Source organism: Malaclemys terrapin, chromosome 6 (assembly GCF_027887155.1).
Source record: "Malaclemys terrapin pileata isolate rMalTer1 chromosome 6, rMalTer1.hap1, whole genome shotgun sequence".
NCBI lineage: Eukaryota > Metazoa > Chordata > Testudines > Emydidae > Malaclemys > Malaclemys terrapin.
In genome coordinates, this window is record NC_071510.1 from 29,818,208 (window position 1) to 30,106,565 (window position 288,358).

General features: G+C 42.6%; 2 protein-coding genes across 2 annotated transcripts in view; both read left to right on the forward strand.

Annotated features, from left to right (window-relative positions):
• CNTLN (centlein) overlaps positions 1-37,080 on the forward strand; it is a 277,422-nt gene extending 240,342 nt beyond the window's left edge. Inside the window, exons 20-26 of the mRNA XM_054033059.1 lie at positions 2,749-2,846; positions 4,645-4,771; positions 6,418-6,555; positions 6,952-7,137; positions 25,928-26,125; positions 27,673-27,750; positions 36,237-37,080. Of these exons, the coding sequence (XP_053889034.1) occupies positions 2,749-2,846; positions 4,645-4,771; positions 6,418-6,555; positions 6,952-7,137; positions 25,928-26,125; positions 27,673-27,750; positions 36,237-36,338 (927 nt within the window). The 3' untranslated portion in view covers positions 36,339-37,080. The remainder of the gene's footprint in view (positions 1-2,748; positions 2,847-4,644; positions 4,772-6,417; positions 6,556-6,951; positions 7,138-25,927; positions 26,126-27,672; positions 27,751-36,236) is intronic.
• A 33,122-nt stretch (positions 37,081-70,202) lies between these two features.
• On the forward strand, positions 70,203-225,571 carry SH3GL2 (SH3 domain containing GRB2 like 2, endophilin A1). The gene is made up of 9 exons (XM_054033096.1): positions 70,203-70,530; positions 188,823-188,891; positions 196,943-197,015; positions 210,477-210,620; positions 212,835-212,968; positions 214,498-214,656; positions 216,154-216,257; positions 221,568-221,698; positions 224,075-225,571. Exons 1-9 carry the CDS (start codon positions 70,486-70,488, stop codon positions 224,272-224,274), a joined length of 1,059 nt encoding a protein of 352 aa, XP_053889071.1. The 5' UTR covers positions 70,203-70,485; the 3' UTR covers positions 224,275-225,571.
• Positions 225,572-288,358: the final 62,787 nt, after the last annotated feature.

Here is a 288,358-nt window from a genome sequence, read left to right on the forward strand (position 1 = left end):
ACTAAATCGATGGTAGAGCGTTCTCCGGTCGACTCTGGTACTCCACCCGGAATGAAAAGAGTAAGGTAAGTCGACGGGAGAGTGTCTCCTGTCAACTCAGCATGGTGTATACACCACAGTAAGTAGGCCTAAGGTACGTCGAATCCTGCTACCTTATTCACGTAGCTGGAGTTGCGTAACTTAGATTAATTTACCATGGAAATGTAGATATAGCCATAGTCCGAGAATGTTCAGCCGATCCCTTAGGCCAGTGGTACTTGGGAATGAAATTCTCCCCTCTTTCTTACACACGCTGTCAATCCAAACCCTCTGTAAAAAAGCTTTGTTCATTCCTTCCTTCCCCTTCCAACACACCCTCTTCTGGTTTCTTTCCCCAGGAAGGGGTAATCCCCCTCTGGACGTGAGTGCTCTTATAGTTGTTTTAACAAGCTCTTCTTTGTGAGTCTTTGATTCTAAGAATGTGCAAGAGGCCCACTTCTCACATAAGCGTTCATGTTCACATGTGGTATGTAAACCCATATAACTGGGTATTATGCTTCGCTCTAATGAAGGTCAAGCTCAACACATAGGTCAGGAAACTCAGTAACATTCTGCTGCCATTTATCATTTAAAAAATGTTCTGGTGTAAACCTCACGTTTTCAGGATCAGGTGACATGCCAGATCCAGAAACTTTGGAATCCTAGGCATACTTTAACCACGTTAACATTTTTCACTTTATATAATAGATCACTGTAGCTCATTTCCATTAAGATCAATCCCACAGTCCTTACTCAGGTAAAATACCCAATGAGTTTCACTACACCACAACATTTTTTACTTACATTCATCTCATCTTAAAGGTTATAAAACTATACATAATTCTCTGTGTTTTACAGTATGTTTGTATTTACCACCCAGCACATCTTTTTTTTCTTGATTTTTTTTTTTAATTAAAAAAAAAAATCAAGTTTCAGGTTAAACTTACTGACACATTTTTCAACAGCTTTTGCTTTTAGCACCACCCTGCTTTTAATTTTTACTTTCTTTTAAGAATGTTAAACCAAAATCAATATAACCTCCTAGGATAACATTTTTAATGGCAAAAGAAAGTTCCCAGGCAGGGAAGGATAAGCAGCATTATTGAAATAAGTGACTAGCCAACATTTCCTGTTCTAATTTAACATTTTCTGTAGCACCAGAAAAGAGCCTGTACAATGTATTAAAAACAATACTTTACACCTAACTACACACACAAGAGCCTATACTCCCCTTGAGGTGCACGGTGCTATGTACAATACTCCCATTAATGTTAATGGGAGTTACAAGCCTGCACTGAGCAGGGAAATTCTCCTCAAGTATCTCTGTTTACTGCCTGTCTGATCTATTCGCTCACAGTTTTAGACTTAATGGGTAAATTCCCAAAGCCCAGCACAATGGCTGAACCTTCAAAAATGCATTGTGCACACATTTCCCACCCATGCAATTTTTGGGTATGCCACTTGCTTGGGGCTTTGAATATATAGCCCACTGTTACATACAGTAATTATACTGCTCATTTCAGCTATGGAGCTCTAATATATACATTTATTTGAACTTACAGTTAGATGGATACTTATTTAAATTCTCTTATTTCTCTTTCTGCAGACGGTGTTTAAAGCTGTGTCTACACTGCCTGGCAATTTGGACTAAAGTGCTCACCAAATGCTGCTCTGTAAATCTTCCATGTGGGTGTGAACTAAAATGTACCTAGTTTGCAATAAGATAGTCCTGTTTGAAGAAGGCTACGTTAATGCAAAATAGGTACCTTTTAGTTCGCCTCCACAGTGTCCACATGAGGGGGAGGGGTGCAGGATTTTGGTGCGTTCTGTAATTCACACCCCCAACAGTCCAAACTATAGGGCAGTGTAGACGAGCACTAAATTAATCTGCACCTGATCCTGGGCCAGATCATCCCCGGCAGATTTGCATGCAGAGGGGGCCTTCTGTGTGCAGATCTACCTCTTATTGTATAGAACAGGGGGAACGTCACCTTGATGGCACTTAACCCCCTTTGCTGCTGTCCCGAGTCAATGCTCCTTCACTGGAATTACATATGGCTCGATGTTTGGGGCTGCTACATTCCCCAACAGAGACTAGGGACTTGCATATGGAAATCTGACCAACTGGGAATGGTTGTTTCCATGTCTTCTATTTAGCAGCTGCAGTGGGCAGTGGAGCAACAGCTACTCTTGCAGCATGACTGCTTGTCTTATCATGGATGGTTGGTTTTTTTTTTTTTTGTTCTTGCAGATCCCCCCAAATCAAAAGGATTGGGAAGAACCATAGTCCCAAAAATCTCATATTCCAAACCATCCCAGCAGAGGGGTACAGTTCAAAGAAACTTCACAAGACTAACCATGTAGAGTTTTACTTCCTTCCTACTTAACCTCTCTTACTGACAATCCCATGCAAAGGAAAATCTGGTCCTGTTAGGTACAAAGTACCTATCTGTACCCTGAAGAACATATATTAATAAAGAATAATTATTGTCATGTGAAAAAAATAGCAGTTTTGAATGTATTTTCAAAGGCGAAGAGTTCTGATAAATGTGAAAATAGGAGTGTTCTTTTGTATAGATTGATAGATATGAAATGTTGATTAATAATGTTAATCAAAAAAACTTTTATACGGTAAGCCCTTTTATTTTAAACAAATTCATTATTGGGTATACCTCAGATAATATTTAATCCATACTATTTATGTTTTAATAAGTATTTTTTTCAATTTAGAATGCAAATAACGAAATCACTAAACACTCAACCACGATTAAGTCTCTGAAAAATGAAGCCCAGGAAAAAGAAGAAAGGATGCGGGAACTACAGGAAAAGTATGTTCTCTTCCTCTACCTATTGTGTTTGGTGCCACCCAGTGGCAGATATGTGATTATTCCAAAATTGATCATTTCAGATCCAGACTTTCTGAGAGAAACCTCTCTCTCTCTCTTTTTGATAAATCTTGCAAACTGTTCAGGCTTTTCAGAAAATCAGAACAGTATACGCTAAGATCACATTTTGTATAAACTGATGAGTGATTAGCTGGCTACAATTTCTGCACTGTAATAAGAATATCTAAAGTCAGAATTCAGACCCTAGAGTGGACTTAGTTATCCTTGATGTAAATCTAAATGAATGCCTCAGCAGTGCTAAAAGCAGTCTTTCAAATACAGTAATTCTTTGCCTTGGGGCTAGGAGACATGTCAAGGTTTAGATGCTTAAACTGGATTAAATATCCAGTCTTTTATTTGTAAAAAGTGCAAAAGGACAGTTGTGTTTGTTTATATTTGAATTGATTAAGATTTATTTTAACTTTGGAATTCATGTATATTGATTTTGACATATACTACTGAGATTTTTCCCCCCCTAGATTCATAGTGTAAAAGCAGCTGTACTACTGTTCTTCAGTTAAATTTAGGATATAAATAGAACCTCTTTGCACATTTATGAATTTCATGTCTGATCAGAAGTTTTTTTTTTAATAACCCAGTCCAACCATCCCCAATGTTTTATTTTAGAGAATCTGTATAATTTTCCTTATTGATACAATTTGCTCACTTCAAACAGAAAAGATTATTTAAAAACACTTTAATAGTGTTTATTTTCTAGTGGTTAATGCCTTAAGAAAAAAAATAAAGAAGCCTTCTACTGTTGTGTGTAGATTTAGATTAAAAATATTGGTACTGTTTATTATATTGTTTTTATATAACACATACTACATTTGCTTTGTCAGAGGTATTCCACCTAGTCACCCAAATAACACTAATGTGTCAATACACATGTGAAAATAGATTGAAGGAATATATTGTACTATAGTTTTATTGTGATATCAGCAATGTTTTATGTATCAACATACTGCTATCATTCATTTTGTTTTATATGGAAAAAAACAGTCTAGCTGGATGAACATATTCAGAAAATACTCAGTGTTTAGATTTAAAATATTAATTTGTACTCTAGCTGGAGAAGCATTGCATGAGGCATACATTTCTGCATCATAAAATTTCGAAGATGTCACGTGAAGTGTGAGTTTGATTTTTCAAGAGGCTTCTGTTAAAATACTGCTAAATTATTTTATGAGATTTTGCAGTTTTGTAAAAGAAATTACAGTGTGGTTTTTCAGATGCTACCCACTGATGCAATTTCCCTTTATTACAGTGTATTATTGAGTTCCAGAAATGGAAATGTTTTTCCCTTTTTAAAAAGAATTCTACCAACATAATGATTGGAAAGTATCTATCACATAATAGTAACAGTTTTTTTTTAATTCATTAAAGTTTCTAAATATTTTTCTGAACAGCTGCTTCTCTTTTATAAATATGCACTGAAGTATTATTGTTGTGCTTTCACCTTAATACAATATAATACAGTACAAACCACTGTAAACCACAATAAAGTGGAACCTTTGAATTAATAGGACTAGGACTGTTAGTTAAAAGATTAAATACACTATGCTGTGCTTCAGGAATAAAATAAATTGCAACTATTTACGCCACCATTTTTGGAAACTAATCAAAAGCTATATGAAAAATACTTAATGTACATTAATTCATTTTAATTGTTTAAAGTAACCATTTTCTAACTATATTTCTTAATAGTGTGCGTACTGTGACTTTCCCCCCTTATTTCAAGGGTTTCTCGAATGGAAAGGGACATAAATATGAAAAGACATTTGATAGAAGACTTAAGGTCTCGTCTGAAAGCAAACCAGGAAACTGAAAAAACCTTTAATGAAACATTAGAAAGTTTTGAGAAAAAGGTACCTCTTGTTTGTTGTTAATATTTATACCAAAAATAAACTGCTTTTGATTTGCAGAAGTTATTCCAACCAACTATACAAATAGCACCACAATTTTAAACATACAATACATTTCGTTAACTTATTGCAGTTCTATCTATTTGGGTTTATATGAATTTAGTACATGATGGTTGCATTGATTAATTGTATAATTCACCATAATTCAATGGATATACATAAGAAATGTAACTAAATAATGAGCATAAATAGAAAACTCAGTGTTGATATTTGCTGTATGTAGCCTTGATGGAATGTGTGACATTTTACAACATTATAAAATGCATTGGAGATCAAACAAAGATCGTTCTATACACAAAATATATTGACATATATTTTCCATCTATTTTAGTTAAATTTTTTAGTATTTTAAACAATATAAATTCCTGCTTGTAGTGCAGTATTATCAATAATTAAAAATTCAGGTTTTATCACTTCTTATGTTGTTTCTATATTAATTAAAACTTACAGGTCAGCATTCAAATTATTGTTTTTTCCTAAATAGCTAAAGGCATTTCATGTAAGTTGGAAGATCTTAGATATGATAGGACATCTTTTTATAATATCCATACAGTGCATTATCCCTGACAAAGAGAGCAGACTAGTGGGTCTCTATGAGGTTATACAATGTATGACCCCAAAATAGAAATAAACAATTTGCCGAGCAAGACATACTTTTATTCTCTTAGAAAGCGAGTGCTGGCTGCACGGCTCATACAGCAGTCTGTGCTTGCAGTCATTAAGCATTGTCAGCTCCAGAGAGAGCTGCTCTCTTACCCCCAATGCCAGAGAGAAGGTGTCATTAAGGAATCCTCAACCAGAGAGAGAGGGATAAAGTGAGGAAAGAGCAAGCTAAATACCTGGTTTTGTTTTTAGAGAAAATAGTTTAGAGTTCAGTGTAACACTTTGCTCTTATGCATTGCTCTTTGAGCATTTTCAGCATCCCATTTTTCAGCTTCAACAGGGTCAGAGCCCATATATTTCTATTGTTATTTGTAAAGGATGAAATTGAAAAATATAACATTATCTTCAATTGAAAATCAGAGAAATTCACCAATACTGTATATTATCTGTAGGACTGTTGATTAATACAATCTGCCATCAGAGTAAAGTGATTTTCTAGGAATATTCTTTTATTTCAATTTAGCCTAAATCACTACTCCCTATATATAACAGTTGTAATGAGTTATCCAGAAGACTATGCATGCTATCACATTGTAGACAATTACCATTTTCTCAACTAAGTTTTGATTTTATGCTTTTTCCCCCCTGTGATTAGAAAGATTTGAAATTATGGCTTAGCTCGTTGTATTAGTGAAACATGTCTAAAAGCTACAATCCAACAAGTAAACTTAAGAGCTTTTTTTATTCACGTATCATACCTGTCTAGACTCTCACTCTTTATGCAACCATTTTATATAAAATAATCTATGAGTGGGTCAGTAACAGCTGCTTATTAAATGCCTATTGTGATTGCTGGAAATTCTACTAAGTTTTTAGCCTAAATACCAGTTTATGCAGTAAAAACAAAAATAAGTGTGCTTGTGATTTTGGTTCATGTTTGTAGGTTTTCTGTCTAAATAATCAAATTGCCTGTGGTTTTACTTCAGGTAAAGACATTGACTGAAGACTGTTCAAACAAGAAAACATCAATTGATTCACTAAAGCAAAGGCTTAATGTAGCTACAAAAGAGAAATCACAGTATGAACAGATGTATCGCAAGGCTAAAGATGAGTTGGGGAAAAAGGTATATTAGAGTGTTGCTGGTTAACGTAGAACAATTTTATTGTCCCTTTTTCCTTGACTTTTTCATGCACAGTTTTATTTTTAAAAAATGAAAAGTTGCAAGGTTAGCAACTTAATTTTTTAAAATACTTATAGAAGAATATAAAACAGAATAATAGTAACATCTCTCTATATAAGATTGTATTTAGTTTGGCTTGAAGCTATATTACCTTATTATTACTGAAAATTCAGTCCCTATAACATGGATATAATGTACAAAGATTCCCGTGAAATTGAATTTTATGTATTGTAAATGGAATGTCCCATAATGTTAACTAATGATGTGTATTTTTTAGACTAAAATTACATCACAGCTGTCTCCCAGTACCAGTTCTATTTTCATGTTTCTGTACTTCAGGATCTCAAGCTTACCAATCTAGAAGGTAAAATGATTGAAGCTGAATGTGCCATGACTGAACTTGAGACAACTGCATCGCAGCAACTCCATGGCTTGGCAAAACAAAGTGGGCAGGCACTGGAAGTAGTGCAGAAGAAAATGCTGCTGGCCAATGACAAAGTGGAAGAATTCATAACATTTGTGAAGGTTGGAATTTTGTTTCTCTTTTGATCATTTGACCAGACACCACCACAAGCACAAGCTATGCAAGTGGTCTTTTGGGCACCATACTTTGGCGTGTCAGCAGGTCCAGAGTGGGAGGAAATCAATGACAGCCAAGTCATCAGCTCTCAGTATAAGCTCCCACTAGTTGTAAGGCCAACCTTTGTCTATGACTGCCTGTGCTGTCTATCCAAGAGAAAAAATGCCCTGGTGGTTCTATTTCAAATGGGTCTAGAATCGGGCTGTCAATTAATCACAGTTAATGCATGCAATTAATGCAAAAAAAATTAACTACATTAAAAAAATAGTTACGATTGATTTCAGTTTTAATTGCACTGTTAAACAATAACAGAATACAAGTTTAAATTTATTATTTTATTTTTGGATATATTTCCGCATTTTCAAATATATTGATTTCAAGTACAACATAGAATACAAAGTGTACCGTGCTCACTTTCTATTATTATTTTGATTACAAATGTTTGCACTGTAAAAAGATAAACAAAAAAAATAGTATTTTTCAGTTCACCTTATAAAAGTGAAAAGTATTTTTCAGTTCACTCAGTCCTACTTTTTGTTCAGCAAATCGCTAAGACAAACAAGCTTGTTTACATTTGCAGGAGATAATGCTGCCTGCTTCTTGTTTACAGTGTCACTTGAAAGTGAGAACTGGCGTTTGCATGGCACTGTTGTAGCCGGCATTGCAAGCTGATGTTGCAATGTGCCAGATATGCTAAACAGTCTCATGCCCCTTCATGTGTCGACTTGTAGGCTGTAAAGTTTTACATTGTTTTGTTTTTGAGTGCAGTTATGTAAAAAAAAAAAAAATTCTATATTTGTAAGTTGCACTTTCACGATAAAGAGATTGCACTACAGTACTTGTATGAAGTGAATTGAAAAATACCATTTCTTTTGTTTATCTTTTTTACAGTGCAAATATTTGTAATCAAAAATAATATAAAGTGAGCACTGTACACTTTGTATTCTGTGTTGTAATTGAAATCAATACATTTGAAAATGTAGCAAAACATCCAAGAATATTTATAATACATTTAAATTGGTATTCTATTATGCTTTAACACTGCAATTAAAACTGCCATTAATCACAGCTATATTTTTAATCTCATGATTAATTGTGATTATTTTTGTAATCATTTGACAGCCCTAGTCTAGAATTGTGAATTTACATCTTTCATGCATTAAAAAAAGAAGTTCACAATCTTTAGCTAGAATAAAGCACCAAGTTTGCTGCTTACGCGCACACATTTCTATGATGTTTTTTGTAAATATGAAATGAGATATCTAGAATAAATTGAACAATACTAAGTCACCAGGACCAAATGGTATTCACCCAAGAGTTCTGGCTAAAATTAAGGAACATCTATATTAGCTCTAACCTATCCATTTCTAATTTCTCTCTACGTGTATTCCAGGATATTGGAGTCTGTTTTCACTTATGGTGTAATTCTGGAGTAACTTCATTGAAGACAATGGAATTTCACTGGTATAAAACTAACGGGAGAGCAGAATCAGGCTTAAGAGCTTGTTTCATGTTCCCCTTTTCTCTATAGAACAGTAGTGGGTGGCCTGACAGGGTAATCCACTGGTGGGCTGCAAAACAGTTTGTTTACATTGACCGTTTGCAGGCACAGCCACCCACACCTCCCAGTGGCTGTGGTTCACTGTTCCTGGCCAAGGGGAGCTGCGGGAAGCGGCGCAGGCCTCAGGGACTTGCTGGTCGCTGCTTCCTGCAGCTCCCATTGGCCAGAAACGGCGAACCATGGCCATGGGAACTGCGGGAAGCCATGCCTGTGGATGGTCAATGTTAACAAACTGTCTCGCGGCCCATCAGCAGATTACCCTGATGGGCCACGTGCGGCCGAGAGGCCGCAGGTTGCCCACCACTGCTATAGAATCTCTTACATGACTCCAGTTACTTAAAAAGACTTTTATTTTCTAATCACCTTTTGCACAAGTTAATTGGGAAATAGAAATTAAATTTAATTGTAGCAAATGAAGACTAGGGTACGATTCCATCCCTCAAGAGTGAACAGTTGCTGCAAAAATAGAAGATGGGAAAGTAGAAGCTTTTCTTCTTTCGTAAGTGGCAGATTCAGGATGAGGTAGTTAACTTACTCTGTAGCAGAAAACCAGCTACTTCTATATTGTACTCACTGGTGAAGGCTGCCACTTTGTAACCACAGAGCCATGAGTATTCATTAACATTTACCTAGTTCCCTTGTAATGTAAAATAATTCAGTTTTCAAGTACATAGTCATTCAAACCTCACCTCAATAAAAGAATGTGTATTCATAGTTCAAATATTTTTTTTGCTGAATACTGTTAATCTGCTGCACCTGTCCCTTTTTGTAGATAAATTGCATGGAAATGAAGATGTGTCTGTAAGTCAAATATTGGTGAACACAGAAGACCTTGTTAGACTGCTTTAATTAGCTAGTTACTAAATATTTGTGAAAGAAAAGTCTTCTGAAACCAAATTTTATCCACAGTGCACCACAGTAAAAGGTATAGCTGAAAATCTTTCACAAGTTTCAGTGAAGTTATAGACTGTATCAGGTAAATTGTGTAAAATACCTTTTACAGTCTCGTACTGTAAGAAAATCGAGTTAGCACAATGAAGCAGAAGCAGTGCTCTCTCTCCCACACTGCCGCTTTTTTTTGAAGTTTGCACTGTCTCTTCTATTCTCTTCAGATGGCTGTCAATTTTCCCTTCTCTTCATTTTTTTACTTTGGTGTTTGGCCCACCCTCTTGTCTCAATACTTAACTCTTGTCATGGGATACTTGTCTCCGTATGAATGACTCATCCAATTGCAGTTACCTCTCGTTTCTTCAATTTAACCTCTTTGTTTGATGTCTTACTCTGGACCATCATTTTAGCGTACTAATTTGGTCACTCCTTAAAATAACTTATTTTTATTAAGGCAAACACCACACACTGTCTCTGTCATTAATCTCTTGATCTGTTTATTCCTTTTTCTCATCACCATCTTTCTCTTTCTCTCCTTTATTATTACTTACTTTCTCTTCCTGAGCCACAACACTCCTCCCATCATACGATCCTTTCAGGACCTCCAGTCCATCTGCCTATTCTCCATCTTTACATTTCAGCCACCTTATTCTTCTCCTTTTAATTTCCCCCTTTCTTCTGTTTGCTTCTTCTATTCACCCTCAGCTCTCCCCCCCGCTCTCCCCCCCACATTTGATTCATTTGCTTCTTTCTCCCTCCAACCTACAGCCTTTGTCTTCTCTTACTTGTGTTTATTCCTCCTCTCACCCTGCAAGATGCCTCTAGTAAAAGCACAATATAATACAGATTCATTCTTTCCCTTTCTTCAAGTCTATTTTCAAACATTCTAAACAATCCTACTTCTATAGCAAAATTGTGTGTGTTTACCCCTCCCTTCGTCCCCCATGTCTCTTCTATATCTTACTTTCTCTCTATAAACCCTTATTGCAAGGGCTTTGTTTCAGTTCTCATCCTTCTCAATCTGCCACTTTAACACAGTCAATCACCCTCTTCTCTGCTTATTTCTCCTACCTTTACACCTGTTCCTTGATAAATCCCTACCTGCTCTATAATGGTGTCTCCCCGGTTTTCAGTTCTCATTCTTTCTGTCTACTCCCTCCTTAGTTCTCTTTGTGAGCTTATCTTCTCTCTTAGTTTCATCTAAATCTCTTGTGTATCATATTAACACGTCTTTCCCTCTGCCCCAACTGCATCACCAAGTCCCGTTGCTTCTTCCTGCAACACATCTCTAAAACTCATCTTCTTCATCCCCACCGCTAAAATACTTGCCCCGAAGCAGTCTCCTACATAGCCTCCCTGCCTCTCATCTCACCTCCATTCAATATATGCAAAATGTCACCACAAAATAATACTCTTCATGCACTTTGACCTCACTGCCTTCTTTGAAATACCTACACTTGCTTCCTCTCATATTTTGCAACTTAAAGCTTCTTGTCTTTGCTTTTAATTCACTCTACATCTCTATACCTGCCTACATCTCTTCTCTTCCATTTCCTCTCAAGCCCATCTCTGACAATCCCATTTGTATTCCTTTTCCACTTCCATCTTCGTTTTTTGCCATGCTGCACTTTATGCTCTTTCCTTGTATGCAAATCAGCCATCTTTTCTTCTTTCATCTCCACTCATGTGAGTCATTCTTATATGAAGCCTTAATTGTGTTTTAGCCAATAGGAAAATGTTTGCATTTTTCATACTGTACCTCAGAAGCAACCTATAGCAAATTACCCAAACAGAGCTCACATAGACTTGGACCTCACTACAGTATATCCATGAAGAAAAGGTTTAACATTCCCTCGCATTTGCTTCTGAATTACCTGGCAGGAGTCTAATTAAAGGAATGGGTGGCATATTATGCACTCGTAACACCTATTGCCCATTATTTAGATGATATAAATGGCAGCACTTAAAGTTTGGACTTTCAACATATATATCACTTTATAGATACTGCATTTTCTATATTTGGTTTAGATTGTAAGCTTTTGGATCAGGGACTGTATCAAAGACTGATAACAAAGAAGTTAGGGGTGACAAGTGCATAATACACCACCCATTGCTTTAATTAGGCCCATGCCTGGTAATTCAGTAATAAATGTTATGGAATGTTAGAATAGATTCTTCATGACTATATTGTGGTGAGGTCCAAGTCTCTGTGTGCTGAGTTTTACTCATTTGCTATAGTTTTCTTCAGAGGGACAATATGAAAAATTCAAACATTTTCCTATTGACTAAAACACAGAGAAAAGCTTCCCATAAGAATGACTCACATGAGTGAAGATGAAAATGCAGAAAAGGATCTGAGATTGTAGGAATTGGGAATTAGTGACTAAGTGGCTGGTTGTATTGGGGGAGATTCCTGATATTTGGAAAATGTTCTGGGCCTATTTGGTGATCTCCCTGCCTGGGAAAAAAGCAACACACACCCACACTCCAGTTCATGGACCCTCGCACTCAGGGAACCAGTCTCCTGGAGAAGGAGAAAGAAAGATAAATCCTTGTCAGCAACACTCAAAATTCTCCAGGAGCAATGGGGGAGGAGAGAAAACTCTACACATTCTCAATGGTACCTTTCTCCTGTGATGTTTCTTTGCCTCCCAATACCCGAGGCATGGGCGACCTTGACAGTGATCCTCTTCCACTTCCTTCATTGCTGGGTCCAGGATATGAAAAGAACACAGGCCAATAATGGTTGCCTAGATATGATACAGGATGGGTACCTAGTACTGCCTGATGATATATGGCCAATATTTGTCTCATTGAACACAGCTATTCTTCATAGTATTCATCAGATTTACTGTTTGATTTGTTCATCCCAGGTAGGAGTGGACAGTTGAACTTTCCCACCAGCAAGAGGACTTGCACATTCATCAGCCATATCTGCATCAGAAGATATTAAATGCAGTGGCTAAAAATGCTTAGTATTTTAAGTTAGGAATGGACTAGCCTCCATTAAATCAGAGAACTAGAGATTACTGCACAGAAGAAATCCACATAATTTAAAAAACTGTGCTACTGTTAGTTTGTCCAAAGATCACTTTATTAGGTTACAGGGACAGCTTAGAAATGAGAATGGTTATTGTACCATTTATGTAAATGAACGCTATCAGTTTTGCTTTGAAAGTGAACACCTTGGACACGGCTGTAAGTTGATAGGAAATATGTTCCCAATTGGGAACATTTAAAAGCCAGAAGAAAACCATCTGGTCCATTAAGCATGCTCTTAATTGTCATCACTTTATCTAGAAAAAATATCCAGTGTGATTCCTTTGTATTGTGCTGTAGCAGGTGATGTAGTCTGACAATCTGTGTTCTACCTGAATCAACCAAATACGTGGTTAAAAGAAAGCAACTCAGTTTGATGAAAATCAGTATTTTCATTTGCAAAACACAGCCCTCATGGAGTTTTTTAAATGACAAATAATGCAGCAAATGCCCTGCAAGTGAGGATGTTCTACATGCAAAGCACAACTTGTCTCTCTTTAAAAAAAAAAAAAAAAACAAACACCACCTTACCATTTTAAAAATCAAATACAGATCAGTTTTCCTGCTAGGAGTGCTGGTTTCAGGAAAAAAGAGAACCACCACTTTTATAAAGAAACACCAACAGTTGATGGTTCTGAGAAGAAATTGGTGATAAATTAAGTTAATCTCCATCAGGATTACTCTGCAGCTGGGATTTAGGCAAATTGAATCAGAGGCCTGAATAGTGTCAGTGAATATCTATTAGACTGTAAACAGAATAATAGGTTCTGTGGATTTTAATGAATGAAGTGAATGGCTGAACTCCTACTGTTTAGGGATGGCATATGGTTAGTGATGCATACAGTACAACAGTATAATGTAAATGTCTTAATGGATAGAATCTTGATTAATAAAATTGAAGGATAAATAGAGAGCTTTTCCTTACTCAACATTTTCTATTATTTTTAAGCTGTAGAAAAAATGCATTTCGCTTGGGTTTTTATCTCTATAACAGATAAAGATGATATGGATGTAGATAAAACATCTAGAATATTATTTAACATTTTTTGTCTTCAGCCAGCATCACAATTTGGAAGAATTAGATTAAATGATCGATTCTATGTAACCAAATTGCAAGGTCTAACATATTTCAGCAGCTGCATGTGTAATCCTCCTGAGTAAATGTCTGTACATCTGATTCACATAACTAATGTTGAATCTTATCTCGTAGTGTTACAGAATTACAGTAATGCAACAATGTTGTCCAAGATTATAGAGCTGCTATAGTGAATATCTAAAGGAGTCTCCTTCCCCTGAGTCCTATGTAGTGACTTTTGAACAGAAATCACAAAAGGACTTTTATAGTACTTTTGGAACAAACCCATCAGAGAGTTTGACCAAACTGCAAATGAATCTCAAAAGCCAGTGGTGATCGTGTTACTGCTGCAGTGGTGGACCAATGACTGTAGTTGGAGCGACTGTTCATCCTGCAGCAGGTGAACAGGTCAGAATTTGCAAACTATGGTGACTGTGTTGCAGCGCCTGTTCTGTCAATGGTGTTCCTAGGAGAGGTATTCAGTGTTTGCAGGGGCATAATTGGTAGCTGTTTTTCTGGACACTATTAGGGTTTGGCCTAAGGAAATATCAAAGCTGGGGAGAGTGGTTGTGTGTGATGAGGGCTGGAGATTGTACCTAAAAGTCTTAATTTGGAGGTAATATCATTGCATCATCTGTAAGTGGCGAGGAGTCCTTGTAGTGGCCCCTTTATGGACTGCTTTGCATAATTATTTCAGTTGATTGGAACAGTTTAGTGGTAATGCTCAAAAGATGCTCTTCAGCCTTTATGTATGCTGTAACTTGGGAAATTTTTCTTTGATGAGTTTAGACTGGGCTATCTCTGATAAGCTGATGGTACCCAGATGTTTATAGAGTTCTTCCTGGATTCTGAAAGGGACAGAATTTGTTTGAGCACTATTTTAACAACATTTTTGTTTTGTTAATGCATAAATGAAGATAAATCCTACCTGTCCGCAAGTCATTCTGCTACCTGAGCCAGGAAAGAGCTATGAGAAGAGTAGCATTTCCGTAGTCTTCACAGTTCTTAGTGGGGGATTGCTTCAGAGGGCCACTACAATTCATATTTTGGGCACTATCCTTTACCACGGGTAAAATTAAGTGATCACATGCTAGTTATGATGAAGACAGGTTTTTACCATCTCATGAATATCACCAGACTTTGACCCCCTCTCTGGTATGTGAATCATACTGCCTTTGACACCAGTCAGATTGTTGTAATAGGTTCCATATTAGTCTATTAAAACAATCAACCTTAAACCCTCAACTTTTGTCAGTGTCTACTACTGTGAGTGGTTTATTGGGGTGTCAGAGGGGATTCTGCTTATTGTCCATGTCACTCTGTGCATTGGTGATTTTATAGTTTTGTTTTTACTATTTAAAGACCGACAGTTTTACTCTGGAAAATGACTGCAAACTTTAAGTTTAAAAATGGCACCGTGGGATTCCATGTTTACTGAATGTCATTGATTCCAAATCAGATATGCATAATATACAAGTAAAGGAGTCTGGTTTTTAACCCTGAATTGCCAACTCTGCAAACTCTACCTGGGATTGGATAGTCAAACTAAATTTTTCCTCCTCAAGCATAATCTCCAGTAATAAAAGTGCTGACGCCAAGTTATGCTCTCAGTGACATCTGTACAGCTTATTGCTGTCATGCAATTGATTTGCTTTGTAATGACATAACCCCGATGTAAAAAAAGGAATAGAATCCAACTCACTCTCCCACCTGAGTTCGCTCTATAGTGCCTAACAGGTTAAAAAAAAAAGTAATAAAAGCTCTTAATTTAATCACTAAAGTCAGCAGGTGTGACTCTGAATGCGTACAGGGAGCAGAAGGTTTTTTGACCTGGTCATTCTTTTTAGACTAACACTGTATTTTAAGACTGTAAGACATTTAATAGGCTGGCTACCAAATATCTTTCTGAGATTCTTACACAATTTTTATCAGGTCATTCACTTAGGTCTGAGAGTTATCCATATCTCCCGATTTGTGGAATGCTCCCCCTCCTGATGTGAGGATAGGCAGAATTGGCCTCTTTTAAGGTAGGTTTGAATTTAGTTTACTTTAGGTGCCTATTGGCCCTCACATGGTGAGTTTGTTTTCTATTTTTTATGTTTTGTGGATGTCTGTGCAGAGAGCCGCATGGGCTAGTGGACAGGGCACTAGTCGGGGGGTCAAGAAACCTAGGTTTTGTTTGTCTAGGTTGCTGATTTGCTGTATGATGTTGCTTCACCTCTGTCTTCCTCTATTTAGAATGTAAACTTTTTAAGGCAGGGGCTGTATCTTATTATGTGTGTGGGCCCATGATCTCAGTAGGGGGCTTTGGGCACTACTGTTTAAAAATAGATAATCATAGTAATATTTTTGTGCGACCTTTAAATGAACGTCATTATTCTAATACAATTTACACCTGTCTAAATTACTGGGGTAAATGAAGTGAGAATCAGCTCTAAAATCTATTACCGTGTTACAGTAAAGCACAATTTACAATATATAGGACTTGAAGATGATAATTACAGCTCATTTCACATAAACAGCATTTTGGGATCCTTAATATATTTTACCACCAATACTCTGTCTGATCACACTGACTATATGCATTTAAATTCAGATATTGTTCTCTAGTGCAGAGTAAGCTAATGTTTGTTTCTTCTTGCTGGGTCACAAAACATGGTGGTTGGTTTGTAGGTTTGGTGGCAGGATGACAAAGAACTATGGAGTCTTTACTGATGTTACTTAGGAAAAACATGAGCCTGAAAACGATCTGACCTATAGTCTGAATTCCTTGACCTTCTACTCCCTACTGTATATCAAGCACTAAAATGATTGTAAAGATTAAATAGCATCTGTTACCAAATACCCCTCTTGTCAAGAGGTGTCTGACCTCCTGTATTCTAGGGATGAGGTGTCCATTTGATACAACTGCAGTGGGAAGGGGCTGTGCCCACACATCTACTCTGAGTTATATTACAAGAGATACCCTGAATATATTGAACTTTTAAACTCAAGACACACGTGGTAAGGATAAAAAAGGAAATAGAAAAAACAAAGTAATTATCAACATTGGATAAGAAATCTGGCTGGGGTTATAACAGAACATTAGCAGCAAAGCAAATGATCAGATAGGAGAAAAAGACAATTGAAGAAACTCCTGTATACAATTCTTTACATAGATTCAGGTTAGACTATAACTAGCCATTCCTACCTGTTTATTTAAATCTGGTTAGTCTTAAAATTTGAAGTTGGTTACAATAAATGATTTAATTTGTATTGAACTAGTTAATCACTGAACATTTTTTAGGAAACTCAGCAAGGTGTATTTAGTGTCCTAGAACTGCTAATCTTGAAATTATTCAAAAATATTTTAAACTGCTTAATCCCTGTACTTTTCTTCACCTGTGACTGCTTGAGAGAAGTCACTTAGAGGGAAAGATAGTTAAAATGATGTACTCAAGAATAAATTATGGCTTTATAACTCTTACTCCAACTACTTGGATCTTTTTACCTTTGTATTATGGAGGAATGATATGTAGGCAATAGGGTGACCAGATGTCCCGGTTTTATAGGGACAGTCCCGATTTTGGGGTCTTTTTCTTATATAGGCTCCTGTTACCCCCCTCAACTCCTGCCCCAATTTTTCACATTCGCTAGGTCACCCTAGTAGGCAAGCAAGGTTGGATAGAAAGTGAAAAAAATTGGGGAATAATAGTCTTTTAAAAAAACTATCAACAAAAAAGGCCTGATTCTCCTCTCAATTGCCCCAGTGTGAATCAGGAATAATTCCACTAATGTCAGCACAGTTACAGCAGTGTAAAACTGATTTGAGATCAGAATTGGCCACAAAATTCCACACACTGAAATTTCTATTTTCCGTCACTACAGTCACCATTTTTCTTCTTTTTTCTGTTATAATATTAACTGACTTTTCAGGCTACATTTTTAAAAGGCAAAAAGCTGAGATCTGTGCTCCAAAACACTGAGCATGAGTACGCCTGCATTTCTTTTGTGAAAGAATGTATAACAGGTTTTTGTCAGCCTGTTTATGTGAACAAGGAAGAAGGCTCGATGGTATAGAGAGATACATGTGTACTTAGTATTTTAATTAGTATTTAAAACTATTTTTGGCAAGTATTTTTGGAGAAGCAGTTTGGTTTATGGATAGGTGCCACTGGCTTTACCACTGCCTTGGTGTGTACCTCTGCTATCCGTCCCAGCCTCTGTCTCTCTTGTCTATTTAGAATAGGTTATAAGCTCTTTGGAGCAAGGACTGTCTCTGGGTGTTTTTACAGTACCTGATCTAAGCTGGGGCCTGTAGGTGCTACTAAAATACAAATAATAATACATGATAATAGTAAAAAGCTGCATTCGTTTTTTAAGTTTAACATTCTGTTCTGCAACATTCAGATCATTTTCCTCAGTGAAAACTTCCCTCATGCTTTTATTTTCACAGGAGTCAATGATCTTCCTGTTTCATGTAAGGTTTTCTATTCCATTTCTGGTATGTGTGGTGGGACACAAAGCTTTGGATGACTGTCCACAAATAAGTGCTCATGGGTTATAAATGTAAATTGTTTAGAGGTAACCAAGGAATTTGCACTGAAATGAGATCACCATCAATATGTATTTTAATATTGTTTAAAGCTATTAGTAATGCCTTTCAACTTCCTTAGATTTTTAACTCTGTAGTAACTGTATATACATAAAGTTGAATGTTTTCTATCTATATGTCAATCGTTTTATGTTGTTCAGATTGCAAAGAAAGAAGGGAGAGAAACTTCAATGATTTTTTTTATTGACATCTGTATACTGTAATATCATAAAAAGTGATGTGTCCAAGTTGTTACTATTCTATTGAAATTTCATGGGTAAAACATTTGCAATATAGTGTTTCTGTTGTACATATGAGTCAAATCCTGCTAGGCCTTCAAGTATTGCCTTTGCATGTGTAAACGGGTTGTGTGCTGTAAGGTTATACAAGTGAAATTCTGCACAGCCTTCTGGACTGTGCATGCTAGTTGCACTTTGGCTGATCATTCTGTTTATACAAAGCCTAAATGGAAGAAAACCCTTCCACCTCTGCAGTTGGGATTTGTGGAATAGGTCTGGAAAGTGAGGAGCAAACATAAATGAGTCTGCATGGCTCCAGGAGGAGGAAGAGGAGGATAGACGTGTCTCAGGCCTAGTATTTCCCCCCCAAAAGATACATTATTTCTAGTGAGCTGGAAGGGACACGGGGGTGGTTTTATACCTTGTCATTGGAATGGGATATCTGTCCCCAGTGGATGGCCTAAAATAGAGGGGAAGAATTGGGAGGTAAGGGGGGGCTTCCCCAGACTGCCATTTGAGGAGAAACCTTTGCCTCAGAAGACTCCACATTTCTCCTTGGCTGCACTCTATAAAAAATCTGTCAGGCAGAAGGACATCTTTCTGTGCTGCTCATACTCCTTTAAACCACCTCCGTCCCCGTCATCATTGACATCACCTCCACTTCTGAGCGAGTAATACCACAAAGGACTAGGGAGTAGCCTTCGCAGTTATGCTTAATCAGGAAACTCTCATACTCTCTATTGCTCAGCAGCTGCACAGACAAATTCTCACTGAATAAAAACCTGTTGTGTATTAGTGTGAAATATACATTTATCATCAAAATAAGGAAAGAAGTGAAACCTCAGGAGTGGCAAGGCATCATATTAACCGTGGTGAGGCAAATCTCCTAGTCCTTATTCAGGACTCCTATTAAACTCCTGGCTCTGTGGATATGGCTCTGAGGATATGGGGAAAGCGATGGATGTGATATATCTTGACTTTAGCAAAGCTTTTGATACGGTCTCCCACAGTACTCTTGCCAGCAAGTTAAAAAAGTATGGATTGGATGAATAGAAAGCTGGCTAGATTGTCGGGTTCAATGGGTAGTGATCAATGTCTTGATGTCTAATTGGCAGCCGCTATCAAGCAGAGTGCTCCAGGGGTCGGTCCTGGGTCCAGTTTTCTTCAACATCTTTATTAATGATTTGGATGATGGGATTCATTGCACGCTCAACAAGTTCTCAGTTGACACTAAGCTGGGGGGAGAGGTAGATATGCTGGAGGGTAGGGATAGGGTCCACAGTGACCTAGACAAATTGGGAGGATTGGGCCAAAAGAAATCTGATGAGGACAAGTGTAGGTAGCGTCCTGCACTTAGGAAGGAAGAATCCCATGCACTGCTACAGGCTGGGGACCGACTGGCTAAGCAGCAGTTCTGCAGAAAAGGACCTGGGGATTACAGTGGACGAGAAGCTGGATATGAGTCAGCAGTGCGCCCTCGTTGCCAAGAAGGCCAATGGCATATTGGGCTGTATTAGTAGGAGCATTGCCAGCAGATCAAGGGAAGTGATTATTCCCCTCTATTCAACACTGGTGAGGCCACACCTGGACTATTGCATCCAGTTTTGGTCCCCCCACTACAGAAGAGATGTGGACAAATTGGAGAGAGTCCAGTGGAGGGCAACGAAAATGATTAGGGGGCTGGGGCACATGACTTATGAGGAGAGGCTGAGGGAACTGGGGTTATTTAATCTGCGGAAGAGAAGAGTGTGTGTGGGGGTGGGATTTGATAGCAGCCTTCAACTACCCGAAGGGGGGTTCCAAAGAGGATGGAGCTCAGCTGTTCTCAGTGGTGGCAGATGACAGAACAAGAAGCAGTGGTCTCAAGTTGCAGTACGGGAGGTCTAGGTTGGATATTAGGAAACACTATTTCACTAGGAGGGTGGTGAAGCACTGGAATGGGTTACCTAGGGAGGTGGTGGAATCTCCATCCTTAGAGGCTTTTAAGGCCCGGCTTGACAAAGTCCTGGCGGGGAATATTTAGTTGGTGTTGGTCCTGCTTTGAGCAGGGGATTGGACTAGATGACCTCCTGAGGTCTCTTCCAACCCTAATATTCTGTGATTCTATGATTCTATTCTATTGATACTAATGGGAGTACATTTTTGCCTGAGTAAATAGAATAGGATTTATACTGCCTAGTAACCAGTAGATACAGAGCACTCTATAAACAGATAATAAAACAAAATCCCTACCTGACTTAGCTCACAAACAGCAAGGGGAACAATACAGTAGCACAAAGGTGAGGATCATCCTTGGATGACTTTGCCTTGCCACCACCAGAGGAGAGGCCGTTCCAAGAGTAAAAGGGGTGGTTTGAAAAGAAGGCGAACATCTAGGAGTGGGAGGAGACATAGAAATTGCCATACCAGATCACAGCTGTGGTCCACTGTGGCCAAACTCAGGTGATTCAGAAAGTCTGTGGTGGGCCTTTATGGAGTAACCTGCCCACAGAGAGAGTTGTTTCCCAATCCCCAGGTGCCTTATATGTACTCTACATTACAGTTCCTTCCCAGGGCTGCTCCTGTCGTGACATAGCTATGTGTTGCCTCTCATGCAAGGCTGTAACCAGCATGCATTTTAAAGTCTGTATAAAGTATACAGCTTGTACAGAGTATTTATTTTTACAGGCCTTACATCAAGTGAATTTACTGTATGGACAAAAACCTTTTTAATGTCATTAAGGTTTAAATGTTAGTCACCAGAAATAAGGTAATGCAAAGTCTGAGTTACAGTTGAAATATTAACAGGGACATGTTGCACATCTTGAATGTTTTTATAGTATATATATTTTATGCCAAAAAGAATAAACTATTAAAATACATATTTAAATAGTGGGCTAGAAAACATTACATGATTTGCAACATCGTTAAGATAACACTGCATTTGGAATCTTAACTTTTGCATTTCATGACTCTGGTGATTTTTCTGGGTTGTGTTGTTTTAGAAAGCAGAGGCTCATTTATGCACTCATTGCTTGCACAGTTGTTTCCCTACATTTGTGCACGTGGTTACCTTGACTATGCATATAAATCAAGGACTCCACATGCAAGTGATTCTTCAGACAGCTATGGGGTCATTTCTGTAAGTAATCATGGTAATTACATCCATAGTTATAGGCATTGAGGCCATCATCAAGGACCATTGCAATGGTCCAAGATCAACTCATGTCAATTGTAATGTTGAGTGTTTAGCAGATTGAAACCCCCCAACCCTTTGCATGGGGAAAATCCATAGTATCTACTCCCCTACATGGGAATAATCTTTTCTGAATAGGGGGAGATGGGAAGTTTTATTATTCTCCAATCAGTGTTTGTCAGACTTGGTCATGGATTTACTTCTCAATGTGGACACTTTACCATACATGCCAGTTTTCAAAGTTACACCATTTCCAAATAATCTCTGTGTAAAAATGTGTGGCCACTTTTAAAAATAGGAAATGTAATATTTTCAGCCTTGTAGACCTCAAAAATGGCAAAAGATACATTGCTCAAACTTTTTTTTTAAAAAAAGTCACCTTCTGTAGAGACTTAAGAATGGAAAATTTTACCCCAAAAAATGAATGTTTCAGAAAGTTAGGAAAATATGGAAACAAGGTTTACAATGGAAATTAGTTTGTAATGATAACTGCAGGGGATGTTGTTGTAATACATAGTTATAAGATTTATATAACTACATGCAGCTTATAGCTAACGTGACAATTCCTACTGCTTAAAAAGGATTGGAGATTTAAACTATTGCATTATATATAGCTGGCCCAGTAGCGATTGCACTGATGTGTTGTAGAGCCATTTTCAGGAATTAATCAGGGATTCCCACTCCAGTCGGCTGGTAGAAGCTAAGTATGTCCCACAGGAATAAATCTGACAGTAACGTCTAAGCTGGGAAAATGACTTGAGCAAGAAAATATCCCCTAGATTTGAGACAAAGGAAAACAAAAAGAAAGAGCAAGTACTAACATCGCTAATACTAATAAAAGGTGTTGTCATCAAACATGAATACTACATTAAAGCCATATCCTGCATTCACTTCAGCAGGTTTGTCTATAGTGCTGTCTCTTTCAAAATATTTAAATTTGTAAAAGACGCAATGGGTAATGCTTGATTAGTTTGGAACCTCAGACCAGAGTAAATCTGAACCTTCAGTACAGTCTGTATTGGACCTTTACTGAATTAGAGAACAGTGTTGCTACTCGGTTCAACACACTTTGGTTCAACACAAACCAAACCCTGTTAGAAATTGGTTAGCTGTTTAAATCAGTTGGACAGTGGCTTCCTGTCTCAGTTCGGATAGGTCAGCACTGCATCTGCCTCAGCCTGGATCCACAGATTTGGTTTAGTGGGGCTCGTGCTAGCGTGCTAAAAATAGCCATGTAGTTGTGGCTCAGCTGGGGTTCGAGCTCTCAAGCCTGCAGGGATAGGGAGGCCTGAGAGCCTGAGCTGGAACATTAAAGCAGTGCCTACACAGCTACTTTTAATTTGGCCAGTAGAGAATAGGGCCCAGTTCCCTTAGATTCTTTTGAAAATCTCGTGCTCTGACTTTCCCCCCAGCCAGCTGGCTGGTCAGCTCTAGAAATATTATGGAAATAAATTGTCTCAAGACATTATATTGAAAATACCACAGGAGCTGGAATCCTTTTGCTATTCTTGACATTGGACAGATTGGAATACCTGTTTCACTTTCATTGTACCCACCGTACTTTGTCTACACTTATGGCAGTGTGTAGGGTACAGGCACTACACGCTGTAGTGAAAGCAGGCTGAGTCCACCCTTGTCACTGTGGGGTGCAGCTACAAGTGGCAGTGAAAGACTCTCACAGTGGGGAAAAGCTCTTGCAGTGGGGAAATGCCAGAGCTGTTCTCCATTGTCTCCCCCTGCTAGAGCCTTTCCCTAGGCTGCTGGAGCCTTTCGCTGCGGTGAGCAGGGAGGCAGCAGGCAACTACGCTGCTAAAAATAGAGATGTAAACATGGGAAGAACTACTTGGGCATGCAGAGAGCCGTGTAGGGTATATACACGAGGGTCAGGCATGTACGGCACTCTGCTCCACTCTACTCGCCTAAGCCGTCCCTCACCGTCCACTGCTGTTTATACCCGTGCTAACTGGGCATGCAGTGCCTGTACTCCACACCCCACCGTAAGAGTACATGTACCTTCAGAATCTGTGTTGGGGGAATGCAAGTTTATAATAAGGATAATTTAACTAGTTGTAGTAAAATACTAAATTGTGAAAGTAACAGGAAGATAATGAATAGATCTTGGGATCAGAGAAATCTGTTAAGATTTGTTTCAAATACATTAACAGTGTTTTGATTACACTGAAGGCTGAAGAGTACTTTACCCAAAATGCCAATAAACAGGCTTCATAATACTGCAATCAATTTTATATGAGACTAAGGTATTCAGTGCTTGTTAGCTCTGAATATGGAAAGAATTTTCAGGAATTTACCAGTGGCTGGAGAAAGATAGTTTATTAAAAATAATTCTGGATATGATGATCAAAAGAAAACCCTTATTCTCCAATCTTAAACTCACCCAGGATATTATTTGTTGACAATTACAGTCCTAATGGTTGGCTCATGGTGCCACTTGGGTACACTAGGTGGATCTTCTGACAGTGAGCTACCGTTGTTCTCTCAACTCTCTCCAGCTGGCAATTTTTAAATAACACTCATCTTTCTCTGCATCTGACAAAGTCACACTTCAAAAAAAATCACTTGTGTTGTCAGCCTGGTGGCTTAGCGGTAGTGCTCTGGGATGCTATGCCATTGAATCAGAGACGTTTAGAGATGGAAAAGATCTATTAGGGCATTGAGGCCACCTCCTGGTCACTGTAGGGTGTTTCCTACTGTACATTTTCTTGTGTTTTGTCTTGTTTTATATATTCTAAGTGATGGGGCTCACACTATGTCCACATCCCTGGGGGAGAGTATTTCAGAAATTAATACTATATATCTAGCTGTCAGGAAGCTTTCCCTGATAATCACCCCAAATTTTCCTTTTCTCAATTTTATCCCAGGATTCCTAACTAGTAACCCCCTTTAGACCACCCTAAATAGCGCCTCTTATTTTTTGCCACATACATTGAACTATCTTTACATTTTCAAAATCACATCCCACTTAGTTATCTCTCAGCCATGGCCTGGTCTTCTCTGAATTCCCTTGAATTTGTCAACAGCTTTCTGGTACATAGGAATTGAATTCCAGGATGAGCACAGTAAACCCATGCTTGGTTTGGTTTGAGTTATTTAATGCTAGCTTGTCCAGATCAGGCATCCTACTCTAGCTTAAAACTAGTTCTAAATGTTCTCCAAAGCAGAAAAGGGAGGCTAGAGCTGAATCTTCACTGATGCCCTATACTTTAAGGCTTGGATTTGGAAACTAGTCTCTTGTATAGCCTTCCTTTGGGACCTGATCCTCCTTCCACTTCAGTGGGAACAGGGGTCAGGCTGCTTATGTACATTCTGAGCTAATAGCTTTAAAGTATATACAATCAAAAAAGTGACTACTTGCTCAAACCAGCTTAGCATAGACTCTAATGGCTTGGCTAGGTCCAGATGATCAGCCAGCTGTGTATAAATCACAAATCCCAGTTTAAACCTTGACTATCAAAATGTGCAGGATGGACATCAGGTACAGCCACCAGATTGGGGGGAGGAGGGTTTCTACTCTTCACTTACATGTGCTTCAAGTATGTGGCCACTAATTAGCAGACTGATAATCACTACTTCTGGTGACTGGGGATTGGAGAAATGAACAAAGAAGGAAGGAATTCATAAACACAATTTGAGTGATGTCATTGTGGTCACATGGTGGGAAGCATAGTGCCTACTGATGGAGAAAAAGACAACTTTCTGCTACTTGATGTGACAGCCTGCAGATCAGCTTAACTGGTACCACTGCTTGAACCCAGTGGGGCAAATCCAGTCCTGGTGTAACTCCATTGAGATCAGTGAAGTTACTCTAGAGATGATTGTGTCCCATTGAATCTGAAAAGGGTTGAGAGTTAAATCAGTGGTATCTGTATCGGTCTCTTTGCTGGCTCTGTGAATATGCTTCATGTTAAGGGGAGTGATGTCAGGTAATTAGTTTTAGATACAGCTAACAAAAATATTAAACGGAATGACCAGATTAGGCTAAATTTCGTTTATTTTCTATATTGCATCTACTTCTTCATTTTTGTTTCAGACTTTACTATTTAAACAGTGACCGAAAATAACAAGGAATTCCTGTCCCCAGGAGCTTACAACCTAAAGCTTATCTTTCCTCGCATTTGCACTTTCACAAAACTACAGTAGTGTATTTATCTCTCTCATATATTCTAGGCCTTAACCAGAGAGTTACAGCGTAATGTACAGGAGATGAGAATGCGAATCAGACATGCTAAAAAAATACAAGAAGAGAAAGAATGCAACAGATATCTTTCCAAAGAGTCTGTCCACCGAGCCCAGTCCTTGGCAGCATCTATCCTTAATATTTCAAAGACTGACCTAGCGGAGATGCTAGATACAGAAGATGATGAGGTAAGCTATTTTAAGGGCTATTTTAGGATAAAAGGCATATCCTTAGCTGGTGTTAATCGATGCAGTTCCATGTAAATCAGTGGCGCTACTAGAGTTTTCATCAACAGAGGATGTGGCCCAACATTTTTTTTATTTATTATTATAACTACTGCAGTAGCACCCAAGAACTCCCAATCGTGGATCAAGGCCTCACTGTATTAGACACTGTACAAAGAGAGAACGTAAAGACAGTGCCTTCCTCAGAGAGCTCACAATCTAAGATTTAGACAAAATGTAACCGGTGAATAAAGGAACAAATAGAAGGGGCAAAGTTATAGTGGAGACATTATGCATACAGTAAAATGCGTACATTAAAAAATAAATTTACTGATTTGAACATGGGGATGCGGAGTTTTTAATAATTTCAAAATCCTTAGTAATTTCCTTTTTTCATGAGGAAATTTGATAATGTCACACACAACATTCATTTTGAAGGTGGACTTCAGTACTAATGAAGCAATTTGGAATGTATCGTGTCATACCAAAATCAGTTTACTTGTGCATGTTTTCTCTAATTTCGGTAACTATTAAAGTGATTCTGTTAAATGGGTGTTTTCTAATAAGGAGCCTGTTGTTTTTCTTTCTTGAGCCTATCCTACAGTTTTATGGCAGAATATTTGATTTGACATAATCAAAACACTCTGTGATAAATATTATGTTTTCTTAGTTGCTCAAGCTGAAATAAAGCTAGCTAGTGAGTAAAAAAGATGTAGACTGACTGTGTGTACATACAAATATAAAAAGTGTGTGTGCTGTTACTTGGAAAATGTTGACTAGTAGTGATAATACTTTCACATTGTCACAACAGATTATGACTAGTTCTGTTAGCACTCCACATTGTAGAAGCCACAAAGGGTGTGTTCCACACTTTTAAAGGAATTGCACTGTGTGTGTGTGTGAGAGAGAGAGACTGCATACACACAAATACATTATAGGTCTGATTTCTATCTCACTTAAAACCAGTTCTACGCCTCTGTAGGTTTATTGCTTTCAATGGAGTTACTCCTTATTTACCTCAGTATAACTGAGATCAGAATAGGGTCCTATATTTTTGCCATAATGTGTATTCTAAGTGTCTGTGTCTAATACACACACAAAGGAAATGTAAATGTACAGCTGATATACTTACTCTGTATGTATACATCACATGCATGTTTTATTTTATTAATCTATGTGTAGATCCCAAACTTCCAAAGTGACTTCCTCAATTGCAATTACTAAATTTGCACATATATTCATTCACACACAAGTGTATTTTAAAGAAGAACTGGGCATGCAGTTATCCAGTTGCATGTGCAAATATAGGTTATGTAAATGCAATGGAAGCCCTCAAAGATTTTGCGGATCCAATTTAGACAGCCAGTTTTCAAAGTATTGTCCCCATTTACACATACAGTTACTCAATTGGTGTGCAAAAATGCAGTTATGATTGTCTGTAACTATCCAGTATCTTCTGCGAGTATAATAGTAGCAAAATACTATGTAATTCATATTTATTCTATTTTTAGGAAACAGAAAGGGCTAAAATGGAAGTTGAAAAGGATAAGGAATGGCTGTGTTACATACAGAAACTTCTTGAAGGACAGGTACTACATTTTATTCATCCACTTAATGAATTAAAACTTCCTAATCTAACTAATTATATATCTTTACTAGTAGTCATTCATGCAGTGCAACATTATTATTTTCTGATGTTTCTTTTCTACTCCTCTTTAACTGTGAGGCATTACATGAGACAGAGAAGAAGTTAACACCATATTTGTACTAGCTAACTTAACGGATGAAAAGAATCTGGGGAAAACCAGCACAGATCTTCACAAATGTATTAATTAAATTATTGAGTCAGTCTGTATGCTTGGTAGAGTGAAAAGGATCCATTCTTTCATACCTCTTAGGAAAAAGAGATTTTTTATTATGTGCCTTTAAAGTCAGTAGTTGATATGGACACCTGAGGAGTTCATGGGTTTCAGTGACCTTTTACTATGGACCTGTTTCCAGTCAATTCATGTTTTCCTCACAGCCAGACAGCTGTTTATTACCGTGTCTTCCCGCATTCTCTACAATATTTTCTACTGAGACCTCGAGCAGCTTGTTAGTGGGAAGTAAATATTGATTTGGCATCCTGTCAATGCAGAAAGAATGAAAAAATTTCCACCAGAGGCCCCTCAAACATTTTCCTATCGACATTTTCTGTGCAGAGTGGAAGGCTGCATAGAGGATGACAAGGCTGAGACTAGTTGAAATCCCTGAGGGGTCCTCTGAGACTGCCGCTGTGACCTGTGTGATACTTTTTCTTCTCTTTCAAGTCTTTTTTTTTAATACACACACAGTCTGCTGGGATGCTCCCCTCTTGTAAGTGATCAAGGGCAGTTTATTGGCAGGTGAGAGCCCTGCTTTTCTAGTCGTAGTCAGTTGTTGTTTGGACATCACTGACAACATCCACTGGATCTTGAAACTTTTTCATTATATTTTAGTTACCTTCTGAATCGTGATTACGTGTATCTAATATCTGAAATAAAATATTTGATTTATAAATGTAAATGTATATGCAGTAGTGTGAGTGCCTATGCTGTGTACGTCATTTCTAATAAGAAAGCAGATAATTAAAAATATTTTTGAAAGCCATTTCAGAGGCTAGTCATTTCTAAACAGCAAATAATATTTAAAGAAAATAAAAAACATTTCAGTGTCAAGATTAAATCCCATAATCAGCTATTAAAATGGTAATTGTTTTTCTTCATTCATTATCAGAAGATACTACGACTGCTGCCAAGGAGATTGAAATACCCATTGAATTGCTTTGGCCTGGCCACAAGCAGTACAGCTTCATTTAAATAGTTTTAGTGCTATATGCAAAACTGAAACAAAACAGAAAAACAAATGTAGTCCCTACGTTTCCTTCAGATTTGAGAAATTCTAACCATAAACTTTAGTAAGTTGTAGGAATAAATGATGTGCTTGGTTCATACTGGGGACTATATTCTTTCTTAATTCAGATGTGATTTTTGTTTTTGCACCTGGCAGATCATAAAAGTAAACTAAATAAAAGATTTAGGGCCATATCATCCTCTCCACCACCACAAGCAGAGGGTAGTGCATTGAGGATGAGGAGAGTGGTGTTTTTGTGACCAAGTACCTCTTTCTCTTTAGGTTCCAAGGGGACTGGGAACTTCAGCTAGGGAAGGAGGAAGGGCTGCTTGCTTTCAGCACGAGCACTTTCCTCGTCTCTAACTCATGGGAATTTAGTGAGTAAGTGAATGGTGATTTGGTCATCATTAACTTACCTGCTTCCCCTCTCTGTGCTGTGAGGCATCCCTGTTCCGTTTTCCTGGCAGGGATTGTAGGGGCATGGGAGACACCTGGCAGCCCAACTGCCATAGAAAACGTTTTGGCAAGAGCCTGGAGGATACCAGGGACTGGCTGGTTTTGAGGTCAAGATCTGCTTCCTCTTCTGTGTGAGGGATTAAATCATGCCTCCTACAGATGGACGTGAAGAAAACTGATCCTACCTGGGAGTAGCCCATGGAGAAGGATATGCCCTTTACCATTTTCAAGTCAGGTCTTGTGCATTGGTGGATACTGTGTTTATTTTTAATACATGTTTCTAAAAATTCTGATCTGAAATGCTCAATTTAACAGTGGAAAAAATGGGAACTTTTTGTCAGGACTCTAATAAGAATAAAATGTAGACTTTGCACAGTGAGATACGTTTATATTCTATGTACACATACACATCTGTGATATGGCATCTCAGGCTTACTTTCTGCACTTATTGTGAGAAAATGTCCTGCAGAAAATTGCATCAGATCACTGCAGTTTGATATAGTGTCTTTTTGTGCCATTGAGCCCGGACTCTGGAACATAATTGCCCAGCAGTATTGATTTAATTGCCTAGGTTTATTTGTGGACTCCTAATTATTGACTGGAGGTAAATTTAATGGAGAAACCTTTATGAACACTGGGAAACTGCTGCTGTTGCTGTTATACATAATGAACTGCATCATATCCCTCTAGATCATTTTTCAAGCTAATTTTATTCCACTGTGACAGTACGATAACATTTAAAATGTCATAGACATTTTATTTTTATTACTGACATATGCTGTTTTACTGCTGCATTAGAAATTTTGGGGGAGACTGGGGGAAGCACTAGTTGCTTTTAATGTCATTTTATAGATTCCCCTAGAGTGTAATCATAAACGACTATAGCACACCTCTGTTTTACACTTCATCTACACTCCTATTTTCTGTACGGTTATGACCTGAAAAGGTTTGTATTTATGCTGGTTTTAGAAAAGTATTACTGTTGCTATGATTAATAAGTACATAATATAGTGTCCAGAGGCCTCAGTCAGAATCGAGGCCTCACTGTACTAGCTATTGCACGAACACATGCAAAGAACTGCCCGAACAATCTAAATAGAGAAATTTCCTTTTCAAAATATTATTCAAATAAAAATTGTATTATCTAAGGAAATAACTGAGTTGGGAATTCTACTGTGATATTTATAAACACACATTGTCTAAAGCTACATTTTGACTGGCCAATGAGGTCTTTTTGATGATCTTTGTATTCATGCATCAACTCCCAGTGCCTGGAACCTCATCACTGAAAAATTTAAAACAAACATCCTAAAAACCCCACCCCTTGTATGTAAAATAGAATGGGGTGAAAGTTAATGGGTTTCTGTGGCACAAGCGGGTGCTGTATGTGAAGAGGCGTCATAGGAGGTACACGCTCCTGCCTGGAGACTTCAGAGAGGCTATCCATAGCTAATGGGGCATGAGCAAGGCAGAGCTGGGGAATCCACCAGGGCACACAATCTCCAGTCCTTCCCTAATGGGGGAGTAGGGCACATAACAACCAGTGTAGGCCATTCTATCCATTTGACATGTCTACAGCTCCAGTGGGGCATAAAAGGAAGATTCTTTCCCCACTTCTCTCCTCACATTCCTAGTGCCTATGCTAGCTATTTGAGTCAGGCCCTGTCCACAGGTGCCGCTCCCTCAGCTCCCATTGGCTGTGGTTCCTGGCCAATGGGAGCTGCAGAGCTGGCGATTGGGGCAGGGGCAGCATGTGTAGCCCGCTGGCTGTCCCTATGCATAGGAGCTGGAGGGGAGACATGCCGCTGCTTCTGGGAGCCACGGCAGGCAGGTAACCTGCCTTAGCCCCGTTGCGCCACTGATCAGACTTTTAATGGCCTGGTCAGCCGTGCTGACCGGAGCCACCAGGGTCCCTTTTCGACCGGGCGTTCAGGTCAAAAAACGGACACCTGGCAACCCTACCTTCAAACCTCGAAGAGAGATTTTTAACAAGATACAAGTAGTCTGCCAAAATCTTTCAAGCCTTGGAGCCTGTTACAAGGTTGGCTTAACTGGTCCTTTTGTCAGGTACACAGTTGTGCCTCAGTTCCCCTTCCTCCTTGTGTGCCTCTAGGGTTATCATGCCTAATGCAACAATAACTCCATAATAAAATGTACCCTCCTTGGGGCTTCTTTGTTAATATAAAAATTGTATTCCAATGGTTGTAACAAACAGGAAAACTCCCCATCACACCTTGTCCCCAGCTTTCTACAGATCTCTCACTAGGGTCTATGGATAATCCTTCCCTTTTGTGTCAGGTCTTGCAACTGTCCTTCCACCCTTCAGCTACAAGGGTTCTCCACAACCCTCCCAGCAGGGCTTGGCTCACTCACTGGCATCTGACCACAGACCCACTCAGTTCTCATCTGGGAATGTAGCCTAACAGCCATAGATGTCCCCCTTCAGATTTCCCGGTGGGGTCAACTCCCTGCCTTCCCATGCTGTCTTGCTAGCAACAGAGCCTGTCTTTTATTTTCTCTCTTCCACAGCAGGCCTTGCTACCAGCATAGTCACATGCTTAGTCCTATGAACCCCCCCCCCCCTTACCCCATGCTACCACTGTCACCATCTACCTTCCTTTTTTAACCCAGAGACTACAGCTTCAAGAATCCTATCCTTAAAACAGCTAAGTCTCCCTAACAGACACGATGGTCTGCATCTAGAACCAGTACTTTGTGTTCTATACCTTTTAAGATCTGTGCTGGGCCATCAAGCCTAGCATCCATGTTTGTGTTGTCCTTGCAGTAATACGACAGGAACTCTGTTCTCTAGGATGGTAGTTTGGAACACTATAAATGCATGATTTTATGGGATGAGCAGTAATAATCATGCATTGCATTGTATGAAATGGGCTGAATAAAGCGAGCAGTTGGATTCATTAGCAAATGTTCCAACGTGTGCCAATAGTGGACAACAGATGTACAGATGGGAATTTGTTAGTCACATGAGTCTTCACAAATCGGTATAGCCAAGGAACAATAATAGAGTGATGAATTTTCAGATTACTACCCTACTGAGTTTTTACAACTAATTCATTTAAGTTGAAATGAACAAACACTCCAGTTTTGCCTCTGCTGAAATTAGCAGCTTCAGATGCAATTTCAGCCTGCTCTGCTCAAGTTTAATTTCCGTTGAATTTACAATTTACCTACTTCAAGATGAAGCTGCTCTGAAGTGAAAAAAAAAATCTATTTACATAAAAAAATATAAAAGGTTTTATTGCAATACTCCCCGCAATGGGCAGATTAAATGTATTTGTAATCACTGTTGTGTGCACTCCAAAAATATTAGCGAAGAATTAAACAACTTAATTTTTGTATTAATTTGTAAATCACTGTCAAGCAGAATAATACAGTCTGTGGGGTGGATGCTTTTGGTAATTGACACACTGTGAACTGGGATGTCATTCCTCATTAGAATAACAACACCACCACTTTGCATTTATATCTTTTTCCATCTAAGGATCTCCAAGCACTTTCAAAACACAAATTGCTAAAGCTTCCTAACACCCCATGGGGCAGATAAATATTATTTTCCCCATTATTACAGATGGAGAAGCTGAAAGACAGGTATTATCTTGCCCAAGGTCATAGTGACTCAAGGCTGAGAAGAGAACCTAGCACTCCTGACTCTTAGGCTTGTGCTGTAACTATTAGACCATGCTCCCTCCCAGTGGACTATGTCCCCAAGATGACCAGCTGTCTTGTTAACATCTGCACAGAATGTTCCCACTTCATCTTTATAGATTTTCCTATTACAACAGTGAAAAGTTGAAAACTTAGGCAATATAGTAAGTCTTAAAACATGTAAAGCTAGGCTGCTGTTGCTCTCTCAGATTGTCTGAATTTATACAACTCTCTTAAATTTTACTTCCCTTCAATGCTATTATAAATTACAGTTGATGGTGTCTAGTATTATTACCACCAGTTACCTTTCAGAAAACTGGTTGTGGCCCAGATTATTGGGAGCCACTTGAATGAAACCACATTCAGTACTAAAATACATAACTGACAGCTGTACTGAACATGTCTGCGCAGCTTAGGTACGGACATGAGCTAACTAAATTCACACAGTCCTGCCCCAGGCTTTGGGCAGGTTTAAAATCTGGGATGGATTCTTTAGATTGGATTTTCGTCAACTGTTCTGAAATCCTGAACAGGAACACAAATATCCCAGCGTATTTACAAAGTCATCTATAAAAGTAAATCTGACAGGCTTCTATTGAAGACGAAGACTGCAGTGATTCAGTGCAGAGTGTATGTCTATAAAGAGACTCAGATAAAAACACAAATACTTCTCCCAGACTGACACATGTGAGAGAATGCCACAATATTCAACCTTCTGCTGCTCTTGATTTAAGTGAATAATTTAGTTAGAAAGACTTCTTTAAAGATCACTTTGTTATGACATACAGCTGCAAAAATAGTGAACAGCGAGTACACTATAGAATGATAGGAACCTGAGAAAGCAGTGAGATAATACATTAATTTAAAGCAATTCATTAAGAAAAAGTATAAAATGAATCAAAAATGAATGTGGTCAAGCTAGGGAAAGAAGAACTTATGCGAGACTTTGAAGTATATGCAAACAATGAAGAGCAGTTACAGAGTGGGCACCATGCTATGGTCAGTAATTTTCCAGCACAGTAGACGGTAACTGTAACAGGATGGCTTGCCTCTTTAAGTGCCTGAGGTCTGGGGCCAGCCAGCCCTGTTTGATTATCAGACCCTGCTGGGAAGGGTCAAGTGATCCCTGTAATGGGCTGAGAGAGAGCTCAGTTGGGATGGAGTTGCAGGACGGTGATGGGTTCCTGAAGCAGGGGGATTGAAGGGAAGGGTTGTCTTCTGTTCAGCTTTGTGAGGGACAAGTGGGAAAGCCTCTGGGAGCTGTAGCCCCTGGTGGAGGAACTGCTTTGTTTAGATGTTTTGCCTAAGTTTTATGTTTGAAAAGTAAAATGGTGCCCTGGAAGAAGGGCCTGAAGTACTCTGGGCATAACAGTGAGTCCTTCCTGGGCTGGGGAGACAGGCCCGCAGATTACAGTACAGTCGGCAAAGGATTTGAGCTGAGATTGTGCTGTTGTAATACCAGTACATGCTGTGATCAATGGTTTGATCCTCACACAACAGTGTAGTAGTTCCTGAAGCTCTCAAGAGAGTGCTAGTAAGTGTGCTTGACTAGCTGAGCAATCCCACATCACAGACCGAGGGGCTATAGACTGAGCGCTGGAGGTCATGTCCAGCCAGCTAGTGCTAGCCCTGTGCACATACCGTTCTTACTCAAGAGGAGGAATACACAGCGCACCATGGCAGCTTGCCCTGTAAATGCAGTGACTGTTGGGCAGGACATAGTACTTGGCCCGCACCACTCCATCCCTCATGCACAGCCCACATGGGTAAGGTCAAGATTTTACCCTCCATCGTTTTATACAGATAATTTCTTGTAACATTTTAATTCTAAAAAATGTAAATAAAAATAGCCCTACCATTGTTCAGCTTGTTCAATGTCCTTTCACGCTAGCTTTTAGCTTCTTTTGTAGTTTGTGCCTTTTCTATAGGAAATGTGCAATAACTATATCTGGCATAAATAATATCAACCTAGATTAGTCTTTAAAGCCCAGCAGACATGATGGGAAGAGAGGAGGATATAGAAATTAAAAAAGAAATTCAGAACAGATGTGTCTCTTCCATTAGGATTCACCTCCCTGTGAAGACACCACTGCTTTAACCCAAGGCTTCTTCCAGGAGGGGCAGCTTTAAGTTGTTCCGGGGACATCCTCTGCTAGCAGAGGCTTTCCAGAAGGTGTACTGAAGCAGTGCAATATCTGAGCCTGCCGCCCCACCAGTACTGCTCACTTTTGGGGGCAATGGGTAACTGAGTGGAGTTGGTGTTACCTTGTGCCACCCTCTGATGGACTTTCCACCTCCCTGCACTCAAACACTTGGATTACACTGGCAACAGAATCTATCCAGGGCTGAATCTACACCATTTTGTACAGTATGATATACACTGAAAAAGTCCAAACTATATGCAATAAAATCTAGTATATGTTACGTCTTAAAGACATAATAGAGGACAATACACCAGTTGTTTTCCTTTAAAAAGCTGGATTTGAACGTAGCTACAAGAGTGAATCTAACTTTTCTGTAAAATATGTAAACTCAGCTTTTTGTAAAATTCCCATTATGTTTAGAGTAACAGACTTCTCTGCAACATCCTGATCAATGGAGATCTTTTTTCTGCATTTATTCACAAAAGTTTCACTATACAACTCTTGAGACATTTAGCAGCAGCACAGGGAACTGTATTGATAGTTCTGTCTCACTCTCTTGAGCGTAGTGAACATACAGTACTACTTCTATTTATATGTGCCCTAGAGATGACTGTAACCTCATATTGATCAGCTGATTGAAGATAAATGACAGAACTGCTAGTATTGTAGATTACATCATTAACATGGTCAGTAAACCATGAATTGTTCAATAAGGCGTTTATCTTTTTTCATTTTACTCTGCTCTTTTATCATTTTTATGATAAAGAACAAAGTTACACACACTAACCAGGCAGATCAGTTTTGAAAGATCAGATGTGTGCAAGTGGGTGCTAGTTGTCAGAAATAAGTGAAATGTAATGGTTTAAGGATATTTAGCATATATTTTTCAGCTGAAGGAAATATAGAGTTCAGTAATCATTTTTCTTATTTTTTTTCAGTTTCCTTTCGCTTCATATTTAATGGATGCAGTACTGGAAAAACTAAATGAGAAGAAGAAACTGGTAGAAGAGTATAGTTCTCTTGTGAAGCAAACCATATGATACTGCTGCGAATGATGTTTGGAAAGGGTTTTATACAGAGTGACTGGGAAATGTTTTGTGCTCCTGACATCTTTCCCCTTCATATAGAAAACTGTCAGTAGTCAAGTTCAATATAGAAGGAAGAAGACTCTGTGAACTAATTAATTGTTGAACAAGTGGAATTAATTACATTCTCATTTAAAGAGGAAAAGTGTAGATTTGATTGCTGAACACTAAAATTGCCACAAATCAATGCAAACTTTAAAATGATTTTCCTTCAAGTACATTAGTAGAGAAAGCCAATGCAAGCCTTGAGGAGATGAGATGTCACTGATGTGAACAGTAAGCCATAGGAACTGTACAAATCAGTGAGAGCACCGTGTATGCAAAAAACGGCCCAGACACTGGGAGGGTGGGGGTGGCGGTGGGCGCTATGTCATTCAGAACACTTTAGCTGAGATGGAGTTTTGTGTCCAAATACGTTGAATTTCAATGGGATTTGGACATCTTGCTCCTTTTGAGTCCTTTGCAGATCCCAGCCTTTATTATGTCCTCTGCATAAAATGGTATGCATTTCTTGAGTGGATTTGTTTTATGTTAAGAACATGAAATAATAAAATGGAAAAGTATTCAGTAGCCTCAGAGACCATTAGGCAAGCTGTATTTTTGGTTTCTATCTAGGAGTGTGTTGAGAGTCCAATGTATTTAATTGTATTTAAGAAATATTTCACCAAAATAAAAATGATTTCTTGTGTTTTTTTAATGAGAAGCCTCTGAAGTGTTCTGTGTGCAGAATTTTGCTCATAAACTGTAAACAAAAAAAAAAACACACACACAAAAAAACCCAACCCACACCTATTGCCTATGTCCTGAACACAGCTCTTCCTGCTGCTTTATCCCATGTGTTGCATGGCAAGCCAGGAGAGCAGCTCTGTAGCTGAGCTATGTTCAGTGAGTTGGTTTTAGCCTAGTTCTTTGGGGACAGATGTTCATATTGCAAAACCCCCAAACCGCAAGTCTCTAATTAACACCCTTGCTGTCAGACTCAAGGATTGAATGGACATGGAGACTGTACTACCCGCTTGTCTCTAGAAGAGGACTAGTTGAGGCACCTTGTTTAGGCAGTGCAGAGAATTTGCAGTGCTACTGTCTGTGTTGCATCTGTCTGTGGAAAAATTGGACTTTAATCTGTGGGTCTGACTTTTGGATACTTTTTACAAGGACTACATTCATTACCAAAATGGTTTATATAAATTATCTAAAGGTCAGTGCATGGATAGCTACTGCTTGGTTAGGTGACTTCTGAGGCGTAGATTCATGGATTTCATGAGCTAGTTTTCAAAACTAGGACGCTGCCCTATACCCATAAAAATGATAAATGCATGGGTGTGCCAACATTACTGAACCCCAAGCCTCCTCAATACAAGACATTTGAACTTTATGTAAATACCAGAGGCAATTCAGATTTTTCCATGGGGTTCTGGGATTTGGCTACAGCTCTTTTTACCCACACACCTGATTTTCCAATTATTGGCAGTATAAACAGAGTGGCAGTTCAGCTTTCCTGCCTTATACTTTGCAGTCCCAGCTGTGGCACAGCTGCAGCCCCTCACTCTGCTTAAGGAAAGGTGTCAGAGTCTGGAGAGCTTATTGGGGCCCCACGTCTGAAGAGACTCCTCAGGAGAAACCTCTGTGAGAGGGTGTCAATTCTCTTCACCACTTGGGACTTAACAGAATGGACTCTTCTCACTGATCAAGAATTCTTCCCCTGACCCAATCCACCTCAAAAGAGAAAAATTCCAGAGCACTCTTCCAGGTTCTGAAATGTGACTTATCAAGGAATCTGAGATCGTTTCTGACGCTCCTTCTTCCCAAGAGCAGTATTCATGCTCTCTCAGGAATGTACCTTTCACTTCCTCTCCAATTACGTATGAGATCAAGCACAGGGACTTGAGAGAAATACGGACACACAGTACACCCATGGGATAAGGCCTGAAAAGTAGAACAGCTAAGAAAAGAGACCAGTCTTCAAAAGGGGGCAACCATTCCCTCCCAAAAAAAGTTAAAAAAAAAAAAAAAAAAAAAAGCCAAAAGGCCAGAACTCACAGGAAAAAAGCCATTCAGCTCTCCAAGTCCTCCTCCTCCTGTGAGATCCAAGGTCCTCCCCGAAGAAGCAAACCTCCTGGTTTCAGCTCATGGTAATCTTCAGCCAAAAAAGCAGAGAGATGGTTTACCAAAAAGATGGTTGAAACCATGTGGAACACACTGGTAGTCACTGTTGAGATTCAGCCAGAGAGTGAGGATGAGCAGACTAATTCCAGAGACTTTCATTTTGTCACCTTTGTGTTTATTTATTTATTTGTTCGTTTATTTTCACTTTTCTCCCCTTTTCCAATGGAAAAAATAAAAAGGAAAAGAAATTGGAGAGGGTCATCAAATCAAAACATTTTAATGTGCATAAAATTTTTTAATTTAGCTTAATTTTAGATATTTTCATCAAAAAATGAAAGAGAAATGTCATTGAAAAATTTGAACAAGACAATTTTTTGCTGCTTTCACAAAAGTGGAATTCTATTTCCTTTTTAACTAACCTAGTAGCAGCTCCTCTCCTTCCCCCACTTCAAACTCCCGTGCCCAGTCAGCCCTAGACTCACCAGCCAAAAAGCACAGTGGCTTTGAAGCGTTTTCCCCACTGAGGAAAGGGAAAATGGTTTCTCCCTTTGTTTTTAGATGGGGAAGGGGAAGCTGCATGCCTCTTTACTTTAAGTGGAGCAAAGCATGCTAGACATCTAGTATACTTTGCTACAATGGAAATCCATTGACCTTGTCCACACCAGTGAAGCAAGCATTTTCAACACTGCTTTGTGGGAAGCATCTTTCACACCCACTGTCAAATGAAGCTTATTTTCCTAGTTCAGACAAAGCTTTATATTGGCAAAGAGTATACAGCATTCCAAATGCAGCCCATTAGCATTATGACATAAGCTGATACATGTGCTCAAGAACTATTCTGATCTATACACGTTACATGGACTAAATAATTTGCATGGAAGTTGGCATGAAACTTAGCATAAAAATATGCAAACAAATTTGGTAAAATACCACTTTTATTTGGAAGTGGATTTCAATGTAATGCTTCTAAGGTGATGCTAACAAGGCTAAGTAAATAATAATAATAATAATAATTTTTAAAGGTGATACTGTTTTTTTGACTTGACTGTGCCCCTATGAAAATCTGAAAATATATTTGTTTATTTTTGTCTCTTAATCGTGGACAGTGATTTTGTACATTGGTAATCCAAAATGGTAATCCCTCGTGTGCCTCTAGATGGCAGGCTTTCATAGAAAATGTTAGCTTCCCAGAGAGGATGATTGTAATGTGCTGTTGGGCATGCAGACTTGCCAGAATGTTTTGCTTTTGGAAACTGTTATAAACTCTCTCCTCTCTGTTTCTGAATTCATTTTCAGGAACACCTGTCATTCATACTGCTATTGCTGTTGGTCCTGGTGAGCTTCTAGTAACTCATGACATTAAATAAATCAGTAGTTACCAGACACAACATGTAGTCCCAAAAGCATGTGCTAGTTTGTTCAGATATTTCACAGGTAAGCCCAGAAGATCATTTAAAAAAAAAAAAGATTTTAAAGTTGTGCAGATCTTTTAACCCTTTGAAACATCACTATAACGTACTAAAAAATATCAAGATTTAAATCAGAGCTTCTGGCAACAACACTTCTCATGCTAAGTTGTATAGTACCATCTATCTAACACACACAAATTCTGGTTTACCTGGGAACCAAGCCGAGACATCAGTGTTGCAAAATGTCAATGCCTCATTGCAAATGTAGGCCTATCTGTACTGAAAATTCTACATCAGCTAATACACAATGCATGTCCCTTACTAGGAACCTGATTCACACCCCCTTACTCATTTATATGAATAATCCTGTTGACGTCAGGGGGGACAGCTCATATAAGTACTACATGCATGAGCAAGGGCTTACAGGATCTGTACTGGAAATGGGAATGTCAAAAACAAAGAGAAGTTTAGGGGAAAATCTAAAATATTTCAAAATTTATAAACGATACAATCTATTTGCGAGCAGTATCTCACTCTCTGTTTAAAAGGATATAATCTTCTCAAAAGACCCTGTTTTGGAGGAAGAGTCATTGCATTAGTTATAAAGCTCTGCACTCAGTGCGGTCGAACAGAGCTCAGGGACTGGGAGTCAGGAAGTCAGAGTTTTGTTCTCACCTTTCTTCCACTGGCTTCCTCATTGACCATGGACAAGTCACTTGACCTCTGTTCCTCAGTCTCCCCCCTATATAAAATAGAGATGCCAATTCTTCCCCATTACCCCCCCTTTATGTGTTTTGAGATCTACAGATGAAAAAGCCCTATTTAAATGCACAGGGTTGTTGTTATAATTAAAATGCCTGCTACAAAATTACAGAGTAGGCAACACTCACCTGACATCTGGTTTAGTCACAAACTCAAAATTAGGCCCAGGTATGGGAAAGTCTCTGATAAGCCTTATTGTTGTCTGCAGGAATAGGGACAGCGTTGGGAATCAGAAAGTCCTGAGTTCTAATCCTGGTTATGTCATTAACTCATCATGAAGCCTTGGGTAAGTCGCTTATACTTTCTGTTCCATTTGTAAAAAGGGGTTAACACTTACCCACCTCATACACAGGGATGTAGTGAGCAGTGTTTAAAACAGATCAGAGAGGGGAAGGAGAACTCACTAGTTCTGGTGGTTGTATGTCACCATAGTTGTTGGTGTCATGTGCCATAGTGACACTACATCATCTTGCATGCTGAGATATGGTCTGGTGATGAGATATAGTCGGGTGAAGATAAATGTGCACAAGGGAATAAACGAATGCAAAAGGAGTTTGTCTCCAAACATGCCTATAGCCACCCAAACAAGTCTGTGTGTGTATGTGTAGACACAGTATGGGGTTGTGTAAGGAAACAACTCTTTTACTCCCAACCACCTTCTTCACCCCAGCTGCATGTGCATATTCACTATGTCATGCCGGGACAGAGGGAGAAAACTGGGCAAACTCTGGTTAAGGGAGGAAAACCTAGCAGCAGGGTTTCCTTTTCCCTTGGGAGGATGGGCAGCTGTAGAGAGCAGGCCCTTTGCTCTTTCCCTCTCTAGAGAAGAGAGCAAGCAGATGACATATCTCCTTGTAAAAGAAAGGAGGCAGAAAACATGCCTTATAATGACAGACTCAAGTAGCTCAATCTATTTAGCACAACAAAGAGAAGGCGAAGGGGTGACTTGAGATCACAGTCTAGAAGTACCTACACGGGGAACAAATATTTAAGGATGGGCTCTTCAATGTTGCAGACATAGGTATAACATGATCCAATGGCTGGAAGTTGAAGCTAGACAAATTCAGACAGGAAATTAGAGGTATATTTTGAACAGTGAGGGTAATTAGCCATTGGATCAATTTACCAAAGGTTATGGTGGATTCTCCATCACTGACCATTTTAAAATTAAGATGGAATATTTAAAAAAAAAAATACTCTGGTTCAGACAAGAATCATTTTGGTGAAGTTCTCTGGCCTGTATTATACAGGAGATGAGACAAGACGATCACTATGGTTCCTTCTGGCTTTGGAATCTATGAAGATGGGGGATGCCCATCTTGGACCAGTCTACATACTCTATCTGGTGTTGGTGCCTGTCCATAAACCCACCAGTTCCCACCCACTTCCAATTTTCCCTCCTGATGAATCCACATTTAACCAGTCAGTGAAAGGAAGGAAGAGGGTGTGCTGAACCTCCCCTCATACACTCAAGAGAGGAAGGGCCCAGATACTAGAGATGTGCATCAATATAAGAACCTTAAGAGACAAACTGAAAACAGCTGCAAGTGAATAAAGTAATTTAAAGAAATCTACTATGTAGGGTATGTCTCAAACAATGTAAGAAATATTTATCTACTATAATCATTTCTAAAGTCAAAAGAATGCCCCAACATATGCAAGTGGCTCATTTTCGCTAAATTCAGAACACAGCTATATCAGGCCTACACTCTGTTCCTAGGTGTATGACCTTGCATTTTAGTAACAGAGTCAGTGGGAGCTGTGGGTGGTCATCACCTCTGAATATCAGGCCCTTCAGGGGTGAAGATGAACACCCAACAACTTATGCAAAATCTTTGACCTTAACCTCTCTGTCCCTTCTTGCACACAAAATGGGGATTGTATCACTGACCTCACAGGAATGCTGGGAGGATTCATTAGTTAATTGCGCTAAGTATAATTTATGGCATGCAGGTATTTTGCAGCTGCTAATGAAGCACCAATCTTTGAAAAATTGCCCATAAAAGTTTTAGCTTCCAATGAAATAGAATCATCTCAGAATGGAAGTACTGTTTGCACTGCCAACTTGTTACATACATGGGGACTCTATGGGTTTTAGGAGGTGTTAAGTTCTCCAAACAACCAGTCCCAAAGTAACTGATTCAAGGTAGACATTTACTTATTACTATTGCTTATGTTACTCATTATTTTTGAGCACCCAAAAGTTGGCTAGGCCCTTGACAGTAACACGTACGGACAGGTCTATATTAGAAGTGCTACATTGGCACACCTGCACTCCTGTAGTACATCTGGTGAAGACACTCTATGCCGACAGGAGAGTGCTCTCCTGTCAGCATAATTACTCAACCTCTGCGAGAGGCGGAAGCTATGTCAGCAGCAGAACGTCTCTTGCTTATATAGCACCGGTGTGGACAGAGCTTAGGTCACTGTAACTTGTGTCGCTTGGGGGTGGGAAGGGGTGTCTTGTCTCTCATACCTGAGCAATGCAAGTTAGATCGACTTAAGCGATAGTGTAGACCTGCCCTAAGATCTGGTCCCTTAGAGCCTACAATCAATGTTCAGATGTGACACATGAGGATAAACTAAAGGTACAAAAGGCAGGGGAGAACAGGGGTTACACAGATAAGATGATGTGGTTTCTCAGTTAAGGCATGTACACATTTTTAATGGTTCCACTGGGTTTTTTTAATAGTTAATTTTAGAAGCGACACATACTTTGTAAAAACCCAATAAAATATGAATCTCTAAACTACCGTAGCTCATTAAAAATAATATATGTATGCATTCGGTATTAAGTCTGATAGTGGCTATCCCTGAAGGGCAATAAAATGAAATGTCATTTATGTTGTAATAAATGGCAGGATCTTAAGTCAATCAATCAATGTAATTTTAATAAAAAATAGGGAAGGGCAAATGTCTTAGAGTAGTTCTTACCCACAGGAGTGCTTCATTGGGACTACTTGCCTGGCTAGGACTGAGTAAAGGGCTTGTCAATATGGCAAGTTATTGTGTGGCAACCCAGGATGCAAATCTACAGTGGATCATCTTGCCACTCAGTAATGTCCCACAGGGACATTACTACAGTGCACTGACAGTCCCAGATTGTAGCTTAGCATACTACCACTTAAAGCATAGTATGCGAAACCGTGCCCTGAGACTTTCACTGCATTTTCACTTTCACTGCAGTGTCCACATGGGACTTTGCTGCGTGGCTGTGATTTACACCTTGCCCTGCTGTGCAGTAACTTGCTGTGTAGACAATACCTAAACGTTTACAGGATCAGACCCTTGTATCGGTGGGTACTAATTATTTCTAACTGTGGTGCTAGTTTTGGCAAGCTGGTTACTTGTCCACCAGGAAAGGAACTGAGAACACTAACTCACTTCACATAGGCCACCACCCCTGCTACTCATCTGGGCAGGAATCAATCAATTATCTTTGAGTCAAATGGTTCCTTATTTCGTTACAGAATTTCCTAGATCATTCTTAGCCTCTTTTTTGCCTATTTTTATGACAATTTAAATTTCACACTTGTCACTAAGAAGGCTTACAATACAAGATCAGAAAGTGCAATAATTTATTTTGATTTATAAAAAATAATTGGATAGCCAGAGGTTAGGCAAAACATATCAATTGAATGGCAAGGCAAATCAGGAACCTAATCATTAAACAACCAGGTTTCTGTCTGAGCTAAATGACTTTGTGTCTAACACTGGATGGCACTAAAGTACATAACATGAAGCCAACGTGGGATGGAGAAATGGCTTGCTGCAACAGTAAGGCTTCCTTTCACACTGAATTAATGGATAAGGGTTTTTCCTGGTGTTAACCTCACTAAATATAGCATATGAGACTACGGTGTCACCCAAAGAGGCTTTATGAATCACTGATTCAGTGATAATCCTGGCATTATCACAGAAACTGAGCGGACACTTGCTATAGTGATGATCTAATAAAGTTTTTGACTTAAGATCTCGGCTGATTAGAAACTCTCTTCCAATATGATGCAGAATGGCCTTCCATCCACTACCATAATTATGCATTTGGCTTCCCCCTCTGGTGGAACTGGGGTGTCAAAAACGCTCTTTAAATGTGTGGGTGAGTTTAGTGCTTGTGAACGAGGGGCTGCCCAGGACTAACCTCAGCAAGGCATTTAAGCACACGTCTAACATTAAGCATGTGAGGAATTTCACTAGGGTCCAAAGTGAGGCACAAACTCAAGTGCCTTGCTGAATTGAGGCTGCCACTTATGCATTGATACCGACTAACAAAGCCATGAGCAAACGATGCAGGTACCTCAAATGAGCGCCAATAAAACCTTTATCTCCCACAATGCTTTGTGCCGTGGTAAAATAAAATTATACAAAGTATTTTAGAAGAGTTTAGATGGTTTTAAAATATTTAATTGGCACTATTTGACATGCATTAGAACGCCCTAGGCTTGTCACTTGGAGGAGCAAGAGAGGGTTAGGATCTTACTCTGCCTCACTGATTACAATTGTGGTAGCAACCCTGAGGGCTGTTATATCACAGACCATTAATAGTCATTTTCTGTTTGCTTAGACGCAGAGGACACGTAATACAGTGGCTGCTCCGAGTGTTTCTGAATTTGAGGGGAGCAGTTGTTGCTCTTTATTTGTTTTCCTTGCTAAGAGATGGGCTATTGCCATTTCACTTTGATACTAGGCACTTTGAGATGTGTTGTTACTTTTGATTTTTGCACTAACTAACTATGAGATGCTGTAATTACTTAGAGGGTGTTGAGTACCTGGGGTCTGCTCAACTCTTTCATGATTGTAACCATTTCCTCGAGCCCTAGAAGGGAGATGAGATTTATAGCATAATAATAATTTGCATGTATGTAGCAATTTTTATCTCAAAATCTCAAAGGGCTTCACAAACCTGAACTTAATTAAGCTTGCATCCCAACTCCACTGTGGGGGTGGATAATGTCCACTCTACAATGGTTTTGCAGCTTACTTCCAAACGTGTTTAGTTATGATTTAAAACTCAGATGTAACCAATGGAGGATAGCTTGTCAGAGTGTAGCCTGGGTCTAATCATGGGTTAGAGAGTGGGCTTGGAATATTACTTTAATGAAGAGTCTGACTTTGCCACCCTTAATTTTCCTGAGTAATGCCTCACCCCAAGGCTATGTCTATATTGCACACCACTGACAGTGGTATGTCGCGTATGTGTAGTTCATATACTATAGGAAAGCAGGTTGCATGCATCACCACTGTGGTGTGTAGATACACATGCCAGTGAAAGACTCTGGTGGAGGTGGGGAGGCAGCGGAGAAAGGCTCCACAGCAGGGAGCTGCCAGAGCCTTTCCCCCTCTGCCAGAGTCTTTCCTCACTTCCAGAATCTTTTTCTGCTGCGGGGAAAGGCTTCAGCAGCAGGGAGGCAGTGGGATGCTACACTGCTAAAAATAACAGAGTAGATGTGGGAGGCACAAATAAGTAGGGTACATATTTGGATAGGTACCCACAGGGTTCAGGTGTGTCCTTACTCTAGTCACGTAAGCAGTGCCTCACCATCTACATTGCTATTTATACCTGTTCTAGGGGAGGGGCATATAGTGTATGTACTCTACACACCGCCAATAGGAGTCTGCAGTATAGACATACGTCAACAATATTCCTGTTGAGATCAGTGAAATTACTTCTGTAGTAATATTCTAGCTAGAGTGAGTGTGGAAGGATCTGGTATATGCACTGTAGAGTTAGCATACAGGCTTTGAACAGAGTTTAAGCACAGTGGCTCATGTACTATACATGGGACCTGTGTGTCTGTTATCCTTCCAATTTTACAGATGCATACACTGTAGACACGGCAAAATTAAGGATCGGATTCTACCATCCTTACTGAGATTGAGTAGAAGATGAGTTTGGCCCTACCATAATTCAGCAAAGCCAGAGAATGGGTCATTCATTGTCAGAACCAGGAACAAAAGTCAGAAGTCTGGGATCCCCACCCTGTGCTGTAACCACCAGGTTATAACCTGCTAGGACCCCTGAGGAGTGTATGTTTACTCTATGATCTTGGGACTGACCCCCCATGTTGCTTGATACCCTCTCACCTTCCTTCCATGCTGTTCTGCTGAGAGATATCCTGTGGCAGTAGCTTTACTTTATAAATGCCTGTTCCGTTATAAACTGTGCACATTCACACCCATTTCATTGCAAACTCTGCAGATAGAAGAGTATTTCTGAGAAACGCTTTCTGCTAATTACATTATGTCTATTATTCATAATAAATCCTTCCAGAAAAAACAAACACATAGAATACGTGTTTTAAAAAGAAGTGTTTTGATCATGCAGCAGAGCTTTCAGTAATTCAAAGACGAAAAGCCAGTGTGACTTTAACACAGCATTTAAATTATCCAGTAATAAAATCTGACATCACTGACTCACTCCATCACTCCCTACCCCCACCAAGAAGGCTTTGTGGCATGAGAAAAATGATGACTATTCATTTTTAGCTATACAGCTTTGCAACCCCGCAAGCTGCAGAACACCAGTGACTCATCATCAGGGCATGCAGTTCCTTGCTGCGTGCTATTTGCTATGACATGCTAGCCACACGAACCAGAGAGAATGTGCCTCTGGTTCTATTCTGTAGGTTGGAACTGTAAATCCTGGGAAATTCTGAAAATACAATTACTTTCCAACGAGTGCACACAAACTGCATCACCTTTCTGGCAACGTTATTGTCCCCTGGATAAACAATTCTCTATTCAAAAGGAAGTGTAGACTGACAAATAGAGAAGGTCTTCTCTCATTGCAAGAAGATCTGTAGTATTTGCTCTAAGTAGGTTGCACAGTTAGCTATGAAAAGGGGGAGAGAAAAATAAATCAGTCATAACATGTTTCCTTAGCTTGTCCATGAAATAATTCTAATAGATGCTCATGAATTTTTAGTAGATTTTAAATTTGAAGGTACACCTGTGACCCAATATAACATGAATTCAGATATAACGCGGTAAAGCAGAGCTCGGGGAGGGAGCGGGGGGGGGGGGGGCGGGGCTGTGCACTCCGGTGGATTAAAGCAAGTTCAATATAATGCGGTTTCACCTATAACACGGTAAGATTTTTTGGCTCCCGAGGACAGTGTTATATCGGGGTAGATGTGTAGTAAATTACTTCTGAAATTACATTGCTTTACATATCATCTTTATTGGTTTAACGTATGATGAGTATGTTTATTTTTCCTTGTGTGCCTTTGACTCTTTTTGATGCACTGATTTTGTGTGACTCTCATTTATCATGACAACAACCAGATAAAGAAATGAAAAAGTAGTCAACCTAAGTGAAATTTCTCTCACCAGAAAAAACTTAAGGCCAAATTCTATCTTGGGCTGTGAACATTTGCATACCCACAACTACCTGCCCCAATTCTGGCTTTCTCTGCCAAACTCATTGAGACACCACACTTCACATGCTCTGTGAAATGAGCCCCAGCAGGAGGAGTGGACGTGGGCAGGATGCATGCAATTTGCTGATTGCCAGTAACAGGAGTAATCTGGTTAGGATAGGTTGTGGCAAGGAAAGAAGACCACCAGAACATGGACTCAGGACTTGATCCTGAATAATGCTGACCTTCACGATTCCTATGGATATCAACAGATGGTTCACAGCATCACTTAGGATCAGGTCCTTAATTTGTGGCGTTAATGTGTCCTTGTTTGGGGAGACAGTTATGCTACCCAGATGCTTAGCTCTTAAGTGTCCCTATTTCTATGTTGTAATTAATTACTTTTAGCATTCACAGGATTGACTCTTCTGCTTGTTATATTGCCATCTGAGGCTGCTATGCTAATATATTACTCATGGACTGAGTGGTGGATTGGTGAAGATAATCAAGAACTAGAGTGAATTCCTGGCTCCACTCAAGTCAGTGGCAAAACTCCCATTGATTCTGATGGGACCAGGATTTCAACCCTTAATTGAGCTCTTTGCTTCATGCAAAACTCACATCTTGACCTGCCAAGGCACAAATATGCAGGGTGAGGTAGGACAAAGCCCCAGGATGAAGGACACAGAGAATTAATAGTAACCTTTAGGAAACAATATAATTTTTAAATAATGTGGGATTATGTCCAGGATAGTCTTGTCATTAAAGTACAGGACTAAGTGAATTCAGCACAGGGTGTAAGACCTAGGGACAATGGTGATTTAATTCTGGTTCTGACTCTGTAATCCATTAGACATCGGCTGAAATGTTCACACGGGACCACGCTAATCCCAAGTCCATTGGAGTCAATGGAAAGACTCCCAATGACTTCAGTGGGTTTTAGATCAGGTCCGTAGTTATGCACCTAAAACCTGATTTCAAGAGGCATTGAATATCTGTAATTCAGTCAGAGCTGTGGGTACTCAGCACGTCTTAAAATCAAGCCACTGTTATTTAGGTGCCTAACTTTGGGGGCTCAGCTGTAAAAATGATGGATTTAGCGTTTCTGTCTTAGTTTCCTCAAATGGAAAATGTAAATAATACTTATCTATCTTATGAGGATGATGTGATAGTAATTGTTTATGGTGGGGGAGGGGGAGAAAGAGAAGTGGGATGACAAGAAAGGTAATGCTATGGAAAGAGAGCAGAGGGTGATGTGAATAGGGGAGTAAAGGGGATGGAGAACAGAAGAAGAGACACAAAAGGAAAAAGATAACATACCATGGACACGAAAGGATAGAATGAATGTGGAAGAGAATGAAATGAGAATGAAAGAAAATAGTCTGTGGTTGGTTGGAATGGGTGAGAGGCAGGAGGAAATAATCAAGGCAAGACATAACTTTTACGTTGCAAATATATCTATGATTCTCTTATTGCACTGGGGAATGGGGTTGGATGGCTAATTTGAATATTGATAAGTGTAAGTATAACATATCTGTTACGTTCTGCTACTTTAAATTCTCTAGTGAAATAATTGGAGCTAAAAATCGCAGATAACCTCAACTCCTGAGGTCTGCCCTGTTCATATGGTGTGATCACACTGGACAGGAGTGGGGAAGGTGGGTTTTTTTTGTTTTTTTTTGTAGGCTGATTGGGGTAACAATTGTTTTGTAGGCTCCCCCCCCCCCCACCAGAATGTGAGAAGTGGCTTTGCAAAGCAAAACATCACAAGGTAGCATGGAACAGAAGCAAACTGGAGATCTAAAGGAGGGACTTCTTGAAAGATAGAAGAATAAGGCTGCTGAGTCCTTAGCACTTTTCTCCACAGAACGTGCTATTCTGATTTGTGGCTGAAGATTTTATTCTGAACAATGATGTAAGCCTGTATCTTTTTTTTTCTTTTTTTTTAAAGCAGGTCCACTTGATTACATTGATGTGGAAATTTCATGCATTAACAATTGCATTAGTCCGTTCACTTTAAGGAGCTTGGGCTGAGGTATTTGTAGCCTGCTACTGCCTGAAGTCTTGGATGTTGAATGAGAAAGCAATAAGTGCTTCCCTCAAGTGTACCTTGCTGACTGTATCAGCTGCTCTCTTGGCATTCCATTAACATCTGTGAACGGTTGGTTTGTCGGTTTTGTATGCACTAAAGTAACGTTGACAGAGAACTGAAAATGACATTACTAATTATGCTCTCATGACAGCATAGAGCTGAATTACCTGCAATCCAGTGCCAATTTCCAGTATTGTTATTGAAAGTGTTGTGGAGAGCGTTAATGTGGGGGAGGTACCACCTTGAATGGTGCTATATCTGGGTACTGAGAAGGCAGAACAACAGGAGGAAAGGAGCTTCAGACATTTCTCTTCAGAAAAGGCCTAAGGGTGAATTGTATTAGTCACCACTCTAGAGAAGAGGAAAAATAAAATGTTATTTGGCTGCCCAAATGAATTATTTGAAGATCCTCCATTTTTATTTACACAAAGACCTCAGGAGCCAAATTCAATCCTGGTGTAAGCAAACTCAACTCCCTTATGGCAGGGCTGAATGTGGCCTGAGGTTTATATCTCAGTTCATGAAGCAAAGTCTGCACAAGAATGCTGGCTCCCCAGGCGGGTTTATATTATAAACTTATACATTCATTTAAAAAGCACAAACCAAAAAGCAACATTGCCAGAGTCCCACATATTCTTACAGACACTGCATTTACTCTAGAGAGTCAAGCAGGCCCAAAAACTCAGCTTTGCAGCCTGTCAAAACTGAATACACATCTATTAGAAGGTGCCTGAAATATTAATATACAGTTAACTCCCTTTTCTGCTCACACTGGCCCCAAGTCAGCTTAATTCTCATTGACTTCAGTGCAATTTATGCACACGCTTAAGTTCTCTACTGAACTAGAGCCCCAGAGACCTTCCCTTTCCCAGTACCTGCCATCCCAATCAAATCCTTCTCCCTTTCGCCTCACCAGCCTGTTCCTCCCAAAGCATCCTGGATCTCCACTCTTCCTCCCCAGACCCACCTACTTACCTCCACCAGAGATGCAGGACTCACAGGGCAAAGCTTTAAATTTATGGTCAGGGGGGAAAAAATCACTTCATTTAAAAGGAGAAATCATTAAAAAACAAATTAGTTTCTCAAGAAGTAATAGCCTTGGAGAGTAATTCAGGCTGGAATGCACTTGAAATAATTAAAATGTGAGAGGAGGAACTTAAAAGTGACTAGAATGCCAAAAATAGAATAAATTAAGTAACATAAAAATTGACCCTGTTTGTCATTATTAGTTCTTCACACTTGGTTTCTATTCTGAGATTTTAGAATTACTTCTGTAATAACCTCCTGCACCTATAGGGTGAAATTCATGCAACTGCGGAGGGCCTTACTAGGGCCTGTACACCATTTCAGCCCCACTTAAGCTGTCCACAGGCGCTTGTGCAGACCCTCTACATAGGGAATGAATTTTACTCTTAGGATTAATCAGTTAGCACTGTATATATTTGCTATTTTGAGAGCCTTCCAGGGCAAGTTTATGTGAGCGATGATTGGAGGTTTAGTCCATTTACCAGTAAGCGTATCCTATAAATCCCTTGCACCAGTATGAATGCTCATTCCTCAATAACCTGGGTGTATCTTTTCAGTTTTAAACACAGTAAGCTGCCCAAGCCCCCACCCAGGCCAAACTAACACCACTCAATCACTGCAGAGTTGGAAGGCTTACCAATAAAAAGGTAATTCCAAAATAATGCTGCATGAATCCCAGCTGAACCATTCTCCCTGGGCTAGGCTGCTCTTAGAGTTCCTTAATTGAGGGAGTCGATGTAGCTTAGGTCGACTTATTGCAGTGTCTGCACCACACTGGGTCAACGGGAGAAACTTTCCCGTCGACTTACATTATGCTTTTCGTTCCGGTGGAGTACCTGGAGTAGACGGGAGAGAGATCTGAGGTCGATTTAGTAGGTCTTCACTAGACCCACTAAATTGAACCCCGGTACATCGATTGCCGCAGCGTCGATGTCAATCCATGGTAAGTGTAGACATACCCTGAGGCCCTGGCTGTTCCAGGCTCTAGCTCCTCCCTGAGGAAGCCTCCCTCATGTGGCAGCTAATGAGCTACACCTGCCTCAGTGAGTCAGCAGTAATTAGCCTGCAGCTCCCTGCTGGGTTAAAACACATGCTAGTTGGCGTGGGGGAGGGGGAAGAGATTGTAAAACCATTGCCCCCCCACCCCGCCCCCATCCTTTGAAGTCAGGCCAAATATCAAAGGTTTTTTTAAATCTTGATTAAAAATGTATGTTTCCCTTATCAAAAGCTTATTTTGAATCTGTCTGTCTGAGGTACTTATATGGCCTCTGAGTCTCGTAGGCCTTGTGGTCTCTGACCACCTCACAACCTTTGTGTAATTATCTTCACAGTTCCCCTATTTTAGAGTCACTGCTTCCCAAAATCAAGTCCCCCATTTTGTACTTATGCAGTTAGACATATTAAAATGCATCTTTTTGCTTGTGGCCCCCTTACCTAGTGATTGCTCTTTCAGTAACCTGCCACTCCCCCAATTTTTGTGTCATCTGCAAACTTAGTGATGATTTTGTTTTCTTTCAAGATATTAATAAAAATGTTAAATAGCATTGGACCCAATAGAAATGCTCCCATTTGATGATTTCCTGTTTACCAGGGCCAGCTCCAGGCACCAGCCAGGCAAGCAGGTGCTTGTGGCGGCCGCTCCAGAGAGGGGCGGCACGTCCAGGTATTTGGCGGCAATTCGGCGGACGGTCCCTCACTCCCTCTTGGAGCGAAGGACCTCCCGCCGAATTGCCACCGCAGATTGTGATTGCCTTTTTTTTTTTGGCTGCTTGGGGCGGCCAAAACCCTGGAGCCGGCCCTGCTGTTTACAGTTACATTTCAAGACCTATCAGTTAGCCAGTTTTTAATTGAGCCCAACACATTTCACCTAGCCTATCTATGTGCTGACATCACATTCATTCTTATATGTGGGGGCAGAAAGGAAGTGGTATTTAACATAAACCTATTCTCAATAGTTGGTGTAAGGCAGCTTACATTGACCTAGTGGTGTAAGTGTCTACACTAAAACGCAGCTCCCACTGATGTAACTCACCCACGACACTGACTTAATAACTCCACCTCTGTGAGAGGCGTAGTGCTTAAGTCCATGTAGTTAGAGCGATGCAGTGTTAATGTAGACTCTGTGTTGCTTACATTGACTGCCGCTGCCTTTCTGAAGGTGTCCCACAATGCCCCGCACTGACAGTTAAATTGGTGCAAGCGCTCCAGGTGAGGATGAATACCGCCGGTACAAGGAGCATAGTGTGGACATGCAAAAGCAGCTTAATTACTGTGGTGGCTGTAAGTCGATGTAACTTAGTGTCGTGTAGATGTGCCTTTACAGGGCTAATGCTCAAATATTGCCTTATAATATGTGATACAGACGTTTTAAGTGAAATAAATGCATACAGCAACTTATAAGCATTACATACATTTTAAATACTAAAACATTCTTATAATTCTAATACCTATATTAACAATCCGAACACACTGGTATGCCAGACGGATTCCAGTGATATATTTGTCAGTACCTAACTGAAACATGGGGATCTTGGCATGAGCTGGTACCTGGTCTGCCAGCATCGCACATAGAATCAGATTTCATTATTATTTACAGTGGCAGTGATTTTTCTTTTTCTTTCCTTCCTATGGTTAACCTGTATTGTCGTTTTTAATCAATGAAACAGGACAATTTTATCTGTGATGTAACTACTTGTAGCCAGTGGAGAATTGACCGAGGTGAATTTTTCCCATTCTGTATAAACCCAACTGCAGCTTGAGTTAAATAATTACAACAGTAACAGCAAGAAGATCCCATACTCAGATGTCTGGGGCTATCTCCATTACAAAATAAATAAACATATAAAGATATTTCGCTGATGACTGAGATAAGTTTTAGTATAATTTAATCAACATTAAGAACTTATTTATAAAGTAAACACAATACTGGTGCTGAGATGCCTGTCTGCAGTCTCTGCAAATGGTTCCTGTCTCTGTATGTAAGCGTCCAGAGAAGGAAAGCGTTGCATGGTAGCAGAAAGTGTGGCCCTGCAGTTTCCTGTTGAAGTTTAGCCTTTTAAAGCAACAGCCATCCTCAACTCCATGGTCATGGAGTATGTAACACAGGGTGGGTCTTGGTCCTCCGAGGTTACCGCATTAGTCCTTTGGTTCAAGCACCAGAGGCTCATGCTTCTATGTTGTTGGTCCCTGATTCAATCCTTGCTTATGACCCATTAGAGGTGCCTAAGGGCATCCCCAGGCTTCAGAGCCCAAGTTCCAGTCCCAGCCACAATGCCCACACAGCTGTTAGCGCTCAGACAGCTTGGCTCTTAAACAGAGCCGAAGAGTCAGGGGAGGAGCAGAGCAGCTGGAGCCCGGGAGGGGAAGTGCCCGGCCGGGGGCGCAGGGTCCGGAGGCATGGGGGCTGCCCGAAGCCCGAGCGCTACCGGCTTCACGGTTTGCTGGGCAGCCTCCAGACCCTGCACCCCCGGCTTCCCCTCCCGGGCTCCAGCTGCTCTGGGGAAGCACCGGCCAGGGGCGCAGGGTCAGGAGGTTGCCCGGCAAACCGTGAAGCCGGTAGCGCTTGGGCAGCCTTTTCACGTGGCTGGGAGGGAGGGGGGGGAGTTAGGGCGGGGACTCTGCATTGTCTCCTCAGTTAGCAGAGCAATTTGAAGCTGGTATGATGGTAGGGATTGGGTATGGGGAGGAAGGTGGTCTTGGGTCTTATAAAGTGCTTTTCTAGGGGCTCCAGATTTGCTTGAAGCAGCCGCAGCTACAGGTATGTTTTTTAGATTTTAAGTGACAGGTTGAAAGACGTTTAAAGAATATCCCCAATGGAGCAACAATAAATAGAGCAATGAAACATTCACTCAGTCATAACTGGAAAAACAAGCAAAGAAAAAAGTCTGAGCAAGAGGCATCTTTAGTTTATGTTTATTTATCAGTCCATCCAGACAACTTCCATCAGTGTGAGGAAATATCAGTGCAGGTCCTTCATCTGTAATGAACACAAGGAATTGCAGTACACACACATGCATAGATGAGACAACCCATGCAGTTATCAGAAATATGTCCACTGCTTGCTGCAATGTTCTCTCCACAACAGACTCTGACACAGTACCTTGATTGTGAGACTTCCCATGGATACACAGGCTGTGGGAAACATTAGTTAATTTTAGCAAGTACAAATGGTTCTTACCTCTTTGCAGTGCTCTGACTCCTGGGATAGCGTGGAAGTGCTATCATCTGTTCTGAGCTTAGTGGCTCAGGATCTGTTGCTAACAGAGAAGCAATTGAATATAAGACATTGGGCCTGACTCTTCTGCCAGTTACACTGGGATAAATCAAGTGTAAAACTACCCAGGCCCATTGCAGTTATCGCCCCACCCTAGCCCGCTTTGCTTGAGGTGATGTGCAGTACAGCCCCCATGCACCACTTAGGCCCCAGCCGTGGAACAATGCAGAAAGGGCGTGAGCAAAGTGATCACACAAGGGGCTCTTGCATCTCTAAGTAGGGTGACCAGATGGCCCGAGCTTTTTCTTATTTAGGCACCTAGTACCTCCTCCCCTCCTGATTTTTCACACTTGCTATCCAGTCACCCTATCTCCAAGGCACCATGAAGGTGCCATAATACCAAAGGTACCTGTTCCACAAAGACCATTCAGTGCAGGGAGAGATATTGGGGTGCAGGCCAGGTGAAAGGTGGCAGGATCTGCCGCTATAGTGGGTGGGAACTGCACCATTCCTTAGGAGGATGTAGAGGGCATTCCCTTCAATGGCCGGCCAGCGTGACGGGTGGGCAGAGCATTGGCACTTCCTCTCTGCCTTCTTTGAGGTGGCTAATGTCCTTGGGGCAGCTAGCAGGGAGCAGTCAACATTCTGCCATTGTGCTTGACAGAAGTGGGGTTTGGGGAAAGGCTCCATGAAGCCTCCCCTATCTGTATACCCATAAAGCGCCAGGCACATTCTGGGCCATGTTGGTAAGTCTTCTGGTTCAGCAGTGCAGAATGGAGAAAAATTATTCTGGGAATCTCCTGACAATTTAGTCTGAGTTCCCTCTTTCACTGTTGCCACAAAATGGGGTGTGTGTGCGCGCGCATGCACAGATGCAAGCATCCCCTCTGTAGAACTTGAGTACTGCTTCCTCCCTGTTTTCTGTTTGTTGTTCATAGAGTGCTGCTTATCCATAATGCTTTAAGTTTCACTGCTGGAAGTGTGACTAGGAGGAACAGACCTAACTGACTGAGACAGAGCATCTGTATGCTACTGAGTAGCAGTATTACAAAAGTGACCTGTTTCTAAGCAGCCACTGTCTGCTTTAGACCATTTTACCTTTTACCCTGCACCGGACTGTCCTGGCTAAATTTTGGTGTCAGATCTAGCTGCCAAAGACTTGTAAGTTTTGACTACTGTTGAATCACCTATTTCAGCAATGGTCACAGGCTATTATGAGATAGAAAACACTCACTTTAAGTAGCTAGGCCAACAAATTAAGACACTAAAAATGAGTTCTGGAGCAGTGAGATTTGTATCTTGGTTAGCGGGCCAGGCTGTTTATTTAACAGGTTGGCTAGTGTACAGTGAACAAAGGATGAGAATCTCAATCCAATTATATTATTGGTGATGTTGGCCTGAAGGCAGAAAACAACACTGAAGAGAGTTCTGAATTCTGTTAACCTGTACTTCCTGCTTTATGTGTACAGAGCAGTTCAGTATACACATAAGCATACTAGCTTACTGCTCAAGTTAGACTGCATCCCTGAGCAGTAAGATTCATGGTGATATAGTCCTGGAACACTTTTTCACATATGGAGTTGGAACTGAAGAGCCCAAGAATTTTGGGAAAGAGGAACAGGAAAAGGATTCATTGTGTATGGAAAAGAGTGATACAAGTGCCTTTGAGAGGGACAACAAGCGCAGTGGGAGCCCAATGATAGAAGCCCTGTCAGACTTTCCTGACAGCAGGTTTCTATCGGCCAAAGAAAAATAAAGACTTGCTTCAAGGGTAATGCAGCAAAGTACTGATATCTCCTGTTTGCTGTTGACCCTGGTAAGAAAGAGCTTGCAGTGGTTTAATGAGCATTTGTGGAGGGAAATATTAAGGTATTGGTGTTGTGTCCAATTAAGCTTTATATACCTTTATAAAGAGAAGACCTTTATTTTGGGATACATTTGATCTGTCAACCTCCGAAGAAAGAAGATTAAAGCTGTGAAGATGAAGAATTGGATTCAGATGCTTTTGAAGGTTAAGTCTTTTGGGGATTTAATATTTATAGCATGTTCGTTACAGAAACACAGCTATTTATTTTCTCTGCCACATTGCTTGGGAGAGCAATAAAATGTCATTGGTAGGAATGACAAAGTTTACCTTGTTTTATTCTATTCTTTTTGTATGAAACAGCTCCTATAACTCACACTAGGATGTTTAAAGATATTTTTCTATCCTGCTTGTCTCAAGTTAGACTTCTCCACCTTTTCTTGTGGGGAACTTGTTGTCTGTATCTTGTCTTTATTTCTACATTAAGAGGTGGCTACCATGTTTTTTTTTTTTTTTAATGGAAGAATCAGTTGCATTATTAGAGATTTTTTTTTGTATTAAGATACTATATGGACACAATGGATGCCTCAGTTCCATCTTTCTCACCATTGTTTGAAATAAGCACAATTTTTACATAATAAGACTATCAGAATCTGATGATCTGTGTAATGTGTAATTCACTCATAATTGTTAGTGTACTGATCTAGCTGGTATGGGACTCGACTGGGACCCAGGAAATCTGGATTCAGTTTCTAGTTCAGCTACAGACTTCATTGGTGATAGTGGGAAACTAACTTAATCTATGCTGTGCCTTAATATATGGAGATATCCTATCTCCTAGAACTGGAACGGACCCCGAAAGGTCATTGAGTCCAGCCTGCTGCCTTCACTAGCAGGACCAAGTACTGATTTTGCACCAGATCTCTAAGTGGCCCCCTCAAGGATTGAACTCACAACCCTGGGTTTAGCAGGCCAATGCTTAGTTCCCATCTGTAAAATGTGTAAAATCTGTAAAAACTTCCATATCTCACAAGGGTGTTGTGAGGATAAAATCCATTAATGATTGTGAGATTTCAGATACTGCAGTGATGAGGCCCATATAAGTACTTTGATTGATACCAAGAAGAGTATCCTTCCCCAGTGAATGGAGGGTGAACAATGAATGTAATAAATAGATATCAGTGTGTGCTTCTGTGTGCACTATTGCAGATTTAGTCCCTATAATGGTCTCAGGCCTCTTCTTTGTTCGATCAATCAGTCTGAAGTGTTCAATAGTGCCTATCCCTGTAGTATCTAAATTCTGCACAGGGAATTTATATCCACCAAGCATTCTCCAGAGGGGACATACAGTGGAATCTGCTCTTGTCCACTCCCTCATTCCGGTTACCTTCTGTAATGGCTGGGAATTTATTAGGGAATATTTATTCTGTTGACAATATAATTAAAATAGAAAGAAGCTTGCTTAAGATGCATTGCTCATTGGAAATGGACGTTCATTGTATAAGCAAAGATGGGGTGAAATCCTGGCTCTCTGGAAGTCAGTAATGTTACCTTCAAGTTCAGGGGAGGCAGGATTTCACCCAGGAAAGAACTGAATATTTTGAGACTGGAGATCACATTGTGAAAGCTGGCAATCCTATGGGTAAATTCACATCGATGGTGGTTTCCTAATGGCCACACAGAGTTACACTGGTGGGTGTTCACAGCATGGAGCATCTTACCAAATAGTCAGTCGAGCACAGAGCCCTGCTACTGCCCCTCTGGACTGCACATACATCTAGTATACGGTCCTAACCCACAGACTATTTAGAGTGTAAGCTTTTTGTTATGTGTGTTTACACTACCTACCCCATTGGGGCCCTGCTCTCTGATTGGGCTCTCTAGGTGCAACTGCACTACACCTATTATATAATGATATTGAAGTCAATGAAAGGACTCATTGATTTTAGTGGTTATGGGATCAGACTGTTGCAGGGTGAGATCCCGTTACTAAGCTAAGTTTAATGCTGGTCTAATTCTCCCATTCTGAAATGAATAGGGGATTTGTTTGTTTCTCTCTTTCAGAATAGACATTTCAGGTGAAATTTTAAAAAGTATCTACGTGACTTAGGAGCCTACATCCCATTTTGAAAAATGACTTAAGCGTCCGAGAGCCTACATCCCATTAAAATCACTTCTGACTTTGCACTTTTGAAATGTTGCTTAGGCTGCTTCGTCATTTAGGCCCTTTTGACAGTTGTATCCATTCTCAAGTAACTTGCTGTGCATTTTTACAGAAATCGAATTGCATGGGTCTATGCAAATAGCAATTCCAGCAGAAACATGCTTAGCACGGCTCCTACTAGCTTGGCTGGAAGGGGAGTTTGTTTTTAGCTCCTCTGATAGAGCTGCTGCTGCCTACTGGCCCCACAGGTAGCCATATAAATCTTGATTGTGGTAATTTGTAGGATGCACACAGAGCCAGTGGTTCAGCCATCAGATGGAGAACTTAGCCTTTTGTGTTAAATTGGCTCTATTGTTTAAGGCCTGGTTTGCAGAGCCAACACACTGACAGTCACCTCAGTTAATGTGCTGTTATTGTTAATAGATCGTTAGACTGGACTGCAATAGGACATTATATAGATTTTTATCTGAGGGGAAAGGATTGTGGCTGTAAACCAGTACCCAGCAAGCCAGCCTTAGATTGTTGTTCTACTTGTCACACTGACATTGTGGAAGGAGGTGTTGCATGCTCGCTAAAAATCCCACGTGGCCTTGGTTAATCTCAAGTTTCTGGTCTGTTTTTCTGACTGTCCAAAGCAAATCAGGCCTGAAATAAATAATGTGTCTGCGGTTCCCCGCTCAGACGACTAGAGGATATTGCTCCTGATGCTGCTTTCTTGTGCTTCTCATGCTATTTTTTCACTGCTCCCCCAGTCAACTTCCCATATTCACGCTGTGTGTATCAATGCCAGGAGAACTGGAAGAGAATGAAAGAACTGGAGAATGGGGAGACTGCCAATGTGACGGTGGAGGGAGGGGAAGAGAAGGAAATGGGAACCCTTTATGAGGGTATGTGGTGGGGCGATGACTCACTTGTGCAGCACCTCCTTCTGGTCATCCAGGGAATTAGTGCTTTCCCAGCTCCAGAGCACCCTCTGCCAGCTGATGTCTCGCCTGCCGCTGGCCCCCGTGTCCCTCCCTGTCCCCGGTGCCCTTTTCCCAGGGGTTCCATCCCCCGCAGTACCCCCTCTGTCTGGGTCTCCCCTCCCAGGGGAACCCCCAACACCCTATCTCCACCTTGCCTCAGTGGCTACTGCCAGTCTCCATTTAACCCCTGCTCACTGGGGGCGGACGGCAGTCTGTAAACCACTCATCATTGGCAAGGGGGTTGGACCAGCTGCCTCTGCCTTTTCCTGAGCTGCCCCTCTGCAGCCCTAGTAACCTTTTGTGGGCCCTTAACTCGGTCTGCAGCCTGGGGCTTTGCTGGGCTGGAGCTCCCTCTGCCCTTCCCCAGCACTGCTCCACCCTACGTAACCTCCTCAGCTTCCCAGGCAGCCAGTCCTTCCTTCCCTCTCAAAAGGCGAGAGAGAGAGTGTGTTTCCAGCTTCTGGCCCACCGCCCTCTTATAAGGGCCAACTGGGCCCTGATTAAGCTGACCACAGCTGTGGCAGTTTTCCCAATCAGCCCAGCTTTCCCTGCTGCAGCCCTCTGTAGGGCTCCTTTATCCTCCTCAGGCAGGAGAATCTAGAATGTGTGAGGGAATGAAGCTAGGATCCAACAGTCAGAAAGAGCCATTGAAGATGAATATACTTATGGTAGGAGAAAGAAGAAAAAGGAAGATTCTTGAGGGGTGAAAATCCATCCCAAAGGCTGAGACATCCCAGGGAGACGTTAAGGAAGGAGGGACCTACCATACAGGGAAACATACTATATAGGGATGGAGGGAAGGAATGGAGAGACACCACAACAAGTAGAGTGTGAGAGGACAGATCACTAAAGAGAAGGGGAGGAGGGTGGATCTCAGGTTAGGAGAAGGAAAGAGAAGAGGGAAATGTCCACAGAGATGCTCTGGGAAGAAGGTTGGGGATGATAAAATTGACCCCTTTATAAAGTGCTTTGAGATCGGGGGGGAGGGATAGCTCAGTGGTTTGAGCATTGGCCCGCTAAACCCAGGGTTGTGAGTTCAATCCTTGAGGGGGCCATTTAGGGATCTGGGGAAAAATCAGTACTTGGTCCTGCTAGTGAAGGCAGGGGGCTGGACTCGATGACCTTTCAAGGTCTCTTCTAGTTCTAGGAGATGGGATTTCTCCATTAATTTTAATTTAATTTAAAATTTAATTTAATTTATCTACTAATGAAAGAGATAAAACATGAGACCTACTGATAAGACTAGATATTATTATAAATGGAAGGGTTCTTTTATTAAGTGTCCAGATAGGTGCATGTACGCTCATGTGTGGTGTTCTGCGAGTCCACACAGACCAGTAACGGGTTCTGTCACTGCCTGCCCTGTAACTTTGTGGCCTTTGTGCTTTGCAGTTATGGCTCAATTCCCTGACACCAGTAGCCTGCCCACAAGCATATGGTCTGACCCTGGTTCTCACCAGTCTACTTACTCCTCCTAGGGTGACACCAACAGTCTGCAGAAGAGAAGAGTGAAAGGGGATTTGATAGCAGCCTTCAATTACCTGAAGGGGGGTTCCAAAGAGGATGGAGCTCGGCTGTTCTCAGTGGTGGCAGATGACAGAACAGGAAGCAATGTCTCAAGTTGCAGTGCAGGGGGAGGTCAAGGTTGGATACTATGAAAAACTTTTTCACTAGGACGTTGGTGAAGCACTGGAATGGGTTACCCAAGGAGGTGATGGATCTCCATCCTTGGAGGTTTTTAAGGCCCGGCTTGACAAAGCCCTGGCTGGGATGATTTAGTTGGGGTTGGTCCTGCTTTGAGCAGGGGGTTAGACTAGATGACCTCCTGAGGTCTCTTCCAACCCTAATCTTCTATGATTCTATGAACAGCCCTTCCAATCCCGGGTCTCCCCAAATCCACCCTGCACAAGTTCTTAATTATCAGACACTCTGACTGTTCCGCTCTGGTTCATTACCCCAAAAGTCATGAAACCAGCCCCCCAGTTACCAGCTCACTTTAGCATATGCACTCCACACAATTTGTACACCAGAGACCTATTTGGCATAAAAATAAACAAAAAGTTATTTATTAGAAAAATCACATATCTAAAGATAAAATAGTAGGGGGGAAAGCAGACATATACAAGCGACACAGAAAATAAACAAAGACACAATTTCAGGCTTTATACTTTCATATTAGATAAATCCTTTTTCTAATTAGCATTAACTATTGCCTAAAAACAGTTTCCCAGCATAGCCCCTAGCTATAGCAGGGATCCAGCATTCCCAGAAGGCAGGGCAGAGAGGGGAGCTCGGCTGTTCTCATGATTTAACAATGTTTGAACTTCTGATTGGCTACACTTCTGAATCAATCACTGAAGGTTGAAATTGTACTGTTATCTCTGATGAGGACTTACTGAACTGAAATGTAGGTAACATACAGTATTTGTTTTACTACTCTTGTATAGTCCTGAACAAAACCTCTTATGATCAATGGGAAATTCCAGTAACTTCCTCTCAGGGCAAAAGTTTCTTCTCCACCAATCATCATCTCTTAGAGAAATATGAAAGGAGTGGAGTTTCGGATTCTAATATTTTAGCTTGTTTGTTTATCTGTATACATATTCATTTAAAAATAAATTAAATATGATTTCTTTTAATCATATGTAAAAAAAAAAATCCAATGGCAGAATATGGTAACCAGTTAATCATAGAGGCAAAATGTGGAAAATGTGTTAAGTTATCTAATTCATTTCCCTGACAGTTCAGCATAGCTTCCAAGGATATGTTCTTTAGTGCTTTATCCAGTGCAGTTTTAAAGTTCAGAAACAATGTTTCTTTCCATTTAACTGAGATTTACTTAAAAAAATGGAAAACAATTTCTATTCAAAGCTCTTATCTGAAGAAAGCTCAAACTGTTCCTCCCACTTTTTTTTTTGTAAGCTGCTCCTTTTACCTTTCATCCTCCTCCAGAGACTTCTGATCAAATATCTTGATGATGAGACAGGAAAAAAAATAGGGAAAGTGTTTGGAGGATGATGGGTCTCAGCTTACCCAAAACTGAGAGTCACCTTGTTAACCCTGGCCTCCAGTGAGAGGGAATCTTTCTTGTGGTACCTGGGTGTTAGCTTCCAGCAGCTCCCATTGGGCTGGAGCAGTGAGCCATAGCCACTGGGAGCCGCGATCGGCTGAACCTGCGGACGCGGCAGGTAAACAACCCGGCCTGGCCCGCCAGGGGCTTTTCCTGCACAAGCAGCGGAACAAATTTGGGAACCATTGGTTTAGTCTATTGCAGACAGGGCCGGCTCCAGGCACCAGCCCACCAAGCTTGTGCTTGGGGCAGCACCTGGAAGGGGGCGGTGCGGTGCGGTGCGGTGCTCTGGCTCTGGCCACCGGGGAGAGCGGAGCCCCGACCGGGGCTCGCCGCCCTCCCCCCAGCGCTCTGGCCGCCGGGGAGAGCGGAGCCCCGGCCCGGGGTCGCCGCCCTCCCACCGGCGCTCTGGCCGCCCTCCCCTGCTGCGCGGGGGGTGGGGGGAGCGGGGCGGCCGGCGGCTTTTTTGCCTGGGGCGGCAAAAAAGCCAGAGCCGGCCCTGATTGCAGCGCTGACTGGGTTCTCAGTAAACATCATCCAAACCATTCATGAAAGTACCCCTTCTGCAAAGGGTTTTTCTCAGTGAATGGATCAAGAATGTCTCTTGTTCCTAGTCACAACCAGGGTGAATCTCTATCTTAATGTTCCTTTTTCATTTCTAAGTGGTTTGATTGATTGATTGGTTCCTCTGATGATTTTTCCACTGATAGTTTTAGAAGGGAGCAAAGCTGGTTAACTGAGCCTTGGATTACCTCACCAGCTGATTAGGGAGGCGTGATAACTACCTCTTGCTTGGATGGGCCATCTCTGAGGTCTACACAGCTGATGTTAAAGCGCTTTAACGTGGCCGTGTAGTCGTGGTTCCAGTGCTGGGAGAGAGCTCTCCCAGCGCTGTAATAAAACCACCAGTGTGAGGGGAATAGCTACCAGTGCCGGGAGTGCAGCTCCCAGCACTGTAGCACTGTCTACGCTGCCACTTTACAGCACTGAAACTTTCAGGGGGGTGTTTTTTCAAATCCCTGAGTGAAGAAAGTTTCAGCGCTGTAAGTGGCAGTTTAGACAAGTCCTTGTCTACACTGGCAAGTTTCTGCACAGTAAAACAGCTTTCTGCGTTGTAACTCCTGAGGTGTACACACTGCCAATCCACTTAGTTTGCAAAAACTGCACAGTTGTAGCCCTGTAAAAAAAGCACCCTGACGAGAGGTGTACAGCGCCGCGGTGCCAGTGTAGACACTGTGGTAAATTACAGTGCTGCAATTGGCCTCCGGGAGGTGTCCCACAATACCTGTTCTCACCTCTCTGGTCATCGGTTTGAACTCTACTGCCCTGCCCTCAGGTGGCCAACCATCATCCCCACCCCGTAAATTCCTTGGGAATTTTGAAAGTCCCCTTCCTGTTTGCTCAGTGATGCGTGCAGTGGTCTCAGCGCAACTTTCCAGGTGACCATGCCTGCTCCACACACCAGGCGATCCCCCACTTGGAGCAATGCCAAGCTGCTTGACCTCATTAGCATTTGGGCAGAGGGGGCTGTCCAGTCCCAGCTGTGCTCTAGCTGTAGGAATTATGATACCTATGGACAGATTTCTAGATGCATGATAGAAAGGTGCCATGACCGGGACACACTGCAGTGCAGGGTCAAGATGAAGGCAGGGCTGGCTTTAAGCCAATTCCACCAATTCCCCCAAATCGGGCCCCGCGCCTAAGAGGGCCCCATGCCCAGTGGCAGCGCCGCCCAGAGTGGGGGACAAGTGGCAGAGAATCCCTTCCTTGGCTAGAGGCGCCTTTTTAATTTTTACTCACCCGGCGGTGCTCCGGGTCTTTGGCGGCACTTTGGCGGCGGGTCCTTCACTCGCTCCGGGTCTTTGGTGGCACTTTGGCGGCGGGTCCTTCAGTGCCGCCGAAGCAGAGCGATTGAAGGACCCGCTGCCAAAGACTAGGAGCGTGGCCCGGTGAGTACAAGCCCCATGTGTTGTTTTTTTTTTAACGTGGTTTTTTTTTTAGTCATCCCTCCCGGGGCCCCGTCGAAACTGTTTGAATTGGGCCCCGCACTTCCTAAAGCTGGCTCTGGGTGAAGGAGCTGCGGAACGTCTACCACAAGGTGCAGGAGACAAACTGCTGCTCCGGTGCTGTGCGTACGAGCTGTCGGTTCTGCAAAGAGCGGACTGAGCCTGGAGGAGGAAATCTTGGACGAGGATGTGGAGGGGGACCCAGAGGCAGAGGACAACTTGGAGATCAGATATGCATGCAGCCAGGAACTCTTCTCTGCCCTGGGGGAGGCTAGCTAATCAATTGGCGGGGTCCATTGCTGCACACAGGCGAGCTGCATAAGGGCCAGGGTGGGAGCCGCAGTCTTGGAGAAGACCCTTCCTTGATTCCCTGCTTACCCTCAGCAGTGAGATATTTTCCATAATGAACACAGCCTGTGGAAAATGTGGTGACAGGAATGATTATAAGGCCGCCCCTACACTGCTGGCTCTTCCCAAGAGCCACATGCCCAGTATACAGTAGGGTCCAGGAACGCTGATTTCCCCTGCCTCTGCAGTTACTCACAATTTTGGGTGTCTTGTGGCTCACGTATGCTTGCCTGGGGTCAGCCAGTTAGTGACAGGTATGTGAATAGTGGCTGTGTTTTAAATCACTGAATCAATCGTCTCTGTGTTGCAAACAATATTGCTTCTGTAAAATGTTGCATTTTGGCTTCAAAGAGATGACCTTGGGACCTCAGCCTCCCTCTTTATCACCAGCTGAATGGCTGCACAGAATTAGAAAGTGGCCATGAAGAACTAAGGAGGACTTTCTGTGTGATGTTATGATGCACTCCATGGCCAAAAACCAAGAATTGAAGGAGTGGCAGGACAGTGAGAAGAGGGACCAAAAGGAGAATGCAGCACTCCAGAACGACGCAATGGAGCAGCTCTTAAATGTTATCGTGCGCCAAGTGGACATGCTCCAGGCACTACTCGCACTGCAAACTGAGCAGTTCTGCACCCGTCCTCCCCTGCAGCTGCTGTTGCAAAACTCTTTCCCATGCACCCCCTAAGACACCGCCAACACACTCTTATCAACCTCCTGGCTCGAGTCTGTACCCGCTGCATTCCACTCCTGCCCATCACAGTCCAGCCCTACGGATTCCCACTGCACTTAACACCCATCCCTCTGCAATTTAGCCCTGCTGAAGTACAGTACCCTCTGCACTGTACTCCAAAGGAGAAGGTTGGATATGATACTAGGACAGACAAATCTTTAACTATCCTGGGACCCCACCTCTTCTTGGGACCTTCCCTTCCCACATCCCCCTCAGTGCTGATGTGTTTTTTTGTTTGTCTCTCTCCTCCGGTGGTTGTTTTTTAATAAAAGAATTGTGTTGGTTTGAAAGCAATCTTTATTCCATTAATTGAAAGCAAACAGAGCCCTGCAAAGCAATAGGCAATTTTCTTAAACCTTCTTAATGCATTATCTGCACCAATCACAATCATCTCCTAGCATTACAAACACTGCACTCCCAAGCATAGCAACAAATATTAGTGGCTTTCAGCTTCAAATTGCTGCCTCAAGGCATCCCTGATCCTTATGCCCCTGTGCTGTGCCCTTCTAATAGCCCTGGTCTCTGGCTGTTCAAATTCAGCCTCCAGGCACTGAGCCTCAGCGGTCCAGCCCTGAGTGAAGCTTTCACCCTTCTCTTCACAAATATTATGGCGCATACAGCACGCGGCTATAAGCATAGGAATATTGTCATCGACCAGGTCCAGTTTCCTGTAGAGGCAGCGCCAGCGGGTCTTTAAATGGCCAAAAGCAGACTCAACAGTCATTCTCCACTTGCTCATCCTGTTGTTGAACTGCTCCTTGCTGCTGTCTAGGTTCCCCGTGTATGGCTTCATAAGCCACAGCATTAAGGGGTAGGCAGGATCTCCCAGAATCACAATGGGCATTTCGACTTACCCTGCTGTGATAGTCTCTCTGGGAAGAAAGTCCCTGCTTGCAGCTTCCTGAAAAGGCCTGTGTTCCGAAAGATGCGTAAGTCATGCACCTTTCCGGACCAACCTGCGTTAATGTCTGTGAAATGCCCAAGGTGATCCACAAGCGCCTGGAGAACCATTGAGAAATACCCCTTCCGATTTTGTACTCATTGGCTAGGTGGTCTGGTGCCAGAATTGGAATGTGCGTGCTATCTATTGCCCCTCCACAGTTAGGGAAGCCCATTTGTGCAAAGCCATCCACAATATCATACACGTTGCCCAGAGTCATGGTCTTTCACAGCAGGATGTGATTAATGGCCCTGCACACTTCCATCAACACAAGTCCAATGGTAGACTTTCCCACTCCGAACTGGTTAGCGACTGATTGGTAGCAGTCTAGAGTAGCCAGCTTCCACAGTGCAATTGCCACACGTTTCTCCAGTGACAGGACAGCTCTCATTCTCGTGTCCTTGTGCCACAGGGCTGGGGCGCGCTCATCACACAGTCCCATGAATGTGGCTTTCCTCATCCAAAAGTTCTGCAGCCACTGCTCGTCATCCCAGACATGCATGACGATGTGATCCCACCACTCAGTGCTTATTTCCTGAGCCCAAAAGCGGTGTTCCACTGCGGTCAGCACCTCTGTGAATGCCACAAGCAATTTCGAGTCGTAGCTAGTACACGTGGTGAGATCAATGTCGCACTCCTCTTGCCTTTATAGTTTAAGGAATAACTCCACTGCCACTCGTGACATGTTAGAGCAAGCAGCATATTGGTCAACACTGTGGGATCCATTCCTGTAGACCGAAGAGGCAGAGCTCGCAGTACACAAACTGTTGAAAGATGCGCAAGGATTGCTGGGATGCGAAGCAATGAATCACAGGGCATTGGGACAGGACCCAGGATGCCCCATGACCTCCTCCACCTTCCCACAACTCTTAGCGGCAGAAGAGGAAGAGATGCTCTGTGGGATAGCTACCCAGAGTGCACTGCTCTGAATACCGCAGCACAGGGCCGGCTTTAGGCCGATTCAGCCGATTTGGCTGAATTGGGCCCTGCGCCTAAGAGGGCCCCGCAGCTGTCCACTCCGCCCCCAGCTCACTTCCCCCTCCTCCCCTCCCCTGAATGCTCTGCCCCCTGTTCCTCCCCCCTCCCCTGCTTGCCGCGAATCAGATGTTCGTGGGAAGTCTGAAAAGGGACAGGCGGCGGCAGCAACAGGTAAGCTGGGGGCCTTGGGTGGGGGCGCGAGGAGGGCTCCTGGGAGGTGCGGCGCGGCCCAGTCTGGCCCTGGCCGAGCGGCCCCGGCGGCTCTGGCTCCAGCCCGGCACGGGCCCACGGGGCACCGGCCCTGGCCGAGCGCGCTGGCCCGGCTCTGGCGCCGGCCGAGCACCCCCGGCTCTGGCCCCAGCCAAGCGGCTCTGGCTCTGGCCCGGCTCGGGCCCTGGGGCGCCAGCCCGGCCCCGGCCGAGTGGCTCTGGCTCTGGCCCGGCTCGGGCCCCGGGGCAGCGGCCCCAGTTCCGGCCGAACACCCCCAGCACGGCCCCATGGCCCTGGCCGAGCACCCCCGGCCCCGGCGGCTCTGGCTCAGACCCCGGGGCCCCGGCCCCAGCCGAGCGGTGCCGGCCCCAGCGGCTCCGGCCCGGACCCAAATCCCGCGACCACAGCCCGAGCGGGGCCCGATTCCTGGGGGCGGGGCTTGCCACCGGCAAGCCCCGCCTCCAGGAATCGGGCCCCGCTCTTGCTAAGGCCGGCCCTGCCGCTGCAAGTGTGAACATGCTATTGCGCAGGCAGCTGACAGTGTGAACACACAACAGCAGTTTCCTTCAGCGCTCTGAGTGGCGCTGTAACTCTGCCAGTGTAGACATACCCCAAGTCCATAAAGCCTACTTTCAATATAGATGCATTGCTCCTTAAATATTACCCATATGTGATGGTTGCTCTACTCACTGCTGGACAATTCTGGGGATTAGCTCAGTCAAGGCCACTGCCACTTCCAGTGGTTACACCCCATCAGTTTGTCTTCTGCAGCCTCTCTCTCACTCTCAGGAGCCGCAACTGTGCTCTTTGTGCTTCGGTCCTCCGGCCAGGTCATTGTTGTGGTTTCCCTTTCCAGGGGGAGTCCATCAAGGTTCCTGCTCTCCAGCAGTCTCAGGCAGGCTTCTCTTTCACTGCCTCATGGTGCCACTCCCGCAGTGGCTGCCAGGGGAACCCACCCTCTACACAGCAGCCAAGGTCCATTCCCTGAGCCATTTCCATACCTTCTAGCCTTCCCCATTCCTCTGGGTTTGCCACGCTTCTCATTCCCCCCTCCCTGGAGAACTTTAGTCAACTCATCTCTGCAGCCGTCCCCAAACATGCCTCCCTTCTCCTAGGGAAGCACTACAGCCTTTCCCCACCCTGCAAGCTCTTACACACGTACTCAGTTTTATGCACCTGAGCAGAAAGTTAAACATTCACATAAGCATTTGAGGGATTGTGTCCTAAAGTGGCCAGATTTTCAGAGCTACTCCTATTCACTTGAGTGCTGAGTGGAGGCCAAAGATGCTGAGCCCCTAGGAAAATTAGGTCACTTTCATTTGTCATCTTAGGAGTTCAGGGGTCTGAAAAGTATGACCTCATTCTAACAACATCTGAATTCTGCCTCCGGCACATGAACAGTTATAGAAAAAGTGCTGCAAGAACTGACCCAATGAGGTCTTGAGCCCTGCCACACAGACATGGGGGCAGAGCTCCAAAGTAGGGGGCTCAGGATTTGGAAATCTCTCTCTATACATGCATTATAAATAAAGACCTCAGTCTGTTTGATTAGTTTTTTATTTTTAATTCCATGCTCTAATTTAAACAATTCTACAGCAGAGAAATCAGGGGCTGCTCGTGTCATATTGTGAAGAACAAACGGGGAAGCGGGGCTTGAGGATTGGAGAAGGAAACGAGGACTGGGATGACAGCTTTCTCTTTAAGAGGCTGGATTCCCTCTCTTTGACGTCAGGGTTTCTGCACCAAAGACTGGCATCTGATAACCTGTTCGCTGGGTTAAAGAGGATCTGAGAGCAGCTAGCGAGCGAAATCCCCCTTTCAGCTGCAATCAGCCATCTGGTCCTCGAGTCGCTCCCATCTTCTTAGCAGCAGCAGCAGCAGCATTCCTGGGCCCGGAGCGCTTCCTTGCAGCATCCTACCATGTCTGTGGCCGGGCTGAAGAAGCAGTTCCACAAAGCCACCCAGGTACCGGAGCGGGCTTGGCGAGCCCAGTGTAGGAAGAGGTGGAATGTCTCGTGTCTCCCCGGGGCCCGCTCCGCCGGGGCGGGGAAGGAAGTTGGAGCAGAGGAGAGTGGGGAGGGGAGAGGCTCTGCTGGGGGGGGGGGGGGGGGGGGAGCGGGCTCCTACAGCCCCACACGGGTGGGGGACACCGGGGGACCCTGGAAGCTGGAGCTCTGGTGTGGAGCGCTGGGGGTGGGGGTGATGCAGTGCTCAGAGGCAATCCCTGGAGGGCGAAGCTCTCCGGGGTGGTCGGACCCAGTGATCATGGGGCGGGGGGTCCTTGGCTTGCTTTGCCTCAGGGAAGTTGTGGGGATCCTGGCTGGTGTCATTGCTTTGAAAGCGGACAGCTGCCGAGGGAAGGAGTCAGACCCCCCCCCCCACACACACCCCTCGCCTGACTTGTGCGCCCCCCTGCACCCCCAGCTGATCTGCAGTATCCAGTGCGCTGCGAGGAATTGGGGAGTACGGGGGGAGGGGGCTGCGGGGGCTGTGCGGTTGGTCCCCCCCCCCCCAGGGCCGGTGGATCGGGCGCTGCAGCAGGTACCGCATCCCCGGGGAAGGAGGAGGCGCGCGCACAGGGGTCACTGGATCCCTGACTCCAGCCCTGCTTTGCAGCCCCAGCTGCATTATTTAGCAGGTAGAGCCCAGGCTCGGATGGCAGCCGCCTCTGCTGCCGGGACCTGCGCTGCAGGCTCCTCTTTCTCGCTCCCGCCGCAGAGCGGCTTAGCAATTGAATTACTGTACTTCATGAGGCCCCGCTCTGCCTCCCTTCTCCCCCAGGATGCGCTTTGGTGCATCTGCCACAACTGCTCCCTGGGCTGCTTGGGGTATGATTTCATCGGTGAAAACTGCGCCAAGTTGTGTGGCCGCCTGTGAGATTATGTAAAGTCCTCCTCCTCCTGTGACCTTGTACTAGGAGCACTCTCTGAAATCTCCATCATATTGTACAGTGTTCTGAACTGCTATGGTTAGCTTTCTCTCTCTCCCTCCTTTACCCTCCCAAAGGATTATCTGTGTTGGTTTCACTTGTTCCTTAGCTGCATAGCCCTACTCAGACCTCTGGCAGATTGATCTACAGTTAAACTAATTTAAGGACACACTTGCTTGATCTTTGAATCCCAAAATAGGCTTTACACTAATTTAAGAATTAATTTTGTTGGATTTCAGATGTCATATACACGCTGGTTTAGAAATCTGGCCTTAGAATAGGGACTTATAACATGGTGCGTCCGACAAGCCTGGGTTTCATTTGGATTTCTTCTCATTGTTTTTGTAAATCACCAATAAACTGTAATATTCAGATTACAGCCAATATGTTGGCTGGTGATGTGGGGTATGGTAAGGAGAACCAGCTGTGTTACCCGCAAAAATCTAGGGCACCCTGCCTATGCCCTATCAAGGGGGCAAGGCGTGACCCAGTCAATTTAGACACCCACACCCTTTCCCTTCCAAGGGCTCAGGGTGCAAAGCACCTATCCTTACCCATGGGGCTCAGGAAGAAACCTGGGGAACTTAAATACCCGCCATTTCCCTCTGGGCTCAGGGCTTTCCGGGTCTGCAGAATGTTTTCCCAGTGAAAGAGCCTTAAACAGCTGTGCTCTAAACATCTATTTATTAGAAACACAGAATACATATACCAAGCAAATCTCTTATGCTCACCACTCCCAATATACAGACAAGTTTTGCCCGATGGCCCGTCAGGATCCACTCATCTGGGGGTTCCCGGCGATGCCTCTGCACGTCACGGTCGTGCAGAGGGGTCAGAGTTCCAGTAGCTTGATGTTGAACTGCAGTCCGGAAATGGTTCCCAAAGAACATTGTTTTTCATTTACATCATATAGGTAAAATGAGCTACATCCTTCAAATTTACTAAACCTATCACATTATCCCACACTCCTAAATAACAGAAATTTTAACCAATTACACACCAGCACCTATGTGTCCTCCTTCCTGCCCAAGTTTTTACATGTTATCTTTCATGCCTACATTGTAACTTAGTTGTGACCCTCTCTGTTTATGCAGATGATCAGCATAAAAACTCTGGTTAGAGCTTATTTTATCATTTATTGAGTCTCTTTCTGTATCTGTCCCAATTTCCCAGCATCTGGGTGTCTCTACTTTACAACCTTGGTGGTTATAACTCTCGTTAGGGACATTCCTGAGGTGGGGTTGCTTTAGCACTAGCAAAACATTCCTTTTTTTTTTCAATTTTAATGGTGAACTCCCTGAGGCCTTGGCTACACTTGGGAATTCAGAGCGCTGCCACGGCACCTCTCCGAGGGGAGTAGCTTGCAGCGCTGTGAGCGAGCATGCAGCGCTGCAGGGGCTGATTACACTGGTGCTTTACAGCGCTGCGCTCGCGCAGGGTGTGTGTGTGTGTGTGTGTTTTCACACCCCTGAGCGCAGCAAGTTGCAGCGCTGTACAGCGCCAGTGTAGCCAAGGCCTGAGTTTCACCCTTGGCTGATTTAATATGGAGGTGGGGGATTGATCAGGTCACAGGCCTACAGCTGCTGGAGGTGCTCTATGTTATTTTAGAGAGATCAGGATGGAAGTTTCACTTAAAATAGTACTTAAAATGCAATCTGTGGTCATAGTCTGATCTCATTTACAGTGGTGGAAATCCAGTATAGCTTCATTGAAGTCATGAAGTTACTCTGCTTTTACATTGCTGTGACTGACATTAATATTTGACTCTGTCTTCAATTCACCTATAAAATGGGTAAAAATATCAGATGTTACATATTAATCCACACTGTGGAGTGTCTTCAGGGAACAGCATAAGGCCATTGTAAATAGCCTCCAAAAGTAGGCTTGCAAAATTCAGTATGGCATAAAACCTTCTGGGAACCTATGCCTTTTCTTTTTCTCATCTCTTTTAGGTTTCTAGGGAAAATGTGCCTGCTTTTTTGATCTATTGCAACAATTCCTTAACTCCATCCAGTAGAGCACTCACCCAAATTCTGGTTATGAATATAATGGTGTATATTGGGACCTTTATCGACAGCTGTGCGTAGAGCAAAACATTGCATCTTGTCATTCATGTCATACTGAGCTGCATCGTTTGTTAAATATCCTTCACATCAACCTGTCATGTTAATGACAGATGCACAGCAGTTACAATTAAGTTCCTGGGACAACCAACCATTATTTTCCCTCTATTTCCTCCAATACATATTAGAAGCCAAAAAAATCAACATCACTGCAGTGAAATCTAGTAAAGTAAAAATTCCAAAGTAAAACCCAAAGTAAAAATTCCAGTGCAGTATTAGCCAAATCTAAGGAGAGAGTATGTTGAAGCCAACTTTGCAATGGCAAAATTTACTCAGGTTCCTTTTTATAGTACACTAAAGAGAATCTTTTCATGAACAGTAGGAGTAAATAAGAAGCATTTCTGGATGGAGCATGCTACATGGGTGCACATATACTGTGCTATCCTTCAGATGACATTCTCATACTATATCACTGATTCTGAGGATTCCTTTAAGCAGCAATACTGCCATTTATAAGTCGGAAGAGTTTGAACTAGCTGGAACCAAAATAGCAGTCTAATTCCAAATTTAGCAACCTGTCCACAGACCACCTAGGGATTTTGGAGGCCAATCCTGATTTATACAATTAATTCATACTCATGCCATGAAATGCCGGCATGAGTGAAAATTACTAATGAGTAAGAGTCACAGAATTGATCCCTTTATTTACTTGTTTTCACCCAGGCTGCTGATTGAGAAATCAAGGGCCCATCCCTGCCAACCCTACTCACATGAGAGGTCCCATTCATTAGGGTTTTCAGGATATGCACCTATATTTGCTATATGAATGAAGTCTATCAACTAAGAACAAACACCTTTTTAGTGGTTTTCACAGTTTGTAGGGAATTTACCTGGCAGGTATTACTTCCTATGGTAGCTTAATGGCAGATTCTTCATCACTGGTCATTTGTAAATCAAGACTGGTTGTTTTTCTAAAAGATTTGTTCTAGTTCAAACTGGAATTATTTTGGGGAATTTTTATAGCCTTTGTTATACAAGAGCTCAGACTAAATGATCACAATGGTCCCTTCTGGCTTTGGACTCGATGAATACCAGCTCACAAGTGACCTGTTTTGTTGCAGTGTACTCCCAAACCATACAGGGAATGTTTTAAAACTTTGGAACTTTTGATTTTGCTGTGTCCTCGCATACTCTGTTTTTATACCTGTACTTTCCACTTTTTCACTGTTTTTTCTTGAATAGTTTTTCTCTTGAAAACACAGGATTAGTTTCTAAATAGGTCAGTATGTTGCATGGACTAAATAATTTTATTTCCTAGATTTTAGCTAGGTCCTATTGTGGGAAATAGTATAGAATACATACAAGTGTCTGAATGTGCAAATTTTGCTTGAGAAATGAAATGTTTGAGATATTTACCAGCAAGATTACATTTCATTTGTTAATAGACCCCCAATTCTTGAAAATCTTTTTGTATACCATTAAGTTGTAAAGCAATTTTCTAGGCTTACTGTGTCCTTCAGGCCAGAGAAACAAACAGCATTTAATTGTTTTTGTACACTTCGACCTCTGAAGCTATTATACTCGTTCATAACATTATTCCCCTTTGTGTGTGTGTCTCTCTCTATCTCTCTCAAACACACACATACACAATTCCTGACTATAAGCACACTAATATTTCCCTGTTACAAAATATAAAGCTTTTTGGCACTACTAAAAATCATGTTAACTTCATTTTCTTCCATACAAAGGAGTTTATTGTACCGACCATAATTTCAAAATCATATGAATTAAATTTCGGTGTTTATCCAATTTCAACATTTTGTTTTTCATTCCTACTTTACTTTGTAAAATGGAAAACAAACAAAAAAAGTCTACAGAGTTTTACACACTGTGTATAAGGTATTTATTGGAATAAATTCCCTATATATTGAAGCCATTGCATCAAGAGCAGCAATAGTTAGTCAATGAAAAGTGGGGGCAAATTTAGCACTTGCTAGCAAGGAGCAGTGCAATTTTTTTTTTCCATTCTGTGGAACAGTTTCTCTTCTAGCAACAGTTTTACTGCAGTGTAACTCTGTAGACGTCAGAGGAGTTACTCAAGATTTATACCTGTATAAATAAGGGTCTTCTTTTGTATGGCTTGCGTAGGTAGCAATGATTACAAATGTATATCTAGATTTGATAGCCAGCACATTGCCACGGCAGTGAACTGATGAATGTCCTTCAGACCCTCGGCAAAAGAGCGAAGGGGACACTCAGATATGATGTGCTCCATCGTTTGTGCCTGGTAACCACAGTCACATACAAGTGTTTGCCTTTTTTTTCATTTAAAGAGGGTTTGTCCACATCTCCCATGAGATGTCCTGATGTGATGCAACCTGCATCAGTCTTTCTGACATAAATCAAAACCTGGTGGTTGAAAGACCACAACCTTCATGTGGCGCTCCTGTTAAGTGTTGGTGTTTTTTGTGCTTTGTGCAAATTCGCTAACATACCAATGTTGTCAACTGGCCACTGAACGTCGCATTACTGACCTTCCACTGAAAGTAGCAATGATATAAATGAGGGTGAGTCAGGCCCTCTGAGTGAATTTAATACAGAATTACAAAATATCTAGGCTGCTCAGTATGAAATTCATTAGTATTGTGCTCACACAGCACCTGAGGAACAAAGGTAACACCACTAAAATGTAACTTAAGCTACTATGTATCTGCTGTGAATACAATCTGCAATTGTACAGACTACTTCAAATATTTCCCCAGGAATATATAATGGGCAAATAAATGTCATTGCATCAGTTCACACTAAAGGGTCTGTTCTCCCCTAGATGCACAAGCCTAGCTTCATTAATGTTATTGGGAATTATGTTCATATCAAAGAGAGAATAGACACCCTGCGTCAGTTTAAGAAATACTAGAGTAAATTTGGTTTTTGGCTGGCATTGATTTAGATGTAGGCTTACTAGCATGTAAAAAATGGAGTTGCTTTAAAGTAACCACAGCTTTATCTTTCCATGGTAGCCTGTACTGCATTGTATGGAATAAATCTGGTGTCTCAAACACACTATCAAGACTGAGTTTTTAGAAAAGTAATAATTCCATAGTGAAAAAAATTAACAAAAACACTGGCAGCTGAGTGCATCATTCCATCCCACCTGGGCACTAGTGATGAGTTTGAAGGGAGTCAATGAAAATGAGTGACACTTAAATGGACAGAGTGAAGGGAGTCACGTTACCCCATAAGGCCTGGGATTTGGCCTATTATTTTAAACTCGGCAATGTCCCTTTAAGAGAGAAATGTGTTTGTTTTTAATGTAGACATTGAAGCAGACTTGGATATGTATTCTTGTGAAAAAATATGGTAATTACTGAAAAAACATTTGAAGAAAAATACTTCCACTTTGACTGTATCATACATGTTGCCACTTTGCCTGTAGCTCTCAGTAACTTGTTATGAAGCAGGCCTGTTGGATGGTAAGTAAAATGTTTCTCCTTAAGAAAACACCCTGTTAAAATGCTTGGTAACCATCTAAACTAAAAAACACTGGGTATATAATAAAAATCAGTTGGCATACAAATTAGGCTCTGATTCTGCAATTGCATCTACTCAAGCTGCACATAGCCCTGTAGACTTCAAAGGGATTCTGCGTGGGTTCAGTGATCTGTCTACACAGATCCAGTTGCAAGATTGGGTTCTTAGGAGTGATGGGTGTAAAGACTGAAATAATGAATGTTGTTAGGTACTGCATGTAGTGAGTGTTCTGGAAGAGAGTCGGCTCCATGGCACTGATCCAGCAAAATACTTAAGTATATGCTGAATCTTAAGCACATGAGTAGTTCCATTGAACTCTGATGAAAGTTCAGCTCATACTTCAAGGCTTGCTAGATCATGGCCCATCTGACCAAATAAAAAAAGAGATGCCAAGGTCAGAGCGTAATATTGTTTCTTCTGATGGGGAAAGGAAATCCAAGGACCGAAGCTATACCCTTCACATATTCAAAGTGCTTTGCACACCTGAATAATTCTCAAAACACCACTGTGGGGTAGGTAAGGGATTTACTATATTGTTAGCCCTCTTTTACAGATGAGGGATCTGAGTTAGAGTTAGTTACCAACATTTCTCAATGTGGGTGCCTAAATCCATATTCAGGGTCCTCAATAAAAGTGGCCTGATCCTATGAGATTCTAGTATCCAAATATCCCATTGACTCAAAGGGGAGCTGCGAGTGCTCAGCACTGTTAAAAATCAAGCTGCTTTTATTTAGGAGCCTAATTTTGGGCAACCAGGTTTAAAAATGTTGGCTCCATGACTTGTCTGAGGACACCCTGGGGCTCAATAGCAAAGCCAGGATTAGAACCTGGTTCTCTTGATTCCATTCATAACCCATACGGCCTCCTGAGTATTACATAATATAAGATATGAAGGGGAAAGGGCCTGATCCAACTCCCAGTGAAATCAACGGGAGCTGCATCTTGCCCAGAACTAGTATGTATCTTGTCCTCTTTCCTTGTGTACCCCTCCACCCAAAAAAATTACAAAAGAGTTTTTATATTTCCACAACTTGTGTGAGCCTGTACTGGAAGCTGCACAATGTAGTATTCTTTCCAATATGGCTGTTACTTTGTTTTGCTTATAACAAATCATGCCATCTTGAATAAAAGCTTCTTGATGATACCTGACATGCTAAAATTCTGACCAAGTTTCCTTGGTCTATTAAGGCATTTGCAATGTGATGCTTCACATCACACCGCGGTGGGATCTTCTACTATCATCCTAAGGCAAGTGCCAGAAGCACTGTCATTTAGAACATCTAAAATTAGACTGGACAGAGCTCTAGTAAATGTACAAAATTGGAAACAAACTCACATTGACTGGAGATAGATTAGGTGACCTAATAGGTCTTTTCCTTCTGTGATTTGTTATATGGGATAAAGTGGAAAAATTTGAGCTATACTTACTGTGACCAAGTATTTTGTGATAGGAAGATACTGAGTAAAGGTTGGAATACCTGTATAGGAACTGACAGACCATATCAAAGGGCTACATGCCGAAATCTTTGCTCAGTTCTGATTTAGTTCTTATTCAGGCACATCCCGTTGACAGAAGTGGGAATGTCTGTGTTAAGGAAGTCAAGATTGAGCCCCAAATTCTTTAGGTGGAAAATAATTGAACAGCTCTATTTGTTAATATGCATTAGCTTAAAAGCTAGGGCTTACATTTTCAAAATTGACAAGTGATTTTGGGTGCCTCAGTTTTGGGGTACTAATGAAATTTGTGGATGATACAAAGTTGGGAGTTATTGCCAATATGGAGGAGGACTAGAATATCATAACAAGTAGTGCTGTCAAGCAATTAAAAAAATTAATCATGGTTAAGCGCTCTGTTAAACAATAGAATTCCATTTATTCTAAATATTTTTGGATGTTTACTACATTTTCAAATATATTAATTTCAATTACAACACAGAATACAAAGCTCACTTTATATTTATTTTTGATTACAAATATTTGACTGTAAAAAACAAAAAAAATGTATTTTTCAATTCACCTCATACAGGTACCGTAGTGCAATTTCTTTATCATAAAAGTTGAACTTACAAAGGTAGAATTATGTACAAAAATGCATTCAAAAATAAAACAGTAAAACTTTAGAGCCTACAAGTCCACTCAGTACTACATTTTGGTCAGCCAGTCACCCAGACAATCAAGGTTGGTTGCAATTTGCAGGAGATAATGCTGCCTGCTTCTTGCTTACAATGTCACCTGAATGTGAGAACAGGCGTTCGCGTGGCACTGTTGTAGTTGGTGTTGCAAGATATTTATGGGCCCAATGCGCTAAAGATTCATATGTCCTTTCAAGATTCAACCACCATTTCAGGGGACATGCATCCATGCTGATGACGAGTTATGTTCGATAATGATACAAAGCAGGGTGGACCGATGCATGTTCATTTTCATCATCTAAGTCAGATGCCACCAGCAGAAAGTTGATTTTCTTTTTTGGTGGTTTGGGTTCTGTAGTTTCCGCATCAGAGTGTTGTTCTGTTAAGACTTCTAAAAGCATGCTCCACATCTCGTCCCTCTCAGATTTTGGATGGCATTTCAGATTCTTAAACTTTGGGTTGAGTGCTGTAGCCATTTTTAGAAATCTCACATTGGTACCTTCTTTGCGTTTTGTCAAATCTGCTGTGAAAGTGTTCTTAAAACGAACATGTGCTGGGTCATCACCCGAGACTGCTATAACATTAAATATATGCAGAATGTGCATAAAACAGAGCAGGAGACATACAATTCTCCCCCCAAAGGAGTACAGTCACAAATTTAGTGGATGCATTATTTTTTTAACGAGCATCATCAGCCTGGAAGCATGTCCTCTGGAATGGTGGCCGAAGCATGGAAGGGGCATACGAATGTTTAGCATATCTGGCATGTAAATATCTTGCAATGCTGGCTACAAAAGCGCCATGCGAATGCCTGTTCTCACTTTCAGGTGACATTGTAAAGAAGAAGCAGGCAGCAGCATCTCCCTTAAATGTAAACAAACTTGTTTGTCTTAACGATTGGCAGCATAAGAAGTCGTACTGAGTGGACTTGTAGGCACTAAAGTTTTACACTGTTTTGTTTTTAAGTGCAGTTATTTAACCAAAAAAAATAAAATAAAATCTGCATTTGTAAGTTACATGTTCATGATAAAGAGATTGCACTACAGTACTTGTATGAGGTGAATTGAAAAATACTATTTCTTTTATTTATCATTTTTACAGTGAATATATTTGTAATCAAAAATAATAATATAAAGTGAGCCTGTGCATTTTGTATTCTGTGTTGTCATTGAAATCAATATTGAAAATGTAGAAAAACATCCAAAAATATTTAATAAATTTCAATTGGTATTCTATTGTTATAAGTGTGATTAATTGCAATTAAAATTTTTAATCACAATTAATTTTTTGAGTTAATCATGTGAGTTAACTGCGATTAACAGCCCTAATAACAAGATGATTTGGATGACCTTGAAAACTGGAGTAATAGAAATTGGATGAAATTTAATAGTGTGAAGTGCAAGGTCATGCTTTTATGGACTAATAACAAGAATTTTTGGTATAAAGTGGGGATGTATTAGTTTGGCTGTATTGGTTGATCACAGGACGACTATGAGCCAACAGTGTCGTGAAACCATGAAAAAGGCTAATGCAATCCGAAAATGCATCAGGCAAGGTATTTCCAGTAGAGATAGGGAAGTGTTATTACTGTCACACAAAGTAAGATCTCATCTGGATAATCAAAGGAATGGAGAAGGGAAATTTAAGAGAGAAAACTTAAAGCTCTTGACTTGTTTATCATAATAAAATGAAGGCAGAGGGGAGATATGATTGCTCTCTATAAATACATCAGAGGGATGAACACCAGGGAGGAAGAAGAGTTATTTAAGTTAAGGGCCAATGTTGGCACAAGAACAAATGGATATAAACTGGCTATGAATACATTTAGGATTGAAATTAGGCAAAAATTTCTAGCCATCAGAGGAGTGAAGTTCTGGAACAGCCTTCCACAGGGAGCAGTATGGGCAAAAAACCTAACTTGTTTGAAGACTGAGCTTGATAAATTTATGGAGGGGATGGTATGATGAGATTCCCTACAATGTCATATGGCCCATCTGCGACTGCTATTAGCAAATATCTCCAACAACTAGAGATGAGACAGTAGATGGGGAGGGCTCCGAGTTAGTACAGATAATTGTTTCCCAACTATCTGGCAGTAGATCTTGCCCACATGCTCAGGGTCTAACTGATCACCATATTTGGGGTTGGAAGGAATTTTCCCCCAGGTCAGATTGACAGAAACTCTGGGGGATTTTCGTCGTCTTCTGCAATGTAGGGCATGGGTCCCTTGATGGTTTGAACTAGAGTAAACAATGCATTCTCTGAAACTTTAAGTCTTTAAATCAATTTTTGAGGACTTCTGTTACTAAGCCAGAGGCTATGGTCCTTTTACAGGAGTGTGTGGGTGGGAGAGGTTCTGTGGCCTGCGATGTACATGAGGTCACACTAGATGATCATGATGGTCCTGTCTGGCCTTAAAGTTTATGAGTCTATGAAAATGACACCGAGAGAACATTAAGGCCCTGATCCTGGAAGCTGTTCCATATCACTTGCCAAGTTATCTGGGTATATCTCACTTAATTATTTCCCTGCCATTGTGGGGGGCATTAGGTTTAGTGTGAGGGTTGTGTTGGTGTCCTGGGATGTATGGGAGGTCAGACTAGATGATCGGGTATTGCCTTTTGGCCTTAAACTCTATAGTTCTCTGTGGGCAGAGCCCTGTGCTTACACAGTGCCCCATTGTAGACAAGGTCATGACAACCCCCTCACTATAATGTTCAGTTGTTGTCACTCTTAATCTAGTTACTGGGGCTCTGGTGATGCCTGGGGCAAGGCTGATTTCCTGTTCTGGGGTCTGGGTGGGATTTTTTTCCATATGGCAAAACTGGTTAAACTGCTGTGTGAGTTTTTTCTTCTTCCCACTGGTGCCCAGAAGGTCTATTTTGGGGAGGTTAGGTTACAATTGTCACAACATTGGTGTGTTCCAGTGTGGTTGGTGGGTTAGCAAGTGTACAGTTGAAGGTCTGTAAACAAGTCAGCTGCTTGGGCGTAGGTCCTGGGCATGTCAATACATGGTAGTTTGTTGCACCCATATCTTATCTCTCCAGCCTTCAGTGTGCAGGAGAGATATGGGTTGGGACTCTGATTTCCAGGCGCGGAGCCTGGGGAGACCTGAGGCTATAGAGAAGGGGCATGATCTTCACACCATACTCACAACAACTGGAGCTGTTGAGATCTGCACTGGACAACCCTGCTGGGTAGTTTGGGGTGGATAATCAAGTTAAGAAATAGTTTTAAATAGAGTTGCAGACTCTGCATTTATATTATGGAATCTGTGTCTTATTGTTCCCATGTCCATTGTACTCTTCAGAATGGTTATGTCACTTGACTTCACCTTAAGCATGAACAAAGTCATCATTTTTTAAAATTAGGGCTGTTAAGTGATTAAAAAAATTAATAGCAATTAATCGTGAGATTAAAAAAATTAATCGTGATTAATCCTGCAATTAATTGCACTGTTAAACAATAATAGAATATAATTTATTTAAATATTTTTGGATGTTTTCTACATTTTCAAATATATTGATTTCAATTACAAGACAGAATACAAAGTGTACAGTGCTCGCTTTATATTTATTTTTATTACAAATATTTGTACTGTAAAAATCAAAAGAAATAGTATTTTTTAATTCACCTTGTACAAGTACAGTAGTGCAATCACTTTATCATGAAAGTTGAAGTTACAAATGTAGAATTATTTACAAAAATAACTGCACAAAAACAAAACAATGTAAAACCTTAGAGCCTACAAGTCCACTCAGTCCTACTTCTTGTTCAGCCAATCGCTCAGACAATCAAGTTTGTTTACGTTTGCAGGAGATAACCTGCCTGCTTCTTGTTCACAATGTCACCTGATATTGAGAACAGGTGTTCTCATGGCACTGTTGTAGCCAGCATCGCAAGATATTTACAGGCCAGATGTGCTGAAGAGTCATGTCTCTTCATGCTTCAACACCATTCCAGACAAATTGCCTCTCAGAATTATCATTTTGATCCAGGAATGAAAGTCATCACTGGCAGGAACAGCTCAACAATGTCTGAGGAAAGGATGAGTTCTACCAGAGGCAGGGAAATTCCTCCCATTCTGTCCACTTTGGCTTGAGTGCTGGGTACAGTATTCCCATTTGCCATCATTTCCTTGTGTAGTTTTATTGATTTTTTTAAATGAAAGGGTGAAAAATTGACCTTACTCTAAGTTGCTTTTTACTTTGATATTTTGGAAGTCTTCTGTTTTTTTTTTTTAACAATATGGGCCAAATTTGTAACCTTGCCTCCAAATCTGATTATACAAATTGCCACTGTGTGTGTAAAAAGGATAACTGTCTATCTTAGGCATTTCTAATGCACTCCTCACTGTAGTGTCTAGGCAGCAGTCTATCCAATTTGTGCATGCAATTGCCAGTTATATGCCCAGAGCCAAAGACCTGATTGGCACCCCTTTGCAAATTTTCCCCATTATCTATCCAGGCATAAAATAAAGGATGCAATGTTCAAAATATAGCCTGTGTCAGAGTCTTATTTTATATCTCATCTGTCATCAGGTCCTTCCAGAGTACTGCATAGCAAGATGAAATAAAGCAGGACTGCTGCTGGTCAGTAGTGCACAAGTGTGTCTTTGAGAGATTTAACTCACCTCCCATCCCTGAGACTTGTATGTTAATAGTATTCATAAAAAGTGCTGAAGCACCATTAACCAATCCAGAGACTTTGCAGAGGTTACCGTCTGGAAGGTACTGTAGCTTGTCAAGGCTCCCAAATGGAAATATGACAGAGGTTCTGGAGTGGTCTTTCTCCTTTATGGGGAAGAAGGCAAAAGGATCTTGAAGATCAATAACAACAACCCAACAGCTTACTGACGGAGGTCCCCAGCATGGAAAGTCCACCAAGGAAGGAGGCAGTTGCAGTGGAAAACAGTTTGACAGGACATAGGGGTCCAGTGGACTCCTGAAGTAGCTGCAGTTGACTAGAAAGGGGATGGGACCAGAATGACTAGGAAGAACAATGATCCATCACAGCCCCCTAGCTATCCTCTCCTAGTGCAGCTCCTGTGGAACCCTCAACAGGAATAAAAGCTGCTTCCCCTACTGAACCCTTCTAGAGCAAAAAGCCTTTAATTTACACCTCCCTGTGCTATCTTCTGTGAATATGGCTCATCATTTTCTCTTTACCTTGCACCTCCTATTGGAGAATGGTGATGCTGGGCCCATCTTAAATGTGCAGAGACCAGCATAGGAAGGAAAACTGCACTAGTACCGAGTATTTTTATCACTCTCTTTGCCACAAACAGAATTACTTAACCTCACATTGCTTACCTAATCCTGTACTTAATCTTGGAACAGAAATAGTAGCTTTTTAAAAAAACCTGATGTTGTGGCAGATGTCTCAGAAACCTATCCAACATGCCACAAAACTGAAAGCACTTTAATATAGTTTCTCTGCAAAATGAAGAACAGGAGTACTTGTGGCACCTTAGAGACTAACAAATTTATTAGAGCATAAGCTTTCGTGGACTACAGCCCACTTCTTCGGATGCATCCGAAGAAGTGGGCTGTAGTCCACGAAAGCTTATGCTCTAATAAATTTGTTAGTCTCTAAGGTGCCACAAGTACTCCTGTTCTTCTTTTTGCGGATACAGACTAACACGGCTGTTACTCTGAAATCTGCAAAATGAATTACTCTGAACCAAAGAATGAAATTCTCACTCACTATATTTTTCCCATCAGTTTCCATCAGATTATATTTTAAAGAGAACTCACCCTTATTTGAGCAGCAATAGGATTTTATGTACTTTCTTCCTGAGATGAGTCATATCAGAAGATCTTTGCTGGTGAAGAAGATATGGCGATACACATACCAGTTACCTGCACTATTTTCAGCAAACCCTCTAGGTTTCAACTAGGATGGTGGTTTGATACTCCCATGATGAGGGACATATAAGTAGTTGGATAAATAGATGGCCAATGGTGGTCGTTTTTACAAGTCGCTGGTCTAACCAGGCTGACAAGCTCCTTGTACTCTGTCCTCTGGAGCTAAGGATATTACTATAGTATTACCACTATGCACTAATTGGTTCTCATCAAAGGATCTCTATCTCCAGTGGATGCCAGCATTCACACAGAGCTAAGATCAACATGCTGTGGCTTATTAGAGTAAAACTATGAAATGTTGGGGCCGGAGGGGCTGTATATTCATGTATATGATTAGTATTCCTTAAAACAAATGGGAATGGCTTTAGCACTTATCCAGGCAACTGAATCCTGCCAGAAGCTGGGAATGGACGACAAGAGGATGGATCACTCGATAATTTCCCTGTTCTGTTCATTCCCTCTCAAGCATCTGGCAACGGCCACTGTCGGAAGACAGGATACTAGGCTAGATGGACCATTGGTCTGATGCAGCCTGGCTGTTCTTGTGTTCTTCACTGAGGCCTCAGTTGTGGCTTTAAAGCACAGCACTGCTTTTGGTGTAGTGCAGACCTGGCCCACCCAGAAAGAGTTCCAGATGCCACCTGGAGCTCTGTGGGACACGGACAATGCACCTGCTGCTACATGCTTTTATAGGCTGCAGCATAGTCTCCACAACATGTACTGATCCCACTCGGTTGGCCAGTGCAGAGAGATATAAAGACCATGCCCCTGCCTCTTCCTCACACCTGGGAGGATGCAGTTTGCCTCTGTGCTGTTTGAAAGGTGCTGCCGTTGAGCCCCTCCAGGCTCCTGGCTTGCATTTGTGCCTGGATTTATATGGGTGTCACAGGTGGTAGGGAGGTTAGGGTTTAGCTGCCTTCCCCAACTTCCCCCTCCATTGCATCCATATGAGGGTCAGCCATTATTTGGCCTTGGAAAAGGTACAGCTGAGGAAGTAGCCCATGTAGCCTTTCCGACACTGACTTGTCTAGGTAACTTCTTCCTGTCCTGGAGCAACCACTCATAAGCGTGAAAGGCCTGTCTGCTGGTACTGCTAACAATGCTGCCAACATGTAATAATTAGTTGATGGGTTTGCGATGTGGATTTCTACTCACTAAGAAACGGACAGAGACCGCCAGTTTCACTGGTCACCGAACAGCCATCATTTGATGGGGGTAACTTCCATTGGGTTTTTATTTTCTCTTTCACAATTTTCTTGAATTTGTAAGCACTCTGAAATTAAGCTATTATGCTGAGTGCTTTATGAGCAGATGTTTTAAAATAGAGTGAATTGCTTCCTTTATTCCCTTTTCTTCTCTGATGTCAAAAAAGCTATTTACACCAGACACTGTTAAAATGTTTTCACCCTCTTCTGCCCCTTTTTGATTTTAGTCTGTAATAGGATTGTTTAAATTCCAGTCATTGTTACCAGCTTTAAATTAAAAAGTTGTTTAGCTTAGCACTTTGCTATACTTCATTCCAGTAATGCTTTGCCTTACTTTTGTACACTATTGAGCGCTACTATGTGTATATTATAGGAACCAGGGGACACCCCAGCTAATCACTATATTAAAAAAGACTCAGGTGCCAGACATGACTTGCTTGCTCCTACTCCTGAAAAAATATATATTTGACACATGAAAGCAAACACATATGCCAACAGAGTTAAAATAAAATATTCCTCCAAGGATTTTTCCCTGAAAGGAATTCCCCCCCCGGAATTGTTCTTCACATGCTCTTCTTTTATAACCTTTACTGAGCAGGACCTGATCCTTTTGATTATCTGATACATCCAGACTTATGACTTAATGTTACTAAAGTATTGCTTTTCTAGCCCTTGTAATATAATTCATATTTCTCTGGGTGTTGGCTAATGTGACAGAGTATCCCTCCTGCATAAGCCCTGAGCAGGTTAATATAGGCCAGAAAGGGTACAATTAACCTTATATACTGCACCTGGAGGGAAGCCAGCTGTGATAAAGCCTAATTACAGCTGAAGCCCTGCTGGGAGAAGTGTTGGGTTAGGATTATAAAACAGAAAGTGTGAGCAAGAAGAAGTTGTAAAATGGAGGAGGTCTGTAGTTGCATCCTAGAAGGAAAGGGAGTTGCCAGGGACTAGCAGGTGATCAAGGGGAAGAATAAGCCCTAGGTTCTTTCCCTGGACTAGATAGCCTTACAAGAGGCCTAGAGAGGTGAAGTAGCCATGGGGAGCAGAAAAATCACCCCTGATAATCCCAGAGTCAGGCAAGGACCTAGACAGTGGGTTTAGGAAGGAGCTCAGGGAAACAGAAGCAGGGTCTGAGGCTGAGCAGATGTAGTTTTAGGGTTCCTGGGCTAGAACCCAGAATAGCAGGTGGGTTCAGGTTCTCCTACCAGGCATTGGGAAAGTGGCACTGGACCTAAACTTGGAATGGAAGATTGTTTGAGTCTGTGTACAGAGAGTTTGTCTGGCGGGATTGTTACCTCTGAAGTGGTGGGGACTACACAGTGACCCGGTTAGTGGGCAGAGTCATGAAGGAGGGGCATCCCGAGTCATGGAGAGAAAGGGGCTACTGCATGAGCAACCAACAGAAGGAGGTTCTAGATGGGGTGAGAGCTAATTTTCAGACTCACTCATAAAGAGGTGCATCTGTGGTGAGTAGAACCCGTTTACAGTCAAAATTCTCTTCACTCCTAAACCAATCTGGAGGCACCAAACACCAATAAGCAATTAATAAAATATATGTGTCAAAAATAGCTTTGATTCTTCAGGTCAGTCACTTAGGACTTGTCTATATGGAAAAGTTACACCATCATAACCTAGGGTATGTCTTCACTACCCGCCAAATCGGCGGGCAGCGATCGATCCAGTGGGGATCGACGTATCTAGTCTAGACGCGATAAATCGACCCCCAAGCACTCTCCTGTCAACTCCTGTACTCCAGCTCCATGAAAGGTGCAGGCAGAGTCTACGGGGAAGCAGCAGCAGTCAACTCACCATGGTGAAGACACCAAGGTAAGTCGATCTAAGTACGTCAACTTCAGCTACGTGAATAACGTAGCGGAAGTAGCGTAACTTAGATCGATTCCCCCTCCCCCCCCGCCTCCCTCCCAGTGTAGACCAGGGCCTAAGGTCTGATGTTAAACCACTACAGTTGTACTGCTATAGTTTTTATTCTGGTGTAAGAGAGGCTTTTTTTTTTTTAATTTATATTGCTTGGGAAGCCACTCTTAGGATGGAAAAAGTATATTCAATATAACTGGTAAAACTTTCTCATGTTAACAATGCCTTAGATGTCACCACTAGTTTGTTTTCTTAAAGCCCTTTACCAAGCTGAACCTGCATTCCTTTAGTTATGCTATAGCTGGCATACAAATGGCATTTTAAGACCTGGTCTTGTGCCTATTGAAGTGGATGAGTGTTTATTATCTTTAGTGTTCTTGACTTTCTAAAAATGAGTGTGTGTTTCAAAAACTGTTACTGTGTTGTTCTGGGGCTCCAGAGGGGATTTGCTTCACTTTCTATGAAAGTACTGAGAACCATACGACTACATGCAAGTCAAATCCATTGCAGTCACAAGTGGGTGTGACTCTATTGCAGGGTGTGACTCTATTGCAGGCAATGGGCTTGCACCCACTTTTGCTAGCAAAGCATCTGGTTTCATCATTGTAACTAGACAGGGTGTGCGGGGGAGAGGATGGTGTCACATTCTACGGTGCAATCCAGACCAGTGAGGGATTCCATCATTGCTTGCCCTGTAACCCTGGATGCCTCAAAATTCTCTGCTGCTGGAGCTTTCTTGATGGGATACTTCTAGCCAGCAGACGAACAAGCAATGAGTCTGTGTTAAGCCTCCGCCTGTCTTGGTTACACCTGGCAAGATAACCCCAACACACTCCAGTCCCACACTTTCCCAAACTACATGCTCTTCAATGTCCAGCCCTCTCCTGGAGCACTGAGAGATTCATCTCTAGTTTCTTTAAAGATACTATATCCAGTAGCACGCTACATTAACTAGAGTTAACATTCACTTTAAATCAGACATCACCCTGGATTGGTTTAGATTACAAGTAAAACAAATTTATTTAGCAAAAGGAAATAGGATTTTAAGTGAGCTCAAATACAAAGAATAGTGTTAGAAATGGCAACAAGCAAATTCAGTGGAAAAACACTGGTTAGAGGCTAAGGCTTAACAAAACAAACTACAGGGTTTGTCCAAGGTAGTATCCTTGCCAGTCTACCTTTCAGTAAGATGGCTGTCCCTTCCCCTGTCCCCAACCTCTACCTCCATCTTGTCAGGATCTCCCACAAAGTCTATAGTGCTTGGTTACTTTGTGGTCTTAGGTGAAAGGTAGCTGGGGTTCTTTGCCCCTTTCTTTTCATAGGCCAGTCAACCTTTGAAATAGATCCTTCTGAAGGTTACCCCTCAAAATAAAGTTCATTCAAGCTGTGAGGAAGCTTTGATTATGAAAGGAGATTTCTTCCCCTGCTGGTGTTTGCCAGAAACAGATCAATTTGCATTTTAGCAATCTCCTTCCTCTGCCATGATGCTGAGTGATTATCTCCTCATCTTGTTGGCTTGATGGTCCTGTTTACCTTCTCTGTAGATTGCATTCCTATTGTATTTCCAAGGTATATTGAGAAACATTCCAGGTGGCAGACCCACATTCCTTCATCTAGGGTGGTGTAATTTTAGCCCTGCCTGGCAGACACCCTTTGAAAACATAATTCCCAATACACTGGTAATCTTGAATTTGTTTTCTGTACACACACCACACAATAATATTAATGATCAATATGTTAGCTTTTATTGATATCTTGCATGACACAATGGAAAACATAATCCCAATTGTACATACAAAATGATGGCATCTAAATTAGCTATTGGAGTCATTGTGGGTAGTTGTCAGAAAACATCTGCTCAACATGCTGCAGCAGTCAAAAAAGCGAACAGATGGTAGAAATGGTTACAAAAGGGATAAATAAAACAGAAAATATTATAAGGCATATATATAATGCCGCTATATAAGTCAATGGTATGCCCACACCTTGAATGCTGCATGCAGTGCTGGTCACCCCATCTCAAAAAAGATGTATTAGAATTGGAAAAAGTATGGAGGGGCCACACAGATTATTAGGGTTATGGAAAAACTTTCATAAGAAGAGAGATTAAAAAGACTGACTGTTTATCTTCAAAAAGAGCTGGGGGCGGTAGTCTATAAAATCATGAAAAGTGTGGAGAAAGTGATTAAGTGTTGTTTATCCTTTCACATAGCACAAGAACCCAGACTCACCAGAAGAAATTAATAGGAGGTATGTCTTTGCACAATCAACCTGTGGAACTTGTTGCCCAAGGATGTTGTGAAGGCTAAAATTGTAATTGGGTTCAAAATGGAATTAGATAGCTTGATCAATGGTTATTAGTCAAGATGGTCAGGGATGCAACCCCGTGCTCTGGGTTTCCCGAAAACCTCTTCCAGAAGCGAGAGTGGATGACAGGGGCTAGACCATTCTGTTCATTCTTCCTGAAGCATCTGGCACCAGTCACTGTCACAAGACAAGAGACTGGCTTAGATGGACCGTTGGTCTGACCCAATATGGCCATTCTTTTGTGTTCCAGATACATGTTATGACATAGTGAGTTGGGGTACATTGAATTGTTCAGGCCAGCTGAAACTTACTACTAGATCTTAGTGAACTCTTGCATTGGGATGCTGTTAAGGTCATAGATGGCTTAAATGCCGAAGGAATGTGCAAGCATAGGCACTTCTGCAGTAGAGAATTTTCCATCTAACTTTTTTCTGCAGCGATGTCACCTTCCTCCATCCCCACTGTAGACTGCACACTGCAGACTAAAAACCCATCCTCATCACTCAAAGCTAGATGCCTGTTTCCATGTGAACTTTAAATGGGCATTTGTGTGTGTGTGTTTTTGTGTGGGTTTTTTTGTTTTTATTTTTTTAAACCCCAACCCCCTGGACCTGATGGTAAAGGTTTTGTTTTACTGTTTTAACTTAAGGGCTGAATAGACTTTTTTCTTTATTTGTGCTTTTAACAACAAAATGCCTTGACAAAGATCTGGAGTATCAAGTGTCAAAATGGATGAATTTTTATGGCCTAGTGATAACCCGTGAAAATTTGAAATGGAATTGGGCTGCACTGCTATAAATCAGAGTTCTTAGTGCTCATTCTCTTTTCTAATTTAACTGTAGAGTTGGCACCTGAGGGATTATATTAAATTACTTGGAATGAAAATGACTAGACATGTCCTCATCAGGTGGAGCCTGAAATAAAATCATCCTCTGAGTGTGAAGAGCTCCCATTACCATTCATGGGGATCACATGCACCAATAGGAAGCCACCATGTAGCATTTCCTGCCATTTATCATTGGTTATTTGTATTACCATAATATCTGGGAGCCCTGCTCATGGACCAGGACTCCGATGTGCTAGGCAAGTGGTTGTAAAAACACAGAACAAAAAGATTATTCTTGTGCCAAAGAGCTTACAGTCTAAGTAACACCCAACACATGGTTTCAAGAGTCAGCATGGAACTTCCATGCTTTATGGGTAAAAATGCCTTGTAGTGAAGGCAAGAGGGGATAGCTGTAGGGAACAGGTGAGCCTAAAATGATGCGGAAGGGGAGATCTTGTTGTCTTCCTCAGACTCTGACCCATCTGTTCCAAACATTGTCTCAAGGAAACTAGACCCACCTCCCTGAATCACCATGAAAAACAGAGGAGGAGGAAGGAATTGCTTTATTTCACTTCTTTAGACACTATTGTGTAATTATTAAAAAAAAAACATTTAATCAGCATCCCAACACAGGTTTGTTGGGCAGACTTGTGCTAGCCTTCTGCCCAGTAGTGGAACTTGCCATTCGACTTTGTATCTGAACAATTCAGTCTCCAGCCACCCAGTACTGAGGGGACCTTCTTAATGCCACACATGCACCAGTAACACTTTTAACTACCTTGGTTTAAAGCACGTGTGAGCTCTTTGGGGCAGGGACAGTCACTTCTGTGTTTGTAGAGCACGTAGCACAATGGGGTCTGGTTGACTATTGGGATCCCTGTGCACTACTGAAATACCAATACTGAATAAATGACTTATTCTACATTCTCATTTATTGTTAATTGGCTTTCTACTCTGAAAATATTTGGCAGGGTGCAGGAGAGAGAATTTGACTAGAGGGGTCAAAGGAGAAAATAACCAAACAAAGGACATGATCTCCTTTCACTTACACTGATGTAACTCTATGGGCTTCAGTGGAGTTATACCTGGTGCTAGTATTCTTGAGATCAGAAGCAGTCCCATAGTTGTACATTTAAATCAAGTGGCAAGTGAGATTGGCAGCAACTTGTATAAAAAGCAAACTGTTTCCAAAGCAGACTCAGAAGGCTCTTGAGACATGGTGAGTTGTGCTGCTATCTCTTTCATTCTCAGTCTGTGGAGGTTTCTTTCTTGTTGAGAGTATCAGAGCAAGAGAGGCTTGAAAATTTAATGAAGCTGCAATAAAGTGGACTATTTTAATTCTATATCTTTCTCATTTGCTTTTTGGAGATTTATTGCACATGTGTCAAATGAAATTTCTCATGCATTTTACAAACTTGCATAAATTCATTTTCTGCAGAGTCCTCCAAATAGTTCTTCAAATCTCTATCAAAAATTGTCACTGGGAATAGTGTTTCTGGGAAATTATTTATTCACTTCCTCACAGTTAAATTAAACATGGGAATACACATTTGGCAGCTAGGAGAGAAGTAACATATCTTCATTAGATGATGAAGGCTAGTGTGCTTTAAAGGTACAGTCCTGTGATGGAGAGGGCTCCACTATAAGGGAAGCTACAGGACAAATTCTGTCTGAGTCCTTGAGCTTCTGGGAGCACATGCTGAAGCAGCAGCTCTGGCTGGGCTGGGCCTATGGGCCCTGCCTTCCCCCTTTTGAGGTGATTCTCAGCACAATTAAGGAGCCTTCCTCGTGTGCTCAAGAATGTAGTGGAGTCACGGCTCCACTATAGTGCTTTCTCTTCTCTCCCTGTTGTGCCACCATGTGGACGTAGCCATAGCAGGGTAGACAACTGTAGAAGCATCTCTGTATTAATCAAGCAAAGAACACTTCAGCAGAGGTGGCCATTCTGAGGCTATCAAGGCTCAGAAGTGTGGCCCTCGAAGGTGACTGTGTTGAGAAGAAAATGTCTATTTGATTCTGAATTGAAAACATGCTCCCTGAGCCATGTCTGCAATTTTTAAAGTGAAGTGTTTGAATCAATCCCTTTGCTACAGGGAGGAGGTAGGAGATATCCTTGCCACTTACCCTGCAGCTCTAGGAAGTGAGCTGGGATCACCTTATTCCAGTAGGTTCAGCAGCTTCCCTCTTGGCTGTCTGCTGCCCTGCAGGGGAGGGAGGACAGTATCTCTGGCAGCCCCATTGCTCTCTTCAAAAAAGAACTAGATGAAGTTCATGGAGGATAGGTCCACAAATGGCTATTAGCCAGGATGGGCAGGGATGGTGTCCCTAGCCTCTGTTTGCCAGAAGCTGTGAGTGGGTGACAGGGGATGGATCACTTGATGATTACCTGTTCTGTTCATTCCCTCTGGGGCAGCTGGCATTGGCCACCGTCGGAAGACAGGATACTAGGCTAGATGGACCTTTAGTCTGACCCAGTATGGCTGTTATGTTCCCTGTGAGTCTCAGTGAAAGCAGGATAGGAGCTCAACTGGTTCCTCCTGCTTTCAGGGGAGCACCTCACAAAGGATAGCTCCTCTCCATGACTTGGCAGTCCAGGAAAGGGGGAAAGTGGAGAAGCTGAGCATCAACAACCAGCTCCTGATTCTCTACCCCAGCCTGACAGCTATTCTTATGCCAGCAGGCTACAGCTCCTTTGGGACCATCTACCAACGGTGGATAGCTGGAGCACACCATGTTCCAGCTACTACTCCCTCCCTGCACTGACATACCGTATTTTCCGGCGTATAAGACGACTGGGCGTATAAGACGACCCCCAACTTTTCCAGTTAAAATATAGAGTTTGGGATATACTCGCCGTATAAGACTACCCCTCTTCCAACGCACACCAAAAAAAATTAAAAAAACATCAGATTTGATTTCAATATGGTAATTTTAATTCAAATGCTTATGACATGCAGGTACTTAGCAGGAAAACTGTCACTTATAAACATAAGGCTGTTTGTCATCAAACATGTAAACATAAAACAGTGCAAGTGGATTAAACTTTTCCTAATTCACTCTAAAGCTGAAAGGAAGGATAAGACAATAAACCCATGGGAGCTGCCATGCTGTTTGTTTTCTAAGCGGTCAACCAAACTGGAACTGATGATGATAGGAGGAAGATAACAAACAAGAGAGAGAGAGCAAGTGCCGGGCAAGTCCCTGGCGAGTTAGCAACGCCCATCATAACTGCAAGCTACGGTATTTTTACAGGTTTTGCTGGCGTGACAGTTTCCCTTTAAAAGCCTTCAAAATCCTCCTGTTCGTCATCTGATATCATAAGTACATCAATGACATCTTGTGATACATTTGTAAGGCAGTCATCGTATGGATAGAATTCCGTATCAGATGGTGTGGTCTCAGCTTCGGCTTCCTCTTCATCTTGCCACAAGTAGTCGTCCCCCATACCATCTAATGAATTTGATATGCCACACTTCTTGAAAGACTTGATTACTGTTTCCGCATCAATATCATTCCAGGCTTTTATGACAAACTTGCACAAAACATCCAACTGTGGAGCACGGATGTTTCCTCCTTTTGTGAATGACTTTTCGCCGCTAACCATCCATTCATTCCACTGTTCTTGAATGCGATCTTTAAATGGCTTGTTTAGGCACACATCCAGTGGCTGTACCAACGATGTCAATCCTGCAGGAATAACTGCCGCATCTGTGTTTAGTCTTGCAAGTATTTGCTTGGTGCTGGGAGTTAAATGAGCCCTGAACATATCCCACACCAGTAGACTACATTTTTGAATAAGTCCACCTGGTCGCCTGCTCCATACATTATCAAGCCATAGCTTTACCCCTTCTTCATCCATCCAGCCTTTTTCATTCACATGTACAAAACAACCAACAGGGAACTTGAATTTCGGCATTGTTTTTCTTTTAAAAATAATCATTGGTCTCAGTTTGGCGCCATCAGCTGTGCATCCTAGTACCACTGTAAAACTGGACTTCTCATGTCCTGTTGTTTTAATTAAAATTGTTTTTTCACCTTTTTGATGGACAGTTTTATTTCCAACCATATCAAAATTCATTGGAGTTTCATCCATATTTCCAATACTACTTAACGCATAGCCATGTTTAGTGCGCTGTTGTATTACGTATCGATGGAAACTATTTACTTTGCTATCAAGATCTGCAGGTAATTTTGGGGCAATTTTCATCTTTTGCCTCAGTACCATATTATGCCTTCCCATGAATCTAGTACACCAGGATACAGTGGCCTTAAATCTGTTGCTGTGATCTGGGTTAGATTTGGCCCACTGAAGTGCAAACAAATGTATTTTATTTCGTGTCACTACATAACCGTTTTGGCGATGCTCATTCACCATGTCTGCTACATGTTTTTCGAGTTCTGGCCAATGTGGAGTGCCTCTTCTTAATGCACACTTACCCCTTGGCATACTCTTTAATGCTTTTTCATTTGCTTTCCAGTCCCGAACCATCTTTTCTGTTACTCCATATTGTCTTGCAGCAGCGCAGTTATTATGTTCCATGGCAAAGTTTACAACTTTAAGTTTGAAACTGGCTTCATATTTCTTTCTTCTTGCTGGTGGAGCCATGATGGGGTTTTGACTGTTGGACATTTGTATACTGTACTGTATGTACTGGTGCTATACTGTATGAACAGGTACAGATACTGGTGCTGTACTGTATGTGGTACCCAGTATACAACAACCAGCCAATCACGGCAAGCGATTGGCTGGTTGTTGTATACAAAGCCTGCTTGGATTGGTCAGCTCTCCCTGCCTGCCCAGCCCTCCCTGTCTCCAAGACTATCAGAGCGGTAGCGCAAACACGCCTCTTTCACCCGTCTGGCCCGCCCTTGTATCCTATTACCTCCTTCTCTGCCTCTCAGATCTCGCACATGCGCGCCTGCGCCGCTTCACTGCAGTCCTCAGGAGCGAGATCTGAGAGGCAGAGAAGGAGGTACGGTAATAGGATACAAGGGCGGGCCAGACAGGTGAAAGAGGCGTGTTTTTCTGGGCACAGCGCCGCTCTAGCTCTTTTTTCCATACCCCGGGCGTCCCGGACGCCTGCAGCTTGCTCCGCCCTTCACTTACACCTTCCCGGTGAGGCGCCCCCTCACCTCGTCATCGGGCGGGGATGCGGCCGCGGCCGTTTTTGAGCTCCCACCACCATATGCGGCGACCGCAGATTTTCCAGTCTGGCTCGGAAGTTTCAGCACCCGCCCTATAAGACGACATCCGGCGTATAAGACGACCCCCGACTTTTGAGAAGATTTTCCTGGGTTAAAAAGTAGTCTTATACGCCAGAAAATACAGTACCTCTGTGCCAGATGCTGCAAGGGGATAAAGACATAGGCCATAGCTACGCTGGCTTTAGGGCCACTGGGGATTCCCACACCCCAGAAGGGGACTTGGGGCTGGTTTTCACTCCCTTTGCACCACCTGCATCCCCTGGATGGGGTGGAATGAATTGAGAAGAAATGAGTGTGTTCCCTTGACTTTACTGAAATAATATGTTACACTGTACTGCAGTTCAACCTAGAAGTGAATGTTAAATGGCAAGTGGTCAGGTAAAAATATACCTTATGTAAATATAACTTCCCTGAATTATATAACAGCAACACATGGATCTTAATTGTAAAGCAACATGATTTAAAACCAAAAAGTGACAATATAATGGTGAAGGGTCTGGGAGTAAGCCATCAAAAGCCAAGACATTCAAAGCTGTTACCAGAATTTTGTTTTTTCCTGAGACTGTTGTGCACAGATAATGCAGGTGCCCCAGCTGATGGGAGACTTTGCCTGCCATATGTGCTACAACAGCATGGCAGTGGGAGAACAGTGTGTTAGCCTAAACTCTGCAGATTTTGCTGCCTTTTTTTTTTTTTTAATTGTCATCTTGAGTCAGACCTTTTGTATTGTTTGAACTATGTGCTTTTGCAGTATTGCCAATCCCAGGCATTCAGAAATTATAAATCAGGCCCCCAGTTCATGAGATTTTTGGTTCTTTTTATTTGCCTTCTGATTTTTGAGCTTTTAAGGTTCATGTTCTCAACTTTTTTAAAAAACGTGAAAGCTGATTTTCTTATATAATCTCAACATTGGGAGTTGGAGTTTTAAGAAAAACACCATATATCCTGAGACTTCTGATAATATCACAGAAAGTTGGTAAAACATTGTTATTTTGTCTCAACAAACTGCCTTTCTAAAGTTCCATTAGGAGCTGTGTCTGTTTGCAAATACATGACAACTCTTCGATTGGTGGATGTACATTCCTCTCCCCCCTCGAGTTACTGAAATTCTTTTGGTCATGTAATGGGCTAAGTGTCTTGCAAATGGAATTTCTTACTCTAAAGCCATTTTTGATCTAGATGTCTACCAAAAAATGGAACTTGAAACCCATAAGCCCCTCTTTAATTTATTTCCATTACCTGGAAATGGTAAAGCCAATTACTTTGTAAAATTTGAATAAAATGATCTGAGGGATTTTCTGTGCCAGGTGGATGTTTGTGGCCTAGTTCTTACAAAGCTCTGAGAAATGGTCTGTTCTGTTGAAGTGTCGACTAATCTTTAAATATAGCAAGTCTCGTGATTGCCACTAACTCCCTTTGTGCAGAGGAATGCAGATAACTAAAAGAAGAGAAGCTGACATAACTCAGAGAAATCACATGAATTGGTGGGGGGAGGGGGCGGGGGAAAGGAAAAGATCCTGTATTTTAGGAGTAAGGCAGGAGTAGACTATAAATGGAAAAAGGGGAAGGAGTGTTGAACAGCTGGAAGTCTATAAAACAAGTTCCTTTATTTCTTCTATCTATACTTTAAAGGACTAGATTGTGCCATTTAGGCACAGTGCTGAACTGGGAGTAGTGCAGAGGCACTCAGCCTCATGGAGGTAGCATATCTCCCTGGGCTCCCCAGTGCTCAGAATGAAACGCTGGCATTGCTACATTTCTATTAAGGGGTAAGGAATAGTTTATCTTCAGTGGGGCTAGTCAGCCCAACTCATCAAAATACTGAGGGAGGGACCGGGGCTCTCCTGCCTCTCCACCCCTCCTTGCAGCCTTTGGGGCACTACACACTGTTGGGGACTAGTTAGGGAGCAGTTTCCATGCTCTCTTCTGTGTGGGGATTGCAGTTTTGCCTGGGGGAAGGTGGAGGAATGGCTCCTTTTTGCTCCCCCTCACTGTACATCCAAGTAGGAGCTGGGCAGTATCTCTACACAGCAAAGAAAAACCTGTGGTTGGCCTGTACCAGCTGACTCTGCTCACAGGGCTTGGGTTGCAGAGCTATTTCATGGCTGTGTAGACTTCTGGGCTGGGGCTGTGGGACCCTGCACGGTGGGAGGGTCCCAGAGCTCAGCCCCCAGCCCAAGTTCAGAAGTCTACACAGCAATGAAACAGCCCCGCAGCCCAAGCCCCGCAAGCCTGAATTGGCTGGCATGGGCCAGCTGCGGGTGTCTAGTTGCTGTGTAGACATACACTAAGTGATGTTAGTGCTCATGAAAGGTGCCAGATGGATAGCCCTGGTGCTAAAATATTCTGTTCATCTACTGTGTGGAAACTGGCAGTGCTAACTTCTCTGCAGGCCCATTGTCTCTCCAATGTGCAGAGCCCTGGCATGGAAAGACCATCTGTAAGGTTGTGAGAGGGAGTCTCTCTGCATGTTTAGCAGCACTTGCACTGGTGGTCTTTGAGATGTGGCTGCCAGGCTATTATGATTGATGTTTTGTCAGTGTTGCATTTTTTGATAGTGTCTCTTTAATCATTCTTGATGGGATTCAGAACTCTTTTATGCCATTAGAACATGTGCTGCACCGGCTTCTTTGATCTTATGTTTGGATCTCCTGCTGAAGAATTTTGCTTCCCAATTTCAGGTTTTGTAGGAGGCTCTCCCTGACACAGCACATTGAATGTACAATGTCATTGAAAGGAGCTACTTTTTGTGGAAGATTTTTCTGGTCAGTGATTGATGTGTACAATTATTTAAAAGTATTTTTTCCAGTAGACACTGGGCCCAGTCCTTCTCCCCATGATGTCAATGGAAGTTTTGCCTTAGTCATCAAGGCCAATGTTCTATTAGAAGACCTGACTAATTAAATCCCTCTTGAATCATGTAGGGCTTTTTATAGGGATAGGAGCACAGGAGAGGACCTGCAGGCCAGTGGGATGGGTGTCAGGAGACCAGGTCAGAGGTGGTTGGGCCTCGTGGTTAGAATGGGAGTCAGGCCTACTGTTTGGAGTGCAAATGCCAGAGCCAGGAGTTGAGACAAGTCCAGAACCATGAAGCAGGACCGAGGGTCATAAATAGTAAGATGGCAAATGGAAAAGCTGAGGGTCAAGATAAAGACAGAAATCCAAGCTGAGTAAGAACTGGATTACCAGGAGTCAGGGAAGGCAGGAGCAGGGTTAGTTCCAAGGCAAGAGCAAGGCTGGAACAGGATGGGAACAAGGCTGGGTGCAGGGCAGGATCTGGACTGGAACTGTGGAGGAGCAGAGCAGGTGCAGTGCTTGGTGAGAGACAAGCACAAGGAGATAGTCCATAGGCAGGCACATTGAGCAGCCAGCAAGCTTGAGAACTGGCCTGCTGGCTTCCTTAGACAATCAGGCTTGGCAGTCCATCAGGTAGCATAGCTGGCTTGTTAGAGTGTCAGGAGTACACAGCAGGTGTACCTGAGGGCCTTACTCCTGATAATGGGTGTATGAGGCCCAAAAGCTCCATCTTTTAAAAATATATCAAAAGAGCTGCTGTGAATTAGTGATCTGTGCACCAGGATGCCTGTTCCTGGCCTCCTCGGGCGTAATTCTACACCCAGCCTCCTCAAGCAGAATACTTTCCAATGCTGCTGCTCTGGCAGTGCGTGCTCATTTGCTACCCCAGCGTGACTCTCCCACTTAATTTCTAGCCTCAATATGGCCCTTAAGCTATTTAGCTGTATGTGCAAGAGTGGCAAGGACACCCTCTACAATACACCTGCTATTTATGGGACTTGCATTTAATCCCTCAAAAGAGATGAGGATTTGGATGAAAAGAGATTATTTGGAGATGAAAAATCTCCTGCATCGAGACCCAGCTGATCTTAATTTGCCAACTTTTAAAATTCCTGGCTGCATTTTACCAGGGACCTCATACAAGACTGGTGGATTGTAATAAACTCTACTTCTCCTAAATAAGTTTTTTTTATCCACCGTGAAATTTGTAACTCTTTCAATATATATTTTGAAAACAATTCCCTGTTTAGAGAGGACAGTAACAGACTGATTGCTGTAGAGCGGTAAAGCAGGATGATTTTCCACCTCTGATTTTTGGGGGAGGTGTGTATATTTTGGAGGGGGAGGGAGGGTTCTATGCCTTTTCCACACTGACAATCACCCTGACTTGTATAGATGTTTTATCTTCATTTTTTTTGGGGGGGGGGAAGGAGGTTGTTACACACTTTTGGGGGTAAATCCCGTCCTGAGCTGCATGGATGTGGTTGGAGGGATGCAAAAAGAGAGATTCTAGAGCACCTTTAGCATACCCATGTAATAGTAACACAGCATACCTTCTTTATCTAGCACTCCAAAGCAGGTCTCAGTTATTGTACCTGTTGATGCTCCACCACCCCTTCAGGATGTGGCCTGCCAGCAATGGGGCACAGTGAAGCCCCCAGCACTCTTGCTGTCATGTGCTAGACAGAAAGTAAAAATAGTTTGTGCTCCATGTTTCACCTAGCCTGAGACATCTTGCCTTGTACCATCACAAAGATTCTGGTAATCTCCACAACGGCACTGCCATTTCTTTCTTCACTCAGCCTCTACTGCAGCATCAATGGAGAAGAGCAGGATTTAGCCCCCTCGTTGGCTCCATTACCACTCCACCTTTCACAGCACCTTTTAGCCTTTCCTACCCCCACTGTAATACATGTGTGTCTAAAAGAACCTAGTGGGTTCAGTAGCATGAGTAGCTACTGTGTGAGTTACAGATTTAGAGTACAACTTCTCTGTACATTTGTGGCTTGGAAGTGTGTGTGCACAGAAGATCAACGTTCTCTGTTTACTCCAGTCTGAGGACAGCTAAGGCCAGTTGGCAAGAGCTCCAAAGTGGCTACATGTTAAACCAATGGGTATAAGAACCTACACAGATTTTGAAATGTGTCCTTCTTCATTCTATTCCTCAAGGACAGACTGCAATCAGGGAGATGGATTATTGATTCTCAACCAAACCAGACAGGTATAAACACTTTTTATTAAAACACTGAATTTGGAAATGGTGGCTATTACCTGATGGGATAATTGTTGTATACAATGTAGTTGTAGCTGTGTTGGTCCCAGGATATTAGAGACAAGGTGGGTAAATAAAATATCTTTTATTGGACCAACTTCAGTTGGTGAGAGAGACAGACGAAGCCGTGTGTGGCTCAAAAGCTTGTCTCTCTCACCAACAGAAGTTTGTCCAATAAGGGATAACTATTGTCAGGAACCTCTGAAGAGAGACAAATGAGGGGTGTGCTGGGCTAGGCACAGAGTCACAGCAAAACCCTTTGAGAAGATGTGTTTCAGGGAAGCTGGTTGTGGTCTGAGAGAGGCCAGGGATTGTTCAAAATCCCAGGAGGAGTGTGACTATAGGCATGATTACAAATAGCAAATGGAACAGTTAGAGAGGGGACTGGTGTTCTGCCATATTTATACCAAAATGACACAGCTGTCTGAGTTTGTCACATCAAAATCCAGCCCTTAAGGGTTGGCAGAAGTACAATCTTGGACTTAAAAATTGGCAAATTTAGAATATTATGTGCAATTCTAATCTGCATAATTAAAACCCAGATTTTAAAAAATGGTCACCCTTTTGCAGGTGGAAATCATTGTAAGTACAACTTATATAATGTTTCTAACTACCTGAAAAGGCACAGTCGGGTAGTTGGGTGTCTAAAGACTTGATCCAATGTTTACATAAATTGATGGAAAGCAGTCCATTGGTTTCATTGGGCTTTGCATGAAGCCCTAAAGCCATGTCAGTACTGGAGAACAGAGTTCCTCCTTACTGAACCAGTAAGGCTGCAAGGGTTTTTAAGTACAAATGGTTCACTGTGTCCTCACTGGTCGTGGTGTTCATGTTTGGAGTAGTTTCAGCATTGCCCCATATCTACTCTAGCATTATATAGTTTCAGTTGCAATGCTCTCTATGCATCTATCCCACAGTTCCCAGCACAGCTCCCTGATCAGAAGCAGTGAATTCTGGGAGATCTCAAAAGGCCACTGTTGGACTGTAGCAATAGGCACTTCTGAACTATTTCAGTTTCATGCACGCTGGACACACAGTTTTTGGTGTGGATGTGTGTTTATCAACCTGTTAGAATTAGGATTACAGAATGACTGTTAGAATGGGAAATTCCTTTAATGGAGACAAGGCCTAAATGCAGATAATTATGGTAGCAAAAAGGCTCATTCGACTCCAGGTTGAAATTCAGGAGTATTATTTGCTTTTAAGTACTGTCTTTTGTAAGAGTTCAGTTATCAACCATGCTGGAGAGGCTTGAGGAAAGAGGCCAAAGAATCACGAAGTAAGAAAAAATACACTTAAAAGATTTATAAAAGGAAACAAAAACCCTACCAACAAACAATTAACCTGGATAATGTCAGAACAACACAGCTGGTCTTGATGCGTTTTCTTTTTCAGTTAGATTCTTCAGACACACATTTAAATATTAATCATGTGGCTTTCCTGCTCACTGTAGGCAAGGGGAATGGAACAGTACAATGGTGCCAACAAGATGCATTAAAAGTGAATATTTTCATCCTAGAACAATTAGATGTCTCATTGTTTGTTTTAGCCTGTAATTATTGTGGGTGGTACTGACTCCCAGAACTCAACCACTGTTTGGAGCACCAATATTAATGTGGTACACTGATAAATGAAGTGAGAAAATTGTTAACAAGCTGTAAAGAGGGGAGGTTGGAATGTTATGGTGTCTTTTCCCTTCTGTTTCGTGTAACCTGTTTCAGGGCATTTGTATCTGTATATACAACAGATGGGTTTGGTGCTGCCAATTGTAGCAGGTACACCCTAGAAAATTAAGTCTTTAACTATTTGCCCCTTTAGACCTAGGAAGTCCTTGCAATCTACTCCTTCCATGATCTGTAAACAGACATAATTGTCCCTGAATCTAAACTCCAAGGCTTTGCAGGTATATTCATACAGTACTTTCTCATGATGCAGTGTAGAAATGTAAACTGGACAGTTTTTTAAACTGTTTCTAACAGTTAATCAAAGGTCATCTCTGTGATGTGTTACTTAGAATCCTATCCGTATATTTCATTCAGTTGACCGTAATTTATTGAACATGCCGTAGAAGGGATGCTAATCTGAATTCATGCACACATCCTTCCCCAGAGCTTGCTCCCTCCTGTTTGTTCATGTTTCCTGGACTCTGTACTGTCTTTTTTTGGTGGTCGTGCAATACATCAGCTGTGCTAAGGGTTTGTGTCAGTTTTCTATACTCTATATTCCCTAAATCTGAAAGGTTCTTGCCTGCTCAAGCAGTGATACAAGCTGTCTTTTGTTCTTTAGTATAAACTGGTCATTTGCAGAGTTGGCAGAGTGGAACAATGAATGCTGTGCTTAACATTTGGAGGCCAGATACTGAGATGCAGCCGATCTGCACAGAGCATAGGTCAGAGACGTATCACACCTTGGCACCCACCTGATGTTGATGCAGCCTTGTGTAGGGCTGAATTAGAGCAGTTCTCAGGCTGCTCTCCATTATGCAGGCTGCAAATGGCTGCAAGGATTAGTGTAACACAGGGACATCCCAACCACACCTAATTTCCTCCAGCCATGCCCCATTCACCCTGCTAGTGGCAGAGGAAAGGGAATGGTAGGAGAGCCACTCTCTAGTGGTCTCTTTTATGCAGTGTTTAGATCCTCACTGGTCTGGTTAAAATGGCTACACAGCCAGGTTCCACTTGTGATGTGGCATAAAGTGGCTGAGCTGGAGAATCTTGATACTTGGAGGATATTTTTTAGATGCATTGGCAGTGTGCTCCTCTCGAGGTGAAGGAATGTGTGGTAATTACTAGCCCATAATTCCTCTTCTGGCTTGTAAGTTGTGCAGTTGTTACACTACTCTTATTTGTGTTTTTTCATTACAAATCTGGTTGCTTAAGGGCAGTGGTTATTTCCACCACTCCACCTACAACTCTTTGAAACATCTCCATGGCTAATCTCATGGCTTTGATTTCCATCACCACGTGCACCCTTTCCCCAGGCATTTGGAGAAAGAGAATTTAAATTCTGGAATCTAATAAGAGTCCCTGTCGGGAGACAGTCCTTTCTCATTCCCAGTTCTTCCTTTATACATGCCCTACATGTTACAAGGAATGGACTCGTGTTGCCACTGCTCAGTATATGATTATTTAGTAAGCACGCACAGCAAGCAATATGAGTCTATTGTACTCAGACAATGCGATTGTGTATTTTAACGTCTCATTTTCCAAATGCCGGGATGGCAGACTTGCAGGCATCCCCATCACAGTTCTGGGAATCTAACACCTTTGGGGGAAAATTTAGAACAAGGTTGTGGAGAGGGGAAAACATCAAGTTCATCTCTGGGCAATATGAACTAATGGATGTTTCTGGTTCTAGGGCCAGATTTGCTAGTAAACTCTAACTGCTTTATGCTGCTTCAGTGACATAAAGCAACTGTATGCCTGGTTGGCACAGAACAGCTAGTGCATGTTGGTGCAGCTGGTCTTCGACATTTAGGCATTGTCAAAAGAGTAATACACTATAACCTCAGTTACAAACACATCAGGAATGGTGGTTGTTCTTAACTCTGAACAAAATGTTCTGGTTGTTCTTTCAAAAGTTTACAACTGAACATTGACTTAATACAGCTTTAAAGCTTTATTATGCAGGAGAAAAATGCTTTCCCTTTTTTTAGTAGTTTACATTTAACACAGTATTGAACTGTATTTGTGGGTTTTTTGTCTCTGCTGCTGCTTGATGGTGTACTTCTGGTTCCAAATGTGCGGTTGACTGATCAGTTTGTAACTCTGGTGCTTATAACTCTGAGGTTCTACTGTATGCCTATATGTTAAAGGACTTGCTGCTATTATCTCACTATGATGGATTTCAGACGATCTCTTTGAGCCAACTTGTCTCTGAATCTTCACTAGAGGTTTATACACATTTTTGTCTATTGGCCCTTAACATTTTACATGTACATGACAGTTTCCATCCTGAAGGACCCCAAAGCATGCGGAAAATTGTGCTATATACACAGATCCATTGATATGCCATTTGCCAGCCCATGGCATATTGCACAACATTATGAGGAGGAGACTTTTGAGGAAACTGACCCTCTAACAAAAAGTGTTGCAGGATCTTATCTGGAAGACCTACATGTGGTCAGATGAAGGGTATTTGAGTAATCTACCTCTCATAGCTTGAGATGGGCTGGTCACTTGTCTAAATGCCATTCGGCTTGTACCTCTGGGCTTATGATCTTATGCAGTTTCTTTCAACTCATGTTTTTAAGAGTGGAAGTTCCATGGTGGTTTGTGTCCAGGTTGCCCGTTGTAGTTAAATACAGTAAGATTGTGTACTATGCATGTAATTTGGATAGCTTAACAGAATAAGGTTTGAACACACATTCTATCATTCTTGAATATGGTGATTACTCGGGGGTGGAGAGGGGAAAAATAGTGGTTGCTAGTTTAACAGAACTTGACAAGGCAGAACCACTGCTATGTATTAAGAGATGTAATTGGCTTTTGAAGTATTGATTAATTTTTACACACACACTGTAAAGTACGCTTGTTTTGCAGGACAAGAAATACTAGTTTTCAGTCACTGAGCAGTATTGCCAACCACAAATATTTAATAATCATGAGCTAGTCCCCCTACATATCATGAGATTGGGTTAAAATTACAATATTTAAAAAATATATATACACGTGCATTATTTTTATTTGCCTTCTTTTTGAGATTTTTAGGGTTCATGTTTTCAAGTCTTTTCCCACCATTATGAAGGCTAGAAACTCACTTCTTTAAAAAAAAAAAAAGAAAAGAAAAAAGAAAGCTGAGATTCTCCCCAAATTACCAGGATCTTTGAGCTTTAAGAAAAGACCAAATATCATGAGACTTATGATAAAATCACAAGAATTGGCTGCATCGAAAGTTTGTAGACTTTATTTTCAGGATTAACTGTGTCCTCCTATCATTCATCAGGGGCAATGTCTCATTCATTTCCCTTTCTTTGTCAGGGATAGCACTATATCCAATATTCTTCCAGGCAGATTAATTTGGTAAATGCAGGCTTTAATCAATTATTGTACATTTCTTTATTTTATTATATCAGGGTTTTCCCATTTTTAAAAAAAACAGCAGAAGGGGAAACACCTTTTGAATGTTCTTGAAATTAACAAGGTACAGTATGCCACCAAGAATATTCTTCTCAGATCTCCTGTAAAGTGTGTGGTGGTTTTTGTTTTGTTTTGTTTTTTGTTTTAATCCTCCTCCCTATAATCCTCTATGCTGTCCGACATATAGTGATAAATTGGTCTCTGCAGTTCTATATAACATGGAAAATCAGGACCCCTCTTGGGACCACAAGGCCAGAAACACAACAGCATTGCAGTAGTTCTGCTGCACTGGGCAGGGGCAGCAGGCTACACATGCCAAGCATCCTGTAGAAAGCTGTTCCATGGCCGTGGGGGTTAGAGTGATATGTGGGTAGAGGCAAGGGCAAAGAAGATAGTCATGAATCATGCAGATCCAAAGTGGTGGTTTTTATTTATTTATTTATTTATTTTTAAGGTGTTGTGGGCTCAGGCAGGTAATACAGCCTTTGCCGATACAAGCAGCAGCTGTAGAGTGACTGCACAGGTGTATCATGATTTGCCCCACACTGCACAGATCACATATGGAAAACGTGTTAATGGGGCCTTGTGCAGGTAATGAGAAGTTCATCCTTCCTGCACAATTATGTTACATTTGCTCTTTATTTAAAAAAAAAAAAAGACTGAGTTTCCATTCAAGACTGGGAAGGGGGAATTAGATATTTTGGAAGTTAACAGGAGTTGGTGAGTTGTGTTTTAAGCTGGCACAGGCAACATCTACTGAAGTCAGTGTAGGTAATTTTTTGAATTCCTTACAGTACTTCATTGCAACTATAGGAGTCTTTTTTGTTTTTGTTTCTTTGTTTGTTTTTAAAGGTCTCTGAGCTCTTAATCTTAATTATTACTAATGTAATCTATTGTGCTCCATCATGGAAGTACTATACTCATTTTGGGAAGGAAAATGGAAGATTTATTTTTCTACTTCACATATTCTGTACAAAGATTTTCTTTGAACTTTTTATATCATTGAATTCGCAAATATATTTTCTCATTTGACCTAGTAATGATATGAACTATTTGGAGGGGAAGTTTACCAAGTGATTATAGGATAGCAGGATAGTCTATTTCTAGCTTTAGGACACAAGAAGATCTAAGTTAAGGGGTCACAGCAGTCTCATTTCAGCAGCAGTGCGGTGCAATTTTTCTGCATCAGTGGTAGCTAATGCCTATAGCTTTCCAAAAGGTTAGTAGGTTCAGTTTGGGGTATACAGTTTATTTAAAACTGCTGTTGATCTTTACATGAAAATGATTTTTCACCTGATGTGCTCAATATAAGTAAATCAAATGTGTACATTTCCTTATACCTTTCAATACTATTACCCCCCTTTTTGACCCAAGCAGCTTGCTACAATTTGGGGTCATGTAGGTTGTTCCAACTGGGAGGAGAAATTGATGGAGTCTGATACCTTTTTGATGCAATTCTGTTGATTTACAAAGAATGTACAAAGTCTTATTTCCCTGAACACCGGATGAACCACACAACAGGAGACCATTTCATGCCTCAAACCTCTTTCATCCAGCATCACCCAAAAACTCTCTCTAGGCTTTCCTTAGAGCTTTTTCAGGTTGTGTCTCACTTTCTGTTCCTTCTGTCTCCCTCCATCTCTGTGTGTCTCTCCTGTTGTACTGACTTTCTCTTTCTCATACACCCCCTTAGCCAGAATCAATATCCAGTAGCAAAGCCTCTTTGCCCAGATGGTCCAAATTCCTGAGAGGACATTCCTTTGTTTTGGACAATACCAAGTGCTTAATTGCCTTTTACAGCTATCTTAAATAAAGAGCAGCAGTAAAACTTACCACAATACTCTGTTTCTTGGTGCCTTTAGTGTGGCACATTCAGAATGTTGTGTTTCTTCTCCCCTTTGGCCCCTCTCTTGTGTGTCGGGGAGCAACAGCTTGAGTCACATGGAAATGGTCTGTGGGGGCTTTGCCAATCGGAAAGGTGGTCACATTGTAGGATTCCTTCCTGCTGGCAGCCCCTCTGCGTGCAGCAGGGATATAGTCTAATGGGGGGTCAGACTCTAGGTGCAACTACTCTGTGGTATGCTTCTCCCAGAAACTAGCAAATTGCCACAAATTCATTAATGGCTGATAGCCAGCAGTAAAATCCACCCTGGGGTAGGATGATATGGAGAGGAAATCTGGCCTTGTGGTTGAGGCACTGGCTTGGGGTACAGGAGATCTGGGCTGTGTTCCCAGCTTTACCTCAGACTCTCTGTATACTCTTAGGTACGTCTCTCTCTCTCTCTCTCTCTCTCTTTCATGTTCCTTCATCTGTAAAATGGAAATAATGCCTCCCTAGAGCACAGGAGTGGTATGAAAATACATTCATTAATGTTTGTGAGGCACTTGCATGCTACAGTGATGAGTGCCCCAGACAAGCTTAAAATAAATGAAAACAGTAATTCCATCTCCTTCATTTCATCCCTGCAACAGGCAGTTCTAGGGCTTTGCAATACAACAACACTGAGAAGAATCTGGGATGTACTTGATTGTATGTGTCCCTTATTTCCCTTTGCTAAAGGCATAAATGAAAGCAAAGCCATTGACCTGGAGGCCAGAGCTAAGCATGTCTATAGAGGAAAATCCCAATTTAGGAACTGTTCTGGGATTCTTTAACAGCCCAATAGAGGCTAGCTTCCCAGGGGGGAGAAACCTGCCCCATTCACTAGCATTAGTTAGGCCTGGGAGCATGACTACAGCAGCTGTTGAGGATGAGGCTTACCTGTTTTCATTAGCTATGACTTCAGTCACTGGGGCATTTTGCGTGAGGTGGCTCTTCAGAGTGTCAGGTGGGGGGCATGAAATCCGAGTGGGGTAAAAATGTAGGTCCTTTCATAGGAAGGGATGAATAATAGTTGGGAGGAAGGGGGACACAACATCCTCCCCCTACTTCCCTTCACACTGACTACCCCACATCCCATGCTGCTGTGGCGGAGCTGTTCAACCTTGTGGCAGACTCGTGGTCATGGGTGTGGCAGGGTAAAGGAAAAAGCCCAAGCTGTCTGAGGAACTGCATTGATGGGCAGCTGTTCCTGTTAAAGCAGCTTTAAGTATGTAGAGTGGAAAAGATCATTGAGAAATACAGGGCTCTGACAGCTAGAAACAAAGCCCCAGTGTAATCACTGTCCGTGAGCCTGTAGCAATGCAAACCACCCCCCAAAGCCTGACTGTGGGCCAGTGCGGTGTGATACTGTAAGACAGAGGGAGCTGCTATCAAATGCAGTATGTGTCCAAAGACTAGCCTCCTCCTTCACTTCTTTTCATGTCAGCATTAAGGACCACATCCTATCCCTTACCCCTTCTTTGAGGCCCTGAGCCTGCCCCACTGAAGTCGGTGACCTATTTACTTTAATTGGGTAGGATTGGATTCTGAGTGTGAAAGATGTCATGGTGGTTCTGCTGTGCAGAACAGAGAGGCCTCTGGAAGGCTGCACTGGGAACCCTGAACACCTGCAGTGAAGCTGTAGCACATGGGTAGGATGGTGGTGTGGCAGTAGATCTGCAATGGCATAGATATACTGAACAAAACCCCATGGCTTTGTGAAGAGTAACATAAAGCTGCAACTACAGGTCAAGTGGTACTCCGTGCCCATAGAGAGGATTCAGTATTGTCATGGTAATCTCCTGTGAAAGGCTCACTCACTCTGGCTTTGTGCAGGGATATAGCAATTTTGGCTTTGATTTTCCCTGTTTAGGGATCTTAAATGAGAACTTTCCATTCAAAAAGGAATGTCAGTACGAACAGTTTCCCCAGGTTTGGTTCCTTAGGGCTGTCAAGTGATTAAAAATAATTGCAATTAATCATGCAATTAAATTAAAACAATCATGCTGTTAAACAATAATAGAATACTATTTATTTAAATATTTTTGGATGTTTTCTACATTTTCAAAAATATTGATTTCAATTACAACACAATACAAAGTGTACAGTGCTCACTTTATATTTATTACAAATTTGCACTGTAAAAAAATAGTATTTTGCAGTTCACCTAATACAGGTACTGTAGTGCAATTTCTTTATCAAAAAGTGCAACTTACAAATGTAGATTTATTTATTTATTTATTTACATAACTGCATTTCAAAACCAAAACAATGCAAAACTTTAGTGTCTACAAGTCCACTCAGTCCTACTTCTTGTTTAGCCAATTGCTCAGACAAACAAGTTTGTTTACATTTGTAGGAGATAATGCTGTCCACTTGTTCACAATGTCTCTTGAAAGTGAATACAGGCGTTCACATGACGCTGTTGTAGCCGGCGTCACAAGATATTTACATGCTAGATGCGCTAAACATTCATATATCCCTTCATGCTTCAACCACCATTCCAGAGGACATGCGTCCATGCTAATAACAGGTTCTGCTTGATAAAACTCCAAAGCAGTGCAGAATGACTCATGTTCATTTTCATCATCTGAGTCCGATTGATTTTCTTGTTTGGGTTCTGTAGTTTCTGCATCACACTGTTGCTTGTTTAAGACTTCTGAAAGCATGCTCCACACCTCATCCCTCTCAGATTTTGGAAGGCATGTCAGATTCTTAAACCTTGGGTCAAGTGCTGTACCTATCTTTAGAAATCTCACATTCATACCTTTGCGTTTTGTCAAATCTGCAGTGAAAGTGTTCTTAAAATGAACAACATGTACTGAGTCATCATCTGAGACTACTATAACATGAAACATATGGCAGAATGTGGGTAAAACAGAACCACAGACATACAATTCTCCGCCAAGGAGTTCAGTCACAAATTTAACTTTAAAAAATGCATTAATGAGCCTCATCAGCATGGAAGCATGTCCTCTGGAATGGTGGCAGAAGCATGAAGGGGCATGTGAATGTTTAGCATGTTTGGCATGTAAATACCTTGCAATGCTGGCTACAAAAGTCCCATGCAAACACCTGTTCTGACTTTCTGGTGACGTTGTAAATAAGAAGTGGGCAGCGTTATATCCAGTAAATGTAAACAAACTTGTTTGAGTTAGCAACTGGCTGAACAAGAATTAGGACTGAGTGGACTTGTAGGCTCTAAAGATTTGCATTGTTTTGTTTTTTGAGTGCAGTAATGTAACAAAACTACATTTGTAAATTGCACTTTCATGATAAAGACATTGCACTACAGTACTTGTATTAGATGAACTGAAAAATACTATTCTCATTTTTACAGTGCAAATTTGTAATAAAAAATATAAAGTGAGTACTGTACACTTTGTATTCTGTGTTGTAATAGAAATCAGTATATTTTAAAATGTAGAAAAACAGAAAAATATTTAATACATTTCAATTGGTATTGTTTAGCAGTGCTATTAAAACTGCAATGAATCATGATTAATTTTTAATCATGGCTTTTTGAGTTAATTGTATGAGTTAAATGTGATTGATCCACAGCCCTAATTCCTATCATAAGCACCTGAACTCGTTCAGTAGACAGTCCTGCAAAACATTTTGAGAAAGTGGTAAAAATCAGACTACAGTGTGTGGGTTTTTTTTTTTAAAGTGACAATTTTAAAGAAACAAATTTGATTGTCCCATCCAGACAACGCCAACAGTTGTTTTCTCTTCTTTCTAATGAGAGCGGGAGGATTTGTCAAATATGAAAACTAATGATGCTTTAACACCATTTGATTGGCTGGGAGGTTTTATAAGTTGCCTTCTCACTACCAAGCCTACACAAAGGGTTGCATAAAGATATTAAAGAAATCATGTCTAGATAATAGTGTTCTGAAAGGACAATATACCAGATTTATGTAGAAAATGAGTCCCACAATATTTTTGACCTACAGTAGAGCTATTGAAATATTTATAACATTTAACATTTCTGTAGAAATGGCCATGTTCAAAACACTTTAAACATTATGTCCAAAATGCTCAAATGTGGGTACATAGCCCACACATATTAAGTTTAAAAATATGAATTGTAACTTCCAGAATGCTAAGCAACTGCAGCTCTTATTGACTTAATGAGGCTGCAAGTGCTCAACACAGACTCACCCATTTACATTTATATGCCTTAATTTTGATTTTGGTGATTAACTTGAGGCACCTACATTTCAAACTTTGGCCCATAATAATTACTTCAAATGCCCCTGTGAGGGAGGTGAATTCATTCCTGTTTTACAGATGGAGAAACCTGAGATGGAGAAGTTAAACTACTTGGTCAAGCTGTAAAGGGAATGAGAGCCAGGACTAATCTTCAGGCGTTCTTGATTTCTAATTCTCTGCTGAAATGAAAAGAAATTGATGAAACATCTTTTTATATAGCAGAAATGTATTTTACTAAAAGAATTAGGGCCAAATTCCAGGCCCTGTTAAAGTTTCTGTTTACCACTCTTTTTGGTAAGCTTTTTGAATATCTGAAAGTTTTTGGTTTCTTGATGTGCCTCAGTAACCTACTAAAGCACACCATGGTTTGACTTAGTGTGACAATAGTTTTGCAAATAAGCCGAGTATTGAAGCCTGCACAGAAGAGAGATTGAGTTGCATGGGGCTAAATAAGGGCAGGTATGGGCCCAAAGGAACAGACAACATGAACATTTTGTGAAGGGGTTGGGATAGGGTTGCCAATTATGTAATCTCACAAACCCAAACACCCTTGCCTTGCCCCCACTTCCTCCCTCCATTGCTCGCTCTCCCCCATCCTCACTCACATTCACTGGGCTGGGGCAAGGGGTTGGGATGCAGGAGGGGGTACAGGCTCTGGGCTGGGGGGTGGCGATGAGGGGTTTCAAGTGTGGGAGGGGGCTCCAGACTGAGCCTGGGGCAGGGGGTTGGGTTCACAAGGGGGGGTGCAGGCTCTGGGAGGAGTTTAGGTGTGGGAGGGGGCTCAGGGCTGGAGCAGGGGGCTGGGGTGTGGGAGAGGGTTCAGGGCACAGGCTCTGGCCAGGTGGCACTTGCCTCCTGTAGCTCCCAGAAAAGGCATGTCCGGCAGCGGGTAGCTAGGCAGTTCTGCCCCCGCAGCTCCCATTGGCCATGGTTCCCTGTTCCTGGCCAATGGGGGCTGCTGTGTCAGCACTTGGAGCATGTGCAGAGACTCCCTGGCCACGCTTCTGCCTAGGAGCTGCTGCCGGACATGCTGGTGGCTTCCGGGAGCGGCGTGGAACCAGGGCAGGTAGAGAGCCTGCCTTAGCCCTGCTGCGCCACCGGACTTTTAGCAGCCTAAAATCTCCTGGACTGGCTTCAGTAGCCTCTGGGAGATCGAGCCCAATTCCGGGAGACTCATGGCCAACCAGGGAGGGTTGGCAATCCTAGGTTGGGAATTCCGTTTTATGCTTAATTCAAATCACTTTGCTTGTTAGACATTCAAATAAATAGATTTTTGGCAGGGTTTTAACTAGCTCTGGAGGAAGCTGCAAGCTACTTGAAACTGCATTCAGAGAATGTGTATTTTGAAATTCAGAGCTTTGAAGAATGTCCCCAATCTTTCCAGGCCAGCCTTTGCTTTGCCCCATACACACATTCTCATTTTGCAAGAGGTGTGTTTTAGGAATAATTTCTATTATGGAATTGCTCCCTATCACATGCTGCCTTTTAAAATAAACTCTCTTAAAGAGAACATTTTAAAAGAATCTAAGTTGTAACACCCTTCTTTTGTATTAAGGGCAAATAAAAGAGGAATTTTAAAAGATTTTATTTCTTCAGTACAATTCAACAGCTCTCATTTCTTTATCTATATATAAATGTGGGAGGCTTGTTTCTTTACGTGGGAAGCCAGAAAAGACTATGATGTGTATCTAAATTATCAACATTAGGTTACTGCATTTTTTTAACTAGCCTGAGGGAAGAATGAAAGAATTTTGTTTTTCCAAAAAAATTGATTTTTTTCAGTAAGCTTCCTCCAATCTGCAAATTATTGCCAAGGAAGTGAAGATAAACTGCTTCTAAAAAGGAAAAGATGGTTAAATGTCTGGAGTCTGAAAAGCCACCAGAACAAAAAGTGTAATCCAGATCCTGTGAAGGGCAGGGAGTTGTGAAAACTATACTAATAAAAAAAAATATCCCTTCCATCAAGAAAAAAACTAGTAATCGTATCTCCATAGGTCAGGAAGAGACTTGAACTATGTCATAAATCCAATTTCTCAAAAAAGGTAACTTCCACTTAAAATTCGGTATGAGGCCTGTGGGCTCCAAACTATTTCTTTTTCACACCAGTTTGAGATGATGCATGTAAGGTCCATTTGAAATAAGATTCACGGGTGGGAGATGGGAGGTGCTAATAGGGCTGTTGGAAAATGTTTTATTAAAACTGATTTTCATCAGAAAATTGGGTTTTTGACAAATTAATATTTCCATGAAAAGTGTCAGCTTTCTACAGAAAATTTTGACTTTATCAAACACATGGAAATCATTTTTTTCAATATTCAGTTGAAAACCATTTTTTGCATCCCCCTCCCCCCCCAGAAATTGTGATTGGAAAATGCCCCTTTGGTGCCTCATGGAAGTTATAGTTTGTGTACCTCCTACCCCCATTCCCCTCTAAGGGTAGGACTCCTCAGCTGAGCTACATCTCCCATAATACACCATGGCAGCTTGGCAAGAGGGGAGAACATGGTGTACCACGTGAAATATCTGGCAAGAGAGACAGGGTGCTACTGCAGCTTTTCTGATTCTCAAGTGTTGGTCTTTGGCCAAAATTTTCATTTCAGTTTTTCAGTAAACTTAAAATTCCAGGGGTGTGGGTGAGGGGAACACATTTTTTTGACCAGTTTTAGGTATTAACCATATTTTGGGGGGGAAAAACTCAAAGGCTTTTTTGTTGTTGTTTGGACAGCTATTATCACACAAATAGCCTGTACTGGAAATGTCTGATGGGGGTTCTTTGCAAGGAATACACAGTGGTGCAAGTAGAAATCATTTCTTGCTGGTACTGCACTCATAGGAGGGACACAAGGGGGGGGCACTGACTTCCCCACGTGATCCTCCATGTGACTCCTCCCCGCCCTGTCTCAGCCCCATGCTCTCCCCATCCCCTCTAACACCCCCCTTTCTATATACAAACTTCAACATGCTTAACTATTAACTTCCCCCCCCCCCCAAAATATGTAGTATTCAGTCTGCTTATATAGGAGTTGGCTGAGGAGCCATTTCAGCATATGTATGACTTTATCCTAAACTGCTTTACGGTATTGAATCCCCCATTGAAATGCAATGTTTGGGACAACTTCCTTTATAGGAACAGACTCCCGAAACTTTTACCAGCCCACAAAAGTGGTCCATAGTCATGCAAATAGTCCCATTGTTTTCAATGGGATTGATCAAATGATTAAGGGTTTACAGGATTAGGTTCCAAGTTTGTAATTTGTTCTGGGTGAAACTGACAATGCCTGAGCTGTCAGATCAGAAGGAGTGTCATTCGAATAAAGGTGGGCAAATGTGTGATAAGTCTTAGCTCCGTTATGTCTCTCATCGTATTTTCAGCAAAGTTCTTGGCAGATTCCTGAGGCAGCTGGTTTAAGGCCGTCAGTGTCGGGATTATAATCTTTACTTTTAGTTCTCTAACCCATAAAACTGGACAATGAGGCATTTGTTTTCTTGGTTTTTGCTGCTTCCAGTTAACAAAATGCATGTTAGACTAGTTTGGCTGCAAAGAAAAATTCTAGGTACACTGGGGACAACACCTGATTCCCATCAGGCTGCAGAACTGGGCTGACATCAGAATCCAAACATCCGAGGTCAGTGGAAGCAGAGGCATTCCTCTAATGATTTGGACTTGATGTGATGCAGTATCGATGTCATGGATAATTCAGACCAATGGGGAGAAACAGAATAAAAAAAACTGTTTAAACACTTTCTGCCCCCCATTCCTCCCCTGACCAATGTAACAGCACAATACATATGCAAACAAACTTAACTTTAAAAAGGCTTTGTTTAAGTTTGTTTGCATATGTATTGTGCTGTTAAAGCCCTATAAAGAATGAATGTCCTCCCTAGAAGCATTCTGCTCTGGAGGGGTTGGGGAGCTAACCCAAGTCTTTCCAATACCCAATACCCACTAAAAATCTCTTGCTGGTACTGCATACTGGCGGGTACCACCCTACTTGCACCCTTGGGTGTACTGGACAGTACCAATATGGAGACAGGGAAAGGCATATTTGGGAATGTCCACTGGTGAGTTAGGAGCATCAGAATGGAGCTTCATTCCTTCCAGGATCAAAACAGGTACTGGGACTTCCAATTCTCCTGGCCTTGGTGACTACTGCAGCCCTAAGGGGATTCTAACTAAGTTCTCTAATGATCTCCCATACCATCACCTCAGACTGCCTTGCAGAGCCACTGAAGCCCCCAGGCTTCCCTTGTCCCTGAAACATCCTGCAACCTTTTGGCTCTCCATTTCCAAAGCCAGCTTCCCTGAATCGTTTCACCCTATTCCAAGCTCCCTCTGGTCCCCTGGGTTCAGTGCATTCTTTCCTGCTTTCACTCCTAAACTTGCCTCCCTTAAGACTTCTTAAAGTGTGTGCAGGAGCTGCTGTGGAGCTGAGTTTGTCTTGATCCCATGATTCCTGAGGACCTATTAAAGTTGCTGGCAGGTTTTTCAACTACAGGGGGGCTACATGGAGGCAAACATGGGATGGGGACATAGGAAGCAGGGGCGTCTGAAGGAAGTTGACTTGGTGGTGGACTGGGGAAAATGCTGGCAAAGAGAAGATGTAGCATGAAAGCACTCTTGTTTTACTCCTCTAGAGTAGCTTTTCCAAATATAAGCAGTCCACACTGCAAGGTTTGAATTGTGCTTGAATTCAGGGTCTGCCAGTTGGTGTGGAGCAGCAGCTTTCTGCAGCATACTTCCCAGCAGATATCAGTGCTGAAATGCAAACAAACAGGAGTTAAAACCACTACAATCTGTAGGCATGGGGGCTGCCCGAAGCTGGTAGCGCTCGGGCAGCCCGGCTCTTAAACAGAGCCGAAGAGTCAGGGGAGGAGCAGACCCGCTGCAGTCGGAGGCTCTGCTCTGACTCTTCGGGTCTGTTTAAGAGCCGAGCTGCCCCTGTGCTACCGGCTTTGGGCAGCCCCCATGCCTCCGGACTCTGCGCCCCTGGCCGGGCACTTCCCCTCCCGGGCTCCGGCCGCGCAGGGTCCGGAGGCATGGGGGCTGCCCAAAGCCCGTAGCGCTCGGCTCTTAAACAGAGCCGAAGAGTCGGGGAGGAGCAGAGCCGCCGCGGCTGGAGGCTCTGCTCCTCCCCTGACTCTTCGGCTCTGTTTAAGAGCCGGGCTGCCCGAGTGCTACCGGCTTCGGGCAGCCCCCATGCCTCCGGACCCTGCGCTGCCGGAGTCTAGGAGGGGAAGTGCCCGGCCGGCGGCTGGGGTCCGGAGGCAAGGGGGCTGCCTGAAGCCCATAGCGCTCTGGCAGCTCGGCGCTTAAACAGAGGCGAAGAGTCAGGGGAGGAGCAGAGCCGCCGCGGGAGGGGAAGTGCCTGGCCGGCATTTTCCTGGACATGTTCGGCTTTTTGGCAATTCCCCCCGGACGGGGGTTTGAGTGCCGAAAAGCCGGATATGTCCGGGAAACCCGGACGTATGGTAACCCTATGTAACACTTGCCTTGCTTGCAACAACAAAAACTTCCCAGTCATTTTCCTGGTTGAAGTTGCTGAAGAGCATGTTTGAATAAACAGTGACTCCATTTCAGAGGGGTGGGAAGCCATTCCTACCGAATGCTCTGTTCCTTGGTTCTACAGATCCAGAAACTTCTCCCCGAAGAAAGGTGGTTTGTGGTCTCCCCGCTCCCCCCCACCCCCCGAGGTTTATTAAGCAAATTACAACACCCTATTTTATCCCAGTCAGTAGCTGCAAAACCTTTTTGGGGGCATCTATCACCCTAGGAAATTTTCAAACTGCTAAACCCCCCCCCTTTTTTAAATGGTTGGTTAAAATAAATGCCGTTTATGTTTAAACTTTGGCAGTTCAAGAAGCACAACATGAGAGGAGTAGATGATCAGCTCCTGAGAGATCCTAGCACTGACCTTAAATTCACTGCAGTGCTTTAGTCACTGCTGTGCTGCAAGGTCACTCTGAAATACTTCCTCTAGGTTTCCCAAAAGTGCTGGAAAATAATTCACCCACTTTCCTGCCCTCCCCTGCTTGTCTGACTAAAGATTGGTGACACTGAAGTAGTGATGTCTCATTGGGCTGAGAGTGCTATCAATCAAACTCATGGGTTTGAGCACATAACACAGTAGCTTCCCAAAGCATATTGCACCACTGTAACACATTTTTTTTTTAAAGGAAATCCACCTGTGTTCTGGGGATTTTCCTTCACTACCTAAGGAAGGGCCCAATGAGGGAAATGTTAACTTATCTTCATGGTTTACCCGTATATTTCTTCCAGCAAGTCTCTCTTTATGTTAGATCCCTTTTCTAGTCAGAATTATTGCTTTATACTTGGACTAAAGCAGATGATTCTTGCAATGAAGAAAAACACCATTCTCTCTCTCCTTTGCTTTATGCGGCTCTCTTTCAGATGCAGATACATTGTCAGCCTTTCAAAAGGGAAAAATTTAACAAAGCATCAACAGCAGTTAGGGGAGATAAAATAATTAAGGGTTTGACCATGTTGCGGTAAGGTGGCAGAGTAAAAATCTGGTTCTGTTCATGTACTTGGTTTTGTGTAGCATCACAACAGGAGGCAGGTGTCTAATGTGGGGGGCATGGAGAAAGAGGTTTATGTAAATGGCTACGCAACACACCATTTGCTTTTTTCCTTTTCCCTGAAAAGTCTAGCAGCTGTCTTAGTGAAACAAGTTCTGGTATAATAACATAAGTATTTAAAAATAATTCTTGACCTTATTGAAAAATCCTACAGAATGTAACGAAGTATGAGGTCCTTTCTATGGAATGAATCTAAAAAACCGATGGAAAGGGCATTATTCCCCATTCAATTATAGGTTTTTAGAGTCATTTCTGTGGAACCCAGTTGGTTTAAATTTTGTAAGATTTTAATGGTGGCTAAATTCTTTAAGTAAACAGAGGAATTGCTTATTTTTAGCAACAAAAGAGATTGATGCAATTCATTGATAATATTGTACCAAAAAATAAGTATCAGAGGGGTAGCCGTGTTAGTCTGAATCTGTAAAAAGCAACAGAGGGTCCTGTGGCACCTTTAAGACTAACAGAAGTATTGGGAGCATAAGCTTTCGTGGGTAAGAACCTCACGCAAGTCATCTTGCATCTGAAGAAGTGAGGTTCTTACCCACGAAAGCTTATGCTCCCAATACTTCTGTTAGTCTTAAAGGTGCCACAGGACCCTCTGTTACCAAAAGACAGTCAACCTTTTATACAGAAAATAACAAATCATGTTGCTTGATGAGATGGGGACAGATTGGACAGCATGTTACACATCCTGTATGTCCCCATATAAATAATTAAAGATAAAACCAAACCACTGAAGGATATAAATAAAACAAAGTGACACTGTATGTAATCTGTTACTCACTGTGCTTCAGTTGACCCATTTTCCTCAAAGATGACAGAGGCTCATTTCAGAAAGGAAATCCAATGACAGAGCTTCAACTAATTGATTGTGGTTTGGTTTATTTATGTTAAATAAAAAGAGGAAAATGTTGAAGCAGAAATTTGCTACCATATTTGCATATGCCTTGTTTTCTTCTTGTACTAGATTACTGGTTTTCAACCTTTTTTCATTTGTGGACCCCTAAAAAATTTCAAATAAAGATGCAGATCCCTTTGGAAATCTTAGACATAGGCTGTGGACCCCCATTTGAAAACCACTGTGTTGGATTATATGCTAGGAGACCTCGATAATGAGAATAGCATTGTAGTACACCTCTACCTCGATATAATGCTGTTCTCGGGAGCCAAAAAATCTTACCGCGTTATATTGAACTCTCTTTGATCCACCAGAGTGCGCAGCCCCGCCCCCCCAAGCACTGCTTTACCGCTTTATATCCAAATTCGTGTTATATCAGATCACGTTATATCGAGGTAGCGGTGTAATTGGATCCTAACAGTAAACAAGTTATGTCAACAGCAATAGTAACAATGCAGTAGTAGTTTTAGCATATACCTAGAAAAAGGCATTTACTAGAAGTGAGTTGAATTGCAGCCTTTTAAATTTGATTAAGATTAAGGACAAATGCCTATGTTGCAGATATCTGCCTGCTTCAAGTATTCAGATGGTAAAGTAGAAAACTGCTGGCAGCCTACAAGAGGGTGAAGATGTTGCAAAGCTTTGTTTTCTATGTTGGATGGAGAGATTGTATAGCTAATGTGTAACTAACTAACTTGCGATGTGCTGCATGGTTGGCCTAGGAATCCCTTGTCTGAAAATCTGCCATCAGCTCAAGCCCTCTGATAGGTGAGCCACTGTCCTTCCGGATATTGCTAAAGCCTCTCAGACCAAGGTGACTTATCACTGAATCTTGTACAGTATTTCTGTAGAGCAAATTTTGTGCTGCTGAAATGGATCTCCGCCCAGGTGGAGGTGGGAGTGGTAGGAAGTAACAAAAGTGAATTTCTTGCTCGTGGATGGTTCAAGTCCTCTATCTACAGAACAAGTACTGTATATATATGTTTCACTCTATATGCATCCGAAGAAGTGGGTTGTAGCCCACGAAAGCTTATGCTCTAATAAATTTGTTAGTCTCTAAGGTGCCACAAGTACTCCTGTTCTTTTTGTATATAGAATGTCACTGCCTAGCTTTCTTCTACAGCCACATGGACCCTGTTGTTGTTTACAGTGTAATTGCGTATGACAGGGTAATTCAGACCTCCTACGCAGCTGAGGCTTGCCCAAGTATCTGTTGTGGTTTGAAAATTGTTTTGTAACAAACAATATTTTTGAATTGGAGCTTTATTGCTTTAAACCAAGAGAGACCTCATTATTCTGTATCCTCTTTGCTGAATAAACAGTGATGTGAGTGGAGATTCCCCAGTGAACTGCAGCAGACTAACTCTCTCTTCTAACATTACTTTCTACTTGCCTCTCATATCTGAGCAGAGGAATGAAAATATTTATTCTAGTCCTTTCCCTGTGTATGATATAATATTTCTTGAATGCTGGAAGGTGCACTCAATGTCTTTTGCACTCCCTCCTCCACACCCAAGTGGGAGCCTGTCGTCTGTTCTGCTTTTGTGCTTGCCAGCACTTTGCAGACAGAAATAATGACCGTCTCCTGCAAGCATGTCCCAGGTGGAAAGGGGCTCTCTCTACTCACTCTGCCTTTCATTGCACTAAAGCAGGACCAGTCATAGTCTATCTGTAAGTAAATGAGCTGCACAGTCAAGATAACATCACAAAATTGAAGGCTCACTTTTGCAGAATGTAGGTGATTTCATATTTTTCTTTATAAAAGAGAGACATAGAAATCCTAAACAAAAATCAGAGTGAACAAGATGGCTGCTGAACTCTGATCACTCAGTCCCTTTGGTTCTCATGGTGTAGTGTAGAACCAGGGCCGGCTCCAGGGTTTTGGCTGCCCCAAGCAGCCAAAAAAAAAAAAAAAAAAAAAAGCCGCGATCGCAATCTGCGGCGGCAATTCGGCGGGAGGTCCTTTGCTCCCAGCGGGAGTGAGGGACCGTCCGCCGAATTGCCGCCGAATACCTGGACATGCCGCCCCTCTCCGGAGCCGCCACCCCAAGCACCTACTTGCCAGGCTGGTGCCTGGAGCCGGCCCTGTGTAGAACACTGGTGAATGTGCTTTACATGTCCCCTTCTGTGCTGATCCATAGTGGATTTGAGTGTGTTGCATGTTACAGTCTCTGCTTGAGAGTCTGGGCCCTGGCCCTTTGCTTGCCAACTTTGGTTGGATGAATTCCTGGAGACTTCATCACATGGCATAATCTTTAATTGCTGGAGACTCCAGGACAATCATGGAGGGTTGGCAGCCCTATAGCTAATGTCGGGGCCAACACACCAAGCACTGAATGGAGGACCTCCAGGCCCAATAGGCGCAAGCTGCTATAGCTTGAGCTAAAATTATCTAATTGAGGGGATAATAGATTCATATCCTCTGTGGATTGGGCACAGAAGGTGCCCTACACACCAGTAAGAGATAGATGTCTAATTCTATCAATCCCTTGTCTGTAAAAGACCTCATACTCTTTTTTTTGGGGGGGGGAGCTCAAATGGGTGCAATCCCTAGAACAATGACAGGCGGCACAAGTTCTTTAAACCAGTCATGGCTTTTTGTTTCTATTACAGTGCATTTTGAGTGTTGGCTCCTGGGGTAGAAAGCTCACAGTATAAGGCTAGAAGTGACAGCCAGATCCTCATCAGTCTCTCCCGTACATTGCAGGCTGCCAACACGACCCAGCACTCTTACATGAAACCCCACAGCCAAAATTAGACCAAACTATTGAATGTGAAAGAATGCTCCAGTGCCACCTCCGAGTACTGGCCCACCTCATCCAGTGTCCCATCTCCAACTGTAGCCATCTCTGATGCTTCACAGGAAGGAGACCAAAAATAAGCCACTATACTTGAAGGGAAAACATTCGTTCTGGACCCTTGCTGGTGACTGGCCGAAGCCCTGAAGCATCAATTTTAGTAATCTAAGACTATCCTCAAGGCTGCTGCCCAGTGCCCCCGCACCATCACAAGCAACCCCGTCATACAACCCCTCTCATAAACTTCTCCAGCTCTCTGTTAAAACCAATTAAGTTGTTTTCCCCCACAACTCCTGTGGGAGGCTGTTCCAGAATGTCACTCCTCTGATGGTTAGAAACCTTTTTGTTTTCAGCCTGAATTTGTTCATGGCCAGTTTATATCCATTTGTTCTTGTCTAGTCATCATGGTTGTCTCCAAATTGCCTAATGCCCTGTTGGGCTTGTATCGATAATATTAGTTATCAAATTCTCCCTTATCACCATTGAAAGCACTTTGTTGATCTCTTTGCCATTTAAACTCATTCACCACGGAATACTGTTAGTTGTTTGCAGAGGTCTTTTTCAGAGTGTTGAATAATATGAATAAAGGTTCAGTTCCAGCAGTTAATTGTTGGAAAGGTAATGAATACCTGATTTAAATGCTGGCATAGTGTCCTATGACTGCATTGTGGTTTGTAAATCTGAGCACACACGCTCTCCCTGCATGTGTTTGACTGCTCGTATTGAGCCATTGCAAATGCCACCAGAGAATCAATACATTTCGATCACACTAATGCAACAATGGACTAATCGTTGATTTCCCTTTCTGAAAAGCATGTAGTGTGAAAGCATTTGGGGTCTGATCCAAGGCCCAGTGAACACAATGAGAAGTCTCCCACTGGCTTCAATGGGCTGGGGATCAGACCCTTTCTGACACAGTCTAGTTATAGCTAGTTATAAAACGGAGGGAAGGGAGGAATAAAGGTAACTATATTACCCACAGCCTGGCCTCTTCCAGTTGATTTAAGAGCATTACAGTACTTACATAACACCCATTATTGCAATCTCCCAAGAGACAGATGCAGACCTGAGATCAACTGATAGAGAAATTACAGCTTAATTAGCAATTGTGGGACAATCTTTTTTTCCCCTTTAAACTGATTTATTACCAGATGTGGTGGCACAATTTGTTTTTTGATTCTCTTTTTTTGGTTTATGTGAGGGAAGGCTTTGTTTAGTCAAGGTCTTGGATAAACTGTATATGACTTACATATCGGTTACATAATACCTACAGACACTCAGCCTCAGAAACATTTGCTGGGAGCTCAGTATTTCTTGGGCTATTTTTCTGACAAATATCCTAGAAGCATTTTCTGTAGCATCACTGTCATGACTCAGAAGTCCCCATTTACTTAAAAGCTAGACATTCCAGTTCTTGTGACCTTTTCTCGGGGTTGTCAGGCACAACTCTTCATATGATGAGAAAGGGCTTAGGGGCCAGATTCTTTTTCATTTGTACCAGTGCGTACATGAATTGTGTCTCCATTGACTTCAGTGGCATTACAATGATGATAAAAAGCTCACCATTTGCCATAAGTTTGTCTCCTCTGTGCTTCCATACTTAAATATAAGAGGGAAATCCTGAGTCCTTTGATGTCAACTCCCACTGACTTCACTGAGCCAGGATTTCACTTGAGATGCCTCTGGTAACATTTGCCAAATGTTTAATGGCTTCTATTGTAATCAAAGGGTAACTGAGAACAGAGAGGTGTCCAGAGGCTAACTTAAATTAATCCAGCATGCAACACTTGCTTGGCATTCTTAGATGTTTTACTTCAAACATTATTTTAAAATGTTAACCTACAAAGGAATAGTTTGTTTTTAATAGGGTTTATGGAGATGCTTGTGTGGTAATGGCTGTGGGTTTTTTTGTTTTTGCTTAATTCTTTTAAAGATACAGAAGCCCAAACACTTAATTCTGTAGGTATTGATGCACTGTGCAGGTCTTTAGGATCCATGCTGCCCACTTTCCTTTTATGTATCATTTTTCAGAAGGGACCAATTCTAATTTAATAGTGGATTATTTTTTTCAAAAACTACATATGAAAACCTTACCTCTCAGTGAAACAAATGAGAGTGGTGGCACTTGAAAGGACAGTCACTGAGAATTCCTCTCTCTAGAAAGTTTGTAATTGAAATCTTTCTTGATTTTTTTTCTCTCCATACTTTATGTGCACTGGCTTATGACGATTTGCAAAAGAGACTTTCTAATGTGTGGTTACCCTATAAACAGCATTAAAGCATCTGGTATGACAAAACTCTATATACAGTAAATAAACATGGACTTTGCAAAGAGGTCCGATTTTAATTTCATCAGCCTTGAGACTGTCCCTTTAAATTTGTGGACTCTTCCTACACACTTTAGTCATATTTTCCTGTTCCTAATCTAAAGCAACAGATGTTTCAAAGATTGATTAGAATGCTGTGGTGAATGCTTTGAAATACTGACAAAGGAACCTGAAGTCGATATAGTATGCAGCAGTATAACCAATTACAAATAGTTAGTAACAAATATTATATCCACCATAGACTTTCTACAAGGCTATTCCCATTTAGTTTATAAACAAGATGGAGAGCTGTTGCCCCTCCATAAACATTAAAAGATCTCAAAGGCTTTCAGATTTAATAGAAACACAATGAATTACATTTTGACAAGTGAAATTTTGATTGTAGTAGCACTAATATACACCAGGTCAAAGAGGTTTTTGTTAAGGAGGAGTCACTAAATGAAATTGATATGGGCTTAAGGCCATGGTAATAATGATGTAATTCCTGTCACATAACAAAAGAAATTCTTGAACTAAAATAAGAACACATCTAAAGATCAACAGAACAGGAATTAGCTACTGATCTTTCCTCCATATGTGAACACAGGTTGCAGGGGAATCAGAAGATGTGGACAACTTGCAAGAGATCATGGTTAGTATCATGGGAGAGGACATTTCTCCTTTGTAATTTAATAATAATCTAGTTTTGCTAATTATGATAGCTATCTTTAGTAGGTAATAAAAGATACCTTTACTTAGTAAAACTAGGTAGGTTTTGCTAAGTTCAAAGGATATGGGAGCAAAAGATCCCATGAAAAATTTTATGTAAGTGTGAAATTTCTTAGGACATCAAAGCTGTTCTGTGGTTTAAGGTATAAATGAAGCATTTAAATCTCTTGAGTAAATTAACGCACAGTGCCTTAGGATGACTAAGAAAACCACTGAGAAAAAAAAAAGAATGTAAAAGAGAACTTGCTTTCATTTGCCTGTCTCCACATGTGGGCAGATAGAGATTTCTACACATTCTCGCTGGTCAAATTGTTCTGTTGAAGTATTTGAATGCTGTAGTGTGGGCCAAATCCTGAAGTGTTTACTCAGGGTATACCTACACCACTATCTTGAGGTGTGATTTGGAGCACCAGTCATTTCAGTCCTTAGTCTTGACACAGCAAACTCTGTTATACTCATCGGAAATAGAAATGGAAACAGAACCCTATGGTTTTGATTTAACTGATGAGGGGTACAGGATATTCTTCTTAATGTGGAGGAATTTGTCAATTGGTGTTTATGTAACTAACTCCTAGCACACTGAGATGGGAATATATTCCATCGCTTGCAAATGCACTTTACTGAAGCCAGAATATTCTGAGAGAGTGCAGTGCTGGTTTTAAAAATTGTATATATATATATATTAGAATTCCAGTGGTTTAAATCCTGCTGATATGGTACACTTCACACACAATAGATATCTCATCACATTACAAGCTGTATACCACAATGAAGTGCAGATAATGAAGAGAGAGTTTTGTCTAATGCTTAGAGCAGGGAAATGAGAATCTATTACTGGCTGTGCAACTGATTTATGATATGGCCCATGACAATTCATTTACCCTCTTTTGTTCTTCAGTTTCCCTATCTGCACAATAAGTCTACTGCAGCTTATTTATTTTACTGGGGTGTTGTATGAAGTCTGCTGTTTGTGCTCTGCTTTGAGATCTCTGAATCTTTTCCCTCATGCCTAGGCTGCTACTTTATGCAGTAGAAACAGGCCTGCTGCCAACCTTATATCCCTACCCAAAGGAACTGTTTTATGACGTTTCTTACTGTATAATGTGATACAACTGTAACGTGATACTGTGAAACCATTAGGGCAGAGGCAGTAAATAGTGCACATTTTGATGTCATTTTGGTTGACTAATTATCCCTACTAAATATGGTCAAACCCAGCTCCAAAGTCCTTCCCATAAACTGGAGGAGAGTCTTTATTTCGGTACAAAATAAAAATCTCTTTTGGGAAGAGATCTAGTTATTTTTTTAAGAGACCCAGAATAGATTGAACTTCCTTCATAAAGACCCTCTACTCCTCTGGCTTTTTATTCAAACAAAATTCATAATGCAAAATAAGCAAGGCAATAGTACATATATGTTAGTCTGTCAGGGAATACAGACTTGCTTTCTCCTGCAGCAACTTTCTTAGGAGACCATCATCTCTGTATATGTAGCTTTCCGTGCCTTCTTCCTTTGAGCTTCTGAGGGAACTCTTCTGGGGTCCTAGCTTCCCACTCTCTCAAGGGCTTGTCTCAACTTGAAGTTATTTCGTAGAATAAAAGTGTCTATACAGGAAGTTATTCTGGTTAATTTCACCATATAGACAAGCCCTTAATGGATATTGCCTCCCATCATCAGGGAAACTAAAGGAGCTGCCATGACAAGGGCTCCTTTTTTACCCAAGCCTGTACATTGCATGTCATTCCCAGGTTCATTGAATTTCCTGTTGCTTAGGATGAAGTGCCAACCTGAGACCTCTTTTAAATACATAAAGCTTTATTAACCAAAATAAAATTTAAAGATAAATGAGAAGCTATAGAATGTGAAATAAAGGTGTTTACATCACTGTTCACAATATTTAAATAAATGTGATGTAAAAAATATAGCAAGAAGTCATTAAATCACAATAAATCAATTTCTTTTCTCAGGGTGGTAAACTTAGTTTAATTCTGTCTGTTGCCTGCTTGCTTCAAGCAGTTAACAAGCATTGTTATTAATTTCCTAATCACACAATTTTATTGGGCTTATGTTAGAGACTTTAACTTTAATTTAGTTTATCATCTGAAATAAATGTTTCGCTTGGTCTTTGCTGTACATGACAAGGCTTGGTTTGTTATATGCATTCATTAATCAACTTTTCTTATTTAAATATGTATTATGACACTTTGTGATTATGGCCTTGTAGCAACAGAACTTCTTGTACTGATCCTTGTCATCTCAAGAAAGGTCTTTCTCTGGAGGCATAAGCTTGAAAGGTCTTTTTGAACAAATTTTTATAATGAATGCAGAATCTTATTCAAGTTCCCAAATTCAAATCAAAATCTTCATTTATATATTTATGCAGCATCCTACATCAAAGGATCTCAAAATGCTTTACACCCAGTGTAATCTGAGATGGTACAGAACATACCACATAACATAGTACTGAAAGAATGTGAAATTCTGCTTTAAAGAATGAGAATAGAAAACCTATATTACAGTTATTGGGATAACTGCTCCTCTCACCCCACCAGGTCTCTTAAGTACACGACTTGGGCCTGGAGCCATCACCTCTCTCTTGTTCTCTCTTGCTCTCAGAGCAGGCCTTGGGCTGCAGTCCCCTGGTACTAATAGTGATTACTTCAGCAGGCTTGATTTATCTTCAGCACTTGCAGTGCCCTCCTCCCCTCTCCAGAAGCAATGACTGAGGTAACCAGTGACGAAACAGCCTTCTCAAAGCAAGGTATTTATTTAGAACAAATGCATTTCAGAGAAAACAGATCTTGAAACAATAATCAGTCGACCCCACCTACCTTACTTTCCCCAAAACTTACTATTCCCTGAATCTAGGAAAAGATCCAAGTCTTTCAAATTCCTCTGCAGAGATACTGTGTCGACCTGTCACCTTAAAATTGACCCCTTCCTTTCACTCCTGAGAGATTTTCAACTGTTTATAACCCCTTTGATCTATTAATTCCTAGCTTGGCAAAACAGCAGTGTCACTTTAGCTTAGAGCGCTGAAGTATGCCATTGTCTTGTAATTGTTCCCCATGTTTGCTGGGAGGTTTGCAGTTGTGTTGCTCTCCTGTTTGCTTTCCCCACAGCTCCTTATTAAGCTGGAACAATGTTTCATCCAGGGAAGTCTTATAGCCCAATATACGATAACATCACCTCTCTGACCAACACACATACAGTGTTCATAAAAATTATTACAGTTCAGTATTCTTAGGCTATTTCTACACTACCACTTATGTCGGTGAAATTTGCATTGCTCGGGGGTGTGAATATTCCACACCCCTCCCCAAGCAACATAAGTTATGCCAGCGTAAGCACTAGTGTGCACTGCGCTATGTTGGCGGGGAGCTTCTCCTGCTGACATAGCTACTGCCGCTCATTGGTAGCGGATTATTTAGAGCTCTGTCCCGTTGGCATAGAGCAGCTACACTCTAGTGTAGCCAGTGTAAGAGATCTTAAATTGGTGCAGCTGCATCAGTATAGCTGTGCCATTGTAAGCTTTCTAGTATAGACTATTACTTAGTAATTCCATGTTGGTCACAATATATAGTTACAGTACAATGGTCCTTGATCCTTTAAAGTGCAGTTCTACTCTGCAAAATGGCTGCAGATATGACCGCGTGGGATTCCATGTCTGTTGTATCTCAATAATTTCCATATCACATGTGCTTAGTTTGAGTAAAATTGTGTTTAACTGTCAGCCCTTCAAATGTAACCTGGGGCCTGTAAATCAAGCTGGATTCTCTCCTTTTCCTGCAAGGTTCCATGGGCTAAATTGTTCACGTAGTTTAGGCTTGAAATTAGACGAAGGTTTCTAATCATCAGAGGGGTGAAATTTTGGAACAGCCTTCCGAGGGAAACAGTGGGGGCGAAAGACCTCTCTGGCTTTAAGATTAAGCTTGATAAGTTTATGGAGGGAATGGTTTGATGAGATAATGTGATTTTAGTCAATCAATCAACAGCGTGCCATCGCGGGTAAATAGTATCAATGGTCAATGAGGGTCTGGCTGGAGAATCTTGCCTGCATGCTCGGGGTTCTACTGATCGCCATATTTGGGGTCAGGAAGGAATCTTCCTCCAGGGTAGATTGGCAGAGGCCCTGGAGGTTTTTCGCCTTCCTCCGCAGCATGGGGCGGGGGTCGCTAGCTGGAGGATTCTCTGCGACATGAAGTCCTTAAATCACAGGATTTGGGGACTTCAACAGCTGAGTCAAGGGAAAGGGGGTGGGTCAGCTTTTGTGGCTTGCATCATGCGGGAGGTCAGACTAGATGATCATACTGGTCCCTTCTGACCTTAGTCTATGAGTCTACGTAGCAGTACCAGTGTAACTCTATTGCTATTGCTGGGTTTGCATAGGTGTAAATGATTGTCTTTGTACTTGGGAGACGGTAGAGAATTCTGTTGATGTTGCAGAAGGCACAAAATCTTGCTTACTCTCAGTCCTGCAAGGCCAGCACTGCAATCCAGGAGTAAATGGGGATAAATACTTATTTTGTCACTAGTTTAAGCAAATATGACTTGTTGGACCCAGGGAGTGAAATCCTGGCCCCATTGAAATCAATGGGAGTTTTGCCATTGACTCCAGTAGAGCCAGGTTTTCATAGAAGGAGCAGAACTGTGGAGTCAAAAGTTGTGCTGTTTTTACATTGTCACTTGTCAGAGCAAAACTGTACTTCAACTACTTAAATGGTGTCAGAGCCAGTATGTGATGTTAGGGTCAGTCTCTTCAGTAATGGGCAGTTTTTTAATTTATATAGAGTTGTCAGTTTTACTCTACTACAGCTGAGAAATGGGGAGAAGGAGGCACTCAGACTAAAAGCAAACTAGATGAGAGCCTTATTTTGTAAAAATTGCTTTCTGGCCCTTTAATTTCTTCTGCATCTAAAGCATAGAAAATGATAGGATCTTTTCTCAGTGGAGACAAATGATTCAGCCCTTTCACTGAGGTAATAAATCAAGATGTCTTCACCTGATGTTCCTACTTTCACTGGATTTGGGACATTTTTAGGAATTCTACAGTTGATGATACACGGTTTTCAAATTAATGTTTTAATTCTTTACAATCTGCAAGGAGAATAAAATCCTTTGAGAGTAATCAAAGGCATTTGAAACAGAAAACATTACATTTAGTTAGTACTTCTGAAAGGGGCAGGATTGATAACCAGGGGATTTGAAGACCTCTGTCCAAAGAATATGTACGGGAAAAGCAAGTTCGTAATGCTGCTCTGTTAATGTGCATCAAGCACAACCTGAATAGACCTTTAGGTGGAGGGTAGTGCAGTCTCCATATTCATCCAAGGCCTTGGCTGCCCTGCAAAAGGCTGTCATGGTGGTGGTTGCTTTTATGTTGTGGACATCACTAGGAACAGGACTGAAATCAGCAGCTTGTTCAAACATAGTTCACCAAAGAGCTATCAGATGGTAACCAGCACCAACATGAATCCTAATCACAAGAGTTGAACTTTCTGAATGTGAGTACCTGTAGTTCCATTGAGCTGTGTCATCTAGTCCTCAGCATTCAATGGGGGTATTCCAATCTCTTTGCCACAGGAACCCCCTCCCCTTTTTTTAATTTAATTTAAAAATCTTTCCCCGGATAACAGCAGAGAGCTGCATCACATCATTTTGCAGTTGTAACCCAGCCTAATTTAACACTCACTAAGGCCTTCTAGAATTCTTTAAAGTTACCGTCCTTATGAGGAGCTAAATGAATATCAAGAAAAGTGCAAGGTACCAAAACTACTTTTCTTTCCCCTCTCTCTGAGGGCTGCAGCATTGCTAATGGAGCGGAACTCTGGTTGTAAATGGAAAGTGAAATATGTGAAGAAAAAATAAATAAGACTGAAAATTTGAGCTCACTCTGGTAGGTATGTGTTAATGGAACTTGGATGCTATTAGAGTAAATTGTCCCCAGATGAGGGGACCCGGTGCATTTATCTCTTTACAAAAGCATCATTAATGTTCAGTCCACAGGACACTGGAACCTGCTGGCAGCCTGTAGCAGGGTGGACACCTGCTCCGGCCTGGAAGGGCCTGAGATAGCCCAGGTAGCATGAAGGCTGAGCTGATTGAGGGAAGTGGCTGCAGCTGGGGCCCTGCCCCAATCAGGCTTCAGCTGGCCTATATAAGAGGCTAGGAGCCTGGAGGTCAGTAGAGTCTCTCTCTGCCTTCAGGGAGCTAGCCAGGGGACCTGACCTGAGCGGAGCAGGGCTGGGGAAAGGCTGGGGAAAGGCTGAGGAGCTGGGGAGCTCCAGCCTGGATAGCCCCAGGCTGTGCCCTAGTATGGGGCCAAGGGGTACTGGGGGTTGCAGAGGGCAGCCCAGGGCTAGGCCAAGGCAGCGGGTCCAACCCCCCCTTGCCAGTGATGAGTGGCCTATACTGCAGTCTGCCCCAGGCAGTGGGGGCTAGTTGGTGACTGGCAGTGGCCTAGTGCTGAGGCAAGGTGGGGATAGTGGGGGGCACCAGGGTCCTGGGAGGGACACAGGAGCCTGAGGTAGAGGACAGGCGGATCACTGGCCTGCAGAGGGCGCTCCAGAGGCTGGTGAGCTAATTCCCTGGACAACCAGCAGGAGGCGCTGCAGGGGTGAGTCTGGACGTCTTTACACAGCCCTAGGAAGAATACATATTTTTAGCAAGAACCGGAGTGAAGAATTTAAAGTATAATGTTTTGGTTTCCTTGCAGCTACCCAAATGACTGATGTGTGCTGTGCCAGATCCTCAGCTGGTGTAAATTGGGTTGGATGTGGTCCTGTGAGTTTAGAGCAAATAAATCCGCTCAAACAGATTTAGTAGACACCTGTTGCAGCACAGAGGGAGTTGGAGGAGGGAGATCAGTTTAAATTATGACAAGTTTGTAGCAAAATCTGATTTACCTTATCCAGATACTGCTACCAACGAGAGATCCTGACTGTTTTTCTTAGATAGTCCAGAAGCAAAACCTGTATATCTTTGTCACGCTGTCTGGAGAGGCTCAAGACCGCGAGTGCCTGCCTCAGGGCCGACACCTTGAACTGGGGATATGTTCTCTAGTTAGATTTTTACCAAGCCAGTAACAAATGTGAACTCTTGGATCACTCTAACAGTCTTACTATGGAGTCCCCTTAGACTCTCCAGTCTATCATGCCACCCCGGCAAACTAGACTAAGTGATAATTGGTCACTTATTCCAAAAATCACACAACATTTAGGTTGCTTCCAGTCCCAAGACACCAGTAATTTACCCCAGATTAATTGGTACCCTAGATCTTTGGCTACAGACACTGTTTTTAGTATATCTTGTAATGAATTATCTAAAGGTTTATTAACTAGGAAAGAGGAATAAGAGTTATTTAAAGGCTAAAGCAAGCAAACATGCACAAATGAGTTGCAGTCTAAATCCTGAGTGACAGAGTTGTAGTGATCTGTCAATTCAAAGTGTCTTTCAGGGAGGACCCAGAAAGCAGCCCCTGGCAATCTCTGGCTTCAGATTGGTGTCTCTGGCCCTGTGAGAGTTCAGACAGCAAAGAGATGAAAAATCTTCACATCAACTACTTTTTTTTCCCCTCCTCCAGCATTCAAAGGGAGGGGACGAGGCCGTCTGCACATACTTCTCCATGGTTGGATGGGGCAATTAACAAAGCTTTTTTTTCTTTGGCCCACTGAAATTTTGATAGTCCTCCTGGATGAGTGGGTGCAGGGACAATTCCTGTGCCTAGGCTCACAAATTCAGAGCAAACATTTTGAAAATTATAAAGCAAAATGTACATATTTTCTTAGCACGAAATACAGACATTACAAGTGAGATTAATACGTGCAGCAACTTGCAAGCATTTCATAGAGTCTAAATACTAAATACATTCTTATATGGCTGTGATAGGTTTCACCCCCACTCTGGGGACCTGCATGTGAACCCCTAAACTGAATTACCAGTTTAGATCTGGTTTTGCTGCCACCACTCCCAAGTTTTAACTCCTTTCCCTGGGTAGCCTTGAGAGATTTCTTGACCAATTTCCTGGTGAACACCGATCCAAACCCTTGGATCTTAACACAAGGAGAATTTAACCATCCGCCCTCCTTTCCCCCACCAATTCCTGGTGAGTTGAGATCCAATCCCCTTGGATCTTAACACAAGGAAAAATCAATTAGGTTTTTAAAATAAAGGCTTTTAATTAAAGAAAAGAAAGGTAAAAGAAACCCTCTGGGAGATAACATACAAGCTGATTTCACAAACAACAGATTCAAAACACAGAGGATGTTCCCCTGGGCAAAAACTTAGTTACACAAAAAATACCCAATTTGATTATTCCCTAATGCCCAAGACAAGTTACAAAGAAATAAACATAAACCTATTTATTTCCTTCACTAATACTCACTACTTGATATGAGGCTGAATTTTGGAGCTTTTCCACTCCGGTTAAAACTGAAACTGAAACTAAACTCTAAACAAAGGAAACTTCCCTCCTTCCTTTTGAACCATCTTATGCCCCCATTGGTTCCTCTGGTCAGGTATCAGCTAGGCTAGGTGAACTTCTTAACCCTTTACAGGTAAAAGAGGCATTAACCCTTAATTATCTGTTTATGACAATGGCTAATACCTATTTTGAGCAAAACTAGCATAAAGGTGAACTGGTCTGGTCTCCAGCTATGAGTTTGTCAGTTCTTAGCTAATGCCTGCATTTTGAGCAGGATCTGGCATCTGGCTTGCCAGCATCACAATCTTATCCCCCAGTTTCCACTATCCATGTTCCACAAAGCTGAACTTAGCAATTGCTTCATCTTTTATGATGAAGGAGGCTGGTGGCATAGCATCTGTTGCTCTGAATTGCTTTTAATCTCACTCATTTGGCTTCAGATGGAATTGTCGGTGCTCAACAATTGAAATCTGACCTGTTGGCCATATTATGCCCTCCTGTGGTAAAATATGCAGGGGACAAAGGCCTCAAGAAATTCTTCGGTGTTCACCTAGCTAAATACTCACTTACACAGTAATAACACTTTATTTACAGTGCCTTTCACTGCTTAATCTCAATGTGCTTTACAGTAATGGATACCATATCTGTATTTTACAGATAGGGAAATTGAGGCAGGGATGAAGTAACTTGCCCAAACTCACATAACAAGACCATCTCACTCTTTCTTGGTACCTGCATCTGCTTCAGCTAAAGTCACAGGGAGTTTTGCCATTGACTTCAGAGTTCATCCAAGATTTGAACCCAGTTTTACACATGTTAGTAGCACACAAAGGAGACACATGATCATAGACCAAAATAAGGCACTGTCAGGTCTGCTAGGCCCAAACGTAGATGTTCCCTGCTTCTTTTTGTGTTGAAGACAATAGAGAAAAGGACTTTTTTATAAATTTCAAAACCCTGACTCCTCAGAATAATGGAGCCGCCAAGCACAGTAATGACAGGGAATGCCATACAAGTTAATATTGGATAAAATTCAACATCCTGGACTTGTTCTAGTACAGTAGCTGTCCAGCAGAAAAAATAACGTTTTAATAATGTTTCATTCCTTACTTTTCCAGAACCAAAAACCATATTTTGGAGGAAAAAACTGTTAACTACTGAGCTTGTTCAAATGTTGAATTAGTCAGCCTGGACACTATCCCTTCAAACACATTGATATTTCCTAGATACATGGCTCTTGTTCATTTCTTGTCCTTTCTAGTATTTAACAATAGGCAGGATCATTCTTGCAACATTTTTATTTAAAGACTGGTGTTGACATAACCTCTATTTGCAGAGGAATGGAGACAAGATGTGACTATAAAGGCAGAGGTGTAATGATCTTACAACTATTAATATCTGTGCTAGTCAAAAATCCTCTGTAAACTATCCAAATAAGACTGCTCCTCTTCCAAATAGAACGTGAGCTTAAGAAAAGAACATCATGCTGCTAATTAAAAGCTGCATTCCTTTTCTTTTCACATTTATTTCTTTTATCAGCTGAGCAGTATAATCCCTCATAAGTACTTTGCAAGACAATGTATATATTTTTTATAAACGCACAAGCCAATGACTGACTGTAACAGTGAATGCAGTGTAGTTGTAGCTATGTCGGTTCCAGGATACTAGAGAGACAAGGTGGGTGAGGTAATACCTTTTATTGGACCGACTGCTGTTGGTGAGGGAGTTTAAATTCATTACTCTGGTAGACACTAAAAAACATGGGATTTATGGCTTATTACAACAATCTGTAACCACTAACCCCGTCTTTTTGTCCTATGATTGCAGAGTTGTTAACAGGCCACTCTACCTTGAATGGTCCCTTACATATATACTCGCTACTTATGCTAAATAATCTGTTCCACTTTACATTTTGCTGTTATGCTGCCAGTACCTTTCCCAGACCTGAAGAAGAGCTCCGTGTGACTTGAAACCTTGTCTCTCTCACCAACAGAAGTTGGTCCAATAAAAGATATTACCTCACCCACCTTGTCTCTCTAGTAACAGTGAATCACTATTGGCATTACCTCGCTAGTGCTGGGGTTATTAATAATCTACAGGTACTTAGCCTTAGATTTAATTATCCATATGTCACCCAGTACGAAAGGAAGTAATAAATCAGTGACAGCCCTTAACGACCTTTATAGCCTCTTAATAGGGCAGTTTCATATCCTGAAACTTTCTAAGAATAATCATTCAACAAGTATCACAGGGACATTCTGGCCCAGATTCTCAGAGGTATTTAGGTGTTTAAATACCTTTGAGAATCTGGGTCTCTGTCTCTTTTTTTGTCTTAGTTATTCCTTCCCATGACCTATCTACTGTAGAGGTTAATTTGGAATCAGCTGTTGTCACGTCAGACTAAGAAAGCAGACTCTTGTAAAGTGGAAATGATTGTTTTTCCTCCCAGGGTACTTCATCTTGTGGAGTTATACACAGCAGCAACATATCATAATCATACAATATGCTTCCCCAGAGTCAACTGGTGGGGTGCAATTAAATACCGTGCCTGGGAGTATTCAAAGGAGCCAAAGTGAGTTAGGTATCCAGCTAACATGAGCAGCAGTAAGTGTATTTCTTGAATCTGATTTTTCAATGTTGAAACAGACTGAACATTCCAAAAGTTGCTGCACAGTAAGTTTATCAAATGTAATGTCACGGGGACTCGAGCAAGATCTTGTAATTCCTTTTGGAAGTGTCTTTGAAAGATAATTGGCATCCATTTTAGTTCAGAAATAAAATAAAAATGCATCTTCTGAAACAAATCAGAAGACACTAGCTGGTGTTCTTTTCTCACCTCCTCCTACTTTGATATGCATCCCTGGAGATGCTTGTTCTTTCTTTAGTGCAGCATGTTATGATTATAGTTACTTCATTTGAATGGGAGCAAGGTGTACTTTTCCCCCTTTAAATTTAAATGTCAGCGCTTGCAGAGTGAGTAAACAGGTACAGAAAGAACATCTGCCATTATGTTATACACACAGCTTTGTTTGTGTGTAGGACAGAGATTAAGTGCTGTATTTTTATTGTGCCTAATTTTGTCACCCCCACACACCAAATTGGAGTAGGGCGCATATTCCCTGTTATATAACTTTTCTGGCAGGTTATATTTGGAGTACAAATTACTTGACTCCACAGGTGCTGTTAATAGTCATATTTGCATATAGACATGCATGAGGTTAGCACATTGTATAGATATAAATATAAATTCAGAATGTGAGGGGGAGAAAAGCCAGGGCATGCCCACTCAGAGGTAACTTTTTCATGCAGTACCATATTTTAAAAATTCTTCTCTCCACCTATGGAAAGGAGGAAAAGCAATACTGATCTGAGTTGTTTTCTCTATTTCTTCTAACAGACATCCTTTTCCTACTGGGTTGTGTTTTGTAAATGGTTCTGGTTCTGACCGCTTTCGCCTTTTCTCCCATTCACAGCAGTGATGGCAGACATCAGTGTCTTGACTGTCAATTGCCCTATGCAATGAGGGAGTCAGTGCTGATCTAATGAATCCAGCCCATCAGCCAAGGGAAACAAACCTTTCCAGCAGGATGCAGAATGAATATCCCTGACACTTTCAGAAAGATGCAAATGGCTTACATAGATTGTCATGCACCTTTTTAAGAAATATTTCAGATGGCTGACTAAGTGAAAACTAAGCTGGGCAAATCCGAACAGTAGCTGGCCTCCTTTAACTGACTCTATAGCTAATTTGTAAGCCACCCTCCCCTGTCCTTTTCCCCACTCTGTTAGTTGCTAGGCAACCTTGAATATCAACTGCCTCAGTATCTGTGTGGTTTTTTTATGAGGAAAATGACCAGGCCCAGAAATACCATTTTTCTGACAGTGTAAGTTGCATCCTTAATGCAAAGTATGATCGTGTATAGAGTGCATATATGCATCTTATACACAAAACGCATCTTCCTAAAAAGATTAGGGACCCAGTTCAGATCTGGTGTAATGTCATTGGGGTTACAGCAGAAATGAGCCTGACATGTTACTGAATAATTATTTTTTTTATTTTAAATGCTAGTATTTTCTCTTCAGAGTCTTTATGGCTAATTAACATCTATGTTCTCTACTCTGCATTTTTTATGAATTATTTTAGAACTTGTGATAGGCTGCAAAAGGGTTACCCATTCCAGTACTGCATCTTAAGTTATGTAATATTCATTTGCTTGGCATTAGGGGTGGGGATTCTGGTGAAATCAGTGTAATATGTATATTAGATGTATATCTGGGGTATGTATACAATACCCATCACTTACAATGCAACGTCACCATATAATGGTTCACCTTAAAAAGTATTGATTTTACCTTAAATAAAGTTATTTCAGTTTCTTGCTCTTGTACATCTCTATACTCACTGTAGTGAATACCTGGAATTACACAAACACTTAACTTTTTTCACTGTCTAAAGCAATTGGCAAAGTTAAGATAAGATGCATCTCTCTGTTATGAGCTAGAATTAAAGAAAAGAACTGAACTAAAAAGCAAATTGAATCAAGTATCAATTTCTGTTCTCACTATCACTGTGAACCATACCTTAGCGGCATAGAGTTAAATTTTAATTGATTGCTTTTAAAATTCTTCTTCTTAATGTGTATTATTTGTATTGTAGCACCTAGAAGCTCCCCTCTTTAAAAACATTCCTCTCCTGATTCCCTAGTCCACTTTCATTATCCCAGGGTTGGTATGCCATTTGGTTACATCACAAATACTGGCTCCAATTCTGCCATCCTTATTCATGAGGTACAATGTAACGTGGGCTAGGCTTGTCTTTGCTGCAAAGTTAACTCGAGTTCTTACTCGGGTGTTGCTCCTAACCTGAGTCCCATTCTCTCACATAGATCTCGAGTGTGGGGGTGCTCTGTACCTAATCTAGCTGGTTCTTCCAGAGGTATAGGTTAAAAGCATGAATGCTGTTGACACTTTAGCTGGTAACCTGACAACTCTGCTGTGTGGATGCAGGCCCAAGTGCTGAAAGACCAACTCCTTCCTACAATTCACCCTGGGCTATATTTTCTAGCCATCTTCATAGAGTGGCTTGGAGTGGTGCCTTGCAAGGTGCTGTGGGATATGACCTCAGAAGGCTAGCGCCTTGCATGATTGACCAAAGCACTAGTGTGGAGTATGACATTGCAGGTGGCTGCTCTTGCCTGAGCTAAGCCAATTTAAGTGCTCACACACATGTGCTGATCACTCCTGTTAATTCTGCAGTGAAGATATACCCTAAGGGCAGAAGGTTGGGCCCATCGTCCATGAATTACAATGAGATTTCTGGGGCTTGTTTCTTTACTATCTTTTCACTCTGTTTTGATCTAAGATGGGGGAACAAATTCCAAAGTTGAGGTGTCCTCACAGAGAATCCCCTGGCACTAACTCCCTCCCTTTAAAAACAAGTATGGGGTTGGGGAAGGGTGACAGTCTTTCAAGTAGGCAAGTTCCCAATCATTTAGGTCTATATAGGTCACAGCTAACACCTTAAACTCACCTGGAAGCCACTAGGCAGTCAATGAAGATCTCTCAGAGCGTTGGTGTACTGCACTTAAGGTGAGATTCCCCACTTAACAAGTTTTAGCATGGCAAACTAAAACCTCGGCAAACTCCTCTTCTTTGGTGGGCCAACATTGCTTCTCAGTAACATGCAAGATATAAAAATATGTATCTCATTGGCTTGTTTGCTCCTTTATCTGCCCATGGGTCACTGGAGTGAAGCAAGAAGTACTCTACGCCAATCTTCACCATCTTGGCGAGGTAATGTGTTTCCTAAAAAGAAGCCCACCAACTTTGAGTCAATATTCATTGTGTTACCAGTTGGTCACAGTCTTAGCTCATCGGGTGTCTCCTTTGAATGTTGTTTTTCTGTGTCTTAATATAAGAATGAGACAACGTAAAAGGCAAAGATTGGGGGAAGGGAAGTTATTACCAGAGACAACTTTAAACTTTCCAACTCACAGAAAAACTTTAATGCTCTCACCTCAGCTATATTAATCTCCTTAGAAACCATCTAGTTTCTCTTCATGTTCTCTATTGTGCAGCACTCTTTTTTTTTTCCCCTCCAGAGAAAAAACACCAATTTCTAGGACACCCTGGGACATAAATTAAGGAAAAATATCATCTTCAATTATATATTGAGGTTCAAGTGGTCTCACAAATATGCTTGTCCCATTGTTGCTGTTCAGCTCAAGGCTCTTTCAGTACAACAGTAAAATGTAGTGAGTTGTCTTTCTTTTTCTTTTTGGGCCAAGTTTCTTGAGGAGTGAGAACTTTTCCCCCTACATCTCTAAAAAGATTGTATTGAGACCTTACAGAGGTACTGGAGGTCAAAATGTGCCTCTCTTTGTGCCATTTGCCACTACACTAAAGCCACAGGTTGTAAATCAGGGTAGAATTTAGCCCTGTGGAGCCTCCTCTCCCATCAAAGTGAGGAACATTTACAAGGGCAGCTCACATTAATACTAATCAATGAGGAACTAGACACCATTGACATTTTGCTCTTATGACCGTCTCAATAACTGTCTAGCCCTGTTCAAAAATAAAACCATACATATAAAATCATAACTCAGAGGTGTGTATATATATATATTGAAAAAAACAAATCACCCAGCCCTCTAGTTAAGCAATCTAAATGCAAAAAACATTAATTATCATATTTATGGAACCATATATCTTCTGTGCTTAAGGGAAGCTTTCTCTAAAACTGAAATCACAGGGTAACATATTTCCCCTGATTAGAAAGGAAGCATATTGATACTGAGTGTACAAAACAGCCTCCAGCACTTCTTGCTTAACAATGCAACTGGCACAAATAATCTAAAAAACATTTTCGATCATCTGCTTGCAACATTCCATATTCAGAAGTATATCTTTGAATGTTTTCCACTCTGAACTCACATGGTTCAGGTAGAGTCTATCAGTTATAGACAACAAATATGGACTCAAGTGATTTAAGCTATAATGGGGAAAGTGCTTACGCATGTGCTGAAGTGTTTTTCTCAATGAGAATGCTTTCTTGCCAATGCTAATGCCACTTCTTTGAGTGATGGCCCCTATATATATATTTCAAACGATGGGGCATGTATGTGCTATGTGCCGGAGCTAGAAGTTTTCAGCAGCACTGTCTGTTGCCTCGCATGTGTGTCTTACATTGCTTCGTGCTCCAGGTGAGCTTATGAGAGGCCGTGCAGAGCAACGCGCCCTCAGTTCCCTTTTATTGCTGCATGGTCAGAGTTGGAATCTTCTCTCCCCATGCTCGTAGTCTCTACAAGAACAATTGTCCGTTGTATATTGTTAGTTCAGTTATTTTCTTAGTTGAGTACATAGCTTGTAGTTAGTTGCCCCATTTGGGGTCCACCCTGACTTTGTTGGGGAACTGTGCGCCATGTCCCGGGATTGAAGAACTGTGCCTCATGCCCTCACTCTTTCTCGGTGAGCAATGAGCACAGCTGATGCCTCTATTGTCTGGGGGAAGCACATCTTGTAGCATGCTGTGATGTCTGCAGGTCCTATCTGCCAGCGAGGCTCACTTCTTTTGCCTCCACAAATTCCTCATGGAGGAAGCACTTGAGGCCCAGTGTGGTATCCAATCCCAGACTGGTGGAGCCGGTGGAGCACTGCCCTTCACTGGCAGTGAGCACCCCACCCTTTACTTCCCACCTGGATCCGGCAACACTGCCAAAGCATGACAAGGCCAAGGAGAGCTGCAAGTGCTCCCATGGATATCACAGCAGGTCTCTATCATGGGCTGCTGCAACGCACAGCATTGCCTCTCTGAGCCGGCACCCCCTTTGATGCTACGCATGGAGGGGGAAGGCCAAGAGGGAAGGAGGCAGCACCAGTACCATCGGCTCCTGTGCTGGTCATGCACCACAACAACTCTCCAAGGCATGTTCCAGGGCTGCCCAAAGGATTCAGGGGGCCTGGGGCAAAGCAATTTCGGGGGCCCTTCCATAAAAAAGTTGCAATACTATATTCTCATGGGGGCCTCTGTGGGACCCGGGGCCTGGGGCAAATTGCCCCACTTGCCTCCCCCTCTGGGCGGCCCTGGCATGTTCCTCCATCTCAACAGGAGTCCCCATGCTCTGCTCCACGCACCCTCCCCCCACTTCAGCAGTCACCAGGATGTGCCCTGGATGCCTGGATGGGTTGAACTGCTGCTCCCCATGGCACAGCTTGACCTGTTGTACCCGCCCTCCCCACTCATCTCGGCTCTGTGGCCACCTACATCAATGGATGCACCGCTGTTTCGGGGCTGGGATCTGCACCCAACGGTTGTGTAACCGCCAGCACTAATGGCCCAGTTGCTGCTGGAGGCCTCTTTGGATTCAGAGGGCTTTTCAGCAGAAGAAATGTTGTTCTTTGTCCTGGCACAGCTTGGACTCCTGGGCATGTCCACTGCACTAGACGGGCTACCCCCAGGTCCCGCCGGGGTGGTATCCTTATTCTTTGGGCCCACAGTACCCACCAGACCCAGCTCCTGCAGCAGAGGCTCGCAAAGGATCTGTACCACCACCTGTACCCACCTTCACAGGCCTCACACCCTTCCATCTGGGCCCCTCCGCCAGAACCGTCTCAGACCTGGAAGCAGAACCAGAGCACGATCCAGTGCCACCAGTCCTGCAGGCAGCATCCTCCTCTCTGAATGAAATCCTGATTCTACCAACCCTCTCACCTCCCGATGATCACCACCAGTACCGGGAGGTGGGCCTTGATTTGGGTATCCCCTTGGAGGAGGTCCAGGACCAACCCCATCAGCTGCTGGACACTCTTCAGCCTTGCGGACCAGCACATGTGGCTCTGCCCATTAACAGGGCCAAACTCCACCCTGCATGAGAAGTCCGGCACACACCAGCATCCTGCGCCCTGACGTCTCAGAGGGTGGAATGTCACTACTTTGTGCCATCCAAGGGAGCTGATTTCCTTTTTTCTCCACCCTGCCCTGGCCTTGCCGGTGGTACACGTGGTAACAGAATGGGCAAGACAGCACTCCTACACCGCCACTCCTCCGGAAAAGACAAAGATCCTGCTCGGATGCACGCTTTACTCCGCCACAGCCTTGCAGTTCCGCATTTTGAACTACTAGGTTCTGCTGACAAAGTATGATTTTAATAATTATGCTAAACTGGCAGAATTCTTGGAGGATATTCCGCAAGACAATCAGCACAGGTTCCAAGCCTTGGTGGATGAAGGCCGCTTGATGGCCAAGATCTGCCTCCAGGCAGCAGTGGATGCAGCGGACACATCCTCCTGCTCCCTTGCCATGGGTGTTGTTATGTGCCGAGAAGCCTGACTGAAATCCTCGGGCTTTCCCAGGGAGGGCCAATCCACCATCCAGGACCTTCATATCAATGAGGACAAACTGTTCTTCACTGAGGCCCTCCACTCCCTGAAGGACTCTAGGGGTATGTCTACACTACGAAATTAGGTCGAATTTATAGAAGCTGGTTTTATAGATATCGGTTTTATACAGCAGATTGTGTGTGTCCCCACATAAAATGCTCTAAGTGCATGAAGCCGGCAGACCGCATCCACAGTACCGAGGCTAGCGTCGACTTCCGGAGCGTTGCACTGTGGGTAGCTATCCCACAGTTCCCGCAGTTTCTGCCGCCCATTGGAATTCTGGGTTGAGATCCCAATGCCTGATGATGCAAAACAGTATCGCGGGGGGGTTATGGATACATGCCGTCAGGCCCCTCCCCCTCCGTCAGAGCAATGGCAGACAATCGATTCGCGCCTTTTTACCTGGGTTACCTGTGCAGACAACATACCACGGCAAGCGTGGAGCCCGCTCAGCTCAGCTCAACTCAGCTCAGCTCACCGTTACCATATGTCATCTGGGTGCCGGCAGATGTGGTACTGCATTGCTACACAGCAGCAGCTAATTGCCTTTTGGCAGTAGACGGTGCAGTATGACTGGTAGCCTTCATCTGCTATCTGAGTGCTGGCAGACGTGGGGCCATGCCGCCCTAGGATTGGGCAGTAGATGGTGTATTACGACTGGTATCCGTCGTTGTCGTACTCCAGTTCAATCATGGGCACCTGGGCAGACATGCTTTGTCTCCTGGAGACTCAGTCCTGCCGGCAGTCCTATTGAACCATCTTGATGATGATGGCTAGCAGTTGTAGTACAGTATCTTCTGCCAAGCACCCAGAAGATGCCGAGGGCTATCAGTCATGCTGCAATGTCTGCTGCCAGCTTAAGATGTAAAAAATAGATGGAACAGATTTGTTCTGTATTCACTTGCTTCCCCCTCCCTCCGTGGTCATCTGTGCTCTCCACGCTGGGCAAACAGGAAATGAAATTCAAAAGTTCGCGGGGCTTTTCCTGTCTACCTGGTCAGTGCATCTGAGTTGAGAGTGCTGTCCAGAGCAGTCACAATGAAGCACTGTGGGATAGCTCCCGGAGGCCAATAATGTCGAATTCCGTCCACACTACCCCAAATCCGACCCGCAAAGGCTGATTTTAGCGCTAATCCCCTCGTCGGAGGTGGAGTAAAGAAACTGGTTTAAAGGGCCCTTTAAGTCGAAAGAAAGGGCTTCATTGTGTGGACGTGTCCAGGCTTAATTCGATTTAACCCTGCTAAAGTCGACCTAAACTCGTAGTGTAGACCAGGGCTAGGGCTACTCTGCAGTCTCTGGGGATTTACAACCCGGCCACCCCGTCGCCAGCAACATAAGCCACCTTTCGGTCAGCACACCTACTCCCCATACCAGCCTGCCTACACCCAGTACCAGGAGCCTGTCTGACAGTGCCCTAGCTCCCAGCATCCACACCCATTGGCCGCCATCATCTCCCCGTCACACCATGGCACCAACCGAAGGTCCAATTTTTATGCATCTGTTGAGCTCTGTGAACCCCCTGCATCAGCGCTTCTGCCCATTTTGAATACCCCCATTCAGCCCACTGGGGCAAGATCACTACAGATTGCTGGGTCCTGGAAATCATTCAACATGGCTACTCTATAGAGTTTCTCACCTTCCCCTCCCATAGAGCCCCCCCACCCCCGGATGCCTCTGGGGAGCCTTGCCCGCCATGCCCTCCTCCAACATGATGTGGAAACCCTCTTATCCCCTTAACAAAGGGTATGATCAAACCCATGCCCACCCTCTTCATTGGCAAGGGCTTCTACTCTCTGTACTTTCTCATCCCAAAGAAGGGCAGGGTCCTCCGCCCTATCCTCCATCTCCACTTACTCAACATCTTTATCAGGAAGACCAAGTTCTGTATGGTGATGCTCAGATCAATCATTCTCTCCCTTCCCAGGGGGCATGGTTTGCAGCCCTTGACTTGAAAGAAGCGTACTTCCATATCAATATCCATCCAGACCACCTCAAGCTTCTCCGCTTCCGCATGGGTGACATGGAGTCCTCCCCTTCGGCATCACCATGGCCCCCAGGGTCTTCACCAAGGTCTTTGCAGTCATTGCAGCCCATCCTCGCCACCTGGGACACTCTGTTTTCTCTTACCTGGATGACTAGCTCCTGATGGCACCAACCCTCGCCAAAATGATGGCAGCTGTTGCTGCTCACACCTTGCCTCTCTAAGCATCTATGTCAACTAGGAGAAATCTGTGCTTCTCCTTTCACAGACAATACATTTCATTAGGGCATGCCTGGATTCTGTAGTTGAACTGGTGCAAAAGTCGGTGTGGACACTCTTCTTTTTGTTTAAACCAAGCTTATTTCAGTTTAGCGTAAGTTATTTTAAGTAAACTTGTTTAAAATCACACCTTAAGTTACACCAGCTCAACTTTCTGGGGTAGACAACCCCTGCTTTCAGCTTAATAATGATTTAGTGTGGAAAACATCTCACTAGGACTTGGAAAAGTTCAAGTGCATCTCTTTGCAGGCAGGACAAGTGGGGAGGAAGATCTTAACTAGGGAAAAACATACCTTGTGCCCAAAAAGTAAATACAAGAATATGTGTCCACACAAGAGTCTCACTGCACTGGAGGCCAGATCCTCAGCTGCTATAAATCAGCATAGCTTCAGCAAGATGCAAGAACAAGCCTGACTGATGTATAACAATATTTAGGCCAAAAAGTGGGTTTGGTTGCTGATTGAGGGACAGATTCCCAGCGGGTGTAAATTTGGCATAGCTCCATTGATTTCACAGGAGCTACACCTATTTACACCAGCTGGAAATCTAGCTCTCAGCATCTAAATACACTTTTCATTAACTGAAATAAATATGAATTGAACAAAGAGTTGGAGGGAAAATCAGGTCAAGTCCTACGGTGGAGTCGCATATCCCATTTGCTCTAGTGAGGAGAGAGCTTTTAGATATTTCATTACAATGAAATGAAGGCTTCTGAACATGGAAAATTCAGCAGGGAGGGATTTATGAGATTATCCATGCATGAGTGAACTTTGCCTTGCACCCAAGCTATAAGGAAATTGTCCCATTCCTTAAGGAAAAATGAAACACAGCTGTAGAAAAATAACCCGAGCTGTTTATATTCTTGTCTTTTTAGATTAGTTACACTGGGCCAGACTCTGTCTCTTCATTCTGTAAAACTCTCATGTATTTGCAAATGTAGATATTTTAAAGAAGATACTTTTTAATATAACTTAAAAAGAATAAATATATAAAAACACACAGTTTGGTCTGCATCCATATGTAATAAAATGTGAGTATAATGGGCTCTTAATTAAGAGTTTAATTATTATAAGGACCACAGATTTGGCCACTCCATTCACTCTTTGTTAAATATGGCATCCACTCTCGACACCGTATGTGTTTTTATACAGAGACAGTTTAGACCCATTAAAAATGCCTTCACCAAATGTGTGCAAATGGAAATGCAACCCTGAGTAAGTTTTTTCTCTGTTATATAGATACCAATGTTGTTATTTACTTAAATTGTTATGGTTCTGTGTTTGTAAAGTGCCTAGCACAATGGAGTCCTGGTCCATGATTGGGGCTCCTAGAAGCTACCATAATACAAATAATAAATTTTTAAAAAAACTGTTAAAATAACATTCAGGTTAAGATTTAAATCATACAAAAGTCATACAAATCAGTTATAATTCCCCCAGAAACCTCAGGTCTTCTGTGTGTGCACAATAAAACAAGGTTGTTCATTTCATGATCATTCGGCATGTATGTAATCCTCACCGCTCCTGACCTATGTCAGGTTGGTGGTTATTTAATATTACCCCTATTTTACAGATAGGGAAAGTGAATCAAAGAGAGGAATTGACTTGCCCAAGTGCACACAGCAAGTTAGTTGGCAGAATCTGCATTAGAAATCAGGAGACTCTGTTTCCCATCTCTCTTCTTATTCCACTAGTCCAATAAATAAATGATTGTTGTGTGGGAGTAAGAACTGCAGGAATGAGCACATTGTTTCTCTTTCTATTTTCTCCTTCTCTCAGGCCCTCCTCTATATTACTTTCTTCCCTTCTTTATTTTCCTCTCTCCCTTCACCATCTGAGCATCAGAGGCATTTAAATGGCCCAGTTCAAATAGGCAATTTCATGGAGTGTTGAAATGGGTCAAGGAAGAAGGATACAGAACACCGGGCAGAGCATTTCCATAGTTGGTCTCTTGAAACTGAGACTACTTTGGAGCAGTAAACAATCAGAAATTGATAAATTTGCTGAAACCACAATGTTCTAATCTCTGTTCATGTAATTACTGCACATGTTTTATAGTAAAGAAATGAAATTTTCAGCTGACCTGGTAGGGTTGTCCCAATGACTGTTGGCAGGTCTTGTAGTTTAAGCCTTACAACAACTTGATACAGTTTTAATTACATCTGGGAGTCACAGAAAAACTTATCATCCATCAAGCAGACATTTCAACATGGCCTGTGACTTTAGAGCAGAAATCAAGGTAAAAAAAACTTAAAAAAAATTTACTTGGGAGGCCTAGGTGTTTTTTCAATTTTGTATCTTTTGCCCTGACTGTTTTACATTTGCATAGACCTTTAGTTGCATAGCTCAAATTAAATTCAGTTGGAGCCGTCCGAATGTCTGATAGTGTATACTTCTTAATATTTCAAAATGAGGACATGTGCAGTGAAGGACTCTGTCTAGGACACTTTAGTTATTCTTTGTGTGTGTAGATAAACAAAACACACAAAAAATGTTAAAAGAACATTAAGGTTGTAAAGTCTAGCACTCAGACAGAGAAAATGGCAGAATTAAGGTTGCCTGTACCTCACAGGAGTGTTGTAAAAATAAATTCAAGAATGTTTGTAAAACATGCAGTTGCTATAGCGAAGAGTGCCACAGACAAGCCCACGAACAGGGGTTGAATAGTGCAAAGTCTTTAGGGTTACCATATTTAACAAATAAAAAAAGAGGACCCTCCACGGGGCCCTGGCCCCGCCCATTTCCCACCCCCCAGCCCCGCCCCAACGCCACCCCTTCTCCACCCTAACTCCGCCCCCTCCTCCCTCCCACTCCCAGCCACGCGAAAACGGCTGCCCGAGCGCTACTGGCTTCACGGTTTGCCGGACAGCCTCCAGACCCTGCACCCCCGGCTGGGCGCTTCCCCTCTCGGGCTCCAGCTGCGCTGCGGAAGCGCCGGCCGGGGCCGCAGGGTCTGGGGGCTGCCCGGCAAACCGTGAAGCCGGTAGCGCTTGGGCTTCGGGCAGCCCCTATGCCTCCGGACCCTGCATCCCTGGCCGGGCACTTCCCCTCCCGGGCTCCGGCGGCGCAGGGTCCGGAGGCATGGGGGCTGCCCAAAGCCCGTAGCACTTGGCTCTTAAACAGAGCCGAAGAGTCAGGGGAGGAGCGGAGCAGCTGCGGGAGGGGAAGTGCGTGGCCGGCATTTTCCCGGACATGTTCGGCTTTTTGGCAATTCCCCCCGGACGGGGGTTTGAGTGCCGAAAAGCCGGACATGTCCGGGGAAAAACCGGATTTATGGTAACCCTATGCAAAGTAAATAAGGCCTGGGGCCACAAATCGAACAATGAGGATAAAACAAAATATTGGCTAGCTGCTCATTAAATGAGCATCCATCCTATGTACTGAATGAAGCAGAAAAAAAATTACACATGATCGTGTAATAAAAGACTGTATAGTAATGCATATGCACAAAGGTGGCAGAATTAAAGTTGCATGGGCAACTGTAATTCTGACATTCCCTAACTTTTAAGTGCCTGACTTTGCAGCCTTAATAGTCTTTTAACATGATTATTTGTGTGTAATCTTACATATGACTTTTACCCTAGGCAGTTGTTTGACTAGTTATCTGGAGATTCTATGTGATTGTAGTTTAGGCTGTATCCATTTTTCAACTGAACAGTAAGAATTACATCTAGCTTAACTTGCTGTTGGAGGATGGATTGGGAGGGAGTTGTGGCAAAATTGTTTCCAAGCAACAGAACTTGAATCTTTTTAGAGCTTCTTGTGCCACTTGTTCTGTATGAAATTCTTTCCTGAGCTAAAAATTCCAGAAAATGTGCAATTTAAACCGTTAAGAATTAATGGGAAGTGAGGATAATGAAAGTTGGAAACTGACTGCAATTCCCAATGGGTTCCTCTAACATATGAAGTGGGTAGCACTAGCCCCCAGATCATACTTGCTTCTAAAATGCTTAAAGCCACCTTGACCTGCCATTTTCTGTGCTGTGTCTTCTATGGTGCACCACCTGAGAGAGGCAGAACAGAGTCTTGTCTAAGGATATCCGTGTTGAATTGGTTCCTGAAATTTAATGCACGGGGGGAGGGCTTTGAAGATGTTTGAAGATGGAGAATCGTGGTCATGTTTCTTTGTAGGTGTGAAAAGGCCAGCAGCAGCATTCTGGACATGCTCTAGACTGGTGAGATGGAACCTACGGAGGCTGCATGAACAGTCTATCTGAGATGAAGTGAAGATTTCAGCAGAGGTGGAGTCAAGTCAGTGAGGTGCACAGGAAGTTTTGTGGCAGTGGTGACAGGCAGGTTTTTTAGAATAGAAGATGTGGGAGGAGAAGGAAAATTCTGGGCCAAGGATGATTGTCAGGGTTATGTTATGGATGATGGAAGGAAATGAGGAGTCTGAGCTGAGAAGGCAACTACAGGTGATGAAATTGTCTTTGAGAATATTCCTGTAGTTGAAGAGAAGCCCTTCTTTCTTGTTGAGGAAAGGAGAGTTAGAGTGCCAGAGTCAAAGGGTGGACAGTGTCAGATTTTAGGGAGTGAAGGAAGATACTAGATGAGTTAAGAGCTGAGGATAATGCTGGCAGCATAAGGATCTACACTGTTTTAGTTCGATGAATCTAGTGCATTCAACATTTCCACTTTCCTGTCCTCACTGGTATATGAGAAAACAGGCTTATAGAGACCCGAAGAAGTTATCTCCTTGTCTTTTCTTTAGACTCAAGCTTTATGTAGCATTTTCTTTAGCTTGTGAGTGAGTTTGCAGGGACAAGAAGCCATTTTTATTTTTCAAAATTCCCTGTCACTCAGTAGTGAAAACAGAGGGGGAAACCTACTTGTTCTTGTCATGAATCTGGTGAAAATATACCCTCCCCCTCAGTTTCCTCATGGGTGCAAGTTTATTTTGCAGTTGCATGGGGCTGTGGAGAAGTAGCTTGCGTGAGTGAGCAAGCACGTAATATGTTTGTTAGTGTTATAATGTTCCTTTGATGTATGTCTGACTCCTATTAATCTTGAAATTTCCAAAGGACAGCCTGGATCTGCAATGCTGATATTTTAAAAAAGTAACAATAAAATCTTACAGCTGATTCAGAACTTCTGTGCGGGCCTGTGATGACAGATAAGAATTAAGGGTGACTTGCTGATCCCAGTGAGACACTGATCAGCTGCATACTGTATTAATTGGAGCTTGTGGAGGTCACCCTCTGTGTGCCCTGCAAATAACGAATTACAGTAATGAAGCTAAGAATAGCTAAGTCATTAAATCAGCATCTCCAGGACTTCCCTGTCAAGTAGGCACCTCAGCCTGGCAATATTCCATAAGTGATTAAAGTATTTGTTCAAGGCTCATTAAAGGAGCTGTGAAAAGTAGTTCCAGTTCCAAAATGACACCTACCATTCTCAGGTTTGAAGGTTTATATTCTCATTATCAAAAGGATTGCTAGAAAGAGAACAAATACCTACCCCCCACACCATCAACCACTTCCGGTTTTCCTATCAATAGCACTTGTTGTTGCCTAGAGTTCTGTTTTAGAAAGAGGCACAACACCCAAGAGTGGAGGTCTCCAAGACAATTCAATGGAGCCAAGATGGTTGTTTGATGTGCAGAAAGAACTGAGTAGAACTGCTTTAAGACTGAAAGCCAAGAAAAAAATGGATTTGTCTAACTAGGCTTTTGTAAGGTCACTGTGGTATCAGAGTAGCCTTTCACAGAATAAACACAACAATACTTTCCTATCACCCTTGCCAGCATGAATAACCTTGAGATTATAGTTGGGATTTAAACATATGTATGTCCTGATTCCTACAGCAGTGGAAAGTGAGTGTAAAACACTATCATTTGGATTTGCTAGCATTTTACATTTATGTAGCCTTGGGGTAAATCACTATGCACAGAGTAGGAGACAAAGGGCAAGGATGCTGTTATGTTTGAGAGGATTGTTGTGGGAAAGCTATGTTAAAGAGATGGGGTTTGCATTCTGCAAGGCAACAAGTAGACAGATATTAAATCTAGTGGGTCGACTGGTTCAAATTAGTGTAGCTCCATTGACTTCGACAAAGCTGTGCCAATGTACACCATTTTGAAGATCTGGCCCATTATAGCTGCCACGGTAATTGGTCCCATGTCCCAAAGTGGGGAAGTGTTCCCTGACAATGTATATAGAAAAATGACTTCAGAACACATGTATCATAGCACCTATCTATGCTTGTGTGTTAGATGTCATGTCAATAATCAGTAGGACTGCTCAAGGAGTAGGGTAGAAGTCAATGCAAGTATAGGCTGCAGAATCTAGCTTAAAGGTAGATTATACGTATGTATATAAAATAACACACAAACACATGAAATAGGGAGGAAAATGGACTTGAACAGAACTGAAAATCAGTAGATCTCCCTGTCTCTACCACGGATTCCTTGTGTGGTCTCAGGCATGTCTCTTAATCTCTCCAGGGGAGATTTTTAATGTTTCAGATGAGCGTTAGGCACCTAGCCATCCTTGACTTTCAATGGGAGTTGTGTGCCTAGCTGCCCTTTGTGCCTTTGAAAGCCACCCTCTCTGTGCTTCAAACAACCCTTTTATAAAATAAGGATAACAATGACAAATGTTCACAGGAATGTTTTGAGATTTAGGCCATTAATGGTCCTTTGATGGAAGGTGCTATAGAGCTGCAAAGCATGTTAATAAGAGACTAAATAAATCTCTTGGAGTACAAATCTTTGCTTCCATGGTCTGTGGCAAGTGGATTTGGATCTTACAGGAGGATAGAACATCAGTGTGAGACCTATTATGACTGGAAGACTTAGGACATGTCTAAACTACAGACATAACTTGACCTATGTTAGGTCGACTTACAACCACCACAGTAATTACTGAGGTAGTTAATGTCCACAATACCCTCCTTCTGTCGGTGGTGGGGCTGAGACCCAGGGCAGCTCCCTGCTGAGAGCCCGGCTGGCCCCCAGACTCTCGGCTCCCCATCCCACAGACACTGTGTGGCCCTAACTACGTTGACATAAGCCCTATGTCTCTTGTGGAGGTGGAGTTATGTCGGTGTAGTAGGAAATACATCAGTGGGAGGAGGGCTGTAATGTGTACACTGACATAATTAGGTCGATGTAAGCTGCTTTACTTCGACCTAACTGTGTAGTGTAGACCAGGCCTTAGGTACTGCCCCCTTAGAGAGGGACATAGAAAATCTTATCAGTGAATATCTGAGTTTCGACTTGCTGAACAGTTTGCAATGAGGCTTCCAAGGGTGATGAAAATAATTACTTTGGGATTTTATTACATTTATTTCTTGGGTGTGAAGGAGAAATCCTGATCTGCAGCAGGTATTATGTGATGGATGTTCTCACCAACACTCATCTGTTTTTAGAGGCTGATTTTGGTTTTTGTACCCCCCTGGGGCTTCAGTTCATTAAAACAGGCTCATGCTATGTTTCATCTCTCTCTTTGCTTGACAGAACACTAGTGTGTAGCATTTCTGGATTAGCTATTAATATAAATAGTCACTGCTCTGCTTCTACTACTTTTTCAAGCAATGACCTACTACATACATTCTAGGACATCCCTTGTATTTACGCAGCAGGCATGTGTGCTTATCTTTTAGGTTGGGGGCTACCTGAAAGTCGTTAGAGGTTGCAACAACAAGAAAATCTAGAATGCTCTGGATCCATGTTCTCGTCTCTCTTGGGTATAGGCAGCTATTTAGCCTGCAAGACAGGGCTTACAGTTTTTCTGGGATATCATTTCCTGTGTCATTACTTGACAGGGTTTATTTCTGTTCCTTATCTAATTCTTCTCTTCACCCATTCTAGATGCCTACAATATATCTAGCCTCACCTTCTGTTTTAGAAACCATGAGCCCAAGCCTGCAAGGTCCTGAGTGCCTTCAACTCCCATTGACTTAACTCAGTGGTTCTCAACCTATTTATCATTGTGGGCCGCATATGTGGCCCACAAAATGTTACTTGGGCCGCAGTTTGAGAACCACAGTATTCCCTACCTAAACCCCCCCCCCCAGCCCCTATGTCCAGCGCCCTCCACCCAGAGACCCCTCCACAGAGTGAGGCCAGGAGCAGAGAGCTGGTCACGGGGCAGAGGGCAGGGACCCTGAACCCTGCTGCATGGGAACCCCCAATTCTGAACCCAGGACACCAACCCTGGACCCTGCCACAATCCCACACCCTGCTGTGTGGGGCTGGGTGGCAACCCGGACCCCATTGTGCGGGGCTGAGCAGCAGCTGGCAGCCCGGACCCTGCGGCCTTTAGCATACAGCTGAGCTAGTCCATAGATGTGTGCTAATTGGGCCTCAGGTTGAGAACCTCTGACTTCTGCAAAGTTACACCAAGAATTAATTTGGCCTCTTGTGCAAAACAACACGTCTTCTTTGAGAGGCTGCTGTCAATTGAGGAGTGGAAACAGTTCACTGGCCAGTCTGGGTGCACTTTTCAGGTTGCTGGCTACAAGTCCTCCTCTGATATTAGTGAAAGAAAAATCTCCTGCCCACGTTCTTCCCCAGGAGAAAGAGATGTGTTTAGGGAATCCTAGGAGCTACTACACCACATAAATTATCTGAGTAAGTGGGCTACAGAATATTTAGGCAAGAGAAGGAAAAGCAAATGTTTCAAGTCCACTGGAAAATGTTGATGGAAAAACAGGAATATATTTTTCACAATACGCCTCCCACCCATTTCCTGACCAGATCTGCAATAGATTGCTAAAATGAAATTATCCATCTAGACAAGGTAAGGGCTGTGGACACGTTCTCACATGGAATCTTGTGACTGAGTTTTTTTCAACCATAAAAATGCACTGATTGAAGGCAGTTATAGTTCATGGGGTTGGAAATGGGACACAGCCTTCGAACTCTGAGTCACCTGTTCATATCATGATCGGGAAAGTAAGAAGAACTAAAAATTGTTACCATTAATTGATTATTTCCGTCCAGTTCCCAGTGATCTCCCATCTACTTGGTGCTAATTGGCAGACTTGTTGGAGAACAAGAATTGTAAGGAGATCTAATTAATCTTTCACTTCTAGAGTTGTTGCTGCCAGAAAAAAGTGTGACGGCAACTTTTAGGGGACGTTTTACTGTCATTCTGTGTCTAGAGGATTTTCTTTACCAGGGCTGTCAACCTGACAATTTACATGAGGCCTACATTACATGAATCCTTGATTAAAAGAAAAGAAAATGTACTATCTTTGTAGTGGGCACCTTCATATTTTGAATTTGGATAATACTGAGCCCTTCCACTGTAATAACAAGGAGGAGTTCTGTTGTTCTTCTTGTAGAGAATTGAGGTGATGTAGTCAGGCAGCACTATGTTTTGATGGAATTTATCCTGTAAAGTTTTTGCCTGTATTGTGTTAGCTATTTCAATTTGCTATATTTCTAACTATGTGATTTCTGTGGCATGTTTGAGGCCAACGCATCATTGTGCTGGCTGTGACACTGATTTGCTGGTGTAATAGACTTCTCCCATGAAGCATACAATTATCTCATTGCTCTAGTTCAGTGTTTCTTGGATAAGAGTAATATTTTTTTCAGGTTACTCACCCAATTTACTAGATTTGTAAATTAAGTTACACTGATGAACTTTTTTACAGTTCTATCCCTGTACATAACAGATCTGTTAGGTATTAAAATAAATTAGTTTTCAGGTAAGAACATTTTTCTGATTTTGCTTATATTACAATGTTCAGAACAAATTGCTTTCCTGTACATTTTCCATATAGATCTTCTGATTTTTCTTTGCCTAAGGTTAGAACAGACCCTGGCTGGATTAATTGGTCTGTAAACCAGCAGTTGTCAAACTTACTATGGGAAACATATGGAAGTATAAAGCATTGTTCTAAATAGTTCCCATATTCTGATCAAACAGTATAATTATTTGAATGTCCTTTTTGTTGTATCTGTTTTGGTATACTGTCCTTATGGTATGTACCCTTGGATTTAGAGAACAATTCTGCACTGCTTACTCATGTAAGTAGTCTCCAATGGCCTACTTGGGTGAATAAAGGCTGTGGGATCAGGTACTAGGGGCCAGATTTTTAAAGACACTGGGGCATGTATAGGTCCAGATAGGTTCCTAATGAGATTTTCGAAAGTAGCTAGCTGTCTAACTCCCATTGAAATCATTACCACCAGTGTTAATAGAGGAAAATGTTTCTAGCACTCTACTTAGTGTGGCAATGGAGGGTAAAGTTGACACTTTAGTGGCAATCACTGTTCACCTTAGACTAGTGTAATATTGAATTCTTTCCTCCTTGAAGAATGGGGATATTTCTTTGCTTGTTAAAAGGGTTTTAGCTATGAGGAAACAACTTTTGCTAGGGACTCAGTAAAGCAAAACAAGTTAGAATGTGAGAACATTACAGGGTGTGTAACTGAATACAAGACTGCAAATGAGTCAAGAGCTTCTGCAGTTCAAGACTCTACAAGAGTTTAGATTTCTCTGTGATTCAGCAAGACATGCTACCAGAGAAATATAGTAAACATTGTAACTAGTAGAAGAGAACTAAATGTAGCCTATACATTTGATGATTCTATGATTCCACATGTTACTGCAAATACCAAAAACATATTTCATAATGTGGAGATATTTTTGTTGCTACCAAATTGCTTTTTTGGACTGTCTTCCTGTCCAAACACAGTTCTTTCCCCCCTCTCTTCATGTTGATAGTTCTAATACTCCCATCACTGAAAGAATGGCAATTTCATAATCACAGTCACATTTTGACTTACCTTACAGCTACACAGCCAGCCAGTACACAGAGCGATTAATTTGGAATAGAAACAAGCAAAGTTGATTCCACTCAGGATATTGAATATTTTGCTTGGACTGTAATTCCTTTTTAGATGCTGTAGCTACAGCTTAATAAACAAAAAGCTTTGAGTCTACATGAGATGGTGTAAGGGTTGAGAAAGAAGAAATGAAATGAACGCAATAAGTACTTGTCACAACAAGGGAGAGTTTAATTAAGGGCATGGTAAGTTTATTTCCAAAAATTAAAAAAAAAAAAAAACCCAAAATCGGTATAAAATTAGCATTCATGTGACCATTTTAATAGCACAATGGGGTCCTGATCCACAAAATACGAATAATGAAATAATAATGCAAATCCCAATGTTCTATACAACAAGGATTCTGGAGTTGTGTGACCGTACCTCAACCCCTCCTGATTTAAAATGACAGCTATAGTTAAACTGGTGCCTGTTTGGATGTAAGCAAGGCCTTAACTGTTTAAAAAAAAGAAAGAGAGCCTAGAACCTGGAATACAACTGTGCAGCAGTCTCAAAATAATCTGCAGTTATGCAGCTGAATAATCCCATTATGCAGAAAGCCCTGATTATATAGTGTCCTAGCCTAATATACTGTTTAGAGTCAGAATTCATGGTAAACCAGTCCTGAGTCACTCTCATAATACAGAGTGATTTCTAGCAGAACTTTTAGAACTGAATAATTGTCTTACTTGGTCACAGTCATTTTGCTCTGGGAGATAGTGATTAGAAAGGCTTGATTTAGGGTTACCATATTTCAGCAAGCAAAAAAGAGGACGGGAGGAGTCCCGCCCCCGTCCTGCCCTAGCCCCGCCCCTGCCCCTTCCATTCCCCGCCACCCTCAGAACCCCCAACCCTCCCCCTGCTCCTTGTCCCCTGACTGCCCCCTCCTGGGACCCCTGCCCTAACTGCCCCCCAGGACTCCACCCCCTACCTAAGCCTCCCTGCTCCTTGTTCCCTGACTGCTGCCTCCTGAGACCCTCCCCCCATCCTAACTGGCCCCCTAGGACCCTACCCCCTACCTGTCCCCTGACTGCCCCAACCCTTATCCACACACCCACCCCCAGACAGACCCCCGGGACTCCCACACCCCATCCAAACACTCCCCACCCCCTGACAGCTCCCCCCAGAACTCCCAACCCATCTAAACCCCTCTGCTCCCTGTCCCCTGACTGCTCCGATCCCTCTCCCCACCCCTGCCCCCTGACAGCCCCCCCCCAGAACTCCCAACCCCCCTTCCTTGTCCCCTGACTACCCCTCCTGGGACCCCTGCTCCTAACTGCCCTCCAGAACCCCACCCCCTACCTAAGCCTCCCTGTTCCTTGTCCCCAAACTGCCCCCTCCTGAGACCCCCCCCATCCTAACTGCCCCCCTAGGACCCTACCCCCTACCTGTACCCTGACCGCCCAAAACCTTATCCACACCCCCACCCCCAGAAAGCCCCCCCCGCTCCCTGTCTCTTGACTCCCCCCTCCAGAACCTCCCTGCCCCTTCTCCGATCCCCTGGCCCCCTTACCCTGCCGCTCAGACCAGCGTGCCGGGGAGGAGGAGCAGGGGGAGGAGCTCCAGACTGCCGGTGCGAACTGCCGGCTGGTGATCTGCGAATGCAGGGAGGGAGGGAGTGCTCTCAGCTGCAGGGGAGAGGAGGGGGAAGTGGAGGAGGGGCTCTCTCTGGCTGTCAGAGCCCCATGTAAGTGGCACCATCCGTCCGGCTGCCCTGTCAGCCGCGCGCGCTCTGCATGGGGGGGTGGGAGGGGGAGTCCGGACATTTACAGATTCCCCCCGGATGCTATTTTTAACTCAAAAAAGCCAGACATGTCCGGGGGAATCCGGACGAATGGTAACCCTAGCTTGATTTTACACTTCAGGTAGAGAGCTTGGGTTTAGAACTCCAAACGCTTTCATGCTGATTTATTTCCTTTTGCAAGAATATCACTGAGGTAGCCATGTTCCTATATTGCACTTTATTTAGGCTTCCCTTCTTGATTACACAGTGGTTTGTTTGAATAACTAAATACTAAAAGGACAGAGGACTAGATGACTCAAAGGATTAATTTATAATGGTATATGTAAATTTTCATATCTACGTCACTGGTCTAACCAGACCCCACTGGGGTGGAGTGGAAACCCATGATCAAAATCTCATACTGTGTAGTCTTTAAGGCCTGTGAGACCTGGAGAAAGGTGCTGCAGGTGACATGACTGAGCTGCACTGAACTAGGTGGCAATGTTAACCAAGTATGAAATTATTTGCTCACCTCCACTTTTACTAAAACAATTCTAAACATGCACAGCAGTGGGAAAACACAGAACTAATACATGTTGTTTACTTGCATTTTAGCAGAGGAATACCAGTCCTGCACAGGCTTGCTGGAAGTAGGGATGCTGGGAGTACGGAAGTACCCCCTGGCTTGAAGTGGTTTCCATCATATAAAGGGTTTACAGTTTTCTTCAATGGCTTTCAGCAGCTCCACTGTAAAAATTATTCCAACAGCACTAGTCTTGCAAGACTTATGAGTTCTTCTGAAGAAGAGTCTCTTTGAGCTGTGTGGCCCTCTGTGGAAGAGGGGAGCATGCAGCAACAATACAGTCATAAGGGACTGATATATTATTTAGGGAGTGGGAGAGGGGCAGAAGTGGCTTGCTGGCATAGGCACCTGCTTTGCATAGCTCTTAAACTCTGCAAGATTGGCACTCTGATCCTGAGCTAAAGAGCTTCCTTCATTTGTTCTCTGAAAGATCATAGAATCATAGAACCATAGAATATTGGGTTGGAAGAGACCTCACGAGGTCATCTAGTCCAATCCCCTGCTCAAAGCAGGACCAACACCAACTAAATCATCCCAGCCAGGGCTTTGTCAAGCCGGGCCTTAAAGCCTCTAAGGATGGACATTCCACCACCTCTCTAGGTAACCCATTCCAGTGCTTCACCACCCTCCTAGTGAAATAGTGTTTCCTAATATCCAACCTAGACCTCCCCCACTGCAACCATGTTCTGTCATCTGGTACCACTGAGAACAGCCTAGCACCATCCTCTTTGGAACCCCCCTTCAGGTAGTTGAAGGCTGCTATCAAATCCCCCCTCACTCTTCTCTTTTGCAGACTAAATAACCCCAGTTCCCTCAGCCTCTTCTCATAAGTCATGTGCCCCGGCCCTCTAATCATTTTCGTTGCCCTCCTCTGGACTCTCTCCAATTTGTCCAAATCCTTTCTGTAGTGGGGGGACCAAAACTGGATACAGTACTCCACATGTGGCCTCACCAGTGCCGAATAGAGGTGGAATAATCACTTCCGTCGATCTGTTGGCAATGTTCCTACTAATGTAGCCCAATATGCTGTTAGCCTTCCTGGCAACAAGGGCACACTGTTGGCTCATATCCAGCTTCTCATCCATTGTAATCCCTGGGTCCTTTTCTGCAGAATTGCTGCTTAGCCAGTCAGTCACCAGACTGTAGCAGTGCATGGGATTCTTCCGTCCTAAGTGCAGGACTCTGCACTTGTCCTTGTTGAACCTCATCAGATTTCTTTTGGCCCAACCCTCCAATTTGTCTAGGTTACGCTGGAGGGTAGGAATAGGGTCCAGAGTATCTACCTCTCCCCCCATCTTAGTGTCATCCGTGAACTTGCTGAGGGTGCAATCCATCCCATCATCCAGATCATTAATGAAGATGTTGAATAAAATGACATTTCGGCTCCTTCTGTCCCTCTGCCTCTGAGAGAAGCTCCCTGGTGCAGGGATTAATTCAGCACTGTTGTAGGTCTTATGTGGTGCACAGAACTTGTGTCTCTATATAGGAGTAAATTTCACCCTAAGAGAGAAGAATTTGGCCCAGACTCCTTCAAGAGAGTACTGCAAACCTTTCCCTATGCAGTTTTGCAGAAATTTAAGCCACAGGCCTAAAGACAATCCCTTGTACCCTTTCTCTCTCTCTCTCAGGGACCTCACTAGAAAGATTCCATCTGTCATTTCACTATCATTTCTCATGGTCTGGTGGCTGTCTTCCTCCTACTGTATCGCTCATCTGGCTCAGATCTGCCATGTTGGTGAATATGAGCTGTCCTTATTGCACTGTCTCAGACTTCCTTCTTATCCTGGGTTTTGTGGGGTTCAGAATCGCTCCCTCTGCCCGGGTATTGAGCTCTCCTTATAATTACTTTGCTCCTCATGTTCCTTTCTATGACTTTCTCTTCAGTTTTCTATTTCTGCATTATTTTCTTTTCTCCATTTTTTTTTGTTTTTGTCTTTCCTCTGTTTCTACTTCTGGATCTTTTCATTTGTTTTTTTTTTTTTTCTTACGGCTGCCACCATTTCTTCAGCTCTTTGTCTTTCTACTTCCCTCTTTGAATCTTGTCTTTCTCACTGGATGTCTCTGCTGCTTCTTGCAACTCCTTCATGCTGTTCAAGGGATATTCGTCTTCTACCACTTTTGTTAAGGGGTTGTACTCCCACTATAACTCTACAACTACAAATGTAGACTAGGGTGAATCATTATTACCTTTTGTAGCATTGTGGAAATTATGGATGGAAAAGACACAACTAGCCCATCCTCTTCCCAGCAAAGATAGATTCCTGCAGTACATATTTAGCACTTAATCCCATCTGATTTTTAAAATTCCAAGTGCCTGTTATACCCATACATTGTTGGCTGTAACCTGAAAGATGGTGAATACTTTAAAATATATGTACTGAACAAAAACGTAATGGAAATGTTTTGACAGTCTATAAGAAGACTAGTTTTGGAACAGCCTTCCGAGGGAAACAGTGGGGGCAAAAGACCTCTCTGGCTTTCAGATTAAGCTTGACAAGTTTATGGAGGGGATGGTTTGATGGGATAAAGTGATTTTAGTCAATAGGTCAATAACGTGCCATCACTGGTAATTAGTAACAAGGGTCAATGATGGGATATTAAAAGTTACTACAGAGAACTTTTTCCAGAGGGTTTGGCTAGAGAATCTTGTCTGCATGCTCGGGGTTCAGCTGATCGCCATATTTGGGGTCGGGAAGGAATTTTCCTCCAGGGTAGATTGGCAGAGGCCCTGGAGGTTTTTCGCCTTCCTCCGCAGGATGGGGCAGGGGTCGCTTGCTGGAGGATTCTCTGCGATTTGAAGTCTTTAAATCATGATTTGGGGACTTCAACAGCTGAGTCAAGGGAGAGAATTATTCCAGGAGTGGGTGGGTCAGCTTTTGTGGCCCGCATCATGCGGGAGGTCAGACTAGATGATCATAATTGTCCCTTCTGACCTTAGAGTCTATGAGTCTAGAAATGTCAAATCTTAATTTCTCTCTCTGACATATATGTTTATCAGTAACTTCAGCTAAAATTCTAGATCTGTGAAATCAGATGTTTATGCACACACAAAAATCAGAATAACTTGGACCTATTCGTATACAGTAAAACCTGGCTCAAGAAACTGCTCAACTGACAAAAATCAGCTTCTTAACAGAAGGAGACTTCTAATAAAGATTTTTTTCAAGAGGGAAGGAGACCCATTAAGGGTAGTCTTTTGTAGAGGTTTTGCTGTCTCAATAAGTAATCCCTCCCAGCAATTGTGTCCCTTGGGTGGAGAGCGGGGGAAAGAGAGGACGTAAGTGGGAATCAACGCTGAATGTAGCCATAAATTCTCTACTTCATTTACTTCCAAGAGCCTGACTGAACCTTGTCCTGATCCATTTCATTTCACTGGATGCTCTCTGCCTTTTGCACCTACAGGCTGACTTTTTTTTTCTTTCCTGTTAAGAGCTTCGAGGTAGGAAAAGCATAATAATGTCTGCCAAGTCAGCGATTGGTCACAGCTACTTGAAAAGCTCTAAGCCTGTGGGATTTTAGGTCACATCACCTCTTCTACCCTCTGGACTAATGAGAGCATGAATCAGCCTGCTGCATTTTGTGGTCACGACAGTCAATGATTAATAGGATTATGATAAGCATAAAGCAACAGGTCCTGTGTAAGATCCAGCTCTGCTTGTGCACTTCAGCCCCTTCTAGGAACTTTTCTCAGGTGGCGATTACTGCCCTTTCTGAACTTGATGGTGCTTTTATGATATGGACAGGTGGTCTCTAGGGACAAGACTGACACCAAACACATTCTCACTTGTAGACTTAAACAGGATTTGAAACCAAGTGTTGAGAGGTGAAAGTGTAGTGCACACACACTAGCTTATTGCATAAACTAAACCTAGAGAGGATTCTTTTAACACACAAAGACTATGGACTCCTCATTCTTGTCCATTGCACAGCAAAGTATAAATATCACCCTTTTCCATCTTTGTTTGTAGCTATTATTTGAAAAGAGCTTAATAAAATTCTCATAACTTAGCCCTCAGTTTGGTAGCAGTAGACGTCAAAGAGTTGATGCAGGTATAATTACTTCATGGCATGTCCAGGAGCTAAGTTTCCGAAGCCCCTATCAGCATGAGGAGGAAATTGTGTCCTAGAGTTAAAACATAGTTCAAACATAGCACTTACTGAACCATAGTCTACCACAGTTTGGCCAGATGCTATAGCTGGAGCTAGACCATGTTCAGAAATATGTCGGATAGGTCTCTGAATGAAGTTCTAGCATTGCTCAGCTACAGATACATCAACTGGAAAAACATATGAGAGAATGGTTCAGCCAGAGCTGTCTTGTGAACTGACTTGAAAACTGATGGAGCCAAAATATTAGCCAGCATATAACTTAATAAACCATTCTTTCTAGATTAACAGCTTGTTTCACACCAATAGAAAAACCAAATTATTATTATTCTTTATTATTATTGTCATATGTAGCCCCATATTACTTAAGAGTACTAACCCTGGGCCAGCGCCTCATTGTGCTGGGTAAACCCATAACAAAAAGATAGTCCCTGTCCCACAGAACTTAAATGCTTTTGTGAGTTTTGTTCAGTGCTAATTATTTTTAAAGTGTTCAAAATGATGATGGGCAAGGAAGATAATCTTAGTGGTGTCTTTTCATGTGGACTGAAGGAGGCAATGTGGGGGAAGCCAGAGGAGAAGCGGGTTCAATAATCAAGACTATAGATGCAGAGGGCCTGTCCAAGAGGTTTAGCAATTTCTAGGAATTAGAAATCCTCCTGCAAAAGATAAATTTGGATCATGTAGCTATGAAAAGACACACGCATAGAAATAACACAGAGATGCTTTCGGGAGTCATTTTGCCTTTATGGTTGTTTTGTTTGGCTTTTGTTTGTTTCTTTGAAAGTTCCATCAGTTTAGTCCAGAGGTGGGCAAACTACGGCCCGTGGGCCACATCTGGCCTGCGGGACTGTCCTGCCCAGCCCCCGAGCTCCTGGCCTGGGAGGCTAACCCCCACCGCACCCCCGCAGCCTCAGCTCGCTCGCTGCTCCGCCGCAGCCGCAATGCTCTGGGCGGCGGGGCTGTGAACTCCTGGGGCAGCGCAGCTGCAGAGCCCGGCCTGACCCAGTCTCTGTGCTGCACATTGGCGGTGGCATGGCCCGGCTCTAGCTGGGCGGTGCGGCCGTAGCGCCGCCAGCCACCAGTGCTCCAGATAGCGCAGTAAGGGGGCAGGTAGCAGGGGGGGTTGGATAGAGGACAGGGGAGTTCGGGGTGGGGGGCAGGGGTGTGGATAGGGGTCGGAACGGTCGGGGATAGGGATCAGAGCAGTCGGGGGGGGGAACAGGTGGTTGAATGGGGATAGCGGTCCTGGGGGGCAGTTAGCAATGAGAGGGGGGGGTCGGATGGGGCGGCAGGGGGCAGTCTGGGGCAGGGGTTCCAGGGACAGTAGGGGACAGGGAACAGGGGGGGGGGGGGCTTGGATGGGGCAGGAGTCCTGGGGGGAGGCAGATAGGAGGTGGGGGCCGAGCCACAACCCCCTCCCCTAACTGGCCCGCCATACAATTTATGAAAGCTGATGCAGCTCTCAGGCCAAAAAGTTTGCTCATGACTTGGTTTAGTCCCATTTGCTCATGACTTGGATACCCCTGTTGTAGGATGAGAAGCTGCCAGGATGCAATGTTACACTGTTATCACTTTTCTAATCCTGCATTTTACTCTGACCTGAATGTAGACAATGCTCCTTCCTGCACCTGGAAAAAAGCTAATAGCTGCAGCACAGGGCAGCTCAGTATGGTACAAAACAACAGGAAAAAATGCTGGTGGAACTTAGATAACACACTGGCAGGATTCTCAGAATAAATGATCAAGTCTTGCATTTTAAGCATTCACCTATGAACTGGGAGATATACTTACTGCATAGAGTACGTGGATTGACAACAACAATAACTGTCTAAAACCCTGAGTTATGTGTGATTTAAAGTTTAATCAACACTGGAGATATTTTAAGGAACTGGCTCCACTGAAGCTTAATGGTAATGGTACCATAATATTGAAGGGACTATTTTTCCTGTAGTGATTAAACTAAATAATCTCTTGTAACAGACCATTGGTTCATCATCTGTCCCAGTTCCACAAGGAAGTCATTTCTTATTGAGAAGGCATGTCCATTATTAGCATTTTATAAATTAAACCCTTAAAATAATCATATGCTGTCACATTCTGGATGTAAATGGAAATGCCTATTCCTGCAGGTACTAATGTGTGCTTTTGAATCATTAGGTCAGATATGGACAGTTATTTGAATTTGTGCTAACAGGCACACTTTTAAATGTGCAGCTGAACCATTGCACAGTCAAATAAATATGTTGCAGCCATATGCTTTATCTTTTTTGTTGTTTTTCCATTTTAAGAAATCAAGGAAATTAATTGCAGAAAAATGATATGTGAGCAACATTATGGTTGAGATTGGAAATGCACAAGTCAGTAAACTCCAGTCTTTGCCTGTCACTGCACTGTACGTTTCCTACATTGAATGTATAAAAATTGACACCACACATAGGAAATCAGAACTAGTGATCAGTTTGCAGGTTCAGTCATAACAAGCTGCCAAACAACTGGAGGCATCTCAAGCCTGCCTTTCCTGACACATTTAGCATGGCCCCTCCTGGCTTGCCGGCTCGCTCGTATCTCCTCATAGTAAGCTAACTTTTGAGAATTCATTGTGAGGCGCCTTAATACCTCTCCTATCAAACTTCATAAACTTTGTAGCACTTGGGTGAGTGGTGTAGTTTCTGTAGCACCCTACTGCTTCCTCAGTGCCGTTCTGTCTTCCCCATGGCCCTGTTCACCAAATAGTGCAAGGTTTTACAAACACAGCACCTGGGATGTCTCAGAGATGTAGCTGGACACTGCAACAGACCTTCAAAGGGAGGGAAGCCTATGAGGGAGACAGGAGTAGGGAGCTTGTCCTGAGGAGGAATGGAGATGCCAGCATGCTGGGTTTTGGAGAGGGAGTTAATGCCCATAGGGTGGTTGTGAGAAGGGGAGGGATACAAGAGTATAGCTGTCTTTTAAAGAAGCCTTATTGTGGCCACAGAAACAAACCATCCCAGTGTGCAGAAAGAATAGCAAATATGGCAGGCGGAGGGCAAAGAAAACGATTAGGGGGTTAGGGCACATGACTTACGAGGAGAGGCTGAGGGAACTGGGGTTATTTAGTCTGTCGAAGAGAAGAGTGAGGGGGGATTTGATAGCAGCCTTCAACTACCTGAAGGGGGGTCCAAAGAGGATGGAGCTCAGCTGTTCTCAGTGGTGGCAGATGACAGAACAAGGAGCGATGGTCTCAAGTTGCAGTGGGGGAAGGTCTACGTTGGATATTAGGAAACACTATTTCACTAGGAGGGTGATGAAGCACTGGAATGGGTTACCTAGGGAGGTGGTGGAATCTCCATCCTTAGCAGGCTGGCCTTACCATGAGGCCAACTGAGGTGGCCGCCTCAGGTGCCAGACTGTGGGGGGTCACCAGTAGGACCCAGAGTGTAGAAAATTGTGTCTGCTGCTGGTACATATGTATTCTCTCTGCTCTAGATGCACAGAGATGGTGGAGTGCTGTGCTGGAGGAAGGAGGGCACAAGAGACGTAACAGGCAGGCAAGAGAAAAGGTGAGAGGGAATAACAAAAAGCAGCAGGAGCTGCAGGGAGAGAGAGGAGGAAGAGTCTTTTATGTACCTCTCTAGCACCCCCAGGAGCCTGGACTGATTAACATCAGCTTCTCAGGGAGCTTCCTGTTTCCTGCTGCTTCCCTGAACCCACTTGAGGAGAACGGGCAGTCAACTGAAGTAGTAGGAGCCAGTTAGGCCCTTAAGACGCTGATATCTTCCCTCACTTAGGCCCTGCTACCAGCCTGCTTATTTGTCCCCTTCAACTGAGTGTTGAGAACCACTATAGCTGGCACAGAACAGCAGTCATAAGTGAAAGAAGAAAACACCCCTCTGGGGCAGCATTCAGAAAAAGAAAGAAAGCAAAGGAAGCTTTTCTATCTAAGCAGGAAGGAGCTCTCCTGAGATACATAGACACAAATGTTCACGGTGAGCCTTCCGGCCCCAGTGAGGATGTGAGTGGTGAGGAGATGCCCGATTTTCCAGTTAGTCAGAGTGCAGGTGACCTGGCAGCTGCTGCAGCATCCATATCTCCATCTCAAATGGATGTAACCATGCACATTCCTGAAGGAAAGTGTAGATCAGAGAAGAGTGTGATGGAGGCACAAGAAACAGGTGCTGCTGAGGTTAGTTCCTTAAGTCTAGATGATCCAAGACTGTGGACCCACTTGAGCAGTAGCCTGAGGGACTTCCTTGTACTGCATGGGCCACAGCAAGTGAAAAACTTCATGTTCCCCAAAGACAATGAAAATAGAAGTTTTCATCCAACACATTACTGGCATGAAATCTCCAATGGTGACTAAGTGGAGAGACCATGGCTTATGTACTCAAAAACCCAGAATGCTGCATACTGTTTTTGTTGCAAACTCTTCCAGTCTAATGTTCCAGCCATGTTGGGTTTTACAGGCTAAAGGACTGGAAAAATCTGGCTAGAAATCTGGCATGCCACGAGAAGGCAATAAATCACCAGAGAGCATTCCATAGGTGGAAAGAGTTTGAGATGAGACTAAGGTTAAAGGCCACCATAGATGATCCACATCAAGAGAAGATTGCATCAGAATCTTTTTACTGGCAAAATGTTCTGAAAAGGCTCATTGCCATTGTGAGAATGCTTGCTACCCAAAACCTAGCACTGCGTGGCACTTCAGATCAGCTGTATGTGCCAAACAATGGAAACTTCCTTAAAATTGTGGAGCTGATGGCTGAGTTTGATGCTGTACTCCAGGAGCATCTAAGAAGAGCCACCACCCAAGAAATGTAGATACCTTGGAAAAACAATTCAAAATGAGATTATATAGTTACTGGCAACAAAAGTCAAACAGAAGATTGTGGCAGATCTGAAGGCAGCAAGATATTACTCTGTTATTCTGGACTGCATATCTGACATCAGCCATACGGAACAAATGACTTTAATGGTGTTTTTGTAACAACAACAGAACCTAGTGAAAATGTCCCTGCAATGGTGACTGTCAGAGAGCATTTTCTAGAATTTATTGACATTGATGATACTACAGGAGCTGGTATTACAAATGTGCTTCTTAAAAAGCTGGAAGATACGGGAATTGCGATAGCTGACATGAGAGGTCAGGGCTACAATAATGGTGCCAAAATGAGAGGAAAGAACAGAGGAGTGCAGACACGGATCCGAGAGTTAAACCCTTGAGCTTTTTTTGTCCCATGCAGTTCTCATTCATTGAACTTGGTGGTCTGTGATGCAGCATCAGCTTCTAGTGAGGCTGCTGAATTTTTAAATGTAATTCAAAGCATCTATGTACTTTTTCTCTGCATCAACTCATCAATAGTAAATTTTGAAGCAACATCTGGGAACATCCTCTCTGACACTGAAACCACTGAGTGCCACACCATGGGAAAGTCGAGTGGAGGCGATAAAGCCTATCAAACACCAAATTGGGAAGATAGATGATGCCATAGTTGCCATTATGGAGGATAATGCTATGATAGGAACTGTTCTTAGGAGAACGGTGGCAGAGAGAAATGGAATCACCAGAAACATACATAACTTCAAATTTCTGTGTGGCTTAGTGTTGTGGCATGACATACTGTTTGAAATGTTGTAAGCAAGAGACTCTAAGGTGTTGACCTTGATCTATCTGGAGCAATGGAACAACTGGAAAAAACAAAGTCATACCTACAGTCTTACTGGTCAGATGAGGGATTTCAAAACGTTTTGAAGAGTGCACAGAAGTTGGCAGAGGATCTTCACACTGAAGCTATTTTCCAATCCATTCAAGAATACAAGAGTCACCGAAGAAGACGACATTTTGATTACGAGGCACGGAATAATCCCATAAGAGACCCCAAACAACAATTCAAAGTTGAATTCTTTAACCAGGTGCTAGAGTGTGCAATACAGTCAGTTGAAGAATGTTTCATGCAGCTCAAGGAACACAGCAGTATATTTGGGATGTTGTACGATATTCCAAAACTCCTCATCGTACCCGAAGAAGACCTACACCAGCAATGCAGGGCACTAGAGACAGTGTTGACACATGATGACATGCACGATATTGATGAGTGATTTAGGTGATGAACTGAAAGCCCTTTCAAGATACATTTCTGCAGGATCAGCTCCAAAGGCAGTTCTGGAATATATGTGCACAAATAAGATGACCACCCTCTTTCCAAATGCTTTTGTTGCTCTGCACATACTTCTAACACTTCCTGTAAGAGTTGCCAGTGGAGAACTCAGCTTCTCCATGCTGAAGTTAATAAAAACACATCTATGCTCCACAATGATACAGGAGAGGCTGGTAGGCTTGCAACCATCTCACTACAGCATGCTGTGGACCTTCAGGAAGCAGTTCAAATCTTTGCAACCAAGAAGACACGGAAAGCACCACTTTGATTATTCAAAGAGATAAATATGCCAGTGTTTACTATGAAGACAAGAAAAGTTACATTTGCTGTTCAGGCATTTGAAAGTTATTTCAAATTTTTGAACAAGGCATTTTAAGTTGTTAGTCCTCCTTTATTGGGGTAGGTAGCAGAGCAGTACCATGAGAGGAGTAGAACAGGAAGAAGGCAGAATTGAAACCTTTCAAAGTTTTGGCCCCAGTGAGGGGGATGAGCTCCCCGTCTCAGGTGCCAAAATGTTGTGGGCCAGCCCTGATCCTTACAGGTTTCTAAGGCTCGGTTTGACAAAGCCCTGGCTAGGATGATTTAGTTGGGATTGGTCCTGCTTTGAGCAGGGGATTGGACTAGATGACCTCCGGAGATCTCTTCCAACCCTAATCTTCTATGATTCTAACTGAGATTTAGGGAGTTTGTGAAAAGGGAGGGAGCTGTGGTAAGCCTCTTTAATGTAAAACTCTGGGTGTGGAATAGGAAAACAGGACTTGGACCTCTGACTATGTTCCTGTGGAGCTGGCTGTAAAATACCGGCAGAAAAGGTGTTTCCTGTGGGCGCAAAAATTCTAGGGCTAGAGCTATCCTACCCCGTATTTAGAAATAAAACAAAATGCACCACAAAGTAATCGTATTTCTTTAGTGCCTAACACTCTCCCACTCCCAAACCCTCCCAATTACACTTGACTACTTACAAAATAAACTGTCTCCTGTTTTCTCCTGGAGGGGACAAGGAGAGCCTGGGCAGCGGTTACCTTAATGCTAACTGGTGAAAAGGCCTCTGTGCAAATGCTTCGCAGGAGTATTGTGGTTGCTTTCATTTTGTCTCAGACCTAGGACTATTCTGGGATACTTTAAAAAGCACCCAGAGAGACAGGGCCTCTGTTTTCTCTCTCCTTCAGGTCTGGTATTGTTGTTTTTGTTCATGTATGGTTTCAGGCTCGGTCCATCTGACTTCCCTATGAACAAAAATAAAACCATCATTGTGGCTGAGCCAGTAATGAAACTGGCAGGATAGTAGCCCTGTTTGTGTGATGCAGTATTTGGGAGTGGTGGGGGTTGGAAAGTGAGTGCAAGCTATCTCAGATGGCTTTTCAGAAGGGAGAACAGTGAGAACGGGTCAGCACTCTACATGACAAAATTAACATGAATACATGGCCGAGTTCATTTTTGAGACCCTGCTGTTGTTCTTATCCCTTCCAGCTGTGCTCTTGCGGGTCTGTGACTTCAGCAGTGCTCCCTGTGTGAATGATAGACCTGAGTTCACTCCCCAGGGCGACCTCTTATGGTGTGCACATTTACACATTTGTGTAAGCTGGAGAAAAAAGACTGAACAATAGTGAAAGCTGGTGAGATGTGGAAGTCTGTTCTCTTCCCTAAATATATTCCTGTCCTGGGGACCTACCAGTTGATTCTGCTATTTTTTCCCCTTGTTAATACTGCAGGAGTTCGTAACACAAGGAATGTTATACAGTTCTGCTCATTAAGCATTCAGAACTTGAAACATGAAATGTGGAGCTTAATTGGAAGATTCATTTCTGAGGATAAAATATTGTTCAGAATTTAGAGCACAAATCACAGAATCAGAGACAATTAACCAAAACAAACTACGTGATATGACTTGAATTGAAAGAGCATTTCTTTAATACTGATGGAAGAAAAGCTAGCATATTTACCAGTTTCCAGTGTGTTGTAGAGTAATGTATGTAATAAGAATATTAAATTATAACAAATTTTGACAAACATTTGTGTTTGAGAAATAAATTTGACAGCTATGTGTTTTATCACATTTTAAATTACCTGCCAAAGAGAATGCTTGCAAAAAAAGAATTGTTTTCTAAGTAATAGAATGGGTTGCAGTGTTGGGGTGAGGGATGGGTTCTCTTGCTATTTCTGTATAGTAGTTTTCTTTGACAGAGAGATTCTTGTCATGCCTAAAATTGTATAATAGCATAATGGATCTGTAAAAAAAATAATCTTCTACAGAAGACAGTATGCTTTACATATGTCTTCAGAATTATTCCTATAATCCTCTACCTACCGTGATTTCTGTTCCATAGTTTGTCAGAGATACTGCATTACAGGAATATCTATGTATGGAGAACACATAACTCATTGCTGTATAACTGACAATATAGGAGACCATTTAAGCATCTGAAGTCAATGGAACTTAAGAATGTGCTTAAAGCGCTGTATGTGCTCAAGAACAGGGATTCTTTTGAGAATCAAGGTCTTCATTGGGATGAATTAGGCAATACGTGCCTGAAGTAGTAGGTGCAACAGCTGCTATAAAAAGTTGATATTCATCATTGGTTGAACTGTGCTACTGCTGTTATCTTCCAGTGCTTTCAGTAATTACCACAATCACTATGTAGTAGCAAAGGTTGCATTTTTAATTGCGCCCACTATAGTATTTTAATCAAATTGCTGTACAATTGAGGGTCCTAAGATTTGCTTTTTGATTTAAAAATACCCCACTGTTTAAAAGGATTTTAAGAAGCAGTAGTATATGAAGCACTGTGATTCAGAATTCATGTTAACACTCAGTGCTTGAAAATTATCAGATGTGAAGTCAACAGATACACTTTCTCTTGTGCACATATTTTAAGATGGCACTTTTATGCCCTGCTCCCTTAAAACCCTCTCTTCTCTGAATAGTTATTCTGGGCTAATTTGGGAGCCATGTACCATTGAAATTCCAACTTGGAATTGGCCTAATACAAAAGTCAGATTAATGAGACTGAAGGCAGCAAATAGGTCTGTCTTCCCATTGCTTACTTGTAACAGCAGGCTCTGCAGCTCACATGTCAAGAGAACTACCAGCACGTTTAAAATCCATGTGACATTTATCAGTACTGTAGTAGCAAATAACAAGTAAAAGTCAGTTTAACAGTGACCTACAACAAAAAGGAGGCTTATGCTCATCTTCTTTAAGGAAAGATTTTTTTTAAATGTACAAATGAAACTCAGTAGTAAATACATAGAGCTCCAAGGGCACAATTATACATATAATATGAATTCAGGTCAAGAATTTAAGAATTGACTTGGACCAGAATATAAACCAAAACAAAGTTGTGAGGGATTGTTAGAATTGTATCAGATTGTATTGAATATTGTACAGCATAATATACTGCATTACTTACACACAGTGTTTAATTGGTTTCCTTATGGAGAATATAAATCCTGAGAGGTTCAAGTATTCACGCTTAATGAAAAATTCATGCTCTGTCTTCCATAGCAGTGATATATGCAGCACTTTTATGTCATCAGTGGGGTGTCCATCTGTGCTGAAATATTTTGCCACAGGTCATCACGGTTATTTCCTTCATAGCTTGCAAGTTAATTGCATTGATCCACATCATTTTCTTTCTGCAGTATAAGATTTGTTCTGTTTTCTGCTTCTGATATAACACAATTGATTTTAGTGATCCAGGTGCATGAATAACAAATGCATATTTAAGTTAAAAGATTCTGATTTCGGTCCCAGCATATTTGCATATGCTACAATAAGATCTGCGAGTATAAGTTATGATGCATGTGAAACTGATGATAAGACTCAAGTTTTTTCCCTAAAATTATAAGGTCTGTTTCCCAGTTTTTTGCAGATAATTTGCAAACCATACAGGAAAATGTTCCTGAGCTGTTGATCATTTTGTCATGCCAACAGTTTCACATATGCTGAGATGCTCTGTAGTTTATTTTTTAATTTGCAGCAGTAATCACTCAGAACTCTTTTTTTTTTTTAGATTTGCTTTCCTTACAAATGGATTCTTAAGCTTAAGTTCTTTTTCTGCAATCTAAAGCCAGCCAGCACATTCTCGTTTGAGACAAAGCCAAGACTTTGTCCCAAACCAAAAATGGTAAGATAAATGTAATGTTGTAAACAAACTGGTAATTTACAAAAAAAAAAATAGAAGGTGGAAATTGTTTTAAAAATACTACATGTTATATGGGGACTGCGTAAACTAAGAACTGGGTTATTAATTATTTGTATTATGATAGCACTTAGATATCCAGTCCCCAGCTAGAGAGACAGCCAGTCCCTGCCCTGAAGAGCTCTCAGTGTAAACAAACAAGGAAAGTATCATGACTACTGAGGGACAGAGAGATTTAGGCCCAGATGAAAGTCATTGGGATTTAGGAGCCTAGTGCCTAAGTCGCTTTTGAAAATGAGACTTAGGCTCCTAAACCATTGAGGTCTTGCAATTCTGAGTGAAGCAAAACCTAAATAGCTTCTGGGCCATAGTGACTTGTCTATGGTCAGAAAGGAAGTATGGGCTAATAGTGGAATTTGAACCCAGATCTCTTGATACAGTTCAGTATCTTAACTACAGAACCATTCTTCCTCTCAAATCAGCAAAGGCTTTTACTTAGGGTCAGATTTTAAAAAGCATTTAGACTTCCAAAGAGTATTATAGGCATCTTATGGGATTTTCAAAAGTGCCTAGGGTCCTACGTGCTGTTGAAAATATCACCAGGCGCCTGTTGTCATCGTTAGGCGCCTAAATACCTTTAAAATCTGACTCTTGGTCCTTTTTATCCCCAGCAATGATCAGTTAGTGCCAGAAAACATAGAAAACAAATGGCTTTTAAATAACAAAACCAGTCCTTTACACCTTAAATCATGGAACCTACTGAGCAGTGATAATGGCAATGCCATGTACTGCATCAGAATATTTCTCCAAAATCCCCCAAAAGCTACAGAGGCCTATTTGAAAATCTCTGACCACTTTCACCATTGAGAAGATGGACATGGGTAATTGAAAAATCAGCATTCCTTCTGAAAGGGCACAGTGAGTAATTGGCACTTACCTTATCATTTGGAAAAGTTGCTAAAGTAAAAACCCTTTATTAGGTGCAGCAGCATGCTGTGGAATAGTTCAAACATCTCATTACAGTGTAATAAACTAAGTTATTTGATAACTCTAGCAGTGAGGGAAGCTTGTTAAGTCTTAACAACAGTTAACTATGCAATGAAAAATTTAAACTGAACATCACAATATCCTTCAATGGCTAAGCAGAATTGATCATCTGGCCTCACAAAAGTTACATACAGATTAATTGCTTATTTATTTAATTGACAGTGCAGAACATGAGAACGGTCATACTGGGTCAGACCAATGGTCCATCTAGCCCAGTATCTTGTCTTCCAACAGTGGCCAATGCCAGGTGATTCAGAGGGATTGAACAGAACAGGTAATCATCAAGTGATCCATTCCCTATCACCCATTTCCCAGCTTCTGAGAAACAGAAGCTAGGGACACTTCAGAGCATAGTTTTGATTCCCTGCCCATCCTGGCTAATAGCCATTGATGGACCTGTAGCCTTTTAAAGTTAATTTTGCAATGTGGTATTACGCCACCCTGGCTTTGGCTCTGGTGGCTACTGTTTCAAGTTTAACAGAATGAAAGTCACTTCCGCTACTTGCTTCAGAGTTAGTCTCGAGGAACACATAAAGACCAAGGGTCGTGACCACACATACATTGACCAGTACAAAGTGTAGTCTATTTTACAAGTTTTATTAAAGTTACAGTTAAAGTTATGATTACCCAAGCACATAGAAATTGTATACAGACCTATGCACAAGTTACAAAATATAGTTATACTCACATCCTTAACAACAGGGTTAGGATCTGATGGGTCTCTCATGGCTTGATCATCAGAATTACTGCTGGAGTCTCCCATAGGGAGCTCAATTTTCCCATTCTGAGCATCCCCCTTTTATAAAGTGATTCTGTCTACATTTGGCGCATCTCCATAAAAGTGTCAACTCTCTTTTCTCTTATTGGTCTGTGTCCCCTGGAAACTTAAAGGACCCTAATTTTCGATAGGCTGTGTAAGTTCTCTTTGTTCGCATTAGCATTGATGCACAACCCGTATCTCATGGTTAAGACACATGTCTGAGACAAGATGCGCCTTTACAGTATTTTTATGATCTAATAATAACATTCTGGGTAATTTTGTGCAATATTACCACTTGGTACCACTTTTCCTATAATCATAGGGCATTGGGTTATTTCTCGTTCATTGGTTTAAGTCATCATTTCTTGTCTTCAAGGCCTAAAATAGCTAAGCTTAAGTCTTGCAGGCCTCAACTTACGGTTTCTTGCATTTCAGCTTGTCTTACTCAAATCTAATACTTGGTTCCTCTAAATACTGATCAATCTTATACTTTTATAATCCTACAAATTAACTCTAATTAACATACAATGAATATATGTAATATAACATAGATTAATCATAACATCACACAATAAATGGATTATAAACTAAAATAATTGGCTACAGACCTATCCTCCATGAACTTATCTAGTTCTTTTTTGAACCTTGTTATAGTCTTGGCCTTCTCAACATCCTCTGGCAAAGAGTTCCATAGGTTGACTGTGCATTGTATGAAGAAATACTTCCTTTTATTTGCTTCAGACCTGCTTCCTATTCATTTCATTTGGTGACCTCTAGTTCTTGTGTTGGAGGAATAAATAACTCTTCCTTTTTTACCTTCTCCACACCAGTGATGATTTTATAGATCTCTATCTTATCCCCCGTTAGTTGTCTCTTTTCCAAGCTGAAAAGTCCCAGCCTTATGAATCTCTTCTCGTATGAAATTATTTTTGTTGCCCTTTTCTATACCTTTTCCAATTCCAAAATATCTTTTTTGAGATGAGGCAACCAGATCTGCACACAGTATTCAAGATGTGGGCATACCATGGATTTGTATAGAGGCAATATGATATTTTCTGTCTATCTCTCTTTCCTTGATTCCCAACATTCTTTTCGCCTTTTTGACTGCCACTGCACATTGAGTGTATGTTTTCAGAGAACTATCCTAATTTAGACCCCATTATTTTATATGTATAGTTGGGATTGTTTTCCACTGTGCATTGCTTTGCAGTTATCAACACTGAATTTCATCTGCCATTTTGTTGCTCAGTCACCCGGTTTTATGAGATCACTTTGTAACTCTTCCCAGTCTGCTTTGGACTTAACTATCTTGAGTAGTTTTGTATCATTGGCAGATTTTGCCACCTCACTGTTTATTCCCTTTTCCAGATCATTTATGAATATGTTGAACAGTACTGGTCCCAGTACAGACCCCTGGGGGGACACCACTATTTACCTCTATCCATTCTGAAAACTGACAACTTACTTTGCTTAAGAGCCTTTAGTGTGGGACCTTTTCAAAGGCTTTCTGAAAATCTAAGTACACTACATCCACTGGATCACCCTTGTTCACCTCAAAGAATTCTAGTAGATTGATAAGACATGATTTCCCTTTATAAAAAACATGTTAACTCTTCCCCAACAAATTGTGTTCAGATTTAGCAGACATATAGATGTTCTTTACTATAGTTTCAACCAATTTGCCCGGTACTGAAGTCAGGCTTACCAGCCTGAAATTGCCAGGGTCATCTCTGCAGCCCTATTTAAAAATTGGCAGCACAGTAGCTATCCTCCTGTAACCTGGTACAGAAGCTGATTTAAATGATAGGTTACATACCACAGTTAGTAGTAGTAGTAGTTTTAGTAGTTCTGCAATTTCACATTTGAGACTCTTCAGAACCCTTGGATGAATACTCCTGGTGACTTATTACTGTTTAATTTATCAATTTGTTCCAAAACCACCACCTAATGACACCTCAATCTGGGACAGTTCCTCAGATTGGTCACCTAAAAAGAATGGCTCAGGTTTGGGAATTTCCCTCACATCGTCATCCATGAAGACTGATGCAAAGAATTAATTTAGTTTCTCTGCAATGGCCTTATCATCCTTTAGTGCTCCTCTAGCATCTTGATCGTCCAGCGGCCCCACTGGTTGTTTAGCAGGCTTCCTGCTTCTGATGTATTTAAATTTTTTTTGCTGTTACTTTTTGAGTTTTTGGCTAGCTGTTCTTCAAATGCTTTTTTGGCCTTCCTAACTATATTTTTACACTTCCCTTACCAGAGTTTTTGCTCCTTTCTATTTTCCTCAATAGGATTTAACTTCCACTTTTTAAAGGATACCTTTAGTCCTCTTACTATGGTAGGGTAGTTCCCTAATTGGAAAGGTTTTTTTTCATTTTTGCCCTGTAAAATCTCTCTCACATACACACACGAAGTCCTTACACCTCTCCTTAGTACATTTATAAAACAGAAATAACTCTATTCAAGTTCCATTGGTGTAAATGAGAGGTGAATCAGGCTGTGATGTTTTTGGGTTCAACCCAGACTAGTGAGAGATTGTCACTGCTTGTCCTGTAACCCTGAGTGCCTTAAAATGCTCTGCTGCTGTAGCTCCCTGTGTAGATGCTCCCAGCCAGGATACAAGCATGCAAGCACACTGAGGGTGTTAAGCAGCCTTCATTCAGCAACTCTGCATCCAGCAGCCTGTCTATAACACAACAGCTCCACTCCACAACACTCCACCAATCTTGGTTACTACTTGCAAGGTGACCCCACCACACCCTCAGTTGCCAATTTTCCCCAAACCATCTGCCCTGTTGTGTGCTGCCCTCTCCTGGAACACTCAGAGAATTAATAAGGTTCATTGCTCCTTTAAAGAGACAGAAGCCAAGCTTATGACTTTAATTTGTGTTAACAATTACAGTAACTCAAACATAGCACTGGGTTGTTTTAGGATAAAATTAAAACAAGTTTATTCCATCAAAAAGAGAGGGTTTAAGTGAGTTCAAGTATAAAGAATAAAGACAAAATTGTCAGAAGCAAAAAAAGTAAACATTTTCTAAGGGTGAGGATTTAACTCAACAGACTACAGCCTTGGTTCAAGGTAGATTTCTTACCATTCCTTTCCAGCCATGGCTGACTCTCTCTCAGTCAAGACCAGCCAGAGAAGTACAAGATGCTGGCTTCCCTTGTCTTTATAGATGAAAGATCTTTGCCTAAGCAGGTCTCTCACATAAATTCAGTTCCTAGAGATTTCAACCCTCTTTGTTGACTGACCCATATTTCTCAGCTTGCAAGATCTTTGGCTCCCTAAGTCTGTCCAGTGATGGAAATCAAGATGGCTTTTTTCTTTCCTTATATCTTCCCCAACTCACTCTTTTGGCTCCAGACTTAGGATGACCTCATGGTGTTCTTCCCTTCCTCTGGACTTTCCCATTCCTCTGCTGATTCAAATGTAAATGGTGCTTCCATGTTTTTTGGACACACCTTGCTTAATTTAATTGAAGATAGATATCTGCCTTCCCTCTGGTGTGGGAGAAACCCTGTTTCTCCCTGTATTTGGGCATTGACTTTAAAGCGTAATATCTTTAAGTAACTCTATTTCCTCCTATAGTGTTAATACATACATTTCACGATATGACTCACCATCATGTCATTAGCTTTCATAAAAGACAGTACCTGATACACTTTTATAATACAGTAATATTGCATACAATCAGTTGGTTATAATTTGAGATTCAGACCCTGGCAAGAAGCTATCTCCCTCCCTCACTAGGTTGTTGGCTTTGTTTCCCATTTTATATAAATGTGCCTTCATTGTGTCTGCCTAGTGACATGCAAATACACATACCTTTCCTAGGGCAGACTGGGCTCATGCACTGCTTGCCAAACACATTTTAAGAACATAATTCTAGCACATATCCATAACGCTTTGTACACATCCTGTATGTGCATCACACAAGAATATTATTGACACAGAGTAGTGAACCACCAATAGGCCACTGTGTCACACAGGCCCAGGGTCGTGGTGTCAATGGGAGTGTGTGCTGGCCTTATAGCACTGCATTTATGATGCAATCTATCTGCATTGGGTTACTAAATAGCATCAACATCCTATTTCTAAGTATTGTCAATATCTTATGATGTGGAGTTGACATGTAGATGTGTGATGAGCAATTTTTCCTCTCATCATCGGGATGTATACTCTGTTGAATTGGCTGTTGTTAAACACAATGTCTGGAGCACTAGTCGAGGTACATATTTATCTATAGCATATTGCTTGGCTGAGTTCCAACTTCTCGTCAGCGTCTACTTACATTTTCCTCATCAGTGCATCATTGACAATCTGATGCGTTATTAAACAGTTTGCTCTTTAAAAGTCCAATTGTCTTTGAGAAGAGGGGCATTTGCATTTTCAGGAGCTATTAGCAAGAAATGACTTCAAAAAAAGGATTTGAAGCTATTGACCTTTGGTATCATTTGATCTATTTAATCATAGATTGGAGTTGTCATTTCCGGATGGTCTTTCATGACGCAGTGTTGTGATCTGTTTTGTTTTATTGTTTTGTTTAATGTTTGCAGGTCACATAGCCGATATATAATACAGAATGTTGGATAGTCCTATACAAACAATTTCTGTAGGGCTATTTTTATTAACATGTTGGAGTTTATCAATAATCTTGGCCAGTTTGCCTGTGGAAATGAGAATTTGTTTTCAGTGCATTTTACCTGGTAAAATGAAATTTTTAGTTAACTGATGTCTACTAACCCCTATACATATGGTTTTCATTAGTCTTCATGCCTATAGTAGTGCCCACAGGCCTTGATCCAGACTGAAGCCTAATCATAGAAGATTAGGGTTGGAAGAGACCTCAGGAGGTCATCTAGTTCAACCCCCTGCTCAACTGTGCTAATTGTGCGAGGTGTCATACATACACATAGTAAGAGACAGTTATTGCCCAGAAGGACTTTCATTGTAATGGTCAAGCCAGAGAAGGGGTGGGGGAAAAGAAGTAAACCGCTGCTTACTTTCTCATCACTCATGTAGCAGCCCCAGCACAGCCAGCGTACAAGTAGTCAGAACCTTGTCCCACACCACATATCAACCAGGAGTGGCAAGAACAGGTCACCCCTGAAGCACAAGAGGATGATAAGTCTAGGCAGAGAAGCACCAGTAAACCTACCCATAAGAAGTGTTTATTGACTGTCCGGTTTCATGAGCGTTCATATAAGCAGCATTATTCTTTTTATCACTGGTGTGAAGTGTGTGTGTGCGCGCGCGCATGTTTTGTTGTAGTTTTTTTTTCTTTAAAGGTGTTCCCTAATTTAAATGACAAGACTCTCTTGGCCTTTCATGGCTCCTGTTAATTGGGTAGCAGGGCAGGTGTGAATTGGTAGGTAGCAGATTTTATTTTCAGATATCTGAGACTAGACCACCATAATCAAAAGGCAGACCACAATTGACTTCTAGTTCTCTTCCCAGCTCATGCCCACTCCCTCTAATGAAAGGGAACGAGTGTGCCACATGTTTCTGGGTATTATTATGTTTCACACAGAAGCAGTAGCATGAAAATATCAGTTCCTCGGAGTTTGGGGGACTGTTTTAATGGACAGAAATCACATTTCTGTTCTTTATCAACAAGAGGATTGTGGTGTTTAAAGGACGTTGCAGGTACTGTGTATACACATAGTAAGAGCCTCTGTCCCAAAGAGTGTACAGTCTGAATAGAGAAGACAGTGGAAAAAGTATTATTTTTCACTTTTTATAATGGGAGGCACAGAGAGAGTCAGTGACTTGCAGAAGGCCATACCGGAAGTCTGTGGCAAACCAGGATCTGAACCCAGAGCTCCAAATGATTCAGTTCTGTGCCTTAACCACAAGACTTACCTACCTTCCTCCAGTTTCCCCAACTCTATAGTGGGCACAATGATGTTTAACATGGGTGAAATATGAATTATATTGCACAGGTTGATATTATTTAGGTCAACATATGAGCCCCTTTTCTTGCACTCTGTTTTCAAAAACTATACATACTTGTATATTTACATTTGGCTGTGAACATCTTAAATCCTGTATAGTTTTTATTTTTGCCTTTATTCATACAGATTTCAGTGACTATATTAGGAGCTGAAAATTTGATGCCTAGTGCATCATGCACATAATTTAGCAACAGGCTATTTTGGCAATACAGAATCCAAAAGTGGAAGTGGCTCCCTATTATTAACAGAGGCAATAATGGAGATTGGCCAGGTAGGCAAATAATCATTTCTGTTAACAATGGGGAGCTGCTTGCATTTTTGGATTCCATAGTGCCATCAACCTCTAGCACTAAATTCTAAGGACTAGTGTGAGGAGTAAATAATATCTGCCTGTGCAATATAATTCTTATTTCACCTATGTTAAATATCATTGTGCCTAGATTAGAGTTGGGGAAACTGGAGGAAGATAGGCAAGTCACTAGAGAGTAGATCTTCAGATGCTATCATTATCACTGGAATTTGCATAAATAATTTCTGACATACTGACATTTCACTTTGAATATTCCAAATATCTTAATTAATGTTCACATGCAAAAATGCATAAATTAATACAATGTGTACAACCTAATTAATTCCCTATCTCGGTCACCTTTTCTTCAAGTCACCCGAGACTAGTGCATTGTCACTAACTCTCATGATTTTGTGGTAAGTCTTGGCTAGATGGTTTGTTCCAGCTTCTACAGCATATGAGGCTCTCAGATTTCATTTAAGAAAATGTTAGTAATACTGCTTTGCACATACAATAGTTAAGCCCGGATTCTGCACCATAGAAGTCAATGAGAGTTTTGCCATTGACAGGATCAGGCGCATAGCAACTATCTTCTGAGTATATCAAGTCACTTTACAAACAGTAAGGGTCCAATTTTGCTACCTTTCTATTAAGTAGAACTGTACCCTGTAAGTACTCCATTGGAATCAATGAGTAATGGTGGCAGAATTGGGCTCTGGATAACTAAGCTGCCTTGTTACTCCTGTGAAGTGGGCAAGTATCCAGAATCCTGTTCATAAGTAAATGGAGGGCTTGTCTTCACATGCAGATCTACAGCTCTGCCACTGTAGCATTTAAGTGACAATGGGAGAGCTTCTCCCATTGGCATAGTTAATCCACCTCCCGAAGGCTACATCTACACTACGGGGGGGGGTCGATTTAAGATACGCAAATTCAGCTACGCGAATAGCGTAGCTGAATTCGACGTATCGCAGCCGACTTACCCCGCTGTAGGGACGGTGGCAAAATCGACCTCTGCGGCTTCCCGTCGACGGCGCTTACTCCCACCTCCGCTGGTGGAGTAAGAGCGTCGATCCCCGAGAGGTCGATTTCTACCTGCCAATTCAGGCGGGTAGTGTAGACCCAGCCTGAGAGGTGGTAGTTATGTGGCAGGAGAAGCTCTCCCATTGACACAGTGCTCTGTACACCAGGGGGTTAGGTCGGTAAAAATACATTGCTCTGGGCTGTGGATTTTTCACACTGCTGAGCAGCATAGTTGTAGACCTGGCCTCAGATGCACTACAGACCTATATCAGTATAAGTCAAACAGAGTAAGCCCTGGTCTACACTACAGAGAGAGGTCAATGTAAGCAGCCTTGCGTCGACCTAACTGTAAGTGTCTATGCTAAAATTTCGCTCCGACCGACGTAACTCGCCAGCTACACCGACTTAATAACCCCCCCTCCACAAGTGGCGTAGAGTCAATGTCAATGTAGTTAGGTTGATGGAGCGTCAGTGTAGACATGGTGTTGCTTACATCAACTGTTGCGGGCTTTCAGAAGCCAGCCTACAATGTTCCATACTGACCGTTCAATCGGTGCAAGCGTTCCTGGTGAGGATGTGCACCGCCAACACAAGGAACGAAGTGTAGATATTCACAAGTGATGTAATTACTGTGGTGGCTGTATGCCATTGTAAGCTAGGTCTATTTAATTTTGTAGTGTAGACATGTCCCAAGTGACTTGACAAAAGCTATACAGAGCCACAGCACAAATTACAAAACTCAGTGGCAAAACTGGGACCTGAGTTTGAGAACAGCCAATGCCTTGATCTGACCGCTTGGAAACTCTCCCTGCTGTAGTACACTGTTCCTTTTTAGTATTGTCTTAAAAATTAGTTTTCTGTGTAGGAATTCTATACAGGCAGGTTTTCTATAATGCTGTGAAGAAAAATTAATTTTAAATGTTTAATCAAATGCCAACCACCTTGATAAGCTGCCAGCAGTGAAACCTCTGTGTTCCTCAGTACATCAGCAGCCTGCAGTCAGCATTGTGATGGATGCCAGGGCTTTCTGCCTTTCAGTGACCCTTCAGTCCCAGCTAATCTGGGATCTTCTCTAGATTTGAACTTGCACAAGGACAGCTCCGTTCTGGCAAATAATCGTTCATCCATTTTAAACTGATCACATTCTTGTATGACTCTTATTCCTCTGTGGCTCAGCTTAATTGCCTTCAGAAACTAAGTCAAACACAGTGTTCTAAAACAAGTAACTGCCATGTAAGAGACAGAATCAAGATTTTGGGTGTTAGGATCATTTCCCCGTATAATTAGGTTAGACTGCTAAACAGCTCCCCATGCAGATGGAGTATAATATTTAATACTCCTTCATCCATATGTTTCTTCTCTGGAAACTAAGGGAATTTCTTCTTATGACAAATTACAGGTTCTGAAACCTAGGGAGGAATATTGAGCCTGATTTTCAAAGGCACAATTGCATGTGCTTAATGTGTTCATTGTGTAACTGTCTGTCCACATGGACAGTTATGGATCTAGCTAGCCTTGTGAGCCTGCAAAGGTCTTCCCCCCCTTCTCCCTCCCCCCACCCCCCGAAGTTTGGTGTTGGAACTTGTAAATTTGTAACTCTCTCCCATTGTGCATTAGGTATTCGGGTTATTTCCTTACTCAGAACAAAATTTTCTCAGTGTTTATGGAATTCTTAGGGAAATTTGCATTGACTTTCGAGGTTTCACCAAACTTCTTTAGCAAACTCCCACAAAGGGATCTGTGTAGGTTAAAATTTCCTGCGAATATACATTCCTGCAGATTGCAGGATATTTACATTCCAAAATGTGGGACTAACTATTTGTAAGATTTGCTTAGGGAAGAATTATTTCCTCCTGCAATTTGGGCCTGTTATTTTGACAAGGCTTTTTCAATAGATTTTCTCAAATGCAAGAAAAATCCCACACAGTACTTCTATCAAAAACTATGTATATCTTGATAATTGTATATTGATGAATGCAAAGGTGCATTGCTGATCAGGCTGACTGAGGGTGAGCTTTTGTGTGTGTGAGATTGCTATCCGCGTCAGATGATGACTTAAAAGTTAAAAAGTATGGATTGGATGAATGGACGATAAGGTAGATAGAAAGCTGGCTAGATTGTCGGGCTCAACGGGTAGTGATAAATGGCTCGATGTCTAGTTGGCAGCCGGCATCAAGCGGAGTACCCCAGGGGTCAGTCCTGGGGCCAGTTTTGTTCAACATTTTTATTAATGATCTGGATGATGGGATGGATTGCACCCTCAGCAAGTTCGCAGATGACACGAAGCTTGTGGGGGAGAGGTAGATACGCTGGAGGGTAGGAATAGGGTCCAGAGTGACCTAGATAAATTGGAGGATTGGGCCAAAAGAAATCTGATGAGGTTCAACAAGGATTCCTGCACTTAGGATGGAAGAATCCCATGCACCGCTACAGGCTGGGGACCGACTGGCTAAGCAGCAGTTCTACAGAAAAGGACCTGGGGATAGGAAGCTGGATATGAATCAGCAGTGTGTCCTTGTTGCCAAGAAGACAAACAGCATATTGGGCTGCATATTCCCCTCTATTCAGCACTGGTGAGGTCACATCTGGAGTACTGCATCCAGTTTTGGGCCCCCCACTACAGAAAGGATGTGGACAAATTGGAGAGAGTCCAGCGGAGGGCAATGAAAATGATCAGGGGGCTGGGGCACATTACTTATGAGGCTTGTTCAGTCTGCAGAAGAGAAGAGTGAGGGGGGATTTGATAGCAGCCTTCAACTACCTGAAGGGGGTTCCAAAGAGGATGGAGATCGGCTGTTCTCAGTGATGGCAGATGACAAAACAAGGAGCAATGGTCTCAAGTTGCAGTGGGGGAGGTCTCCGTTGGATATTAGGAAACACTATTTCACTAGGAGAATGGTGAAGCACAGGAATGGGTTACCTACGGAGCTGGTGGATTCTCCATCCTTAAAAACCTCTAAGGCCCGGCTTGACAAAGCCCTGGCTGGGATGATTTAGTTGGTGTTGGTCCTGCTTTGAGCTAGATGACCTGGACTAGATGACCTCCTGAGGTCTCTTCCAACCCTAATCTTCTATGATTCTAACACATCTCGAAGAACAGCAGTTACAAAAAGATAAGTAACCATTTTTCTTTAAATGCTAGCTCATGTTGATTCAGTAGTGCAGACCATGCAGATTCATGGGGGGAGGGATAGCTCAGTGGTTTGAGCATTGGCCTGCTAAACCCAGGGTTGTGAGTTCAATCCTTGAGGGGGCCACCTAGGGATCTGGGGCAAAATCAGTACTTGGTCCTGCTAGTGAAGGCAGGGGGCTGGACTCGATGACCTTTCAAGGTCCCTTCCAGTTCTAGGAGATAGGATATCTCCATTTATTTATTTATTTATTTATTTATTTATCTATATTCAGAGTAACAGCAGGAGTGTGTCTGAACAGAAGCTTTTCAGCTCTGCCAATCCAGTCTTTATTGGGGTAACGAGATAAGTAAAGCGCTTCCTCTTTTTTTTGGTGGAAGCCACCTAGTATTGGTGCATGATTAACACAGCTGAATGAAGCTGTACTAGTCACGTTTTGGATACTACTCAATGAGGAGTTGACAATTGTGACGTTGCACTCTATATGATTTTATGAAAGTATGCTGATGAGTATGAATATAATTTAACTGGAATATGCTTCATCCAAAAGTCCTTTTGTAAGGTATCATTACAAAGCTTATAATCTATTGAGTGTGGTCATCCTATTTGTATAAATGTACCACTCTTGTATCTGAGACTAGAAATATAAAATATAACTCTGAGGGCCTATTGTAATTATGCAAAGTGTGGGCCATTAATTGTGGTTTGGAATCTTGATGACTCCCATCAACCAGGACAATTGCCTGCAGATGACTTGGTTTTACTTGTAAGTCTTCCTGTATACGCGTGTGCTGGCAGTGGTTAATGGAGTCTTACAGTGACATGTGATCATGTCCCTTGAACTGAAATCCATCTTTAATCTGGTGCTTTTCCATTGAGAAGGAGTGGGTGGGAACCCAGAGAGGGACAAAGGATTCCAGCCTTATGCAAAAGATATATAAGGGGGTGGAACAGAAGAAAGGAGGAGCCATCATGAGAAATCCCTAGCTACCACCTGAGCTGGAACAAGAGCTGTACCAGGGGAAAGGATTGTGCCCAGACTAGGAAGGCATCCAGTCTGTGAAAGAAACTTATTGAAACATCTCTGAGAGTGAGATTTTATCTGTATTCAGTTTTATTACTGTATTAGACATAGACTTGCATGTCTTATTTTATTTTGCTTGGTAATTCTTTGTTCTGTCTGTCACGACTTGGAACCACTTAAATCTTACGTTCTGTATTTAATAAAACCACTGTTTACTTATTAATTAAGCCAGAGTATGTATTAATACCTGGGGGGGGGCAAACAGCTGTGCATATCTTTCTATCAGTGTTATAGAGGGCAAACAATTTGAGTTTACCCTGTATAAGCTTTCTATACAGGGTAAAACGGATTTATTTGAGGTTTAGACCCCATTGGGAGTTGAGCATCAGAGCCATTGCACACACAAGTGCGGGTACCTTGCAGCACTGCAGATTTACAAGAATGAATGAACTTGATGAGCTTAATCACATTTCTGGATCTTGTTCACCACAGGCAAGCATAGAAAGGGGGACTTGTGCCCCTCTCCAATGAAACAGTAAAATGCCAGACTGCACCTCCCCTGAGGTCTCCCTCTGCTTGCCAAGCTAGCCAAAAAGTAAACCGGGTGGTTGAAACCAAGTGGAAACACAAGTGTTATTCTGACTTCACTTACATTTGTGTAACAGGAGTAACATTACTGAATTCAGTAGTTATACTGGTATAAAACAAGTGTAAGAGAGATCAGAATGAGACTCATAGAAGAATACGTAAAATTAAATGATGTACAGTATAATGAATTGCAAATTACAGTGAAAAACTAAAAGTGTTTAATTTATTATGACAAGTGCAGACACAGTGTATGATGAGAACAGGCAGTGGGTCAAATCCATCTAATTGACTTCTGTGAGCTACACCAGTCATAAATTTGGCCCATTGTGACTAACAGTGCTATTACAGGTTTCAGAGTTGTAGCCATGTTAGTCTGTATCAGCAAAAACAACAAGGAGTACTTGTGGCACCTTAGAGACTAACACATTTATTTGGGCATAAGCTTTCATGGGCTACAGCCCACTTCATCAGATGGAGTGGAAAATACAGTAGCAGAGGTGTGTGTGTGTGTGTGTGTGTGTGTGTGTATACATAGTACATGAAAAAATGGGAGTTGCCTTACCAAGTAGGGGGTCAGTCTAAGGAGACAATTCAACAATAGAATACCAAGGGAGGAAAAATCAATTTTGTAGTGGTAATGAGGGTGGCCCATTTCAAACGTTGACAAGAAGGTGTAACAGTAAGGGAAAATTAGTATGGTAAAATTAGGTTTTGTAATGACCCATCCACTCCCAGTTTTTATTCAGGCCTAATTTGAGGGAGTCCAGTTTGCAAATTAATTCCAGTTCTGCAGTTTCACGTTGGAGTCTGGTTTTGAAGTTTTTGTTGTTGAAGAATTGCCACCTTTAAGTCTGTTATTGAGTGACCAGGGAGGTTAAAGTGTTTTCCTACTGGTTTTTGAATGTTGTAATTCCTGATGTCAGATTTGTGTCCATTTATTCTTTTGCTAGAGACTGTCCGGTTTGGCCAATGTACATGGCAGAGGGCCATTGCTGGCACATGATGGCATATATCACATTGGTAGATGTGCAGGTGAATGAGCCCCTGATGGTGTGGCTGATGTGGTTAGGTCCTATGATGGTGTCCCTTGAATAGATATGAGGACAGAGTTGGCACCAGGGTTTGTTACAGGCTTTGGTTCACGGGTTAGTATTTTTGTTGTGTGGTGTGTATTTGCGTCAGGTTGGGGGGCTGTCTGTAAGCGAGGACTGGCCTGTCTCCCAAGGTCTGTGAGAGTAAGGGATCGTCCTTCAGGATAGGTTGTAGATCCTTGATGGCTGATGCATCCAGTCACTATACCAGCTAGTTTCTTATGGGAAAATACCTCTGCACCGGAAACCAATGTATATATGAGAATTCTGGGTAGATCTTCAGTCATCACTGATCTTACCTTTTGTTTTTAATCCACAGAAAGTGAGTGAGAAGGTTGGAGGTGCAGAAGGAACTAAGCTAGATGATGACTTCAAAGAAATGGAAAGGGTAAGTCTGAACATAAGTATTATGTTTATTTATTATATATATATATAATATATATAATAAATATATATTATATTTATTGTTTATTTTTTACATCCCACCATAAAAAGATAAGTGATTTAGCAGCACAAGTCTCCTGATTTATATTCCTAAATCATTATACAGCACAGTTGCACTTATGGTCTGTTACCCCCTTTTATTTGCTAATCAAGAAATATAAAAAACAAATATTACATACAAAGATCAGAGATATTGGTCTCAATTTATCCATGAGTTAATCCACTGTAGTGGACTCCTGGAAGCAGAGAGTTTGCCTGAATGGATGGATGGATATTCTTATGGCACAAAGATCCCACAATCCTCAGCTCATCGAGGTCAGTCAAGAGAGTCAGAGCTGGCTGAGGAAAGAATGTGTCCAAGATGCTTAGGATATTTGCAATTTCAGAGCATCCCCCAAGCAGCCTTCACTGAGCAGGGCTCCTTTGGATCAAGAGCTGCAGTTAAGAGATGTCTGCCCCCATCAACCACAAGGAGTCTGGTGGCACCTTAAAGACTAACAGATTTATTTGGGCATAAGCTTTCGTGGGTAAAAACCTCACTTCTTCAGATGCAAGAAGAAGGTTGCATCTGATGAAGTGAGGTTTTTACCCACGAAAGCTTATGCCCAAATAAATCTGTTAGTCTTTAAGGTGCCACCAGACTCCTTGTTGTTTTTGTAGATACAGATTAACACGGCTACCCCCTGATACTTCCCCCATCAGAAACTCCACAGATGCTGAAAGTGACAACAGCACCTGCCTTCCCATGGTTGTGAATCCCCCCTGGAAGAAAAGGGAGCACACTACTGTGTGTGTATGTGATAGGGTGTCCACCAACACCGGACTGACAGGAGTTAAGATGGCCAGGTAGGCCAATTAACTCTACAGACTGCACCTGGAGGAGGAGCTGGAGAGCAGGGAGCAAACTGAAAGAAGGCTTAGCTGGGCAGGAATGTGTGTGTGTGTGGGGAGGGCTATAAAGCCAGGTAGCTAGCAACAGACAGGGGCTGCTGCTGGGAAAGGCCAGTCACTCCCTGGGAAAACAGAGGAGTGTTTGGAGGCTGCAGAGGCATGCAGGCTGCAGTCACTCCCTGGGAAGTGGAAGCGCGGGGTTGGAGTTGATACACCCAGAGAGAGGCAGGGACCCAGAGTGGTAGGAAGCAGTCCAGGGAGGAAGCAGTGAGAGTGGAAAGTGGGGGGCAGTGAACTGGAAGACTGCCTGGGTCACCATGGGAGTGACAGAGAATTGAAGGGCTGTACCCCAGAAGGGGGGAAATGCTGAGTGACCTAGCCTGAGGGCTAAACCATGAAGAGGACGCTGCAGTTCCTGGAGCGAGAAAGGGGCTGCAGACCAGAGAGAGAGTCAGAGCAACGGCATGCAAACTGCAGAAGGAGGCATCTGCCCCAAGAGCTAATCCTCCGAGTGACCAGGAGGAGGCACCAGACCAATTGTGAGTGGTGCATCCCGTGACAGTGTGTACACCCAATTTTTTATCTAGAGGGGTGAACACTCCACACCTATATGTTTAGCTCTCCCTCTCTATGCAAAATTGTCATCCTGAACATAGAGGAAACATGAATGTAGGGGCCTTTCCTTGCTCACATCACTTAAAATCTGTAGAATTTATTTTGCTGCTTTTTGCACTGAGGCAAAACAGAGAAATTATCATCAAAAACAGAATTTGGGAAGGTTCTCAGCAGTGGAAAACTAGTGGGAGATTTATAATGGAAACTAGGACAATTAGTTAAGGGGGAGTTCCATTTTATGCTTATGAACAATATGAGATTGGCAGCCCTAGAGAACGAAATCTGCTGTTTATCCACAGAACAACAAAATCATATGCACCAACCCACACCATAGTTCTTCAACTCTGACATAGAGGGAACAGCTCTAGAAGTGACCAGTTCAGTCCCCATGGCCATTCACTCAATGGTCTCTCTGCTAAGATTGCCGATATGGTTGCCAATTAGAGCCGAATCTAGAGGTGTTTGTTCATATGGACAGCACTCTGCTAGGAAAGGACTACAGGTATCAGCTCGTATTCCATAGTTCACTGAGCTACCATGATATGCCACAGTGACTAACTTGTTACTATCTGGATTGCAACACATAGCCAACAAGTGAGATTCTGTACCCCGTGATCAGTCTTTTCAGCTATGCCGTCTCCATACGTGTGGGGTGGAATTAAACATTACAAATTAGTGCATTTTAAAACAAAATTGTTCACCAACTTTACCTTCCACGGAAGTGTTGTGAGGCTTAGGGCATGGCTACACTTGCAAATGTAGAGCGCTTTGAGTTAAACCAGCCCTCGGAGAGCACAGTAGGGAAAGCGCTGCAATCTGTCCACACTGACCGCTCCAAGCGCACTTGCAGCGGCATTAGGAGCAGGGCATTATGGGCAGCTATCCCACAGAGCACCTCTTCCCATTCTGGTGCTGTGGCTTGTGGGAAGGGGGTGGGGGAGTGCAGGGCATTCTGGATCCTGTCCCAACGCCCTGTGATGCATCAGTTCGCATCCCAGCAATCCCTGTGCTTCAGTCCACATTTGGCGCCATCTTTCAACGTTTTTTGTACTGTGCACTCTGTCTTCCCTTTCGGTCTGCGGGAATGGAGCCCGAAATGCTGAGGAATATGCTGACGAGTCTCGCCAGCAAGTCAGGTTTGGCAGTCGAGTTACTCCTTAAGATCCAAACTGACAGTGAGGACTCCGATGATGTTATCTACTAGAGTAATGCATACGACATGAGATTGCATGTGGCATTCACGGACATGCTCACCACCATGGAACGCCGCTTTTGGGCTCGGGAAACAAGCACCGAGTGGTGGGATCACATCGTCCTGCAAGTCTGGGATGATGAGCAGTGGCTGCAGAACTTTTGGATGAGAAAAGCCACTTTCATGGGACTGTGTGAGGAGCTCGCCCCCATCCTGTGGCGCAAGGACACAAGATTGAGAGCTGCCCTGCCGGTGGAGAAGCGGGTGGCTATTGCAGTCTGGAAGCTGGCAACTCCAGACAGCTACTGATCGGTCGCTAACCAGTTTGGAGTGGGAAAGTCGACCGTTGGAATCGTGTTGATGCAAGTTTGCAGGGCCATTAATTGCATCCTGCTCAGAAGAACAGTGACTCTGGGTAACGTGCATGACATTGTGGATGGCTTTGCACAAATGGGTTTCCCTAACTGCGGAGGGGTGATAGATGGGACACACATTCCAATTCTGGCACCAGGCCACCTAGCCTCTGAGTACGTTAATCGGAAGGTTCTTCAGGTGCTTGTGGCTCACCGTAGGCGTTTCATTGACATTAACGCAGGCTGGCCCAGAAAGGTATATGACACACGCATCTTTCGGAACACTGGCCTGTTCAGGAAGCTGGGACTTTTTTCCCAGATGAGAAGATCACCATAGGGGAAATCGAAATGCCCATTGTGATCCTTAGAGACCCCACTTACCCTCTAATTCCGTGGCTCATGAAACCCTACACAGGGAGCCTTGACAGCAGCAAGGAGCAGTTCAACAACAGGCTGATCCAGTGCAGAATGACTGGAGTGTGCTTTTGGCCGTTTAATGGTCCTCTGGTGCTCTTTGTATGGGAAGCTGGACCTGGCCTATGACAACATCCCCATGTTTATATCCGTGTGCTGTACCCTCCATAACATTTGTGAAGGGAAGGGTGAAAGATTCACTCAGGCATGGAACTCGGAGGTTCAACACTTGGAGGCTGAATCCGAACAGCCAGAGAGGGGTCCAGTGCAGGGCTGCAAGGATTAGGGATGCCTTGAGGGAGCAATTTGAGGCTGAAAGCCACCAGTAATGTCTGGTGCCCTGCCCGGGAGTGAAATGCAGTGGTTCCAATGTTAGTAGGAATCTGTGTTTGCTACGCTGACTTGCAATTCCTTGCTTTCCTGGGCTAAGGTATCTTTTACTTTAAGCAATAACAAAGAATGTTTTCAAAGCCAAAAAACCCATTTATTGAAAAGAAACACAACTGCTTGGGAAACAGAAAGGGCAAGGGGGTGGGGTGGGGAACGGTGCAATCACAGATTTGTGTATATCCTGTTATCATACTCAGCCTTTCTGTCTGGAGTGCTGTGCAATGAGTGCTGCACTTCAGGATGGCAATACTGCATGGTGATGGGGGTTGAGTGCAGTGGGTAAGGGTCGTAGTTTTCGGGGCTGGGTGGTGAAGCTACAGGTGTTGGAGGCAGCTGGTGGCGACAAGGACCTGGGTGTTGGGGAAAGTGGGTTGGAAGTGACATGGGGGCACAAGCGAAAGAGTTTTGGGACAAGGACTGCAGGGGAGGGGCGGGTGCGGTAGTGCTCCACCTGCAAGGCTATGAGCACCTGGATCGAGTCCGCATGGCGCTCCATGATGCTTATCAGCTGATCCGTGCTTTGCTGCTGGCACTCTTCATTCTGCTGGTGGATCTTCCTTTCACACTCCCTCCACTCCGTGCTTTTAGATTCGCGTTAAGTGACTGCTGCATTACTTCATGCAGCATGTCTTCTTTGCTTCTATGTGGCCTCTTCCTAATTCTCTGCAGTCTATCGGCTGGTGATAACACAGACAGCTGAGATCTCAAGGTTGCATCTGTAAAGGCAAAATGCAACACAAAGACAGCATTGTTCACACCAGACACAGCAATGATTCCCCTGTACTTCAGGGCAAGCACAGTCTACACAGTCTATAGCATAATTTGCCCGTCCCAAAGAGAGTGCAAATAACCCATGGGAGCCCCAAAATGGTGAGTAAGCACAGTGTCAAGGGGGACTGATTGTTTCATGGCCGTTACTGTCCTCTGGGTTTCTGTGCCTTGGGGAGAGCCAACAGCTGCAGGGGGCCCCTATATTGAACACTGTCCCCACATTTTCCACAGGGGTTTGTCCTGGAAGATATCTCACTGCTGAGGGTGACCTGGGAAGCAAGGGAGGGTCTTCTACTGCAGTGCGGCTTCTGCCCTGGCCCATATGCAGCTTGCCTGTGTGCAGCAATGGTCCCCCCACCCCTCATAGCACAGTGGCACGGACATGTTAGCCTGACTGGGACGAGGACCACAGTGGCTCTCCCAAGAAACCTGTGCAAGCGCATTGCCCAACTCCTGGATGAGACCTTCGAAGAGATCACTGAGGCCAATTACCGTGATGCGAGAGAGCACATCAACACCCTATTCCGCACCTAGGCATGCATGCAGCCCTAACCCTCCTCGCCCCAAGAGCCCACACCAAATAACTTCCTTCCCAAAATAAAAGCTGCTTACCGGGAACCTCCTCTGGTATTTGTCCTTCCCCAAGCACGGGCTGCAGTGACTGGCTACCTTCCTCCTAGCTTGAGAATAGCTCCTGGCTGCATGCATCTAGGGATTTTGGGGTGTCTTCTTCCTCCTCAGCACCCTCGCTCCCGCTTTCCTCCTCCTCCACCTGCCTTGTTGAACTGGGCTCTGAAGTATCCATGGTGGTCCTCAGAGTGGAGGTGGGGTCGCCCCCAAGTATCACAACCAGCTCTTTGTAGAAACAGCAGGTTGTGGGGGCACCAAAGCAGCGGTTTGCCTCACGGGCTTTGCAGTAGACATTCCGCAACTCCTTCACTTTAACCCTGCACTGCAGTGCGTCCCGGTCATGGCCCCTTTCCATCATGTCCCTTGATATCTGCCCGAAGGTATCATAATTCCTACGGCTGGAGCGCAGCTGGGACTGGACAGCTTCCTCCCCACCAAACACTGATGAGGTCCAGCACCTCGCCATTGCTCCATACTGGAGATCGCCTGGCACGTGGAGGCATGGTCACCTGGAAAGATGCGCTGAGAGCACTCCACACCTGGCTGAGCAAACAGGAAGGGGATTTTCAAAATTCCCAGAGAATTTAAAGGGCGGGTCTGACGGTTGGTCACCTGAGGGCAGGGCAGTAGAGTTCAAACTGATGACCAGAGTGGCTAGAACAGGCATTGTGGGATACTTCTGGAGGCCGATCAGAGCACCTTAACAGACCAGGGCGTCCACACTGGCGCTGCAGCTCTCCAGCAGGGGTGCATCAAATGTTATTCCACTCGCCGAGGTGGAGTATCAGGAGCGCTCTAGCCGCAGAGTCCGGGTGCTCTATGTGCCTTGCCAGTGTGGACGCATCATGAGTTAGAGTGCACGGGGCTGCTTTAATGCACTCTAACTCTCAAGTGTAGCCATGCCCTTAGAAACGTAAGGATGAGATTACTCTTCTTGAGAATGCTAAAGTGAGGGATTGGAGCAGAGAAAACTCCTCTCCTGTCTTTCTTCATTATCCAAGATACCTGCTTCCAGCCCTTCAGTAAACACTGGAAGTATTCTGTCCCCTGATGCACAGTCCCTGCCTGCTTTACAACCTCTGCTACTCAGCTCTTTAACACAGAGCCACTTCTGGGCTCAGTACCAGGAAGTTCAACTACTCTTGTTACTCTGAGCCACCAGTTCCCTGCTGCCCTTTGCTATTGGGAGGGAGCCAGAGCTGGCAGATGATAAAGACAAGATAAAATGGGAGGGAGAGCAGGCAGAGGAAGCTGTGACTAGCTCATCTCAGGTGTTATTTTTTTAAATAAAAATGTTCTGTTTGGAGAAATTCACTCCATGGGACAGAAGATGTACTGTAGGAGAAGCTCACTGTAGAGAAGTACAACAAGGTATTTGCATTAGTGCAGCATGCACAATACGTACTAGAGAGCCACAGATCAACGGAAGCAGACTAAGAGCAACATATTTCTCTTTGGACCTGATCTTCAGAGGTGTTCAGTAGCCCCTGGCAAGTGCTGGTTACCTGGAACACCCAAGGAAGTCAGTGGGTGTTGAGGATGCTCAGAATCAAATCCATCTGGCCCTTATGGATCTGGGATCTCAAACTGTTCTTTTCTTCTTGTTAAAGAAATAAATTATAAAATAAGTATTTCTTTAAACATATAAAATACACATATTTTCCCCAATATAACTTTATTGAAAAGTTTATGGAGAAAATGCTCCCGTCACATTAAAAACAATTAAGTTTTTTTTAAAGAAAATGGGTGCAAGAACAGATATCAGAAAGGTACATGAGAGCTCACTGTCTCCAAAAATATGAGCAATTATAACAGAAAAGTTTACTACGAACACAATTCAAATCTTGGAAACAAAGCCAGAGTACCAACTGTGAAGGTGAAAGCATGCTGGGGAGAGGTATTTCTGAGATGGTTTTTCAGCATGACCTATAATTTGTTCTTTGTTGTGTTACAGGTGTATTTATAAAGTCAAAATAAATATACTGGAAGTTTGTGAATTGCTGCTTTTGTGAAAAGAAAGAGACTACTCAGGATAACTTCCTGCTCTTATCCAAAGAGCCACAAAACCCAAGCGCATGGCAGACTTCTTACAGCAGCCAATATGTTGAGTTTATATTGCTGCTGCAGGACCTTTGCACAGTAACAAACTTCTGCCATCATTCAAGTGAGAACATGTCAGATGATTCTAAAGAAGGGCAGCATGTTTTTCTGGATTTATATAATATGGTTTCAGTTCATCTCCAGAGGCAGATTGTTCAGCTGACTGTACAATGAGGAGGGGTATTTGAGTCTGGCATCACTAGCTAGAGAAAAGAGGCATTTGGCTGGGAAGCCTGTGCAGGGTATGATGTACTGGTGTGATAGCAGCTCACCAATCAGGCTCTCTCAGGAGACCAACTGCAGGGAGTTAAATGGTCAGACATAGAGAAACTAGTAGTCCAGTGGGGAGGTATGGATTACCATGGCCAGGTCTCCCTTGAAGAAAAAGATGTCTTTTCTCCTTGTACCACTGCTCCACTCTCATTGCTGCTTAGTGTTTGAAATCTCCTTGGGAACCAGGGCCTACAAACATGTGGTTCTGCTCCAACTCAGATGATGGCTTGTTTGTCGCTCACCTTCCCCAACGAGAATCTTCAGGGGAATAAACCTAAGAAGAAGAAAAATGAGTTTTCTTCAAAATTTCACTTTTGTCTATCTTGTCTTTCTCTTCTTTTTATATTCTTCTCATTTTATTTTCAGAAAGTAGACGTCACCAGCAGGGCTGTGATGGAAGTAATGACCAAGACAGTAGAATATCTTCAGCCCAACCCAGGTAATGAAACTTCTAAGCGAGTCGCAGAATGCTTTAAAGATATTTACCTTTTATTGGTTGTTCTAGTTTAGAGGATAATTTGTCAGTAGCCTTTGCCACTGTAATTACTTAACCACCTTTCTCTTGGGAACTAGTTTTTTTTGTATACTCCGGTGGAGTATGTTTCAGTGTATTGTGTGTATGTGTCTGTCTTGCACATACATGGCTTGATTCTGATCTCAGTTATGCTGGTGTCAATTAGGATTAACACAAAGTTAATGGAGTTATGTTGGAGTGAAATACATTAAATGAGATCAAGTGGTATTGGGGTTCTCCTGAATTTTCAGCCGAGCTTGGTGAAGTCTATCTCATGTGACCATTTGAAGACCTTACAAAAATTACTTGTTTAACCGAGGTCATTTCCTAAAACAGGTGAAATAGAGTTGCACTCAATACATTTCAGGATGGTTTTGGTAGTTGTTTAAGAAAGGAGATTGCCCAGGAAGGTTAATCTGTTGTATCAGTTTCATTGCAGATGCTTTCTCCTGTCTACTGCAGTGTCTGAGCATGAGATTTGATTATAATTGAATTTACTGATCCTCTACTCTCCTGTTATGGGACAATGTAGAAAGTAGAAACTGATTAATTTTTGCCTCATGATCTTAAAAGTGAATTGAAAAGGTTTTGCTGAAAGTTAAAAACTTGATTATAAGATTGGAAAAAAGGAGATGATAATCATGCCTACCTCTTACATAACATATTTTATCAGTACATCTCACTGCTTTATCAATAAATCATTTCCTCCATTTTATAGATAGGAAAACTTAGGCATAGGGTGGGAAAGTAATTTGCTGAGAGTCATACAGTGGTAAAGCTGGGACTAGAACCCATGTAACCTGAGTTATAATCTAATGCTACCCACTGAGCGAGTGTTACTTTAAAGTGTAGCTGTCACTGTATTTTAATAAAATTACCTTCCCCAAAAGAACCTGAGACTCCTACCTTGTGAGTGGCATCAGACATACTGTATGTGAGGGAAATCAAGAGAGGGGTTTAGAATGGGAAAGTTATTTCAAGCCTGGGAGAAACCTGGCACTATACTGTTCTAAATTTTTCATTGTCTAGGGGATGTCTACACAGGGATTAAAAAAACAGTGCTGGCCTAGGTCAGCTGACTCAGGCTCATGGGGCTCAGACTCCCGGGCTGAAAAACTGCTGTGTAGACATTTGGGCTCAGGCTGGAGCCCAAGTTCTGGGACCCCGCGAGGATGGAGGGTTCCAGAACTTGGGCTCCATCAATATTTATGTGACAATTTTTAGCCCCAGAGCCTGAGTTAGCTGGCCTGGGTCAGCTGTGGCCATGCTGCAGGTCTTTTGTTCCTGTGTGAAGGTACCCTTACAGTCTGATCCAAAGCCCAGTGAGGTCAGTAGAAAGAATTCCATTGAGACCAAAGAGTTTACATCTCTGGCCCTTAGCAAGGCAGCAAATATTTTAGGGTAATTTTTTGTTCATATACAGCACTCAATACATTTGTGAGCAATGGCTACATATTGTTTATCAGCTTTTGGAATCTTGGAGATTTAAAACACACATTTGAAAAACCAAACCCTTTGAACTTCACCTTTAAATCAATCCACCTAACTCTTCCTTTCTTTCAAGACTGAATAATCCTAATTTTTGCCTCTCCCTTCTTATGTAAACCATCTTTGTTGCTCTTATCTGACTGTTTTCAATCTCAGTTATGGCTCAGATTTTCAAAGGAACCAAAGGGACTTCAGCACCCTGTTCCCATTGAAATTTGATGGGGTTCTGAGCACTATGAGAGAGAAAAGGGAGTGAGTGGGAGATGCCAGCAGGAGACTTGAAACCTGGTAGGCTTGCCTGATGAGCTAACCAGAAACACCTGGCGAGGGGAGAGAACCACAAGCAGCGAGTTCCTTTATAAGAGAGCTGACTCTGTAAGTCTACAGGGGAGTTAGCTCCGAGCAGGTCAGTGGCAAGCTGAAATCCGGGTTGATCACCTCCTAAAAATTCACTGAAAAAAGGGAAAAGGCTAGATGAAGGAACCCTTTCACTCACCAGGCTCCGAGGTAAGAGCCATGCCTTGGACTCTGAGTTCTACTTTTGAGTTATCTGAATAAACCTAAGCCCCTATAAGGGTGGTGATTGGACAAGCAAGTGTGTGGGGTCTCTGTAAAAGGGCATGGAAGAGGGAGAATAAAGGCAGAGCAGAGGCACCCAACCACAAGAGGGGACATGGGGGCAGCCAACTCATCCACACATACCTAATTCACCCAGACTTCTTTGAAAATTCCAGCCTACATGTTTCTTAAATTCAGGTGAATGTAGCAGTGTCAAAAAAGTGTTCCATTGCCACTGTAATGCCTTCAAACAAACTGCATTTTTTTAACAGACCTCCCACATCCAGTTTCCTTTTCTAACTGCCACTGTACCCTGAGCAGACATCTCTATTGGGCTACCCAGGATAAGCCAAACTTTTCCACAGGGATAGCTAAAGTATTTCCTTTGGGCTTCATGACTCTTAAACCTTTTCCATCAGGGGTTACCGTAAGATCATACACAGCCACAGCAGTCTCCCAGTAACACTTACTATGAGAAGAACTTGGCCAAGCCAGTACATATGAAAAGTGTGGCTGTTTTTTGTCAACATGAGTTACCTTACACTTATCCAAGTTCAATTTAGTCTGGAAAGCTGTTGCTTAGCTTTCAGTGGGTTGTTTTAAAGGATATGTAAATGCCAGACAGGAATAAAATCAGAAGAAGTCCTGAGAGAAAAGGTGGTCCATTGGTTAAGACAGTAGCCTGGTAGTTGAGACATTTGGGTTCCAATCACTGCTTTGCCACAGATTTCCTGGGCAAATCATTTAACCTTTCTAGGTATGTATACATAGCAATTAAATACCTGTGGCTGCTCCGGGTCAGCTGACTCAGGGTCGTGGGACTGGGGTTGTAAAATTGCTGTGTAGACATTCAGGCCCAAGTCTGGAACCCTGCAGGGGGGGTCCCCCAGAACTCAGGCTCCAGTCCAGGCCTGAGTGACTACACAGCAATTTTTAGCCCCACAAGTCTGAGTGAGTTCACTTGGGCCACCCATGGCTGTGCCATAGGTCTTTTATTCCAGTGTAGATGTACCCTTTGCTCCTCTGTTCCCAAACTAGTGCGCTAAGACTTGTTCTATCTATCTTAGATATGTATGTGCCCCCCATTGCCATCTTATCTGAGCACCGCATCATGGTTAATGTATTCATCTTCATAAAACACTCTGTAAGGTGTGGAAGTGCTTTAAGCCCCATTTTATAAGCAGGGAATTGAGACCCAGAGTGCCTAAGTGACTTGCCCAAAGTGATGCAGAAAGTCTGTGGTAGAGCAGGGACTTGAACTCAGGTCCCCCAAGTCCTAGAGTGCCCTAGCCATTAGACTATCCTTCCTCTCTCATTACCCTGCTAAAAAGACTGCATCATGGAAGAACCTAGAGGCTGATTCTGATCTTGTATACACCAGTTGTAACTCTGCTGAAATCACCATGGAGTAACTATGAAGTCAGTGATGTTGCAGTAGTATAAAACCAGTTTGTGTGACATAAGACTCAGTTCCTGGGACTTGTTGCTTTCATTTGAATAAGTATTATTTGAGGCATGTTGTGCAGTAATTAGCTAACAGCTGAATGGGTTTGTGTGTCTGCAGAAGTGTATAGACATCTGCCATAGCGTAAAATAAAATAAAAGGCCATTAACCAGACAAATTTCTTATGAGGGTAGATGGCCAATTTTCATTCTCCTTTAGTGAGTGAGTATTAAGATGTCATATCTTCCTGTTTTGTGGGTCTTACTTCTGCAAATGGGCAAATATGACCATTAACATATATAAACAGAAAAGGGAGAAACAAAATCAGATCTTACAAATGTGATTCTAAAACATAGTTCAGGAAATACTTGCTGAATGGGAGCCTACTTTGGTTATATTCTGACCAAGATTCTCAGCAGTGTGAATGCTTTTGAGGTGCCTCAGTCTCTTGGGGTCCAACCTGAGTCATCTAAAAGGGGCAGATTTGCAGAGGCCAGATGCCCAGCACTTTCTGAAAAATCAGTCCCTTTAAAGATCTCTTGAGTTGAGTACCCAAAATCTGAAGAACCCCAAGTTACTTCTGAAAATCATTCCTCTGTGTTTGAAAATACACACATGGCGGCCACACCTTACAGGATTCCCTCCTCGGGCCTTGGTGCTGCACAATGCTTTAGTAAGGCTCCATGCTCGTGCAGCGTCTGTCAGCCTGGAGCTCATTGTCAGATTGGTGCTACAGGCACTCAGAAGACTGAGGTTTGGTGGAAGGATAGACTACTGCAGTGTTTCTCAACCTTTTTGATACCAGGGACAGGCTTGCTGCCTTCCTGCACTGTGTCAGGGACATCTCAGGAACCCTGGTCATTGAGAAACACTGAGCTAGAGTGATAGAATGGTCCATTTATGAGTGTTGCAATGGTTGGCTTGCAGAGGTCAGACAGAAAGAACAGACAGCACTTGCAACAGGCAGGCAGCTTAACCAAGAGGAACCAAGGCAAAATCATAAAAATCTATTTTAAATATTATAGAGCTGGAACATTTGAGTCATATGTAATGTATCAACACTATATATGAATCCTGTAAGAATTCCATATGCTGTGTGATACAGATCAATAATTTAACAGTGATGTAAAACATGTATAATTAATAGACAGCTAGCATATTGTCATTACTTCTCTGACTGCCCCTACCCTGCCATGAGGCTTTCTGGAGAAAGCTGATTACTAGCAAGCCTACTGACAAAAGCAGTTAGAGCTCTGGGGTGCTGCTATGCAGTGCAGTCTTCACTTGTGGGTTCAATTCCCACTTTAGGCAGCTCCCCACACACATTTTTATTTCAACTTTATATATTCACAGAAGTCTCTTCCCCCTAGAAGTGCACAGGAGAGGGCAGAGGGGTTTGGACCCTGCTACCACCTTTCCTCTTTCCTGTTGTGTACCATGACACAGAAGTGGTCAGCAGGGGGTTGGTGGGTAGATGTCCTCATACTATGACACAGGCGTGTGGTTCCTTTCCTCTGCCCCACACCGTGACACAGGCAGGAATCTTGCAGGAGCCTGCCTCCCACCATGACGCTGGGTGGGAAAGGCACAGCTGGTGATTACAGCAAAGGTGAGGAGTTATGCCTGGGAGTGCCCTATCCTGCTAGCAGCTGCATTTCTACATTTTTGGTAGTTCTCTGCTAGCAGCAGGGAGAGCTGCTAACAGAACTCCTATGGTTATAGTCATAGCCTAAATAAATAACATCCCTAGCTCCTAGAAAGTCCAATCTGTGTGGCAGTCAGCACTGTCAGTTTTTACTTCACCCTGCTGCTGAGAGGTGAGGAGCTGTGACTCCGACTGAAACTACTTTTGATTCAAACAAAAACCCTGCAGTTAACAAAGTAGATGCCTCTATTCTACTCACGTTTGAGTGTTGACTCAAATTGTGCTGTGAGGAGAATAGGAAAGTTATTTTCTTTATGAAGTGCTGACTTCTCTGTGGGGCTGGAAGCTGTTTCCATGCGAGCCACCACAGTCTCAGAGGCTGCACTCAGCACATTTGAACAGTTGGGAATTGGAGGCTCACAATATCATTATGAGATGGGGATGATTATTATTGTTATTTATTATCCCCATTTCAGTGACTGGCCAGGGGCCTGTTCCTCCTCCTGCTGAATCAATTGCAAAACTCCCATTAATTTCAATGGGTGCAGGGTTGAGACCTGAGAGATTTGAGAAAGCGAGTAAGTGGAAAGACTGAGGGGAGAACTAGACACTGGACCTCTAGTCCCTGCTCCATGTAATAGAACATGAATGCAGTGTATAAACTAGAACTAGGAGGTCTAGGGCTGAGTTAACAGGAGACATTCTATTTCAGAGAGAGAGAGAGAGTTGAATGGTCTTCTGGATGAGGTGGTGCAGTTAGGTCAGATAAATGTTTTAAGCAAAATCACTTTATATGTCACTCCTCCAGCCAAAAGAGCAGGCCGCTCTCTCTGCAGCACCCCTGCAGTGTCTGACCAAGAGAGACCAGCTAATGCAGCCAAGTGAGGGGAATGCAACAGAGCAGAATTGCAGGCCCTTCAAGTTGAAGGAAGAGGGTGAAGATCCCTGGCCTGTGAATGGGGCAAATTATCTGTTTCCCTGTCTCTTCCCTCTCCTCAGGTCTTCACACTCTGAATGTGAAAAGGAAGATGCAGGGCTGGCCAGCCTACATTGCAGAGGATGGGGAGAAGGGACAAGGGGCTACAGCAGCTCTTTTTGCCCTACAGTGAGCTTATGTGGAGAAGAGACAGTGTAATTAAGCTGTCCTGTATTGTTCAGGTAGCTGCCCTTCCTCACTGCAATCACTGCCAGTGGTGGGGAGGGAAAGAGACCCTGGCAATGAATTGGGGAAGGGAGCAGCAGAAGCTTGCGGTAACTTCTTGTTCAGAGATAAGCAAGCCAAATGGGATCATGAGTGAGTGAGCTCGATCTTTCAAATAGGAAACCAAGCAGTTGGTTTTCGTGAACAGTGGGGAACGTGAGGGATTGTTGACAAGGCTCGTGAATAGGGTTACCATACGCCCAGTTTTTCCGGGACATGTCCAGCTTTTTGGTAATCAAACCCCGTCTGGGGGGAATTTCCAAAAAGCCGAACATGTCCGGGAAAAATACTCCCTGGCTTACCTTAGAGTGGGCGCCGGGGGCTGCTGTGCTCCCTGACTCCTGGGCTCTGTAAGAGCCGAGCTGCCCGAGCGCTACCAGCTTCGGGCAGCCCCCATGACTCTGGACCCTGCCTCCCGGCTGGGCACTTCCCCTCTGGGGGCGCAGGGTCCAAAGGCATGGGGGCTGCCCGAACCCGGTAGCGCTCGGGCAGCTCGGTGCTTACAGAGCCCAGGAGTTCAGGGAGCACAGCCGCTGGAGCCCGGGAGGGGAAGTGCCCGGCTGGGGGCGCAGGGTCCAGAGGCATGGGGGCTGCCCGAAGCCCGCGCGCTACCGGCTTCATGGTTTGCTGGGCAGCCTCAAGACCCTGCGCCCCCGGCTGGGCGCTTCCCCTCCAGGGCTCCAACTGCGCTGGGGAAGCGCCAGCCAGGGGCGCAGGGTCTGGGAGCTGCCCAGCAAACCGTGAAGCCGGTAGCACTCAGGCAGCCCTTTTCGCGTGGCTGGGAGGGAGGAGGGGGAATGCGGGGCGCTCAGGGGAGGGGGCGGAGTTAGGGCAGGGACTTTGGAGAAGGGGTGGAGCCGGGGTGGGGAAGGGGCGGGGTCAGGGCCCCGTGGAGTGTCCTCTTTTTTTATTTTTTAAATATGGTAACCCTACTGGTGGAGGAGTGTGTCCCTCTTTCATGCTAAACCAACACCACTCTTACTAGTCTGCAGACTGGAATTGGAAGTGGAGTCTGCAAAGCTAGGCCGTAAATGATCTTTGATCACTTAGCAGACATTATTTAAAAACTATTAAAAGAATAGAAGGCTGCCACTGAAAGACCTTTCAGAACTTGCCAAACTTGAGAAAGTAGTCACTGATGGTGCAGTCATAAATGAGGCAGTAACTTAAACAATTCAAACCCGGTTCAAAGATTTCCAGAATAACCCATGAAATTAAGGGCTTGATTCTCCTTTCACTTTCCCCAGTGCAAATCAGTGACAACTCCACTGAAGTCAATGGAGTTATGCCAGTGTAAAACTAGCATGAGAGGAGAATTAGGCCCTGTGTTTTCAGTTAATGACATACAATTGTGTGCAAATATAGTGACTAGGAATGCTGCATCACTGGCGGTCTGCTAACTACTGGAAAATTACTTGAATCTGCGTGATACAGATTCCCTCCAATTTGATGAATCAAAGAATGTGACTGGCACAGCTTAATTGGAGATATTTGTGTGTAAGACCACAGCAGTAAGGAATCTGATGACACTGCCACTGACGACGAAACCTGGAGAGAAGGATATTTATGAGTTTAAGAAGCACTAAACAGAAGAAAATGGTAATTAACGTGTTTTTTATGTCAACTGATGGAGCGCTGTTTATTACAGGGTCCAAAGCTTCATTGCTCATCATCATCCACAAGCACTCTGCAGAGAAAGCAATAAGGTTGATACATGTTATGGACATAGTGGTAAAATTGTTAGCTCCTTTCAAGCCTGAGGCATTCAACAGTGTGATCCAGATTCAGCCACAAGCTCTGGCTGCTCTACAGCTATCTTGCACTGCAAAGGTAGCCATATATCCAACTTAACTGCTTGGTTACAGTTGCTTTGCAAAGCAGGAGAGGCATAAAGCAACTGGAGATAGCAATGAATCTGGCCATGGCTTCATTGGAAATCTGCTTAGTAAATAGAACAGGTTGAGAAACACCATTTTTTTTCTCCCAGAATTAAAATTTCCCAAAGTTTCCACTTAGAATTAGTTTTTGGTTTTGGTTTTTGATGAGATACCACAGAAGTGCCAGCTTTCAGAAAATAAAACACAGGTTTATTGTTTTTTGTAAACAGAAACATTTCCTATTTGGCTTGGATTTTGATTGAAGATTCAGAAAATTTCTAAGGAGACAAACTTTTTCTGCACAAACTTGTTTTCTTCGATAAAATATTTTTTGTTGGGAGAGGGGGGAAAGTTGAGATTGAGATGAAATAGAGCTCTCCTGATTAATATGATGCACCCTGAAGAGATCTGATTCTGCAGGCTGGGATGTGAGAGTTTAGCAAAGCTTGAGTTTGACAGTTTTTAATATCAAATTTAAAAAAAAAATCTTTTACCTGGTATTGGTATATACTTGGAATGAAGAAATGGGAAATAGGACAAGCTTTTCATGATGGTGTGGTTAGCTTGATTTTGCATTACTGATCAGCCTGACTTGAAAGCTAATGAAGTCACACTCCAGGGAAAAGAAACCCCAGATATGTAAGTAGATCAGAAAATGTCTAGAAAGACGCAATTAGGTTTATCTCTGTTTATTTCTTATTGGCTTATGGACTCCTCTGTGCTAATCCCAAGTGCTTTTGTTTTGCTTATAACCTTTAAGCTGAACCTCAGTTATTCTTGGTGTTTAATTTTTTTAAGTGGGTTTTTTAAATCTAGCAAAAGCCTAAGTTCCAGATGTACCATATATACTCGTTCATAAGCCGAATATTTTTGGTAAAAAAGTGACTCATCAAAGAGCGAAAGAGCGGGGGTCGGCTTATAAATGGGCTTATAAATGGGTCTACACCAAAATTTGATGATTTTAAACTCTATAGAATCATTTAATTGAATATCTAATACAGGGATCGGCAACCTCGGGCCTACGGCCTGCCAGGGTAAGCACCAGGCCAGTTTGTTTACCTGCCGCGTCCGCAGGTTTGGCTGATCCTGGCTCCCACTGGCCGCGGTTCGCCGCTCCAGGCCAATGGGGGCAGCCCAGGAAGCGGTGGCCAGCACATCCCTCGGCCCACGCCACTTCCTGGCGCCCCCATTGGCCTAGAGGGCAAACCATGGCCAGTGGGACCCGTGATCGGCTGAACCTGCGGATGTGGCAATATAGGGTCGGCTTATGAAAGGGTCATACAGTTTTTGCTATTTTTACCTATCCATTTTACCTACCTATTTTAGGGGGTCGGCTTATAAATGAACGGGCTAATGAATGAGTATACACAGTATTTTCTTTCTTTTTGTTGTTAATAAAATTTATCTTTTTTTAAGAACAGTATTGGATTTTTGGTGTCCTAAGAGGTTTGTGCATATGTTGTTAATTAGCTGCTGGCAACAGCTGATTTCCTTTGTTTTCTTCTCAGCTCTTCTCCGGAGGGGTGGGGGTGTGAAAGGGCTTGAGGGTACCCCACAGGGAGGAATTCCCAAGTGCTCCTTCCTGGGTCAAAAGGGGTTTTTTGCACCACTTTGGTGGTGGCAGCATTTACCCATGCAAGGTCAGAGAGAAACTGTAACCTTGGGAGTTAATACAAACCTGGAGTGGCCAGTATTAATTTTTAGAATCCTTGTGGGCCCCCACCTTCTGCACTCGAAGTGCCAGAGTTGGGAATCAGCCTTGACAATTCTCTTCTCTGCTTTTGATCTCCCTCTCCCTGCCTTCCTATCTGGCCAGAGTGTGCCCCTTCCTTTTATTTATTCTCTTGTATTTTTCTCCTTTTCCTATCTCGCTCTACTTTTCTTTCTTAAAAACATTCCCCTTGTTTTCCATTTAAATACAACTTACTGCCTCCTCTTTGTCTTTCTCTTCACCGTTCCCTTTCTCTGCTATTTCACCCCTTCTCTCCAAAAATTTGCTGAACATTGACAGTGAATCTTCAGTTGATCTGACATACATGTTCAACAGCAACTTCTACTGTACTTTGAACATGTTTTGTACCTTTTCTTTCCTCATGCTCCAATATTTTCTCTCCTGTCTTTTATCCCTTGTTCTGTTTTCTCCATTATGCTCAGTTGTCAGAGCCTTCATCTTTTTTCTTTGCCATAGTTCCCCAGCTTCTTTTCTTCTCCTCACCCATCTCGGGATCATTAGCCGGGGGGGGGAGGGGGGGGACGTAACATGAGGGCTAGCAGACTGCTTTTTTTTTTTTTGGTACCCTGGCACATTAAGGACCTGATTCAAAGCCCTTTGAAGACAACAGGATTTTTTTCATTGACTTCAATGGACTTTGGATCAGGCTCTAAGAGAATAAAGTGTCAGACATCTTCCAACCCAGCAATTGCATAGGAATGCTCCCTTTTGCAGCATAGAGGTGGAGGGTGCTGCTGACACCTCATTAAAACTGAATCTCTCTCATTGGATTGTCAGTTTGCTGCCTGTAGTTCTATAGCAGTTTGGGACCAGGAAGCATCAAAAATTCAGAATAGTATGGTCCAGTGGCACTTTTGGGTAGTGAGAAGACTCTTACAAAAACATACACTGTGCTAAAAATATGCTACTCTTTCATAATGTTCTTCACAGGCAAAATATGTATTTAGACAATTTCCTGGTTTTAGCACATAAATGCCACAGTGTGAACAGCAGCAGCAGTCTCCAGATCTTCATTCATAGTATTTCAACTAAGAGTGAATTAAGCAAAGAGTAAAATACTTTTTGGATCCATTGTGCTTATGTACTGCTGTGGTGTCCAAATACTGAATAATCTTGCATCTGTGCTGCAATACTGATGCACAACAGAAAGGATTACAGATGGCATGTCATCCTTAATTCTGAATTGCTTTTGCTCTTCTGAATTTAAATCAGATCAGACTCCTAGAAATATTTAAATGTATGTTTGTTTTGTGGTTTAATTTTTTCCCTATTGTGCAATGATTTAAAATAGTACAGTTGCTTATTTATTGTAGTTGACAAAATTAGAAATAGAATAAAATATCAGAAATATAATACAAAATTAGAAATATAATACAATGCACCCTCAGTAAGTTCTCAGATGACACTAAACTGGGGGGGAAGAGGTAGATATGCTGGAGGGTAGGGATAGGGTCCAGAGTGACCTAGACAACTTGGAGGATTGGGCCAAAAGAAATCTGAGGTTCAACAAGGACAAGTGCAGAGTCCCACACTGAGGACGGAAGAATCCCATGCACCGCTACAGTCTGGGGACTGACTAGCTAAGCAGCAGTTCTGCAGAAAAGGACCTGGGGATTACAGTGGATGAGACGCTGGATATGAATCAGCAGTGTGCCCTTGTTGCCAAGAAGGTTAACGGCATATTGGGCTGCATTAGTAGGAGCATTGCTAGCAAATCAATGGAAGTGATTTTTCCCCTCTATTCAGCACTGGTGAAGCCACATCTGGAGTATTGCGTCTAGTTTTGGGTCCCCCACTACAGAAAGGATGTGGACAAATTGGAGAGAGTCCAGTGCAGGGCAACGAAAATGATCAGGGGGTTGGGGCACGTGACTTATGAAGAGAGGCTGAGGGAACTGGGGTTATTTAGTCTGTGGAAGAGAAGAGTGAGGCGGGGATTTGATAGCAGCCTTCAACTACCTGAAGGGGGTTTCCAAAGAGGTGGAGCTCAGCTGTTCTCAGTGGTGGCAGATGACAGAACAAGGAGCAATGGTCTCAAATTGCAGTGTGGGAGGTCTAGGTTCGATATTAGGAAACACTATTTGACTAGGAGGGTGGTGGGTGGAGCACTGGAATGGGTTACCTAGGGAGGTGGTGGAATCTCCATCCTTAGAGGTTTTTAAGGACCAGCTTGACAAAGCCCTGGCTGGGATGATTTGGTTGGTGTTGGTCCTGTTTTGAGCAGGGGGTTGGACTAGATGACCTCCTAAGGTCTCTTCCAATCCTAATCTTCTATGATTCTATGAAAGCATACTGTATATGCCATTCACAAACTGTTTCTGCAGTGGCAGCATTCACCACACAATATGGGCTATTGAATTAGTTCATTTCTTCATCTTTGTTTTTGTTTTTATCAATTCTGATAGTCCAGGTGTTTTTTTAAGCAATTGCTGTTTTTTGGTGGGGGAGTTTTTTGCAACGGTGTATTGGAGAGAAAATATGAGCTGTAACACAATTTCTTTTTGATATCAACCCAGGCATCTTCCCAAAATCCTAGTAAAAATAACAAGGGGATTGCAGGCTTTTATATGCCCAAATTTTCTGAGATAATATTTGATATATTTTATATTAAATAAATAAATAAAGAAAAATATTGCATCTAGGAAATATGGAGGAACAGATTCTGGCCCCTACTGCATCATCTTTGGTCATCCACTGATGCAGAGCTGCTGCAGTGATGGCTTAACTGGCTATCTAAGGATTTCCCAAGAGTAGTAGGGCCAACATAGTGGTTTCTGTGCCCCCTCTCCTCCATCACAGCTGCAGTATAGGGCATATGACTGGGCATATGGGAGTGTGGCAGAGGAGTTAGTATACTCTGCTGGTCCCCAGCTGCTGTACCAGCCTTTTGGGAAACCAATCTAGATTGCAGCTTGAGACTGGACTGTTGCCCAGCGACCTGAAGACTGGGAGAATGCAAATGGTTTAGAGCTTCCTTTATTTTCCCCTCCCCTGAGCTGCAATGGGTATCAGTGACTAGTCCCTAGACTGTTCCTGGGGCTTTTTTTGTTCTCTTGAAATCCAGGGGTATCTTGACATGGACTTCATAGGGAGCAGTATAAGGTCTCCACTCTGAACATTCCAGGTCAAATTAAGGCACCTGTGATGTCAATGGCACAAGTCCTGCTGATATCAGTGGGGCCAGGATTTCACCCCTTCTCTCCAAAAATTTGCTGAACATTGACAGTGAATCTTCAGTTGATCTGACATACATGTTCAACAGCAACTTCTACTGTACTTTGAACATGTTACAAGTAGCTTAGTAATTCTTTTTTTTGTTTGTTTTTGAGAACACAAGGGAACTCTCCTGTACTCTACCTATTGCAGTTTAAGATACAATACTTATAAAGTGTATACCCCATTTACTGCCCTTTTGTAACTCTGTTATTGGTCTGCTTGCAGCTTCTAGAGCTAAACTCAACATGATCAACACAATGTCAAAAATTCGAGGTCAGGAAAAAGGACCCGGCTACCCTCAGGCTGAGGCCTTATTGGCAGAAGCTATGCTGAAGTTTGGAAGAGAACTCGGAGATGAATGCAACTTTGGTAATGTGGTTTCTTTCCTTTGAATTATGCGAGTATATTAGTGCTTGTGTAGAGTAAGAGCTTTGGAGAACAGCCTGCAATAAATGCAAAGCCTAGATACTGTCACACTGTTCAGTTCCCAGCAGGCCTATGTCAATCAAGATGATGTAGATCCAATATTTTCCCAGGATGGGAAGTGGAGATTGTTTTCTGACTGGTGAAAGTCAAGCCATTTTCATTTGGGGTAATATCTAGATAAGCTTTATACCACCTTACTGTGTACATTGTGATGATGCATACTGACCAAAAGAGTAGAATGGTCAGAAGCGAAACTATTATAGGGAGTTCATAACCTCCTACAGTCATGCTAAAAGCTCTCCTGTCCTCAGACTCCTTACAGGAGGATGTCCCTACCTTCACTGCAGATATGGAATAAAGGCTAACAACAAATAAAAATCCAATGTACTATGATGAGTTGAAAATATTAATTCCTCTCACTCTACCTGGTCTTTCTGCTGCCTGAACTCTAAATTTTAGGGTACTAGTCCACACTCTTTTCTCATTCATTATCCATCAAAATTCCCATTGAAGTCACTGGGAGTTTTGCTGGGTAAGGAATACTGAAGTTACGTTTCAACAGTGAAGGTCATCTTCAGCCTAATCAGTGAGATCACATCCACAACATGTTCTTTTGTATCTCCATAACCCATTTGAGTGGAGCTCTGTGCAGTCAGTTTTACACTAGTAGGTTGCTTGAACAATAGCTCGAAAATTCTCTTCTATTCTAAGCTTTAATAAAATTCTATTCCTGGCATGAAGACATCTGCAGAAGAAAAGGTGCCTTCTGGTTTGGTTTAATCCTCCTAGACTCAAATTACCTACTGATTAATTTAGCAGCCATGGACTGATTCTGCTGAACAGTGCTGGCTTTTTTTTAAAATCAATTCTCTCTCACGTGATACATTTCAAACATTTTTAACAGATTGGCTTAATAAAGTGTAATCTGAACAAATGCCTGTGTAATCCTGATGATCATGCTGGCAAAAGGCAGCATAGCTATACCATAGGTTCCTACCTAGTAATGCTTCTTCTAGATATTAGTCATCATTCCTCCGGATGTCTACAGCAGGTTCTCTGGTTATACAATATGTTGGTGAGGTCCTCTGTTTGGGAGACAAAGCTAATGACTGGGATTCGTTGTTAGGCGGGCTAACTTATTTTGGTGTGCAGTCCTAGTTTGATAACCAACTTATTTAAAATTAGACTCTTTTCCTCCATTCCAAGTCTCGAAGCAGGTTTGGATTCTCTGCTACTGCTTCATGGGACAGATAAGAAGAGTAGTTTTTGTGAACCACAGCTGTGGGGCAGATTCAAAAACACTGGGGCCAGATCTTGCCCTGTGTTTGGTGGCTATACTGGGGGTGCGATAAACATCATCGCTCCCAGCAGGAGGGCTGGTTTCCTACCTAGCAGCTGAGGTATTGAGAGATGGGCTAAACTACTTCATCTGCTGAATACACTAGACTTCAGTTAAATTTTGAAACTGAGGATTTTAAATTTAATATATTGTTATTAAATTAACTATACAAACCAGTAATATAGCCAGTACAGGGGATACCCTCTGCTTTTAATATTCATTTTATTTTGCACTTCCCTTAAAATCTGTATTTTCAGAGCACTGAAGAATATTTTTACTGGGATGTGAGTAATTTTAGAAGTTGTTTCTGGAGGTTTTGTCACTAGGAATATCGTAAATTACAGGCTAAATAGTCAGTTTGTCAGATTGTCAGTTTGATGTTTCTGATAAAATGCTCAGCAGTGAAATTGCTAATGATTTTGACATATAAATGGCCAGAGTCAACACATTTAAAATGAATAGGGCTGGTCAGACCTCTGATAGAATGACTGTTTCACAAAATCTGCAGCCTACAGAAGACAACACTGCATCAGGTGTAGATGGTTTCTCTGGCAGGTTTTCTTTTACCACCATGTGGGCCTTTGATTAAAAAAAAAAGAGCTTGGATTCTGAAGTACATTCAATTTCTGTGGCTGCAAAACTGTAGCATCAATTGTGGCCTTCCCACAATGCCTCATATTTTTCTGCTGTGTATTTAAAACTGAAGATTAAATTTTAATCTTAACTGGGGTCTGTGTCTCAGCTCTGTTCTGTATTAATGCAGAACCACATCCCACTGTTTGTATTTAAGGTAAACTAGATACACTCTTCTATTCCAGGCCCAGCCCTGGGTGATGTTGGGGAAGCTATGAGAGAACTTTCTGAAGTCAAAGATTCTTTGGACATTGAAGTGAAGCAGAACTTCATAGATCCCCTGCAAAATCTCCATGATAAAGATCTGAGAGAAATACAGGTATTGCCAGAGATGGAGTTGCATGATTTTGGAAAGCCAACTAAACACCTTTTATATTTTCAAGACTGTTACTTTAGCTGTGAGGCTCAAGGTCTTTGTAAATCCCTAAAAGGCCTCATTTTTTTCTTTGAATAATGAAAGTCAAATCAATTTCCTTCCATTCAGTGGCTTTTTAAAATGTTCAGAAGCAAAATGCCAACATTATTTTTAGTGACAATCCACATTGTCTGTCTTGAAAAATCCACTATTGTGTAGGCCTGGCTGTTGTATTCTAATTCTAGCATAAAAAATTCACTTACAAATTATAAGTGGTTTTCTAGTGTGCATTTAAATAATTTAGGCCAGTGTTAATGGTGGCTTACCTTAAATCCAGATTTTGAATAGCTGCCTCTGAATTTGCACTTGCAGTTTTATATGCCTGGTGATTTGCACCCACAAACTCCCCAGAATTTGAAACACACTCATCGTTTGTGTGTGCAAATTAGGTAGTTAACCAGCTACTTTATTTGCATGTGCAATTATTGTGTATGCACACATTTGTTTTTTGCTGGTGCAAGTGGCATCACACACACTTGTCGGTATAAATTTTTGTCCCAATTCTGCAAACCCTTGCACATGTGAGTAACTTCACACATGTGCATTCAATGACACTTCCTGTGATAAAGTTAAGCATAGGTGTAAGTGTAGAATTGGGGCCTCAGAAGGGGACCTTGATGTTTTAAAAGTTTGGCACTCAATGTTTGCTGAGTGAATCATGTCAGATCACAAATTATTTCTTGTATTTTGGTAATGAAAACCTAAAATACTCATGCTTTAGTGTTTTACTTTCTTAGTCCCTGAGCCAGCAGTGACATTTGTAATAATAGAACTGGAAGAGACCTCAAAAGATCATCTAGTCCAGTCCCCTGCACTTATGGCAGGACTAAGTATTATCTAGACCTTTCCTGACAGATGTTTCTCTAACCTGCTCTTTTAAAAAAATGCTTTAGTGAACCTAATGTGGAATTTGCTAACTAAATACAATGACAACAGTGATGTTTGGTAAGTTAATAAATCAGAAATTAAGATGCATTGCTGATCTTGTGAGAACTGCAAAAATTATCCCCTCAGTTGTACTGGGAAAGAAAACTAGAATGTAAGGAAAAAATTGTTCCTAAACTCCTGGGGGATATGCACTGTATGCAGATAATTCTAGATTATAAATTAATAAATTACTATCAACTCTCATGTATCTAGGTGTCACTGCAATTTGCCATTGTGTTCTCTTTCTGTAAATCACTCTGTGATGGAGCTGTTTTGATGTTTTGACACAAAATGCCATGCTGCTCCCTTTGAAGTGTAAACCTACCTCACTTTTCTGTGTTCCTTTACTCCTGTAAAACTGTGATGTATAGTAGATTGGCAGCATATACTTTCAACCTCTGTTGACTGACTGACTGACTGAAAATGTAGTGGACTTAAAGCAAAGAAAGAGGAGTTGGGAAACTGTTTCCATCATATACACACTATTTCTCTTTCATATTTTTCAGCACCACCTGAAGAAAATGGAAGGTCGACGCCTGGACTTCGATTACAAAAAGAAAAGACAAGGCAGGCTCCCTGATGAGGAGCTACGCCAAGCTCTGGAGAAATTTGATGAGTCCAAAGAAATAGCTGAGTCAAGCATGTATAACCTTCTGGAGATGGATGTGAGGAAATCTCTTATTTATGTTTTGAACTGAGTTTTGAAATGAGAGGAAGAATGGTCCAGTGGTGAGGGCACTAGACTGACTTCAAGTCTCTGCTCCACCACAGACTTCCTGTGTGACCTCAATCTTTCAGCCTTTCTGTTGCTCAGTTCCTCATCTGTAAAATGGGAATAATAGCACTTTCCTACCTCAGAGGGGATTATGAGAGACTTGGATGTCATGCTAAAGGGGACCATATAAATACCCGAGAGAGAGAAATTATTCCACTGTTAATATTTCATCCTCACTAACAGTTTAAGGTTATTTGTGGCAAAAGAAAGAGTATCTCCATGATCAGAATTATATAAATGCTTGTCCACAAGTCATGATTTCCTATAAACTCTGCTACATGACTATTCAAACATGGCTTGGCAATGTAACTTCTGCTTATAGAATAGCTGTGACTTGAGCGTTATGCTGGAAAAATGAGCAGCATTAATTGAAACCAAAGACATTGGGGTCTTTTTTCCCTTCATAAATAAGGTTGAAAACTGCAAAATCAAAAGAAGACAATGGTACTCCTTCTTTTGGAGGAAGGAATTCCTCTACACTAAAATCTATTCTATTTCATTTCTATGCACTTGAATATACAGATTCAGTGTTTCAAGTGAAATAGATAAATGAGTGGAATTATTTAGATTTAAATTCCTACTCACTTTAAGACCCCTTTATACTGTCAGAGCAGTGGAAAGGGGCCTTAATATAACTTAAACTATATACATAAAGATAAATATAGCTGTCTTGGAGTGCATACAAGTGAAAGGAGTAACTGCACAATACAGTCTGGATATTTTTTTATTATTACACCAATTTTTCCATCTAGCCCCACATAGCTAGTTTGTTTTGACCTAGATCGTACCATTTTGACACTGTCATGAAGTTCTGTGGGGAGTCACGTTGCCCCAGAGGGAGCACTGGGAGGCGTTTGTTCTCCTTAAGGAAGAGATAATGAGTGCACTTCCACTACCTACACCCCATTTTGAGGGGCACTTTACTCTTTCCCTATGTGGCCAGCCAGCTCTACTGGCCTGTGTCTAAGGAAAGCAGAACCATGGCCCTTGTCATTCTGCATGCCTCAAACTCAGGTTGCAAAATATGAGGGAAGGTTCCTTCTGCCTTTCCTCCTTATTGCCCTTTTCTCATTCTTCTGTACACAGAATTCTCAGAATGAGTTGGGTCTTGAGGCCCCAAACCCACGGAGGTGATCGGTTGAGAAAGAGCTGTAGCTGTAGCCCCCATATATGTGGCCTAGTGACATAACCATATGCAGTAACAAATAGATAAGCCAAGCTTAACTAGTCCCTAGTTATTATCTGACTTATAAAGAGGAGGCAAGATTGCAGAGAGAAAGGAAAGGTACCTCTGTGGTGTCAGAGCAGTAATGTTCCATGGAAGCTGTTTGAACACTGCTGCTCAACAGTATTGAACTAAGCCTTGATTTTTCATGTTGATCCTTAGATTGAACAAGTGAGTCAGCTTTCTGCTCTTGTAGAAGCCCAGCTGAAGTATCACAGACAGGCAACACAGATCCTACAGCAAGTTACTGCCAAGTTGGAAGAGAGGTAACATTCACTTCTCATCAGACTCTGGAATTTACTCTTCTTCTGTACAAAGGCAAAATATGTGCTGGACGTAAGACATTTAAAAGATCTTTTCCATTTTATAATCATAACAATGCTGTCCTCTAAGGCAGTTGCAAGTCTAGGTTCATGTTGGCTGGAGACATTAGTAAGTAAAATTTTATGCACTTTTATTCAAGTGCTCCTGACTTAGGCCCCCAATTCAGGAAAAAAAACTTTCCTATTAGGTAAGGCATGTGCTTAACTGAAAGCATGTGCTTACGTCCAGTTGAAGTGATGGGAGTTAAGCATATGTTTAAGTGCTTGGATGGATGGATGGACTTAATCTGCTTTCAGGAATCAGAGCCATGGCATGTATCAATTTTGCATTGGCTTTCTAAAAAACAAATGAGTTGTAAATTATCCTAATTGAAAGACACTATCTTTTTATCCTGTTCCCCATCACCCTGCACACACAGTGAACTCCATAACCCAAAAGGGATATTGGGGATTCCCATGATCTGCCAACTTAAAAAAAAAAAAATCCCTCTTCTCAGCTGTAGTATCACAGCCACTATTCGTACAAGGGTTGTCACACTGCGTTTGCGCCTTTCCACTACTCCCCCGTTGCTGTGCACATCATCTCAGAACTGACAGTGTCTTTTGAATGTTACAAACCCGTTGTTACTTACACAGTTCTTTCCAACTAGATTAAACAGATTGGTTCCATTTGAAAAGAGGACAATTGCTGTTCAAAGTGAAAATCTCCCATCCACCCCCGCCCCACATAAACACACTTTGGAAAACAGATCTGAGAGAAAATCAGATAATAATGAAAAGGATTTATTTGCCTTCTCTGGTTCCATTTAATCCTGAATGACTCTTCTCCTAAATTCTTGGACATGGAAGGAAGTGACCATAAATCCAAACAGCTGCTGATGTTAATATAGTGTTCTCACACATTCAGTAAAATTAATACAAAGCAAAGTCTTCATGTTTTTTGTTTTCTGCGATCAATGCTACAGGTCTAGTTTCTGGTAACACTAGGCCTTGTCATTTCATTATTTGCTAGCGCACACATCCTATACTGTTCTGACTCCTACATTTGTCTTAGCTCAGCTGTAGTTTGAGCATAATGTACAGAACTTGTTATCGCAGTTAGACTGCTTGGCAGGGTGGTTTTGGCTGCAGTTTACGGAATAGTGTAAGCAGCCAGCAAAGAAGGATTGCCAAGCCATTCCGCATGAATACCGTAATTCACGTATTGTATAGAAGCATTAAAATGATCAGACATGTTGGATCACAGTCCAGATGTTGTTACAAGCACATGCCAAAGTGGACCTGCCTCCTCCACTTTGCAGATTCCTCTCTCTTTAAGACCCACAGCCAGCCTCCAACCCAGTGCAGGTCCCCCTCTGCTCTCTTCACATGTCTGGTAAATATCTAGATTTTTTTTTACCCTGTTCATATAACTGGTCAGGATGCTTTCAGCATCTCGAGCACCTTGCGCCAGTCTGGTCAACAGCAATGGCTTAAATATGTTACTGTTCATCATCACCAGTAATAAAGATTCCACAGAACAAATTATGCCTCAGTTACACCTGGGTTTGCACAGCCTTCACACCCATAGGCTTGTACGGGTGTCATTAATGGCAGAATTGGACCTACGTGATCTTTTACTGGTGATGTTATGCAAGTAGCAAAGAACTGAAATGAATGTTCAGATCGCTGTGCACTGCAAAGCAATCACAGTGGGGGCGGGGGAAAGCTTTTTACCTGTAAACCGAGCAAATTTGATCCTTAATCACTGAGACACAAACATAGAATCTCACAATGCCAATTTTACAGTCACTTTTCAAGATATAGCTGCACTTACCATTGAAAACGGTCTCACTTGGGAATGACACACATCTGCCTCCCCTAGGGCACTCATTTTTCATGGCCACAAACCTTCTGGATCCTAAAGATCCCATTGCTACCACCTCTTAATCAACCCGAGGGATTGGTGCTGAATAATGCAAAGCAGGCCCTTCCTACCTCTAGGGGCAAGGTGCACTTTCTACCCCCAGACTCCCAGCCTGAGACTAGAACTGTGAGACCAGCCCAGGTCTTCTAATATTGCTAGTCCCATGAGCTCAAAATCCATGAGTCAAGTCCCCAGCAGTCATGTTATTGGCTTAAACTATCATGAGATTTTGAAAATAAATGTCACATTCTTTTTATTTGTTTTCTGAGCTTTTAGGGTAAACATAGGTCACATTTCCAAGCTTTTTGCTGCAACCAGGAGGGCGAGAAACTTACTTTTTTTTTTTTTTTAAATGAAAGCTGAGATTTCCATGAAATAACATCATTCCAGGAGCTGGGGCTGTAAGAAAAATACTAAACCTCATGATACTTGCAATGAAATCATGAGTTTACAATACTGGACTGATCTTTTCGTTTTAGTCTTAATGAAAAAATTAAAAACAGGCTTGGATCACACTTTTGAAGACACTAGCATAGTAGAGGGTTTGACCATCACTCTGGGAGCCAGTGCTTGAGAGTTCTTGTCCTAGCTCTGATGCTGGCTCTCTGTGTGGTTTTTGACATGCCACTAAACTTATCTGCCTCAGTTTCACAATCTGAGAGAAACGATACTTGCCTCCCTCACACGAGCTTTGTGACGATTAACCACCTCTATTATTTAGTTAATGCTTTTATAGCACTCTGAAGAGGAAAAGACCTATCTGGGGCTGAGTAGTAGTAGTATTTTAAAGGGTGATCAGACCCTGGATATAAGAATCAGAACTGTCGTAAGTGAGAGACAGGAATTTTCAACAAAAGCCATATAGCAGACATATTAATATATGCGCTTTGTACCATTAGCACTAATGGCAGCAAACCTGGCTCAAACCAAAGTTTGAGCAACATTAGTGAAGCAAAACTCTTACTGAGTCATATCCAAAGGTCTTTACTCAGGAATAGTTCCCAGTGAAGTCTCTGAGCTAAATCCTGAGAGGCGCATACAGGGTCGGCTCTGGCTTTTTGGCCGCCCCAAGCACACAAAAAAAAAAGCCAAAAAAAAAAATCTGCGGCGTAGCCAGGGTGCAGGGGGACTCCCTACACTGCAGACGTGGGGGGAGGGAGGGAGCGAGGGGGAGAGAGAGAGAAGGGGGGCAGCCAGGGCTTCAGGGGGGCGCTACCATGCGGCCCCGACTGGTTTGCTGCCTGCTGGGAGGCTCCACGCTCTGGTCGTCTGGGAGGGAAGGATGCGGACTGCTCTGCCGGGCTTGCTGCAGGGCGCTCCCGTCCTCCGTGCCACTGCCCCCTACAGGGTGGCCGGAGCGGCACAACAAACAAACAAACAAAAACAAACAAACAAAAAATGCCGCCTCGAACAATCTGCCGCCCCAAGCACCAGCTTGCTCAGCTGGTGCCTGGAGCCGGCCCTGGGCGCATAGCATATGCAGCTCCCATTGAGTCCCATTGAGTCACCACCTTCCTGGATTTAGCCCCTGCAATTTGATATTCTTTTTCCAGAGATTTTTATTTTTAGCAGTCAGAATCCTAGAAATGTAGGACTGGAAGGACCTCAATTGGTCATCTAGTCAGTCCTCTGCACTGGGGCAGGATTAAATATTAACTAGACCATCCCTGACAGGTGTTTGTCTAACCTGTTCTTAAAAACCACTAATGAGACCATACTGAGTGGGAAAAAATACTTCACGTGTCTGACTTAGAAGGAGTATTGTAATACATCCCAGAATGATGTTTGCTGCTTTTTTGCAATAGTATTACATTATGGACTCATATTTAGTTTGTGATCCACTATAACCCTCAGATCTTTGTCTGCAATACCCCTTCCTAGGCATTCATTTCGTACTTTGTGTTTGTGCAATTGATTATTCCTTCCTAAGTGTAATACTTTGCATTTGTCCTTAATTAATTTCATCCTGTTTATTTCAGACCATTTCTCCAGTTTGTCAAGATCATTTTGAATTCTAATCCTGTCCTCCAAAGTGCTTGCAACCCCTCCCAGCTTGGTATCATCCACATACTTTATATGTATACTCCCTATGCCTTTATCCAAATCATTTATGAAGATATTGAATAGAACCGGACTCGGGACAGATCCCTGCAGGACCCCACTTAACATGCCCTTCCAGCTTGACAGTGAACCATTGATAAGTATTCTCTGAGGACAATTTTCCAACCGGTTGTACACCCACCTTATAGCAGGTTCGACGAGGCTATATTTCCCTAGTTTGTTTATGAGAAGGTCATATGAGACAGTATCCAAAGCTGTACTGAAGTCAAGATATCACATCTACTGCTTTCCCCCTATCCACAAGGCTTGTTACCCTGTCAGAAAAGGATATTAGGTTGTTTGGCATGATTTGTTCTTGACAAATCCATGTTGACTGTTTCTTATCACCTTAGAATTAAAAGAATAATTAAGTCGGTTGAACAATGCATAACATTACCATTGGGAGAATGGGTATCAACTGCAGTTGTGGTCCCATCTGCGAGATAACTGTCCCCATTTACAAATGAAATTACTTTGCTCCTGAAAATCAGTGTGGTAATCTCACCCTTACCCAGCCTTGTAATCCTCACAAAAGTAGCACCTTTGCTCAGATGAGGCCCGGAGTGGAACAGCAGAGATCTTGCGGGTCAGAATCAAGCTGAAGAGCTGGCTAGAGATGTTTGTGCAGTACCTGCCCTCACTAGATGTCACTGAGACTATGTTGTTTGTCCCTTCCTTTCATGAGCCCTCCCTTCACTATGGTCTTGTCTTAACTGCTAAAAAAAAAAAAGTGTTCATCCTGGAAGTAACTTATATGCATGAGCTATCCTAAGGCAAAAACACAGTGAAGAATAGGCACTTCAGTTTTACCATGAAATAAACGGCCCTATACCGCTTCCAGGGGTTGACCTTGGTGATCTTGCATCACAGTAAAATGGAAGTACCTGGTCTTCACTGCGTTTTTACCTCAGGATAGGTCACCTGTGTTAGTTATCAGGAGGTAAAAAATTCACCTTTTGTAGCAATTGAAGACAAGGCCTATGAGTCAAAGGCAAACCATTCTAATATGCTAATTCATAGTGGAGGAGAAGATTGGCAGCCCCACACAGTGATGTCAAATGATGTGCTTTTTGCAGTGCAGACTAATCTAGCAGCTGGAAGCCACTCCATGTACCGAACTCTAGTCTGAGCATGAACTTCAGCCTTGGCAGTAAAGGAAGAAAAACCTCCATCTTTTACTAATCTCAGTTTGTGGTTTGTTCACAAGAAACTAGATCTGTATATTTAATTTTCTTCACATTTTGCAGAATAAAAGAAGCGTCAAATCAGCCCAGAAGAGAATACCAGCCAAAACCCCGCATGAGTCTGGATTTTTCCAGTGGTGAGAATACCCAGTACAATGGAGGGATATCCCAGACCAGCACCCCTAAACCAACAGGTAAAAGGAACGAGGAAGGAGAATGTAGTCTTGTCTGTCTGAATCTTTTGCTGTGATGCAAAAGCATGAAGCTCACTTTTTCAGCTTAGCTTTCCCACAACCAGAATATAACCAGCCACTGCAAAGGGAGGAGGGGTAAAGGTATAAGGGAGAAGAGGGAAGAGCTATTGAAACTAAATTATTAATTGCACTGAAGGAATTAGTCTAATGGCCAACTCTGGCACAGTTCTCCTTATAAAGGACTCTGATACTATGGTGTTGGGTATAGTACAAGCACCTAGATAGGTAGATGATCCATTTTATTAATTCTGTGGCTTAGTGGTCAGTGATTCCATCCACCACAGCATCCTAAAGCAATGGTGTCACATTACATTTGCCTTAAAATTTAGATTTTGTAAAAATGGATACTTAGAAAACCTAGAGGTCAATTGAAAGATTTCCATGAAAATGTATCGCGCCCCCTCCCCCAAAGCACTCCTGTGCAGTCGTTGAAACTCAGATATTGCAGCTGATCTTGAAAGTGAAAATGACAATGAACAAAACTGAAACTGATGGAACTGATGTTCATTGTTTAGATGAGAGAAATGCAAATTAAACAAAGTGCATAAACAGTGACAAATGTCTTATTAGTAACTTAAGTAATCACTTTGTTTAAAATGTTCATATGTTAAGATGACATCACTTTGCTCCTTGCAGGAATGCTTCGTCATCACATGTCATCATGATAAGGGGTGTTCTCTCTTCCTGGACCCAATCTTGCAAGGCCCTGAGTACCCGCTACTCCCATTGATACCAGTGGGAATTGTAGGCACACACCACTTTGCAGGATGGGATGTTTTCTCCCCCTAGTTCTGTAATCAGGATTTCCTTCCTCCCCATTAGATCTTGATGTGCATGTTTGACATCCTCAATGTGGATGCACAACACCACCTCCATTTTGTATTCTGTAATAGCAGCTAGAAGCTGCCCTGTAATTTCAAACACCCCTCCTCACCCCCACAGTGCCAGAGGGGATGAGATGCAGATTCCTAGTGCAGCCTGTGACCTATTAATGCTCTCCCAGTCACAACACCAGCTGTTTTTTCTTCACTTTTTTGTGTGCTGGGACTAGGACTGATGTGATGTAAGTTTAACTCTTTTCTGCTACAGACACAGAACTACAAAGAGAGTTAAATGCAGATGATGCTGTATCTTCCACAAACGATATTGCCCTCTCATGGTAGATACTGGCATTTGACTTGGCAAAGAATAGGTTGCCAAGGTTCCTCAGTAGGAGCCCCATCATGTGAAGTGCTGAGCACCTCCAGAGAGTTTAATGTTGTAGAATAAGAGGCTCTTCAGAAACCACTTACTACAAATGTGAGAATGGGAGAGAATTGGAAAAAAAGAGTCTCAAAGACTTAGGCCTTGTCTATGTTTAAAAGTTTTGCCAATATAGCTGTACAGGTGTACTTATACTGCCATCCCTCCTAGTGTAGATACAGTTATACCAGCAAAAAAAAAATGCTATTGTTTGTATTGTTTATGCTAGTTCCCTCAGTGACATGTCTACACTAGAAAATGCTCTACTGGTATAGGAATACCAGTTCTTATTAGTGTATGCGCAACATGCCTCAGTGACCAGGATTCATCACGAAATTTGGTCTGCTGTTTGGATCATTAGCTTCCCCAGCTCGGGCCGGGTCCTGACAGTGAGTGTGACATGAATGCTTATCCGTGCCCGCCAGGAACACCAGTGTATCAGCAATGTGCTCCTAGTGTGCACATATCTACCCCGGCAAAGCTGACCTTTGTACCTGTATAGTAATCCCAACTGCCTCCTCCCCCAATGCCCTGAGTGAAACAAGCTATTAAAAGTGAAGTTTTGCCAGTATAACTGTGTCTACACTAGGGGCTTCTGCTGCAATAACTATGTTGGCTGGGGATCACACCTCTCCATGCTCCTGACCAACATAGCTGTGCTGTCAGAAGTGTGTAGTGCAGACGTGGTCTGAACCATATCAAGAAGAGTACTTTTATGTCAGTATAACTGCATCTACAATAGGACTTTTTCTTTGTCATGAAAAAAATCACACCCCAAATTGACAGAATTGTTGGCAACACTTAAGTGTAGACCTGGCTTAGCTTGTTGTTTTCAGGGTTCTAGAACACCCGGTTAACAAAGCTTCAGATATGGGAATTTGAGAAGTACCTGTACCATAAATTGATGTCTGCTTTGAGGGCATTTTATTAGTTCTAGTTTTGGATGATGTCAAAGAGCCATAAACACGATGGGAATTGTAATAGAAGTGGTGAATCATGCTAATGATGATAACTAGGAGAGTCTGTAGTTACCAAGATTTCTAAGCACTGTTTCATTGTGTCCCTTCTTTTTAGGTATTGCAATGGATCAGCCATGCTGCCGAGCTCTGTATGACTTTGACCCCGAAAATGAAGGGGAGTTGGGCTTTAAAGAGGGTGATGTCATTACCCTCACTAACCAGATTGATGAGAACTGGTATGAAGGGATGCTTCATGGCCAGTCAGGCTTCTTCCCTATCAACTATGTGGATATTCTGGTACCTTTGCCCCATTAGGATGGCTGACTCATCACCTCTTGACCCAGATAGTCATGTTGATACCACTGCTTTCAAACTGCTGCTTACTACACCTCACAAGTGCAAACTCCAGTGGTTAAAGTCATCAAGTCCCACTGAGCATCTTTGGTTTACATGTTGTCATGCGGCATAGTGGTGATGCGTGGTATCTTCTGAGGCAGCACAACATGGCATGCAGATTTGTACGCTATGGTGTGCCAGCCTGTGGTAACCAGAGCCATTGTTTGTACGGTATTGGGGAAACAATGGCAAGCAAAAGTGATGACTCACAGTGAAGTAGAGGAAATCAAGTGTGTTGTTGGGAAGATAATGCCTATCACCACTGTATTACTTTTAAGTCTTAGTTCTTGATCAAAAGAGGGAAAAAGTTCTTGACATTCCATCTTTCCCTTCACAAGGATACGGCTCACGCAGGTCTAATATTGACTCACCAGCATTGTGTCTTCTGATCAAAATGACTTAGAATCAGTTACTGTTCTCAGAGAGCCAGTATAATGTTGACCTACGGTTTCTCTGAAAGTGAGCTACCATTGTACTGTATGTGCTGCCTACTTGCAACTGGTTTTATATTCTGGATTGTTAACAACAGGCCTGTTCAATCTTCAGGTAAATTGCAAACTATAAAAAGAAAAGGCTAGTAATAAAGAGCTTGGGTTACAAGCCAAATGTGTCTGCTCTTCAGAAACTTTGAACACAATAAACAAAATGCCAGCAAGAGGGCAGGGTGGGGAATAAAACTATCATAAGTGTTATGTATTTCATGTAAAGTTTTGGCACAAAATCACATCATTCAAGCACTGGGAGCCTTCAGTACACTCATACACTGGGAAAAAACCCAACAACCAACAGTCCTTTTTATTTTTGTCTACTTTGTGTTCTTTGAACATCATTTGTGCATACTCTGCCCTCAATGAGGACTAAATAAAATTGATTTTTGTGCTGAGCAATTAAAGACTTGTGGCCGTATACGCAAAAATGTTTCCCATAAGTTTAGTTCTTTCTTTAATCTTCCCCACCCTTCCTGCATTTTGTGTGTACAGTGCTGTGCCTAGCTTATCAGCATTCTTTTTGTAACAGTCGTAAAAGTTCTATTAGTTTAGTTATCCAGAGTTCTATTTATCTAAATTGTACAGACTCTTTCAGAGGTTGAATGTGCTGCTTTGGATGTGCCACTTCAGTCCTGGATCCCATGAAATGAAGGCAATCCTACTGCTTAATGTATAAACTATATTGTGGAAAGTATTGATATTTCAAATAAATAATGCTGACAGAATAACCAGAATGATGCTGTGAATTATTGTTCTCTTTGTATAAGAACAACGGTTGTACTAAGTTCCAGTTCATCTAGTGTCTTATTTCAGAAAGCATATTTCATTAAATGTGAGCGGCAATCCTAAAGCATAAAATTATCTTTAGTTTAGTATTATCAGACCCAGCACTGCTTCTATCAAAGTCAGTGGGAGTATGGTCAGAGCAGGGTCAGAGCCATAACTACTTGGGTCACTCTAAACAGGATAAGATAAGCATTCGGTGTATTAATTGAATGTTATGCTCAGTGTGATGTATCAGCTTGCAATCTTCTGGTGACACAATACCTATCATTAAAGAGCGCTTAGTCTCACCTACTAAGACTTAAAGACAAGGTGAGTTCTGATTTTTTTTTTTTTTGGTATTGTGTTTCACAATCTTATTTTTAATAGTCCTTATTTTTATTTAGTTGCTTACTGTGTATATAGCCATATGCACATGTAAGGGTGTGCGGACTCCCCCCTGTGGCACCTCCTGCTGGTTGTCTCAGGGAATTAGCTCTTTCTAGCGCAGAGCGCCCTCTGCAGGCCAGTGTCCTGCTGCCGCTGGCCCCAGTGTCCCTCCCAGGACCCCAGTGCCCTTTTTTACCTGGGGTGCTGCCCCTGCAGGCAATACCCCACAGATCTGGGTCTCCCCTCCCTAGGGACCCCCCCACCCTCTATCCCCACTTGCCTCAGCCTGTGGGCTACTGCCAGTCACCATCTAGCCCCCTTTCACTGGGGCCGTCTGCAGTCTGTATAAGCCAGTCATCATAGGCAAGGGAGGTTTTGACCTGCTGCCTTTCCCTGCAACCCAGTACCTCCAGGGGCCTTGTACAAGGCCCTGCAGCCAGGGGAGTTGCTGGCCGAGAGCTCCCCAGCTCCTCTGGCCTTTTCCCCATCCCTGCTTCACTCCAGTACCCTTTAGCACTCAGGCAGCTAGGTCATCTCCCTCCTCAGCTAGAGGGAGACTGTTGCTCTTGGCCCACTGCCCTCTTATAAGGGCCAGCTGGGCCCTTATTAAGCCAGCTACAGCTGTGGTTGTTTTCCCAATCAGCCCAGCCTTCAGAGCTGCAGCCCTCTCTAGGGCTGCTTTTACCACTGCAGCCCTCCCTAGGGCTGCTTGTACCCTTCCAGGGCCGGAGCGGGGTGACCACCCTGCTACAGCACACTAACAAGAATCTTACAGGCTAATAGCTCAATCCTCCTCTCAATGTAGCTCTCATTAATTTTCCTAGGAATAGTTTAGGAGTGTAAATAAGGGCAAAATTAGTTTCTAAATACGTTCCCATTCATAATTGTACCCTCTGTTTCATGGCTTCTACATCATCTGTGCTACCAGATCATCTGCCCATAAACAGAATAATGCAGACCAAATTGGTGTCTCATAGACTCATAGACTTTAAGGTCAGAAGGGACCATTATGATCATCTAGTCTGACCTCCTGCACAACACAGGCCACAGAATCTCACCCACCCACTCCTGTAACAAACCCCTAACCTATGCCTGAGTTATTGAAGTCCTCAAATCACGGTTTAAAGACCTCAAGGTGCAGAGAATCCTCCAGCAAGTGACCAATGCCCCACGCTGCAGAGGAAGGCGAAAAACCTCCAGGGCCACTACCAATCTGCCCTGGAAGAAAATTCCTTCCTGACCCCAAATATGGCGATCAGTTAAACCCTGTGCATGTGGGCAAGACTCACCAGCCAGCACCCAGGATAGAATTCTCTGTAGTAACTCAGATCCCACCCCATCTAACATCCCATCACAGACCATTGGGCATATTTACCTGCTAATAATCAAAGAGCAATTAATTGCCAAAATTAGGCTATCCCATCATACCATCCCCTCCATAAACTTATCAAGCTTAGTCTTGAAGTGAGATATGTCTTTTGCCCCCACTGCTCCCCTTGGAAGGCTGTTCCGGAACTTCACTCCTCTACTGGTTAGAAACTTTCGTCTAATTTCAAGTCTAAACTTCCTAATGTCCAGTTTATATCCATTTGTTCTTGTGTCCACATTGGTACTAAGCTTAAATAATTCCTCTCCCTCCCTGATATTTATCCCTCTGATATATTTATAAAGAGCAATCATATCTTCCTCAGCCTTCTTTTGATTAGGCTAAACAAGCTAAGCTCTTTGAGTCTCCTTTCATAAGACAGGTTTTCCATTTCTCGGATCATCCCAGTAGTCCTTCTCTGTACTTGTTCCAGTTTGAATTCATCCTTCTTAAACATGGGAGACCAAAACTGCACACAATATTTCAGATGAGGTCTCACCAGTGCCTTGTATAACAGTACTAACACCTCCTTATCTTTACTGGAAATACCTCGCCTGATGCATCCCAAGACCGCATTAGCTTTTTTAATGGCCATATCACATTGACGGCTCATAGTCATCCTGTGATCAACCAATACTCCAAGGTCCTTCTCCTCCTCTGTTACTTCCAACTAATGTGTCCCCAATTTATAACCAAAATTCTTGTTGTTAATCCATACATGCATGACCTTGCACTTTTCACTATTTAAATTTTATCCTATTACTATTACTCCAGTTTACAAGGTCATCCAGATCTTCCTGTATGATATCCCGGTCCTTCTCTGTATTAGCAATACCTCCCAGCTTTGTGTCATCCGCAGACTTTATTAGCACATTCCCACTTTTTGTGCCAAGGTCAGTAATAAAAAGATTAAATAAGATTGGTCCCAAAACCAATCCCTGAGGAACTCCACTAGCAACCTCCTTCCAGCCTGACAGTTCACCTTTCAGTATGACCCGTTGTAGTCTCCCCTTTAACCAGTTCCTTATCCACCTTTCAATTTTCATATCGATCCCCATCTTTTCCAATTTAGTTAATAATTCCCCATGTGGAACCGTATCAAATGCCTTACTGAAATCGAGGTAAATTAGATCCACTGCGTTTCCTTTGTCTAAAAAAATCTGTTACCTTCTCAAAGAAGGAGATCAGGTTGGTTTGGCACGATCTACCTTTTGTAAAACCATGTTGTATTTTGTCCCAACTACCTTTGATCTCAATGTCCTTGACTACTTTCTCCTTCAAAATTCTTTCCAAGACCTTGCATACTACAGATGTCAAACTAACTGGCCTATAGTTACTCGGATCACTTTTTTTCCTTTCTTAAAAATAGGAACTATGTTAGCAATTCTCCAGTCATAGGTACAACCCCTGACTTTACTGATTCATTAAAAATTCTTGCTCATGGGCTTGCAATTTCATGTGCCAGTTCCTTTAATATTCTTGGATGAAGATTATCTGGGCCCCCTGATTTAGTCCCATTAAGCTGTTCAAGTTTGGCTTCTACCTCGGATGTGGTAATATCTACCTCCATATCCTTATTCCTATTTGTCATCCTACCATTATCCCTAAGCTCCTCATTAGCCTCATTAAAGACTGAGGCAAAGTATTTGTTTAGATATTGGGCCATGCCTAGATTATCCTTAACCTCCACTACATCTTCAGTGTTTAGCGGTCCCACTTCTTCTTTCTTTGTTTTCTTCTTATTTATATGGCTATAGAACCTTTTACTATTGGTTTTAATTCCCTTTGCAAGGTCCAACTCTACATGGCTTTTGGCCTTTCTCACTTTATCCCTACATGTTCTGACCTAAATAAGGTAGCTTTCCTTGGTAATCTCTCCCATCTTCCACTCCTTGTAGGCTTTCTGCTTTTTCTTAATCACCTCTCTGAGATGCTTACTTATCCAGCTTGGTCTACAACTCCTGCCTATGAATTTTTCCCCTTTCTTGGGATGCAGGCTTCTGATAGTTTCTGCAACTTTGACTTGAAGTAATTCCAGGCCTCCTCCACCTTTAAATCCACAAGTTCTTCAGTCCAATCCTCTTCCCTAAGTAATTTCCTTCATTCTTTAAAGTTAGACCTTTTAAAATAAAAAACCCTAGTCCCAGATCTATTTTTGTTCATCCTTCCATCTAGTTTGAACTGAATTAGCTCATGATCACTCGAACCAAGGTTGTCCCCTACAACCATTTCTTCTATGAGGTCCTCACTACTCACCAAAACCAAATCTAAAATTGCATCCCTTCCTGTTGGTTTTTCAACTACTTGGTGAAGGAATTCATCAGCTATCGCATCCAGGTAAATCTAAGCCCTATTATTATTACTAGCACTTGTCCTCCACTCTAGATCTGGGAAGTTAAAGTCTTCCATAATCACACAATTCCCATTAGTGCTTACTTCATTAAAAACATTAAAGAGGTCTCGATCCATATCCAAATCGGATCCCGGTGGTCTGTAGCACACCCCAAGCAATATCTCAGGGGAGGCTCTAGTAGCTTTCTTTCCCAATCTGATTTTTGCCCAGACAGACTCCATCTTATCCATTCCATCACTTCTTATTTCTTTACAGTCTCATCATTGATATACAATGCTGCTCCACCACCTTTGCCTTTATTTCTGTCTTTCCTAAACAGCACTTAGCCTTCGATACTTGTACTCCAGTCATGACTACTATTCCACCATGTTTCTGTTATCCCTATAATATCTGGTTTCACTTCCTGCACCAGTAGCTCTAGTTCCTCCATTTTGTTACCTAGGCTCCTTGCATTAGTGTACAAACATCTTAATTTTTGCTGTTTGGCTTCACTGACATTCTTAACCCAATTAGGCACAGACATTCTACTGCCAGTATCACCTATTAGACTGGCATCTTCACTACCCTTCCTCCTTACATCCATTCTCATACCCACAGCTGTGTCCTTTCTTACTTTTTCTTCCTTCTCAATGTTAAATTCCGGCGTGGCGATTACCTAGACATCTCCCAACCATCTCCCCCAAATTTCTAGTTTAAATCTCTCTTAATCAGTTGTGCCAGCCTCCATCTTAGAAGTCTATTTCCCTCCTTACTCAGGTGAAGTCCATCCCAAGAGAACAGTCCTCTGTCCATGAATGCTTCCCAGTGGCCATATATCCCAAAGCCCTTCTAATAGCACCACTGCCAGAGCCATCTGTTGATCGCCATAATCTTGTCACACCTTTGTTGCCCTTCTCTAGGAACAGGCAGAATCCCATTGAAGATCATCTGAGCCTTGATTTCCTTAAGCATCTTCCCCAGCCTGGCATAGTCTCCCTTGATACGTTCCACCGAGAATCTAGCCGGATCATTTGTTCCCACATGAAGGACAATCAGCGGATTCTTTCCCACTCCCGTTAGGATCCTTTTCAGCCTCAGGTCCACATCCCGTATCTTAGCATCCGGCAGCCAGCACACCCTTCTGTTCTCCGGATCAGCTCTAGTTACAGGCCTGTCTATTCTTCTCAGTAAGGAGTCCCCAGTCACGTAGACCTGCCTTTTCCAGGTGATGGTGCGATTCTCCGGTCTATCTCCTGCTCCCTCTGGCTGCAAGTCCTCTAGATTTCTATGGTCCCTTGCAATCCTCCGCAACCCATCCCGTATCCTCCTGGAGCTCATATTTGGTGTTATCTCCATTGACTCTTCCCCTCTTCCTATAGGACTAGTTGCTCTTCTCTTCTTCCTTGCCCTCTCACCTTCAGTGACCACCTGCTGTGCCCCTTCTTCATTTTCCAACTCCGCAAACCTGTTCCTGAACTCTATTTCTCCTTCACTAGTCCATCTTTTCCTCTGCCTGGTTCTCTTAGTCACATGCTTCCACTGTCCACTTTCCTCACCCAGCAGTCTCCCCTCAAAATTCTTTGGTCCCGCTTCCATCTGCAAGTCTGAGCGTTTTCCTTCAGCCTCCTCATATCTTTACTCCATCATCTGCTCGAACCCCCTTCTAAACTTCCACCAGAGTTTCCACCTGCATCTCCAATCCTTGGATCTTTTCTTCCATCAGCTCTATCAGGCGGCACTTCATGCAAACGAAACTCTTTTCAGATACCCCATCCAGGATCATGTACATGCCGCAGCTTCCACATCCAGTCATCCTCCGTGTGTCTTCCATTGCTGCCTCTGTATCGGTCATAGCCTTCCCACCTAAAGCCTGTTAGTCTGGGAAACACAAACCAAACCAAACCACGAACGGGCACCAAAACACTGGCAGAACACCACCCCGTTTCTTCACTAGCCTGTCTATTCCTCTGCCTAGCTCTCTTAGTCTTCCCCGCAAATTCCCCTTGCAAACTCCCACTGAAACTCCCCTGTTTACATCTCTGTTTGCTGGCTCCTATAGTATAACTCATCTCAGGCATTGCATTTATGATGGACATTTTTCAATTAAATAAAACCATAAATATATATCATATGAATCCCTCACCCATCTTCCTACATCCACCACCTCCCCCCTCAAAAAATAAGGAATGATACAAAGCCCTGACAGGCTGCATGTGGCCCAGGGGCTGTAGTTTGTCCACCCCTGCTCTATCCCAAAACAAAGAGACAGATGCTGATAACCTTACTCAAGGCAAATAGTATCCTACCGCACAAGTGGTCCCATTTGAAGTCAGTTGTTACTCAATGTTGGGATCTCACCCAGTGAGACCTTCCTTTATTTGTGCTGCAATGTTTGCTCCAAATGGTGCAAAGATAAGGCGATAGCCTTAGAGACTTAAGTTTGCATCTAATTCAAGCAGAAGGCTAACTAGGACTCAGCACTGCCAGCCATTATAGGCCCCAAACTGCTACCCTTACTCACACTAAGAAGCACCTTACTCCATGACAGGGCTGGCTCTAACTTTTTTGCCGCCCCAGGCAAAAAAGAAGGGTACCGCCCCACCGTAACACCCCCCCTCCCAGCGCCGGGCTGGGCCGCTGAAACCCTCCCCGCCCCGAGCGCTGCGCTGGGCCGCCCAAATCTCCAAACCCTCCCGCCCAAGCGCTGCACCGGGCCGCCCAAACCCCCGTCTCCCCCTCCTCACGAGCGCTGTGCCGGGCCGGTCAAACCCCTGGAGCGCCGAGCCGGCCAAACCCCAGCCCCCTCCAGCGCCTCGCTGGGCCGCTCAAACCCCCACCCTCCCCCCGTGCCATGCCGCGCTGCCGAACCCCCCCCCCCACGCTGCCCGGCCGAAACAAACAAACAAAAAAACCACTGCAAGCGCCCCCCGCCACCCCAACATTGGCCGCCCCCTCTAAGGTGCCGCCCCAAGCACATGCTTGGTCGGCTGGTGCCTGGAACCGGCCCTGCTCCATGAGTAAGGGTGGCAAAATCAAGCCCTTTATTAAGAGGCTTAGGCAGATTTGAGGGTTGTAGGCTTCAGAGATTATCATGGGTCATGAAGAGTTACAAAGTCATTACAGTACCTTTCCTGGACGAAATAAGGGATCACATGTCTTCCAGAGGCTCATGGGCAGGATGTAGGGCAGAGGTGAGCAAACTATGTGGCCCGCGGGACCGTCCTGCCCAGCCCTCGAGCTCCTGGCCGGGGAGGCTAGCCCCGGGTCCCTCCCCCATTGTCACCACTCCTCCGCAGCCACGCCACCACACGGGCAGCGCTCTGGGCAGCGGGGTTGCGTGTCTGGTTCTGGCCAGGTGGCGCGGCAGCGTGTCTGGCTCCGGCCAGGTGACATGGTAAGGGGGCCAGGGGGTTGGATAAGGTGCGGGAGTTTTGGGGGGCAGTCAGGGGACTGGGAGCAGGGGGCAGTTGGATGGGGCGGAGGTTCCGGGGGACGGTGGGGGGATGGGGGCGTTGGATAAGCATGGGAGTCCCGGGGGGCCTGTCAGGGGGCGGGGGTGTGGATAGGGGTCAGAGCAGAGGGGGTTAGATGGGGGTCCCAGGAGGGGGCAGTTAAGGGATAAGGAGCAGGGGGATTGGATGGGTCGAAAGTTCTGAGGGGGGCAGTCAGGGGGCGGGAAGTGGGAGGGGGTTGATAGGGAGCAGGAGCCAGGCTGTTTGGGGAGGCACAGCCTTCCCTACCCGGCCCTCCATACCATTTTGCAACCCCAGTGTGGCCGTCGGGCCAAAAAGTTTGCCCACCCCTGATGTAGGGTGACCAGATAGCAAGTGTGAAAAATCGGGACAGGGGTGAGGGGCAATAGGCCTCTCTATAAGCAAAAGCCCCAAATATCGGGACTGTCCCTATAAAATCAGGACATCTAGTCACCTACCAGGATGAGAGAGATTTAAATCAAGCTTTGGTCAGTTCCGACACGCCAGTCTATGTGCCACACCAGCAAACTCCTCAAGACATTGGCGGTCTTAACTTTGTCTCACAGGTAACAATCAACGAATCCCAGTTCCCACATTCCCCAGAGCTCTCTCTCTGCAGTGTCCCATTCATCTAACTGGCCACTCACTCCAAAGAGACCATATACAAACCAGCCTGTTAGGTTAGCAGAGGAGTCAGTCTTTATTTCAGCATAACTGCACTGAGATGGTTTATAGTAAAATGAAGTTTATTAACAAAGAACAGCGATTTAAGTGATACTAAGCAAGAGAAAAAGGCACAGATATGGTGTTCCAGCCTCTTGGGCCTCTCAGCTTCACTAGACTGGCCCCACTTAATTTGCTGTCAGTGAGGTCAGTGTTTGGCCCATCACCCTCCTTAATAAATTAGCCTGTCACGTTCTAGGCTTGTCATCTCTGCCAGTCACCTAGCTTTTTTCTTGGAGGCAGCCTGGTGCAGGGCTGTCACCACCTTGTTACCCCCAGGCCTTTCCGCCTCCTCTTCCTTCTTTGCCCTCTTCCCTTTATAGCAGGCCCTCTTTCCTTTAATAGTTGCAGCTGTGGGGGCCTGCCTCCATGAGTGGCCGCTCTGGCAGCTGCTTGCTTGTAAACAGAAGGGACTCTCCTCCCTCCCTCTGTCTATGTTCAGTATGGGATTTGTAGACCCCCAGTACATATGGTTACAAACAAAAACAAAACAAGCCATGCTTTTTAGTGACTAAAACTCAATTTTAGCAAGTTACAATCTTTGCCTAAGCAGTTTTCTCACTTCAAATTACTAGCATACCAAAACCTTCAGCTCAGAGGATCAGAATCAGAGGGTGCTGTTGCCTTTGTTCTGGAAGTGATGGATAACAAAGGGGTTTTCCCCTGCTGGTTTTTATAGTTCAGTAAACCTTTGAAATATATTCTTGGAAAAGTAAACCCAAACAAAGTTCCTCTGCGCTGCTGGTGTGTATTTGTCATGCTGTGTTCCCCGTCCTCTGATCAATTTGCTTTTTCAATGGGCTTAATCAGTTGTTTACCATAGATGTAAAGATACTTCCATTGTCTCTAGCCTCACCTTGCTTAATTTACATTGGAGATGCAGGCAAAGAAGCAAAACAACATTCCTTTGTATGACAAACATGTTTATCTGCTCTACTCAGGTTGCTTGGTCTGAACATATTTTAGAAATGTATTTCCAGCATATAGACATAATTCTTTACATGTTAACCATATATACATCACTCAATAATATTAATGACCAGTGTGTCACCAGTTTTTATCTACCTTATCAAGACACTGTTTGGCTAAATAGTCTGACAACAGTATGTCGGTGGTGCCCTTTGCCAGTTGGCATAAAGGGGCTCATAGGGTCACCATGGGGCTTTCCCCTTTCCCTTATATTCCTTGTTATTAAAAACTCACAACCTTATCAGTTCCCAAAACAGTTTTAAGAGTAGAATTCAAATAAAACATAAACAATTGCCCTCCAAGGGCCAAATGTATTCTTGATATAAGCCGGCGGAGTTTGGATACAAATGGAACATGTAAATAGCCTTGTTATGATTTACTATGGCTGTGCACTGTGGTGTGCTCTCCATGTTGTTTACCTTTAAGTGTCCAGTACTAACAGACCCCAAAATTAATGAATGACTTACTTGGAACTGTAAAGACATCACACTAGTGGCCTTCTGACAATCTAAATAATGAAACCCTAGCCCTACCACCCTTCTGATTCCTACTTAAATCACAAGCCAGAGCTCAAATTACACAGCAGAGTCTCACTCAGCTACATAATCACATTTGCTACATGTCTTAATTCTGTTTTTAATCCTGGAGTATCTGGTTGAAAATTCATCCAAAGTTAATAATTGTCTCGACATCCCTCTAATTAATTTCTCAAGTGATCTATATTTGAATCCAATGTGATGACACATCAGCTAGTGAATGACAGAAAGTGAGAACGAAATGACAGCAAGGGAGAATGAAATAATTCTACATAGTTTTATACCCTGTGGTAGCTGTAAAGAGGGTGATGGGTGCCTTAGAAATACCTTAGAGAGACAAACAGACACAGAGTGAATTGAAAGTAAGGGTACCAGTGAATTCCAGTGTGAAAGTTACTCATGTATCTGACAAGTTTGTGAATAAGTGTAACTTGGAAAATCATTTGTGATTAATGGCACTTCAAGCTGTAGTTTGGAAAGGTGACCAGGAAGTTACGGCAGAAGCCAGGCGAGGGTGGAATGGTTGACAGTAGCTTGGCTATCAGTGCATGAATTTAGGGCAAGTCAATGAGAATATTTCAATAATATTTCTTGGCAGTGGAGATGGGGGGGCACAACCCTGGAACAGCTCGACTCATGCCACCCAAGGCAACTCCCCTCCTCCCCCCGAAAGCAGCTCCTCATGTGACCAAGCAATCGGTGGGGGGGGGGGGGCACATGACCCCGCCTTTTGTCCCCCATGCATTGCTTTTGCAGAAACTTATATAAATGTTTCTAATTTTAATATTCTGTATCTTCCTCTGCTTACGAGGATCGTTGAAGTGCTGGCTGGACTTCTCTTGGCTTTGGTCTTCTTTGGCTTTAGCCTCCAACTTCATGTTTTGCCCAGTTCTATTTTATTTTCAGCTTTGATTTCCTGCTATGGGAAATGTGTTCATTCCAGGGAAGAGGTTCAAATAAGAAAGACACTTTCAAAATCAGAGATGCTTCTGCCATCCATTAGTGATTGATTAATCTATGGGTTACATTTGCCTCAAGCTTTAACCTTGAGACTTTTAAATGACAAGTTCGCTGCTATCCTTGTCCAAATGGCTGCAATTCTCTCTTGGGTGTGTTAAATCAGTATTTCCCAAACTGGGGGATGCCAGATGAATGAAAGGGGGAGTGCTGGGGAAAGGAGAAGAAAACTGGGGTGGGAGACTGCAACACACCATATCCCATACCACCCACGCACACAGTTCAAACCTGCTGCTGTGTGATAGGGTGAGGGAGTCCTTTCCTCCCTGTTCCTATTTTGAACCCCAATGTAGCTGGTGGTAGCAACAGCTGACATGTACAGGGCTGGAGGCCTAGAAAAGAATCTGCTAGCCCACTCTTCTCCTTCCTGTTTCCACAGCCATATAAGTGTAGGACTGGTAGGGAACTCAATAGATCATCTAGTCCAGGCCCCTGCACTCAAGGCAGGAGTGCACTGATCAAGGAAGGGCAAGAATATCTTTGGATACAGACTGGCTAACCTAGTCAGGAAGGCTTTAAATTAGGTTAGATGGGGACAAGAGACAGAAACCCACAGGTAAATCAAAAAACATGGAGACCTGGGAGAACAGTTGGAAGCTGGGGGCATAGGTAATTATAGCAGAGGCAGAGGGAACCTAGAGGGGAAATCAAATCAGTATCTTAGTATACTGTATACTAATGCAAGAAGAATGGGGAATAAACAAGAAGAACTAGAAATATTAGTGAATAAGCACTACTCTGACATAGACATTTAGATCATCCTGGGGTGGCCAAAAGTAGTCTTTTGTTGAATGAGGGACTAGGATGGAACTGGAGCAACCAGAGGCAAACTGGGAAGAGAAGAGTAAGGAAAATAAAAAACCACATGGAAAAGACTAGTAAACAGAAAAAGAAAAATACATAGAAAAAGGCAAGGGGAGGAGGACAGAAAAGGAGAAAAGAGAGAAAATGCATAGAAAGAAGCAGAGATGGCAGCCACTGTATCAGGACATGGTGCGAAGGGATGCCCATTCACCAGTCCACCCAATGGGGAGTTGTGACAGGGTGTATTAGACCCTTTGAGCCCCTGCTGGAGGAATCCTGGTCCTACCACACCTTACTCTAAAAAGGCAGCAGTAGAGTTGGTCCTCCAGCCTGCCTAGAGAGGTTGCTGGGAGCAGCCAATCAGAGCCCAGCAGACACCTATAAAAAGGAATTGCTGGCTAGAGCAGGAGGGATAAGGATGGTGCTCCTGGCTGGCTACAGTACCTGGCCAGAGCAGTTGCTGGCTGGAGCAAGGAGGGCATTCTTGGTTGGCTTCTTCAGCCCTAGCTTAAGCATGAAGATAAAACAGGGGTTGTGGGGAACTGGCCCATGGAACAGTAGCTGCAGATTAAAAGAGTTGCAGCATATGGCTGCTATTTATAGGGTCCCTGGGTCAGGACCCAGAGTAGTGGGTGGGCCTGGGTCTACCCACCCACCCACTGGTGGAATGGCCAAAGCCCTGAAGAAGGGGAATCTAAACAGGCCCATGGGGAGGCTGAAGACCCTGAATAGGATCAGCATTTATGCACTTTGATACTAGCCAGAAGGAGACTGAACTGAGAGGGCTGAAGTTACTAACTGAATGTACTGGGATAGGCTCTTGTTGGACTGACTGAGGACTGAGCCCAGGTCCAGGGCTACCAACAGAGACATAGCTAAGGGCACTGTGAGAGGCCCTGTTGGACTGTGTACCATGGAACGAGTCTGTTTTGTTATACACCTACAGAGTGTGTGAGCCTTAGCCAGAGGGCTGAGTCAGTGGAAACCTGCCTGAGAGCTTAACTGCCAACAGGAGACCCTGTGAGCAGAGCCGAGAGACAGAGAGTGCAGGTGCAGACACACCCAACAGGAGGCACTCACAGGAAACAAGTGGCCCCTCACAGGGGCCCTTACCAGGAAAAGGTTGAGAGCTATGCCCTTATAATATGAAATTAGTGACTATTTTAGCCATGGTGTTGGGATGTGAGCTGGCACCCTCCTTCCCATGTTTGCCCTTTTCCAGCTATATTGTATTCACTACAAACTACTCCTGCTTGGTATTTGGTTTTGAACTCTAAATAGTTCACACACACCCCCCCAATGGGCCAGACTGAGTGCATCTCAGCCTCATACACAACCAGTCACAAGTGATGTCCCTGACAGTGCACCTATCCCAAAGGGTTATGGAGGAGATAGGGCTATGCCCCTGCCTTCCCTCATACTGGCTCTTGATCAGACACACTGAGGGGAGCAAACTAAAAAATGCTGCAGCAGTCCCCATGCGGCTAATTCCACAATTTATCTCCCCAAAGATGGGGGGGCTGAGAATCTCTGCAGACCCAAGGTAGTTTGTTACCAATGTTTTGGGCCCTATCCTGCAGCTACTGAGTCAGTGGTAAATGCAAATTGAAACAGGGGGGAAGATCTCCCAGTGGGAACCACAAAAGAGAGATGCTGTTGGGGACTGCTGCTATCCAAAGGCAGGGAGAAGAGGGAAGTGAACTCTTTGTTTTAAGCAGAAATTGTGTGTTGGGATGAGGTTGGGGAAGCTCCACTTTACTTTAACCCTGCACTGAGTAGCACATACTTATTCCGGGATTCCCCTTTGAAGTCAGTGGGATCACTGGAGCATGTAAGTGCTACTCCTTGTGAGTGAGGCTGACAGAGTCCTTTATGTGACAAATACAGTGAAATACATCCCACATTGACTTTAAAGGGCTTGCAGCTGGCATGAATTAATCCCGGAGTATATACTTCACACTGTGGAAACTTGATTGCCCTCTAGTGGCAAAACTAACGTCTATTTACAAACATTCTCTGTTTTAACTGATAGTTTCCTCATGCTGCAGAATGAAGACTGAAGTTTCTGTCACAGTTACAAAGCTTTAACAACATGGGGTCTGTAGTGAGTCGGTGTGGCTCCCCTCCTGTCCAGAAGAGGGAGCCCACGTGCCGGCACCAGAGTGGGTGGGACCACCACCGCCTGTCCCCGCCCCCCGGAAGTCAAGGGGCGGGACAGGAAGTATAAAGGCCGGCCGCCAGAGCTCAGTTGTGGCCCAGCCACCACAGGGAGCAGACGTGCGGCCGGTAGCTCCTGGCCAGGAGACCGTCGAAGACCGGGGCTTGGACCCTGGCTGGCCTGAGCTACCCCGGGCCCGCTACGAGGAGGAGCCACCGGAGCCCGTTCACGCCCGCCACTGGGAGAACCCCTGGGAACCGGACCCCACTAACCCTGAGGGTGAGACTGGACCCGAACCCCTTCGCCCCTGCTGCTATCCAGAGGAGCCGCCTGAGGACCATTGGCTGGACTTCCCGGCAGAGCTACCAGACTTGCCGCCGAGCCCGGGCAGAGAGGAGCCCATGGAGATGGACTGGCCCGATCCCGGTGTAACGAACGAGGTAGGCTGTGAGGGGGATCACGGAAGTAGCCCGGGGATAGCCGACCCTAGTCCGGCTGCAACTGAGTGTGAGCCTATGTCAGTGTGTTGCGGCCTGGATACCCCACTGACCAGCAGCGGCAGCAACCGCTGTTAGGGCCCCGGGCTGGAACGCAGTGGAGTGGGTGGGCCTGTGTTCCCCCCTGCCACCCCCTGCACGGGTGGCAGGCTTCCCCCTCACCCAACGCTCGGCTACAGCAAGCCTAGGCGTACCTTACTAGAACTATCTGCTCGCTCAGCCCCTGCAACAAGGGCCTGAGCCTAACTGTGTTTGCCCCGCCCTGATCCAGGGCCTGGGCTTTGAACTATTTGCTCGCTCAGCCCCTGCAACAAGGGCCTGAGCCTAACTGTGTTTGCCCCGCCCTGATCCAGGGCCTGGGCTTTGAACTATTTGCTCGCTCAGCCCCTGCAACAAGGGCCTGAGCCTAACTGTGTTTGCCCCGCCCTGATCCAGGGCCTGGGCTTTGAACTCTTTGCTCGCTCAGCCCCTGCAAACAAGGGCCTGAGCCGAACTGTGTTTGCCCCGCCCTGATCCAGGGCCTGGGCTCTGAACTATTTGCTCGCTCAGCCCCTGCAGTCAAGGGCCTGAGCTTTAACTGTGGTTGCTCCGACTCTGCACTAAAGAGCCGGAGTTTCGGGACTAACTGACTACTTGTTCCCACAGTAGTGAGTCGGTGTGGCTCCCCTCCTGTCCGGAAGGGTCGAGCCCCGGCTAGGACCTACTACAGGGTGATAGTTGCAGCCTGGTGTAAGTGAGCATAGCATCATCAGGATCTACTGGGGTATGCCACTTGACACCAGCTAAGGAGCTGGCCCACAGTTTTTTAGTGCACAGAAAATCTTTTCCTTGCTGGATTCAATCAGCTATAAGCTTAACTGTTTCTCCATCCGGTATTGATTTTTTCCTCCCGTATAATAAACAATTGGTGTTCACTGAATATATTGTTTTGTTGATTTGATAAATCCATGTATAATTCTGATTTCAGAGAAAAGGGTTCTACAACAGGACACAACTGAAAGAGAGAGTTTAATAAAATGTCATTCTGTTCACTGTATGCACCATATGATTTAAAGCAAAATATGAAAATTAGCCCAAAAGGAATGTAAATTGTTTGTGTGTAAATTACCTCTTGTATGTTCAATGCTTCCTTTATTTTAGGATTGAACTTTTCGGTGCTCAAAAATTCTGTTAACGAACATGCTAGCTGTTCATGCATGAACTTCCTATTATTGGGATCCTTGTACTTGCTGTACCAGGACAGAACAATGATCCATATGGTCTGGTAATCTATCTCTGAGAATGGTCTACATAGGATACTTCAGAGGAAAGCCCAAATACCCCTAATAATTAATCATAAACATTTATTCAGACCTTTTCTTCCATAGAACTGAAAGTGGTTTACAAAGGTGGCTAAGTATCTTTGGCCAAAATCTTCAAATTTGGGCAGCTAAAGTTGGGCTCCTAATGCCATGATTAGTTTGTGAAATAAAAATTCTCAGAGGTCCTAAGCAACCTGAGCTCTTTTACTGATCAATGGCATTCCCATGCTGTAAAATTAGTGTTTAAAGTACATCAACATACAAAAACTTAAATTTATAGTGGCTGTCATCAGAGGTCTTGAGATCATATGGGAATGAAGTGTCATTTTACCTTCTGACAGCAGCCTGCAGCAAGGGGAACAATCTGGGGATAATTATGGCTTTATACAACACCAATCACCGTACTCTGAGAGCCAGGTTTTAAAATATGTTTAGGCACCTAAAGGTGGAGACAGGCACCGAGTGGGACAGATAATCTGTGAGGTGGAGGTGCCAGCATATCGAGGAACGTGATTGTTCCCCTTTATTCGACATTGGTGAGGCCTCATCTGGAGTACTGTGTCCAGTTTTGGGCCCCACACTACAAGAAGGATGTGGAAAAATTGGAAAGAGTCCAGCGGAGGGCAACAAAAATGATTAGGGGTCTGGAGCACATGACTTATGAGAAGAGGCTGAAGGAACTGGGATTGTTTAGTCTCCAGAAGAGAAGAATGAGGGGGGATTTGATAGCTGCTTTCAACTAATTGAAGGGGAGTTCCAAAGAGGATGGAGCTTGGCTGTTCTCAGTGGTGGCAGATGACAGAACAAGGAGCAATGGTCTCAAGTTGCAGTGAGGGAGGTCTAGATTGGATATTAGGAAACACTTTTTCACTAGGAGGGTGGTGAAGCACTGGAATGCGTTACCTAGGGAGGTGGTGGAATCTCCTTCCCTGAAGGTTTTTAAGGCCCGGCTTGACTAAGCCCTGGCTGGGATGATTTAGTTGGGAATTGGTCCTTCTTTGAGCAGGGGGTTGGACTAGATGACCTCCTGAAGTCCCTTCCAACCCTGATATTCTATGATAAAGGACTCCCACCTAGGACACCTCATCAGATCCCTCTGCTGCTCCATTGGCTGATGGGGAAAGGTTCAAGACCCAGAAACTCCCCAAACCAGACTCCATCTTTTTCTACTACATTCTCTTCAGATGCCCCTGCCTCACCAGCTAAAGACCAAGGGGATGCCTAGGAGGAAAAAATAAGGAGGAAAGCTCTTATGTATCTTATCTCATTTTAACAATGGGATCAGAGCTGTACTTCCTTTGTCTTAACCCCTAAACAAAGTGAAATCAGAATCAGGCACTCTGTTTATCTCAGCACTTCCACAATAGAGTAAAAAACAAGCTGCAAAACAATGACAGGGACGCATTAACCCCTCTGCCCTTTTCTCAGCACCTAAAGGAAGGATAGTCTTGTGGTTGAGGCACTAGAATGCCTCATTCCAGTGCATACAAACAGCTAGTGACTGGGATGTTCTCTGGGTTCTTTTTTGAAAGAATGCAATCTTGAACTATTGAGTGAAAATATTTGGGTGAGAATGATCGACTTGGACTGCAGCATATCACTCTTCTTTCTTCTGTTACAATGAGGCCTAAATTAAATGAGTCTGTAAGTGCAGCATATTCACCTGATATCGGGGTGACCTTCTGGCCTACTGTTGAGTTCAGATTCTGAGTGATGAGCAGTGAGAAAGTAAAGACGATGACAAGAAAGCTGCTCAGCTCACTTAAATCTGCAGATTGTAGTCAGACTCAGTCCCCATGGAGAAGGAGAACAAGGAATGGACACTGAGGAAATAGGAGAGAGTCTGACTCTGCCTGACAGCATTTTAACACCTTCTTGTTTATCTAAAGTGTCTAGGACACAACAGGAGAAGTAATAAAGGCAGGACCAGGCACCTCCCTGTAAGAGGTAACATTGACAGTAACCTGATGAGATTGCAAAAAGGCTGAGAAGAGTTTAGATCCTAGGAATACTGCTGAAGGAGAAGGCTTTGAGAGCTGCAGAAAGCTCATGATCTAGCTGGAATTCTTCCTTTCAGTTGCTGCCATTTGCTTGTGCCTCTGAACATTTAAACATTAATATATTGACTGCCCTGGGAGACTCTTGGTGCAGAAGATGAACCTCAGGTCAGCCAGCCTCAGACTGCCCCCGCACACACAGTGATACTATGTAGCAGAAGGATGGTCTTGTGGCCAAGGCACTTGGTATGTGACTTAGGCAATATAGGTTCAAATCCCTGCTGTAATAGAGAAATGTTTTTGTGTGACCATGGGGGGCAAGTCATTTAATCTCTCTGTGCCACAGTTCACCATGTGTAAAATGGAGCTACTAATTCCATGCCTCACAGATGTTGAGACATAAATTAATATTTATAAGCCACTCAAATGATGGGGGAACCAGATAAACACCTACAGGGAGTAACCCTGGTAGGCTCTAAAGACCATTTCCTCTCTGCAAATGTTATTTATGTAGATAAATAAATAACTGCTGTAGTTGCCCTCGGCTAGAAACCTGGCTCAAGTTCTACGTCAGCTCTTTCACCAAGGTTATAGAAATATTAGGCAGCAAGGGTGTAATAAAAGGTTACAGGGCCCCAAATGAAATCAAGCTGCAGGTTTCCCTGTATTGTAGTCTTAGAGACTGCTGAGCAGCAGGTGGTAAATGCCCTGCAAATTCAGAATGTATCTGGTAGTTTTCTAGAAGACTTGGATTCAGAGCCATTGCTTCAGCATGTGTGTGTGAGAATGAACTTCACAGGATTGTTTATCTATTTAGGTACAAATGTGACCCTCCCACCCCTCAATATCTAAATACCTAACAAGTATTTAAAAATATAAATAATAGCAACAGTTTCTTTCTTTCCGCCTTCCCAGCCTGTAAAAATAAGAAATAGATTTCATTTGTTTGTAGATTTCTGGTTTGAAAGACAGTGGATAAAGATGTTAGTGAGGGAAAGCTAAGTTGAAAGATAATAGCGTCCTTCCCTCCCTACAAGTGAAGAAGGGTTCCATAAGTTCTGGGGGTTTTTTGCTGCTAGTTGAAACTTTACTATAAGCAGGTTCCACCTGTACATGCAGAGAACCTAACTTGTAGCATTGTAAGCAAGATGCCATTCTCCCAGTAAAAGACTACTTGTAGGCCAAATTGGCAGCACAGCTACTGCCTTGTCTGCAGACAGCCTATTTCTAAAATGCTCTCTAGTCATAGATTTCAAGGCAAGAAGGTACCACTGTGGTCATCTAATATGACCGCCTGTATGACGCAGGCCATAGATCTTCCCCCAAATTCCTAGAGCATCTTTTTTTTTTTTAATCCAATCTTGATGTAAAAATTGTCAGTGATGGAGAATCCAGCATGACACTTGGTAAATTGTTCCAATGATTAATTATTCACTGTTATAAATTTATGCCATGCAGGGCCGGCTCCAGGGTTTTGGCCGCCCCAAGCAGCCAAAAAACAAAACAAAACAAAAACAAAAGCAGCGATCGCGATGGCAATTCGGCGGGAGGTCCTTTGCTCCCAGCAGGAGTGAGGGACCATCCGCCGAATTGCCACCGAATACCTGGACGTGCCGCCCTTCTCCGGAGCCGCCGCCCCAAGCACCTGCTTGCCAGGCTGGTGCCTGGAGCTGGCCCTGATGCCATGTTGCAAATGTGCGGAGCAGAGAAACAGCATGCCTGCCGTTTTCAGCAAATCGTTCCATGCTATGTCAGGGACCTCAGCCTGGTGTCTGAGGAGATTTCTTTCTGTGTTCAAATTATAAACCTGTTTACCAAATTAACCATAGGCTAGTGCCCATAATTGTCATTGATCCCCAGGGAATGGGATTGGAACGGGATTGCTTTAGAGCGGTGGGGAAGATCACAATGAATTCTTGGGGATAAAGTCCCACAAGCTTTATAAAGTGTAATGGGACATATTTTGTTTCTATTTTCATACCTTACAAAGGATATTTCCAGTTATTGCTGAAGCATAATGATTAAACTCTGATAGCAGCAAGATCAATATGCTTCATGTACAGACCTGATCAGCAGTCTCTGGAGAACAGTTCATCATCCTCTTCCAGCTGGATATTGCCTTTCCCTTCTCCACTTCTTCAGCACAAATGAGAAGGAACAAATCTGTGTAACTGTTACAGAATGTTTCACCATAAAGGCACCTGCGGTTAGTTCTTAGCATTCATCCCACGATTCTACACTGGTTTTACAAAAACTTTGTGTTGCTTGGTGTTTGATAACAGCCAGTAGAGGGCACTCTGGCATTTTATAGGAATATGATTTAACTTTAAGGTTTATATTTTCTTTTTTTAGATTAACATTTTTTAATAGATTTTTGTTAACAAAAGCAGGGGCTCTCACTAAATTCTGCTAAGGGCTACTGTGCAAAGTCAAATATAGGAAGGCAACAAAGACTGCTCTTGCATTTGCTGAATGAAACTTGGATATTTAAACTACGCATGAAAATGGCTAAAGTTTGTTATAGTTGCACTCATAAATAGTGTCAGAATGGAAGCATTTTACATACACATCTAGAGAATTAGCTAATGCAATCCATTTAGCAGTTGAAAAAATGACAGGAAATGGGGCAGCTGACTAGCACCCTTCTATTCAGACCATCCATCTGCTCTAATAAAATTATATTTAGTTACCTGTAGCTGCTACAGTATAGTCCCTTCCAGCACAAAGCTTAATAATTTTAGTCAGGTGCACACGTGCTTGGTGGATTTTTTTTTTCCTCCCCTGCTACAATAAGAGAATTGAAGATGCTCACCGTCAGAAGAGATAAATAATAGGAATCGCTTCTGCAACTGTTCGGTCAAGTGCAAACTATTCATCATGAACTGCATTCATCAGCCTTCAGCTACAAGGAAAGTTGTTTGTGTTCCAGTCAAACTGTTGCACAGACGGTATTATAATAGTCATACTTTGTATGTATATAACACCTTTCCTCTGAGTCCCCAAATACTTTACAAGCATTAATTAAGCCTCACAGTTAATTGCAAATATTAATTAAACCATTTGTGGAGGGAAGAATTTTTATTATATCCACTTTACAAGTGGGGGCCCTGAGGCATAAGAGCAATTAAGATCAACATTTCCAAAAGCTTGAGGATGGGTTCAAATATTCATTCAGGTAGCTATCAAAAGGATCAGGAAGGCATTGGGTACCCAGGGTGTTTTGACGGTGTTTTTTGGCTGTGCCCAAGTTGTCTGAGCACCCACTGCCTTAAGCTTTCCAAATGGTGGGGTTTGGTCTTGGGATAAATGCCCAAGGAGCCTCAAGGAGTGCTCCAAAATTGTCTTGTCAGTGGCATGTCTACACCAGGAGGCACAAGTTAAGTTGCTGAAACAGCAGCTCCTCATTGTTGGGCACCCTTAAAACTGTCAACCCCCAGGGCTAGGATCCACCCCAAACATATGTTTGAGAGAAAGTGTGTGGGTGAGTGGATTTACTGAGGATTTACGGGACTAGTATAGGGAAGGCAGAAAAGAGTCAACCTGGATGCATCATGAAGTGACATGGGAAGGAAGTGCTGGCTGAGGTTTAAAGGAAGCGGAGGCCTTACTCTCACAATGTGGGCTAGGAGCCTCAGGGGATTTTCCTCAACATTACAGAGACACACATCATACAGATAGACTCAGTCCCTAGAGTCTATTGTGCCCCTTTGCAATGAGCTGAAGAGGAAACAAGAGAGGCTGTGCTGGAGGAGCCATGCCTGGTCTATCCTGACTGGGATAGAAAAGTAAACAAAGAGATGGCAAGTGTGGGGAAGGAAGTCAATAAATATAAAAATATACTCTTTTGTTAATGACTGCACACAAATAGCACAGGTGTAGAATCCAAGATCATGCCACGACTCTTCTGTTATGCCATTGCTACCACAGCACTTATCCAGTTTACACATTAACGCCACATCCTTTGCTTTATATGGGCCTGGAGAGTTTGCTCAGTAGCTTTTCCTAGAGGAGGATCAGTTCTGTAATTATAATAATCAAGTTCTGGCTCTATGCAATTAGGATAGCCCTTGTCCTCTCATCTTCTGTCATCACCCATGCCTGCCCCAAATCCTGACTCTCTAATGGAGTCGAAAATAGTCCTTTTTTACCCTCTTACCTACCATTGCCCCATTTGCATATGTACATTACTAAAAATGACAAAAGGTTTAGAAAACCTGGCCAATAAGGAAAGGTTAAAAGAAGTGGGCACATTTAGGCTTGAGAAAATAAAAATGGGGGAGGGGAAGGGACACCTAATAACAGCCCTTAACATAGTTGAAGACTGTTCTAAGAGGATGATGATCAATTGTTCTCTATGTTCATTGGTGGTAGGATAAGAAGTAATCTGCAGAAGGGAGAGTTAGACTAAATATTAGGAAAAATTTTCCAACTATAATGGTAGGTAAGGGCTTCCAAGGGAGGTTGCGGAATCCCCGTCACTGGAGGTTTTTAAGAACAGGTTGGACAAACACCTGTCTAGGTTTACATGGTCCTGCATCTGTGCAGGGGACAGGACTAGATGACTTCTCAAGGTCCCTTCCAGTCCTACATTTCTATGATTCTATAATGTGCACCTCATATGCATTGCCATTTTGCCATCAGCACCCAGTAAAACTTCATTGGCTCTTTTGAAAATCCAGGTTGCTCAGCCATCTTGGGTAAAGCCAGTCACTAGCTCTGAAAACCCTTTGGGTGTGCAGCTCCCACCTGAGCTCCTAGATGGGCAACACAGTGCATATTTGCGTCTGCCCATTATGTGGTTTAATCCTATTTCTGCCACACTCAACTACAGAATGAGAGAACCTGCCTTATAATTACTTTTAAAAAAAAACAATGACCAATTCCTGTTCCCTTTGCCCCATCTGTATCTGAGCCTTCTCCACCAGTTCAAGTCCTGGTGAGGTCATTGCACTGTTCCAGTAGGTGTGCAGATGCCGTATCAGAGAAGTGCTGAAGTATCTTGAAGACCTTAGAAAGGGAGGGGGAAGACTGAGGCTTCTTGAATTAGTGAGACAGCAATGTCATAGAGTAGTGATATTTGAGAATTCCAGGAGTGGGAAGCCAGATAAGTAGCCAAGGGGCTACAATTGGCTGTACCCACGTTGGCTGAGCTCCCAGGATTTTCAAAAGAGCCCATGAAGTTTTACTGGGTGCTAAGGGCATGACTGCAAAGTGAGCATGTTTTCAGCGAACAAGCACTAACCACGTTCTGCTCTGAAACATCCCCTTTGTGTTCTGAGCACCCAAAGCTAACCACCTACTTCTCTGCAGAGCACCCAAAGGTCCTTAGAAAATTCCCCTCTAAGGGCCTGATTTTTTCAGAGATGATAAGCATCCACAACTGCTCAATACCTCTGAAGATGAGGCTACCAGTGACATTTTCAAAAGTCAGATGAAAGCTAGATGTGAAATCAAGAATAGAACTCAGAATTCTTCACTTTTGGTCCCCTGATGTAACCACTAAAGTTGATCTCTCAATAAACTGTATTTAATGGCTTTTCATTTGATGGGATAAAAAGAAGTCTTAGACTAATGATAGGAGAGCCATGCTCCCCCATATGTTCAAACCACATTTCTTCTGTTTGGGTGGCTCTTGCCAAAGTCAATTGCATTAATATCCTTGCCAAAACTTATTTATTTATTTAACAACAAGTAGCATGGTTTTATTATGACAGCCAGGGACACCAAGATGAAGTTGTTCTTGTGTCAGACCAACAATTTCCTGCAACTGGATTGCATTCTTCTCATGCCTTCTAGGAGCCTTCATTAAGAACTACCTCTTCTTTTATCCATCCTACCACCCAGGGTAATTGGTATCGTTATAAAGTGTCTGACATAACATAATTGTTATACAGTCCCTAACAGATTAACATCTTTCATTCATATTTTGAGACTGTCCCTTAGAGGACAGCATGTTGTTGTCTATCAATTTGATTCAACCTGAATGCTGGGGTAGAGTTTGGAATTCTCAGGAATAAGAGCTTGTAGGGCATGTTAAACACCACAGGTATGTAGTCACCTCCTCATGTCTTTTTGTAAAATAACAATAAAATATACGTAACTAGATATAGCCTTCCTGGTGTGGGTTTGGTAAACTCCAAGAAAGTAAATAAGATTGGATGACATGGAAGTAGCAGAAACTAAATAGGGATAGGATTTATCTGCCTCCAGAATGAACATTCCCTAGCTGTGAACTCATAGTAAAACCAGCAGGCTTACAGGAGAAGATTGCCTCTATTTGTGCATCTGAAGAAGTGAGGTTTTTACCCACGAAAGCTTATGCCCAAATAAATCTGTTAGTCTTTAAGGTGCCACCAGACTCCTTGTTAGTAATGATATGGTCATGCTCTCAAAAGGCTGCAATAAAGCAGCCACCCACCAATCTGTGGGCAAATTTATGTGGCTCACATTCTTTCTGGTGTCTGCAGCCTACCAGGCATGAAGTGGGCCATTGGAGCTTTCTTTTTGCCTGGGAATAAATAGCATTGCTCCCACACTACCAGGTTGGCTAAGGAAATCCCCTGCTCTATATACTGTTGTCTCCCTTGGCTTACGGACTGGTCAATTCCTCAGCCACTCTGAGTTTCCTGCCATATGAAGTTGACTTTTTTGGATTAACTCTTTTTGCCTGAGAAGTCTGAGTGCTGGTAAATGGGCTTGGCAGTCACTGGTGAAGAGTCTGAGTGTTTACTGGTGCTGTAGTGGGCTTTGTTTGTTTTTTCCAGGTGCAATATACAGGCACACTGTTCTGCTTGGAAGGGACAGTAATGCCAGTAGGATTTAAGGGGCAAACGTGATCCTATAAAAGGTAAAATTTATCTTTTATTCTTTTAACTGTAATGGAATTTTCCAGGTCCATTAATTACATTATCAAGTCAATGAACCTCTGATCAACTTCCACTACATGATTCTGAGCAAATCTAGAAACACCACTCCCCTTTTTATTTTTTATTTTTTTAATTATATGCTTAGTAAAACAGGGGAAATAGTTTTCCACCATCCTAGAAAGAGGCCATCTCACTAAGTGTATCTCATGCACTTTAAAGCATATTTCCTATAATATAATGATATCCATATTAACTAATACCTGACTTTAAATTACTTGACAATTTTCACTCCCTTCCCACATATTCTAGGTGCTATTGTAACACAAATACTCAATAGTAATATGCATTAGAGGTTATTCCATAATGTCTTTTTATGGGATTTCTTGGAAGTATCTGGCCACAGTCAGACTGGATACTAGAGAAGATGGATCACTGCCTCATTTGCCCTGATAATTTCAACTTTAGGATCCTTTATTCAATTCTTAATTTCTCCATCTTTATCCCTTATGTTTCTCTGAAGTTGTCATACTGACATTTTCTGCAGTAGTAAGAAAGCCAACATAAAGTACTGTTGTAATTCCACACTGGGAGCAATATAGTCTTCTTCGAGAGATGTCCCTGTGGGTGCTCCACTACAGGTGTTGGTGCGTCCCTGCGCCTTTGCTCGGAGATTTTTGTAGCAGTACTCGTACCGGCCACACATGCGCAGAGGCTGCCCCCCGACTCTGAGTCTAGCTTAATAGTACGCATGCGTGGCCAGTCTCCTCAGTTCCTTCTCTACCGTCCCCAGCCTGAGACGGAGCTCAGCAGACTCATTTAGAAATCCTTTCATCTAGTTACAATTGCCTTCTAGTTAGTTAGTTTGTTGTTAGTATAGTTAGTTACCACTTTTATCTGTTACAAAAAAAAAAAAATTCCTGTCAACCGCAGCCACTTCAGACATGCCTGGCTCCACAGGCTTCAAGTGCTGTTCTACATGCAAGGAGGCTATCCCGCTGTCAGATGGCCATTCACAATGCATAAAATGTTTGGGGGAAGCCCACATTCCCCCAAAATGTGCCCACTGCAGCAAACTTAGTTTCAGGGCACAGAAGGATAGGGAGCTTAGACTCAAACTGTTCCTCCTTCAAAAATCTCTGGGGTCAGTTTCAGACCCAGGCGCTGATTCCAGCTCCACTGCCCGCCACAGCCCCCAAGCCTCAAAAAAGCTAAAAAAATCTACACAAAAAGGGCAACCTTCTTCACCAAAGAAGGTTATGAGGCACAAGATTTCTTCAGGCAGATCAACAGTCTCCCTGCCTGTGTTTCCCTGCCTGAGCAACTTTGATGAGCCGGGCTCCTCCGGCACCGTGCGAAAACTGCCTGAGGCTGCAGCAGCAGCACGAAGCTCCGGTGCCAAGGCTTCAGGCTTTCAGCTGCCTGCCTCTCTTCTGGCACCGTTTGGCACCACGACGGACGCGGTGCTGACATTCCACAACCTGCCTGACCCCCTGCAGGCTGATGTTGCCCTCCCGGCACTGACCACAGCACTGGCACCCGCAGAGCTGATTGGCAGTGAGCCAAGAAGCAAAACCCCGACTCAGAGGAATGTTCCCTCACTGCAACTTCCTCCTGCACAGCCTTCACCTCACGCAGGAGCCTCAGCACTTCAATTTACTCAGGCAAGAGATCTGTTAGTGTCACCTATCCTGCAGTCTCCCCTGCTGAATGCCTGTTTCTCTCCAATGGCTGAGTCAGGGTCTGAACAGCCTTCCTCCAGTGAGGAGGAAACTTGACCACAGGAGGTTTTTTCTCCGTATCAAGACTCCCATCCCCAGACCTCAGTCAACAGAGGTTATAGAAAAACTACCTCATCCTATTCTCAGGATCCTGCCCCCTGGGGGGTGAACCCCTGGATGGCACCACCTATTCCCTACCCACCACCATGGCAATATTGGGCACCATGGGCATCGTACCCTTGAGAACACACGCGCTACTCCACTTCAACCAGGTGCAACACCAGTCTAGCACCACCACCTGACGAATCCGCCAATGACACAAGGCATCAGGCAGCACCGTCACTCTTGCAGGATCAACCAAGTCCTGTTCTTCTTCCAGTAGAGCTGGAGGTAACGCCTGAAGAAGCCTTACTTCCCTTTCCTCCAACACCGTCAGATGACTACGCAAAATTCCAAGACCTTTTTAAAAGAGTTGCCAGTGACTTGAGAATTAACTTGGAGAAGTACCTGAACAACAGCATGAGTTAAAGGACATCCTACAGCCCTCTTCTTCCTCTAGGGTTGCATTACCAATCAACATAGCCCTTTTAGAACCTGCTAAGTCCATCTGGCAGACTCCAGCTACAAGCCTACTTACCTGTAAACAAGCGGACCGGAAGTACTTCATCCCTTCTAAGGGCTCTGAATTCCCTTTTACCCATCCGGCGCCAAACTCATTGGTAGTAGACACAGCGAACCAAAGGACCAAACAACAGTATTCCCGCTCCACCCCGGCCAACAAGGAAAGTAAACGCTTGGACCTCTTTGGTTGTAAAGTATATGCATCCTCAGCGTTACAATTTCGTATAGCTAATTATACTGCAGTTCTTGCAAAATATGACCACAGAAACTGTAATAAATTCATGGACTTTATTGATGACATCCCAGAACAGAAAAAACAACAATTCACAGCTCTGGTTTCCGAGGGACAGATCATATTACGTACCGCTCTTCAAGCGGCCCTCGATGTAGCCAATACTGCAGCAAGATCGACCGCCACAGCAGTGGTCATGCACCGAGGTTCCTGGCTTTCTTCCTCTTTCTTTCCTTGAGAGGTCCAGAGTACGATTGAAGATCTTCCCTTTGACAGTGAAAAACTTTTTGCTTCCAGCACGAACGACGTGCTTCACTCAATGAAACGCTCAAGGGCAACCCTCCGGTCCTTAGGTTTCCAGACACCTACAACCAGAAGACAACAATATAGATATCAACCTTACCAACGCCCACGCTACCCCACATATACACAACACTTCCACAGAGCACAGGAGCAACAATAGCAACAGCAACGCCAGAGACCGAGATTCCAGCGTCATCGTCCCAATTCTGCGGGGGTGCCTCAACCCCCTCCAACTAATAAGCAGATTTGAAGCCTTGGTTGAGGGTTCAGAAAACAGTGTTCCCACTTCAGCCAGCACACCTATTTTTGGACACCGCCTAGGACCATTCTCCCATCAATGGCAGAACATTACCTCCGACAAGTGGGTTATAGAGGTCGTTACAATTTGATATGCCATCCCCTTCCTCGCCTTGCCTCCCACCCACTCACCCTTCCCGTCCCTCTTCAGGGACCCTTCTCATGAGCAACTACTCCACCAAATAGTGCAACATCTCCTTCAACTGGGAGCAATAGAAATTGTGCCAGAACGACACAAAGGGAAGGGTTTTTACTCCCATTATTTCTTAACAGAAAAGAAAACGGGGGGATGGCGACCATTCCTCGACCTCAGGTGGCTCAACAAATTTGTCAAAAAGCAAAAGTTCAAGATGGTTACTCTCACCATCATAATCCCAGCGCTGGAGCAGGGTGATTGGTTTTCAGCCCTCAATCTACAGGAAGCCTATTTTCATGTGACTATACACCCGGCCCACAGATGCTTCCTACATTTTACCCTTGGCTCAACACATTTTCAATACAGGGTTCTCCCCTTCGGACTGTCCATGGCCCCCCGTGTTTTTTCCAAGATCCTAGCCATAGTCACGGCCTACCTCAGGAAACAAGGGGTCGTAATATTTCCTTACCTCGATGATTGCCTCCTCAAAGCCTCAACGTTCGACGAAGCTCTCCGATTCACGCGACTTACCATCTATTGTTTCCTATCTCTAGGCCTGCAAATAAACAAAAACAAATCCACATTATGCCCCACACAACATCTGGAGTTCATAGGAGTATACCTCGACTCCCGGACGGGATTGGCATCTCTCCCACCCGACCGCTTCAACTCCATAAGCCTACTGGCCACAAAACTTCGCAACAGTCCCCAGGTCACTGCCTGAGACTGTCTACAAATACTAGGTCACATGGCCTCGTGCACCTTTGTGGTCCAAAATGCACGACTCTACATGAGGTGCTTCTAAGCATGGTTGGCCACGGTTTACAGACCGAATGTGCACTCTCTAAACAAGACTCTCTCCATACCCTTCCAAGTCAAAGATTCTCTACTGTGGTGGACAGTTCACTCCAACATCTGCTCTGGAGTCCCCTTTCTTCAGGAGGCTACATCCCTCATACTGACTACCAATGCATCTCTGACAGGATGGGGTGCACATATGTCTCACTACACAGTCCAGGGACTATGGTCTTCAACCAAAACCTCTCTGCACATGTCCTAGAACTTCGAGCCATACGCAATGCATACCATCACTTACTCCCACTAATCAGGAATCACCATGTACGCATAATGACAGACAACATTGCATGCATGTTCTATGTAAACAGGCAGGGAGGGGCTCGCTCCCACTCGCTTTGCACAGAGGCTATGAAGCTCTGGAATTGGTGCCTTGTGAACAACATCCGGATATCAGCTGCCTATCTTCCCGGACTGATGAACACCACAATGGACGAACTAAGCAGACGCTTTCCCTGGGATCACGAATGGGAGATAGATGAGAGAACCATTTACAACATATTCTGCATTTGGGGTCCCCCAACCATAGACCTTTTTGCAACTGCGAAAAACACGAAATGTCCCGACTTTTGCTCCAGAGCGGGACTGGGCAAACATTCCCTGGGAGACGCATTCATGATTCCATAGGACCAAAACTTACTCTATGCGTTTCCCCCGATACCGGTTCTCAACAGAGTCCTGATAAAAATACGAACAGACCGTGCCAAGGTGATCCTGATTGCCCCGTCATGGCGCAGACAACCATGGTTTCCCTTCCTCAACAGAATGTCGATTCGACCACCAATTTCATTGCCTCTCATCCCGAACCTCCTATCACAGCAACACGGACGATTTCTCCACCCCAACCTGTCCATGCTTCACCTCAAAGCCTGGTTCCTACATGGTTCTCCCAAAACGAACTAGATTGCTCTGAACAAGTTCAAAGAGTGCTCCTACATATCAGAACACAATCTACTCGCACCAGCTATCTACGAAAGTGGAAACGATTCACACATTAGTGTTCAGCTAAACAACTTTGTCCCACGTCGGTACCTCTCCCGCTCATACTTAACTACCTATTGGACCTTAAGCGATCCAGCCTTTCTTTCAGCTCCATCAAAGTCCATTTACAAACCTATTACAACCTTTCATGACAAAATTGATGATACCTCTGTTTTTGCTCATCCAATCACCAAACGTTTCCTCAAGGGACTCCAAGCCCTATACCCAGCCATTAAACCACCTACCACTCCGTGGGACCTTCATTTAGTACTATCTTGCCTAACTCAACAACCATTTGAACCCCTAGTCACATGCTCCCTTTTACACCTTTTGATGAAAATAGCATTTTTAGTGGCAATTACCTCCGCCAGACGTGCAGGAGAAATAGCAGCTCTTATGGCAGACCCACCATATACGCTATTTTTCAAGGACAAGGTTACTCTCAGATTACATCCCAAATTCCTTCCAAAGGTGCACTCCTCATTCCACATTAATGAGCCGATACACCTACCAACCTTTTCTCCGAAACCACATGCAAATTCGTTCGAAGCCACAATGCATACATTAGATGTACGCAGGGCCTTGTCCTTCTATTTGGATAGAACCAAACCTTTTAGAAACTCTTCTAGACTCTTTGTCTCTATCACGGAGCGTTCCAAAGGGACTCCGATTTCTACCCAGCGACTGTCAAACTGGATTTCTCAGTGCATCCGGTTGTGCTATCAGATGAAGAAGGTTACACCTCCAGCTGGCATCAGAACTCACTCCACTAGATTTCTGGCTACCTCTGTAGCTTTCTTACGCAAAGTTCTCCTAGCTGACATCTGTAAAGCAGCCACTTGGTCCTCTGAACACACATTTGTTAAACACCATGCCCTTACTCAAGACCCTCTCTCTGATATACGTCTGGGCAGGGCCGTACTATCTACGGCATTCCTATCAGATCCAAAGTCCCTATCTCCTTGAGTTCATAGGAGTATACCTATGAACTATACACACTGCTTTTAAGTCACCTGGAGTGGAGCACCCACAGGGACATCTCTCTCTCGAAGAAGAGGTTACTCACCCTGTGCAGTAACTGACGTTCTTCGAGATGAGTGTCCCTGTGGGTGCTCCACTACCCACCCTCCTCCCCTCTACTTCGGAGTTGGGGTAGCCTCGGTTGTAGAGCAGGAACTGAGGAGACCGGCCATGCATGCGTACTATTAAGCTAGACTCAGAGAGGGGGGGCAGCCTCTGCGCATGTGTGGCCAGTACGAGTACTGCTATAAAAATCTCAGAGCAAAGGCACAGGGACGCACCAACACCTGGAGCGGAACACCCACAGGGACACTCATCTCAAAGAACGTCAGTTACTGCACTGGGTGAGTAACCTCCTCTTATGACACATATCAGGTGAGATTCCCCCAAACGTGCCTTTCATAGTAGCAGTCATGACAATCTTTGGATGCTGCAATTCAAATAAATGTCACAGAGAAAACATATAAGAGGCATAGTGCCTTTATACCAATTTGCAGTGACAATATTGGAGTTTAACTTCTGAGAGTGGTAGGCAGACTAAAATCTTAGCTAGATAGCTGTAGGCAGAATGTTTAAAAAGCTACAGATGAACATTTCTAAGGCAGAACTTCTTAGTGATAAAGAAGAGGTATCTCTTCAATCCAGAATGAATACTGATTTTTAAATTATTTTAACTTGCAATTTAAATCACACTGGATATAGTTTCACTAGTTTTCCAAAAATTGCCAAATTGTTTTTCTGTCTGCAAATATGTACAGGGTGTTGATCTTTCAGTGTGAACAGAACCCATGAAATAGCTACGCTAATTAAGATGAAAGTTTTTTTTCCCGAATAGGTGTGCTCTTGGAATCATTTCAGGTGGGCATGTAAATCCAGGGTCATGTCAGACCTCCCTCTGCTCAGTGACACAAAGGAGTGAGAGTAGTGATGTCCAAATATCTCAGAAAGATAGGAGGAAAGCCAATGGGATTCCCACTCTTTTCAAGCCTGCAAAAGTCAGTTCATATGAACATCACCTGGTTGAGCTTTGTGGCATGGCTAACTAGATGGGTGGGGGAGGGGAGGAGGAGAAGCCATCTGTGCAGTAGGAGACTTGTGCAGATAAAGTTCTGTCTAGGTTTTCATATTACACCATTCACTGTATTGGTGCAGACTATGCCACCATTAACTCCTGCCGAGTCCTGTTATGCACCATCTGTCCCAATACTTGACAAGTATCCTCTAATAAAAAAAATTGCAAATTTGCATTTACTCAGACACAAACTTCCTCCTAATTAGCATTTGACCACACATTTGCCTACATAATGTAATATGGTATGACTGATTGTGACTGGCAACCTTTGCTCAAGAGCTTGGAACAACAGAGGTGATGTGGAGCAGGACTGAGATGCATTGTTGATAAAGCTTGCACTGAATTTCCTTCTGCGATACTTGGCCTTGGTCAGTGCTTTGTGAGCCTCAGATTCTCACATGTACATTAAAAAAAAAAAGAAAATATAGCAAATTGACATTTCTAGCAGAGGTTACAACATGGAAAAGGGCCATTTGGCATGATGGAGGCAAACATTTTCAGCATCTCCACACATATTCTTAACTGAAAATTTACCTGGCTCAATCTGTTTCAGTTACAACAGAAACTTTTATGTCAGAAACTGAGGAACCAGGAAATCCATTCCCAACACAGAACATACCTTTAAAATCATTAAATGAATGCGACTGCACATTAACTGGAACAGCAATATATTCATCCGCAGTATTTGGAAACCTTGTAACCTTACGTTCTACCTGCATAGTGGAATAACTCTTAACGTTATCATATTTAGGATCTCTGGCTTGCTCATGTGTAAGCTCTCTCATTTTCTGTTATAAGAAACATTCCTAGTTCAAGCAACATTAGCACACCTTCTGGATTCTCTGCATATTTTCAGTTTATAAAAGAAGCTCCATTGTCCTAGTTCTTTTTGATGTAGCAAGGGAAAGAAAAATCTGTTCTCTCTTCTACCCACTATAAAAAGAGAGACAAAAGTGTGGGGAACCGATGAAATACAGTATTGCAAACCATTTTTGAAGTCAGTGTAAATGAGAAAAGAATATAATGTAAAAGATCACACAGGCTTTTGGCTGGGGATATATCAAAGCAATTGTTGGATGACAAGAAGGACAAAAGGAAGAACGAGAGATCTTTTAACAAATTATATCACGCCCATTCTCCTGCAAAACTAGGCAGGTTTTGTCTTCCTCCTAGCTACTTAACAATTTTGAGCCATTGGCACTAGGCCAAGACAGAGAGGAATAGATATCTGCACATACCTGTAGTGCAGTGGCAAGGCTTACAGGCCATCCAATCAAACTGCCTTGCAAGAATGTCAGAGATGAAGAGGGAAATATTGTTTGCACTAAGAAGTGTCTAATAGGTTGTTTCATTTTTGCTTTGTTCCAATGAAAGCACCTATTAACCAGTGAAAATCTAAGTTGTATTCACTTTTCATGAGTGACTGTAATACTTTAGCCTTAATACTTTGCACTCATTATGCTTTCCCCACCAAGGTTTTCAAAGTAACCCATCAGAGGATACATCTGAGGCAGAAATCAGAGCTCCATGTCACACATTGTGTCATTGGCAGAGTTGAGAAGTGAACCCTTGTCTCAAGTCCTTTGTTTAGTCTAACCACTACAGCACACTATATACCAGGTACTGTAATGTATTATCTAATATCTAGACATTCAGCATATCTTTAATTGTTCATTTTATGAATGGCACTAAAATAGAGCTTTTACATTTCCCAAACGTTACACAGACATTAGTTTAGGTAAAATCAAAACTTCACATTATACTCACAGTTCCATTTTCTACAAATTTCTCTTATTGGATACCAGATGGTAATAAGAATTTAAACTTTCTAATAGCCCTGTAGTTAACTCTCATTTTTCTTTCCTAATAAGTTGTTTCATTCATGGATTGCCTACTCTTAAAAAATATGCCAGGAGAAATCTGCAATAATTTGTATCCCTAGGCATCATACCTTTAGAGAGGTAAGTCAATCATATGTATTCTGTGCTAATACCAGGGTGCTTTTTATTTTGCAGAATCTCATTATTTGGGTTTTGATTTTGCAAAACCAGAACCACGCGTGGTTTCAAACCAAGTTGTATTTCATCCACACCCTTACAGTTCCGGTAGGGGAGGTGGTTTCCAGATAAGTAGTTTGTTCCAGTTTTGGTTTCTCTTTAATTAAAAAAACTTATTGTGTCATTCAGAGGGATCATTTATTTACACAGGGCCAGATTCTGATCTCTGTTACACCAAATTAAATCCAGTATAACAATTAGTTTCACTTGTGTTTCTCCAAATTTACACTGATATAACAGATCTTTCAAAATCTAGCCAATAGATTCTTATACTGTCCATTAGGCATTCATAACACAGTTTTCATCTCTCCTGAATTTGCTTATTCCATTTTTTTCCACATTATACCGGAATGGTAAGTGATTACTGTAAATAGCTAGGCCCTGTACCCTGGAATCCTCTAGATCAGGGAAGAAATAGTTAATTGCAGAAAAAAGAAATATTACAAAAATATGTAATCCACCTGCATACAGCAGACCTACCTATCTCAGTGACTGATCTGTATTATTCACGCTAAATTATTATCTACTTTCTCTGCATCTCCTTTTGGTCAACAAATGGCCTACATACTTTGCCAAATGATTCAATAACTGTTAGCCAAGAGACCTGGGATCTATTCCTGGTTCCAGCATTGACTCACTTAACCTCCCTGTGCATTGGTTTCCCTATGCCACTCACCTTTGTAAAGCACTTTAAGAACTGCTGAGGAATGCTGCTATATATGCATGCTAATTACTTTATCATTTCTTTTCCTTAATTCCAAATGCCAATTTGCTCCAACTGTGAGCATTATGTATGAATGGGCATCTGAATCCTCCTCCATGGCTGAACTATAACACAGCTGTTGTATCTGTAAAGAATAATCCTTCCATTTATTTATTTTCTTCATCTTGGGTGAAAAGCCATCTCTCTGAGCAACATCAGTAACATCTACTTAAAGTGGTGTCTACACCATGCTACATCAGCGGGAGACACTTTCCTGCCAACATAGCTTTCATCTCTCATTGAGGGGGAGTAATTAAGTCGACAGGAAAGCACCAATGTAGCACGGAAGTATAGACTAACCCTAAGACAAAGCGTGGATTTGATATGTCCTTCAAAGCCTGTTAAACTCAATGGACATCTTTCAACTGACCTCAGTGGTCTTCGGGTCAGTCCCTAAATCCTGTACTTAGCATCATAGACTCAGTGTTCTAATAGATCTTTTCCAATTATGTCTGTTATTAGCTAAATACTTGCCTGGCACACCCAGCACTACCTGCAAGGGAGTCTGACAGAATATTAAAGTCTAAACCCTGTTTAGTCTGCTTATACGCATTCCTCCTGGCTGGGCATGACGAGAGAACATGATATAGCATGCCACTCTGAGCACACTCCCTGTAAAATAATGGGGAATAGTTTTTACTGACCACGTTTAATCTAATACGCATACAGCACATCCTTGTTGTTGTTGTTAGTTTACGTTGTATCTCACTGTATGACAGGGTTATTGAGCTCCCAAATATCCATTCATTCATCTAGTTCCATTTCATCTTAAGGTCTCAAAGCCATGTGACAATACAGTTCAGCTCTGCAGCCAATCCTAACTGGCATAGCGTTTTGTAAATTCACCTTATGTGTTGAACTCGTGGAGTTTGCAGGAGCTTATGTTTCTGTGCCAGAGGGAGGGTCACAGCTAATGTCTGATATAACTTTAGCTAGTGTCAAAACTGCATATCTATAAGGTGATGTGCCTGCTCTGAGCTCCATTTTAATGACAACAGAATTCGGGACTTAGTAAATTATTGTTTCCATTTGTTTTTCTCTCAAGTGTTCTGCAGGTAAAAGCCTGTTTGGTTTTATCCCTACATTTTCTCAGTGTGCAGTCTCTTCCCTCAGGCAAATAAATACATTTTAAACTTTTTTTCTCCATTCTGCCTTTTTATTCTTCTCTTTGCCTAGTTACTTTCTGTCCTATCCTTCCCATTTCTTTTGGTCTGCCTTTCCTTCCCCACCTGAGAACAACTCATGTGTTATTTCAGACAGAGTCAACTAACACTCAAAACTTCTCTCTCTTAGCTCAGAAGTTTCCTTCCTCAAGGCCATGTTGGATACATTCTGCCCTACTTAGCAGGGTTTCAGGAGCCCTACATTCTAAGAACCAACATTTGAAGTCCAACTGTCAAATCCTAACTTCAACGGAAATTTTCAGAATTCTAACTCTACTGTTCTATTGCTCCTCTTGTTTAAAGGGATACTTCACTACACAGTGATCTGGTTTAGCCCACAATAGGTTAGAAGTTGAAGTTTCACTGCAAAATAATATTTCCTGGGATGCCCACTCCCCATCCATCAGTTCCATTTTGAAGTGACTTCAACCATATTCAGGGCTTCTTGCTCGGGAATGCCCGGTCAAAAATGGACCCCAGAGGCTCCAGCCGGCACTGCCGACTGGGCCGTTAGAAGTCTGGTCAGCGGTGCAGCCAGGGCCCGGGGCTAATGCAGGCTTCTTATCTGCTTTGGGTCTGCGCAGCTCCCGGAAGCATCCACCAGATCCCTGTGGCCCGTAGGCACAGGGAGGCTCCACGTGCTACCCCCACCCAAGTGCCGGGTCCACAGCTCCCATTGGCCGGGAACTGTGACCAGTGGGAGCTGCATGGGGGGTACCTGTGGGTGTGAGGGCAGCATGTGGCTCTGCAGAGCCTCCCTGGCCACCCATGCGTCTAGGGACCCCAGGAACGTGGCAACTACTTCCTGGGAGCCGTAGTAAGCGCCGCCAGGACTCTGCACCCCCTCCTCCACTACAATCCCCTGCCTCAGCCCAGAGGCCCCTCCCACACCCAAACTCCCTCCCAGAGCCTGCTCCCCATACCCCCTCCAAGCCAACCCACTCCCCCACCCATAAGCCCCCTCCTGCACCCCAAACCCCTCATCCCTGGCCCCACCCCAGAGCCCACACCCCCAGCTGGAGCCCTCACCCCCCCCCATACACACCACAACCCCCTGCCCCAGCCCAGTGAAAGTGAGTGAGGGTGGGGGAGAGCAAGCTATGGAAGAAGGGGGATGGAGTGAGCAGGGGCAGAGCCTCAGAGATGGGGTGAGGCAGGGATGTTCAGTTATCTTCTATTAGAAAGTTGGCGACCCTATTTCTTGTTAATCTCTTCCTTCCACCCGTTACTGTTTTTTGCCTCCCCCTCCAAGAACTCATGTCTGAGTTGATTGATCATTATGGATGTATGAAATATGTCTGGGTGCTTTTCAACAATATGTGTACACTATGTCTAGCTAGCTGCTTTTAAAAGATAGTGACAGTTTTCTAGGAGAAGTAGGCTATCCAAAGGACCATTAATGGGTATTCCACTGCTCACAATCTCTCCAAATTCTCTTTCATCTTGGAATATGACCTTTTTTCTTTAAAGTCCTGATTCTGCATTATTAAAATCATTGGGATTTTTGCCAGAATAGGATCAAGCCATAAAATACGACTCATAATAGAGGAAACATTACAATTGTGTCAAATTTGTCACCCAAATCCACTTACAATGCAGTCACATCTTTCTGAAAACCATTCTTGCCCTATTTGTTAGTTACTGGTATCTGTGTTTAATAGACTTTTGCTCCTTTCCAGTCCATAGCATCTTCCAACTAGCTCATTGGATCAAGTTGTAATAATGCTGTATTTGTAACACTATGTTAATTTCTATGGCAACACAATGCAATATCACAAATGTAGGATTATGGTTGTCAGGGAATAAGTTCTTATCTAAGCACAAAAATGTCAGATAATAAATTACAAATGGAATATAGAAAAAGATGGGCCAGCTAAATTATTTTGCATATAAATATAGAGAAATCGGTCTTAAGTGACCACCCAAGAGATCAACAAAGATTGGTCGCCTAGCAGTGGATGCCTTTAATTGCCAGTCAAATAAAACTGCACTAGAAAGCTGAGGGATACTTTTTAAAATGGTCAATTAAGTTAAGAGGCTTCTTTCTGGAAGTTGGATCCTTGGGACAAGTGGCAGGATATTCTCCTGTTGAGGGACTCCAGTATGAAAATCACACTTTAACTGAAGAACTTTGAAGGGGAATTTTTTTTTAACGCAGACTATTTTCTCTTACTAAATTTAACTCTCACTGACCTTGAGGAATGCTATGGAATTGTCCACAACACAGACCCTGTAAGGAATCTTTCAGGAGTGGATTTGGGATCATTGTGACCAGGTGTCCTTTGTACAGAATCTGTGAGAGTTTCCCTAGAAAAGGTTTATTTAGCAGGGCAGCAACTACCAAACCTCACTGCACTACTATTCCTTTTCTGCACCTTTTGAATAGTAAACACTGTAGCCAAAATCTTAGCCTGAAGGAAGCAATAAATTCCATTTGGTTTGTGTGATTACAATTAGAAATCTGCCAAACTACTCAGATGTTGCTTGTGTATTTATTTCAATAAGTGTTAATAAGTGTTCTTGACTTGTTTTCAGCCTGGCATGTATGAAATAAGATAAATATTTTAATGTGCAGAACAACTCTGGGACAATTATTGGGTCTGCTAAATTCCCTCTGTGCTGAATTGACTGAGCAAAGGCATCATAAATCCAGTTTAATTAGCTATTTGGGAATTCCTTTTAGGATGGTCTCAATCCTGATTCTGCTTAAGTGAATAGCAAAACTCCTGCTGACTTCATTGGTGCAAGATCATACCCCCTAAGTGGAATCTCCAGTTGATGTGGGCTAACCCCTCCTCACAGTGCCCAGCATAGGGACCATGGCTGGAGCATCTCTGTGCTTCAAATAATAATAATAAAATAACGAGGAGTCCTTGTGCCACCTTAGAGACTAACAAATTTATTTGGGCATAAGCGTTCGTGGGATATAACCCACTTCATCAGATGCCTGGAGTGGAAAATACAGTAAGCAGGTATAAATATACAAGACATGAAAAGATGGGAGTTGCCTTACCAAGTGGGGGGGGGGGGGTCAGTGCTAATGAAGCCAATTTAGTTAGAGTGGATGTGACCTATTCCCAACAGTTGACAAGAAGGGATGAATATCAACAGAGGGAATATTATTTTTTGTAGTTACGCAGCCACTCCTAGTCTTTATTCAGGTCTAATTTGATGGTGTCAAGTTTGCAAATTAATTCCAGTTCTGCAGTTTCTTGTTGAAGTCTGGTTTTGAAGTTTTTTTGTTGAAGAATGGCAACTTTTAAGTCTGCTATTGAGTGTCCAGGAAGATTGAAGTGTTCTCCTACTGGTTTTTGAATGTTACAATTCTTGATGTCTGATTTGTGTCCATTTATTCTTTTGTGTAGACACTGTCTGGTTTGGTCAATGTACGTGGCAGAGGGGCATTGCTGGCACATGATGGCATATATCACATTGGAAGATGTGCAGTTGAAAGAGCCCTTGAGGGTGTGGTTGATGTGGTTGGGTCCTCATCGTTTTTACTGCTACAGACTAACATGGCTACCCCTCTGAAATCTGTGCTCAAGTTTTCCCAGCTGCTGGAACCAACCATTAGGACCATAAGCAACCAGGCTTAGTTTAGAGTAGCTATGAAGCTGCTCTAACTTACAAAGGTGGCCAAAGTGCCCCACAACCAGAGAACCATAGTAGTGCTATAATGCCACATTTGCACTTCTCCAAGCCAGCTCTGCACTGAGCACTGCTCAGCCAGTCCTGTGTATCTGGATACACTGAATAATTAGATTTTTTTGTACTTTAATTACACAATGTGAAATTTGGCACAACGTCTGGAATAAGAGTCAGCTACCATATTCTAGTAAACAATTAGTAATATTTAGCTTTGAACAGCTAGATAAGCAGTAGACCTCAAAGTGCTTTACTAAGGAGGTAAGTATCATTGCTATTTTACAGATGGGGAAACAGAGGCACAGAGAGGTGAATTGACTTAGCCAGGGCCAGTGTCAGAACTGGGAACAGGATCTGTGTCTCCTGAGTCCCCAGTGCTCTAGTCACGAGCCCACTGTGGTTGAAATGCCTGAGTGGGTTACGTTTTGTTTGAGTCTGTATTGTTCTATTTATTGTGGTTTCATATTGGCGTTTCTGTCACTTTTCAAGCTCCAATACTGATTTTTTTAAATGTGTAGACATAATGCACTATTATGTATTTTCTTTTGAGTGCTCATGAGTGGTACCAGTAGTGGAAACGCAGATCCAATGGCCGAGCAAACTTCCCCTTACTGTCTTATCAATTATTCTCAGTCCTAAACAGTCGGATCACTTCTAAGGCTAAGAGGGTAACTCAGTCTCTAGGATCATTAAGTTCTAGGTTTCTCTGCTGAAATTGCTAACAAGGATGTCAGTTAGTATTGACAGTTATAATAGCTTTTATGCCAGGGAATCTGTCCATTTGGAATTGGGCTGAGATGACTTTGAGCTAGACGTAAAAAGCACCATATCTCATTACCAGTCTTCTGAGATATCACTCATTATATGACATGAATTGGCATCCATTTTGCTGCCACTGTCTTAAACTTTAGATCTGCTATCCACTTTAATTGCATCTATTCATCTTGTAAATGAAATGGCTGCAGATACAAGGGGTGAGTGATACATTTGAAAGGAGGCATTCCTCCTCCCCTAATTTCCACATCACTCATGAAGCATTGCTAGTTTGAAAAGTAGGCAATTTAACTATTAATACATAGAACAGTAACCCTATGTTTTGCTTCATGTTTCAATGAGCAAAGGATAGTTAAGGGCTACAGTAGCAGTCTCCAGTGAGAGCAGATGCATGTTATCCTATTACCTTGATCATGATTACTGAGGATCTAAATTTCACTCGTCTTACCTGATCTTCAGTGAAAAGAGTCTCGCCTCGTGCAATCAAGTAATGTACTGGCTCCTTCTCCTCAGTTCTGAAATAATCCAATCCCTTTGTGCTGACTTGGTTGAACATACTGGTGCCAATGTAAAAGGACCCTTGGGAGTAACACTCAATAGCTAGTTCCTTGCCCTCCTTTAAACCTCAAAACTTAAATTACTTACCCACCTGTGCCTTGACATGAACTTCAGCCTAAATGATCTGAAGTCTATTTTGGTGCTGCACCTGCTGCCAGCTCTTATTATATAAACCAAAGGATGGTGGGGAGTGGGATATTATGTTCAGTGCTAATCCCATTTTGAATCAACATTCGAGAAGAGGTTCTCCATGCCGATACTTCTGACACGGTTTCAGTGCTGTATGGTGAGACTACAGGAATTAGATTATTTCTCTGCTGGTGTTTTGGCTCACTTAATCAGTGCTGCCAACTCTCAGAATTTTATCATGAGTCTTGCAATAGGTAATGTTTTACTTAAACCCCAGCTCCTGGAGACAAAAGATTATACAAGTATCTCACCTTTCTTCAAAAAAATCAAAGTGTCCAGCCTTTATGGTTGCAAAAAAAAAAAAGCTAAAAAATGTGTCCCAAAAATGTGCATCCTCAAAAAATAGAAGAATCCCACAATTTTTAAAACCAAAATCATGAGATTTCTTTTTGGGGTCCAGTTCATGATTTTTGAGTGATTGGCACTACTACTTGATGCATATCTTTCTCAACAGGCATAAAAAAACCCTCTTAAAGCAAGTTCTACGTGTGTGTGTGTGTGTGTGTGTGTGTGTGTTTTAAAGGCTTTTCTTATATGCTTCAATAGGGGGCAAAAGTTTTTTGGCCTGTAGAAAATTGGTTTCCTTCTTATTTGCTCTTTAGTATAATGAAAACAATCAATCTAAGCAAGCACCCTCCGAGTGTTCTTAGCATTTGGGATAGTCTTCAGAGTCCATTTCTGCATTTAAGGTGAAATTCATTCCTGTGGAGAAAGCCAGAGCAAGACCAATGCACAATTTAAGTCCCACAGGAGTTGGACATGAAGGCATCAATGATATATTCAATAGTTCTTTTACTGTCTGCACACTACTTAATCTCCCACATTAAGAATCCTATTTTGCTCCCATTGAAGTCAATGGGAGATTTGCTATTGACCTCGACAAGAGCAGGATTGGGCCCCACAAGTCTCTGCACCAGCATGAATTTTACTCTTTGGGCCAATGTGAGCATCATTAAGTCTTATGTGAACTGTCTGCAACAGGAACTGAATTTCACTTTAAAGGCAGAGATGAACACCAAGCATCCTCCAAATACCAAAAATACTTGGCAGGTCTCCATGGTTTTGACTGGCATGTTTTCTCCATAGGAGAGATCAAAGCAATGAAAAGAGAATCCCAGGCATAGCTTTCTGTATACTCAGGAATGGGAGTGAGGGTGGAGGTGGGGGAAGAGCAACCACTGGATTTGGTGGATACTCACCCACATTGTGTGACAGTAGTATCACCCCTTTGAAACTATGGTCACCTTTCTGAGGAGATTGGGGCAGATAATAAAGTTCAGGCTCTCTCAGCAATGTACCTGTGTGTCCCACACATATTACAGTGGGGTTCAGATTTTATGGATTTAATTTTTGGACAGAATTTGTTAGTCTCTGAGCTCTATGGTTAGTCTTTTGTGTTTTGTGAAGTATTTTTTTATGGCACGAGTGTAGTTCACCCACTCTGTGAAATAATTGGCTTTAAAAAGAATCCAACCACACTTGAACAAGCTTTGTTTTCATCTCTGGCGTGACAGGATGAATGGATCTGTACGACAGTAAACAAGGAAACAAGGAAGTGTTCTTTGCTCATATTTCTGTTCAAACAGAAAAGGTTCTTATCTTACTATTGAAAATATTTTGGTGAATACCACATATCTTCAAGATTTTTTGAAAAGGCTTAGAAACAGTGTTGAGAATTCTGACTCTTGTGTGAGAAAACACACACTATAAAGAGAAGCTTAATTCAATAGGTGATGTTTAATGTTTCCATTGTGCTTATCACAAATGAGTAATGCTATACACGTACCAGAGTGAGAGAAGCACTAGGTTACCTAGACTAAGAGCTAGACAAAAAATGCAGTTTCGGTGAGACTGAAATGTTTCACGAATTTGTTTTGGTTTCGGCAAATTGTTTTGGCAGAAAAAAACACTTTAAAAATTGTAATATTTAATTTTTACTCTTTCAAAATAAAACATTTTGAGTTTTTGGATCATAATGAGTTTGTTTCAAAATTTGCTTTAATGTTTTTTAAAAATCAAACACTTGGTCAAAATCAAAATGATTTTTTTTTATTTTTGTCAGAACAAAGCATTTAGTTTGTTTGACCAACACAATTTTTTCCCACCCCAGAATTGCTAGCTAACCAAAAAAGCCTTTATTCAGACAGCTCTACCCTTATGCATATACAGACTTGTAACCTAGGACAGATCCTGCAAACACTTGCACGTGTGATTTATTTTATGTAGCTTAGTTTCAATGGACTACTCACAGTGTGCAAAGTTACAAATATACGTATATATACAAATATTCATGATTGCGACTTAAGCAGAAACAACTTGGGCTAATTTTCTGGTGTTCCTTACAGGTATGAAGAGAATGGTGTGGTAACACCTTTCTTTTGTGCCCCACAAAACTCAAGTATGTGTTAGTGGATCAGACACGTCAAAGACATGCTTATTATAGTTACAGATGGGCCAGAGCTGTGAAGTTTGAATCCAGATCCAAATGTCTTCAAAATTCAGATGTGTTCAGATCCAGGGTTTTGCTTCAACTCGTTATGAGGCAGCTGCAAAGTCTGGATTTTGATACTGTAACTTCCTCAGGGTTTGGAGTGTCCAGATGTTAGATTTTTGTTTGGGCCTATGTTTAATTAGAATTCTTCTGCTTTACTTTTTATATTATCTTACACTTTGTTTTTGTTTTTTTCCCCTATGTGTTTTTTGAGACAAGGGGTGTTTTGCCCATCTTTACAGGTTTTAAAAAAATATTTGATTAGTTTGAAAATCTCTCATTTTCATTAATTCTCACTTGAAATTTAAATGTATTCTAGGGTAATTCAATTTGCAATAATTTATCAACTGTTCCTTCCAAGTGAATCATCATCTTACGGCTTGTATCTCTAGATGATGAAGCAATACATACTAGAGGGTAGTGAATTCTAAAGTGTACCAACATGTTGCGCATTACCCTGCTGGCATGCACATAGTTGTATGTTAACATGCACTAGGGAACTTTTAGTGCATGCTAGCAAGGTCTTCACGGGCCAGTTAGTGCACATTGTCACACTGTCTAAAAAAGCCCTCAGTACTGAAATACACAAATATGTTCATTAAGCTCAGGTGCCAAATATGGCATTTAATTGTGTTGAATATGCCATTGTACACTGCTTACAGATCTGGATTTGTTTTCATGTATTGCATGCAATACTTTTTATAGGCTGTATTTTCCTCTCAGATCCACAGGGCAGCTCTTGACTTCAATATTCTGCTCACAATTGCAAGCTTCCATTGATGTTATAAGCAGTGTAGGTAGCACTACCAATAGTTAGGGCTGCCTGACCCTTCCTATTATAAGATCCTGTTTTTCAGTTGCTTATAACTTTGCCAAACTTCAACCACTCAGGCTAAAATTTTCTATGCTGCATATCTGCCTCAAACTGAATTTTTGGGTGAAACCTTGAGCAAAAATGTTTCAGTCATTTCTCAGAACAAGGATGGGGAAAATATGTTGTTCTGCTCATGTTAAAAATTCTCATATGTTTTGTTGAGAAGCTCTAGAGCCTCCATGCTTTGGAGCAAGGACTGGAAATTTGGCAGGACAATTGTTCTGGTGTCAGGGATGTGCCTTTTGCCATCACTCTGAAAATCTGCCCAAATTTGGCTAAATTATGAGCCTCTGATAATCTCAGTTTGCACATGTTCAACAGAGACTTGTGGGAATTTGGCAGTTAAATTCTCCGAAGATTCCGTGTGCACTGAACATGCTTCAGCCCAGGGCTGCAGGGCTTTCCCTGCAATTGCTTTTCCTAGCTTCTGGAGACTGATGTGGCCCTGGGCACAGGAACTAAGGGCAGGGAGATTCTCTCCTGTGCTCACAATGCTGCTGCTGCTGGTGGTCAGGTGTGGAGGAGGTGGTCAGGTGTGCAGCCTGAATGGAATGCATAGGAGTGAGGAACCAGGCTTTGGGAGTGGCAACAGGGGAGACCAGAAAAAGGAACTCGGGGCGCAGGGGGAGGGGAGAGACTAGAATGAAGAGCTGATGGAGGATAGTGAGGATATGGGGGGATAAGGAGCATCATGGGAAGGGAATTGGGATGTGGAGTTGAGGGGGCCAGGGGTTAGACAGGGATGGGGAATGGTATCCAAGGGGGCAAGGAACTAGCGTTGTTGAACTATCATTTGTGGCTGATTTATTGCTTGTTTTGTAAACATTAATAATTTCAATTGAGTTGAATGTGCTGTTATCATTGATTGACAAATACCTAGTTTGAATATTTTATGAAAATGAGCCTGGGAAAAATAATCCTTATGGGATAACTTGATGACATCACCACGTCTTAATTGTTTTTTGTTTTTTAATAAATCTAAGCCCTGGTGAGGTCCTGGAAGCCAAAAACGTGGGTGTGTGTTTCTGTGTCAACATATTGAATTTGAACAATAAATACAGTATGCACAATAGCTAATAAATGTGTAAGTAATTGTTCTTCTGATTGAGGCTGTGCAGTGTGGGGATTTTCATCTAGGAAGAGGGTCTAGTTGAAAAACTCTCCTCATCATATGGGACATAAACAAATGGAGAAGATGCATTATCTAATCTCTTAACATACTCATCCCGGCAAAAACAAACAGCAGGTGGTAATAATCAGGAGCCAGCTTTGGAAACACCTGTAAGCAGAATACAGGAAGCCATGACACTTGTGACTTTGCTTTCCCATTAGAAAATCATTAGCAGTAGAATGGTTTTTTTCTCCCATTCTTTCTGTCTCTCCCGGGTCCTAGGATCAGTGTTCACTTGGAGCATGTTAAACGCAGTCAGTATGATTTCATTCACATGGGACACTTTCCACATGTGGGGCTAGGAGGACAAGTGCCTTCCTCTAAATCACAGGGATGTTGACAAAGCTGAGTCTAAGCTGAATGGGAACTGTGTGCGGACAAATGTTTGGCACCGGAATCACACTTGGGCTCCAGCAGTTGAGCTGCTGAAGTCCGGTGAGGCTCCAAAGCCAAAACCACAGCATTCTGACTTCTCGCTTTATAGAGCCCAGTTTTATATTAAGCATCAAACCATGCTCAGTTTAATCTGCTTCACAGTGCGCTAGAAGTAACTACTCACAATGTCCTGTATTGTTTAACCAGGGATACGTATTTCTGTAAAGCAGATATTTATTAAGGGAGAGAAAGAGCGGTACCTGTCTTTTTGTTTTATTATAGTAATTTGAAAACTTACTTGCAATGGGAGTGTGGTGGTTAAAATCCTACTGGACTCTTTGCACTATGCACCCATTTAATAAAACTGGTTCAGGACACACTGTTTTCTTTCATAGGGCTGGATCCTGCCACCCTGTTCATTCTGAGCAGTGTAGGGTGACCAAACAGCAAGTGTGAAAAATCGGGACAGAGGGTGGGGGGTAATAGGCATCTATATAAGACAAAGCCCCCCAAAATTGGGACTGTCCCTATAAAATCGGGACATCTAGTCACCCTAGAGCAATGCCTTACTTCACAAATTGTCTCATTGATCTCAGTGGGGATATTGGCATGATGAGTTACTATTCAAAGTAAGTAAGGGTAGCAGAACTGGGCTGTAAAGGAGGGCCAGCCTTACAATTTGTGGAGACTCCAAGTAAGAATGTGGATTAGGTAAATGGTCCTGCAGGGGAACTGGGACTTGTTTGCCTTCTTCTATAGATCCACCTTCTAATCTATTAATGTAAGCTTAATCTGTAGCATTTGGCCACACTGCTCTGTTGGGGGAAGCATGGAACTGCACTGGCCCCTGAGGAGAAACAGGAGGCTTCTCAATTGGACTGGAAGAAGTGCAGTCTGCACCCCTTTAAGGTGTGTTCCTAGTGTGGCTGGCCATCTCCTTTTGTCTGCACATAGAAGGAAGAGTTATGCCTCCACCTACTCCCCTCCCACTTCTGGCAAGGTGATCATGATAACATCCCAGTAATAGTCTCTGTAATCCCCTCTGCACAGGGGCTGCAGTTCTGGGTCTTGTGCTTAAGTCTAGTCCTGTATTAAAGGCAGTTCATTATTCACTGGTTGTACTAAGACAGTTTTTAAGTATCCCTAGATCTTGCACTTTATAAGCATTGTCCACCGTCATACTGGACATTCCTCACACAACATAAATTCCAGCATGCTACAGCAATGATTTTCCATTTTAAAACACTTTGTGTCTGAAAACATATCCAAATGATTTACAAACTTTTCCAGCTTATGGTGTTAACTGTATATATTGCATGCAGCACTAAACAGGTGGCCTCCACTGGGGCAAAACTCAGCATCCAATTGAACAGTGCACAACAATGCTTCACAACGGTTTAGGACAGACTCTAATCCAATGGTTTTGTATGTGTCTTCCACATACCATCAATAGCAACAGTGAAGTCCCTAGCAGATTTTATGGAGTTTCTCCAATTCTTCCCTCTGTTTGGAGTCAAAACTATATTTGGGATAGTTTGTTTATTATTGGGTGCGGAAGAGAGATGGTAGGAGTTAGGCAATAGAAGGGGTATCCATATTGTGAGCGTCATTGTGACAGAGTGCTGGAGGTTAACAAGAGACAGCCTTCTGATCACTTAGGCACCAATTAGTTTTCCTGGAGAAGGCTGATTGGGGAGTATGTGGCTAATTAGCTGATCAATCTGAACACTGATAAACCAATTAGCCATCAGCTGAGGGCTATGAAAGAAGACAGGAGAAATGTGGCAGAGAGAGGATTGTGTAGCTGATCCCAGCATGTTCTGAGGTCCCAAGGGAGGGAGATCTCTGTTCCTCTCTGGCCCTGTGGGAAAGGGCAAGAAACCATTGTAAACACTTGGTTGCACAAGGCTGTATTGGTGGTGGTGGGAATATAAATAAATAACATGGGGAAGCCACTCACTAGTGAGCCTAAGAGGTTTCTGGACATCAGAGGGTGGAGACGGTGTGCCATGTTACACCTTATGATGGAAAGAAGTTCTCTGTGACGGAAAGACGTTCTTTAAGAGGAAGGTTTTGCATTGTTTTCTAAAGATGGTCAGCCTCGGGATTCACTTGATCTTCTCTTGACTGAGACTGTTTTGTCCTTAGCTCTCATGTGCTTAATTCTGGGCTTTATGATCTCCGCTGTCCCAGAGAAGCTCAGCTCTTTTGGTGGTTCATAGATCAAAATTCAGTCTTTGAGCTTTGGTTGCTCACCACCCTGATGAGAAGTGGGAAAGATTCTGATCTTTGCCTGGATGAAGTGGTGATCGGGCAAGGAGACTAGTATGTTGGTGACTTCTCCAATATCCAGACCTAGGCTAAAGTTAGGATCCAACATACGTCTGGCTGCATGTGTAGGTCCAGAGGCTGCCTGGGAGAATCCCATGATTTCCCTGTAGGCCATGAGATCAAGTACTACTGTGCTCTTGAGATTGTCTATGTGAAAGGTGAGGTCACTGAGGACAAGGAATCTGGGGGACAGGGTTTCCATCTGGTGGTCTGTACATCATTAGCAGTCATAAGTGTCTCTTATATCCTCCACCTCATTAATCATATGGATATACTCTAATATTTTTTCCTGCAATGGAATGTATTCTGTAGCTGAGGTTGGAGTGAAACTACTTCTCTACCTCCTCTTTTTTTTTTTTTTTCTGGTGTATTCTGGAATCTGTCCTGGCTTGTGACATAGAGTATCCTGTGTGGACTAGCTGTATGAGGGTGCAGTTGGAGGTGGCATATCTCTCCTATGCAAGGAAGGTGAGGTGCTTCATCCAAAATGACATGGTGCTGGTTTGATGACTGACCTTGCATCCAGCAGCTTCAGGCTGTTGTTTTCTTGTACTTTGCTGTTTCAGATTGTTAATAATTGAACAATTGGCTTTGAATGCCTAGTTTTAGGATTTATGCTAGTGTGTGGTGTTCTAGAATTTATCCTGGTTCATGGGAAAAGTTTCCTCAACCCAGTGATAGCTGGGGTTTGGCAAGGGCTGGGGTAATGTGGTTTGAAATCCTTCTGAAGGGGTTGTGTTCCACTTCTCCAGATTCTGGGGGTCTGGCAGTGCTGTGCTATAGGTCAGAAGATTTTCAGGATGGTCCTTTAGCAGAAGTAGTTGGTGAAGGTTGCTGCTGGAGTAGTGGTTCTGGTGTGGAGGTAGGATGCATGTCTTCCCTTCTCCTTTTACTCTCGTCTTTGTCATCAACGAGAGGCACTTTGCATTTCTGTGAAGTTGAAGGCTGCTGTTGTGGGGAAGATATGCAGATGAGAGGGCTAGGTGACAGTAGCAGGAGGGGGTAGCCAACATGGTAGGACTAGCCCTTTAAATCTTCTAGATGCTGAGAGAGGGGCAGAGTGAAAAGGAGGAAAACAAAATTAGTTAAAACCCTACATTTACCAGTAAAGTTTTGAAGGGACTTTCAAAGATTCCTGACTAGCCAGGCTGGCAGTAGTAGAAGTGGCTGTGTGATTCCCTGCAGGCAGTGTCCTGACTTATATTCTAACAAATGCATGTATTTGACTCGGAGAGTGTAAGACAGCAAAATTCTGGCCGTTGTATCCAGTTGGAACTTCAAAGAATTGAAGCAGGCAAAAAGTACTGCCCACATTTCAATTTGACCGGGACATCAAAGCTAATACTCTTACACTCACAAAAAATAAATGTGACTTTAAATGATCACAGCTGGTCATTACCTTCAGAGAGTATGGCAGAGGTGTCAGCTAGTGATGAAAGTATCAAGCTGGCAGGCAGGAAGTCCTTAATTGTATAATACCAGTTCTGACACTTGACTTCCACTGTGACTTGGGCAAATTCCTAACTCCTCCATGCCTTTGTTCTCCCATCTGTAAAATGGGGCTAATAATACTTAACTACCTTATAGTAATGTTATTGAGATAAATTAGTTAGTGTTTGTGAAGAAGAAAGGTCTTAATGCTAATGTTGGTGAGAAGGTTAATCTGGAGCAACTAAGAGTTAGCAAGGTATTAAATAAGGCCAGACTCTCTGCTGATGTAAATTGGCCCAGCTTGATGCAGAGAACTTCGCCCACAATGTGCACGTGTGAGAATTCAAACAAGAAACAACTCGCTCTCTGGCCACATAGGAAAACTTGAAAACCTCTTTAGTACATGAAACAATTAATAAATCCCATAGCACAAATAGTATATCTGTGGTTGGAGAAATTTTGACAGAACCCTATTCCATCAGAATATGCAGGTCCATTGAAACTGAAATGCTTTGTGAAATTGGGTTGATCAGGGGACTTTGCTGCAATTCCATTTTGAAAGAAAACTAAAGACAAAAAGTTCCAACAGTGTCAAAAGGTCCCGTTTCAACATTTTCAGTATGAAATATTTCAATTTGCATTTTGAAATGACTTTTTTGTTTTTAATTTTATTATATTATTATATGTATAATATAATATAATATAGTCAAAACAAAATATTTAGATCAACCTGATTTTTTTTTAATTTTTCTTTTATGGAGAATTTTGATACCTTTTGGCTTTTCTTCCAATCCATGACAGACAGTCAGTTTATGAAATCTCAAAATCTTTTTGGCAAAATAGAACTCACCCTCCTCACAGCTGTAACAGAGAGGCATAAAAAGAGGAAGTCAAGACGAAATTCTGCCCTCTGCACAGTGCACCAGAGGGCTACACAATGAATGGTACACCATCCCATATCAAATGTTACACATGAGGTATATCAAAGACACATGTTTGCCTAATTCTGCCCTTCTAGAAACAAGTGTGAAACACCTTACAGAACAATAATGTATGTACAGGTTAACGTAGTGAAAAGAGGAACCTGCTTTTTCCTGAAATTTTGAGAAGGTGTTGAAAATAAACAGTAAGGCAGGAAGGAGAGTTAATTGTGCTCGGTGATACCATGCGATATATCTCGAAGTAATGAGATGAAATGAAAAAAGGGAAAAAATAGACTGACCAATTGGGAAGGAAACTCCCAAGGGCAAGGGACATAGTAAAAGCCCAATAGTGTGAAACTTTTAACATTAGACTGGATCAGGTACTGCAAAATGCATTGGATTAGGAAACAACAATGCATTGGGTGGGGGAAGGACTAGATAATGTAATAGGTAGTTTCAGAGTCTAATTCTTTGCCAGTGTAAAGAGCAAAACTCCATTGAATTCAAAGATGTGCCCATTTACACCAGAAGAGGATATGGCCCTCCATACTTCTCTGAACATAACATAGCCTTGGATGGGAATAATTAGTCCTCTTGTGGCAGAGGCCTATGTGAGTTCTTGGCTTGGCATCTGGTTTTATGAGTGTGATAAGAGCCTGGATGACAGTAGACAAATGAAGCATATTACTCTTGTTTTTTCTGAAATGCTGCATCTGTTTAGGTCTTCCATGTGCTGTATGATTGCTTTCTGACTAAGTTTTGGTTCCACAAATGGAATGTAATTCCCATTTTTATTTTTTAATGAGAGTATAATTGATATGACTAAGTGAATATCTAAACAAGGAACAAGCATTCTTATAACAGAAATCTTTACTCTGGCCTTATTTTGTCATTTTGTGGACTTCTGTGTTATTAATGATTACTTAGTTCAGATGGCTAAATATCTCACAAAAATAGACAATTTCATTTCAAATAATATATGGTCAAATGTTGGTTTAATATGTATCTAGGGAGATTATTTAACTTAATACTTTCAGACCACCAGGTTCTCTAGGTTTAGCGGCAATTCAAAATTTGCTTGAACTTATTGCTAGTGTTTTTGCAAGGTTTTAGGGAATTATCAAGACTTGCTACCAATTGCAGTGTAGAACTTTTCGGCCACAAATGAGTGTTGTCATTAGGTATATAAAATCATAAGTGATGTAGTCAGAAATCAAAACCACGCCAGCATAAAGCTGCAGGACTTGTGACCCTATGTACCCTCAATACCAGTAGGAATTTGCTGTAGTAGACCTCAGTGGAACTTTGCCCAAAACCCCAAAGGAAAAGAGGTAAGTGTGCATTGATTCAGTGCAGCAGTTGAGAACTTTTATAAGCTAATTAGAATATGTTTAATTCTAGGCTGGGGATCTGAATGGGCTTGAATCTTCTTCCTATTCCTCTTCATTCTGGGACTGCTCCTGCTCCTGTTGCAGTCAAGAGGAATGTTGCCATTGGGAGAAGGAGCAAGCTCCATGTATATTAGTGTCCCAGTTGGTCTGTTTTGGACAAACATTATTCTTTTATGACAGAATGGCATGGATGTGGATTCGCTTTAAAAGAAAAAGTGCTTCCTTGCTGCTGCTTTCATTGGTTTATTTTTAATACTTCTATTTTTAGAGAGGGGGGAAGGCATGTTGTAAGTGAATACCCTTTTCTATTTACATTTATGGAATATATATTGTAAGGTTTTATAGTAAAAGAACACTTTGTTACAAAGCACTTGCGTGCACTCAACCTGTCCAGAATGTGCCCAGCTTACTAGACAAAAGTTTCCTTTTTGATTTCACGTCAATGTTTTATATAGCTTGGGATTTAGTCCAATTCAAATGGGAAAAAATGCTTTATGCAGCACTCTTGTTTAAAGGGGTGCTGCCATGACGTGTAGCCTAATGAATACCTGTACCAGCTGTGTTTTGCTATGCAGGTATGTTCATGTCTGCTGTCTGGTTCCCATTCTGATGAGCAGGGCAGCAAAATAAAAAAAAATCCTCTATGACTCTCATGTATTTCTAAATCTTGTCTGCAAACATACCTGTCACCTACATGCATACGTCAGCTCATATATCATGTCATACATGTCACCACATTGCAAAAATACCCAGTTCCCTAATGGTTCCCCCCGACTCACAGTTGCTATTCAGTCTAGTGGGAGGGTTGCTCAGTAGAGTATTTTAATTCTGCTGTAGCCCTCCTATTAGAAAACATATTTTGGGGGAGGTGAGGGCATAGAGGGCAGTGGTTCTTGGGAAGAAGAGTTCAATATGAATGAAAATACATAATTCTCATGTAATTTTTAAAGTACTGTTAGATCCCTTTTAATTATGTGATGTCAGTATTTCAGCTCCTGGAATTAGGTGCTGATTTTGTAGAACTTGCCAGATAACATGTCCTTAAAAAAATTACGTTGGAGCAAATAGAAAAGAGTAAAGGAGCTGATTTAAATAAGCAAGTTTTATTCTCTACCAAATGTCCAAATGTTCTATAGTCTTGGAAAAATTGGGTGTATAAGTTGAAAACACCTCCAGGCAGCTTTAATTCATAGGATTGGCACTTACACAGCCGATCAGACTAGGCCTTACTGAATTTGGCAACAATATAAGGGTAATATTTTTCACATGGATGGGCTGTTCTTGAACAATTTCTCCAAAGTATTAAGCACAAACAGGCTTTCCTCCTGCATCAAGCATGCTGGTGTTTCTCTCTGTCTCTCTCCCTTTCTCTCTTTCCTCTCTCCCACAACAACAAACAAGTTATTGTGTTATCTGCTCTAGCGGAGTGGATACCATGGTGCTATTAAGAATAAGGAATTGAAAAGAAAGATAGTCACTTTGGACCTGACTGTGGCCAGCACAAGTATGCAAGAGAGGAAAGTACAAGGAAATTCCTCCTCCCTTTACACCTTATATACAGGGGCCAGCCAGAACTGCAGTCCCTGAAGCAAGGACTGTGCCAGTATAAACTGTTAGAACCTTTAAAAGGGGTGGAGAGGAGACAGAATCATGCCCTTGAAGCACACCTCATCCTGGACCAGCCAGCAGAGTGCACATTGTATCCCTGTCAGCATAGTAGCTCGTGGAAGCATTCCTACTCTACACCAGGGAACTCAGGGAGGCAAAATGCTGCCCTCAGCTCCATCTGGTGCAGTGTAGCTCCACATTGCTCCCAGTGCAGACCAGTGGCTTATGGGTTGCCATTAAGAGTAGGACTGAAAGGGAATGGCTGTCTGACCGTTCAAGAAAATACCTCCTTGGGTGTCATAGGCACATGAGGGGATAATATGCAAATGAACTGCGGTATATGCAACGGTGGGCTATGCAATATTGCTATTCTTCTTTGTATCTATTTTAAGTACACCTCTACCCCAATATAACGCGACCCAATATAACAATAATTTGGATATAACGTGGCAAAGCAGCGCTCTCGGGGGGAGGCGGGGCTGCGCACTCTGGCTGATCAAAGCAAGTTCGATATAACGCAGTTTTACCTATAATGCGATACGATTTTTTGGCTCCTGAGGACAGCGTTATATCAGGGTAGAGGTGTACTTATATAGCTCCATTCACCACAGTATCTGAGCATCTTAACACAATAAAGGGCCTCTTGAAATGCAGAGAGGAAATTGGAACAATAACTACAGAGGAGAGCTTTCAAAAAATGTTATATCATGGCTATTGTATGGGGAAGGGATCAAGGATTATTTTGCTTTCCAAAAGTATTGCACTTGAGCAAACATTTTATGAATCCAATATGGGACTTCAGGGCTAATATGAAAATTTAGATTCACACTTGATTTGAAAGATTATCAGGAATGTAGGAGGGGAATGCTATAGAGGTTGGCCACTAATTTTGAAATAGCATCACAGGATCTCAAAGACTAAGAGCTAGTGAAAGACTTTTACACTCCATAAGAGGCTGACACAAAGACAGGAACTCTAAATAAATGAGGCCTTAGTGGGAGCTATGTCATTTTACTGAAGCTGAGGCTATAGCCCAAGGTTTTTTTCTGTTCCCAAAAGTTTTGGCCTATCTGAGTGAAGTCTGAGGGAAGGTTTAAGCCTAAGCATGTTTCATCTTGTTTATATTTCATCTGATTTCTCTCCATTTTCTAATAAACTTAGATTTATTTAAGATATGAAGATATCTTCGGGATAATTCACTGTCTTTTGTTCTCAAAAGACAAATCTGTTTTTGACCACAGGGAGAAGAAAGCAAAAGCTACTAAACCTGAAGGTATTACCAAAAGGTTGACTGATACTGGTAAAGATACAGCAAGTAATGAGAGGTTTCAGAGTAGGTTAAGGAGACTGAAGACTTCAGCACCTACACAGAAAATCCCATTGTCTACATATGTGCTTTTTACATTGTCTCTCTGTCTGAAACACTCTATGATCCTGTTTCACTGTCACGTCTTTTTGGAGAGATCCTCGTTAGTGTTTCGGTGCTAATGAGAAATGTATTATTCTTTCCTATCGTTACCTATGAAACTCAGAGGCAGAGGGATAGTGAGCCTCATCTCTTCCTAAGATTCTGGCATGCCTTTTGTTCCATCTCTTCAGGGTGGACATGGGCACAACCAATCACCACAGCATGGGCTGTGAACACAGAACATAGAAATGACAGAATTTGGACTGAGTATTGTGCTGAGGCTGATCTACCATGTATTTCCTATAAATGTGAGTAACTCTTGAGGACTTGAGCATTCATTAACAATGCTGCATATTCTTAGAGTACCCGCAATTTGGTGCTTCTCTCCATATTATTTATTTATATATCTTTTGTACAGCACTCTCATAACACTGAATGTTACTTACTGGCAGAGAGACATCTCTTTGTGCCAGAGTGCTGTGTAAGGTACAGATTCTGCTATATAATAACATGGACCCCATTTGGACATATTGATATGTGTTCATGCACTCCTTTCCTATTACTGTACATACAAGCATTTTCAACATCCAGTGGGCAAAACATCATCTGTAGGGCTGCCAAGACCTGGCTGTTAAAAGGATGTGTGTGGGTTCTCTACATGGAGACCATTCCGACAAAGCTCAGATGTAGTAACTTATGGAACCACTTTTTCTATGAAGAGCATCTCGGAAATTCATAATATTAACTTGTGTTTTTATAGAGCCTTTCATTTGAGACGCTTGGTATGTTTACAAACATTGATTACTGAAGCTCAAGCACCTCTGTTTATACTAGGGGTTGGTAGCAAATTTTATGTCAACTATTTTTCAATGAAAAATTAGGTTTTTGACTAATAGAAATTGTTTGCAAAAAGTCTGCTTTTTGAGCTGTGGTTCTCTGGTGAAATGCTTTTGGATGCAGCTTTGTTAAACTGTAACTTTTCTGAGGAAAATTTTGAGTTTCTGTTTTAAAACAAAACAAAACAAAACAAAGTTGAATACTCTGGGATGGGGGTAGAGGGGGAGGGAGTTTTCAGCCAAAACCAGAAATATTTTGATTCTGGGAACTCGAGGTAAACTACATTTCCCATAAAACATTGTAGCCATGATGGTATTGTCTTGATTCATGGCCTGCCCTCACCAAGAGGGGAAACTCTGGTGCATCATGGAAGATGTAGCTCAGCAAGGGAGCCCAGGCTATAGATGAGAATGGCAGCATGAAGTACCCAAGCTACAATTCCCATGAGGCATTGCAGCAGCATTTCAGAATTGAACTAAGGGCTGCAATATTTTGGTTTTAAACTTTTCCCTGAAAAACTCAACTTTTTTCACAGGAAAAAAAACCTATTTTCCATCCGGGTCAACTTCATACAGCAATCCAGCACAATGGGGCCCCAATCTTGATTTGAAGCCCTTTAGATGCTGCCATACTATAAACAAATGTATATAATTGTATATTGCAAATGGTATACAGTACAATACTGCCTGAAAGTGTCCCTTATATCAAAGAATAAGTGGGCTGTAACAAAATTACAGTAATAAAAATATGTTAATAGCCTGATTTTCAAAGATTCTGGACAACTCCAACTCCCATTGTAATCAACAGCAGCAGATGGTGCCCTGCGCCTTTGAAAATCAGGCTATATATATATACGATCAAACTGAAGTACAGCGATTTAAGGAGTGCCTGAATGTAAAATGAATGTATAAAGAAGCTTCCTAAAATCCATGCAGTTGTGCTTAAATAAAACTGATCCTTGCTGAATAGTGAATATTCCCTGTAGTACATTCTAGCATGATGATGTAAAGTAGTTCGGGTGTGGGAGGCCATACCATGAAGCACAGGAAATAGTTTAAATCTTTTGAAATGTTTATAATGTTCAGTAAATGGGAAATGGCTACAGCTGAGGTTGCCAACCACTTCAGAGTCATTTTTACTGGCAGAAGGTCATTTTTTACTTTCAGCATTTCTCTGAAATCACATACACAAGCAAGGTATGTGGGCACTCCTGTGCACTAATCACAGGCTGTGCTCTTAAAGCTGTTGTTTTCAATCCAACAAGTTTCTCTCTTGATCACTCCTGTCCTGTTCAGCAGGGCTTCTGAAAATTACTCTCCCTTAGGATAACAAGGAGTCCGGTGGCACCTTAAAAAGTAACATTTATTTGGGCATAAGCTTTCGTGGATAAAAAAACCCACTTCTTCCGATGTGGGTACAGACGAACACGGCTACCCCCTTGATACTTGTCCCTTAGAATGTGTAAATAGTTTGTTTTGCCCAAGGGATTTCAGATGCCCCTTACTGTAGTACAGCTTACATGATTTTAAAAACACCTTGACACAAAAGCCAATGGGGTCTGATGCTCTAGGCTTTTGGGACAGCTTTACACCAGCCTGCCAGTGTCAAGCTGCTTACTGAAGGATTCCCCCACAGCAGGGTGCTAAAGCAGCCTCCTCTGAGATGCCTCCATGGCTGGGGTATAGGGTGTAGCCACAGCTCCTTTATGCCTGGCCGATCACTTGCTTCTGCAGTGGTTCTTTGACGCTTTTGGTAGCCAGCACCATTTAGAAGGGCCTAAAGGCTGATCTAGATTACATAAAGAATAAGGATGGTCCAGGATCAGGGGTGAGCACATGAGATTTAAAAAGCATTTTTTACCCCCTCACTGAGGTCCTGATTCAGGAAAGTATCTCTGTTCAGTAAAGCACTTAAACACATGGTTAAAGCTATGCATGTGTTTAAATCTATTGAAGTCGATGAGATTTAACTGTGCACTTAACATTAAAGATGAGAGCTGGCCAAAAATATCCACATTTAAAGTTTTTGAGCAAGAAAAAAATGACCTTTTTTCCCCCAAAACTTTTTCACAAGCAATCACCCCTTTTTTTCAGCCAGCTTATAGCCGATAAAAATAAATCAAAATTTGAATTCCTGACAAAGTATACATTTTTCACACACCAATTTTTTCTTATTTTCCAACCAGCTCTATTAAGCAAGCACTAAAGTGCTTTCTTGAAATGAGGCCTGACAGCTCCAAGTGCTCCTTGACTGTAGGCCAGGATCTGAACCTAAATCTCTTTCCTAATAGAACTTGTCAGGACTACTGCTATCTATTTTCTGACATTATGACCATGCAATCATTAGGAACTTATTTGATCTATATTAGCTAGAGGGATTACATTGAAGAGGAACTTTAGGATACATCTGCACTAGCACTTTTGTAGATAAAATTTTTCTGGTCGGGGTGTGAAAAAAATCACGTAAGTTTCACCAACAGAAGCACTGGTGTGGACAGTGCTATGTCGGCGGGAGATGCTCTCCCACCAACATAGCTACCGCCGCTTGTTGGGGATGGTTTAATTATGCTGATGGGAGACCTCTCTCCTGTCGCCATAGAGCAGCTACACGGGAGACCTTACAGTGGTGCAGCTGCAGCGATACAGCTGTGCCACTGTAAGGTCTGCAGTGCAGACATAGCCTTGGAGTAAACTTGGAGGGGAGGGAGAGAGAATATTTATGCAACATGAAATATGCTTGAGCAGTATTTGGTGTTCCCTTGGCTATTGGTGTCTGGTTAAGCAGTTTCTTCTTTTATATTTCATGTGCTGTAACTTGCAAGAAAAGCATAGCCTTGTGTTGATTATATCACAGTCGATTGTGATGGAAGTGACTATGATGTCCCAAATACAACAGCAGGACTTTACTTCAGGAACAAGTAAAAAGAGATGTTGGTGATGTAAAGAATAAGCCCATCTTCAGACACAGACATCACTGGGTGAGACTTTCTTATTGTTTGGTGTGAGTGAATTTAGTGCTAGGTCCGTGGTTTATCCATAAAGCAGGTACAGCACAGATAGCAGTAATGCAAGCTTCCCCATCAGCATGCATCAACCCTGAACTGGATGGATCACCATAACCATTAATTTTCAAGCCCATTCATTCCTTATCCTCTCTGAGACTCCCCAAAGGACCAGTTATGATGATGGGGGTTTTGTTTTTGTGAGGTGTACACCTAGAGAGTTAGAGAGAGAGAGAGACCAGCTATTCATTTCAGAAGTTGAACAATCATGCACAAGATATGACTGTTAGCCTGTGCTGCATTGGAACTAGTGGCCTACGGTTAACAAGCTCTGTATGCCCTTATCAATCTAGTAGCCAATAAATATCTCTGGAATAGGATTTGATCCTATATAGCTTGAAAATCAATTTAACTAGGGACTCAGTCCTGCAGTCCTAAAGTTAGTGGGAATTTTGTCTGTGAAAGGACTGCAGAATCAGATACTTAGAGCTACTTTATCTCCTCTGAAATTCTTATCCATATTACAATAATTATTCAGGACAGGTCTTAAGTCATTTGGGAGATTTTAGTTTGAAACTTAAGTTAACTGAAAGTGGGCTTAAAAAAAAATCTTAAATTTAGACAGGAAAATCTGTGAGGATCCACGGTGAGTCTGTTTCAAGGCATCCTGAAAAGTACTAGTAGCAAACCATGGAGTTACAGTTCTTTGACACAAAAGCTAGCCATAAAAATATTTATTGTTTACTAAAAGACTCTTTTTCAGTCCATTCAAGTAATTTAATATACTGTGACTTTACAATCCTATCTGATAAAATGCTATTTATAAATAGAATAACAGCAATTTTGCCATAATGCCCCTAAAATAGCTATAAGTCTGCCCATATACACAGCACCCTCCAGTATGACTGCTATACTTAGCCAACTGTTTTGTCACTAAACTCTGGCCCAGTTTACTCTTAACTATAATCCCCATGGATTACCTAATACCTATTAATTTTTTTTCCCTTTTATAATGTCATAGCTGTATGACCACTTTGTATCACATGTCTCCATTATGACATGGTTATGGCTTCCTCCAATATATGCATGTATTGAAATCCTGGATCTGCTTCTGATTAAGGTAGATTTACCTCTGGTTGACTTCATATTATAAAAGAATTATTTCTGCAAGCAACCATACTCATGCTCTTGCTAAAATGTATATAAAATAAAGCATCCTCAATTAAATTCTGACATGGATTAAAAGTGAGCATTGTTTGAAAAACATATAAGTAACTTTTTTTTAGCAAAACCAGATTTAATTCTAAAAAAATGGTGTAACACTGTACAAATATAGGGCCAGATCTTCAGCTGGCATAAATTTACGTGGCTCCACTGAAGTCAGTGAAGCTACACTGATTTACACCAGCTAGGATCTGGTCCTGCCATCTATGGTTAAACATTTGCCAGCGTATCCATTCTAACCCCATATTTTCAGTGGTTTATTACACCTTGGGCAAATCAAGTCACCTCTCGGTGCTTCAGTTTTCCCATATATAAAATGGGGATAATGATACTTACCTCCTTTTATAAAGTGCTTTGAGATCAATTGATTGAAAAAATGCTCTATAAGAGCTAGGTATTAAAAGAAAAATTATAAAACATGTACAAAAGATGCATAAACATAACACCTTAGGTTACAGCTGGATGCTGGCTCAGTCACTATAAAATTGTTAACCAGTTAATCTTAACACATGCTCTTCCGCTAGTTATTTTAATGTTCAATTTAATGGCTCAAATTCTTTTCTTGGTTACACCATTTACATCATTAGTCAGAGGAGTTATTCCATATTTACACCAGTGTAATTAGAAGGAGAATTGTGACCAATATTCATGAAAGGTGCCATTTCAACAGCATTGGAAAGTGCTGCCCATAGAAGTACAGCACAGGCGGCAGCAGTACACATACATTACTTTGCCAATGTGCATCAACCCTGATCTTTATGGACCCTACTGTAAGTATAGTTCAGCTTCCATTTCATTCAGTCTCTCTGCTGTCTCTCTCAATCAACGGCTGTCCATTGTGGTGGTTTTTATTTTTTTGTTTTTGATGTTAGACACCCGCTCTCCAAAAACAGTCCACCAGTATATTTCAAAGCCTACTGAATAAGTTTAAGTGTGTAATAATTTTTTGTCTGGGACAGGTTTTAACATACTCTCATAGTGATTAAGAAGAAGTGGAATCTAAAGTCAGAGTAGTACTCTACAGTTTATCATGTAACTGTTTGGCAGAATATCAGTGCTAAAATATTCCTGTAGTCTTCTGGATGTAAAATCTTGAATTCTTTTTTTAAAAAAGATTGGTTTATCCATCTGTCCTTTATCATCTCTTTTTCTAAATAGTTGTTTTTCACTGTTGAAAAGATCTTATAAGAAATTATTTGGCAATACTCATTTTCTTTTGATAAAAAGTGGGTACAGATAAAAGGAGGAGACTATCTATGGAAAATATGTGAATGCTATCTGTAATACTCAATATATTCCTAACCATTTAAGGTTCTTTAACTTTTTGTTCCATTACATCTAAAAATATAATCGCTTCTGGCAAGCAAGTTATGCATAACTGGTTAAGTCTAAAAAGAAAGGGACAACTGAGTCTTTAAATTTGTCTCTTTAGATTGATGGGCTGTAGCCTTTTAATATATTTTGAAATTAATATCTCTTGGCAATATAATGAAACATGTCTTTCGTGATTCATTCAGTCTGAGTATTGATTTTGATTTAGCCCTGAAGGGTTCAGTTCATGAAGGAGTTAGGCATCTTCCACAATAGGCTTTCTTAGGAAAGTGTGGAATGCTGCACAAACAAGTAAATTCACAAAGACCCTCTAACTCTTAAGATTAACACTCCAAGTGAACTCTGAGCTTTCCCTCCCACACCTCTCCCCTTCCCCGATGAAATATAGAATTCATTTAAATGGGATGATAGTCCCATTGTAGTGAAGCCTTTGATAAGGGTATTTTAGCTTTTGGAGAAATTTCAAAGTGTGATCTCAGGAGCAAATTTTTTAAAAAACACATTCAGTTTGCAAGACTAACACAGAGTTTAGCAAATGTTATTGGATGTGCCAGTTTATGTTAGTTGCAATGTTTGCATCCAGGAGATTTTTAATTAATCTGAGTTAGAGTGTACTTTTCATTGTACATGCAAAAATTGCCTTTTGCAAAGGTGGGTGAGGGGTGGCATGGATGAATATTTGTATGTGAAATTGCAGTGTTGAATGTTACATATTAGTGAATAGGAAACTGCAAATGTATAGCCACATCCCCACAAGTACAAAGCACTTGCTTTTCACCTGCACCTGTCATTGACCACTCCTACTGCATGTGATTGTTACCTGTCCGCAACCTGTTTATGCAGCAGCAGCAGGGAGGTGATGCAGCTAAGCAAGGGCTGGGAGAAAAGTAAGATGTGGCCAAAGGATCCACGGCCATGTGGATCCACCGATCAAAGGGCCCATGTATGGACTGTGCAGCACCTGTACTGGCACTCCATGATGGAGATGTCTGTTCCTAGATTTATAGAGTTTTCCTGTGCTTTCCACAGGGGTCCAAATTCTGGCTTTTTCTTTTTTTAAAGAAGAGGAAACTAGTTTATAATGTGGTTCAATTTTCCAAAATTTCCTACCCACCCTGGACTATTCTTGTTGCTGTATGATTACTCTTTATTGACCTGTTGTGTGCAATGAGTTTATGATACTAGTCTGGGACTCCTGTTCCAAATAAGCGAGTGTCCATAATACAGAAGTTGATACTATTTGTAGGCACCCTCAGCCAACAGACCAAAAACTGAATGAGTCCTGGAGCTTGAACTACCTTCTCACTCCAGCAGAGGTTTCTCCAAGCATAGTGGTGGGGAAGGGAGCACCACCATTATTCATGCTCTCCTTGTTATGTGGATCAGTTTCCAGTGCGATCAGACACACACACACACCCCTTGCACCAAAAATGTTCTTCATCGTTGTAGGCTTTAATTGCTTCTAAATGTTTGAGATCAATATTTTGTGTTTCGCTCCAGGTGTGAGTGAGTCAATGTCCCCTACAACCTAAGGTCAATGCAA

Coding starts and splice junctions, on each gene's coding strand:
- SH3GL2 (XM_054033096.1), top strand. CDS start 70,486: ATGTCTGTGGCCGGGCTGAAGAAGCAGTTCCACAAAGCCACCCAG. Junction 188,892..196,942: donor ACTTCAAAGAAATGGAAAGG/GTAAGTCTGAAC, acceptor TTTTATTTTCAG/AAAGTAGACGTCACCAGCAG. Junction 197,016..210,476: donor ATATCTTCAGCCCAACCCAG/GTAATGAAACTT, acceptor GTCTGCTTGCAG/CTTCTAGAGCTAAACTCAAC.